The sequence below is a fragment of the Ceratotherium simum genome, chromosome 23 (assembly GCF_057802395.1).
Source record: "Ceratotherium simum simum isolate JZ-2026a chromosome 23, ASM5780239v1, whole genome shotgun sequence".
In the NCBI taxonomy this organism is placed as follows: domain Eukaryota; kingdom Metazoa; phylum Chordata; class Mammalia; order Perissodactyla; family Rhinocerotidae; genus Ceratotherium; species Ceratotherium simum.
In genome coordinates, this window is record NC_141922.1 from 12805952 (window position 1) to 13094309 (window position 288358).

At 43.2% G+C, this 288358-nt stretch overlaps 4 protein-coding genes across 15 annotated transcripts in view; 3 read left to right on the forward strand and 1 right to left on the reverse strand.

Moving 5' to 3' along the window:
* Nucleotides 1–6912, forward strand: part of ASAP1 (ArfGAP with SH3 domain, ankyrin repeat and PH domain 1) — a 352794-nt gene extending 345882 nt beyond the window's left edge. For all 3 annotated transcript variants that reach the window (XM_087447447.1, XM_087447446.1, XM_087447448.1), the window contains 2 exons: nt 1365–1487; nt 4209–6912. In XM_087447447.1, the coding sequence (XP_087303573.1) occupies nt 1365–1487; nt 4209–4283 (198 nt within the window). In that variant the 3' untranslated portion in view covers nt 4284–6912. The remainder of the gene's footprint in view (nt 1–1364; nt 1488–4208) is intronic.
* A 24657-nt stretch (nt 6913–31569) lies between these two features.
* On the forward strand, nt 31570–176112 carry CYRIB (CYFIP related Rac1 interactor B). 10 transcript variants are annotated; one of them, XM_087447454.1, is made up of 14 exons: nt 31636–31822; nt 70312–70364; nt 123470–123508; nt 123728–123746; nt 145682–145764; nt 152394–152515; nt 156965–157070; nt 162973–163109; nt 164337–164414; nt 166440–166556; nt 167473–167552; nt 168809–168935; nt 170379–170449; nt 175375–176112. In XM_087447454.1, the coding sequence occupies exons 5-14, from the start codon at nt 145692–145694 to the stop codon at nt 175436–175438; spliced, it is 975 nt and encodes a 324-aa protein (XP_087303580.1). In that variant the 5' UTR covers nt 31636–31822; nt 70312–70364; nt 123470–123508; nt 123728–123746; nt 145682–145691; the 3' UTR covers nt 175439–176112. The 10 variants fall into 10 exon arrangements, with proteins under 10 accessions (XP_087303576.1, XP_087303583.1, XP_087303580.1 ...); XM_087447453.1 differs by lacking the exon at nt 123728–123746 and adding an exon at nt 144687–144769; XM_087447450.1 differs by lacking the exons at nt 31636–31822; nt 123728–123746 and adding an exon at nt 31570–31584.
* Nucleotides 176113–183915: 7803 nt separating this feature from the next.
* On the reverse strand, nt 183916–196401 carry LOC101388497 (gasdermin-A-like). The gene is made up of 9 exons (XM_087447102.1): nt 196182–196401; nt 195465–195651; nt 194502–194676; nt 188593–188698; nt 187735–187782; nt 186612–186763; nt 186115–186256; nt 184885–184958; nt 183916–184170 (listed from the first exon to the last, which is right to left on the reverse strand). The coding sequence occupies exons 1-9, from the start codon at nt 196399–196401 to the stop codon at nt 183916–183918; spliced, it is 1359 nt and encodes a 452-aa protein (XP_087303228.1).
* Nucleotides 196402–221174: 24773 nt separating this feature from the next.
* On the forward strand, nt 221175–258128 carry GSDMC (gasdermin C). The gene is made up of 15 exons (XM_087447103.1): nt 221175–221300; nt 223854–224071; nt 224773–224956; nt 226938–227136; nt 243334–243445; nt 244527–244574; nt 245139–245213; nt 250156–250343; nt 252876–253065; nt 254141–254167; nt 254453–254479; nt 255339–255478; nt 255804–255933; nt 256388–256461; nt 257143–258128. Exons 1-15 carry the CDS (start codon nt 221191–221193, stop codon nt 257380–257382), a joined length of 1962 nt encoding a protein of 653 aa, XP_087303229.1. The 5' UTR covers nt 221175–221190; the 3' UTR covers nt 257383–258128.
* Nucleotides 258129–288358: the final 30230 nt, after the last annotated feature.

The window sequence follows — 288358 nt, forward strand, 5'->3', positions numbered from 1 at the left end:
CTGCCCCCACTCACATTTTATTATAAAAACGTGGCAATAAAAGTGTGTCACTTCAGGGGCTGGCCCCAAAGCGTAGTGGTTAAGTGCACGCACTCTGCTGCTGGTGGCCCAGGTTCAGATCTTGGTCGCGCACCAATGCACCTCTTGTCAGGCCATGCTGTGGCAGCGTCCCATATAAAGTGGAGGAAGATGGGCACAGATGTTAGCCCAGGGCCAGTGTTCCTCAGCAAAAAGTGGAGGATTGGCATGGATGTTAGCTCAGGTCTGATCTTCACCAAAAAAAAAAAAAAAAAGTGTGTCACTTGAGTACTAAAGGAAAAGTAAGAAAAATAAAACCCATCCTTGCACGGGTTGGAGACCGCACGATCAGTGCTGTTTGCTCTTCACGAGGGCAGTCTCCCAAGACCCCAGGGACCACTGATGGCCTTGACATTTGCAAGATTCCAGTTTGTGTTGGCATGCTTTACAGTTGTTTTATGATCTCATTTAGTCCCCCCGTTATAAATGATCACATACGAGCCTCCTCGGTGGCTCGGAGTCAGAGCTGAGAAGACAAGATCCACACTGTCATGGTTCTGCCAGCTTCCCAGAGCCACCAGCACAGCCCCAGGAAGGGGGCTGCTGAAAGGATCGGGGTCGGCGGGGTGACTAAGGGAGAAACCAGGGGACAGAGAGGAACTCAACCCAAAACCTTCAGAGATGCAGCTTGCTTTTTCATTGCTAATTGTGTAAGGAGTGGGGCGCCAAAAACATCCTTTAGAGGTGGTTTCTCTATTTCTGTCTTCCCGTTTGCAAAGAACTGGAAGTCCAGCAGATAAAAGCCCAAGTCAAAACTGGTCAGAAATTACAGCTTTTTTGGGAACTGCCTAGAATCCTCCCAGCCCCGCTGCTCCTGCCCCGTTTAACCAGCGTGTGCTGACTCGGTGCTTTGCCTGAGGGACTGAGAAATTTGTTTACGCTGCGCATTCAGTGTGCAGAAGCTGCACAATTTGCTTTACATCATGTTTCCCAAAACCATTTTTAGACTGTGCTGTCATCCCTGCAAGCTGCTGGGGGGGAGCGGGCAGAGTGCTCCGTGGTTTTGGTGAAGTGGGGTTTTGATCTCTTCCCATGTTGTTTGCTTTCCGATGGAAATAGCGGGTGATGCCCGCTGCCTGATGCCAGGCCCTGCCCTGATGCTCAGGGACGAGAGAGGGACTGTCGTGTCCTGAGGGCACACAGTACCCAGGGCACCTAGCAGACGTGCTCCCCCCTTCACAGCTAAGAAATCGAGGCCCCACAGGGTGCAGTCACTTGGCTGAGGTCAGTGTGTCCTCTTCCCTTCTGTCTGTCCTGTCAGCTAACACCCAGTTTCTTTCCTGAAGGGGAAGAACAAGGTGAGGCGAGTGAAGACCATTTACGACTGCCAGGCGGACAATGACGATGAGCTCACCTTCAGCGAGGGAGAGGTCATCGTTGTTACCGGGGAGGAGGACCAGGAGTGGTGGGTACGTACAAGGACTGTCCCTGTCACCCTGTGAGTCAGCGTGTTGGGCGGGCCCGTGCCGGGCCCTGTGCACCCCACAGTGAGTAAGAGGGCGCCCCTGAGCGCCAGGGGCCCTGCCGCCCGGTCACTCACCCAGCAGCCGTTCTCATTGGGCATCTTTTCTGTCACTGTGTTATGTGCTAGGAAAACAGCCATGGAGCTTTGAGACTCCTTGGTCAGGAGAACTAACATCGCACGTGCTGGACCCTGCTTATCACACGACAACCTGTGAGCTTCGGCATTTTCTGATTTTCCATCTGCAAAACCAGAGCTCAGGGAAGTTACTCGAGTTGCCTGTGGCGCACAGCTAGGAAGCAGGCGGTCAGGGTTCTGAGGCTGGGACCTGGGTGCCTGTGTGCCTTGCCCACCATTCACGCTGTCCCAGCCACGAGTCGGGGCCCAAGTTCTGCTCAGGCCCGGCTGTTGACCGCTACGCCGTCCTCAGGCTCAACCGTCAGTCCCGCCCGCTGTTCCCTCTGTGAAGCGGGGCACGATGCCTTCCTCGTATGCTTTTAGGAGAAGGTGAAACGAGAATATCTATGAAAACTCCTTTTACATGAAAACCTGCTGCCCAGGTGTCAGGAGGGAAAGGCATCCTTGTTCTCACACAGTGGCTGTTTGGGGATCAGCGGCCCTTGGAAGTACCCAGGTTCTCAGTGGCCCGACACGTGCATCACAGTGGAGGCTGCCTGAGGAGTGAGCCTCCAGTGGGAATGGCCAGGCGGTGGGCGTGGTGGACAGCGGCCTCTTACAGTTATCCTGGTTGATTGTGTCCCAGCATCAGCGTGGAAGTTCTGCTTTCTCGGCAGCCTGAGCCCCTCCTGCCCAGCGGGACCCAGTTGTGTCTGCTGAGAAAGGGACCTGTGGTTCACGGTGGAGCCAGCAGAACCTGCCAGTGCCCAGAAACACGTGCACATACACACACATACATATGTACACACACGTGCGTACCTTGGGCTTTCCTTCCTTTGAGCCTCGACCGTGATTGCAGATTCTTAATCACAACTCTAGGGGTTTTGCTTGGACGGAAGTAGTGGTTCTCAGCTGGGGCGAGTTTTGCCCTCCAGGGACATTTGGCGATACGGAGACATTTTGATTGGCAGGACCTGGGAAGGGTGGGTGCTACAGGCATCCAGTGGGCAGAAGCCAGGGATGCGCTAAACATCCTGCAGTGCTTGGGAGGACGAAGAGTGAGCTGGCCCAGAATGTCAGGAGTGCTGAAGTTGAGAAGCCCCGGTCTTCGGTGATGAGGCCTTTTTCTTTCCCCGCTGGTGCTTCCAGCCTCTCTGTTAGAGGTGAGCCTGCTCCTGGCATGGAGTCTGCTGGATAGCCAGCTTAGAACCATGACAAGGAGAGGGGCTCTGAGTCACTTATTCTCTCTGTGGCCTTGGATAAAGCATGTCCCTTCTGTAAGCCTCAGTTTCCTCCTCTGATAAATGGGACATGAGTAACCTTGCCTCCCAAAGATGTCTAAGAACTCTCTCTGATGTGTTAATATTGTTATGAGCAGACAGTGATCACATTCTTTGCTAAGAAACTGGGACTAGGGCAGAGGCTCCTGAGACAAGAAATGGGAAGTTTTCATTGGTGTCTCTAGCATCATTCTCAGCAGGAATTCCGCATGCCATCAGCACATCTGCCAAACCAGACATAAAAACAATGCCACCCATCCCACCAGTGATTTATAATTCACAAAGCCCTCTTCCGTGCATGGTGCCAACCAAGACCCCATGAGGTGGGTAGGCCAGGCCTTACCATTAACTCTGCTTTCAAGATGAGAAAAAACCGTGCCCTATAGCCCGGGTGACCACCCGAGGGCACAGACCCCGTATATAAAGGAGCCAGCCCTGGGCCGGCCACACATGTCCTGCTCGAGCACCCTCCACATGGCAGGTTCCTTGTGGAGGGAAGTGAGAGCTGTCATGGCCTGGCTCTTAGAGCCACCCTCCTCTCTCTCTGTTTCTCATCTGAAACCCATGTGCATGTCTTCTCATTGTTTCTGTTGAAGACTTTTGATAGGATTCTCTTTAATACAATTAATACTCATCTAATGGAGATAATTAGAAACTTTTTGCAGGTAACCGTGGCTTACAGGTGCAGGCAGCAGACAGTAAAATTGCCATGGGCCACCGTTGATCTCCAACTTTCACAATATCCTCTCCCCCACAGCAACCAAAAAATAAGTTCTTAGTACACAGCAGCCCTTTCCATATAGATAATTGATGTACTCTCACAGCAAGCCTGAGTGGAAGGGATTTTTTACCGCATTTTACAGACGAGAAGCTTAGCGGGGTTTGTCTGAGGTCACCCAGCAGGAAAAGCAGTGGAGCCCCTGGGGGAGGGCATGGCTCTGGAGGCTGCAGCTGTGGGCAGTGTGGGCAGGTTGTCCGGCTCCTGGGCCACTGTCCCTCCATGTGGGAAAGGCAGTTGCAGGAATGGCCACCGGGGGAGATCTATGTGAAAATGCTGAGTGGTGTACGTTCCGTCATTGTGGCTGTTTTGTTATTATTTTATTCTGTGGTTTGTTGTTGTTGGCTCTCTCTAGTTCACCAAAGGGTGGGGATGGGGAAGCCTGCATCCTCCGAGGCCTGTGGACATACTCCGGGCATGCTCTTACCTGCCGGGCTGGTCACAGGACAGCTGCTGCTGCCTCCAGCCTGACGACTCTCCTTTCTCTCTGCAGATCGGGCACATCGAAGGACAGCCTGAAAGGAAGGGGGTCTTTCCAGTGTCCTTTGTTCACATCCTGTCTGACTAGCGAAAAGCAGAACCTTACAATTGTCCACATCCTTCATGCAAGACTGCTGCCTCCACATGATCCTGTGCACAACATGTATATAGCTGCTGTTACAGAACGAGCAACTCCCGGAAGGGCCGCCTCAGGAGGGGCACGGAGCGTGTGTTGTAAATATCCTGTGGTCTTCTGCCTTCGCCAGTATTAGGGTGGCCTCGGGACCTGGCGCACCTTACTGGTTTGCCAAAGCCATCCTTGGCATCTAGCACTTACATCTCTATCTATGCTGTTTTCCAAGCAAACACACAAAAACAGGAATATAGGAACTGCTGGCTTTGCAATAGAAGTGGTCTCCAGCAACCGTTGAAAGGCGTAGAATTGACTCTGTTCCTAACAATACAGTATTCTCAATTGTGTTACTGAAAATGCAACATTAGCAGAGGTGGGTTCTGTTTTCCAGGTGAAACTTTTAGTCCATGACAGACCAGCCTGTAGTTATCTGTGTACACCGTTTACAGCGACAAAAACCTATTTGGTATTTATTACAGAAAAGTGCTCAGTTAAATGTAAGTGTTATTCCTTCAGCAAAACATTCACTGACCCAAAACCTTTGGTGGCATTTTACAGTGCCCGCAGCCTCATGCAAGTTAGGAGAAGTGGATTATACTGTCTTACGATGATGCGTGCCCGCCCCTGAGATATTACCTCATTATGCAAAAATAACATATCCTTCATGACTATTTTGACAAAAGCTTAAAACACGTCTGATGAAGTTCAACTTTCAGGAACCAAGGACTGCCAGAAATTATTAGCCTCTACATTATGCATGCATTTAGAAGCTTACCTGAAATCTGCCTTTTATAAAGGAATAGTATGGACAAGTTGAACTGTACATTTTTTAAACTTGATTGCCATTAAAGCAGAAATTATAAGGTTGCAACAATATTTGTTTCTAGTCAGTCATTTGGCTTTCTCAAGAGTATGAATTTACATATCATATTATGAATTAGCATCATTCAAATGTGTTAAAGCATCTAATGCGTCAATTTTAAATTATTTTCTTAGTTTTGTTCTTGATAAATTTAAACTTTTAAAAGATCATTCAAGAAGGTGACGAATTTAAAAGTCAACCCTTCCCACAGTGTCCCCACTGTAGAATCCAGGTGCTGAAACCAAGCTTTTCTTTTTCCATGCTCTTTATGAAACCCCAGCTGTAGATAAGTTTTCCGGTCTTACTCTGTTCACTAACACATTCCCTCCAAGTCAATTCATAACCAAGTTTCTGAACGCTGCTATGAATTGCACTGTGAAAAAGCGCTCTTCCTGCAGTGAGTCTCCCCTCTCAGTTTTCTTTTCGTCGCAGCCGTGTTTATCGGACCATTAAGAGCATCATGAGCATGTCGGTCCTTTATGTCAGTCTGCATTTGGAAAAGAATACAGTAGTTTCACTCCAGTCAGTGGGGCTGCTCTCTGATTCCGAGGCTCATGTGCCGTTCTGGCATTCCATTTGCTTAAACTGCTGTGTTGGCAACAGCACAGAAAACTAATATTTTTAAGCAGATAATCTTGGCAATGAGTGAGACTTGTTCATTTCACAGAAGCACAACTCGCAACCAAACCCTTAGGAAAAGCCCTCTCAAATAGTCACAGTGCGTAGTGAGTATTAATTTAGTTCTGCTTAAGTGATTACTATGACAACTTTGAATAGCCACCAAACACATAAACCTTGCATGACAAACCTGCAGCCTATCTCATCAGCTGTTATTGGAAAGTGATTGTGAGCAGTCGCTTCCTCAGTGTCATGACACTTGTGAATCCCACACAAAACGAGAACGTCAGGAACCAGCCGGCGGGCTGGCGTGTGGCCGACGATCTTCGCAGCCTCGTATTGAAGCCGCACTGGGGTCAAGACGGGAAGTGAACTAAGGTTACTTAATGTCCCCGTTCATTCACTTACACGTTTGCATCAAAGAACTATTCATTTTTGTGGCCTCCAGTACTTTCAACTGATCTCAAAATAAACCGGTTTTTAAAAAAAACACAAAAACTAGATGTTTAAAATTACATGGAATCCATGTCCGCTCTTCTTCCCCTTTTGCAGCAACTTACACAAAGCCATTTTTTAATTTTTTTTTTTTTTTTGGTTTTGTTTGTGGTTTCCATCAGGAATTGGAGTTCTCTCTAACCCAGCTTACTGTGGGACATAGGAAAACTAGGTATAAATGCCTTTGGTGATCTTGGTTGAATTTAAATCTGATATTGTTCTTAAACTCAGTGAGCCACTATCTGCAATTTTGTACATGAGATAGTATTTTGAAGGTATGGAACCTTATGAAAAAAATAGCTAATTAGTTCTTTTTTCCCCCAGAGGGGAAAGTTATGTTCTGCAAATAGTATGTGTCTTATTTTACTGTTGAACAGCAATTGCTATTTATTTTTTTATTGCCTAGAACTTCAACATGTTGTATAGGAATCCTGTAGTTCCACTAGTTGAATTCCGAGTTCTCATCCGGATGTTACGATCAAACATCAGTACGCTTATCATTTCACACGTATGTAATGTGACAGTTTTTCAGTACTGTATGTCTTAATTTCTACTTTTTTTAATATTTAAAATTGCTTTTAAATAAACATATTCTCAGTTGATCCCAAACGTCTGAAATCAGGCCATTTTGTGACTTGTCCACTACTGTTCTGATTGGAGAAAATCAAGATTTCGCTTGGCTGTGCTTCTAGGGGTATTGATAATACAAGTCCCTCCTCCTCCTATGTAGAGGCCCACTTTGGATACATAAAAATGTACATCACTTCTGTAGGCTTACAAAGCGTGGACCTCAGCGTTCTGGTCCTCCCCCCACATCCCTCCTCCATGGCAGCCTCTTCTGCTCCTGTCTACGTGGCCAGGGCAGGAAGAAGAGGGAGGGCATGCCTGCACGTGGTGAGGATTATACATAGATGCATCGAAAGCTCTTCGACAGTGCCCAGCACAGACAGAGTGTTGTGCGTGTGCTCCGATCATGTAGCTATTCCTACTGGTGCTGCCGTGCGGGGAGCAGACCCAGGTCCAGGGCTGTGCCTGCCTCACCCCATCTCATCCTCCAAGCCAGGGAGAAGTACGAACCTCTCAGCTTCACAGAGCTTGAAACGGAGGCCCAGAAAGAGTCATTACCACGCGAGAGATGTCATGGCCAGTAAATGCCCAAGCCAGGAGTCCAGACGAGTGGTTCTGGCTCCAAGACCATCCTCAGATTTCTACTACACGGAAGACAGTTCCCATCACGAAGTTCTAGCCAGAGAAACGTGGCAGCAGAAAGCTGGCGAGACTCTGGCATTGAAGATGCTGAAATGTTGGTCTCGGCTTTCCTTCTGTTTCCTTTCATGAAAGTGGGTAGATTTTAATGTCTGTTCACACACCTAGACAAGATAAACCCTACAAACTGTGCTGCCAGGGAAAATCGGCTTTGGCATGGAAGCCAGTGACTGTCAGGATATATCTGGGAGAGGCTAACAATTATCTGGAGATTTTGGGCGGAGGGGCAGCCAGCTTTCTATCTAATTGCAAATGTTATCATGTTTGCATTGGTATATATATATAGCAGGGTTTTTTTGTTGTTTTTTGGGGGTTTTTTTGGTGAGGAAGATTAGCCCTAACATCCATTGCCAATCTTCCTTTTTTTGCTGAGGAAGACTGGCCCTGGGCTAACATCTGTGCCCATCTTCCTCTACTTTATATGTGGGACACCTGCCACAGCACAGCTTGATGAGCGGTGCATAGGTCTGCACCCGGGATCTGAACCCGTGAACCCCGGGCCACCAAAGCAGAATGCGTGAACTTAACCACTGTGCCACCAGGCTGGCCCCCTATATATATAGGTTTAAACCTGGAACAGGGTCTGTTTGAAATTAATGAACCCGTCCCCACTGAAAGCAGCCCCTCCCATGTGCAGGGAGCCGGGACTGCCCTCTCGAGGGATCTCTCCCTCAGGTCCTTTAAGCCGTTATGGCGGGTGGCCCTGTGTCTCCTATACGCACATTTGGGCTTCTGTGAGGAGAGCATTCTCTTCAGGTGCGTCTTCAGATGAGGAAACCCGCCCGCAGAGCGGAGGTGACTTGCTTGAGGTCACAGTAAGTATTGGCAGCCGTGCGAGCCCAAGTCTCTGTGGCCTCGGCTTCCCCTCGTCCCTTCTCACCCCTGCTTTCTCCTCGTCCTTGACCCTTCGGCCTCCTCCGTATTTTGTTTTCCTCACTCCCAGGATGTGGGAGTGTGTGGCAGGAGTGGGTGGGAGCAATGGTGACGATGATTAGGATAATTCAACCTATCCTACTTTGCTCCCCTGCAAGTGTTCTCATGCATCCCAAATGGAGATCTTTGCCCGCGTCTGCAGTGTGGAGGTGATTGGGAGCTGGGGGCTGCGTCTCTAGCAGGCAGGCCTCGACGGGCGGAACAGCCAGGTTCGGCCTGGTCTCTACAGCCGGCAGCCTGGGGTGAAGTTGAGGTCAGCTGAGCTGCATCACGTTAAACATCTGACGCGTCTACATTCCACAGACGTTCTCTTTGTGTCAAGACCATGCCAGGCCTGTGGTTGCAAAGACACACCCTACCCTCTGTCCCTGAGAAGCTGGCAGGCTGGGGAGGGGGACAGATAATCAGTGATTCCTGGGAGGCCCACCAGCAGGGAGCTTCCGGAGGAAGAGGGTCTGCGCTCACCCTGAAGGCCTGCACAGATTGAGCGTGTGAAGGCAAAGAGCTCACGCAAAGGTGGTGGGATGGTGTGTGGCGGCCCTGAGACAGCTGGAGCAGGGAGCAGCCCACTGAAGACGCAGGCAGGGCCCCCAGGGAGCAACCGTGCACCCTGCCTGCACGTAAGGCCGGCTCCAGCCCTGAAAACAGTGCCCCCACCTTGAGGGCCTCGTGTGGCCGTGTCGCAGCCAGTGCTTCATCAGCAGGACTGCATTCATCTCAGCAGCACTGCGGAGCAGAACTCTTTATTTCCCCGTTTTACGGTTTAGGAGACGTGCCCAGAGGTTAAGACGTAACTTGCCGAAAGCAAAGTTGCTCTTGAAAGGCAGAGGCTGGACATGAACCCTGTGCCCGTGTGGCTCCCAGCCATGACCCTGTGCTGCCTCTTTGCTGCTACTGTGTTCCCCGGCTGCCCTTTTTGAAGAGAAACTGGGTCAAAGCTGGCGTGCCCCAACCTTCCCCGGACAGGTCAGGCCTCCAGGGAAGTAAGTGTGAGCCACAAGATGCAATGAGGTTTGCAATTCAGAGAAGTCACAGCATTCGCAAGAAAGGCCCCGCGGTGAGTATTTCTCGGACAGCTGCTCAGCAGTTGGGAGCCAGAGGCGGAGCTGACACACACGGTGTCCCGGTGTGTGTAGAATGACCAAGAATCTGTGAGCACAGCAGCCCCGTATGCAAACATTGAAACACTTAAGCTCCTGAAAACAGGAATTAAAGCTCAGATAAACACAGCTGTTTTGCAAAAATCTTACCACACAGCAAACCCTAGTCCAAGGCTCAGAAGGCCAAAACTTTGACCTTCTGCAAAACCACCAGGGGAGAAGCCTTGGTTGGCTTCACACTTATGCAGACAGAATTTAAAATTTCACTTTCTCTGTCCAAGCAGGTTTGAGGACAAAAGATGGCAAATGTGTCATTTGCATGCTGGCCTGAAAATCCGTAAGGGCCAGGTTTTCAGATTTGGGCCAGCAGTCCTCAGTAGTAAAATCAGATTCCTGGGCCCTGTCCCTGGAAATTCAGAGTAATTCTGAGTCACAGGAAGGGCCCAGGAATCTGCATTTAGCCAGCATCCCCAGTATCACCCGTGGGTGATGCCCACGCCCCACCAGGAAGACTGGGTCCCTCTCACTCTCTCAATAAGGACGGGAACTTTAAACCTTGCCTTCCCTAGTGACAAGGGAGAAATCAGAGACACAAATCTACTCAATGCTCTGCATGCAGTTGGTGATAATTCAAGTATTCCACCAAGGAGTGAGCACATGAAACCTGGCAAAAGTAGCTAGACGAGCATGCGCTGTTGAACAAGGGGGTCATGTTAGCATGGGGGGCATCACGCTTTCAAAGGCATGGGGGGCACTCACCCCCACCGAGGGTCAAAGCCGGGAGCCCCTGATCTGCATTTGCTCTGCCCACTTGCGCTACACATTGCTGACTCCCACCCAGTAAATGGGCAGCTTGACAATGTACCTCTTTTCACGGTGCATTAAGCTGCAGAACAAAGATGCACAAGAATACATTAAGTGTGCAAGTTTGGTTCCTGCTCAGCTGGAACCACTTAGAGAACTCAGACACCAGGACTGCCCTGCGTGCTCCATCTCCGAGTACAACCAACTGCTTCCCTCTCGAGCTCGTTTTACAGCTCTGCCGCCATAAGAAAGCACTGGGGGGCCGGCTCTGTGGCTTGGCGGTTGGGTGCGCGCGCTCTGATGCTGGCGGCCCGGGTTCGGGTCCCGGGCGCGCCCCAGGGCACCACTTCTCCGTCCAGCGCGAGGCCGAGTCCCACGTACAGCAACTAGAAGGATGTGAACCTATGACATAAAACTATCTGCTGGGGCTTTGGGGGGAAAAAAATGAATAAATAAAATCTTTAAAAAAAAAAGAAAGCACTGGGGCTGACACAGCGGCAAGTGCACCCGGGCTGTCCTGCTTTCCCTTCCAGTCTAGTGCCTGTGGCCTGGGCTTCTCTGTCCCACCTAAAGCCAAGGCCGAGTCTGGTCTGAAGCAAAGCGAGAGGTTGCCAGAGTGATGAGCCAGCTTGCAAGGAGAGAGGAAGTTAAGCGAGTGGGGCAGGAGGCAGAGAATGGGACCAGAGTTGAGGTGAAGTCTGCTGAGAACCTGTCTGCTAAAGCTGACCGTATGCATGCCCCGTGACCCAGAGACTCCCAGGTGGAAGCGTGTGTGTATGCTGGCCAGAAGAATATACTAGCGTGTCCACAGCGGGACTATGTATAATAGTAAAAACCATGAACTACCCAAATGTCCATCAACAGGAGGGTGGCTCTGTAAAGTGGGGATTGTTCACACAAGGTATACAGTAATGAGAATGGACACTAAACCCCACACGACAGTGTGGATGAGTGTCACAATGTCGATTGCAAGGAGCCAGACTCAAAAGGACTTACCTTGGATTCTAGGTACTGTACAAAAATAGGTAATGTGTGGTTACAAGTCAGAATCATGGTTACCCAAAGGGGCCACTGGGGCGAGGGACTTTGGGGGTGCAGATGCTGTTCTGTTTCTTTCTCTGGGTGCTGGTCACACAGGTTTTGTCAATTTGTGGAAATTCATCGAGCTGTTCACTTCTGATATGTGCACTTTTCTGTATGAGTGTTATTCTCAGTGGTGTGCTGACACATGTGTAACCAATTCTCAAAAAAATATTTAAAACACTTATTGGTAGCATTTGCCAATCCCTGTGGTGGAAATATTTCTACCCTGGCTGATTACAAGCTACCAATGAGATGTCGCTGAATGCTGAGTTGGGAAAAGAGGCTGAACAATCCGTTTTTGCCAGCTGGATTGAGCCAGCTCTGGCAGACCACTGGTTATCCTTCAAGAGAAGTTTTTTTAAAACGAAGTCCCATCTGACCTAGCTACCTGCTTGGCCCCGTGCTAGCAACACCCATCATCAACCTCCTCACCTCCCTACACTTTTTTTTTTTTTGTGAGGAAGATCAGCCCTGAGCTAACATCCATGCCAATCCTCCTCTTTCTGCTGAGGAAGACTGGCTCTGAGCTAACATCTATTCCCAATCCTCCGCCTTTTTTTTTCCCCCCCAAAGCCCCAGTAGATAGCTGTATGTCATAGTTGCACATCCTTCTAGTTGCTGTATGTGGGACTCTGCCTCAGCATGGCCGGAGAAGCGGTGCGTCAGTGCGCGCCCGGGATCCGAACCCGGGGCGCCAGTAGCGGAGCGCACGCACTTAACCACTAAGCCACGGGGCCGGCCCCCTACACTCTTTTTTAAAAAATTTTATAACAGCTTTGTTGTGATATAATTCATATACCATACAATTCATCCATTTAAGGTGTATATTTCAATGGTTTTTAGTGTATTCACAGAGTTGTGCAACCATCACCACAATTTTAGAACATTTTCATCACCCCCCGCAAAAACCCAAACCCATTAGCAGTCACTCCCCATCTTCCTCCAACCCCTGACAACCACCAATTTACTTCCTGTCTCTCTAGATTTGTCTCTCCGACATTTCATATAAATGGAATCATACAATATGTGGTCATCTGTGACCGTCTTTTACTTAGCATGACGTTTTGAAGGTTCATCTGTGTTGTTGCATGTATCAGCACTTCATTTCTTTTTATTGCCAAGTAATATTCCGCTGTATGGATATACTTCATTTTGTTTATCCGTTGGTGAGGGTTTAGGTTGTTTCCACTATTTTGACTATTATGAATAATGCTGCTATGAACGTTTGTGTGTGTGTTTTTGCGTGGACGTAAGTTTTCGTTTCTCTCATATATATACTAGGAGTTGAATTGCTGGGTTGTAGGGCATCTCTCTGTGTAACCATCTGAGGAACTACCAGGCTGGTTTCCAAAGCAGCTGCACCATTTCACGTTCCCACAAGCAGTCCGAGGTTCCAATTTCTCCACATCCTCAACAACACTTATTATTGTCTGTCATTTTTTTGTTTTTTAGTAGCCAGCCAGGTGAGAGTGAAGTGGTACCTCGTGGTGGTTTTGATTTGCATTTCCCTGATGACTAATGATGTCGAGCATCTTCTCATGTGCTTGCTGGCCACTTGTGTATCTTCTCTGGAGAAATGGCTGTTTAGAATCTTTGCCCATGTTAAAATCGGATTATTTGTCTTTTTGGTATGGCGTTGTAGGAGTTCTTCATGTATTCTAGACACAAGTCCCTTATCAGATACCTGATTTGCAAATTTTTCTCCCATTCTTTTCCTTCCACTCTTTTGCACATGAACATGTCTTCAGGGAGATGGAACTTTCAGGAATCACAAACTCCAAAGCCTTCAAAAACCCGGCAAAGGGGCCGGCCCGGTGGCGCAAGCGGTTAAGTGCGTGCGCTCCGCTGCGGCGGCCCGGGGTTCGCTGGTTCGGATCCCGGGCGCGCACCGACGCACTGCTTGGCAAGCCATGCTGTGGCGGCGTCCCATATAAAGTGGAGGAAGATGGGCACAGATGTTAGCCCAGGGCCGTCTTCCTCAGCAAAAAAAGAGGAGGATTGGTGGATGTTAGCACAGGGCTGATCTCCTCACACACAAAAAAAAAAAACCCCGGCAAATACCTTAAAAATGTGAGGTGGCCTTTGGTTTTTCTCTGTTAATACTGTTGTTCAGGCTAAACTAATAAGCATTTCTGTGGCCTCTGGAAGCGCAGATGTGGGCTCTGCCTCTCTGGCCCTGGATTTGCTGCTGCCTGTCCCCCTCATAGCTGAGGGAACGAGGGCAAGTTCGCTGGCCCCTCTGAGCCCTAAATTCGCCTGTCCATGAAATGTGGACGCTACCGCAGCCCTCACAAGATGGCCAGAGAACAGATGGCTTAGAACCTTTGAGAATAAGGTTCCAAGAGAATAGGCCCTCTTGTATAGTTTTTAACTATGTGTACATTTTACTTTGATAAATATTTTTAAGGATAAAATGTAAGACCTAATCTCTGGTGTAAATTAGGGGCTCCATGAATGATAATCCCCCCCCGCCCCCAGCCATTTTTGCCCAAGAGCCCGGCACAGCTCCCTCAGCCGCCTACCTCCAGAGTCTTCTTAACTGCTCCTAACTGCTTTTAGTGGTAGAAACTTGAACCTGCTGCCTGTTAGGGCCGTGGGGAGGTGAAAAGGCTAAACATCAGAGCTTTTGGTTTTTATTAGAAAATCAGAGAAAGAGAAGTGTTTCTCAGCTTTGTGGGCCAAAAAGACATTTACCGACAATTGAAACCAAAAGAAAGTGTCAGTTTGCTCTCCTTTTGAGAGGAAACAGTCTTTGGGCCCCAGTAAGGGTTTCTCAGTCTCCCCCACAGTGTCCACCACCCCACCCCACAGCAGGGAAGCCCAGCTGGGCATTCTGTGCCCTGGGAGCCTTTGGGCCTGGTCTGTTCTACGTGCCACTACCCTGACATCTCCCACAGCCAGTTTGCTTCAGAAGTCATGTCACAAAGAGGCCTGGGGGCGGGGGGGCAGGGGGTCTCAGATCCTGGGGGAAGCGGGTCTGGTGGTTCTGAAGCTGGACTTTGTTTAACAGACAGGTCTACTGGTGGGGGGTGGGGCGGGGGGCACAGACATACTGCCAAAGGCTGAGCTGTGAGTTTAAAAATAAGAGTGAAACTTGTAGAAGTTCCTCATCTCTACCCCCTCGGGCCCTTAACGGTAAAGACACTCCCCTCCATGAGTCAGGCTGGGAAATGCTGGTATCGTGACACTGCCTCACCTCTGTTGGAGAACCCTCCCTGCCAGGCAGGATTCCTGCAGCACAGACACGCCCAGCCCGGCGAGGTGCCCGCTCCCAGCGCCCTGTGATGCCCCTCGGGGTCGGGAGGGCCTTGGGGCACCAAGCCCAGGGCAGGTCCCCCACTGCTCCCCTTCACCTCTGCCAACCCACCCATTCTCTGTCCAATCTCCGCATCTTTGTTTTCCCTCTCCTTCACCTCTGGGTCTCAAACCTGAGTGTTAAAAATGCAGACCCTGCAGCCCAGTCTCTGCGATTCTGACTCAGCAGGTGGGGATGGAGCAGATGGGGCCCAGGGTTCTGTTCTTTTACAGATCTTCCCAGGTGATTCTGAGAGGGGTGGTCCTGGGCCATCCTTTGAAAATTAACATTTACATATGTCAACTTTTTTTTTTTTTTGGTGAGGAAGATTGGTGCTGAACTAACATCCATGCCAATCTTCCTCTATTTTATATGTGGGGCACTGCCCCAACATGGCTTGATGAGCTGTGTGTAGATCCGTGCCCAGGATCTGAACCTGCGAACCCTGGGCCGCTGAAGCGGAGCACATGAACTTAACTTCTACGCCACCAGGCTGGCCCGACTTTTTTTTTTTTTTAATCAAAGCAACATGTGGATATTAAAGTAAAAATGGAATGCTTATGTGGGAATGGCCTGAGTCCTGGCCTGGCCTCTACCACTGCATACTGTCAGGCCTGTCTCCCTCTCCTGAGCCCCTTCAGCTCAGCGAGGGCCCTCTCCTTCCCACGCTCCACCAGTGCCTCATAATCTCCTCCTGCAGGTTCTAGGGCTCGGGCTACTGACCAGAGATTCAGCTCCTAATAGGCACCGTCTGTGTCTGCCCTTCATGCTCCCTGCAGCAGTGAGCACGTAGTGGGTCCTCAGATAACATCAAGGGGCTACTACACCTGACCCCGTCCCACCACAATTACACCAAGAGAAGAATGACATGAGAATTACAAGCAGTGGGCGTCTTTCCTCTGGCCCGGTAGAGAGTATTCAAGAACATCCAGTCCCCGCTCTCTAAATGGAATCCACCTGGACTATTATAGAGAACACCCTGTTTGTGCCTGTGTCCAATCAGAAGTGGATAAGGAGTGAGGAGGGCAGGCCTGCTGGGCGGCAGGGGCAGGAGAAGAATTGGAACCCACTCACTGAGACCACCTCCCAGGGCTGCTGAACGGAGGAAGGTGGATCCTGGTTCTGTCCACGCCTGGCCCCAACCAACCGACAACCTTGGGCAAGCCTTTCCCCTCACGTTTTAGTTTCTTCATCTGGAAAATCAGTTACATAGCTTTGCCTGATCCTGCCACTGTTGGGAACACCCACATGTGAGTATGTATGTGCTTGTGTGTGCATGCACTTGTGTGTGTGTGCATATGTGTGTTCTTGCTCTGGACTGAATGTTTGGGTCCCCCCAAAATGCATATGTTGAAACCTAATCCCCAATGTGAGGTATTTGGAGGTGGGGCCTTTAGGAGGTGATTAGGTCATGAGGGTGAAGCCCCCATGAATGGGATTAGTGCCCTTGTAAAAGAGACCCCAGGGCCGGCCCGGTGGTGCAGTGGTTAAGTGCACGCGCTCAGCTTCGGCGGCCCGGGGTTCGCAGGTTTGGATCCCGGGCATGCACTGACGCACCGCTTGTCGAGCCATGCTATGGTGGCGTCCCATATAAAGTAGAGGAAGATGGGCACGGATGTTAGCCCAGGGCCAATCCTCCTCAGCAAAAAAAGGGAGGAGGATTGGCATCGGATGTTAGCTCAGGACTGATCTTCCTTACCAAAAAAAAGAAAAGAATAAAAGAGATCCCAGAGAGCTCCCTCGCCCCTTCTGCCATGTGAGGACACAGCAAGCAGAACTCCCTCTTCAGAAGCAGACTCTCATCAGACACCAAATCTGCTGGCCCCTTGATCTTGGATTTCCCAGCCTCCAGAACTGTGAGAAATAAATTTCTGTTTGTTTATAAGCCATTCAGTCTATGATAGTTTGTTAGAGCAGCCCAGAGACACACACAGTGTGTGTGTGTGTTCGCAGGTATGTGCACGCGTGCATGTGTGCTTGTGTGGGCATATGTATGTGTGTGCTTGTGTGTGTAAGCTTTGAACATGGTAAATCACTGTTCTATTAGACAGGGTGATTCTTCCCCTTGCCCTAACCTTCTGGAAGGTGAGCATCTCTTGTTGCTCTCCTGGCTGCTCTGCTGTAATGAATCACTGCAGGGATGTCAGGGTGAGGGGGCTCGGTTTCAGCTCCAACAAGCCCCGGGTACCCTCCCCTCTGGTGCCCTGGCGCTGGCTCAGAGCTTCAGGATGCTGAGCTCCCCCAGCTGCAGAAAGATACCGTATCCATCCTGGCACCTTCTAGGGCCTTCTGACCATAAAGAATTCAGGCACCTGCTAAAGAAGAGGGCGGCAGGGGATGCTACTGTCCAGGGAGGTCAGAGTCGGCTGGCCTCCCTGAGAACATTCACCCTCAGGAGGGGCCCTCCCTGATCCCAGGTGTCCCTGGGCCCTGGAGGTCAAATGACTTGCCCACGTGTTTGTCAAACGCTTACTATTTGCCAGGAACCCTTCTAAGCACTTAAAATACCTTAATGTGTTTTACCCTGGAAGCAACTGTATGAAATAGATTCTGTTATTATTTCCACATTACCAATGAGGCCCCTGGGGCTTAGAAAGTGTAGTTTCCTATTGTTGCTAGAAAAAATTCCCATGAACTTTGTAATGACAACACGTTTATTCTCTCACTGTTCTTGAGGTCAGAAGTCTAAAATCAAGGCGTTGGCAGGGCTACGTTCCTTCTGGAGGATTCAGGGGAGAACCCATTTCCTTGGCTTTTCCAGCTTCTAGAAGCTGCCTACCTTCCTTGGCTTGTGGCCCCTCCTGCATCTAAGTGTATCAGCCCAACCTCTGGTTATGTCGTCACATCTCCTTTTTCTGACTTTGACCCTCTCACCACCCTTTATAATTAATTGTGATTCCATTGGGCCCACCAGGATAATCTCCCATCTCGAAATCCTTAACTTCATCACATCTGCGAAGTCCCTTTTGCCATGTGTGTTAACATATCCACAGGTCCCAGGGATGAGGACCTGGACCTCTTTGCGGGGGGCCTTTATTCTGTCTATCACAGAGAGCTGAATCAACTCTCCTGAAGTCACACAGCTAGAGAGCAGACAGTCTGGATCAGGTGACGCCCAGGTGGCTTGCTTGCTCAAACTGCTTGTGACTGCAGGCTTGTGATCCGTGAGCTCCACCCTGTTCTCAACTGGAAGCTTTTTCAGAACAGCCGCTGGTGGGCAGGGCCCATCTTCCTAGACTCACACCCATCCCCCTCTGAAAGCCATCCTGTCTTTGACCAAGCATTCACTGTGCACCTACTGTGTGCCTGAGCCCAGGACACAGAGGGTATCAAACTGACCGTGCCTGTGTGGACGCTCAGGGTCCAGTCAGCAAATGAAGGCCCATGATACTTAAATAAAGCAGTTCCCAGGTGGGGGCCCGTCTAAATTATAATAATCCTTTTGGCAACACATAAGAGGCTCCAAAAATATTAATACACTGAGAAAAATTCCGACTCTTGGGAATTTTTCCTAAGAAAAAGGAAAGATTCATACTATGCCGTCATTTTTAAAATACATGTGACTAGTTAATTATGGAACATCCACCCAATAAAATAATATAGCCACGAAAACAGAACTACAGAACATACAAATGTGCTTAATATATGATGTTTCGAGGCAAAACCTGACAACCACCAGCAGGGGCCTAACTTACAGAGTTAAGTTGCATCATGACAAGGGAATGCTAACAGCTGTCAGAAAGAGGAGATTGGAAATTCTCCACGTGTCCAAAGAGAAAGATCTCCATTACGTGGTTTATACATGGGAAATTCTGGAACGATTTGAGTGCATAGTTCTGAGGTCAGAATTATACGTCTTCGCTTTTTTATATATGTAATACATATTTATATTATACATAAAATATATATAATAAACTGGTGGTGACAAGTCTTGGCATAACCACTTTGGGAAGCGGGTAGTAATATTTAATCAATTTGAAGCTACACATATCTACCTGTCACCCAGCCACTTCCCCACCAGGTACCGCAAGTTTCTTTCCTACATGTGCACAAGGAGACATGCAAAAGAACAACCCTGCAAAGGCACTGTTTAAAAGAGCAAAATATGTGGGGCCAGCTGGGTGGTGTAGTGGTTGAGTTCGGAGGCTCTGCTTCAGCGGCCTGGGGTTCGCAGGTTCGGATCCCGGGTGCAGACCTATCTACCGCTCATCAAGCCATGCTGTGGCCACGTCCCACGTACAAAATAGAGGAAGATTGGGAACGGATGTTAGCTCTGGGCCAATCTTCCTCACCAAAAAAGTAAATAAATAAAAGAGCAAAATATTGGAATAATGCAGATGTCATCCACGGAAAAATGAGCAAAACAATTGTGTTAAGTGTATGGAGTGGAATATGATACATTGTTGATTAATTCTTGGAACGAATTAAGCTATTTTTCAGGTGTGCTGTGTACTAGGCACTGTTCTAACACCTGAAAAATGTCCCCCACTCCTGTGGAGGGTGCGCTCTGCTGGAGCAAGGTGGGGAATGAGAGCTGGAGAGAGGGAAGGACTTGCAGTTGTTCACGGGGTGGTTATGGGCGCTGTGAATCACTAGATGAGCAGACTCGGGCTACATGTAGCAACATGAACAAACAGTGTTGAGCAAAAAAGAAAGCTGCAGAAGGATTCACACAGAATGAAACCATTTATATGAAGTTTTAATAATCTACAAAATTGTACATATTGTTGATGGATACGCCGGGTGATTAACCCCTAACTCAGGGTAGTGGTTATCTCAGAGGAAGGAGGGGGAGCCATGGGCACGGGAGGCGACATAAGGCTTTCCCTCTCCGGTCTCTGTCTCCCGGAAGGGAGGAAGGGAGGGAGGCAGGGAGGGAGGAAGGAAGGAGGGAAAGAGGGAAGGAGGGAAGGAAGGAAGAAAGGGAGGGAGAGATCTGATGCAAATATGACAATGTCCAGATAGGGCAGAGTATGTGGAGAAGGTGGTTCTGGAGTTGGCCCCAGAAGGAAGGATGTGATGTGCCCGAATTTGGCGACAGGCAGAGGAAAGGGCATTTTAGGAGGGAAGAGCTGCGAGAACAGACAGGCGTCCTTCCTATCATGCCGAAACTCTTTCATAACCTTAAAGAAATGAGAACCCAAGCTGTTTTTCCTTCCTGGACATAAGCTGGAGTCAGGATGGCCTCCCCTCTGCCCTCCTCCACACGGCACCCAGCCTCATCTCGGTCAACTTGTTCATCTCACCTCTTGCATCCCCTGGTTCTTGTGCAATTTCAGCCAGAGGTTGTGAGAAAGCGTACAGGGTTCTCCTGTACCACAGCTGCTCAGTCTCTGCCTGCAAACCCCACCAGCCCTGGGCTCAGGAAGGTCTTCTGTGTGATGAGTTCTTCCAAGAAGTATTCACAGAGCACCTGCTGGCTGCCAGGCCCCGTCCGGGTGCTCGGGATTCCACAGGGAACGGGGTCGACAAGATTCCCATTTTCCTGAAGCTGACATCAGTGGGAGGAAACGGCAAGTAAATGAAATCTGATGGTAAGTGTCATGGAGAAGATGAAACAAGATAACCTGATAGTGACCAGTGTCGCTTGGTAATCCCAGGGTAATTTACAGGCTTCTCTTTTTTCCTCAACAAAGTTTAAAATGAACTTTGTCTATCCAAAAAAAAAAATTGTTTTAGGCTAATAATTCTCTTTCACCGAAAGAAGAGGGAATTCAGGTTAAAACAGTGTCATTTTCCCAACTGTTTGTTGGAAGAATAGCTTTACTCTTTCTGTCTCTCCGAAGTACCTTTGGTGTGCCGAGAATGTGACTTTTACGAGCTGTATGTCTTTGACGATAATGTCTGTTCTTTCCCTGTTCTCACCCTGGTTAGTTAGCAACAACCATTGCAGGAAGAAGCCAGTTTTTTCCCCCAATTATTTTATTGAGGTCGTAATGGTTTATAACACTGTGTAATTTCAGGTGTACATTATTCTCTATCAGTTTCTGTATAGACTAAGAAGCCAGTTCTTTTACCAATCAGGCAGCGTCTCCAAAGAGTCACTCTTTTAAACTGTAAAACAAAAATATCAAGGGGGACTATGATAATTACAGGACTTGATCTCATTCTTTTTAAAAAGCAATTTTTTTCTTCCTTTTAAGGATAAAAGGCACAGAAAGAATCATTCATTCTTCTTTCCAGAAATGTCTCGTGAACACCGTTCTGTAACGACCATGGTGTTTGGTGCTGGGAGATGAGATGATGGGGTCCCCAGACAGCCACACCATGTGATGGACAATGATAAAGGCCACAGAGATGCATGGCTATAGGACTTCAGGACAGAACAGAGATGCTTCTAGCAGGGACAGTCAAAGCGCACTCTGCGGGGCTGGTGGCAGCCGGGCTGAGCTTTGAAGGGTACAAAGGATCCAAATGAGGCACAGAGGCTGGGGGCGCGGCCCTCTTCATCCTGTCTCAGGAGTCACTGTCCTGGCTGCCCATTGCCCAATGTCTCAAAACAGTATATTTTCTGTTTTTTTCAGTTGTTTAAGGCTGGAGGATAAATCCAGTCCTTGTGAGCCCCATCTTGGCAGAAGTCCCCCCAAATCTGTTTTTATTGATAACACCTCTTCCAGTTGGTGATCCCTACTCTCATGTTAATGTGGTTACCCAGTGACTTGCTTACTGGGTATCCATGGGTGAATTTGAATTCTAGAGTCAGTTCTTGTAATGGGGCCAACCACAGGCTTAGGGTCCGGAGACCAGGGTCAAGTCCAGCTTCTGCTGCTAAATGGATGACTTTGGGCACCTCACCTCGACTCTCCAGCCGCCATTTCCTTTTCTGTCAGATGGCAGTAATACTACATGCCTCACCTCCGGGGATGGAGGTTCGAAGGTTAAAGAGAATGTGTGTAAAAGCCCTCTGTAATCTCTGAAGCCCTATGGAATTGTAAGGTTTTTTTTTTTTTTTTGGTGAGGAAGATTGGCCCTGAGCTAACATCTGTGCCAATCTTCTTCCATTTTGATTGTGGGATGCCGCCACAGCATGACTTGATGAGGAGCGTGTAGGTCCAAACCCAGGATCCAAACCCGCGAACCCCGGGCCGCCAAAACGGAGCGTGAGAACTTAACCACTAGGCCACCGGGCCGGCCCCTGTGAGGTCTTTTTATAGCCATTTTTACAGGCGCTCACTTCTATCATCCAAACCAACCTGGTGCTCAAAGAATAGCTTGATAGCGGGTCAAGCAACCTATAATTATAAATGGGAATGAAGGGCAATGCCAATATATTGAAAAAAAAATCATCCATGTCAAAGACAAATGTCAATTGTACAAACACATGTGGCATTCATCTTTCGAGGATTATCTGTACCGTTTGCCACGTCTCAGTCTTCATTTGCATGTATAACCAAAACTATCGCTACAGATCATTTTTCTCAGAACCCTCAGGGGGATTTTCCTTTTGCATGAGTGTGACAGAAGAATCATTCTTACATGTGCACTTTTCCTGCCAAACTGATCATGAAGGAAGAGTGAAGACCACTGACCTCGCCGGTCAGTGCTTCATGTGCCCCGCGCTGCCCTGAGGGCTGGAGCCGTGGTGTCTCGTCGAGTCCCTGCCCTTGCCCCAGGAGCGGGGCTGCCTCCGCCTGCATTTTATTGATGAGCAAGGTGAGGCTTTGAGAAGCTGCAGAGTGAGTGCCAGAGCCTGTCTCCAAAACCTTCCACTATGAAAGCGATCAGGGATTCGAAATAGCCAGAATGCTTCCAACTAAGACCCTCAATTGACTCGTGTGTGTGTGTGTGTGTGTGTGTGTGTGTGTGTGTGTGTGTGTTTGTTCAGGCCCAATCCACTTCAAGAAAAGAGACGCAAATGGCCATACAAGTTTATTTTGAGAATTCCTTCCTTTTTTTTTAGTGTAGCTTGGGGGATTGTGCTCTGGTCGGTTTACGTCAGTGGTCCTGTTGCATTCGTTTCAGTTCATTCATTCATGTTTATGCCTTCGTTCGGCTCATTTATTTAGCACTGACTGAGTTCCAGGCACTATGCCAGACACACAAAAATAACATGAAAAATAATGACTTTTAGAAGGAGGTGGCATTAAATTGTGGTTAACAGAACGGATGGAGGCATCCGTTTGCTTACTGTGTGGCCTCGGGCCACTCATTTAGACTCCTGGGCCTCAGAGTCTTCATTTGAGAAATTGAGATAATGTACGTACTGCACTTAGCCAGGGGCTTGGCATGTAGCCAATGCTCCATAAATTCTACCTGTTGACACCTGGCCAAGGCACACACAACAGGAGCCGCACCCCTAAAGAACGTGATCCTGGGACTCTCTGGATCAACTCTGGGGCCCAGCCTCTCCTCCTCCCGTCCCCGCCTGCTCCGAGGTGTGCCCATGTCTGTGGGCATGTCACAGCTGCTCTCTCTTCTCATGCACCAGCTTTGGGCTCCTTGCTCAGCTCTGCCGGCCTCTGACCTCCACCCTGGCCTTCACAGTTAATGTGTCCCCTTCAGAGTTGGCAGCTGTGGGTGACCTTGCCCTGCTAGGGAGCTGCCCCCCATGGTGACTGTTGGGTGAGAGGACGGTCAAGGCTTATTCCAGAGCCCAAGGTTCCTCAAACTTGGGTGTGCATTAGAACTACTCAGCAATGGCCGTTAAAATGCAGACTCTTAGGCCCACCCCAACCTATTGAACAAGAATCTGGGGAGTGAAACCTGGGAATCTGTACTTTCAACAGGTCCTCCAGGAGATGCTGACACAAGTGGCTCTGGGACCCCACTTTAAGACAACTTGGTTTTCTCATCTGTAAAGTGGGAATAATAATAAAACTCCAAAGTGTTGTTTTAAGCATTAAATGCAATTAATTTCATAATAAAAAATTTAAAAAGAACAAGGATTGGGAGTCTGGAGAGCTGGGCTTCTGTCCTGTGTCTCTAACTTGCTCTGGGACCTTCTACAAGTCACTCAACCTTTCTGTGGTTCAGTTTCCTCGTGTGCGAGGGGAAGGGACTAGCACTGCCTTGTCTCCATCACAGGGTCGTTAACCGGAATCACAGGAGCCCGTGGCTATGGAAATCCTCCGAAATGTAGGAAGTGCTGAGCTTCTGAAATACAGCCCCATGGAAAATGAAAACAGAGCAGGCAAGAGGGCAGGAAGCCATGAAAGCCATCCCAGAGGGATGAGCTGGAGGTGAGGAGGTCTTGACTTGGCGCAGGCCGGGGGGCATCCTTGGGGAGGCAGGGCATGTTCCTCTATGCACGGGTGACAGGAGGCCAGGAGGAGGAGGCAGCTTCAGGTGAGGCAGGCGACATCGTCACCGCAGTGAGGATGGAGAGACCAGAGCAGTCAAGACGCTCTGCGACTACAGCAGTTAGATGGGGCAAATGAGAGTCAGACCAACCACATGGAGGCGTCTCCAAAAATGTCACTGGAACTCAAACCCACATTATAGAAAGATATGTACAAGGATACCATCTATGTAAAGTTGAAAAACATGTAAAACACTATTTCACATGTATTTCAAAGGTGCATATATATATATGTAGTAAAAGTATAGATATATTTAACAAACACTTGTATGCCACTTTTAATGTGCCAGACACTATCCTAGGTGTTTTATAAACAGTAGTTTATTTAACCCTCGAAACAACAGGCTGAGTTGATACTATTCCTGTTCCCAGTTTGCACATGAGGACCTTCCCCCCAGAGAGAGTAATTAATGGTCAAAGTCACACAGCTAGTAAGTTGGTAGCAGAATCAATATTTCCACCCAGTTACTCTGGCTCCAGAATCCATGTTCCTAACTACCGTGCTGGCTCTCGGTGACAAAGGGAAAGACAGACGTTAGGTCAGTGGTCACCCCTGGAGGAGGAGGGAGAGGAACAGGGGAGGGTATAGAGGGAGCGCCAATTTTGTTATGTTTTGGGCTTTTTTTTTTTGAAGAATCTGAACAAATATGACTGTATTAGTTTCCTAAGGCGGCCATAACAAAGTCCATAACAAAAACAGAAACTTATTTTCTCACAATTCTAGAGGCTGGAAGTCCAAGATCAAGGTGTCGGCAGGGTTTGTGTCTTCTGCGGCCCCTCTCCTTGGCTTGTAGGTGGCCATCTTCTCCCTGTATCTGCGCGTGGTCTTCCCTCTGTGCATCTGTGTCTCCATTCCCTCTTATTGTAAGGACGCCAGTCATAGTGGACTGGGGCCCACCCGAATGACCTCATTTCAACTTAATAACCTCTTTAAAGGCCCTTCTCCAAACACAGTCACATTCTCAGATACTGGGGGGTTAGGGCTTCACCATGTGAATTTGGGGGGGATGCAGTTCAGCCGATAGCAATGGCCAAATAGTCAGATATGACGGAGCTGGTGGTGGGTCCACGGGTGTGTGTTATACTAATCTCAACACTGCTTTGTGTGCATGAAACATTTCACAATAAAAAAGTCACTGCGATTGATCACAATGCTGGGCTCACAGCATGATGAAGCAATGCTGGGTGAGAAGGCACAAGAATCGAGGAGGAATATAGTGGCCACGTGCAGCCGCTCTGCAATTTGGATCAGGCTTCTCAGCCCCGGCTGCACAGGTAGAAACACCAGAAGAACTTTGAGAACATTCTGAAGTCGGGATGGTTCCCACCTCTGAGTTTCTGAGTCAGCAGGTGTGGGGTGGGGCTGAGACTTGGCTTTTCTGAAGAGTTCCCAGTGCTGCTGGTCCAGAGCCCTGCTCTGCGAGTCTGCACACTTGCAACCTGCAGACAGACACCTGTTGTTTGATGAGCACAGGGTTTTGTAAAGATTGGCACGTGAGTGCCTAAGGATGGGGCACACGCTCTCCCCTTCACCACAGTCTCCACAGCTCCCTATTGCTCAGTTGGGCAGATTTCTCTGCATGAAGGGTGAGAGTCTGCAGAGAAGCTCTGCTCACTGGCTGGACCTGTCAGGCAGGGTCAGTGGCCCTTTCTTCATTGACATCAGTATCTCTTCCCCATTCGTCCATCCATTCATCATTCAACACACCTTTATTTAGCACCTGTGGTGTTTCGGGTACTGTACTAAGGGCTGGGACCACAATGCTGAATAAGACACAGTGTCTGCCTTGGAGGAAATGACACTGAAGGGGAAACAGTCGTTTCTGTCTCACATGCTCCTCCCTTTCTCTCTTGGGTGGGTTTCAGGCTGTCAGTGGCCTCCCAGTCCATTGTTTAAATCTATGTGGGATCAACATCCTCACGTATAAGTGAATAAAACAGCAGCATTCAACACTGTGCATATAGTGTGATTGCAACCATATTAAAATGCATTTAATAAATGATTGAGAGATGATAACACATCAAAATGTTAAGAAAGAATGGTTGACCCTGGAAAGAGCATTATGGACGAGTTTTGCTTTCTTTCTTATACTTTTCTCTCTTGATTTTTTCCTATAATGAACATGTGCTACTTTCATAATTAGAAAAAATAACTCATATAAACACCCTCCCCTCCCTGTGCATGTATGCATGTAGGCGTGTGTGTGTGTGTGTGTGTGTGTGTGAATGCACACACCTTTGCTTGTGGGCCAGGGTAGAGAGACAGTTTATGCTTAGAGAAATGACTCAGTAAACTTAGAGAGTGGTTTTATTTCGGCGTGATCAGTGGGGGGAATTTCTGTCCCTTACACAAAGGGCCATTTGATTTCTCGCTGAACATGTCGCTGATACAAGATCCCACCTCCACGTAATTGAGTTTTCCTGGACAACGAAGTTGACCCACTTACAAGGCAATTCCTCCTTCAGTAACCCTTTCACAGCAATGTCTCTAAAACAAATTACATTTCCCGGCTTTTCTTGAGGATTTAGGCTCTTAATGGAGTGTAAAGGGCTAGTTGCTCCTCCTCTAAAGGATCCCAGGGAATTTGCAGTATTTTCACTTGCTCCCATGCTCTCAGTGGTAACTGTCACTTTCTAATGTCCCAGTGACACGCCGTGCATCCTCTCCTCTCACCTCATGTCCTCGGAGGCCCGTGAGCAGCGCGGAGCTGGCTACGCCTGTTCAATCCGTCACTGCTGCCCACCACGCACTGCGTGCCGGCACATGGGAATCTGCACGGAGACGCTCCTTAGTCTGTGCAGTTCCAAGTCAGAAGAGTCCGGGCAGAAGTTTCTACAGTTCCCCCAAGAACAACTTTGGTTCATTTTCCCCATGGACTCATGTTCTGAAAGATTTTGTATACTGTATAGTAACAACAATAACAACTGCCATGCATTAAGCACCTTCCAGGTAAAATTCTACCTTTGCTCTTCCTCTCACTCCCCACAGCAATCCTGTGGCGTAAATGTCATCATCCCCCCATTTTACGTAACAGGGAAACGCGAGGCACAGAGAGGCTAGCTGCTTTTCCTAAGGTCCTGCAGCTGATAGGAACTAAAGGCGAGAGTCAAATTCAGGTCTCTCTAACTCAACCCTGAGCATTTCCACTGTGCCACCAGGCTCTTTCTGCACAAACACAAATTGTTATAATAATAATAAAAATCATAATAACAAAATTGCATTATTCCATACTAATTCCTTTTACTTTCAGTTGTTAAAGGATCACTTATATACACTGCCTGCTCACGTGGAGTTATAGCACCTAATTGCTGTGATTCTGACATTTTTGGCTCATTTGTGCAGCCCTAGTGTGGATATGTTGAAATACTGAAAATATGCTAAAGGTCCTGCTCACCAGCTCCTCCTCTCCCCACACCAAATTTTTCTTCCTTCCTCCCTTTTTTTATTCAGGTGGAATTCTCACAACCAATAGTTAACCATTTAAAAGTGAACAACTCGGTATTTAGTACATTGACTATGCTGTGCAACCACCACCTCGATCTAGTTCCAGAATATTTTCATCACCCCAAAAGCTAACCCCGTATCCATTAAGCAGTTACCCCCCATTCTCCCCTTCTCCTAGCCCCTGGAAACCATCACTTGCTAGCTTTTGAAGCCCCAGGTTCTGTGTCCCCAGGTTGGGTCCCTGTTCCAGCCCGAGGGCCAGCTCTCTCTCCAGCCGCCTGAGTGGGATTCCCCAACCTGAAGGGGTGCCCGAGCCACCTGCAAGCCCCCTTCCGCACGGTCCTCCTGCCATTCCAGGACAGCAGCCCCTCACCTGCTCTGGCTTTGAGCCCCCTCCCTTAAGGCTGTTGGTTCTGAATGGCTAGAGGTGTGGGGACCCTGACAACCGGGTAAGTAGAATGTCACTGAGTTTGCTTGTACCCCGATGGGATGTGGAGTCTGCTTAATTGCAAATACTAACCAGCAGGACAGAAACAGAACCCCCGTGTCTCCTGACTTGCACCTTCTGTTACCTTCTGCACACACCAGCATTCACTCTTGTAAAAGGCAAATGCACAGCAGGGACATGCATATTTTGAGGGGCTTTTGCACATGTGATGGGAAGAGCCAGCACTTGGCTGGAAAGATGTGTGGACTGCATGTGCTATGGGAGAATAGGATTCTAAGATTGAAACTAAAATGTGCATGCTGTTTTACAGCTTATAAAGCATTAAAAATTCACTATCTCAACAACAGAAGATAATGTTATTATCCCACCTTACAGTTGAGGAACTTAGGAGTTGAATGACTTGCCCAAGGTTGGATAGGTAGAAACTGCAGGCAGGCCTTCCTGACTCCCAAATCAGTGCTCTTCACAGGATGCTAGGTGTTACTGAATGTTTATGTCCCCCCCAAATTCATATAAGCCAGCCCTGGTGTTCTAGTGGTTAAGATCTGGTGCTCTCACTGCTGTGGCCCGGGTTCATGTGCCGGTGGGGAAAACACACCATCTGTCTGTCATTGTCATACTGTGGCAGCTGTGTGTTGCTGTGACACTGAAGGCTATGCCATCGGGATTTCAAATACCAGCAGAGTCACCCATGGTGGACAGGTTTCGGCGGAGCTTCCAGACTAAGACAGACTAGGAAGAAGGAGCTGGCCACCCACTTCCGAAAAAATTGGCCGTGAAAACCGTGTGAACAGCAGCGGAGCATGTCTGATACAGCGCTGGAAGGTGAGAGGACAGTGCAGAAAGACCCGCAGGGTTCTGCTCTGCTGTCTACACAGTCGGGAGGAGTTGGAATTGACTCTAGGGCACTAACAACAGAAGATTCACGTGTTGAAACCTAATCCTTGATGTGACAGTATTGGGAAGTGATCAGGTCATGCGGGCAAAGCCTTCATAAATGGAATTAGTGCCCTTATAAAGAGACCCCAGAGAGCTCCCGCCCCTCTTCTGTCACGTGAGGACACAGAGAAGAAGGTCCTCAGGGAACCAGGAAGCGGGCCCTCACCAGACACCAAATCTTGGACTTCCAGCCTCCAGAACTGTGAGAAAGACATATTTGTTGTTTAAGCCCCTCAGTCCATGGTATTTTGTGACAGCAGCCCTACAGCCTGAAACACTAGGCTTCTACCTGCCATCATCAGGGTGCTACTCCAGGGAAACAGAGCAGGTCACTGCACGGGTGAATTGGCAGAGGTGTTCCCAGGCATTATCCAGATTTCCATTTACTTGAATTTGTCAAATCTATCAGGGCCTGATTGAATGAGCCAAGACCAGAGGCCAGAATCATCCTCTCAGCCTCACTGTGACCGGTGAGTGGAGACACACACATATGAGTTGGACTCATTCCAGGCATCTCTAAATTCAGTGGAGTGCAGGCTAAGCATGATCCAGCCCGTCCACACCTTCACCTATTCTTCCCTGCTTCACCACCCCCTACAATGCACTCTGTTACATTCACTCCAAAGTGTTTGCAGTTCCCAAGCATGCCAGAAAGTTCCCCTGGTCCTACTAATGTGCTAGGTGCTACACATGTGCTATTTCATTTACTGCCCCTCCCAACCTAATGAAGTAGTTATCGTCAATTCCATTTCACAGATGAGCAAAGTGAGGCTCAGAGTGGCTAAGTGCTGGGCTTTGGAGCCAGACCATCTGGGTTCACGCCCAGCTCCCTCACTATCTAATTAGTATGACCTTGGGCAAATTCTAGCTCTCTCCAAGCTCCAGTATCTTGCGTAACACTGAGGATGATGAATCTGCCTCGTGAGTCTGTTGTGAGAATTAAAGTACAGAGGCACAACGTTTGGCACCTGGTAGCTACTTCAAAAATGTTTGGAATTATTCATGCCCACTTTGTAAGCGGCCAAGCAAGTAACTAAATTCCGCTCAGCCCTGTGTAATTCCTTTTCCTGCTTCTTGTGTTCACAGTTCAAGACCCTGTTTCTCACCTCCTCACCCCAGCAGGCAAGGTAGGCGTCAGTTCCCCTCTTTTAGGGGTGACAGCTCAGATGGTTAGGCAAACTGCCATGTGCTTCTTTCTTTTTTTTTTTCACTTTGCTTAAATGCCTCTCAAAACTTCTAGGAAGGGTTTTCTGATCTCCTTCTGTGGCCCTCTCTTTGGTTCCCTCCCTTCCAGGTCTAGTACACACCCTTCCCTGCTCTGTCTCTTCTACACGCTGTCATCTGTGCTGCTTTCCTGCAGATGCAAAGTCACGTGGCACCCCTCAGGACCAGGAGCCCCGTGGAAGTCCTGTTGGAATCGTCCCATCTTGGTGCCCCCAGCTCTTAGCCCTGGGCCTGGGCAAGAGAAAAGGCTTCAGACATCTTTGTTAAAGAAACGAATGGGTCATAATCAGGTAAATCAACGCTCAATATTATGTGGTCACATCACAACCACCTTCCTCCCTCAACTGCAACACCTCCAGGAGAGCTGGGGGTGGAGAGTGGAAAGACAATGAAAGCCTCTGCGGCAAGTCTTTGGATGCCCTGCTAGAGCTCAGTGGAAAGATACTTTAAAGAACATTGTCTATATTCCTGAGAAATTTGGCTGAATTTCAAGACAATGGGAGGATGGGCTTGAGAGCTGGGGAGCAAGGCAGAGGGAAGAACAATCATCTCAGTTTCCTAGCCATGTCTTGTGACATGGAGGAAAATGCACTCTTTGCCATTACAGACAAGGGGAAAGATGGGGTCTCCCCCAACACACCGGAGCTGGAATTATAGCGAGGAGCTTCTGTCTGGGACTTTCGGTACTAAAAGTCCTTGGAGAGCCACTTATGACAGCACAGACCCCCCCACCCCAATCTCCCCCCGCTCTGCTTTATTCTTCCTCAGCACTTAGGCCACAGACACATCAGATATTCATTTTATTTATTTCCTGTCCAACCCTCCCCGCCCCAGGCAAGGATTGCATTTTGGTTCTCAGCTGTGTCCCCAGGCCCTAGAACAGCCCTGGCACTTACTAGGCCCTCAGTAAATATCTGTTGAGGGCTGAATGCAGGTTTGCATGCATATCCTCTCACTGACCCCGCGGCAGGGTGGCCCTGGCAGGGATTGGCATCATTCCCAAGGTGCAGGTGAGGGGGCAGCGGACCCAGAGACAGGAACCTGGCTGGCGTGAAGGTCGGAGGGCTCGAGCTCGAGCTGGAGCCCTGCCCGCCAGGCGGTGACCCTGGGCCATCCCTGCCCCTCCCAGAGCTGGACTTTCCTCCCGGTGACGAGCCCCCCAGCGCACCCCACGCGCGCTCACTCGCCCGCTGTGACTTGCCCAAGGTCACCCCGGCCCTGGGTCAGGCCGCCCCGGCCCGGGAGAGCACAGGCACAGCGGCGCCGCGACCCCCCTCCCGGGACCCCGGCGCCGGGTTTTGGGGCGGGGGCGGCGCGGGGCGGTCCCGGGGGCCGCGCGCGCTGACGCGGGGCCCGCGATGCGGCGGGGACGGGGCGCGGGGGGAGGTGGCGGCGGCGGCGCGCGTCCTCCTTTTGTGCGAGCGCCGGCGGCTCGGCTTCTCGAAGGTAAACAGCGTTTCCTCTTCCTCCTCGAGGCGTCTCTTCCTTTTATAGTTATTTCTCGCCTGGCACTCGCCCGGGCCGTTGCGCTGCTGCTGCCGCCGCGCCGGGGGCCGCTCGCAAACCTGTGGCGGTGACGTGAGACCGGCCAACCCGGAAACGGCGGCGGCGACGCCGAGGCTCCGAGGCTCCTGCGCTCCAGCGCCCGCGGCCGCGCTCCCCTCGCCGCTCGCCCGGCCGCCAGGTACGTGCCCGGGCTCCGCCGCCCGCGCGCGCCCTTGGAGCCGATCTGCACCCGGTGAGGGCGCGGGGTGCGGAGCGCGCGCCTGATGGGAGCGGGCAGGGGTGGGGGTGCGATCCGGGCCGCGCCGGGCCCCGCGGTTGGAGAGGGGCGCCGCACGGGTGGGGGGCGCCGGGATGATGCGCCTCGGGTGGGCCGGGGCACCGGGACGCCAGGGGCGCACGCCGCGGGGCCGCCGCTGGGGTCCACCCAGCTGCGGGGAGCGCGCAGCGGCGCGGGCGCCGGGAGGGCGTCGTGCTCAGGGGGCTGCCCCCCGCACACCCCTCCTGGGCGCCAGGTGAGGGCGCAGGGTCTGACCCCGGGCGTCGTGCAGCCCCCCAGCCAACTTCCATTGGGGGCTTGGAAGGCCAGTCGCTTAGAATTGAGGAACTAGAAGGGGTGAACAAAATCTCCATTGGCCTCAAGACTTCCTCCTGGGGTAACCACCCGCCTGTGTTTAAAGAGCACTTCCTCTTTGCCCTTTATCTTTTCATCGTCTTTTTTTTTTTCCTAAATGGAAGTTCAGTGTTAACGGGTGGATGCCCTTGCAGCCTGCAGGGCTTTCCTGGGGCGGTGTACACACCGTAGGTCTCGAACCTGTGCGTCCTGTGCTGGGAGTGGGAGGAAAGAGGAACCGAGGACTTCCCTTGCTGGAGCCCCGGGGGGCGGTCGTTGATCCGCACCCTGCTGCAAGAAATGGAGCCGGTGGGATAGGGGTGGAGCGGGAAGGAGGCACCGCTGGGGAGTGTCACGTGGACTCTGCACCTATGTTTAATTCCTGGCCCTGCCGCTTACTAGCTGTGTCACCTTGGGCCAGTCGCTTATCCTCTCTGAGTCTTAGGCACCTGTCTGTCAAATGGATTGCTTTGAGTTGGGCCTAGAGAAAGTGAGCGTGGATTTCCTGGCCTGGAGGGGGGGCAGTAATGGAAAGTGTCATTGTCAGTCACCTTTAATGTCTGCATCCCCACGGCCTAGAAGGGGTGCCAGGGCACATGGGAGGCTCTCTATAGATATTTGTGAAATGAATAGGTGGATGGTGAATTTTGAGAAGCGAGTGGGTGTGGTTCCACATTTTGACTTCCTTGCCCTGTACCATCCATTCGACCATCCCCAGAGAGCCACATTTTACCACCTGGGATCTGTATAATCCACCCTCTCCCGGAGGAGGATTATCTTGTGAAAATATTGACTCCTTGTGAAAAGGAGCTTAGACTCTGACTTTGAGCCTCTTCCATTCTTGGAAGATGGCATTCGGTGGAAATGAAAAGGAAGCATCGTTTTGATTGCCACCACCAGATGAGCGGCTGGGGCGGCTGCCAGGGCTGACAGCTGGGCCGATTTCCCAGGCCTGGAGGTTCCAGTAAACCTGGAGGAAGCTGGCCAGCGGTGGGCATTCTCCCTTGGTGGGGCATGCAGAAGTGGTCAGCTAGCCTGAGTTTTCTTCTTGGGGAGGCACATTGTAATTTGCATTTTCTAGATCCTTGATGGACTCTTGGCACGGGAAGGGCAGAGTGTGTGATGAAGGAGGCCAGGGTGGGTTAATGTGTGGGGGCACTTGGAAATGGCCTTCAGATAAAGGCCCAGTGTGTCTTTCTGTGCTTCACTTGGGAGATTTTCAAGTAATTTTGCTTTCTCTGCCAGCCGTGCCTTCCCCTTCTTTCTCAAGCTCCAAAGACTCCTGTGCCCCTTTCCTAGGATCCGTAGTTAGCTGGGTTTTTCACATCTGGAGGGCAGGAGACGAGCCTGAGGGCTACTATGATTTTAAGAGGCACCAGCAGGCACCTTGGTGCGCGGCCAGCTGCGGTGTGAGCACGTGCAGTCGTTTCTAAGACGTGGAGTGGCCACAGTGACCTATGAAGTGGAGATTTTATTCTCATGTTACGAGACTTACAGAGGATGAGGACTTGGCCCAAGACCCTCAGCCCGTGAGCGGCAGATTCAGGATCCTCACCGAGCCTGCCCAGCTGTCGCGCTCTTTCCTGGAGGCTGTGCTCCCTCTGAGCGGGCTTTGGGTTTCCCCTGGCTCCTGGCAGGCTGTCTGGCATATGCTGGATCCATGCGTGTTTTTTTGACAGAACAGACAACAGAGTGATGGTTTCCCCTTTGTACGTTCTGTCTCCACCTCAAGGTCAGCGCACTGGCGTGTAGGTGACCTTGAAATTGTTCTCTGGCTGTTCTCCCAAGTGTGTCTTGATTCCCCAACGTGGAATCCCAGTTCCTGACAGCTCTTACCTGGGGATCCAGAGACCATGACAGGAGGGACTCCTGAGGGACACCGGTGCCAGGAGATCATGGCCTCACGTTCAGCGTTACTGCCATCTTCTTGATTGAGGAGACCACCATTCTGTGGCTTCGGCGGTCTGGGGCTTGGCCGTCTTCCACGAAACCAGGTTCCAGGGAGCATTGTGGAGGCCGTGTTGTGTTGGTGAAAAATCAGATTTAAAATCTGTACACGTTAGCTCTGCGGCGGCCCTCGAGCCTTAGGGAGCTCACCTCCCTCTCGGACCCTCTTTTCCTCATCTATAAACAGGCAAGATAATCCTGGCCCCCCCCATCTGTCTCATGGGGTCTCAAGTAAGAAGCAAGACCCACATTCACACGCCATGTTTCCCTCTTACTGCCGTGTGTGTGTCACCGAGTTTCTTCACCTCTCGGAGCCTCAGTGTTCTCGTGTGTAAAATGGGATGATACATCGTGGGGTTGTTTTGCTCATGGTGATAGTGTGGGGGAAGCCTTTAGCACGGCCCCTGATTAATGACGATCATCATCAGTGGTTATTATCATCATCATCAACAGGAATAATCTCTGTCTCCTCACCTAGACCATCAGCATCTCAAAGGCCAGAACTGTTTCTCTGTAAACTTGAATTGGAGCTTCCCGGGAGGAGTAAATTGGGGGTGGGAGGCGGAAGGGCTAATTTTATCCTTTTTCTTCTTCCCTATCGGGGACGCTTGATAAAGGCCTGATGAAGAATCATTGCGATCCTGTTTTTCATCCATTTCTGAGGTTAAGGGATCTTTTTTCCTCTCTCATAAAGTCAACTCTTTACGTGCTCTGATACTCACTTCATATCTTCTCGTAACGTTCACGGTGACTCCTTCCAGCTTTCAGCCGAGACCTGACTCCCCCAGGTTCTCAGATGGACAAAGTTCCTGTTGCTTCCGTAGAACTTTGGGAATTAAGTCTTTGATGGTCTTATTTTTTTTTTTTTAATTTTTTATTCTTTCCCCCAAGCCCCAGTAGATAGTTGTATGTCATAGATGCACATCCCTCTAGTTGCTGTATGTGGGACGCGGCCTCAGCATGGCCGGAGAAGCGGTGCGTTGGTGTGCGCCCGGGATCCGAACCCGGGCTGCCAGCAGCAGAGCGCGCGCACTTAACAGCTAAGCCACAGGGCCGGCCCTTGATGGTCTTAAAAGGGGTGATTGGCGTCACCAAACTGAAAGAAAGGTCATAACTTTGTAGTCAAGGATGCACGAGTGAAGGGCAATTATATTTTTCCTCTCATCCTTTTCTCCTTCTGGAAGCAGCCTGCATATGGGTTTGGAGGCCAGACTGCCTGGGTTCTCTTCCTGATTCTGCTGCTTACTGGCTCTGTGACCTTGGGCAAGACACTTCCTCTCTCTCTCTCTGGGCCTTCTTCATCTTTCAAATGAGGAAGAGTAATCGCCACTTGGAAGGGTTGTGGAGAAGGTTAACTTAGAGGTTGTATGGAGTTCCTGGCACAGTGTGTGGAAATGTCGGTTACTTTCCCCCACCTTCTGGGCTCTTCTTTCTCTACCCCCGTCCCATTGTCCTGTCCCTCTGCTAACAGGGCTCCAGTTCCCACTGGCAATCCAGCCTTGGCTGGCAGCTGCTTCCTAGATTCAAGTTCAAGCCTCTATGCTTTCTCAAACCAGTTACCGGCTGTCACAGGACGCGTCCACCGAATGGAAAGATCACTGCACTGGAGCTTGTCCAGAAGAATAAATTGGGGAGTCACTGAGTTTACGTTCTGTCCCATTGATTTTTTTTTCTCCTTTCCGAAGGCTGACTAGCTGCCATCTGCTCCAAGGGAAGGAGACATCATGTTCGTGGATATATAAATAATCGAAGTCGACGAGGAGATTTGTTTAAAGAAGTGTGGCTGAGAGTGATTTTTATAAATATTTAAGATAATCTGAAACCTTTAGAGGAATTGCGGGGTTTATTAAAAAACTGAAAACGTGTTTTGGAAACGTTCCTTTGCTTTCCGAGTTGAATGAATGTCCAGAGTAGAAAATGAGGGAAAAACATTTTCTGAGCGTGGACGCAGGGCCCGTGCGGGGGCAGGTGGGCGGCCGGTCTCTGTGTCTCTGCTGCCGGATGTGGGCAGCTGTGCAGTCGTTTATGGGGGTTGACGGGTGGGAGGGCGAGGGTGGCCAGATCCGCAGAACCAAGGGTGGAAACCAGTGTTGGTTTCAAACCAACATTTTTGAAAGCTGCCTGGGCTTCCTTGAGACTCAGAAGGCCAGTGGGTAACACCTGCCTGGAATCACCCTGGGGGCTGCTCATTTCCGATCCTCCTTGTGAGAGTCAGTGGCAGGCTGCTAGAAGGTTCCTAAGGTGAATGTTCTTTGGTTAATGATGGGCTACGTTTTAGTGAGTCCTGCTAAGGCCTGCATGTTGGAGGCCTCTAGGTGGTAGAAACGGGGGATGTGGGGTAAGAGTGTGTCAGAACCAGGGGGTATCTTAGAGCAGTGTTTCCCAGACTGGAGTCTGCTCCCAAGTCTCCTGTGGATTCCCTTGCAGATTCTGAGTCAGAGGCCTGGGGTGGGCCGGGATTCTGCATTTCCAGCACTTTGCCACATGACACTCTGGTTTGTGGATCACACTTGAGTCGGGAGAACTTGGGGAGTCCCCCCTCCCCTCATTCATTCTGGACCAGCTGATGCTGAGGATGTGAATCTGGATATGACACCAGAGGCTCCTGTGGTAGCTGGTAGCTTAGTTAGTGGAGGAGACAGACATGCCAAAAATGCGTATGATGAAAAGATGGAGGCCTAGAACAGACAATGGTGAGAACACCAATGGGGTGGTAGAGAAGAGAGCCCACCTTTATCTCCCAGGAGGTGCTTACTAAGCCCAGCAGGGCCTGGATGCTCTGAACAGTTGAGGTGGGATAGAACAGGGCAGGGAGAAAGGGAAGCAGTGAGCATAACAGGCCTTCACATGTGACTGTGGTCTGGAAGGACCAAGCACGAGGCTCATGCTCGGAGTTTCACGTTTTAGCATCCGGTACTCTTAAGGTGACAATGAGGGAACTGGGACTCGCAGGGGGAAGCATCTTGCCTGAGAGGCAGAGCCAGGAGTGGGACCCAGGTCTTCTGGCTCCCAAGCCGGGCTTTTCCCACAGCCCCACAGTGTCTGCCTGTAAGTGCCTTGGGGTCGTCCTTAGTACAAGGTTCTGGGGCCAAGGGGACGCTGGGGCCTGGACATCCTTCCCCAGCTCAATAGGTACCTCTGCCCCTGACCTTCCTTTGGCAGGCGACTAAGGGACGAAGCCCTTAAATCTACAGTGGAAAAGAAAGCCCAACACAGGAAAAGGAACAGCTTTGAAATCATCTACCATGTCAGAGACTAATGACCTCCTCGCCCCTCCGCCCACCAGCATCCTCTGATAAGGAGGGGGAAGGGCAGTGAGGTGCAGCTGTGCAGAGGAGTTAGGGTGGGAAGAGGCCTGGGTAGCAGGAGGAAGAAAAGCTCCATCCTTTCCTCCTCTGCTTCATAGAGTCTCCCGTGACCTGCTCTGTCTTGCCACTTTGAGCTCTTTGGAATTTAAACCCAATGCCCACTCAGCAAATACTGTTGCCTTGGGGAGCTGAAGGATCCCTGGCCACGCCACTCAGTAGCTATGTGACCTTGGGTAATCATGTCACCTTGCTGAGCCAGAACTGTCATGGGTAAAGCTGAGTTACTAACATTTGCCTCTCTGTGTTGTTTGGAGGACTAAATGGGATAATGTGTATAAAAGCTCCTAGCATAGCGCCTTGCAGAAACACCCCATAAATATACTCCCTCCCCCAGAGACACGGTCACAGGTGGGTGAGAACCCATTTGTCCAGTGCTATTTTGGGGCCAGGGACATCCTTCTGGCAGAGATGGGGTATGAATTTGATGGGAGGAGAGGGGTCTTTCTTTAAGATAATTTCAAACTGCTGTGGTGGCTTTATGCAAAGCTGAATGCTGTGGTTGGCCCCTCTGGGGTTCTCCTTTTTTTTTTTTTTTTGGTGAGGAAGACCAGCCCTGAGCTAACATCTGCCAATCCTCCTCTTTTTGCTGAGGAAGACTGGCCCTGGGCTAACATCCGTGCCCATCTTCCTCCACTTTATATGGGACGCCGCCACAGCGTGGCTCACCGAGTGGTGCGTCGGTGCACACCCGGGATCCGAACCGGCAAACCCCGGGCCGCCGCAGCAGAGCGTGCGCACCCAACAGCTTGTGCCGCTAGGCCAGCCCCTCTGGGGTTCTCCTTTGAAAGGGGACGGTGTCAAGGTGAAGAATCGTGGACCTCGGGGCCAGGTACGTCTTGGCTTACCCCTGACTCCCTAACTTCGGAGTCTTTTGCAAATTGTGTAATTTCCCCCCCAGCATCCCAGTGCCTGTTTTTAGCCTGTTGTGGCTCTTAAGTCAGCAACTGTCTGAGTGTACCTGACGTCCAATAGGCACTCAGCAGTTCGAGTTCCCTGTCCACACGGTCTCAGGGGCTAGGACTAAGGGAGAGGACCGTGTAGACTAAGGGAGGCCTTACTGCCGGCCGTGCATCCGCCCCAGCTTTACTCAAAACCAGAGTTGAAGCAGGATGCAGTAGAGTGCGGTGGAAGTGAAACTCGGGCAATAACATCCTAAAATGTCTGCTCTGCTCCCCTGAGCTCTGGTTTTTCGTCTTCAGGCACCAGAAAGCGGCTGGTAAGCATGAGATGAATCAGGCTTGTGAATGAAAACCCAGTGCTATTTTATAGTCCTTTCTGAACACGCCTTCACAGCTGTCAAGTGTTCAGTTCTTTATGGAGGAGTCACATCCGTCCTGCTCTTTGATGGCTATAATTTAAGTGAGTACCTACTATGTGCTGGGCCCTGTGATGGGTCCATGTGGGGAACAAATACTCTGTGTCCCACTGCCACCCCGCACAAGTCCCGAGGGCCTGAGCAGCTTAAGAAAGAAGGATTTTGGATTTGTTTCCTTGGGTTAAACCAAGCCCAGCCCCTCAGGGCCCATTCTTGTCACCCAGGAACTAGAAAAGCTCTCTGGCTAGGTTTGGAGAAGGGGCAGGAGTGAGAGTCACTGGACACCAGAGGACAGGCTGGTGGGTTGATTGAAGGGGGAGCAGAAGTTGGGGAGTGAAGCTGCATCTCCGACCCTCTGGGTGGGCATTTATGGCCCCGACAAAAGCCTTGCTAATAACAAGTCTCCCATGAACAGCATGTTGTGAGGTTTTGTGATTTTGGTTTTCTTTTTTTTTTTTTAAGATTTTATTTATTTATTTTTCCCCCCAAAGCCCCAGTACATAGTTGTATGTCATAGCTGCACATCCTTCTAGCTGCTGTATGTGGGACGCGGCCTCAGGATGGCCGGAGAAGTGGTGCCTCGGTGCCCGCCCGGGATCCGAACCCGGGCCACAAGCATCGGAGCGCGCGCACTTAACCACCAAGCCACGGGGCTGACCCATGATTTTGGTTTTCTCCTTTTGGTCTCCCTTATAATAATAACAACTTTCCCTTATTGAGCATGGACAGTGTGTACCTTGCATATTTTATTCCTTACCTTCCCAATAACTCTGCAAAGCAGATAGTGTTATCCCCATCTTACAGATGAGGAGACTGAGGAAACTTAGAAGCTAATAAAAAGCAGAGCTGGAAATCAGACACCCCACACCGGCTTTGACACCCACCCACTGTTTTTACTACCTCTTTCGAGTGAACCTCGAACATAGCTCAAACAGTCTCCAAAAGGAGTTGTCTACCGAAGAGTAGATGCTGCTACTTCTAGATGCTGCGAGATGCTGCGAGATGCTGCTCAAAGAGGGTGGTGGTATTCTTAGTGGGGATCTCATGATGACAGGCGTCTCAGCAACCTCATTGCCAAGAACCACCTACTGTGAACTTGTCAGCCAAGGAAGTTCAGCATTTGTAAATGACTCTTGCAAGTAGATTACTTGGGCTAATTTGAGTGATGAGGTTTTTGGTAAATTCAGTGTGAAACTGACTCATGCTATTAATACACCTCTTGAAGCCTTTGGTGTTGGGATTTGTAGCACGTAACATCGTCTGCATTACTCTGCCTGCACCCCCCGCCCCGAGAAAGATTTGGGGGGAAGAAGGGTCCAGTGGCTTCATGCTTTGGGTGGGTTGAATTTGAAAGGAAAATCTCAGTGTTTGCATACTGGTCCTTATAGACTTGAGAAAATAAGCGGACACAGGATTAATACCTCTGTTTGCAGTGTTCCTCCCTTGCACTTTCATTATGAGAAGTTGCCAGAATATTCTACGCATGTGTTCCCTCTTCCTCAGTGTTTCATCTGACCATACTTGGGTATGCTTAAGCTTCCCAGGGGGAGGGTCCACGTTTTGGACAAGCACTCTGAAGTAATTCTGATGCCGCAGTCCCTGTCCGAGAAACCCAATTAGAGAAACCCCCAAATACCATCATCTTTTGCCCATGTATGATCTGTGTCTCACTCTGGATGTGCTGGGGGTGGGGCGGTTGGTGTAAGACAGAGGACGTTGAAGATCACCCAGTCCAATCCTTCCCAGCCTTTTTCGGGCCACACAGGAAACAGAGTTTGTAAGGCACGGGTTGGCGGGGGGCGGGCAGTAAAAGAGGAAGCATCTCTAAGCTGGAGGTGACTGACCCCGGGGCCCACTCTCCCCAAGTGCTGAGGAGGTCAGTGTCTCAACACAGTGTAACCTCGTCTTGGAATCCTGCTTGGGAAGTTCTGATTCGCCATCAAAGTGGGAACTTATTCGGACAGCTGGTGGAGGCCCAGAGACGTGATGTGCGTTGCCCAGAGTCACACAGGAGTTTGAAAATCGTCCAGGCCACTCATTGAAAGAATTAGGGACCAGGCCAGGGAGGTGAAGGCCCTGCTAAGGGCCGCACAGCCACCCTGGACCAGACAGCCTGTCCTTCCTTGGGAGGCGGGTTATAAAGCCGTGGGGCCCTGCCCAGCTCACCAGCCTGGGAGTCCTGGTTTCCTGTTCTGATCCAAGGCTGATTTTCTGCTGGTACCTAACAGACAACACATCCCTCAAGACCCGAAAGCACCAAGGGAGAGGAAATGTCACACGGCAGAGTCACATCTCATTTGTAAAGTTCTCAGGTCAGCACAGCAGGCAAAACGCATAGTGAAGATGATTCCGAACAGTCTCCTAATTTGCCCCGAAGGAGAGTTTGCATGCATGTGGTTTCGTGTATGTGATCCTGTTCAGTAGCATGTTTGTATAAATGTATGGTATAAACAGTCGTGTCCAATGTACAATAAAGTACAATGTACAATACACAATAGGCACAATCCACTTTTACATTATTTAAAATTTTTTAAATTAAAAAAAATGCACTTGGCCCTTTGAGTCTAGTTGAATATGGCTAAGTTAAGTGAGCATGCGACGTCATTAATTGGATGTCATGATGCATCGAGGACGTCTTCAGAATGTGCAGTGTCCTGACCAGTGATGGGTGACAGATATTACATGTGTATGTGTAATTATTCCAGGGGTCTCTCCTGCTCGAATGTGAGGATTTTTGGGAGTCCAGCTGTCCAGTGTGGGAGACTCAGAGGACAGGAAGGAGACAGCCTCTCTTGGCCTCGCGAAACCCGACTCAATTTCTTTGAATAAAAGCAGTCTTTCTGGTCACAACATCTCCTAGATTTAGGCCCTTTGTGATTGTCGTGGATCCTGCGCATATGGAGTCTGTGGTTGAATGCCCCATCCTGGAGTTGATCTGAAAGGTCTCCTGGGCCCATGGGGGACCCCAGCCTTTGGAGATGGCCCCACCTCTTTGAGGCCCTGCCTCCAAGTGAAACTGTCTCTTTCCCAAGCAGTGTTTCTCAAAGTTTCAGAGGGGAAGTGTAGTGCATGCTTCTGACTTTACCCTCGCCCTCCCCTCTCAGAAGTAAATGAGGAATAAAGGAAGTATGGCCTTTTGAATGTACCCCACCCTCTGCCCCCAGCCACCCCCTCCCCCCGATCACGGCTGGGAATGTGGTTGGAAAATGCCTCTCTCCAGATAAACTGATCTTTGTCTCAGGACCTTGGATACTTAAAACCAAAAGAAGAGGAACCTGATCTTTCGTTTGGGGATCATATTGAGTAGCTGTTGGGGCAGGAGGGAGGGAGGATCTGATTCCACCTTGGAGCTTATTCTCCTCTGCATCGTGGAGCTCCTGCTTAACATGGGAGAGCTGAAAAGATCCTGAGTTTGCACACGCTGACATGCAGAGACCGGATGTTCCATTAGAGCAAGCCCCAGGGAAAACCCAACGGGTGCCCCTCTCCCACCCCATGATGCCTGTGGAAAGTGTCATCCCCTGAAGCCAACTGCATCTTCTTGCTGGTGGCCAGGTGGGTCCTCGAACGACCCTTCTGGGCAACATGGCAATTTATGTCAAGAGCCATGAAGAGATTCATAACCTCTGACCCAGTGAACCCACTTCTGGGAAGCTCTCCTAAGGAAAGAATAAAAAATATGGACAGAATGTTGCACCGAGACCTTCAGCTTGGTGTTTTTGCAATCACAAAATAATTGGAAATAACCTAAGTGTCTGACAATAACCGAATACTTGAATCGGTTGTGCTGTAGCCAATCAAAGTGAGGGCCACCGAGGCTGGGAGGAAACAGAAAAGCAGTCATTTATAGAAAAAAAGATTGGAAAGAAGTACGCACCAAGATGGTGTCAGGTATGGGAGGAAGATAAGAATGTAGATGAATTTCTTTTCCTTTCTCTCTTTTACACATTTTGTGTAATGTGGTTATGTTAGTTTTACTGGAAGCAAACCTTCTCCCCTTCTGTCGTCTCTCTTCTCTTCTCTTCTAAGGAACCTAGAACTCTACTGTTTCCAGGGAAAGAAAGAAAACCAGAGTTTAGATCACTTTATAAATGGTATACAACAAAACAGATCAATTACTAAACGTAGGCCCAGGCATTCCAGAGGTTAAAGTATGAACAGCCCTGATAATGGGAATATGAGCCGACTGGATCAAGGCAGCTCTCAAGTCTTGACTGTAACGGCCACCGTGGGTCAGACCCTTGGAGACCATGCAGAAAACATTATTGTTGCCGTTTGATAAATGAGGTGACCTGGGGGGGTGGTCAGAGGGAGGTCACGTGACTTTTCTAGACTCAGCACTCCCTCCTGGGTAGCAGCTCATGGGGTTAAGGGCATCCAGAGACACCACAATACCGGTAACTCCTCAAGTCCTATGGAAATTATTTTCAGGGAAAAGTAAGATGATTGACAATAGCCAAGTGTGTAACGCAGAGTGAACTTCCGTTCAGGTGGAGGGAGCTGCTGTCCTGTGTGTTCTCAGTGGAAGATAGGTCACCTTATGGTCCCTCTCCTCCTGCAGGGGTGCATTTGACCTCTGTGGAGGAGAGGGACCGCTTTTCAGAACCCCCTGCCTGTGCTCCGTGGTGGGACGCAGGGGGCAGAGAGAAGGGGATTCATCTGACTCCTGAGACACCTGTCAGGAGCAGACAAGGCATGAAAGGGGGACTCCTTTTAGCATCTCAAATAGGCATTTATTGAGTGTCCGGAAATCCCTTTTTTCCCCATTCCTCTCCCACTCTGTTCTGTCCAGCACCTGGGCTGTCTGCTCTCGAGCACCTTCCCGAGGAAGTGGTATGTAAATCAGCCCGTGGCGCTGCTTTGGGTGAATGAATGAAGAGATGAACCTCCAGCTCCTGGCAGAGGTGGCCCCAGCTCCCCGAGCTGAGTCATGCCTGTTCCTCGCCCTAGCAGTTTCAAGGGTCAGAGGAAGAAGACGAAGGGCCAGAGCACACAGTGAAAAGCTGCTGGTGGAGGTTTCCGCATGGCGCCCATCATCTCATTTACTCCTCGTCAGCACCTCGCGGGGAGATTAATTCAGCTCCGCAGATCGTAGCCGGCTGCCCATCAGGAGTTAGGCGGGTCTGTGAAAGCGTTAGTCCTTGGTTGAGGCTGAAGCCGCTGGCAACTCCGAGGTTTCATGGGCTCCCCAGGGCTGGAGGAACAGAAACCCCGCTGTGGGCCCACGGGTCTTGCCCTTGCAGGGTGCGACCAGCTCTGCCACTTGCTTCGAGCTGTCACATCACTTCTCCGAGCCTCCCTTTCTTCACCTGCGGAGTGGGGATCATGAAGTATTCCTTATGGGAGGAGGAAGTGGAGTGTGTGTGAGGCCATGTCTGTCACCTCCCCATTCCCTCTCCCAGTGACCATACCCTGAAGATGCTGTCACCTTGCGCCCCCCCAGAGGGGTCTGGCTGCTCTCTGGGGAGCAGGGGGGTCTTTTTTAGGGCTACCCTGCTCTCCTCTCCCCTCCGCCTGCCCTGTCCCCTCCCCCTCCTCCACACCTTTCTCAGAGCATGGGCCAGTTCCTCTGTTGGAGAGAATAATTGAGAGCTAACTCTAGGAACAGGCGTCTATGAATAGATGTGCTGGAAGGAAGCGTTTTGCCCAGTTTGAGCCAAGCTGAGTATTGTGCGCGCTGAATTAAAGATGAGCTTCCTGGCTCTCTGTTCTACTTAGCATTGACCAAACGCTATGTCTTGAATCTTAAAAAAAAAAAAAAAAAAAAGAAGGAAGGAAGGAAGAGAAAAAGTCAGAAAGGGGCTTATGCGATAGAAAATAAAGTCTAATAATACTTACATCCGTAGAGTGCTTTGTGTTTATGCTGTGGCCTCGTTCCATGAAACATTCCTGAGCTAAGGGACCGGCCCTTTTTCTGTTTTAGGTCCACAGGTCAGGCTCACAGGAGGCCTTGCTCCAAGAGTGTTTGTGGAATGAGTGCATACTTTTTTCAGAGAATTGGAGCCCAGAGAGGTTGAGTGATTTGCCCAAGGCTGCACAGCTGGTGAGGGCCAAAGTTGGGGTTTAATTTCTTAGCCCTGGCTCTTCTTAAACTCTACTTGGTGGCCTCCTCACAGACACACTTCTGTCAGAAGACACAGCCTAATTAATGAAAAGAGCATTCCCTGAGGCCTTATCCCTCCTTTGTTCTGAAGGCTGGTATTCCTTGTCCTCTCAAAATTAGCCTGCTTTCATGGTGCCTACAAAAACTGTCCTCCTCCCCCCCACCCCCACCTCTGCTGTGTTTAAGCATTTTCTCATTTGTGTGACAGTCACTGAGTTTCCTCCAAAGATCCTGGAAGCCCCCCGGGGCTGTGATTTAGCGAGTTGAATGTCAGTGTGAACCTGTGGCTTCCGCTGAGGGAGCTGGAGCTGAACGACGAAGACGTTGGTCCTCGATGAGCGAAGACTCTTGCTCTCTATCAGCTGGTCCCCAGGCTGGGTCTCCTCTGGACCAGCCACACTGTCTTGTTCCAGCTTTTCCATTTTCTGCTTTGTAGAGATGGTCATTCATTCGCAAAACGCATCCAGAGCCCCTCCTATGTGCCGGGTACAGTCCTGTGGGTTCTTTTCCTTCCAGGAAACGCTGCCCTGTCCCTTTGGCCAGCTCCAGGCCGTGTCTTACTTGAGTCCTGTGCACCTTCAGACTCGAAGGACTGTAGGAGGCATTCAGAAGGCTGCCTGTGGAAAGGCTCTACTGGGGAACCTCTGCACCCCTCTCCCCACTCCCTTTTTGGGTCCAGTGGGTGAAAATCCTGTCCTCGGTGTCTTCTTTTTTATTCCCGTTTGCAACAAATGTGCATTGAGCATGAACTGCGTGCCAGGCGTTGGGTTAGGTGCCCCATATAGAGATTAACAGGATGCAGGCACTGCCCGCAGAGGGTCCTGGACTGCGGGGGGGTGGAGATGGACGGGAAAGCAAATCATTGTATTAATATGCAAAGTGTGACAGTTATGAAAATTTTAAAACTTGCGAAACAATGATATACATTGTTTAGAGGGTACAGTCACATGTAATAAAAGTATAAAGAAATGCATGGCGGTGATAATACCAAATTTAGGAGAGTGCTTTCCTCTAGGGAACTGGGGAGAGGGAGAGGACTAGGGTGGATACGCAGGGGACTTGGTTTGTATTCGCTGTATTTTATTTCTTCGGCTGGGTGGTGGGGACAAGAGGGGGTTTTGTTATTCCTTGTATAGTTTTTGTATGTCTTCAGCCTTGCTGAGTAACATTTTTAAAATAGAGTTTCAAGCAAGAGGTTATTTGTAGACACTAGCCTGGGAGAGTCTCCAGCCAGATACAGAAGTGTCTTCTCTCTGCACATCTAGCCAAGCACAGGGCTTGGTTAGGCTCACACACTCAACATGTAGAACTGAACTCTGTCTGGAGGGGCTGGAGAAGGCTTTATAGAGAAGGTGACAGTTTGAGCTAACTTTTGAAGGCCAACGCAGGGAATAGCACTTCAGACAAAGGGAACAGCATATGCAAAAGCAGGCAGGCCAACATTCAAGGAGCTACTAGGTCTGAATGGGCGGGTTGGCTCAGCTTTGGAGCAGTCCTTCGGTGTGTTTTGCTCTAGATCATTATACCCAGAATGGCTCAGAATCCAGGTTGGTTTGGAGTTGACTCAGGATAGACTCTACTCTGGTTTTAAAACCAAGTCAGTTTCAGAGAGAGCCTCGATGTTTATCGGGGCCTCAGCGTTGTGAGAGATTGGTCCCAGCCCAAGGAGAGTGGCTTCAGCGTCAACAGCAGAAAGCCGGTGGTAAATGGAGACTGCGGTAAAGGCGTGGACCTGTAGAGCGCAAAAGCTGGTGCGAAAGACCGTGTCGTACAGAAAAGAGCCAGGGTTGCCATTGTCTGATGTTCAAGACTCATCTCAGAAAGCGCTGCCTGCTCCAAAGAGCGGGAGGAGGTGGGGGGGCAAGCTCTCTGTTAGTGGCTTGGGGAATAATGTATATTCAAGATCGTTTTCTTTGAAAACATTGCAAAGCCAACGAAACCCCCCGGGGGAGCCGGATTCAAGCCGTGATGGGCAATTTCATCAGCGCTTAATCAAAGACATGGACTGTTTTCTGGGCCTCCCTGGTTACCCTGCCAGTGTTGTCTTTAATTGTGGAAACTTGTTCTTGAGGGTTTCCTTAAGGCTGGCCCTGAGTATCACCCCCTATTTCCCCCACCTTGATCTCTGGAAGTCATCCACTTCCTGGGGGCTCCTCGCCATCTTTGCCAGTGACGTTCAAACTCAGGCCAGACTCCCGCCCATATTTCAGTAGAGAGGTACTTCTCCACACCCCGGGTCCCTGCCTGGACTGGGGAACAACAGGGTGGTGGGAAGCTGTGACTGGAAGGGACCTCGGCCGGTATCTAGTGCACTGGCCAGATGAGGAGACTGAGGCCGCGAGAGGTGAGATGACAGTGAATGTTCTAGAAGAGGGCAGCCTCAGCTGTTGACACTTCACGAGGTGCTTCTTTTAATCTGAGCACAGGTTTTTTCCTCCAAAGGCTGTCCCCAGCTAATCCGCAAGTCCATAGGAGTTTTAAACGAGGTCTCGGCAAGCTATGTGACAACCCGGTGGCCGGAGCCGGCAGGGAAGGCCACGTTAGCTGCATCGTGATTCTCGGCCCCCGTCCAGAGGAACTTATCGCGGATCTCCCATCGGGGACCAGTGAATTCTGCAGGGAGTTACGGTTCACGTTTTACCCTGGAAACTCAGGCCCTGCGCACAGTCATGCGCCCTGGCTCTCAGAGCATCCTGCCTGCGAGTTGTGTTTAGTCACAGTCATGGTTGAGAACTCACAGCATTTTCCCCTGATTTTATTAGCTGGTCTTTACCCACACTTCATCTGCTTTCTCTTAAACACTTTTTTGGGGTCTGTGTTTACAGACCCTCAGTAAACACAAATCCTTGACTTGAATTAGGCAGCTGGCTGGGTCCAGAAAAGGAGGCTCCTTCCGTCTATTCCTCTTGTATTGTGGATGTTGAAAGGAGAGTAAAGGAAGGCAGGGCATCCCTCAGTAGCTAGGAGAGTGACCTGGGGGTGAAGAATTGTGTGGTCTCCCCGCCCCCTTAGCAGACATGTGCCCCAGGTCGGCTCCAGTTACATCTGTAACTTACCTGCAGTTTATTCATTCACCAAAGGGGCACCACCTTTTTGTAACAGCATTTCATGCTCAGACCTTAGAGGCAGCGATTTTTGCCTGTGTTCACTCCTGCTTCTCTGCCCCTAGACTAGAGCATACCATGGGTGCTCAGTAGATATTTGTTTAGTGAATAAATGAGTACCCGACATTCCATCATGAGGAATCTATTTCTTTGTCTTCATCACAGGCTACTATCTTCGGGGTATCTTAAAAAAAGTACCCCATGGAGAGGGTAGAGACTGAATTAGGTCCCCAGCAATAAGTTGATTGCAGGCAGGCAGATGGAACTCTGCGGTCCCTGGGGAGAGGGAGAGCCAGAAGCTGGCTGGGGTGTTGCGTTGGAATGGAAATTGGTATGAAGAGAATGGGGTTAGAGGCCCAGCTAGTTTTACCAGCAAACATATCTTGGGCAAGTCACCCAGGCTCTCCGAGACAACCTTCCTGAAGCTATAGAAACCGAGTGGGGAATGATAATGCCTGATTCTTTAGGAGTCTTACCTGCCCTGGCCCCCTTGATTTCTGTTTCCCCGATGGCCCCTCTGTCCTCCTAGGTGTTCCCACTGGTACTCTCAGCATTCATTCTGCTCCCACTGTGTGCCAGGCCCTGGGGATACAGTGGTGTATGAGGTAGATGAGTCCATTTCTCATCTACATCATACAGGGTGCTCTGGGCCCATGGGGTGTGCATTGAACCCAGCCAGAGAGATCAAGGAGGGCTTCCCAGAGGAAGTGGCTTCCCAAAGGCTAAGGGCTATGTTTTATTACTGTTTAGATTCCCATCTCTGAGCAAAGTGCGTCACGTGTAACGGGTATTCAGTGAATGAATGATGAATGAGTGGATGCGTGTGAGAGTATTTTATAAACTGGAGAGTGTGGTGGAAATGGTGGGCATCGGTATTATGATTTGTGGAGGGTAGAGCAGGGGCACCAGCTATTGCCAAGAGCCAGGGTCTGCCTAGAGCACAGCCAGTGGGTGACAGTGTCAGCTCTGCCTCTTGTTCCCCCTACTCGGGAGCAGACTGCCTGAGGCTTGACATTTTTAGCCAACTCGGTAGCCAGCAGCCCTTCCTGAGAGGATCCAGATTTGGACATGCAGCCTTAGTTCTCTGGTCCTAGGCCTGGTGGCTGACCGAAGAGATAGCTCACTGTGTGTGTGTGTGTGTGTGTGTGTGTGTGTGTGTGTGTGTGTGTAGAAATGGAGCGATGCCCAGCAAATGCTAACAAAGGTCTGGGGCACGTACTCCCATCGCTAACCTCTAAGCCTCCACTACAGTGGCCACCCCCAAAGTGAAACTCTTTTTTGTCCCCTCCTCCAGCCAACTGACCTTCTGAAAGTCAGGGATGGTGACTGACTCATCGTTGTAACCCGAACACCAGCACAGGACCTGGCACATCTGGGTCTTGGGACAGTTTGTAGAACGAATGAATGAATGAAAGAACAAATGAATGAATGAACTTCAGATAATGGCATCAGGTTATCCAGGATGTAGCTGAAGCCTAAGGTCTTCACAGGGCAGGGGGGTGGGATGTTTCTGGAAATGACCTTTCGCTACTACTTTAGATGTTTTGCAATAGCAGATGCTTGAAATGCTGCTTGACACTTGCTCTCTGTGGTGAGAGATGAAGAAACACTTGGTTTGTTCACACTTGGCTCTGGGGCTGTGTAGGCACACAGAGGCCTCTCCCTCACTTCCGCCACCCGGAGAGCCCCGATTCCCCTCTGTGGGACCCGGTTATGGTGAGACGGGGCTCGTGGATCTGCAGTCACTTAATTCCACAGTGTGGTGAATTGGTGTGTCTCATGGGAACTTTCTATATTTGGGGTGCTCAGCATCCTACCCACCCACCTTCCTGTTTGGGGGAATCCCCAGTGGGTACATCTTGGAGGGAGGCAGAGCCCTGCCTCCCCGGATGGGAGCTGAGGTGGACCAGACATTCTTTCTTCCCACCTCCAGCTGCTCAGGCACCAGTGCATGGCCCCAGCATGGCCACATGGCTTTGATCCTGGGCTGAGAGCCGCAGCAATGCGGGGCCGGTTAGAGGTTCATCAGAGTCGAGTCCAGTGGAGATGGCCAGTGTCCTGTGGCATGGCCTTGGCCACATTTCCCCTCTGCCCAGTCTCCCCTGGTCCTTTTTCCCTGCCTGGTTCTCCAGCCTGCCTGTTGATTCTGGGAGCTTCCCATTATTTTCTCGTCAAATTCCTTTTTTCCAGAAAACAGTCACAGCTGACCTCTGTGGTCTGTAACCCTGACTGACATGTACCGCAGAGGCCATAGTGAGGCACCTGTCCCCAATCTGGGCCCTGGTAACACAGTGAGACGGGCGAGACTGAGGATGCTCCGCTATCTCCTGCCTCCCTTTCTGTGATGTTGGCACCAGCCGGCCTGGTCCCATTCCTGGAAGACTCAGTCTGCTGCAGTTCGAGTCGATAAACCTTGGCCACCTTCTCTGTCAGGCATTGTGCTGAGACAGGGATACGGAGATAAAGAATCCATCATCCCGGCCTTAAGTGCCTTACAGTCCAGAGGTGGAGACAGGCACACAGTTGGATAACTCTGCCCACCATGATGGGAGAGCGGGGCAGGCAAAAGCGCTGCATTTGCACAATTGACTCCTGACCCTGATGGGGGCCCCGCAAAGAAGGGGCGATGCCTGAGCTGAGGTCGGTAGATGCAAGGAGTGAGCTGGGCGGGATGAGGGCTCAGCATAACCAAACCAGGGAGGTGACAGACGTTACAGTGGGCGGGGGGCGGAGGGTGGTGGACAGTTAGTCTGGAAGGGAAAGCAGAAGCCAAAATATGGATGATCTGTGTGCCTGGGGGTCAGCAAACGTTTTCTGTAAAGAAGCAGATGGTAAACTTTTAGGCTTTGCGGGCCATATGCTCTCTGTCGCAGCTGCTCTGCTCTGCTGTGATAGTGCCAGAGCAGCCGTGGATAATCCATAAATGAGTGAGTGTAGCTGTGTTCCAATAAAACTTTATTTACAAAAACAGGTGGTGGGCCTGATTGGGCCCATGAGCTGTGGTTTGTCGACCCTTGCTGTGCGCCGTGCTGAGGAGTTTGTTCTTCATGTTGAGGAGATGGAGAATGGATGTACGTCTGGTTGCTGATAACAGTACACGTCCAGGGATAGGGCAAGGTTTAGGTGGAGTTTGATCTGGGCCATGGCTCATTTCTCTGCTGTTCTCTCAGCTCTACCCTCCCGTGTGAGCTTCATCCTTGTGCTGCCTCCCTCATGGTGGTAACGTGGCTTCAGCAGTTCCAGCCTTCACATCTACTTCTGTTCCCCAGTTCTTATTGGACCATCTTAGGTCATGTGCACACTCTGGAACCAATCCCTCTGGCCAGGAGAATGCTGTGTGTTGATTGGCTTAGGCCTGGGTTCCCACTTCCTTGAACTACTCACTGTGACAAAGGGATTAGGGCCACTGGGACCGCTTGCCTTAGGCCAGCCAGGGGCTGCCCCTAAGAGGTATATGGTCAGTCCTGCCCAAGCCATGTGGCTGCTACCCTGTGGGAGAGGGTAGAGTGGGTCCACACGTGAGAGGATTGTAAGCAGAGGAGCAATGCAGCCAGGTACACGATTTCTAGAAAAATCACTCTGGTGACCTTGTGGAAAAGAGCCAGGCTAGAGGTAGAGACACCATTAGGAGGTTGTTTCTGAGACTGGGTAGCCAGCAATAAGGCAGTGGTGCTGGACACTGGAAGGAGAGAATGGATTTGGGAACTGTTTTGTGGATGGAATTGATAGACTTCATGACGAATTTAATGTGTGTGAAGATGATGATGGGAGGGAGGGAGTAAGAAAGATAAAGTTATCAACTAATGCCAGTTTCTAGCTTGACAACTAGTAGAACTAGATGAGGGACACGTTTGTAAGGGAAGATGTTGAGTTCTGTAATGAACAAGATGAATGAATTAGAGGGTGCCTTTACCCAAAGACACCCCTCCTTGCCCACCCACAACAGACCCCATCTTTGATTTTTAGAATTTAGGGACAGCCAGGAAAAGCTGTGTTCCCACAAAGGAAAGGTTATTCTTCCTCCTTACCCTGTATTCCTTTTTGCCCTGCCTGCCAGGAAGCTCAGAGCCAAATTTGTGCTTAATCACAGCAACTATAACCAGGCCTCAGGTTCAGTCTATTTGCATCATTTGCACTGTCATTTTCTTTTTCTGTTTTTTATCTTCATGGAACCTTTTTTTGTGGCAAGCTGTCTCAAACCTCTTTTGGAAAGAGGCAAGGTATAAACGAATAAATGATAAAGTAAGAAGGAAATAAGGACACTGTGTTCATCCAGAGCTCTGGATCTCTGCCCCTTTCGGAAGTATTGGTCTGAGTTAAATTCCTCTAGTCTGGGCAAAGCTGGCTGACCTCGGACAGTAGAGGGTTTAGGCTCCCGGAGGATGGGGTCCATTTCTCCTTCATCTCAGTATCTCCAACATTCATCACAGCTGGTTAGACACTAGGTGCTCATTAAATGTCTGAAAAACGGAATGAATTAATGATGGCTGAGTCGTGTGTTATCTTTCTGAGGGGGATTCACGGGCAGCCTGTAGGGTTGTGTCTTACTCTTTGACAAGCGGGCGAGGTGCTGCGAGGGCATTTTCCTCTCTCTCCAATTCATTCTTCATACTGTGCCAGATCTTTTGAAAATGTAAATCAGCTCATACCATCCCTCTGCCTAAAACCCTCAATGACTTCCTGCTGTTGTTTAAACACTAAACAACACCCGAGGTCCTGAGGACCTGGCCCCTGCCTTCCTCAGAGCTCCCTGCTGCCTCTCTGGCCTTCCTCGCTGGCTTCTTTCATTTCGCAGAGCACTGGGCCCTTTCCTCCCTTGGCGTGTACTGTTCCCTCTGCCTGATACTTTCTCCCTGGGTCTTTGCAAGGCGGACGGTTTCCGCCTTCTTCCTCGGTTTCCGTCTTTCCTCCTCTGACGGTCTTTCTTGTGGATCTCCCCTTCACTCCATTGCGACACCCTGTCCTTCCCTTCAAGGCCTCCTCTCACTTGTAGTGTGTGCAGTTTGCACGCCTGCATATTAGGTCTCCTCCACCAACCTGAAGGCAGAGACCACACCTGTCTGTTAGTCACCTCCGATCCCCAGAGCCTGGCACTGTGTGGCCCTTGCTCAGGACTTGGTCAGTAAATGCTTATTGAATCAGACTCGGCTGGCCATTCATCCCTTCCACCAATGTTTATTGAACACGTACTGCGTGCCAGCAGACGCCGTGCTAAGGCCTAGGGAGGCAGTGGAGAACAAGAGACATAACGTTTACCCCCTGGAGGTTTCATTTCAGCTTCTCAGTCTGTTCCACCTTTAAACCATGTGCCGTTCTTTACCTGTTCATTCATATATGTGTGTATACATATATATTCATGTGCATACATATACGTACATACATGCACATATATATGTATATGAAACGTTTACTGAATACTTATGTTCTGTATAGAAAACATGCTTATATATAAACATGTCTATATATAAAACATGCATATGTATATATGTACATGTATATGAAAACAAGCATTTCTCGAATACCAACTGTATGCTACAATAAAAACGTATATATGTATATGTATGTGTGTATATATGTGTATGTATGTGTATGTGTATATGTATATATGTGTATGTATATGTATACTAGGAGAGCACAGCCTAGTAGAAGAGACGGAGAAGAAAACACCATTTTCATAATCTGGGAAGGGCCCTAAATGGAGAGGACTGGGCAGAGAGGTGACCTGCGGCTGTGTGACTGTGAGGCATGAACACAGCCTGCCACCAGCCCTCTTCAGTGGTGGGGGTTCTGGACAGGTCACCTGAGGGAACCCTACATACTGGCCACGTCCTACACTGGCTTTTTTTTGTCTTTGTAACAGCTTTATTAAGGTATGTGGTAGACAGAATAGCGGCCTCCCAAAGATGTCCATGTCCTAATCCCCAGAACCTGTGAACACATTACTTTCCTGGGCAAAAGGAACTTTGCAGATGAGACTAAGTTAAGGATCTTGAGATGGGTGATTATCCTGGATTATCTGGGTGGGCCCAATCTAATCACAAGGGTCTTGCTAAGAGGGAGCTGTCAGAGTCAGAGAAGGAGGTGTGGTGATGGGAAGTGGAGGGTCAAAATCAGAGATTCGAAGATGCTACACTGCTGGCTTTGCAGATAGAGGAAGGGGCCACGAGCCAAGGAATGCCCAGAACCACCAGAAGCTGAAGTCCAGCAGACAGATTCTCCCCTAGAGCCTCTGGAGGGGGCACAGTCCTGCCGACACCTCAGTTTCAGCCCAGTGAAGCCCACTCTGGATTTCTGATCTCCAGAATTATAAGATAATACCTTTGTGCTGTTTTAAGCCACTGCATTTGTGGTGATGTGTTACAGCAGCCATAGGAAACTAATGCAAAATATATTTTACATATCATGAAATCTACCCACTTGAAGTGTGCAGTTCAGTGATTTTTAGTCACTTTTCCGAGTGGTGCAGTTATGACCGTAATATAATTATAGAACCTCTTCATTACCCTGGTAAGATCCCTTATGTCCATTTACGGTTAATCCCTGTCCCCACCCCCAGCCCTAAGTAACCATTAATCTACTTTTTGTTTCTATAAATTTGTCTATAAACTTGCCTTTGGGGCATTGCGTATAAGTGGAATCAGATAATATGTGGTCTCTTGTGTCTGGCTTCTTTTACTGTGCATCATGTTTCTGAGGTTCATCCACTTTTGATTGTGCAATGATATTCCATTGTATGGAAACATTGCGTTGTTTCTCCGCTCACCCGTTGATGGACATTTGGGGTGTTTTCAGCTGGGGCTATTATCAATAATGCTGCTGTGAGCATTCATGTGCCAGTCTTTGTGTGGACATAGGTTTTCATTTCTCATGGATAGATCCCTAGGAGTGGAATTTGCTGGGTTGTGTGGAGTTTTGTGTTTAACTTCTTGAGAAACTGCCAAACTGTTTTCCAAAGTGGCTGCACTATTTTTCACTCCCACCACCAGTTTATGAGGGCTCCCTACTCTGGCTTATAATTCTCTGAGGATGGTGGCTAGCACAAGGGGCTGAGCACACATACATGCATGTGTGTGTGTGTACATGTGCACACGCATAGGTGACGTGTGCTCATCTGTGCACACCTGGAGAATATTTCCCAGGTGCTGTTTCCACTGTTTGTAATTGGCTGTAGCAGGAGGCGGGAGGAGAAGAGAGAAGGGAAGCTTCTCTCTTTCTTTTCTGGGATTTGAAGAGAGAAACAGTTCCGGCAGCTTCCCCTGCACCGCTTTCCCTCTCCGCCCCCAGTATAAGCCCCACAACTCAATAAATAAATAGTCTGTCGGGGTTCTAGATCTGAGATCCTTAATCCATCCTGTATTCTCTTATCACCAGCTTTGTTTTGGGCATTTGCTGAAATTTGGGGTTTTAGCATTGAGTGAAACCTGATGTTGGTACTTTTTTTTTTGGTGAGGAAGATTGGCCCTGAGCTAACATCTGTGCCCATCTTACCCCATTTTGTATATGGGTTGCCACCACAGCATAGCTTGATGAGTGGTGTGTAGGTTTGCGACTGGGATCCGAACCAGAGAACCCTGGGCCACCGAAGCAGAGCACGTGAACTTAACCACTACGCCACCAGGCCGGCCCCTTGATGTTGGTACTTTTAATATAAACAGTGAGCTAGAAAGTTCAGGTCATCAGGACACTTGGACGAGTCGAAGGCTTAACTCCTTCTTCTTTGCCCCAAGCTGGCCTGCCACCACATTAGCACACCCCCACCCCTGGGCTCCAGCTTCTGCTTGTGAGTTCTGCTTCCCCCCCTCTTCTGAGCAGGTCTAGACTCCACTGTGTGTGGTGGGGGGCTGGGCACAGACAGAGAAGGTTTGGTCTGCAGATGGATGTCTATCTAGAAGGGGTGTGGGTGTGGTGGGTGGGGTGAGATCCAGAAGTAAAGCCTGATGGTTCAGTTGGGGCTCGGTGGGCAGCCAGGCCCCTCTCTGTTCCTCAGTGACAACAGCAAACAGAACACAAGCTTAATTGTGGGCAGAGATTGGTAAAGGAATCTTGAAGCATGACATATTCTATTTATCGTAGTGTGGGAAAGTGCTGTATAGACTTTAGTGACTTCCTTTAAATTCCGTTTGATCCTATGAGGAAAAAAAGGAGTCATTTTATGGTGACTCTTAGAGGTTTGCAGGCCTTTGAGGAGAACTTGACCATCAGGGCTTCTGGACTTTACTTGGACGACCAGGTTGTCGAGCTGGACCATGGAGCTGACAGGGCCTGGGGGGCATCTGGCCCAGGCGTGGTTAGTCCTCAGGCGGAAAGGCAGCCACCTGGGCCCTGACCCTGCACCAGAGGGGGTGTGGGTGCGATGGCGTTGGCTGGGATGGTGTTTGCTGGGCTGAGCCAAGTGTCTGAGGATCGTGGCCTGTGGGTTGAGCATTTGATGGGGGCAGGAAGGGAAAGACTCAGCGAATTTGAGGCGATGACCTGGGTCAGCAGAGTGGCCAAGCCCTAACATGGAGCCTGAGAGCTCAAACCCTGTTCTGTCGATGGTTCAGTGGATGTTCAGCCATTTTTGAAGGTGACAGCACTGAGGCTCAGAGAGGCTAAGTGACTTGTCCAGGGTCTCACAGTGAGTGAAAGGAGCAGCCAGAAATTCAGACTTCAGGCTGTTTTTGAACTCAATGTCACCTCGCAAGATGCTTTTTCTGTAGAGATTAGTAAGACATAAACAACACAACACACACTGAGCAAAGAATGAGCATCCTCAGGACAACTTGCTGGGTCCAGGAGGCGGTGGACATGTTTACAAAGAGCCGCCACCGCCCAGGTCCACATTAGGAAGTAGAGACTGCCTTTCATTGCACAACCAGCAGCTGTTATTGCCTGCTGCCACTGCTGGTGTTGTTTACAGGCAGTCGAGAGGGTGAGAAACCACATGAAGCCCGGGGCCTGGAAGGCTCCCATCGCCCTGCCAGGAAACGCAGAGACCCCATTTTTCAGACACCCCGTGAGACGGAGGGCAAAGAGCAGAGAATGCATACAGAGCTTCTTGGTGGCTTACGTTTTTAAGTGAGCATGTATTAATTCGTGTTGTAGGGAAATCAATTAAAATGGAGGGAGTTATTTATGAATGTCAGGGGGAAAGAGCAGAGAACCTGGTGTTTGTCCTGGCGCCTCGGCCTCGTGACTGTGACTCTGGGGTGTCTTTTCACTTCTCGGAATCTCAGTTCCCGCTTCTGTAAAATGGGAAGGTTGCAGAAGAAGATCTCTCTCATCTGTGTTGAAATTAACTCGCTGCACATTGTAACCATAAGTGCCATCAGGTTAGGTTCAGTGTCCAGAGTTTTATTCCTAGACCTTTTCCTGTGGCTTTAGAAGAAATTTATGCAATTGAAAGAGAACTTTTAAAGAACTGTTAATTTACATAACAAAAGCTTATGTAACCCAGAGGCTCTTTCTTTTGTCTTAGGGGGTGTTAGAAAGCTTTGGGAGGGCCTTGGTAGTCATCGAGGGGAAGAGGCTATATTTATGAGGTTCTCGCACATTTACTTAACCCCAATGAGGAGTGGGGCTTTGATCTCAGTGGACACGGGATGTAGGTTACAGAGCGTGAGGGGTCACCCTTGTCCTCAAAGAGCTTCTGGTGTCAACTGCGATTGTAAAAACACCTACCGTGTGGAAACGTTGTTCCTATCAGCTGGAGTGTGCAATTGCCTGGAGCTGGGAGACATCGCTGTGTAGGTCTGTGGCTGAACTAGAGGGTTTGTGTGGAGAACACAGGGCATCGGGGTCAGGTGATGGTGGCCCTGTAAGCTGTGTTAGAGGAACTCGCCTCATAATCTGTAGGCAACGCGGAACCATTGGAAGATTTGTGTATTAGAAAAGGCCACAGGTGGCAGCATGGGAGTTGGAGGGTGAGAGATGGAGTCTCGGGGTCCACATGAAAGACGGGTGTTCTGTTTACACCAAGTGGAGGGCTTGGGGCTGGAGCCAGCCTCTCGGATGCCATCAGTGAGCCACCAAGTCCGATGAAATGGCAGCCGGGGCAGGAAGCAGGGCCTGGTAGCAACCAGCAGCTTCTCCTTAACTCATTGAGGATTTTGTCAGTCAGTTGTTTGGGTTGCAAGTGACAGAAACCAAACTCCAGCTAGTTTAGGTTTATTTTATTATTTATTTTTTTGTTTTTTTGTGAGAAAGATCAGCCCTCAGCTAACATCCATGCCAATCCTCCTCTTTTTTTTTTTTGCTGAGGAAGACTGGCCCTGGGCTAACATCCGTGCCCATCTTCCTCCACTTTATATGGGACGCTGCCACAGCATGGCTTGACAAGCAGCGCATCCGTGCGCACCCGGGATCTGAACCCCGGGCCGCCAGCGGTGGAGCGCGCGCACTTAACTGCTGCACCACAGGGCCGGCCCTAGCTTAGGTTTAAAAAAGATCATTTATTGTGTCAGGTAACTCAACAGTCAGGCGGGGCTGATCTGGGGGCCCAGAGCACGCTGGCCGGGTCTGGTCTCCCTCTGTCTCGTGGCCCCGCTTCCCCGCCTCGTCTCTCAGGCCATCTCTCCCTTAGGTTGGACTCAGGCTTTCATCCGCTCATGTTAACAACCCTGTGGGGTGGGGGTGGGGGGGGGAAAGGCACCCCCTTCCCGGTGGCTTCAGCCAAAGTGCTAGAGAAGGCTCTTCTTATTGGCCAGTTAGGGTCACACTCCTGTTCTTGAACCAGCTATTGGTTCTGGAAGATTCTGTGCTTTGACTGCCCTCCCCTAGGTAGTGTGCTGGCCTCTGGAGCACATGGAGGGGAGGGTTAGCAGCTGCCCCATAGGAAAACTGGTGCCATAACCAGAGGGGGCATGGAGGCTGGGCAGGCGAGACACCAGCTGTGCCTTGCAGGGAGCTCAGTGCCCACTTTCCTTTTGCCTGGTTGGGGGAGCCTCTGTCGCAGTGTTGACCTGAACTTGGATGGAGTGAGTGGCTAGAGGAAGGGAGATGCCATGCTTCCGTGGCCTCTCCTTGGTGCCACCGCCAGGTGAATGGGTCTTTCCTTCTCTCCATCTCCCTTCCTCCAGCAAACATTTATTGAGGCCTCGTCCCTCTTCTGAATTTCTCAGAACTTTGTCTGCATTCTTCGTGCCCCGTACCCATGCCCAGGGCTGCTGGTCAGGATGTTTGACATTGAGCACCCGTCAGAGTACTTTATGGAAGCATCCACAGTGCCTGGCGTTCATTCTTTCCTCACTGGATCCTGGGGGAGGTCTCGGAGCACTGAGGGAGGGCCGCGTGGGGGTAGCGTTCTGGACAGCAACTATTTCCCAACCAGTTTGGAAGTATTTCAGTCTTTTAACAAGTGGCCCAGCCTGGCTAGTGTGAAACAGCTGAGCACTTCCTGCTGGTTGGGAGGCTGTCAGGGTGGGGCTGGAGCAGAAGGTTCCTCACTTCCATCCCCCCTCCCTCTCCCCTGCTCACACCCTCAAATGGTTTCCAGTGGGCCTTTCACAGAGGGAATGTGCCATTGATTTTTGTGGAGGTCGATTGAGAGAAGCCGGAGTGATTGCTCTGGAGATGGCAGCCTCCCTCTGCCCACCCCTGGCTCTCGGCTGGCGCTCTGCGCTTGTTCCAAATCCATTGCCCTTTCCCCTGAGGTTCAGCCAGGCCCCTCTGCCCACACTCACTCTCTTTGCATCTAAGCGTTTGTTGTTTTTTCCTGCGAGCAATTCAGGTTTATAGGCCTTGGAGAGTGTGCAAATATTTGATTTTAATTAAGGAAGTCTGGAATGAGGAATAGAAAAAGTTACTTCTCATTTATTATTTCTGGGGGATGTGGGGCAGGGGTGGGGACGACAGATGGTGCCTCCAGCCACATCATCATCTCTGAGAGGCCAGGCGAGGGGCCGCGGGGTGGGTCAGGGGGCCCGGGGTGACTTGTGGGAAGAGAAGAGGGTGAAGAATGCAAGAGGGTGCACACTTCGGAGGCTTTTGTGGGCCAGAATCTGGAGTATGGAGAAGGTGAGAAGAACCTAGTTCTGAATAATAAAACCTACCACCTGTTGGTACTTCCTGCTGGCTGGCCATCGGATCCCTTTAACTGATCTCACTTAATCCTCACCACCATCTTTAGTGGTAAATATTATCATCCCCATTTTATAGCTGAGGAAGTTGCGCCCCGAGAGGTTAAGAAACGTGTGCAAGATCACCCAGCTACTAACTGGCAACCCACATGTGTCAGGTTCCAAAGCTGTGCTAAAGACCCCACAAACTGTTTTGAGGACGGGGGGGGTCCTATAAATCAAAGGCCTAGAATACTAAATGAGATTTTATCCTGACTGGCAGAGCCTGTGTCTGGGCTGTAAGAGGGAGAAAAAAAGGTGTGTGTGTGGGGGGGTGTGTGTGTGGGGGTGTGTGGGGGGGGTGTGGGGGGGTGAGCGGGGGCAGGGAGGTGATGGGCAGCAAGCTGGGGTCTCGGGGAGAGAGTGAACTCAGGAGCCCAGAGTTCCTGCCCCAGCCCTGCCCCCTGCATCATGGGGCCTCCGGTGAGTCATACGGTCTCTAGGAGCTGGTTTCCTTTTCAGTGAAATGAGAGCAACAACCACAATAATAGCATTTATCGTGGGCTTCCTTAGGGCTGGGACCAGCCCTGGGACACCAAGACAGAGAGGTGCATGGATTAGGGCTTCTGCCCTTGGGTGCTCAGTGTTACTGGGGAAGAAGGACCCTTCCCACCAGTGCTGCACAGGAGACAGTGGACAGGCAGGTGCTCTGCCATTTGGGGCGGACGGGAGGGAGGGGAGCAACTTGTGTCCCAGCTTGGCTTCAGGGCCCTGCAGCCATCTGACTATTGTCCCTGCAGCCAGAGGGAGGGAGCCGTTAACAAGAGGCCTTCATCCCCCAGCCCTGGATAGTGCGTCTCTCTGCCCTAGGTCCTCCCCACCTCAGCCGCTCATCAGAATCTCCTTCCCAAGCTTTCAGATGAAAAATCCCGAGTCCCCAGCTGTGCGGCACAGTAACCTGGGAGCTTTCTGTGAACACCTGATTCCCAGTTCTGGGGAACAGTGTTTTTAAACAGCTCCCTGGGTGATTCTGATCTGCAGCTTGCTGCTCCTGGGACCCACCGCCCATTCCTGCCGAGGGAACGGATTCGTTAGGGCCCTAGGGCCTCCGGAGAGGATCTGCCACAGGGGCTGCGCAACCGCTGGGCTCCCCTCTCGCGGCATCCCAACCCTGAGGGAGGGAGGGAGTGGGGGCGGCGTGCTCTGCAGATGCGCTGCCGCCCCGCGGCACCTTCCAATGGGGCACCTTCTGATGGCACTCAGTGACAGCCAGCCTCAGGCCTGGGACAGAAATTGTGGCGTGGCGAGCCCAGCGGGACAGCCATGCAGTTGAGAATCAGAATTTAAACCTGACTGGGGATTTTGGAGATCTGGTTGAAGTGATGCCCACTCGTGCACTCTTTTTGGTTCAGAATCAGATTTCTTTTAGCATTTTTACATAGATTTGGTTTAACTGCTTCTAAAAAAATCCTATTTCTTGAAGTTCTACTAGGGGCCAGCCACTGTCCCAACATCATCTCATAGTACATTTGTAAGAGTTACAGATGAAGAAACAAGCTTCCCGAAGAAGTTCTGACACATTAGCAAATGACCGAGTCAGGATTTAGACCTAAGGACTGTCTGACTCCAGAGGTCATTCCTGTGCACAAAGATGGACCCTAGTTCATATACATTCACGTGCCGCATAATGACATCTCAGTCAATGACGGACCACGTATATGATGGTAGTCCCATAAGATTAGTTCTATATAGCCTGGGTGTGTAGTAGGCTATACCATCTAGGTTTGGGCAAGTACTCTCTATGATGTTTGCACAAGGAGGAAACTACCTAATGACACATTTCTCAGAATGTATCCCTGACCTGGGAAGGGAACGCCTGGGAAGCAGGTGAAGGAATTTGGAAGGAGAGGAAGCTAATGATCATCCCTGGGTAGTTAAGAGTCGGGTAACTGGGTAGCTGGTCCTGACTCTGCTATGATCCTACGATCTGACCCCAGGCAACGTCCTTTTCTTCCACGCTTCAGACTCCCTCACCTATTAAAAAAAAAAAAAAAAATCAGGCAGGTAGACCAGATGCCCAGAAGTAATATTCTATACCTCTACCTATGTCCGTTTTTCAAGGAAATAGTGCTATATCTTTAAAGGCGACCCTCTTTACACTAAGAAGGTGTTTGATAATCGGTTCTCCATTAAAGTACACAATAACAATGTTATTAGTTTAAAGAGATGATTGGTTAAAGCTTCAAAATATTTATGTTAAGCACCGTACTCTGTAGTCTCTCCTTTTCCCCTAAAATATCTGAGCATTCTTAAGGTTAGAGGCAAATTTATCACTTGGCCATAGAGTTGCAAGTACTACAGTTTCATTAAAAACATTTTTTTTTTTTAAATATATAAGTAGGTCATGATACCATGGGAAAATGTAAGATGTGTATGTGTCTTAAGCTGGTATCAGCCTCTGCAGGGAGAATGGTTAAGCAAAATATAGAAACCATGTTTGGATTTTGTTCTGCTTCAGAATTTGATCCTCAAAATGGTCCATAGTTCCAGGAGGGGAGTGTAAAGGGAAATGATAATTAATAGGTCCTGTTGCTGAATGTTCTCTTTGAAAGAGAACTGCCCACTTATAATAGCACTATCTCCCCAAATTTCAGGCCCCGGATCCAGGAGACACGTGAGCTCCACCTTTCATACTTCATCTTAGGGGTTACAGTCTCGGGGAAGCTAGGATGTGAGGAAAAGAAGCTCTAGGAGTCGTCATTCATTCAAATGTTAGTATAGCAAAATATTAGAAATCATCCTTGGCTGCTTTTGGGGGGAAAAAACTCAAGCTAGAGAATTTTTATAAACTTAGAATCAGTGATGCTCTCTTAAAAGAATCTCAAAATGTGCTTGAGATTCGCATCTCGGTGGTGGACGTGCCTTGAAAGTCAGAAGTGCTTTGACTGTTCCTGGTATTAGGGCTGTAGAAAGTTGATATACTTTTAAATACGTGTGTGTGTGCATGCAGAACCTTCTATATAATCCTTAATATTTTTAGGTATATTCTGAAAAGACTAGGCATATCCTCGGTTTTGCTAATATAAGCAATATTGTTGAAGATAGTGGGTCCTGTTGTCGTGTAAGAAGAAGATTTTTATAGCTAATTAGCACTAGTTATGGTTAGGAAATTAAACTGCTGGGAATGTGTTTCAAAGGACATTCCCCCCCAATATGTTAGCTTCTTTTCTGGAACGTGTACTTGGCAAATAATAATAATACACATTGACAGAGCCATGGAGAACCTGGTTAATTGAAAGGGACACGTTGTGAATGGATCAAGGAACCTTGAGAAACTCCAGCAAGGGGGAGGGCTCCTCCAAATATGTTTATTTCCCGGCTGCATTTTTGGGTCTTTATGGTCCTGGAATAGTCCGGGGAGATGGTGCCCACGGTCGTGTGAGTCCATTTTCTAGGGACCCTCTGAGGCTCTGTTACAGTGGGAATTTCAGATATTGCAGTTTTTCCAGCAACAGATCCAAATGAACCAAGACAAAATGGAATCACTTGTGTGAGGCCTTCCCCATGACTCATCAATTACTCTCATAGGAGTAATTTAGTGCTTGGGTGACCAGGGTATTAAATGAAAATGTGAGTTAGAAAGAGAAGTTTTAATACGTATTCAGGTAGTATGAATGTCCAACTATCCAAGTATACAAGTTAATAGTATACAAACTAAAATGAATACTTCTACTACTGATAGTAATAATAGTAATATTAGTAATAGTAACAATAATACAGGGTGCCTCCCTGAGGTGCTTATGATCTCATAAGAAAAGCATTAGGTGATAATATAAAATGACAAATGATTAGGTGTCAAGTTTAGGTGATGGGAATTGAGAGGAGAGTATGATTGATGAAAATGGTAGTAATCTTTTTTTTTTTTTTTTGTGAGGAAGATCAGCCCTGAGCTAACATCCGTGCTAATCCTCCTCATTTTGCTGAGGAAGACCGGCTCTGAGCTAACATCTATTGCCAATCCTCCTCCCTCTTTTTCCCCCAAAGCCCCAGTGGATAGTTGTATGTCATAGTTGCACATCCTTCTAGTTGCTGTATGTGGGACACGGCCTCAGCATGGCCGGAGAAGCCGTGCGTTGGTGCACGCCCGGGATCCGAACCCGGGCCGCCAGTAGCAGAGCGCACGCACTTAACCGCTAAGCCACGGGGCTGGCCAATGGTAGTAATCTTAACATTGTTATCCACTACTATTTATCTCCTTATTTATTTATTTATATTTATTAATTTTCTAGTTTCTGATTGCAGATATTTAGGGCTGCCACTGTGACCCTATCCTTTGTGTTTCCCTATTGCCCTGTAGTTGTCTCTGTCAGAGCCCTTGTCACACTGTGTTGCAGTAGCCAATCCACAGGCTCCCCTGAGTGTGAGAGCCTGGAATATGGGAACTGTGTCGTCATCTCCATCTCCCTCGTGCCTTTGAAGCTGCCTGGCATGTGACGGTCAATCGTTACACTCTTACCGAGCAAACCAGGCCATTACTAGCCGGAGGCCCGTGTGTGATCACTTTTGACCTCATTGTCTTAGTCCCTCCGGGCTGCTATAACAAAATACCTAGACTAGGTGGCCTGTCAACAACAGAGATTTATTTCTCACCGTTCTGGAGGCTGGAAGTCTGAGATAAGGACGCCAGCATGGTCGAATGAGGGGCCTCTTCTCATTGGATCCTTGTATGGTGGAAGGGGTGAGGGAGCTCTCTGGGGTCTCTCTTATAAGGGCATTAATCCCATTCATCAGGGCTCCACCCTTATGATCTTAGCACCTCCTAACACCATCATTAGGGGTTAGGATTCCAACATGTGAGTTTTGGAGGGACACAGATATTCAGACCATAGCACTTGTTATTGACATATAATATACATATAGGGATGTGCACATCATGATCATTTTTGGATGTGTGTTTTTGAGTCTAGTTGCTTTAAAACATGAAATGGCAGATTTTTGGAGATGGAAGGCATGGGGAAGCCAAGTGTAGCAAGCTCAGAGGTGTGAGCCATAGAAGGGTCTCCTGATAACGAGCACAGCAGATCCTCCAGTGTACCTGTGGAATGTCTCCGTTGCTGCACAACGTGGGAGAGATGAGGGCTGCAGTAATTCATCTGAGCAGGTCGGCAAGAGGTTTGGAAATGTTCTTAATAAAATCTCCCTATTTTGATTAAGAAATTGTATTTCTTTTTTTAAACAGATTTTTGGTTTCTCAGTTATAACTGAGGGGTGATATAAGAATCACCTTCCTAATTCAGGCTCAGGGAGGTAGTTGTAGGGAAAAGTTGGATTGAGAGACCATTTTTAACTAATTGCAGTGTTAGCTTTTCCAAGTCACTATGGAAACTGCTGAGTTAACAAGTGGCTTTTGAGGGGCCCTCTGGGATGAATAGATAAACTAGCTACCTGGGCAATGATCACATTAAGTGTTGTTTTCCACAAATTATAAAAAGAATTGATTTGCTTAAAAGTCTATTTTCATAAGTTTATTAAACATTGCCCTAATAATTTTTTACATTATTGCTAAGTCCTCCTAATAGTGTAAAATAAATTTCAGCCTAGTTTAGAAGAATTATCATGAATTCTGAATCATAATAACAATTATAAATAGCTAACATTTATCGAATTTTTAGTATAAGCCACTGTTCTGGGGGAAAGTTTTATTAAATACGTGATTAAGGGTTGTTGGAAATATTACAGAGCTCTTGTAATTGAACAGGATTATGGGCATAAGTTTATAATTTTAGTAAAAGGGATAGAATGAATCATGGGGAAGAAAAAACAGCAAGTGATAAACAAGCCAATAAAATTACAAGATGAATTCACTGAGGAGAAGGAGTAATTATTTGGATTATTTTTGTTGTTTAATTAACATTTATTAAGTGTCTTCTGGGTCACAGGCACAGTTAGGTACTTTTACGTCTGCTATTTTATTTAATTACAATGAGTTCTTCACTTCCAGATAAGATTTCCCATGGGCTTCCTTGGACTAATGAGTTATTCTAGCCCTGTGCTTCTCCGTCCGGTTTGCACATTACAGTCACCTGGGGAGCGTTGGAAAACTATGATGCTGGTGTTTCATCCTTAGAGAGTCTGTTTAGTTGTGCAGGGTTGGGACGCAGCAACAGTATTTTTAAAAAATTTTGCTCTGTCCCCTGTGAACTCTGATTAAGCTGGAGTGAGAACCACTGTGGTAGACCATTTGAGATGTTATTTCACTTGCATGAAAATATTGACTTAAACTCTTCAGCAGTATGCAACTATTTCGAACTTTGGGAGTAGAGTGTGCTATGCCAGGTGGAGTAAGTCAAACACCTGTTTTCCTTTGTTTCTTCCTGGGATATGGGAAATGCCAGAGTAACTACTGAATGAAGCAGGCTAGAAAATGTTGCTGTGCGTGTCTCAGACCCAGAATTTCCAGGTGCACTTAATTTGTCGCCTGGTTTTGCCCTGTGGTGTTTATCAGAAACATCATGCCTGTGACTTGCATAATAAGTTTGTTTTTCTTTTTAAGAAAAAAGGAGTCTATTTAAGGAACTTCTACACCAGAGGTAGTTCCTTTTAATGAAATACATACGTATGTACAGAGTACAGATCTGTGAGTAAAAGCGTTTAAGAGGACACACAGAGTTATGAGGAATTCTTTTGGTGGAGAGATTATAGGTCGAAATGGCTTCTTTAAAAATCGTCTTTGATGTCATAGTAAAGTTGTTTGAAGTCAAAACATTCAAAAACAATAAGAGGGAATAAAGTGGTTTGGGGAACTCAACTTTTCTTTAAAAATGCTGTAGCCTTAGATCACATCATAGAGAATTAGCCTAAAAAATGATCCATAATCAAAAACATATCCAGACCCTAAAAAAATTCCTGATCATCTTCATAAATAGATTTGCTTCGATGGGCACTTTTAGTCCTGCCTAGAAAATCCCAGGAGTTGTGAAAGTGGTGTAATTGGTGGTTAGATGAAAGAAAGCTTCCATTAGACCTGCCAGCCTTAAGGTTTTCTCCTAAAATAAGCGATGTTTCTGGTAGAGGTGACAGGATAGCCTTGCATTTAAGAACGTTGTGCCCCTCTTAAAAACATTATATCACATTTGCTAAGAGACCTTGGGCAAGTCTTATCATTCTTTTGGACCTAAGGTTCTTCACTCGTATAATGAGGGGATTGTCATTTTCAGACTGGGCTTCACTGAGTCCCCGGAGTCCCGTAGTGAGCACAGGGGAGGAGTGTGGAGTTGGCATGACCCTGGGTCTCGGGGTGTCCGGCCCTGGCCTCAGGCAGAGCTGCTGTATGGGGGGCTCTGGGTAGCTGTTCATTTGCAGAGAGGAAATCAATTCAGTTCGGCGTGCATTTTTGAGGACCTACTATGCGCCAGGAATAGTCTCAGGTGCTGGGGACACCGGGATGACCAGAACACAGCGTCATACCTCAGGTAGTCTGAAGTGTCCTGGAGGAGACAGACAGGGAGACAGATAATTCCAGCATTTCTTCAGCTAGGTCAGGAGTGGGTGGGAGGGGGGGACAGTCGGTTGGAAGACTGGTGGTGTGTGTGAGCCCTGGGTGTTTCTTAGAATCAAGTGACCAGTAGAGGACAGATCCCCCCTTGAGTCACTGCCCAGTCACTCCCGAGGGGAAAAGAAAGAGGAAGGAGGAGGGCCCACGTGGGATGGCTGGGACCTCCCTGTGCCCTGGAGTGGACTCAGGGACGTGGGCGTGCTGGCGAAAGGGCTCTCAGGGAAAGAGGAAGACCTGGGCTCTCTGAAGACCACAGAATCCAACTTCGGGCTGGGAGGGACCTCTGGTGGTCACCTTGTCCAGGCAAGTTACCCTGGCGAGCCCACCAGCCTACATATCCAGGCACATCTCTCTTCCCACCTCTTGTGGTTGACCGTGTGAATCAAGCACGTTAGCCTGTGGGCCTTTGCACGTGCTGTCAATTCTGCTTGCATCCCCTGCTGCCTCAGCTGGACATATTCTAACTTGTCTTTTAGTTCTCAGCTTAGATGTCACCTCCTTGGGGAAGCCTTTCTTACATCCATCACTTTCCACCTCCTGCTGAGTTCATTAAGTACCCGTTTCTGTGATTGCCCAGCACCTGTACTCACCCCTGTTGTAACACTTTTCATACTCCACTGTAATTGCTTGTCTGCCTGTTAATTGCCCCACTAATCAATGAGAGCTTAGGTGGCTGGGATGGTTTAATTTATGGAATTATCTTCATGGCCACAATGCTGGCACATCATAGGTGCTCAGTAGATAGTTCTTGAACTAGAGTGTCCTCACTTGACAGCAGAGGCTGCAGGAGCACAGAGAGGTTCAGTGACTTACCCAAAGTCACACAGCTTTGAGAGACCGAGAAGGGATTGGAGCCCATGGTGTGAATCTAAAGAGGAGACAAGATCAGATCCGGTTTCTAGAGCTATAGACTGGGTTCTCTCTGCCCGTGTCATGGAACTGAAAAAAAGGGACCCTTGTTTTGAGATGATCATTTTTCTTCTATGGGGGTCACACTCTGTCTCCTGGGTTTGTCTCTAAGTAATACAAAGACCAGCTTATTCTTTATGTTCTTAAAATGAAACAAAACAAAAAAAAGAGTTTTGTGAGAGTTAGTGTGCTTTTTCTAATTTGTAAGACTTTTGCCCAAGGCCCTAAGAGTTTTCCCAAGTAAACAACTGGTCCCCATTTTCTGTTTTGTACATATGCTCAGAGAATCAGAAAGAAAGAAAAAAGAAATTCTTTATGTAACTGGAAGACGTAGCAAGAGGAGTCAGGAGAATTGTAATCATGTTTCCGTGTGTGGTGTGTGCATGTGCACCCATGCGGGGTGTGGGGCCTGTTGCACACATTTGGGGACATAGCTTGTGAGCATGCTTAGATGGTTCTTCAATTAAATTCTCTCTCTTTTTGGCCACTGAGCAGTTCAGTGATCATAACTTAAAAGAGAATTTTAAACCACACTCAGGCAAAAACAAGAACAACAAAAAGAAAACCTGTGCAGTCATGCGCTGCCTAACGTTTTCATCAAAGATGGACCTCATATACGATGGTGGTCCCATAAGATTAGTACCATAGAGCCTAGGTGTGCAGTAGGCTATACCATGTAGGGTCGTGTAAGTACACTCTGTGATGTTCGCACAACGACGAAATCAACCAATGACACATTTCTCAGAATGTGTCCCCGTCGTTAAGTGACACATGACTGTCCTGGCAAACAAAGGAAGAGATAGCAAAAGCAGCAGAAGTGGTTGAGATGATCAGCCGATAGAGATCACCCACGACAATTAGGCATCGCCCCCAAACCTTCTGTGAATAAAATGAGCCTGGTTAAGTGGCTTCCGGTGGTGTCAGCGCCCGATGAAAAGCAGAGAGAAAACACTAAGGCAGCTGAAGATTTAATCAAAATAAAGGCCAGGAAAAGGCATTCTGTTCCCCTTCCGCACAATAATAAGAGAGTCTAGGCACTGCAGACCTTGCTCCTGTCTTCACACTAAACGCTGAGAGTGTGTTTGAATGGGATACTGTTTAACTCTGGTTTTATGAAAACTCCCTTTGATTCATAAGTTTTTGTCGCTGTAAGAGATTTTGAGGGTGACAAGGATAGTGTGTTGTACGTGTTTGTTTTCCTTTCTCTGCAGTGTGGAAACCTAGAACAGGAAGTGATTCAGGGGTAGAAGGACTGAGACCAGTTCAAACTCAAGTTGAGCTGAGCGTTTTGCTGCGACCAAGACTTGTTGCTGTAGCTTAGAGTTCCGGTGTCCTTTATCTTAGAATTCTGAATCTGAGAGGACACCCTGGCCCAACCCTCTGTCCCTGGGACAATGCAGTCCAGCCAAACTGTCCCTCAGTCATAAGAATTTGGTTTGGGTCTTTGCTATTTACTTGCTGTGCAACCTTCGGCAACTTACTTCTCTGAATCTCCATTTCTTTGTAATACATAAGACTGTTTTGAACATTAAATGAGAAAAATGTTTGTGAAACGTGCTCTGTAAAGTATAATGGTCTATGGAAATGCTATTGGGAGTTGTTATTCCCAGACTGCATCTCTGGTATGGGAAAAATAATAGTGGCTAGAATTTGCAGGGGGCTTATTGTGTGCTGAGGACTGTTGTAACTTGCTTAATCCTTGCTGTAACTCTGTTTTACAGGAGAAGAAACTGAGGCCTGGAGTTTGAGTAATTCGTTCAAGGTTACCAAGTTGGTAAGTAAGAGCTGGATTTGACCATTGCCGTCCGGTTCCAGAGCTGAGAGCTTCGTCTGAATTATCTTGTTCAAGCTTCACAACAGCCCTAGAAAGTTGAGGTTCAAAGAAGAGAAGTAATGTGCCCAGGTTCACTCCACTAGTGAGGGGTTGTCTTAGTCCATTTGGGCTGCTATAAGAGAGTACCCTAGACTGGGTGGCTTATAAACAACAGAAATTTAATTCTCACGGTTCTGGAGGCTGACGAGTCCAAGATCATGATGTTGGCAGATTTGGTGTGTGGTGAAGACCCACTTCCTGGTTCTTTTTGCTATAACCTCACATCATGGAAGGAACAAGGGAGCTCTCTGGGTGAGAGCTTTTATAAGGGTGCTAATCTTGTTCATGAGGGCTCCACCCTCATGACCTAATCACCTCCCAAAGGCCCCACCTCCAAATATCATCACATTGGGCTTTAGGTTTCTACATACGAATTTTGGGGGGACACAGACAGTCCATTGCAGGGGTAGAGTCAATATTCACATCCAGCAGTCTGGCTTGAGAGCTGGTGGTCTTGACCTCTGTAAACTTGTCACTCTTGTAAGGCCCCTCGTGGGAAACCAAGTCTATGAGCCTGGGTGCCCTCTGTCCCCATCAGGGCACTTCCCTTGTCTGCCTCTTCTTTCCCTAAGCTTCCTGGTATCCTCACTCCCCTCCGTTTGACTGACTGTGCTCTGGAGAGGTTTAGCCATAGAATGGACACCAGTTGGCGGAGTGTCATGCAGCAGGCTCTCATGCATGCTTTTTCACTTTTAATTGAGGTGTAACTTACATATTGTAAAATGCACAAATCTTAATCATACATCTCGATGAATTTTTAATATGTTACACCCATCTAGCCACTACCCAGATCAGCATATGTAATATTCCCATCATTCCAGCAAGTTCCCTCAGGCCCCTTTGTGGTTAGGACAGCCCCCAGAGATAACTACTATTCTGACTTCACGGAAGTCAAGTCATATCTGTCATATCATAGATTCTTGTTTCGAACTTATCCAGATCCAAATATACTTGCTCAACAAAAACAAAACAAAGTAGAGATAAAAATAACACTTTACATAGTGTGGGTGATCCTGTCTTTCCACCCAGTGGGCATCTCTCTTGGAGTGAGCATGAATGGGTGGCACAGATCTGCTCTTCGTTCTATTGGCCTTTGTTCCTATGGCTTTTTAGAGTGTGAGCATCTTGTGCCGTCAAGTGTGTTTCTCATATTTATAGATTTTAAGTATCACCAAACATGGTCCCAAAAGCCAAGCCAGCTATTTCTTCTGCTGCTCAATCTAAGAAATGCAATCCAGTGCTGAAGGTAAAAACTGGCTGTCTTGGACTTTTGGACCATTGTGAGACCTTATTATGGGATTTTCAAGGAGCATTTTGACTCCTTTCAGTTTTTATATTACATGCTGACCGTAGAAGCTAACCTTTGAGTATGATGCAGTTGTAATGTGGACAGAACTCAGCCTGGGTAAGTGGTTATATTAGATTTGGTGACCTGGAGCACTTCTGGCAACATGGTGGACTAAGCTGATTTGTGTGAGTCCTTCCTGATATGAACACAGAGTTGACTGAAATATAAGAATTATATCTAGGGGAGCTCATCAGACAGGGAAGTCCACAAGTGTCAAAAATGAAGAGAGAAATCTGAGCCCAATGGTTATGTGAGCTGAAGCTGTGACAGCTTATGGGATTTTTGCACCCAAGTATAGGCTGTACAGTCTGGGGGTTAAGGTTTTAAGTCTGGGTGGAATTGAGCACCCAGGAGCCTTAAACATCACACTTCTTCATGAAAAGGGGCTAGAAAAACCCAAGTGTCTGGAGAAACAGAGAGGAAGCTTGCCTTGAGTGGAAAAAAGTCACCAGCAAGAAATTAAAAACCGGGGCCAGGCCCGTGGCTTAGCGGTTAAGTGCACGCGCTCGGCTACTGGCGGCCCGGGTTCGGATCCCCGGCGCGCACTGAGGCACCACTTGTCAGGCCATGCTGAGGCGGCATCCTACATACAGCAACTAGAAGGATGTGCAACTATGACATACAACTATCTATTGGGGCTTTGGGTAAAAAAGGAGGAGGATTGGCAATAGATGTTAGCTCAGAGCTGGTCTTCCTCCACAAAAAGAGGAGGATTGGCATGGATGTTAGCTCAGGGCTGATCTTCCTCACAAAAAAAAAACAAACAAAACAAAACCATGAAAGCCCCTCTTATTTTTGGAGGAGGTTGCTGGTCTCCAACATGTATCGAGCATATGCCCAGCACCCGGCACTTCCTGGTGTTGTCTGGCTTAGTCCTCGCACACCCTTTCGCTGGGGCTCTCTCCACTGCTGGCTCTGCCTGGACCCTGGTAGTTGCCTGGTCTCTGTGTGATGAACGATAATCCCATTTTCAGGAAGAAGGGAGGTAAAGTCCTTGCTCAAAGTCACGTGGCATGCCAGTCGAGGAAGTGGAATTCAACAGCAATCGTAAAAGTGTTTTAGAAACAGAGGTAACCCAGCTGCTGCTTAGAAATCCCAGTGATCTGGAAGACATCTCAAGCCTTTTCCCCTCCTGTCACTAATCCCTGGTACCTCTCTTGGGACCACATGGAAGTGTTCTGTCAGTCTTAATTTTTCCAACTGTAAGATTCTTTGCTCTGGAAAGCTGGAGCTGTGTTTCTGCACCAAATGAGTTGCTGATGTGTTTTGAAACAACAGAGGCACGGAGAATTTGTCCTGCGGTGTCCTTCTTTTCTGACTTATTTTATCTTCACAACTCTCCTGTTGAGTCTGTTTCATCAAAGGCCTGAGACGCTAGCTCTGTTCACTTAAAAAGACCAACCTTCAGGGCCTTTCTTAGCAAAATAGATGTTCCCAGAGGGGCTTTCATTGTTGTTATTGTTGTTGTCTGCAATCAGCCACATCTCTAATGCATTATGAAATGTTTATGGATCCAGAGGCTTTCTTTCTTCTCTCTCTCTCTTTTTATCATTGGGTGATAAATTCAGTAAATAGGTTATTCATCTTGAAAGGGCCATTCATCTCTAAAGGGCCGTTGTTATGATGTTGTTCTGATTTGATCAAAAGTAATCCAAATGGGCAGGAAACCTGAGTGAAAACTTAAGTTTATAGAATCAAAATCACAAAAACTGACCTGAGTATTACTTAAGAGTGTACCATCATCTGTAGCATTCAGATGAAATTCTTGCAACTGAGTGCTGTTTGACCTTGGCACTTCGCTGTCTCTGGAGATGCTATTTTGTGGGCTCATTCAGAGAGCACCCTCGAGCGCTTTAAGCATCGTTGCACCGAGTGCGAGGTGGGGTGTAGTGGTTTTAGTTTACTGTGAGAAGGATGGGTATCAACAGTGTTATCTTGGCTCTTCCAAACACCAATTCTATCTTCTCCGCCTGAATGCAGATAGAGGAGGTTTAAATGCTGTTTCTTGTGTGAGCCCTTTCCTAACTCTCTCTCTCTGTGCTCCTACTGCTGTGTAGTATTTAATTAAAGCAATTATCTTTAAACAGTTGTAGTTGTTCGTAGCTATTTCTACATCAGACTGAGTGCTGGGGAGGATGGCCTGATCATCTCGCTTCATCTGTGCGTAGCCAGCATGCAGCATTTGTCACAAGCACTTCAAATTTCGTTAGTCAGGATCCTTTTGACCTTGAAACAGAACCCCAACTCGAACTGGCTTCCACAGAAAGGGGGTTTGCTGGTTTATGGAACTGACAAGTCCAGGGGTGAAACTGAAGGCATGGATCTTAAAAGGTGTTGTGAAGGCTTACACAGTTTTTCTCCATCTCTTAGAGCTGCCCACCATTTCTTTTTGGATTGTGGTGGCAAGATGGCTGTCAGCAGTTCTAGCAGAAGGAAAAAAAGGCCACTTTCCCAATAGTTCAACAAAAGTCTCAGAATTGAGTGTCAATGTCTCTGATTGGTGAACTTGCCTGTCCCTGAACTAGTCCCTTTGGCCAGGGGAATGCGATGCTCTGGTGGGTCGTCCTGGATCAAATGCCTGCCCCCTGAAGATGCTGGGGTAGGGTCTGCACCTCCCAGAGCACGGGGACAATGAGGGAAGGCACATGTCCCCAGGACAATCTGGGAACTGTTTGTGTATGGTGGGTGGGCAAAAGTCAAGATGTCCAATATAGTAGGTTTCAATCAGTATTTACTCAGTGAATGAATTAACAGATGAATGAGCAAATGAGAGCGTGCTGCTGATTCCATGAGCTGGTTATACAGTGTCTGGAGTGGGGTTTTAACAGATGGAGCTTTTACAGAGAGGAAGGATAAAAGAGAGCCTTGAAATCAAGTCATATAAGGGTGACATTAAATTAGCTGAAATATTTAACAAGAGATAGGAGACATATGAAAGCTGTTTCCAATCGTCTGAAGGGCATTCCTAGGGATGGAATATTCTAGGTCCCTACTTTATGTCATGGGTGCTGGTCTAGACACTTTGACATCACCCCACTTTTATTTTCATTTTATTTTTTTATTAGACAACCAATTTATGTTCATTATAGACAATCCAGAAAATGCACAAAAAAGAAAAATAAAAGTACTCCCATTTATTGCTAATTGCTATTAATATTTTGGTATATATAGTCTTTCAATCTTTTCTCCCTATTTATAGCTATATTAAAAAAAGTCTTATTTAATCTTGGTAATTGTGTTTGTCAGAGAAGGAAACTGGCTTTGAGAGTTTCAGAACTTGCCTGAGGTCCCAGATGCAGGCACTAGACTTCTAGGGCCAGAATTCAGTCCACATGTGTCAGCCTCAGCAGCCCTTTCTCATTTCCGGGTCCTTGATTTACCTGCTGCAGAACCAGCGGTCTGTGCACTAACTAAGGGTTTTACTGCTGTTCTGTTCTGAGGATCTTGATTTCATCACTCGTTTATCCACTCACTCATCTTCATTCACATATTCAGGAAATATTTCACTGGGTGCTGGGGGTAGGTCAGTGAATGAAGCAAGGCCCCCGTCCTCCCGGTGCTGATAGTCCAGCTGAGTTCCACATCATTTGTAAATGGTTCAGTCGACAGCCTCTAGGGATGTGCAGATCTGTGATACTATCAATTGCACTAGTCCCACACTTGTTTCAGGGAGCAACCAGCAAAGCAAGGAGGAAGCACCATAGCCAGAAAGCTGGACGGTCTAGTTTTATACATGCCCTCTGCTCAAGACCCCTCTCCTAAAGGGAATGGGTGTGTGTCGAGGGGTGGGAGGCTCAGGCTATGCATTACCTGTCCTCACCCTCCCAGGGCTGGCTCTGCTGGGTGATCCGGGGTGTAGCTTACCACTCTGTGCATATGATGACCCTATTTTCTGGACCCCAGATCAGAACCCCTGGTATGAAGCAGGGTTAGCTGAACAGAAGGAGGGAAATACATATTTCTTGAATGCAGCCTACTGAGGTGCTTTCGCATGGCTCCCCTTGCCCAGGGAGGCAGGTGTTATTATCCCATTTTGCAGGTGAGGAAGCTGAGGCTCAGTTAGAGCTGTGATTTGAGCTCAGGACTATCTGATGGCCCCAGATCCTATGAGCTTGCTCTTCATGCTCCCCGGATCCAGACACATTTGGGGAGTGGGGCTTTAAAAGTTTCTGAAACTCCAGGTGATTTGGTAAGTTTCATTCCATTCACTTATTTTAAAAAGTATTTATTGAAGGCCTGTGTCCAGAAGCTCTGTTAGGTCCGGGGACACTGGGTGACCAAGACCGATGAGGGCTCTTCCTCCCAGGGAACTTGCAGTCTGAGTTAAATCGTTGGAAGAGCGATGATGTTTCTGCACAATCCTTTGCTCAGTGATCCATTCAGCCATGCGCAAGGATGTATCAGTTAGGATACTCTGAGTTGCGAGGGACAGAAAATTCAGTTCAAATTGGATCATTGATAAAAGCAGTTGAGTGGTTCATCTAAACCAAAAGTGGAGAGGTAGGTAGCTTTCAGGCACACTTTGATCAGGGCTGCGGCTTTGTTTCTTTGTAGTTCTTTGGGCTCTGCACTTCTGTCTTTTGGCTTTGTTCTCAGGTTGACTCCCTTCATAGTAGTGAGAAGCCTACTAGCAGGGCTTCTGCCCTGCACTGTTCAACACTGGGAGACACACCGCGTAGAATACGCATGCTCTGAGAAGTGTAGAGGAGAGCTGTCCAGTGTGGTGGCCAGGCTGCCAGCAGCTCTGGGACCACCACATCTAGGGAGAAAGAGCTACCATCTCTCCCCGTAGCCATTGGATAAAAATTTCTGAGCTTCCCTCCGATTGGATCATCTCGGGACACACATCCATCTCTCAGCCAATCATGATGGCAGAGGAAATGGGATAACACTGATTGGCTTGGACCACTCAGGACCCACCCCTGGAATTGGAGATAAGGTCTGAATGACTGAAGGATGCTGCTTGGTGGGAGAGGAATGGAGTAGATGTTGAGGGGGCAGTGTGTAGTGTAGAATCTGGGCATAGAGAGATGAGTAGGGCATTATCCCCTCTCTTGAAAAGCTATGTTCTAGTGAAATTCCTGAGATTTTGGCAAGGATCAGACGAAGGGCATTTACATTTATTGAATGCTAAGCACTTTACATATGTTATCTCAGTTAGTTCTTATGTCCCTGTCAAGTATTTCCATTTCTCAGATGAGGAAACAAGTGCAGAGGTTAAGTTGCTGGCCGACAGTTGCACACCTGGGAGGAGAGCCAGGTTTTGAGGCTGTGAATCCCACATTCCTTCCTCCTTTTTGTGATGGTTGTAGAGAAAATAGATCATTAATAGAGATGCTACAAAGGTTCATCTAATGACTCCTACAATAAGCAGGTCCTTGGGAGTACTTATTGCTTTCCATTTCAAGCTTTTATTAGAGGAATCCTGCCTGCTCTTTTTCTTTAACTGACTCTAGATGGGAGGAGAACTCCTCTCCCAGGTCCAGGTTAAGCAACAGATAATTGAATGAGCTTCTGAGAAAAGCAGAACCATTATCAACTCACAATGCATCAGAAGAGATGGTTGCATTCAGATAATTTTACAAAAATGATTTCTCTCTCCTTTTGACTTTGCTGCCTGAGACTGCCATTTGGTTTTAAAGTCATGGAGTAACTATTATGTAATCATATACAATCCTTTCCCTTGGGCCCAAGTTAACTCACGTGTTCAAAAGACAGAATACATTTTTTGGTAAAGAGTTTGTGGAAAGCCAGTATGATTCCTAAATTAAACTGCCAAAACCAGGGCAAACAAGCTGGATTTTCTGATTTTCTCCAGACTCCGCAGAGACATAATATCCAACAGAGCAGGAGATGATTTGCCAAAAAGCATTTGTGTGCTGATGGTGAAATGTCTGTGTTTATATTGCTCTCTGCACCCAACGTGCATGTCTTGTACTTTGCTGCCTGGTGAATGAGCATAGATCTCCTGACCTCGTAGATCTCCTGACCTCACTTACTTCCACCCCATCAGATGTAGTAATTTCATCCTGGGAGAAATTAACAAAATTTCTGCACCACCACCACAAAATGGTGTTTGGTGACAAGTTGATGTGTAAGGTTTTCAACTTGGATGCTGTGCTTTCTGAGTAATTGTGTCTGCTTTTCTTTCTTTTTTTTTCCCCCAGATTATTACTGCTAATAATTAATTTACCTAGCCACATTTCTATTAGGTTTCTACTATGGTTTGGGTCTCAGGGAGAGAGAGTTGAACAGAGCATAGTCTAATTACTAATAGCCTTCGCAGCCCTCGTCTAACCAGATATCCTCCCAGTCTGTCCACACCGTTATAATTTTTTGGTTCTGACTTACTCTGGCAAACTTGTTAAACTGGACCTTGGAAAAGGTGTGAAGTAAAAGAGGAAGAGGAGAAGAACCTGAGGGTCAAATGTGTAGGCTTGAGTGTCAGCTAAAGACCAGAAACACGAGGTTGCTGGGCTCATCTTGTTGACCCTACAGGGTGACCACTGTGTTGTTATTAGGGCTGATATTTAGGGGTTCTTTGTTTCCGCAGCATAACCTAACTCATCCTGACTGTTGTGACCACCACTGTCATAGAGGCAGCAGGATCCATGGAGCCTGGCCAGCTTGTATGTGCATGTGTGTGTATGTGTGTGTGCATGCAAATATATGTTTGCATAGGTGTGACTCTTGGTGCCTCTTTGACAGTGGTTCTCAAACTTCTTTGCATATTAGAATCACCTGAGGATCTTTTAAAATTCCAAAGCCCAGGCCACACACGAGATGAATTAATTCACCAACGCTGGGGTTGGGACACAAATGCTAGTAGTTTTTAAGCTCTCCAGGTGATTCTAATATGCAGACAAGTTTAGGAACCACTAGTCTATGAGAATTATAATAATAACCTTATTACTATTATTTGAAGAGGTGTAGGGATAATGGTAATGACAGTGGTATTTGCTGTCATTTTCATTTATCGACTGCTGCCTATATGCCAGGCAGTGTCCTGGGTGTGTAACAAATGTTATCACATCTAATCCGCATGGTAATCCTGCAAGCCACCTCTGTAGGGGGTTGGAGAAGGAAAGGAGTGGGTCATATCTTTTAAACTGATGTCAGTTACAGAGTTGCTTAGTCCAGATTGTCAGGTCAAGTCCAGAAAGATGGAGTTGTTGGGTTCACCTTGTGGATCCCAGAGTGACCACTGTGGTCATCATTGGGGTGAGATTTAGGGGTTGTTTGTTACCACAGCGTAACCTGGCCCATCCTGACAGTTGCAACCATCCTTTCAATAACCACAGTGGATTCAGGAATCGAAAGGCAAAAGCACATTTTGCAAAGTTATAAATTGAGGGTGAGTTTATTTTGGCTTGTGGCTTGGAAAGAGAAACGAGTGTAGTAAACCAGGCTATTAATCTTGGGTTGGTTGATTCATCCATCAAAATCACACTGTGTGTGTTTCAAGGAATCAGGTTAAATAAATGGATGAAATGTTACCTTGTGTTTTTGTAGCTCTTTTCTCAATGGGGTACATGGTGCCGTACAAGCCCCATACCGCTGGCTAGTCTTTATGACATGTCTTAGAAGGAGTGGCAGGTGTAAGTAGAGTTGTGTGTTATTTCAGGGTAAAACCGGAACTAATTTACATTGAAATGCTTATCCAACGTCCATAGAGATGCCTGACTGGAGTCTTGGTGGGTAGGTAGGAGTTTGGTAGGGAACTGTGGGAGTGTTGGGAAGAGTGTTCATAGCAGAGAGAACAGCATGGGCAAAGGCACAATAGCAGGAAATAGTGTTTATAGGAACTCTGTAAGCAGTTTAGTATTACTACCAAGAAAGACACTGTTCCCCACTCTTACAGGTGATTGGAGAGTCTTATAAAATCTGCATTTCCATTTGTTTCTTCATCATTCAGCACACGCGTCTAACATTTTTTTTTCAACTTTGGAAGAGATGTGTGTGTAATGAAGGGCCAAATTAGGATAATGCTTTAATGAACCTCCTTTACCCTGGAGGAACACACCAGATACCATACCAAATGTTGCACACTGCTTCTTAGTAGAGATTATTGTACAAGACTCTGCTGATGCCTCAGTGATCTAGACTAACCTTTGGAAATGAACTCAGCAGTTCTCTGATAGTGCATACGGGAACCCATGTGACCCTACTCTAGGCTTAAAGTCCAGGCCTGGGATTGTGCTCCTGTGAGCCCACTCTGGGCCCCTCTTGGGTCCTCCATTTTCTTGAGCATAAAATATTGGCTTGAAGGTGAATTCCAAGGTTCCTTCCACATCTAAAATTCACTCAGAAACTCTGATGCAGGCAATTGTTAAGACAAGTGGCCTATTAAATAAAAATGCGATAAATGCTGAAATGGACTCCACAGACATCTTCTCCAAGTTCATGGCTTCAGACAAGATCAGAGCTTGGGCAAGGTGGCATGCTCTCTCCCATCCTCTGTGCATTACAACTCTGAGAGGGATGCTTTCTCATTAAACCTGTGTTCTAACATGAAATCAGCACAAGGATTTAGAGAGGAAGCTAGCTAAACCAGTTAAGCTTCTTCTTAACTTGGACCATATTGGATCTCTCTTGGAAGGGTTTTTATTTTTTTTGTTTTTTTGGTGAGGAAGATTAGCCCTGAGCTAACGTCTGTTGCCAATCCTCCTCTTTTTGCTGAGGAAGATTAGCCCTGAGCTAACATCTGTTGCCAATCCTCCTCTTTTTGCTGAGGAAGATTGGCCCTGGGCTAACATCCGTGCCCATCTTCCTCTACTTTATATGTGGGATGCCACCACAGCATGGCTTGATAAGCAGTGCGCAGGTCCGCGCCTGGGATCTGAACCTTCAGTGGCCCGGGCCACTGAAGCGGAGCGTGCGAACTTGACCACTACACCACCAGGCCGGCCCCAGGTTTTTTTTTTTTTAAAACCTTATGCAATATCTTTTTTTCTGTAGCCTCAAAACTCAAAACTGAGACCCTCAACTCTTTCCGCACTCTTAGCTCATGTTTGATATCTTCATTGTTCTGTCTAAAGCTCTGTATTTTACCTGTTGGGTCACATAGCTAGTGACCTAATCATTTTAGCTACGTTGGGGCGGGTTTAAATCTCATCTCCTCAGTGTTGCTTATCTGATTTCCTGGCTCTAGGGCAGTGGCCACGTTGGGGGTTCAGAGTCGGGTTAAGGCCCCGGGCCTGGTTAACTCAGGCTGGACTCATGTCATCTCTTTGACCAGCTGCAACTGTTAGGTGCCTTGCGCCAAGCTCTGTGCTAGCACGGGGGATACAGTGGTGCCCACACAGTGGGGCCTCTGCTCTCATGGAGCTCACAGGTTTCAAGGAGGTCCACAAAGGACCCTACAGTTACAATTATGTTATGTGCTGTAAACAAAGAGCACAGGGTCCTGAGAACTCGCACAGCGGGGGCTCCGAGCTGGTCTGCTCCAAGTTCAAATGCACGGACATGCTGAAGAGCACAGGCAAGCAGTTGGGGGCTGAAGGCATTAAGAGCAAGATGTGACCCCAAATACAACATAAAACCAGGTGTGAAGGGTTCAAGATTAAGCCCACAAACAGCACGAGGGTCCAGTGACCTGATAAAGTTCAGGACAAGGCCTTCCCCAGACATCTCCTGCCCTCTCCCCTCTGACTTCCCAAAGCCAAAAGGAATGATTCTTTCCCTTTAATTTTCCAGACCGTATGTCTGTGTCATTCCCTTGGCAGGTGTGTGTTGTTTTGTATTGTAGTGAGGTGGTCTGCCTTTCAGCCCCTGGGAGGGAAGGCTGTTTCCTGTACTCTGTGAGCCTGGGTGGAATTGTTGATCAGATGATTAATGAAAAGGCCTACGGCTCACCAGTTAACCTCAGCGTGTGGGACTCATCCTTCTTGCATCTACAGCAGCAGATCCAGAGAAGGCTCAGACTGGTGAGAACAACAGGTAACACCCTCGGTGCCCCTTTGTGCTCAAATTCACCAAAGCTCCCGTTGATTGAGGCAATTAATGGGGAAATTCTGTCAACTTGGGAGTAGTTTAATAGATATTAGCTGGTGATTAAAAGTTCAAGGTAAATTGGCTTTCCTTTTCTGCATCGTATTACCTAGTTTTCTTTCTGCCTTGTGATTCTGTTTCCATTCATAGAGTAACTACCTGCCAAGAGCCTTCTGTTCGCTTCGGCACCTCCTGTCCTTCCGATGCTCCCCTTTAGGTTCACTCCCACCTTGCCTGGCCACTTCTTCCAGGCCTCTGTCATTTTCTCCTGTCTGCACACTTACCTGTTTGCATGCCTTCTTTTTGAACAAACAAAATTGTTCAAAACATTGAAGGAGAATAAAAAAATTATTCCATCTCTACTGTCATTCTCTTATCATTGAGTTTGAACTTCTCGGATTCTGTCTACCATTTTCCCATCGGGGTACACGTTTTATGTTAACAGCATTCTGTTATATATACACTTTTGTACTTTGCTCTTTTAACTTCATGTTCACAATTTTTCAATCAACAAATGTTAACTGAGCTCCTACTGTGTGCCAGGCATCATTCTAGGGGCTGGGGATAGATGCATTAGTGAACAACCCAGACAGATCCCTGCTGTCCTGGAGCTCCCGCCTAGTTCATGGAGAGAGACAATACACACAATACACATTCTGTAAGGAGGTGATCACTATTATGGAACCAACAGTAGAGTTAAAGAAGGTGGGGAGTATTAATTTATAATATATTTTCTCATGTTGCTACGATCTTTCTGTGTACTCAGTGGTTGTATATTACCTTAATGTCGATGGATTATAATTTATTGAGGACCTTAGGACTATAAATGTTAAATCTGGACCGGACTTATGAGTCACTGAGAGCAAACGTTTCATTTTTGAGGTGAGTTAACAAGTCTAGAGAAAAGAAATGACTTGCTTCAAATCATACAGCCCCTAAGTGGCCAAGCAGGCACTTTTAAATTTTAATTAAATTGATTTTCGTTAATTCTAAAGACAGTTCTTTCAGAACCCTACTATGCTGTTTCCCTATTGTGGGAAATTTAATTTGTTTCTGGTTTTTGTTATAAAGAATGCTACAATGGGCAGCTTTATACAAATGCTATCTTAATGAAGGTAGCAAGTTAATAATAACAATAATAATGAATGATAGAAAAAGCTAATATTTATTGAGCACTTAAATTTGCCAGGAACTGTGCAAAGTGCTTTACATGAAATAATTTAATTCTGACAATGAGTACCATTACTGTCCTATTTTTAATTTTTTTGCTGGGGAAGATTCACCCTGAGCTAACATCCATTGCCAGTCTTCCTCCTTTTTTTTTTTATGTGAGCTGACACCACATCATGGCACTGACAGACGGGTGGTGTGGTTCTGTGCCCGGGGAACCGAACCCAGGCTGTCGAAGCGGAGGGCGCCAAACTTTAACCACTAGGCCATCGCGGCTGGCCCCTATTTTTCACAGATAAGAAAGTGAAGGGATTCAAACTCAGGTCTGTCTGAGTCCAAAGACTGAGCTCTCAGCTACCACATACAGCCTTCCGAGTTTGAATACTAAAACAGCAAATTTCAAAAACCAAAATATCAATATTTATTTAACAACTAAAAGTTACTAAGAACATTTACATATTAGGGTAAACTATATGTAACTGCTGTTTTTTGGGTAAAAAGTGACCACATATTAGCAATTTCATATGTTCCATCTTTCCTGTTAATCCTCACAAAAACAGTGAATTCGGTGGTTATTGTACCTATTTTATTTTATTTTTATTTTTTTTGCATTAGCTTTTTAAAAAATTTTTTTATTGCATTAACATTGGTTTATAACATTATATAAATTTCATGTGTACATCATTATATTTCGATTTCTGTATAGATTACATCATGTTCACCACCCAAATACTAATTACAATCCATCACCACACACAGGTGCCTCATCATCCCTTTCGCCCTCCTCCCTCCTGCCTTCCCCTCTGGTAACCACCAATCCAATCTGTCTCTATGTGTTTGTTTGTTGTCATTGTGCCTGTTTTACAGATGACTAGTCTAGTATTTTAGGTGGAGCTTGGACATTGGGTGATTTAATTAATGTTTGTAGAGAGAAGAGAGGAGAGAAGAGGTGGGAGGCAAGGCAGATAGAGTGACTTATGCAAAGGAAACAGCTGCTACGACCTGGGATTGAATCCTGGCTCATCTCTTAGTAGCTTTGTGACCTCCAGCAAAGTACTTAAATTCTTTCTACCTCAATTTTCTCACCTGAAAACAGAGTAATAAAATCTCTCTCACGATGTCATTATAAGGATCGAGTTATAAAATGGGTAGAAATTGTTTTGTTCAAAACCAGCAGAAACTAAGCCATGGATCAGAGGTGTTGGTGGTAGTAGTTCCTTCTGTTATTATTATATTTCAGAACAAACCCCTTTCTCTTTCCTCTAACCATGATGTTTCTGTAAAACACACAAAAAATCTTTTAAAAATGGCATCAGTAAATAAATGACCTTGGCACAATTAGGGATTCTCATTCTTTGCAGATAAGGTGTTCCTCAGACTCTGACCCTGTAAGGTGGGTGGAAAAGCAGAAATTACCCTTTCTTGGGTTTCCAGGTCACAGTGGGGCGAGGCCCGGGAATGGAGGGCCTACCCAGCCATTCCTCTCCCTTCCATTCCTCCCGTGCCATCTCTGATTTTATGATATCTTGTCCTCTCCTTCAGGTGACCCCCTCCTGTGCCTGTGTATCTTGATAAGGTGGCCCAGCCACAGTGGGGGTGGGCAGGTGGGCACAAGCAGCCAGTGCCCTTCAACACGGAGCGGTCCTGCTGGAGTGGAGTCTCCTCTTTCTGTCTGCTTCACCAGACAGAAAGGGGTGTGACTGGAGGGGTGTGACTGTCAGAGCTGAAAATGCCAAGTGGCTGCTGAACCACACGATGGCCTAAAGACTGTTTGTGGAAACAGGGCAGCTCATCCTGAGTGGGCCCTCCTGGGTTTTTCTGCAGCCAGCTCGTCGCTAAATGGGGCAGTGGGCTTTGGGCTGCAAACTGCTTACAGCGTCCGTAAACCCCAGGGACCAGCCTTTCCCTCTTGGGAAACACTTTGCCTCCTGGCGGGGCTTGAGAGGGAGAAGTGAAGGCTTGCAGAAAGTCTTTCTTTTCCTCTTTTTACCATTAAAATCTTGGCAAGAAAACACGCTTTTTTATTTCTGTCGCCTGTATCAGCAGCAGATTCCCAGATTGAACTCCTAGGCACCGTCCTGGCTTCATCATACTTCGCTTTTCCGGCTGCAAACGATTTTGCTTCTCTAGTCGATGGAGACTCTTAATAACTCCAGGTGGTGAATGGGCGGTGGGGAGTACAGTTCTGTAGAAATACAGCTCGAGAGCAATACAAACAGAGAGAAAAAAAATGGGATGCTTGTCAAGAGGGAAGTGTATTAAAACAGTTTACCTTTATTGACATTGACTTTAGCTTAACAATAGGAGATTTGTTAAATGCTTTATGGCATAGCTATGTGGCGGAGTATTATATAGCCTCTAACCACGAGGTAGCTGAAGTACCTTTATTAAGGAAAGATGATCAACATAGATCATGAGATGAAACAGCAGATTACAATTCGGTATATGAACCATTTTTATAGAAATATATGCATTATCTTTTTATAGATATAGACATAGAAAACCATTTGGAAGGGTATCCACATGGTGTGGGAGGTTGGATCATGAGTTTATATTTTCTTCCTTTTGCTTATCTGTATTTTCAAATTTTTTCTGTAATCAACATGTATTATTCACATAATCAGGGTGAAAAAAAGGTACAGAGGGCCAGGAACATCCCTTTTTTACCCGATCCTTCCACATATTTACTGAGGGTCTCCTAGGGGCCGGGTGGGCACAGTGATAGGTGTTGAAGTGGGCAGGATAGCCCTGGCCTCTGCCTTCACAGAGGTGACGTTTTAGTGAGAGGCTTTTTTAGTTAAAACATTTTTAAGCTACAAAATAAAAATAATTACAGGTTGTGATAAGTACTGAGAAGGAAAAGGCAGCGACATACTAGGGAATGACCGAAGGGAGGCTGGGGTTCGACTTTAGGAACGGTGATGGGGAGGACCCCTTTGATGAGGTGACCCTTGAACCTGGAGCCCGAGGAACAGCCACGAGAAGAGGCCGGAAAGAGTATTCGAGGCACAGGGAAGGACAGCAAATGCAAGGCTGTGAGAGCCCACTGCCTCCCTGCAGGTCCCTCAGAGGGCTGGGGAAACTAGACCTGGAGCCGCCCGCTCGTGAGGAATGTGTTACATTTGGAAATGTGATGGAGGCTCATCGATAGACTTTGTAACTCGGGAAATACGGCCATCAGGATAACTTTGTGGCTCCTGAGAGATTGGTTAGTGTTTTGCTAAATAACAGGAGCGTGTTGGGTTTGAGCTGTTGGCTTTTTACTTTGGTTCTTTTGGAATAGCAGCTCTGATGCCGTCTTTGGATGCTGGGTGAGCTTCGAGCCCTGCCCAGGGATTCTCAGGCTTCTTCCCCTCTCTTCTGCCTTCCCTCAACTACCCCAATTAGATGCTCACCCATAACTCCCTAAGACACTGGAGTCTTAGTCCTTAGCCTTGAAACCCTGGCTGTGGCGGAAATATTTGGAAGGTGCCTCTTTTTTCAAGGATTCAGCGCCTGTATTCATTCATTCTTCAAAGAGGAGGAGGGAAGCAGTTGCTAGAAGTCCCTGAATGTTAGACTGAGGACTAAAACTGTTCACAGAGGCAGCAAAAACTATATGCTAGGTGCTTAAACATGTTGAATGGTGTTATTTGAGTTAACGAGGGCAGCAGCTACTCACAGAGCCCTCTCCAAGGGCAATTGGGCAATTCAAATCAAGAACCAAAACAGTGTTCAGATCTTTGGACCCACTAATTACAATCCAGGGAATTTATGCTGAGCTCATAATTCTTTTTTAATGGGGAGAAACCAAGAAAACAACGATGTCTGTAACAGCAGTAATAGTCAATCATGGCACAGTGCTTTGGGGTTTTGAACGTTTTTTCCTGTACAGTATCTATAAGAGCTTCCCAACATTCCTGTGAAGTAGGTCCTTATGCCCATTCCACAGACAGGAAATGGAAGGTTAGAGAGATTGAGTGCCTCCAGCACATCTGTCTGTGGGTTTGCTCAGAAACTCAAGGTACAATGGTGAGAGTCAGAAAGCATAAGGGGGAGGGAACTAAGACTGAAAATAATTATTAAACTTAAATCTATGCCTAGTTCTGTCCCAAATGTTTTACAAATTTTATCTAAGTTAATCCTTACAATAAATTTGTGGGGAAACTGAGGCTCTGAGAGGCTGAATAACTTGTGTAAGTTGTAGAACAGGTTTCACACCCTGGCCAAGCTAAATCTAGGGCTTTGAGGCCGTTTCCATTCTGCTTCATAAGAATGCATTACTGAATGAATGAATGAATGAATGAATGGATGGATTATGGGGGTTAAGACTGGAGAACCAGCTTCTGTATGGAATTAGACATCAGGATTCTCATGGATGATAGGTGCTTTTTCACAGCTCTGCAGTTTCGACATGCAATACGGGTGCCCAAGCCTCTCCCTAGAGAGTTGCAGCCTCGCTGGCCCTTGAGGCCACACTTTTCCAATACCCTTCACCTAAAGGCTCTCTTTCCTCGCTCAACTCATCCCTTGCAAAATGCCCAGAGCCGAATGAGTTTAGGGCAAACCGGGCATGCAGGGTGTGGACCTTTAGCAACTGAAGGAAACTGAGCTATTTCAACATGATGAAATATTCTGCAGCCATTAAAATGATAAATGTGACTGTAGAAATATGAAAGTGTTGGGAAATAGTTACACATATCTGAAGATAGCAATGAAAGCAGTCTGCATTTTCATGGATAAAGGTTAGAAGAGAACTGGAATGAAAACTGTGTAAAGGTCTTGGGATCAGATGGTGTCACCATCCAATTAGTCTGCTGGGCTAGGAACCTCAGGGTCATGTCCCACAGCTCCTGCTCCTCCTTCCTCCAGATTCAACTAGTCACAAACTCCTGTAGATTCTAGATCTGTAAGTGTCTTAATTCTGGTGCCCATTCTTCCTCTCCTTTGCATTTCCTAACCCAGGCTCTCATTATCTCTGACCTGGAACCCAACAGCCTCTTCACTGGTCTGCTGGCCTCCATTGTCTCTCCCACCGTTGTCCACATTGGAGACTGTGGTCAGGGTGATCTTGATATAAAACACATCTGATTATGTCTGTCCCTGGCTTAGAAGCTTCTGTTTGCTCGTTGCCTTCAGGAGGCAAGTTCAACCTCCTTAGCATGGTGCATAGTCCTTTACAATCTCACCACCCCAGTCTTACCCCAGCATGTCATGAACTCCTCTTATTCTGCCCATGTTCCTTTTCTTCTTGGCCCTTCCCCCATCTCTTCAAGAAAGGCTCATCCTCTCTGAAGCCTTCACAACCAGCCGTCCAGTCCCGGGGACACTTGGTTCCTCCACCCTCCTAAATTACAATGAATCATGCTGTGTTGTAATTGTGAGGTTCCAGCTCTTCCTGTCACTGAATTCTGAGCTCCTCCAGGGTAGGGACCACATGTCTTACTGTCCTCCACCCTAGATCCCCAGCAGGGGTGCCTAGGACTTAGTAGGGGGGCAAAAATATGTGTTGAGTGAATGAATCAATGCTTGAGTGAAACAATTTATTCTTGATAATGTTTTAAAATTGATTTACTAAAAAATAAAAATTTCAAGGAAAACAACATTTAAAGAAAGTAACAGGATCTTCTGAAATTTATAAAAGTAGACAGAGTCAAGTTAGTGTAAATGGAGACAAACTGTGGAGTTGACAGATTAGGTTTGAATCCTGGATCTCTCGCATACCGAGCCTCGGTTTCCTCATTTATAAAGTGGACATGATAATAGTAGCATATGGAGTGGTTATAAAAAGCAAAGAGGAAATGGAAGGCAGGTGGCACATAGTAAGGACTCAAAAAATGCTAGCAAGCCACAGTGATAGAATCATCGAGAGCCTACTGCTTTTATGTAAACATCTCTTTTTGTATCCTTCTGCTTGTTTTTTCAACATAAAACTTTGAAAGCTTTGACCTCAGCTGAAATGTGATTCCATTCGTGCAGAATGATGGAGAAAGGATCAGGGAAGAACAAATTCAGCACTTCTCTTAGGGTATTGTTTGCTGTTCTCTCTTTCAGGGCATCCCACGTGGGGTCGTGCTTGAGTTTACTGGTGAGTTCCTGCACAGGTCAGGAATAGGTCTAGGGCTGATGAGGAGAAAGGTGTCTCTGACAGAGGTATTCCCCCCTCCTCACAGGACTCATCCTGTTTTATGCTTATCACTCATGAATGGGCTGTTTTCTTTGCTGGGCTGTAAGCTCCCCCAGGTGAGCATCATGTCTGTGTTGCTCCCCAGAGATAAAATTAGGACCAATGGATGAAAATTGTTGAGTATCAGATTTCTGCTCAGTGTAAAAGAAGAGGTTCCACACAATTAGAGGAGGCCGACAGTTACAATAATGAGCTCCCCATAATTGGAGATATTCAAGCTAAATTGGATGCTCATGTGTTGAGGATACTATGGTAGAGATTTCTGCTTTGGTGAGAGATTGGGTTAGAGGTGTGTGGTTACTCAGAGCTCATATCTAAGGGACTGGGCAGGTATATGAACTCTTCCTCTGGTTCAAATTGAGGACAGTGGGTTTATATGGATCAGGGTTAAGAGTGGCTGTCAGTGTGTCAGACAAATGGACCAAAGTCTTGGATTGTGAAGACTGTTCTATCAGCATCAATGTTTGCAAAATATCGGCTCCCTCAGTTTAATTGAAATTGATGAAGATTATAATAGAGACAATATAGAAACCCCAAATCATCCTATAGTGTGATAATTAGGGTAAAAATCTGAGGCCTAGGACTCTTGCCCTTAGTGTGTGCCTTGAAAAAGCCACCTAACCTCTCCATGACTCTCTTAACACATTTCTATGTAATATGGCGGAAACCATTTGGTCTCCATGTAACTCAAGAGGAAGCCAAAAGTCTAAATAGGGTAAGGGCTCCCCTTCCGTATTTGGGGCAAGGAGTGATTTCTTGGCCACATCTGATAAGGCCTAGCTAGTTCCTGGGATTTTACCCATTTGACTAGAACAAGGGTTCATAATCACTGTTTCACAGATAACCTCCCTGGGTCCATAAATCCCCTGAAATTGTATGCAAATTTGTGTGCATATGTGTGTTTTTTCTGGAGAGAAAGGCCCATACTTCATGGGATTTTCAGTAGGCTTCTTGACCCCAAAATGTTCAGGACCATTTACCTCCATGGTAATGATCTGCTCAGCAAACTGAAAATACCCCTGTGAGAGGTACACTGTAACCATTTATACTTTGGTGGTAATGAAAAAATCGGAGAGTTTCGTAACAGGATTAGGATGAACTAGCTAGATGGGATGTTCTGTTTTTGTATGTAAAGAGGGAGTATTTATGTTGGAAGAGTGAAAGGGGAATTAGGGAAATGAAGATGCTGCGCGCTCGCTCGGCCACATCCCAGTTCTCTGCCCACCAGCCATTTTTGCCCAGAGCAGACCCTAGAACAAAGTCTCATTTATCTGAAAGAGCTCTGCGTGGCACGAGTCTCAAGTGGCGCCTGATTTCTGTTCTCAGACTGATCATTTAACACCTCCCAAGGGCGTCTCCGCGATACCATCGCAGGCGATAACGGTGCACCTCTCGGCTCTGGGGAGCCTGCCAAGCGCATCTGCCAGGTCCGGGAGTGTGAGTGAGGCTCCGTACCTGGCGGAGGGCGAAAGGCGTGCCCACCAGCCCTGCCATTCGAGGCGTAGGGGTGGGGGGATGTGGCAGCTATGCTGGTTTCAGCCTGGTCCCCGAGTCCCGAGTTCGCGTTCCTGCCATTTCCGAGCTCGCTGACCTGAGGCAGGTCACCGCCCCCCTGAACCTGTTTTCTATCTGTAAAATGAGAAGGCTGCAAGACCCCGACCCACCCAGGTGCCGTCTCTGCGCGAAGGTGCTGCCCCTTTAAGGAGGGCGGGGGAGCGGAGGACGTGGCCGCGCCCCCTTCCTCTCCTCCCGGCGCCCGCGGGACCACCTGTCTCCGGCCTCGCTCCGCCCCCTTGGAGAGGGGCGGGGGAGGGGGCGGGGAAGGAAGGCCGAGGGTTTACCTTGAGGGGCGGGCGCGCGGCGCATGCGCACGGCCGGACAGGTCCGCGGCGCCCTCACTTCCTGGCATTCCCCCTTCCCCCTCCTCGCCGTTACCCTGTACATCCGGGTCACTTGCCCTCCCCGCTCGGAGCTGCCGCCGCCGCCACCGCTTGCCTCGTCGGGGCTCCGCCACAGGGGCAGGTGCGGACGGGCTCCTGGTCCGGCCGCCGCCGCTGCCCCGCTCCGGGCCCGGGGCTCCCCCTAGCGCCGCTGAGGAGCCGCCGGCGCGGCTCGAGGAGGGCGGAGGAGCGGGTTGCGAGAGGCTGGAGGCTCGAGCGGAGAGTGAGTGGTGTCTTTTTACCCTTTTCCCCGCTTCCCTCGCACCCCTCGCCCGCCTGCTCCTCGACCCCATTTTGGCGGCGCGGCGGGGCCCGTGCCGGCGGGGCTCCCTCGTCCCCCGGCGCGGTGGGCCCGCCCGGCGCCCACCCCGGGGCTGCGGCTGCCCCCCGGCCCGCGCGGCCGCGGCCCCGCCCCCGGCGCTCATTCATTCGGACCTGCCTTTCTGCCGCCTCCCCCGGCCGCTCGCCCTTCCGCGCTCTCGCCGCCCCCCGGTCCTACCGCCGCCCCTGACCTTTGACTCCCCACCCCCGTCGACGTTCGCCCCCCACCCCAGCGCACACCTCCCTTTCCTCCTCGCGGCCGCCTTTCCTCCCTCGCTCTCTCCTCTTGTTGGTCCGCAAATCCACACCCCCTTCTCCCTGGGACTCCGCCACGCCTGGGCACCCGGCCCTCGTGGTCACCCAGCCCTCCTGGTGACCCGCGTTGAAGTTGGTGTCTTTATTGCCCCCCCTTCCACCTGTGCGGCCAGGCCCTCCAACTTATGTGCTGCGTTGACCTCTTAATTCCCAGCATCTAAAGTCCAGATTCTCTGTCCTAGGGTGTGGTCTTAGTTTGTTTCCCAAACACAGAATTTCTACTATAATTACCCAAATCTGTGACTGTCAAACTGTAGTGGAAGTGGCAGTTGCTCTGTGTGTGTGTGTGTGTGTGTGTGTGTGTGTGTGTGTTTCTCTGGCTATTCTGGGCCATACCACATATCTTCTCTCTTTTTTTTTTTTCCTGGAGGAGTATCTATGATGGATTAATTTCTATGATGGATTAATTTCCTCTGAATGTAAAATTTGGCAGAAGATTGTTACTCTCTCTCCTGCTCCGCATTCCTCCTCGCTGTGTTCCGGGACTGATTTGCAACATTACCTGTTAATACTGTTTGTTTCTGAGACTTTTTCTTGTCTCATCTGTCAACAGCAGTTATTGAGTGTCTCCTGGTGTGCCAAATACTGATGAAATGCCTGAATTCTTGCAGTACCAGAAAGTGCTGTTCTGGATAAGACAAAGATTTTTGGAATTTGTTTACACTTTTTTCCCCCCTCGTGTAAATTTATTGTTTGCCGTCTTTTTACTCCTTAATCTTTATGTGAAAAATGTATATCAGTCAATTGTGTTCTTATAATCTGGCAATTTGGCAGACTGACATTCCAGAGGAGGGTTTTATATAGCTAAAGGAATTTCAATCAGTTGGGTGTTTGGGGACTTATTGCAAATCATTCTAGGCTAATATACCTCAAGAAAAATACACTGATCCTTTTAATTCTTTAATTGTATTTAATAATAGAAACAGAAGCTTTGTGCCTAGAACAGCTTGATAATTGGGGCTTATTTGATAGCCCGTTTGTAAAGTGTTGCATTTAACTAAAACTGCCTGATCGGCATTCATAAAATGAAATGACAGCACTTTTTTTTTTCCATGTGACATGCGTAGTCCGTAATAATGAACTCCAAGGAAAGTTCTTAGTCCTGAAGTACACCTACCTGCCCATCAGTAAAATGGTTACCAGTATTAGTAGCATTTTCTAACAGTCCTTCTTCTGGGAAGTGGATATTAAAAAGGCACTTGGCTGATTGTCCCTGTTTAGGTTTTGGATAACCGCTCTAGCAGTAAGATTTCTTAACTCATAGTCAAGATTGCATTTTTTTGGCAGAGCAATTTTGCTGGATAATGTTTTTTAAATTCCTTAAAACTTGAACAGTTCTGTAGCTGCCTCAGAGGAAACTCTTACTTTGTAAACTGTTACAGAATATATACTGTGAACTCTAGATTATTTGATAATTGGATAGAGGCTAGATTTTTCTCTCCTAAGAAAGTGGTTGATCAAAGGGAGGCATGATTAGTAAATTGATTCTAGTTGCCCCAGCAAAAATATAATTTTAGATGCTGAGTACAACTAAGTGAATGTAGTTTATTTCTGATAGATGACAGATGACTTTTAACATAATCAAACTTAAAACTCATTTCTCTGAAACTTTCCCCAAAAATGGGAGAAAAAATATGTTAAGTAGTGTCACTCTTGAGATTATCTGACGCATATTTCAAATGGTCATTTACCTTTATTTAGTAAATGATTGATTGAGGAGTATAGAGGGATGCTTATTTCATTTTACTGCTTGTTTCCTTGGGGAAAATACTGGACTGTCACTTATGAGATTACTTAACTCATTAAGTATTAACTGTTAGAGCCTGTAATTTTCTCTTTCACTGTTTAAGGAAAACAAAATTATAATATTTGGGAATATTTAATTCTATTGTTAGTGGCATGCCCACTGTTATTTTTGGTCTCTTCTTTTCTGTCACCAGAGTTTAGCACAGTGCCTGCCTGGTGCACAGCAGATACTCAATAAATGTTGTGAGTAATTGAATGAACGGCAAGGTCAGAGAGTTTTCAACTGTAACATCATTTTGTAATTATCGGGTGAAAGTTTTGGAAAAAGATGTTGATTGCTCTCAGCTGTGGTTTCTCCAGTAGCTTGTATATTTTGAGGATTCATATATTTGATTATTTAAGCTGCTTTGAGATCTTTGGCGAGCAAGTACAATAGACATGTCATTTTGTGTTATGTTTTAGTTCATTGAATGGATTCGTTCACTTAGAATGGATAGTTGATATATGTGTCTTGTCAGCATTCATCAGCAATAGTCAATTCAGACAATTTCTTATGCATTTAAGGTTTCTAAAAGTAAGCATAAAAATTTTTTGGGTGCATAAGGTCATCCTATGTTATGATCAGTTCACTAAATTAGGTTAATTTTTCAAGGAATATTTTTTCGTTTAGCAAAAATGAAAGGTATAATCCAATAATATGACAATGGTTACTTAATATTTCAGTCATGATGATGATAATGTTAATAGTAACCGACACTTAACATAGTGTTTATTGCCAGGCAGTGTTCTAAGACACTTAATCTTTACAACAATCCTGTTAGGTAGGTAGTTAGGTATTAGTATTCCCATTTCACAGACTAGGAATCTGAGGTTAAGTAACTAGAGACATAGCTACTAAGTGATAGAGCTGGATCTTGGCTCTTATTATTATACTGTAATATTGAACACCTACTATATGCTAAGTTCTTTATATACATTAGATTAGTTGTATGACAACCCTGCCAGGTGTGGGTTCTTAATTAATTCCTAATTAACGTTAGGAAAGCAGGGCTCAGAGAGCTCAGGTAACTTGTCCAAGTGTGCCCTCAAATAGGATGAGGAAGGCTGTCATTTGAGCCCAGGCCTCTGTGACTTGTAGTCTTTACTAAAGTTCTATTTCAAAGTACTAATTTGAGCTCCTATATTTTATATTACATATTTAGAAGGCATACTTAAAACAGCAAATCGCAAAACTTTCTCAGCTGCCACACAAGATGGATAATGTTCACTTGTTCTCTGCGTGAGCATATGCAGGATTATAATTTCCTGCTCACTAGCTGTAGCTTTACCCCGTCTCACTCATGCAAGTGTCTTGGAATGCAACTGAGTGACATTTGTACAACTTTGTAAACAAGGAAATCATTCTTAGAATTTTGGTTCTGTAAATATACACATTTCTTGTGACACATCCTGCATCCTGAAAGTGGTACCATGGGTGAGAATGCCTATTTTCCGAGATATTGGGTGATTTTATTTAAGTAGAAGACCTAATGCAAAGATATTTTTGTAGCTATTTTATTTATTTTAAAAGATGATGTTCAATGGTGCTATTTTATGCAACACTGTGAAGCTTTCAATCCTGCACAGTTATTTTCTGCCATGCAAGTAATCTCTGCTAGATGTCTTCTAGATGGTGCATTATGTCTGGTATATATTAAATGTAGACTGATACACATGCTTTTCGTTTTCGCTGGCCTAGACTACTACTTCCAGTCATAAATTGGCGTGTTCTCAGATAATCCAAATTACACTGAATACTGATTAGGTCAGAGAATTTCAGAAAACACTTTTTATGAAAAGAATTGTAATATATTCCCAGATATTATTATTTGGGGATTCTTTATGCCATTTCTCTGTTTTTAGTGAGGGTAATAGAGAATTGAAGGCAGTAATTTAAATGAAATTTGAGATTTACTAGGTCTTGAAGTGGACTTTTGTAGTTTGTTGATTTGTGCTCTTATTGATTGAGAGATTCTACTCACTGTAAAATTTTAGTATGTATGGACAAAAATATTGCATTTAAGCCCTGATTTGCTCTTGTCTGGTAGTGTGAAGATTCTCAGATTATAAAATGGGAATAATAATGTCTCTGCTGTGTGCCTCACAACATTCTTGCAAAATGTTTATACTAATTTTTGTGCAACATAATAGGGAAGATAGAATATAATTTCATTAAAGTGACGCATTTCTAAGTTGAATGATCATTAAAAATTTTTTTGTTTTTGATCATCTATTTCTTTGACACCTGGCACAATACTTGGTATATGATTGCCATTAATCACCCAAATAGTTATTGAGCACATAAGCAGGGTTATGTAACAGTGAATAAAATGTTAGTGGTCCCTTCTTACGGTAGCTTGGAAGATAGAGAAAAACAGACAATGTGAATTCAGTGCTGTGTGTTCCACAGGTACCGAATCTTATTTTAGAGTCAGGATAAAAGCCCATGTTGTAATGCCATCTAAACTAAGACCTGAAGAGTGGACTGTAGTCAGTCAGGCAAAAGAGAGAAAGCATGGTTGTAGAAAGAGAGAAAGGCAAAAGCCTGGACATGAGAGGTCATGTACATTTTTGAAGTGGATACTGGTTCTGTGTGGCTGTAATGTAAGATGTAAAGGAGGTATGGGAAAGAGGTAGACAGTAGATTGTGAGGCAGGCTACATGAGTCATGTTAACAAGTTCAGGTCAGTTTGGACTTAAAGTTATAGAGAAACCATTGTAGGATTTTAAGCAGGGAGAGAGTGGAATACTCAGGTTTGTCCCTTCAGAAGATTTGTTTTGACAGCTTTTGGAGAATGGATTGAAGGTAAAATAAGATTGAATACAGAGAGGCAAGTTAAGAGGCTGTTGCTAAAGTCCAGGAAAGAATTGATAGTGATCAGTACTTGAATGTTGACAGTGGAGGGATGATGTTAAATCTGTAAGATTTGGTGATTTACTGGATGTGGGCTCCATTGAGCTAGTAACTTTGTTTCCGGTGGTAGAGTAGAGTAGGGGTAAGTTTCCCCCAAAGGGCTCACTACCATTTTTTCATGTAAAGGTGAGGTGCTGCTGGGGCTAAGGCAAAGCCAGATGTATACTCAAATATGCCTTTTCAGTTGAGTCTCCACATTGTTAGTCACTGAGTATGAGTTGACCCACCCCAAAATAGGAATATCACTCTGGAGACTCATAAGGCCTCCATGAGTCAGGCATTCAGTTTCCACAAGAGCCCAGCAGCAAGCTAATAGCTGCTTTTCAAAAGAAGTATGCCTGATAGCTGTGTCAGGGAGGCAGAGTCCAAAACCGCCAGGGACACCTCCAGGTGGAGGCTGCCTCCCTTTGTCAGAGGCTCCAGTCCATAGAATCATGAGTCACAGAGACTTGTAGCTCAAAGTGATTGTTAGGGTTGTGGGGCCCCAAAGGTAGTAGCAGTTTTCTGCGTGCAGCCCTTCCTGACTGAGAAAATCCACTCTGGCACTTATAGGATGGGGAAGTAAAACCATATAACACATCAGTTCCTGCTCTACATTAGGATGTAGAGGCAACAACAACAGGGCACTGAACTGGCCCAAAGAGCCCTATCCGTAAGTCACGTTCATTTCCCTTCCCCACTGTAAATCCTGCCCAAACCCTATTAGCTGAGTCTGGATGTTCCTCCCTCCATGGGACCAGAAAGGATGGTGACCTGGGTGCCTATATCCAAGAGAGCCATAAAATTTTGTGTCCTTCTAAAGTTCCCTGGGCAGCCTCAGAGGGGTATGTATGTGTCTTTGAGTCCCTTTTGGGGGTCAGGGAGACCTCAGCCCCATCCCTTATCATTTTTCTCTGTAAAGCAGAGGAGTTTGGGGGTAGAAGTAGAGAGGGATGGAGGAGGAACAGAGGGAGACAGCAACCCTGTACCAGTCAGTAATCAAGGCTTTGCATTCACTTTCAGTCACTCCCTCCTAGTTTAACCAAAGGAACTTCTAATACGTTTGGTCCGTCTCAAGCTCTGTACTGGCAGCAACATCGTCATTACTTACACAATCTGTTTTAGCTTTGGGGATTCCTTGGCTCAACCGTCAAAGCCACGTTGCCTTTCGCTTGGAGACAAGGGGCTTGTTGCCTCATTGTCATGACACATCCCTTTCTCTGCCAGCCCAGAGGAGAATGAACAACTATCAAGTCACCTTTTGAGCGGCTGATTTCAATCCCACTTCTCTGCTCAGTTTCTGAACATTAATTCAATTCTTGTTCACCAACGTGTAGGACATTTGGGGATTCTTATTCCCACTTTCTCCCCACCCACCACAAGGATCAGTCTCAGATCCCAGGGTGTCATCTCATTTCAGAGAACTCTGCCCTTGGAGGCCTTTATCGTCTCTCTTCTAGAAAGTCATGGCTCTGTCAGCATCACATCCTGTTGCCAAAACTGTCCAGGACCATGGCAGTCTGAGATCTTACCTTACTTGAAAGCTAATAAGTTACTGTGCCTCCTTTTTGTGGATGCTGGCAGAAAACATGGCTCTCCTGTGTCAGAGATGGACAGTTTATTCCTCTCAGTAATAGCAGTAGCCAGAGTATCAGCTTTTGTGCTGGTTTCCTGACCCTCAGTCCCCAGGGTGATGTGAAGAAGGCTAACACTGTGGGCTACGTTATCGGAGAGAAGCCCTGAGTTTAGGGAACCCAGATCTTTTATAATGAGCAGTAAACGTGCCTGCCCTTTGCTTTGGAGGGATACATTGTACTATTATCCTGGATGGTAAGCATGCCTATCCTTTGCTCCAGAGGGAGATAGTCTTTGTCTTTCAAGGCTGTTTGCTGCACAGACACTCTTGAAAATAAAGTCCAGAGCAAAAGTCTCGTACCTGTGTTTGCAACACATTCAAAAAAGACCTGTGGGGGCTGGCTCCGTGGTTTAGCGGTTAAGTGCGTGCTTAAGTGCTTGCGCTCTGCTGCTGGCGGCCCGGTTTCGGATCCCGGGCGCGCACCGACGCACCGCTTCTCCGGCCATGCTGAGGCCGAGTCCCACGTACAGCAACTAGAAGGATGTGCAGCTGTGACATACAGCTACCTACTGGGGGGGGTGGGGCTCTGGGGGAAAAAAAAAGGAGGAGGATTGGCAATGGATGTTAGCTCAGGGCTGATCTTCCTCACAAAAAAAAAAAAAAAAGACCTGTGAGAACTGGTTCCCAACATATGTAAATTGTACCTCAATAAATCTGACTTAATATAGTAAGAACACAATACATGTTATTGGTGTTCCTTTCCTTGGTCTGTTTTTTGGGACAAACCTATATGCAATGACATTGGTGGAATTTTGAGATTAATTTTCTCTGAGGTAAGTTGGTAACTAATAACATTTACTCAAAAAGTAATGACTAACGTGTTCACGCATCTTTTTTTTTTTTTTTTTTTTGTGAGGAGGACTAGCCTTGAGCTAACATCCGATGCCAATCCTCCCCTTTTTTCTTGAGGAAGAGTGGCCCTGAGCTAACATCTGTGCCCCATCTTCCTCTACTTTATATGGGACGCCGCCACAGCATGGCTTACCAAGCGGTGTTCCGTGCGCTCCGGGGATCCGAACCTGCGAACCCGGGACCACCAAAGCAGAGCGCGCACACTTAACCGCTTGCGCCACTGGGCCGGCCCCAGACATCTTTTGATTTGAAAAAAATCGTGTTTGGTCTTTTAAGAATTTCAGGGACATTAAAGTGAAATATGAGAAAACTACATTGGGTTGCAAGTTATGAGATTACTTTGCTTTTGTTTATGTCAAACTATAGTTCTCTACTTAAAATTCTGGCAAATTCTAACAAACAAAACATTGTTAATTAAGCACAACATTTTTAAGTGAGGCTTCTTTTCCTGTAGATCTTGGGACAGTGTAGATTTAGGGGAGTAAGAGAGGCTAGCATAGTTTGTAGGGAGGTTTAAACTTGTAATTTTTCATGTTTTTTTTTTTAAGGGAGTAGGCTCCGTTTTTATCAATTAGTGTGTTATAAATCCTCCCTTCTAGTTATTTTCTGTAAAGAAATAATTCTAAACGTGTTTTTGGAAAGCTGACTTTACTTGCTGAAGATTATTTGTTAGATTTGAACTTTTTGACTTAAATATTTAATGTGTTCTGATATTACATAAATGTATTACCAAGTTGTTTTCAGAAGTACAGAGAAATCATCTTCATTTATTCCATTCATTTGGGTTAAAGTGTACACGAATTTAAAGACTTGGAAATGTAAGATAATCTTCTAGCTGTGGTGGTGCCAGTTCCAAGTTGCTAGTGGGTAAAAGTAAGTTGATGCCTGAGGATCAAGGGCTGAAGCATTTTGGAAAGAGGCTGATAATTGGGACTTCGTATATTAAAATGTGAATACAGTTAAACTAAAGCTTTTCTTTTTTATTTATAGAGCAGTGTGTTGAAGCAACAGTCAAAATATGTAGCCTGGGGTTGGCAGTCCTTTGAAATGGGTGTGCCAAAGTTCCATTATAGTATGTGTCATGGTGACAACTGGCCAGTGTTCTGTCTTTGGTATGTGTCACTGACCCCTGCTTAGTAATCTATTAGCATATTAAATGTGAGTCTTTTTAAGAACTTTATTTTAGCTGATTTTCAGTGTTCTTTCTGTATAAGCAACTTTTAAAAATAGTTTATATTGTTTTATTAAAATCATTTAATTTTTTAAACCATTCTCAGTTTGCCTCGTTGGGTAGGCAGATATCCTAAGTATTTAAATAATTAAAAAAATATTTAAGCACTTCAGGGTATACAGGCAAAACTTTTTGTGAAGTCCTTTGACTGCCTCTGGTCTCTCCGATCTCCTCTAGAATCTTATTTGGGGTTCACAAGTAAGAGATGAATGAACAGTTTTTAAAAAAATATGGCTAGTTTATAGTAGTATAGGAAACTGTCCTCTGGTCATAAAGTAGGGCTAAACAGGTGCTCTAAGACAATTTCTCCCAGGCAGTTTTTTCCCCTTCTAGCAAGGTTACGTTGCACATCAGGTCTTGTTAACTAATTCACTGTACCTAATCTTTACATGCACCCTTTTCTCTCATTTGCTGTAAAATGGGAACTGTAAGTAACCTTTTCATGAGTTAGTTGAGAATACTGAAAAAGAGACTGCTAGGAACTATTTACTACATGAATAGTAGTGAATAGATTTAAATATTTAATGTGTCCTGGTATTTCATAAATATATTTACCAAGTTCTCAAAAGTACAGAGAAGTCAACTTCATTCATTCTATTCATTTGGGTTAAAGTGTACATGAATTTACCTTCAAGGCCCTTCTGTTTAGATATGGCCTTGCTGGATTTCTAGCCAAATTCTGGTGCAGGCTTTGGATAGTTCTGCTTTCATTTTTAGTCTCTGGTATAGGAATATACAAATACATAATGTACACATGTGTGTGTAGTTTTGTTTCTGTATAGCTGTGTTCTTATTATAATCCTGTATAGCAGAAGGGCATAATTAATATGGAAGAAGCAGATGACTTTTTTTAATCTTAGTAAAGATGTGGGGCTAATAGCTAATCTGGTCAAAAAGATGTGCTCCCATGACTCTTAGAGCTACTCTACAAAAAAGTAGAAAGGAACAATCACCTATAGTCCTGATAATAGAGATAAGTGTTGTTGTGTGTGCTATTTTTACTTGCTATTTTAATGTATGTTTTCTTTTAATACAGTTTTGTTACGTTACAGATTTTTAACTGGGGTATCTAGAAAAAATCGATAATTCCTTCAATAAACATAATCATATGCTAACTTTTTTTTTCCACTATCTTTTTAAAAACAATTTTATTGAACTATACATGTTAAATTCACCCATTTAAAATGCACAATTCAATAATTTTTAGTAAATTTACTGAATTTGTGTATTTACTGAACCATAGTTGAGTTTTGAAAACCCTGTCCCCTATTATATACTTCATTTTCATTCCTACCTCCAGCCCCAGGCAACTACTTACCTAGTTTCTATCGATTTTCCTTTTCTGGACATTTCTTATAAATGAAATCATTCAATATATGGTTTTTTGTTGTTGGGTTCCTTCCCTTAACTTAATGATTTTGAGGTTCATCCTTGTTGAGTGTATTAATACCTTGTTCCTTTTTATTGCTGAGTAGTATTCATTATTTGAATGTACCACATTTTGTTTATTCCTTCACCAGTTGATGGACATTTGGTTTGTTTCTACTTTTGGCTATTATGAATAATGATGCTGTGAACATTTGTGTTCAAATTTTTTGTGGCCATGTGGTTTCACATCTGTTGGGTAGATGCCTAGGAATAGAATTGCTGAGTCATGCTAAATTTATGTTTAATTTTTAAAGAAACTGTTAAACTGTTGTTCAGACTGTATCATTTTACATCCACTGGCAGTGTATGAGGATTTCAGTTTCTCCAAATCCTCCTAACACTTATTGTATTTTTGAATTATAACCATCTTAGTGGGTGTGAAGTGGTATATCGTTGTGGTTTGAAATTGCTTTTCCCTAATGACTAATGATGATGTTGAACAAAGATGTTGAACATCTTTTCAAGCTCTTTTCATACCTTTTTTGGTGAAATGTCTATCAAATCTTTTGCCCATTTTTAATTCGGTTGTCTTCTTACCGAGTTGTAAGAGTTCTTTGTATATTCTGGATCCAAGTCCTTTATCAGATACATGATTTGCAGATACTTTCTCCCAGTCTATGGCTTGTTTTATTTTCTTAATGATATCTTTTGACATACAAGGTTTTTGAATTTTGGTGGAGTCCAGTTTACCTTTTTTTCTTTTCTTTTAAGTATCATGCTTTTGGTGCCGTGTCCAAGAAATCTTTGCCCACCTCAAGGTCATGAGGTTTACTCCTATGTTTTCTTCTAAAAGTTTTATAGTTTTAGCTCTTACATTTAGGTCTATGATCCATTTTTAATTAATTTTTGTATATAACGTGAGGTAAATTTCTAAGTTCATCTTTTTGTATATGGATATCCAGTTGTCTCAGCACCATTTGTTGAAAAGACTACTCTTTTCCACATGGAATTGCCTTGGTATCTTTGTTGATAATCAATTGACCATAGATATATAAGTTTATTTCTGGACTCTCATTTCTGTTTCGTTGATTTACATGTCCTTCTGCCAGTACCACATACCTTGATTACTGTAGCCTTTCATACCATGTTTTAATAACACAAATAGCATTCTTTTTTTCTTTTAACAATATATGCTCATTTATAAAAAAATTGAAACAATATAGAAAAGTAAAAGAAGAAAGCAAAAGTCACCATCTCAGTAGTTACTGTTTTGAACATCTCACCAGGCATTTCTGCACATATATGCATGTTGTGTGAGCACACACACCCTCCACAATTATACATAAAGACACCTCAGTATTTGCCCACGCTCATTGTTCTTGTGTACTTTTTGAGTGAATACATTGATTGTCAGCTTTAAAAGAGAACTGATTCTTTTTCTTTCGTCAGGCACTTTTGTAATTCTGTGAGTTTTTACTGACATAAACTTCTGAGAAGAGCGAAGACTCTTTGGGTGAAGAACTATGAGTGCTTTTCTCTTGGTAGCGTATTAGATGGAATTTATTTCTAACTTCATCTGCTGAAAGATGACTTTAAAACAAATTTTTGAATGTGTGCTCTGTGAACGGATGGCAAATTATGTGTGAAAAGTTAACAAAATTAATCCCCAAGTCTAGTTTTAAGCATTTGAAGTTTCCATAAATCTGCTCTTGAGTATTAGATTAACTTTTTGGCAGTTATGATAATGAGTGTGGAGCCAGTAAATATATGTGTGTGGTGATAGAGTTTTATTTGCAGTCGTATGTGGACTGATCCACGCTGCAAGCTTGGTTTTACCATGTGAATAAAGGAATAAGAACCTTGGCTCTTTTGCGCTTTTTGAATTCAACATTGGAGCCCTTGATGAAACTGGATCCTGAGATGCTTTCAGTAGCCGTTGTGGAACTGTGACCAAACTCGGAAACACTCCTCATCTGAGTGTAGGTCAAATCCCATTATCAGAAATTCCCCTGACATTCACATTTTTATTGCAGTATGATTTTGTATGATGAATACATGGTTTAAAATCACGTTTAGAGACGTAACAGGTGTAGGAGACCATACAGATTATGCTTAATTTTAAAAGATTGAAGTTTAATCTGTGGCAGTGGCAAGCCATTCAAGGTTTTGAGTTTAGGGAGTGACATAATGAGGCAAGTTTCAGAAAGCCACCCTCACAGTGGTTTAGTGGAAGTTTGGTGTTGAAAAAAAAGACGTGCTTAAATTGTTTGGGAAACTGGATTGCTGAATGAAATTATATAAATGAGGTGTGTCTGTATGAGATTTTAATTCTTTTTTTTTTTTTTTTAAGATTTTATTTATTTTATTTTTTGCCCCCAAAGCCCCAGTAGATAGTTGTATGTCATAGCTGCACACCCTTCTAGTTGCTGTATGTGGGACTCGGCCTCAGGATGGACGGAGAAGTGGTGCCTCGATGCGCACCCGGGATCAGAACCCGGGTCGCCAGCATCGCAGCGCGCGCACTTAACCACCAAGCCACAGGGCCGGCCCTGTATGAGATTTTAAAAAGTTAAAACTTGAAATAAGAAATTCTCAGATGACAAATGGACTCTTTACAGAAAGGAAAGCAGCACACTAAAGTGTTAACAGTGGCTAACTGTGTGGTGGCATTATATATTTTTCTTCCTGCTTTCTGTGGAAAACTTAGAAAAATGTTAAATATATTATGTAATAAGATGTTAAAATAGAACTCTTTTATTCTGAGTTTGGCCCTAAGTCAATAATAGATGCACGTTTCTAAAGTGAGTTATAAGAACACCATGCAGGTCTTGCCAGAAAATGGATCTTGTGTGACTTCTAACAGCTACCCCATCTGTTGGTATAAAAGGATACAGGAAGTTAGAAATTAGACGAGTTTTTGAACTGAATTGTTGGAAATTGGAAAAGAGTTTTTGAACCAAGTTGTTGGTGTGCCAGGAGTTTCTCCTAACCTCCCCTATCCCATCTTGGAGTGCACCCCCTCAGTACAGGGGCTTGATGGTGACGCCTTGGAGAGCCTTAGTATATAACTCGTGCAGTTTGCGGGGGTGGGGGGGGGTGGGGGGTGGGGGTGCGGTGCATCGATCTCTGTCTCTTTCGTGCGTGGGTGGAAGAGAGGCTATCTGCTCTGGCAGCACAGCAAAGCAAGATTACTATGTGGGTGGACTGCCCATCCTCCCAAAGTTCTTTGGGGCAAGGAGTACCTGTTTCCTATAGACCAGGTGAGGGCCACTAGTGAGAGAAAGCTGATAGGAGCAGGGGGTATGGGGTGGAGGGGGGAGGAATAAATGGCTGGATTCCCAGAGGAGCTGCATTGTTCTGCATCAAGGGAATTGCAGTGAGAGATTCCCCCAGGGCTGGAGTGGGTGAGCGCTCCATGGAAAGCACTCCCCGACTTATCATCTTTAAACACTTTTTGAGCCGGGAGAGCACCTATGCCCTCTAGTGACACTTACTGCCTCACCCAGGGTTAGTCAGGTGGAAAGGAGAGGAGCAAAGCACCGTCGTCTCGCACTGCCTAGGCAGAGCTGGGGTGGGGGAGAAGCTGTAACCTTGAATGAAAAATTTTGACTATTATACTAAACTGGGTCTATCAATTTCTAAACTCAGTTTTTATAACTTGATAATAACCAAAGTCAATAGGCTTGCCTAAAAAAGTTCGGGGACATTAACTACTGCCACAGAATAACTTTAAAGGACTATGGTGGACAAACAGTTGCTTTATGATTACATCCCACAGGTTCTGCTTGTTCAGGGTAGTGGTTACAGTGGTTTTTCTAATAAGAAAAATATCAATGAAAATGAATTTTTACAAGAAGAATGTGCCCATTGAGGCATTTTGTTGTGGATAAAATGTCATCAACTTTGGGACCAGGCAGATCTCTGAGATCAACCCCCTATTACCAATGACATGAGGTGAGTAAACCAGTCTTTAAGGTTCATTTCCTTGTTTACTTTTATAAAAAGGGTAACGTCACCTGTTTTGCAGTGTTTTACGAAAAAATTATGGTCTATAGCAAAATGCCTAGGACACAGTAGATACTCACAAATATTGATAATCCTCTTTCCTCCCTATAGCAAATGTTTCCTGTAGTTTTAAATATATTTTTACTCTCCTTAACATGTGTTTTACTTCTTCTAAACATGTTCCTTAAAAATACCAAATGGATTAGGGGATTTAGTATGACTACTGGATACTTCCATATCAGGGATATAAGAAATGTTAGTTTTTAGTATAACTAAAAATTCCACTTTTGCTTTGAAATGTGAAAGATTTCCAGAGAGAATGAAAAGTTGTTTTACTTATGTGTTGGCTTTTAGTGAAGAAGCATATGAATTAGGGGTCTAAATAAAAGGTAGGCCCAGGTAGAGAATCTTTTCATTATTGTTCTTGGAGCAATTTGGAATATATAAAACAAAAAGAAGGCATCTTATTGCAGAAAGAACATTTGGTAAACACCAGTATCATTCTAGTGTTCTTATTTTCTCAAAACGTCTTTCATTTTTTCTGGAAAGTTTTTTTAGTTCTTTATTTGATGTATTTTAAAGCGATCTTGGTATTTTGTCATCTTTTCTTTCTGGATGTTCTCTTATACTTTTTTAATGTCCAAATTTTATACTTTGAAACAGTTTTCTTTTTAATGATACAGGCACCTCTTAAATGTCTCAGAGCAGATTTATGTCATCTTTAATTTCAGAGTATCTTTATTGTTTCTGCTCTACCCCTCAGAGTTAATTTGTAACATAGTTATTAAGTTTTCGTTTTTGTAGGAATGGCTTTGAATTAGGAAGGAAATTATAGTTAGCTTTCTATTTGAGTCCAAAATATTCTTTATAATTCATTCAAGGGTCTTTGGTTGCAAGTTGATCAAACTAACAGAGTAATTTGGATGGAAAAGGAACTTATTGGGATGATGGCAGGTAACTCACAGAATTGGTGGAGAGACTAGGAATCCAGGTTCAAAAAATGAGCAGTAACCAAAGGAGAGTGAGCATCAGGCAAGTACAGCCCAGATGACATTCAGTAATGGTCTGGTTAGCACACTGTGGCACTGGTCCCTTGTTGCGGCCACTGTGAATGAGTTCTTAAGTATCCTTGGTCTTCGGACCATTTTCTCAAGATGGGAAGTTGTGGGAGTGGAGGTGCAGTGTTTGTGGGCTGACCTTCTCTGACCTCCACGCTTGTGCTCCATTCACCCTCCATGTCTTCATTTGGAGGCCCTTGACCTGGCAAATTTAACATGGCCAAAACGAAATTCCTGCTTTTTTTGTAACCCCATACTTGCTCCTTCTCATCCAGGCAGGTTGTCTTAGAAGTTGTTCTGTAATCTGGATTTGTCTGTTTTATGTCTCCTTATAAGTAGATTCCAGCTAAACATATTTGACAAGTATTTTACATAGGATAGTATTGAGGACTTCCCATTGTATCACATTAGGAGGCACGTCATGTCTGTTACATTTTTTTATGCCACCAAGTTTGATTCCTCAATTAAGGTGGTGTCTGCCAGGTCTCTCCATTGTAAAGGCATATTTTAAAATATAGATTTATTTAAAAATCACGTGATTTTAAAAAAAAATCAGATCTTGTTTATTTTTTCCAGTGTGAAATATCTAGGTAAAAATTACTGATGATATGAAAGTATTTGTAACAGCAGTAGAAGTATTGCAATGATACATTCATTTGGTGTGTGGGTATTTATCTATTAAATCATTTAAACTAAGATGTTTGTCTGTGAAATAAAGCTAGCACAATACTAGTTTCTTCCCTGTGTGGCTTGAAGTTTTAATTTGTTGATTTGCTTTCTATTCTTGTGTTTATACTAATGTTTTGAGAATAAAAACACTCAAATACACTGTTTTGAGCATGTAGCACAAAATAGTATGTGTGCGTATTGACAGTGATTTCAGGAAATGACAGTCCCTTCTTACTACATAAAAGGCACTGCAGGGCAGTGTACATGTGTTTGCCAAAATCTGGAAATACTGAATGTTTCCCACTTATTTATCTCTGCAAAAGCTCTAAAAGTTAGGAAAAACAAAGTTCCACTAAAGAATTACCAGCTCTTTTGAGAAATTAAATTGATGTATATGATGCGATTGCTTTTGTGGTTGTGTGTATTGATGTTTTATCTGTTGAACCCATTAGATATCATTTGGCTACTTTCATTCTTAGGAGAAAAAGCCTGTGAGACACGTAAGGTTGTTTTTAAAAGAGGAGAAGATAGACACAGGAAAAAGCCTATTTCATCCCAGGATGTGTTGCATGTTGGACTATGTGTTTTAAAGATAAACATATATTTAACACATAAATATATACTCTTTGGTCATTAAAGAGTAATTTTTAGAATAGAACATGTCATTTTTTGGAAGTGTTTTCCCCTCATTTGTTTGTAAGTTCAGGCTTGAATGGTCAATATCTGGAATTATCTAAACTCTTCAATAAGTTGAAATAAAAGAAGGGCAAGCAGATTAAGGTTCAAACATGCATAGCAAGTAGAATAGTAATTGTTGAAAAAATTGGCTTGGTTTTTGTATTTGGTGGGACTGAAAAATCTTATCCATTGTTCTGTGGAATGCTTGATGTTGCCTCAGTCTAACAAAGCCTTTTTCTTAAGGGCTTTAGTGTTAAGTTAATCTATTATGTACGCCTTGTTAGCACTCAGATGGATAGCATTTAAAATACCCCTTTTAGGAGGAGAGAATATTCTCCTTTTCCAGGTTAGTGGATATGCTTATACAAATCCTAAAAAAATTGATTTACTTAATTTAAAGCATATGAAAAATGTCTTTGGGAGTTGTTAGTGGGGATGTTTTTTAAACAGACAAGGCAAACTCAAACGTCAACCCTTCTTGAGCTTTCTCTGACACTGTGCTCTAGACATAATTCAGTTACTCCCTCATCTGTTTACCCATAGCACTTTATCCACAGAACTCTGCTATAGCATTTTGCCTAGTTAACCTGTATTGTGGTAATTTGTTTACATGTCATCTCAAAGACTATGAGCTTCTGGAGGGCAGGTCTTGTCTTACTCAGCATTTTATACATCTAGCCTATTGGAGGTCCTCTACTAATCTTTGTTAAATTGCCATTGGGAAGCAATTCAGCATGTTTTTTTAAGATTATGTGACAAAGCATTTTTTATAGGCTTTTAAAAATCTATTATTTGATTGCTACAAGACAGATTGCTATGCAGTAATATCACATATCAGATATAGACTATCTCTCCAAAGTGGTTATCTAGCTTGTTGCAATTGAGTTGTTTTGTCAGCCTGGAAAAACCATCATCTATAAAATCATGTTGGACACGTTAGAGTACTTTATTTAAAGTCTCTTTATTACTTCACTTTTTAATAGAAGAAATTATACATTTTTCTAAATTTTATCAGTTATCTACTACCTTTATATTGATCTCTCCTTATCTCTCATTTTCCCAAACAAATCTTTTTAGCAGAATGCCCAGTCTAATGGGGCCAAAACTCTAAACAAGTTGCATTTATTCCAGTCTCCTTAAATCTTTTATCACTTGTTTGCTTGTTCACTCATCCGCTCATTCAGCATGTGCACAGTGGAGACTAAAGGTGTCAGGCTTTGTGCTTAGTGCAGGGGATAAAATAACAGTGAATAGGCTGTGATAACAGCTTTCAGTTCTGGGAAAGAGCCAAACATTTTGATAAGTGATATGATGTGTCGTGGGGCCCATGAAAAGATACTTAACCCACACTTGGAATGTACCTTCTCTCATACTATCCTGTTCTCTAAATTTCTGTTGTGATTTGAAATAGTAATCTAGTGTGGACAGAATTGTTATGCACTTGTTACTTTTTATATGTGCAAATATTATTTCCACAGGAAGTCAGTAACCTCTTTCAGGATAAAGATCGTCTTATTTCTTTGTATCTCAAGCACTGCTGGAGATGCAATAAAGATTTTAATACTTGTTGAATTGGCAAACAGAAACTCCATAACCTTCTGGTTCTGCTTAAACTCTTTGGGCCATTAGAACTAGTACAAGGATGGTAGTAATAGCATCTACGCAGAGAAGATGCTTTTGGCCTAATGTGACAGGTAAGACCTGGGAAAAGAGCCAGACAATATAATAGGTGTCCCTCATTCTTTGAGTCTCTCTTATGAGTAGGTATTATCTTCCTTTCTACAGATGAAGAAATTGAAGTTTTGAGAGACTTAAGATTCTTGCTCAAAATTAAAAAGCTAATGTGCTCTTTCTGTCAAATTACATTATATGTGGATCCTTATTTTTGTCAGGAAGTTTATTAAATATTTGTTTTGATCATAGAACTCTCTGGAATTAGAGCAATATATATGACAACCCAGGCACAGAGCTTCTCTCTGAAGCTTACAGGCCAAATGTGGATCAGGTCTGTAATGCTGGCCCGGTTGACATCACGCTGCAGTAGCCTGAACTAAGTGATACACTGGCTTATGTTACTTGTAAGCAACATAAATTACCTTTTAAACCAGCCAGATTTTGTAAATTAGTTCACTAATTTCTATTGATATATTAAGGATTAAAAAATTTTAAGAGTGAGATGCGTGCATTTGATTTTATTAGTGGTTCCTAGTTTTCTTTTGCATATGTTGATTTTTCATTCTAGTACAGTCATGCGCCACATAGTGACATTTCAGTCCATGGATGGACCTCATATACGATGGTGGTCCCATAAGATTAGTACCATATAGCTTAGGTGTGTAGTAGGCTATACCTCTCGGTTTGTGTAAGTACACTCTATCGTGTTTATGCAATGACAACATAGCCTAATGATGCATTTCTCACAATGTATCCATTGTTAAGCAATGCATGACTGTATATGGAATAAGGCTTCTTAAAAAAGTTGCGTAGGTGACTCATAATACAGCCATGTATTTTGAAATTTGTGATATGCGATTCAGACCCAGAAGTTTGAGAACATGTTGCACTTAAATACATACTTTTATAGAGCATTGTCTTGATTTTTGGCACTTCAGGACATTGTTGCTAAATAACTTGCTTATGTTACATATTTCCAGCAATAGAAAAAATAGCTATGGCAAATTAAGATGTGAATTTAGCTTTGGGACTTTGGATTTTCCAACCATGGACTTGTCTATGTTTCTGTTACTATCAAGTGTAATTTTCAGAGGTACTCTTCAGAGTACCACAATTGTAGAAAAGGACCTGATGGCCTTTGTGTTCTTTGCTTCCAAAAGAGACCATTTTCTTTTTGCTTGTATAGGTTAGATCTATTGATATTTATGTGTTTTTTACATAGGTTAGGTCTAGCAGTATTTATTGTAATTAAAAGTGAGCAATCGCCTGCTTTCTTCTTCCTTGTATAGCTTACAGTATTGGAGGGGAACATCGTTCCTTCATACTTCCTTCTTAGTTTGGATCACCTTCTAACATTTTATCCATTGCACTCCCAATGTCATGAAATATATCAAGAGTTCCTTTAATATGATTTTTGTTACTGGTGTCCCTTCTGGGATGTCTTCATCCTTTTCATCATGACTACCTTCCTCTTTATGTTGATAAGTTGGCCGTCACAAAGTTCCTCTGACTGCATGTTTAGTCTCTGATGGTGGCAGTGTTGGCATTCTCACAGTCAGCTCTTTCTTCTATAACTCCATTTGTGTTCTATTAGAGTTTGACTTCCAGCATTACTGCTTTTGTTTCTTTACTGCACTTTTACCTTTGTTGCCAAATTCCCTTGTTTGGTTATCCCTTTTTGTAAAACGTCACGAGTTTGTCACTGGGAGACAAGGAGGAAACACAACTACACACTTTGCAGTCTGTGCATCACCTGAATAACAGATGTTCAGTGACCAGTCACTGACGAACTTTGAAGAAAGTGATGTGGTTGGTCACTGATATTGATATAAAAGATTGGAGAAAATTATGAAACTCTAAAGCATTCTGTATTTTCAGTATCTTCATTTCCCATTACATTTTAAAGAGACAGCTAGACATTTTAGAAGAAATATATTTATAGGTATGGTTTAAACAGTAATAATGATAGGATCAACTTACATTTATAGAGTTCCTTATTGTATGTCAGGAACTGTTTTAAGTGCTAAACACATATTCATTTATTTACTCCTCACAATACTTATTGTGAGGAGTAAATAAATGAATACTCACAGTCAAGTAGGTATTACTTTTATCCCCTTACAGATAAGCAAAGGAAGGCAGGGAGACATGAACTTGTCCAATGCTAGGCCTGACGGTCTCGCTCCAGAGTACATGCTTTACATGGTACACTTTGCAAACCAGCACCAGTTTCATAAACTGTTGCCAGTCTGCAAAGAATTGAGATTTGTATTTTGCATGTCTTTTAAAAACTTCGTTTTTCTAGTTTTCTGGGGTTTTTTTCCTAGTAATTTTTACAAAAGTATTGGACCATGATGGATGGAAAATTTAAAGCAAAACAGCTGTCCTTCACCAGAGGTAGCTTGAAGAAGCTCAGTAGGCTATGCAGGAAATACTGTTCAGTACTCTAGCAGTGACCTGTATTCAGAGAATATGCCTTGGTCTTCATAAAAAGATTAGCTAATGAATGTGCCTATATAACATATATATAAATGATCTCAGTCAAGAATTTGAATTAATTGAACAACTTCTAGTTCTGATTATGATGGAAGAGAAGGCTTTTACTGTAATTATAACACCTTAGGAAAAGCCAAGCCTTGTCTTAAAAGCTTCTGAGGTATTTAGGCATCATTTTGAAAATGGAGCAGATCCGTGAAAGTCAAGGTATTAAATTGTACCATTCACCTTTGTGCAGACTATAGCCTAACCTCCCCTGCTAGCCTTTGAATGCTTCCTCATTTGGCCTTAAAATTATTTTAGCATTTGATACGTATAAAATATGTGAAACATATGTAGGTTATAAAGCATTAATCAGCATAAAGTGGAAGTCCATGAACTCACCACTAATTTAGGATCTAGGAAGTTACTTTGTTCCTTCCTTATACAGTCTCCTTCCCAAACACCTCCCCCACTCCAGAGGAAAATGCTTTCCTGAGTTTTGTGTTTATCACTTTTATAGCTTTAAAAGAAAGATCACATATGTCTGTATCCCTAAATAGTATATATTTTAGTTTTGCCGGTTTTTTTGAGCTATATAAAAATTATGTGGTCTTAGCCTTTTCATGAATTCGTCGTTTCTAAAATTCGTCCTTATTATCGCAGGTGGTGTAGCTCATTTTACTGCCCTGTAAGTTTTCATTACATGAAAAAGCCACAATTTATTTATTCTCCTATCAATGAGCATTTAGGTTGTTTCCAGTGTTTTGTGTTTTTTTTTTTCCCTCTTTAAAAAAATAATGCTCCTTTGGTGCCGGCTTGGTGGTGTAGTGGTTAAGTTTGCGCACTCCACTTTGGCAGCCTGGGGTTCATGGGTTCTGACCCCGGGTGCAGACCTACACACTGCTCATCAAGCCAGGAGTGGTGTCCCATATACAAAATAGAGGAAGACTGGCACAGATCTTAGCTCTGGAACAATCTTCCTCAAGCAGAAAGAGGAAGATTGGCAACAGGTGTTAGCTCAGGGACAATTTTCCTCACCAAAAAAAAAAAAAAAGAAAATTAAGTAATGCTGCTTTGGGCATGCTTGTACATTTCTCCTGGCAATCATATACAAGAGTTTCTCTAGGTGTATACCTCAGAGTAGGATTGTTAGATTATAGGGGGTATTCAGTGTTTAATTTAATAAGATAATGCCAAAGTTTTCTAAAGTGATTGTAATGGTTTATAACCCTACATGTTGGGTATCTAAAAGTAGCTATTGATATACATTTTTGTCAACACTTAGTATTGTTAATTTCTCAATTTTTACTAATTTAATGGGCATAAAATGATATTTTACTTGGTTTTAGCTAAGTGTCAAGGCTGAGGATTTGCCTTTTGTGTTTCTTTTTTTTGAAATGCCTCTTCTGACTGTGGTCCATTTTTCTATCGATTTCTTTGTCTTCTTCTTATTGAATTTAGCAGTTCTTTAGATACTAGACAACTAATCCTTTCTCCGTTACAGGTGTTGCCAGTGTCTTCCGATAGCTTAGTGATTTATATATTTAGTTTCCTTAAAGTGGCTTGATAAGCAGAAGTTTTTGATATTAATAGGATCAAATTTATCAGTCTTTTCATTTGTAGTTAATGCCTTTAGTATTTTATTTACATTAAGCACTCCTTCCCTACCTTGGAATCTTAAAGAACCATTCCTATATTTTTTTCTAAAAGTTTGTTTTGCCTTTCAAATTTAAATCTTTAATCCCATCAGAATTGATTTACATGTATGGTGTAGGATAGGGATTTTATTTTTTTCTGTATGAATAGTCAACTACCCCAGCTCCATTTATGCAACTGTCCCTTCTTTTCCCGAGTGATCTGCTATGCGGTCCCTTAACATTTACCTACTTATCCTTCATCTGTGTATTTATTTGTTTCTGGACTATATATTCTGCTTTTGGACTCTGTGTTCTCTTTGATTTGCCAGTTTGTCTTTATGTTAATACCATCCTGTCTTAATTACTGTAGTTTTATTTTACATCTTGATATCTGATTGGGCAAGTTGTCTCACTTGATTCTTTGGTCAGATTGACTGTGCCTGAGTTTTGGCTTTGTCATGTAAATTTTCGAAGCCGCTTATTAAGTTTCACAAAAGAATCCTTTTGGGATTTTGGTTGGAAATGCATTTAATATTTATATAAATTTGGGAGAGAATTGACATTTTTACGGTATTAAGTCTTCCTCTTTGTGAGCATGATGTTATCATGGCTTTCTATAAAGTTTTATGATTTTTGCTATGCAGATATTGCACAGCTTTTGTTAGGCTTATTCCTAGTTACTGTATTTCTTCTTGCTACTATAAATTGTGTCTGTGGGGGAAAATTATCTTTTGTGCCTTCTACTTGAGAATGGAAATGCAATTGAGGTTTTCATATTGATAATAATATTCCGTTACCTTGCCAAACTCATGGATTGTTTTTTCCTTAAAAATTTTTTTTAACCTTTAATGTCTTTTTCTTGACTTTAATACTGGCTAGGACCTGCAGTACAGTGTTGAATAGAAGTAGTGATAGTGGACATGCTTGTCTCACTTAGATTTTTAAAGGGAAAATTTCCAACAGTTTTTCTTTAAGAATTCTGTTTATTGAGGCCAGCCTGGTGGCGTAGCGGTTAAGTTCGCGTGCTCTGCTTTGGCGGCCTGGGGTTTGCAGGTTCGGACCTACGTACCGCTTACCAAGCCATGCTGTGGTAGGCATCCCACATATAAAGTAGAGGAAGTAGAAGATGTTAGCCCAGGGCCAGTCTTCCTCAGCAAAAAGAAGAGGATTGGCAACGGATGTTAGCTCAGGGCTAATTTTCTCACCAAAAAAAAAAGATGTTTATAGGCTTTGGTAGAGGTAGATACCTTTTATCCTTTTTATTCTTACTTCGTTAAATTTTTTTTTTTTTAGTTACTAGTGAGCATAGCTTTCATGAAAAGCTCTTTCTGCAGCTTTTGAGCTGATCATATGGGGTTTTTTTCCTTTAATCTGTTAATGTGGTGAAAAACAGTTTGTAGGTTTTTCTGAACTCACTTTGCATTTCTGAGATGAGCCAAATTTGGTCATGATTTTTTTGTTTAACTGTTTAATTCGAGAGTAAGACTAGGTGTGGAGAGAATGGTGGTGGTGGGAGGGGTGGGGTGATGAAGCAGGACAGGAAACTGGAAAGGACAGTCATTTCAGTTCTAGTGCAATGACATGATAATTTGGGGGCACGTATGTTTTTAGTAGGATGTGTAAAACCAAGTAGGTATTTATTTGCTCTTTTCTAAAATTGACCCTGGGGAAAATATTTTCCTTATGTGTAGAATTGTAAAGCTTTATTTTTCCTATGTTATTACCTCTCTTCTTATTTACCATTCCTTTAAAATTAAATCATGTGTGTAAATTTTATAAGGGGTTTTGAACAGATTAAATGAACAACACTAAAAACTCTACTTGTATCTTTTCTTTTAAAAAGCATTTAATTTTACAGAATTTGAGCTTATGGAGTTGCAGAATCTAGGGTATGTATTTGTGTTACAGAATATATCTTAAACCTGTGGAATCTTTAGGTTGTCATGATTTCAGCACCTGCTGGTCAAATGCATCTTACTGTCTGTTTATTGCTCTATATTCCAAAACATACCTGAGTTGAGGTATCAGAAAAGTCCTGTTGTAGAAAGCACAGTAATCAGGGCGAGGTGTTGACAGTAAGCAGGAGATCCAGAAGTAAGAACGTTCTGCATAATGTTCCCAAAGCCTGGCGATCATCTTAATCTAGCCCTTGCCTCAGGTTTTCCAGTCATTGCTGTTGTTTATTTTTTAAGGAATTATTTTATAATTATTTTTAATTTTTAATTATAGAAATTAGTGGAGAAGTAGTAGTTATTTTACAGAAAGGAATTTTATAACCGTTATTAGTTGAACAGAGTTGTTTCCTGAAAAATAATTCTCACTCTCTCCTTCCCTGCCGACCCTCCCCCCCACCCCCCACTCTGGAGAAGCTACTTAACCTTTTAAAGCCTCTGTTTTCTCATCAAAGAAAAGAGGCTAATAATTTTATCTCATTAGATTTTTAGGCTTCAGTTAAATAAATCATGCATAGTGCTTAGCACAGTGTCTCAAACACAGTAAGTAATTATGAAATGGCAGCCAAGTAGACAGAGGGATAATTTAAAAAGACCGTATCTAACTTGATCATATACGTTTATATTGAATGACCCAGGAAGTTCAAACATTGAACTTCGATTGAATGATCCAAAAATTCAAGCAGTGATCCTCTTATATAAGGCCTTCATAGAAAAATGAGAAAGGACTAGTTTTACAAGTGCAGAGAAAAAATAGTTGACCTCATTAGTAGTTCAATAAAAAACAATGTGAAAGAAGGCACTATATTGTGTGTGTGTCTGTGTGTACACATGCATACTTTTTAAACAATGAAGTTCATGTCCAGGATGCTGTGATATTGGCCCATGCTTGGTTCTGATGGCTGTATAAATTGGAACATATCTTTGGAAAGCACTTTGGCATTAGACATCAAGATCTCTAAAAACATATCCTAAAAGCATTTAAGTTATTTCAACAAAGATTTGTGTTGGTCATAGCCAGGATAATTATGCAGGGTGATACATTGTCCTCTGCACAAGGATGCCACATCTATGGGTATGTCAGGCACAACGTAGATGTGTCATTTCTGGGATCATGTGTGGGTTAAGGGATCAGGGCCTTCTGGTCATGTTTTGTAGCAGTGGTTGCCTGGGATATAAACCCACACCGGCACCTGCGGCGTGCCCAAACTTAGGAGAGCTCGTATGAGTACGCTCCCTGACCTCACTGATGTGTACAGCAGTGTCATGTACAGCAGTGTCTTGTCCAGGTTGAGCTCCAGGCACTCCTTGAGGTTATTTCTTTCACTTACCTGCCTCCCTCTAGAGGATGCTTCTCATCCTCTCTAACGCTATCCCCTCCCTTCTATTTGACAGGACCTATGTGGTAGTCTCATCTGAGAGATTTGGGGCAAGCATGCCTGGCACCGGCTTAGGCATGTTTGTGCCTTGTGGTCCAGTGGTTATGTTTGTGAGTAGGCAAGAGTGTGACCCATGTGTGCAGGGACACGTGTGTGCACAGCCAAGGCTATTGCTTGTTGGGTTCTGGAACCCCAGCCCGGGCAGAACTACCTTATGTAGTATTCAGGTTGTACACTAAAATGACCAGTTCGTAATTTGAGAGTGGGATAACTTTTTCCGATCTGCGCAAAGTCTTTATGTGCTTTTGGAGGCCGAGGATATGGCTTGTCCAACAGTAGGAAAGTGTTTGAAAAAAATGTGATATACCTATATCATAGAATGGTACATAATGACTTTGGAAGAATTTTTCATGATGTGAAAATATTGCTTATGATGTGAATGATAAAAAAACAGGACTCATACAAAGAAAATGGTGTTCAATTGTGTAAAAATATGCATAGAAGGAAAATGAGAAGGGAATAAAATTGTTACAAGTGGTTAACCTTTGGTTGTGGGATTACAGATAGTGATTTTTTTTCTTTCTCCTTTCTCTATACATTTTGTATAGTAAGCATGTATTGCTCTTATAATAAAAGGGAAAATTAAAATTATAAGAAATTTTTAGAACCTACAAAAATAGTCATGTTCTAAAGACCTGGAGTTATCTATTCAGCTATTACTTGTAAATTTACTTCTTCCTGGAGATAATACAACTTGTTCAGACTAATGAGAAATGTTAATTTATACCTTCTGAAGCATGGGTTTGCAATAGAGGTTAACAATTTCCTGACAGTGCCAATTTTAAAATGTGAAAATAAGTTGATATTTAAGGTATGTAATATCAAAGCATTATATAATTATATAAGATAGTTATTACATAATATCAAGATTGATTATATATATTATATACACCTGTTTATCTATATAGAAAATGTAGTTCTGGGTATAGCAAGGAGGGGGCCTCTTAATGTAACCTTCACACTCTCTTCTGATGAAACTATTTCATGGTAGTAATCAAGGCATAAAATGACATAGAAGCCTGAGATTTGTATTCAGGTATTTAAGCTCTAGTGTGTCTGAGACGTGGATATTCTTAAGTGTACTGTACTTGAGATAGAATGTCAAAATAGATATGTGTATATACTGTAATTTTAATATGAAATAAGAAAAGTAGTGCCCATGTTCAACAAAACTGGCATTTCCGTTAATTTTCACATAATTTTTGAGATTATTTTTGCTATTTTACAAATAAAGGAAACTGATGCTCAGGTAACAATTTAAATAAGTGGGAATCTCCATTTTAGAAATAACAAAACAGATGCTTGAAGAACTTAATTTAAATAAGTAGAAACTCAACTCAGATCTGTCTCGTTCTAGAACCAGTGCTCTAAACCACTTTGCTTATATCGTATTTCCTTTTTACTATTATGGAATATAAATTTTTTTGGTATATATGTTTACTGTTTTGCTTTCTCTTACAAATTCTCATGATACTCTTTCTCTCTTGATGTGATTTTATGTACATTTATGTGAACTATTAAAATGTGGATTTCGCTTTTAATTTTTATATGATTGATTCTGTTTTCCATTTTAAATTTCTTATAGTGCTTCAACTACTCCTTTAAAGATAAGTAAGGTATTATTCTCTATTTTTTGAGATTTAGTTTTGAGAAATTAAACTAGTCCATCTAGAATATATGGGCTCAGAAAGTTGTATCTCAATTTTCCATGGGATTATTTTAGTACCATTTATTAAATAAAGTTTTCTTTCTTCATTGCCCTGTGATGATTACTTTATACGTTCCTCACGTGGAATATTCTCTTTGAACCTTCTACTTTGTTTTCCTGCTTGTCCAAATCCTGTTCGTTCTTCAAAATCTGTCTCAGCTACCAAGGCTCCATAAAATCTTAATACCTGATTGCCATGCTCTACCCCTGGCTGAAATCTCTTCTCTTAATTGCCTGTGTTTAGCTCTGTGTGTAGATATTTCTCATGCTACTTCATTTTTACCTTGAACATTTTAATTGCTACAGTAAGACTAGACACTTCTAGAGAGGGCAGTCAGTCTTTTTTATCATAGCATTTCCTAGGGTATCTATTTTGGTACTATAACCATAATAGACTTTCTGGTAAACATTTGGTGTATGTTTTTTTACATTTATATACAGTTGGACCTATTCTGATTTCTTTGTTCTCTTTTCCTGACTTTATACCAGTTCCACACAGTTTTAATTATTAATGAGTAGGACTGGTCCTTCTCATTTGTTTTTCAAAAAATTTTTATAGGCCTGCATGTTTCTTTTTTCTCGAATGGATATAGAATAACCTTTTCAAGTTCTTAAATTAAAACTAACTTAGATATTTGTTGGAATGATATAATAATGCACTTTTATAATATCGTCTGATCTGGGAACATGGTCACTAGGCCCTTTAATTCAGGTATTCTTTTCTATTTCTAAGATGGTTTTTAAGATTGCTTTGTAGGGAGCCGGCCCCGTGGCTTAGTGGTTGGGTGAGTGTGCTCCACTGCTGGCGGCCCTGGTTCGGATCCCTGGCGCGCACTGACGCACTGCTTGTCCGACCGTGCTGAGGCGGCGTCCCACATACAGCAACTAGAAGGATGTGCAACTATGACATACAACTATCTACTGGGGCTTTGGGGAAATAAAAAAAGGAGGAGGATTGGCAATAGATGTTAGAGCTGGTCTTCCTCAGCAAAAAGAGGAGGATTGGCATGGATGTTAGCTCAGGGCTGATCTTCCTCACACACACACAAAAAATATTGCTTTGTATATGTCAAGGGGAGCTTAAACAAATTGAGTTCAGTTAGATTTTATCGTATACCCAAATGAAGGAGGAATGCAGTCTAGGTTGCTTAACCAGTTAGATTTACGTACCATCATTTGAAATACTGCAAAGCTGTAAATGTGGTTGACATGCTCTCAAGTCATAACTCTTATGTTTTATGTTTTGCTGGAAGCAAAGAAGTTTTACAAATGTACTTGAAGAACCTCTAACTTTCTGGATTTTAGATGCCTGGATTATCTGATTTATATATTATCTAATATTCTCTACTTATGACTTGGCATTTGATTTCTAAGAGTGAAAACAATTGCAAGTCTTTTATTATTTTTGATTTATTAAGAATTAGACAGGATAAATAGAATTTTTTTCCCATGGTTTTATGCAAGTGGCACTGGTTTTTCTCCTGTGGTTCATGAAAGTGGCCAGCCAAGCCACTTGTTTTGTTTATTTCTGGGTAGCTGCAGTTGGCCTTAGAGAAGGAGGTTTTTCTTTGGCAGAAAAAGCAAAAATGTGTTTATTCATTCCATTTGTAGTAACATTGATTCAAGAGGAGCTTTTGAGGAAAGCCAGAGTGGTTAGGCTTTGAACATAAATAGCTCCCATTTATCTCCTAACTGATAGAGAAAAGTAAAAAATTTAGGGTTAATAACATAAAAATTATAGAGAATATAAAGTTCTGGAGCAGAAGTTGCAAACTGGTGGTTCATCAACCAAATATAGCTCTCAGACTATTTCTTTTGGCCTACTGAGTGTTTGTGAAACTTACTTAATTAGTTGATAATATCTAAAAATTATTTTATATGAATATCCAGCACTGGATCAGCTGCATTTTTTAGCATGGCATGTTAATAGCAGTGGCATCTTTTAGATTAGACATACACCTTTGTTTGCCCTACTTAGCACTTCTAACGTGGCTCCATCCAACCCCATATGCATTTAACTTTGCAACCCCTATTCTAGAGGCTCTTGAATACGGAAAGTAATAGTAGGTCTAAAACTGCTAATGCAGCTGAACCTTGAACTTTGAGTTTATAGGAGATAGGATAGTAGGCGTGAAGATTTTAGGTAGTGAGAGTTAGAGTAGAATGTTGGATGTGTGAGAAAGAGTAGTTGCGGAGGAGTCCAGGGTTTTTACCTGAGCAACTGGAAGGATAGAGGCGCTATCAACTGAGATGAGAGAGACTGCAGGTAGATCAGGTTTGGAGAGGGAAGATGAACAGTTCAGTTCAGGACGTGTTAAGTGTGAGGTATCTATTAAAACATCCTAGTGGAGATATTGAGTAGTGGCTATAGAGTGTGAAGTTGGAGAGAAATGTCTAGACTGGATGAATAAATTTGAGATATATAGATGATACATAAAACCGTCAGATGGAATGAGATCACAAAGGGAGCAGAGGGCTCAGGCCTGAGCCCTGGGGCATATCAGCATTCAGGGATGTGAGAGAAGTTCAGCAAAGGAGATGAGGCAGGAGCATTTGGTGAAGTAGGACCGAAAAGGAAGGGAGTGTGGTGTCCTGAAGGACAAGTGTCTTGACCTGGTTTCACCCCAGAAGCAGAGCCTGAGACAGGGAAGGCAGGGAGTTTTAAGGCAGGTAGTTTATTTGGGGACCTGTTAGTAAGAAACAGAAGTTGGAGAAAGGGGGCAAGTGAAATAGGAAGGAAGGAAAATCAATCCAAGGGTGCATTTGTTGACCCAGTCACTTCTGTGAGCAACTGTGGCTTGATCCTGAGGAAGCCCTCTGAGAAGACATGACGCATATGCCTCTGGGTGGGCAGAAGAGGGTATTTATCTACCAGATCCCATCCCCCATTGGTCAGAGGTTGCCCACAGGGTGTTGGTGTTAACGCCTTCACACTTCTAGATTTGTATATGTCTCAGGATGGCTGACAAGTTCCTGTAGGCATCTCTTACTGCAAAGCCAGTGAACAGAAAGTGAGCCCCAGTAGTGCACCTAAGGGGAGGTGCTTCAGCTGGAGTGAAAATGTGAGGTGGCACACAAGAGGTGTCCCCTACACCCCACCCCCTTGTACCTTCCATTAAGAGCCATTTAGTCCACTCTGCTACAAAGCTTTCAAGGTGATGGCTGGCCACAGTCTCTACATTATACTTATAACAGGAGGGTTAGTGGAATATTGTTCATTATTTCAGTCCTCCAGTACTCGTTCTAGATTTTCATCACCTTCAGCCAGCACTTTCAGATTGAGGCATTTTCCTGGTAGAGTGACCCAGGCCTTCTTCCCCAAGGGATCAGTGCCCATAGTTGCTTTATCCTTGTCTGGCCGTAGTTGCTGCAGTTGCCCATTTACAGTTATCACTGAGCATGGCAGCCCCAGTCTAATCTTCTAGGTTCTCAGTATACTCCCTCCTGTCCGCATTGTGTAGCAGCAGCAGTAAGTCCTCATGGTTGTTAGGGTCAGTTTACAGGACCCCCCTCCCCACCCCCACAATATGGTAACTCCTTCCTCAGCATGCCAGTCCAAAGTAAGGAGTCCAAAATGACCAGATGATAGTTGTTGCCTCAGAATTCTTCCTGTGTCTCCTGGTTTGTTGCCTCAGAATTCTTCCTGTGTCTCCTGGCAGAAACCCCGTCTCTCTTGCCCCAGAATCAGAATTTCTAATCCAGTGGAGCCTAAGGTTGCCAATTCTACTTCCATCTGTTAGTTCCTGGACCCATATTTTTGTTTATGTGTCAGAGATACAGGGCCACATTTCAGTCTTTGGAAGACAGTGTGTGTGTCAGATCACTTATCATCTTGGAAGGCAGTGCCCCATTCCCTCAAGATGTTACCAAGCACTTTTATACATAGAAATTATATGTTTGTTAAATTTAGGACTCTTGGGTTATAGAATAAACAATTAGGGAAAGAAATTTTCATATAAAGGTGACTAGTTATATTAGTGAAATGTTTCTCTTCACTGTGTGAACTAAACTAGTTTGTTATAGTGGCTATAGTTGCTCTTAGTTGCAAGGTTAGAATATACACATCCTGAAGATTTGATTTTACGTAAAATTGTGTGAGGCTTTGAAATAGTAAAACCAGTTCTACAGAGGACTTTAGTTCACTTGAGTTTTGCCATATGTGCCTCTGGCAAATATTAGGTTCATGAAATATAAAGATCTTTGTACCTGTAGTAAAACTGATTTTTTAATTGATTGAAGTTAAATGAACTTAAACTGTGATAAGAATATAGAAATATGCCTCCTTTGATAATTTGAGGCCACTGTTAGAGGAATAAAGAAGAATTACTAATTTTCTTCCCTTGTTATCTCCTGCTTCATAAGCTGTATTGAGAACTGTATATTTTCCTTGGTACACTTATTAGTCTTTGAGTGTCTTGAGGGTGACAGCTAGGTTATCACCTAATGGTGTTTCCCAGGGCTTAACATAATGCCTTATTCTTAGTAGGTCCTCTATATATAGTTGTTGAGTTAATCCAAGGAGATATAGATAGATATGTGTGTATATGTATACACACACACACGTATAGCATATGCATGTGGTATGTGATAACGATCATGAACTTTATTGTTAAAGTTAGTTTTAATAAAATTAAACTTATTTTAAAGTATAATAATGTTTTAGACTTTTTTCCTTTTTTCTTTCTTTAAACAGATAGAGGGACAAGAACAGAATCACCAGCACTGGCTGAAGGTAAATATGTCTTTGGGGGAAATGATTATTCAAATACAAATGAAAAGTTCTGATTTAAATAAAAAACTACATTGGCTAAACATAATTTAAGGAAAATGTTCTGTACATAATATTGAACTGCTAAAAATGTCTTTAGGAAATATCTTATGTTGTTTAGTTTCTGGCTTAGAAGAGGAAGTAGTGGGGAAAATGTAAATTAATTAGAACTTTTTTTTACAGCTTTCTTTCAATAAGAGAGGTATGTGTTTTTATTTGAAATTTTTTAAGTCATTTGAGCTAACACCAGTATATAGTTGATGAAGAAAGGTCTAAGCCGTAGTTCTAGTAGTTTAAAAATATATATATTTGGAAGCTAGAAGGGAAGATGCTTTTACATACTTTTTAAAATAAGAATTCTACCTGTTACTGGTTTTGGTCTTTTTAAAAAAGTCTTAGAAGTAAAGAACGTGACAACAACAAAAAAGTTAACCATTAAAGGTTCCTGAGTACTTAACCATTTATAATCTTGTAATTGTTTTAATTATAACAAGTTAATAGGTATTTGAAAATGTAATTTTTCTATAGACTTACTTTGTGTTCTTCAAGTGAAAATGATCAACTTAAAATCTCTTTCTGTGGTCTTCCTGTTCATCAACAGAGGTATTTACATTTCAAAACTTGCCTGTCATTTTATTAGAAATGATATGACAGTTGTCATGATGGTCCTTTGGAATTGTAATCACCTCACCTACTCTGTATGTTACAGTTCAGGAGTTCGCAACCATTTTTTGTGCCCTGGACCTCTTTGGTAATCTGGTGAAGCCTGTGAATCCCTTCTCAGAATAATGATTCTAACAATGATTCATGATTTTATGAAGTAAAATACATAGGATTAAAAAGGAAACCAGTTATATTGAAATACAGGAAACAAATATTAAAAATACAAATTTTTGATAGAGTAATATATACGCTTCTCACGTTAGAGAATAAGCCTTAGCGACAATTCTGCTAACTACAGTAATTTTAAATAGTGATGAGTTTGCAATAATTGTAATGTGAAAATACCTGTAACTTCTATTGATGATGAGTTCATAGGTATTTCTAATTCTACTGTGGTTTGTTGCCTGTAATCTTGATTGAAGGAATTGCTAAGTTGCACATAGAGGTTAGTGAAAAGATTCCCATCTAAATTCACAAGTCACTGAATTCCCTTTCTGGACCCCAGATTAAGAACTCCTGTTAGTGAAAAGTCAGCTAGACCTTTCTTTCTCCCTCATATTTAAGTAAGTGTAGTTTTTTATATTCTGTATAACTAATCCTAAAGAAGTAGAGTTACGCATGCATTCCTTAAAAAATATCCTAATGGTGTAGGCTAGAAGTTCTTGAGACACCTCTGAAGAAACATTTTTCCTGGTCACTAATCACAGAAACAACATATTCTGTGGAAAAGGGAGTAGAAGGTAAGTGTTAAGCCTTGGAGAGTGCCTGCCTTCAAAGAACTCCCATTCTCGTTCAAGGAACATGAAATAAACTTGTAAAAAAAAAAAAAAATCAATTTGAGATGCCAAAAGTTTAACAAGAGAACTGTCATAATTAATTGCCATAGGAAGGATACAAATAGTAAGTGCTCTGATGCTTGTGTGATAGAAACACAAAGAAAGGTGAAGACTTGTAAAAAGTCACCAAGTGTTTTGCATTTACTTCAGTAGCATGAACTGTACAATGATAATGTGCCAGCCTAAGCTAGGAAGAGCCTGGAACAGTGTCACTAAATTTGAATGTTTGTCTAGCACCTTGTGGCTGCCCACAAATAAAAGGAATGGCAGATCTATTGAAGTTTGGTTGAAGCAAAAACAACACTAATATTTGTTTTGAAGGGGACATGATAGGGTATCTGACTTTTGTGCTTTTTTTGGTTGTAGTACTTGATTTGTTCTATCAATGTGATCTCGCCGTGATGCCTTTTTTTTTTTTTTTTTGTGAGGAAGATTAGCGCTGAGCTAACATCCGATGCCAGTCCTGCTCTTTTTTTGCTGAGGAAGATTGGCCCTGGGCTAACATCCGTGCCCATCTTCCTCTACTTTATATGGGACGCCGCCACAGCATGGCTTGACAAACGGTGCGTTGGTGTGCGCTCATGATCTGAACCCGGGAACCCCGGGCCACCACAGCAGAGCATGTGCACTTAACACACTTGCACGACTGGGTAGGCCCCCTGATGCCATATTTTAAAGATGTTCTCAAAAGCTGCTCTGCCAGGGTCATTGGATCAAGCCCTACTTTTTAAAAACTAATTTACTGCTTTTGCCCAAGTCACCAAGTTTCTTTAGTCCTCAGTTCCTTCTTTTATAAAACTGGAGAATTGAGCTACATGATTTCACGCTGTTTCGTGAACTCTGTATTCTGGGCTCAGATTTTCTGTCCTTTCTGATTCTCTTCACTTCCTCCCTTTCTCTTTCCTTTCTCCCTACTAGCGATTTTAGACATATGGTGAAAATATTGAAAGTAGTTAAGTGATCTGAGCTTTGGTTTGTATAAATATTGCCCTTGTATATGCGATGTGAAACTTTAAAAATTATAATTATTAGATAGCATACTTAGTTCAAAGAAGTTTATGGTATATATATGATATATACATCCTGCATTTGGTCTTACTTAATGGTTTCAAAAATCCATTTAAAATTAATTTGCTCTACTATACTGAGAAAATAATAGATTACTTCCTATTTTTTGTAAATCATTTTTTTTGTTTTTGGGTAACTCAGCTTTTACAATGTTATTTTAGTGAAAGGTATCAGGTCTTATCATTTGATTATAATCATGGAGTGTACATTTTAAGTTAACTCATGGACTCTCTATTCTCCAACTGAAGTAAAATAATATTTCTTAAAATGGTATAACAAAAACATATATATTTGGTTGTAGTTACCTCCTCCTCTGCAAGATCAAAATGTGATCAGTGACCTCTGCCGGAGTTTCTAGCATTGGAAGAGATACTGATTTATAAATGTAGAAAAATTGTTTAAGTACATATCTTAAAAATTATAAGATTATCAAGAAGAGAAAATTTATATTTTGTTTTTCTATTCTATTTGCTTATGATGAGCCTGGAGGAGTTATATTTAAGAGAAAGATTTTAATTGAAATTCAAGAACAAGGGAAACATTTGACTCTGCCCTCCTGTAATTTCGCTGTATTAAATTGCTTAAGCGTGCCAAGCTCAACAGAAAGACCTGACAAACGATAGAGAAACATTTAAAGACATTTCTTAGTTAGCATTTTTCTAGTCATCATATTTGTTTTCTTAAAATTTTTTCTGTGAGAATTTTATTCCTAATTTAGAAATTTTAGTTACTAGTATTGAGTTAATTTCTTTCAGGAACACTTGAAATTTTTCTTTACTCTTTTTGGATGAATTATGTATACTTTCATTTATGACTGAGAAGCAATATGGCAAAATGCTTAAGAGAACTGTTGGGAGCCAGATTTACCTGAGTGAGAATTTTTTTACTAGTAGTTGACCTTCGGGCAAGTTACTTAACCTTCTGACCTTCAGGTTGGTTGCTCAGAAGTAAAGTGAAGATTATAGTGCTAACCAACCTTATAAAATAGTTGAGGACTTTCTAAGATAATACTGTATATGTAGTACTTAGCGTGGTATGTGGCACACAGTAAGATTTCATTTATTGACTTTTACTTTCATTTAGTGCTTACAGCATCCAAGGCCCTCTGCAAGGTGCTTTGGATACAAAAGTTGTTATAGTCACACTCAGGGCAAAATGGTTCTATTGCCCTTAGTTCTTTTAGTCTGAAATGTGTAAGAAGGCCCTTAAGATGAGTGTTTCCTAAATACCCCCTTCTAAACTTTATTCTCTTTCAGAAGCTAAATCCTTGTAATTACTAGACAGGAGATAATCTTGTTTGTAATTTTTTGCGTATGTGAGTATATATGTATAGTCTGATGGGTGACTTTTCTTTTGACCTCAGGTAGTTAAAATATTTAATGGGTTGTCAAGTGGCACAGGGATTGTTTGTTTAGTTTGATTCCTGGAGGCCAATGAGAACTGGGACCAAGGAGGAGAAATTAACAAGTGGGTGAATTTCAGCTTAATACAAGTTTTGTGTGATTCTTGATGGCGAGATTCATGTTGGATTAATTGTGCATCATTTGGTCATTGGCTGAAGTTTCTAAAAAAAGTTTCTAAAATTGAATGAAGTCTAACATTTAAGTCATTTGAAAATACAGTGACTTACTCTTTGGGTGTAGTTGTGCAGAGTAAAGTATTTAAGCAGAGGCCAGATGGCTACTTGGCATGGATGTTGTAGGATAAATTCATACTAAGGTTAGATGATGAAGCTTGAGTCTTCCATTTTAGCATGTCTTAGTCGCTTTGGGCTGCTGTAACAAAGTGTCATAAACTAGGTGGCTTATAAACCACAGAAATTTATTTCTCACAGTTTTGGAGGCTGGAAGTCCTGAGATCAGGGTGGCAGCATAGTTGGGTCCTGGTGAGGGCCCACTTCCTAGTTCAGAGACAGCCGTCTTCTTGCTGTGTCCTCACATTGTAGAACGAGTGAGGGAGCTCTCTGGGGTCTCTTTTATAAGGGCACTAATTCCATTCATGAGGGCTGCACCCTCATGACCTAATCACCTCCCAAAGGCCTTAGCTAATCACATTGGGTGTTAGAATTTCAGCATATGAATTTTGAGGGGACAGAAACGTTCGTAACAGCATGGATGGTCCCTCCCTGGTCTAAGATTCTCTTATTCACTGGTGATTGGATATGAAGCCATTCTGCCTGATGTCTTCCACTCCTCATTGTGACTATTAATGTTAAGAAGAGATCCCTGTCCATCAAAAAAAAATGAGGGATACCTCACTTCAGAGAATTTTTTATCTTGTACGTCAAATTATGAGAGAAAGAAAGTAGAAGGACAAATTTTAAGAACCTCTTAACCATTTCAGTCACAGTAGGAAAACTAGGAATGGTGCTTATTCCTATGTGCCAAATTCTGGCAGATGTCATTGAGATTGGAGGCCTCCTGCTTCCGCTTCTTCTTCCTCCACTTAAATCTCTGTAGGGAAGAAACAGTGATGGCAGGTACATGTCTCATCCTTTTACTACCATGAGGCCTCCTTACCTGGGAGTGAGGCCTGAGTTCCTTGCCCATTTTGCTGTAGTTTGGTGACTGGGAGAGGAGTCCAGAGGCTTTCGTTCTTGAAGGCTGAGGTGGAATGTTTATATGGAGTGGATGAGAATGTTTCCATAGTCCTTAGTTAATCTCCATGCAAAAAATATACATATAAAAACGCTATTTCTGAGGATGACTTTTGGACTTAGGATCAAGATTTTAAGGATTTTGGCTCTTGTTGCTGTAATGCATAAGAACAGGAGAAACATCAATGAAGATTACTTCAGCAGTGATAAAGAATATTGTGGGAAAATATCATTGCTGTCCAGACCAGCCTTAATGTGTTAGTAGTAAACCTTTGCCTGATAACCTTGCCCTTGATTGAGTTTCTTAACTTTCGTGGAGCTTATCTTTGAATTATTCCTTGGTAGGCAGCACATTCTGTAAGCTTACTCCCTGCTTTGTGAAGTTGCGGTTTAATTTGACCTAAAGCTAGACCTTTTATGGGATGCCCTTAGTTTAGGTATGCTCTTCTTTGATAAATAAGCTTTTTTACTTGAATTGTAGTTCATTCGTTAATTTAACGGATGTTTATTGCGTCCTGGCTGTGTGATGGAACGTCTGCCGGAGGCTAGAGTTTCAAAGATGAAGAAGATGTAGACTTAGATGTTTGGAAGAACTGTCTTATAAAACTCATCAAGGAACTGACATGTTCTATCTTTTATAAACTGTTCTATAGAATAGAAAGAGCCAATATATAAAATAGGCTTTATAGCAAAACTAGAAAGGAACAGAGAGAAAAATTATAGGTCAATCTTAACTTTTGAAATAATCCAAAGTGAAATATTATGAAACCACATCTAGGAATGTACATGTATGTATTTAAATGACCAGATAGAGTTGATCCCAGGAATGCAAGGATGGTTTAGCAGTAGAAAATGTATTCATGTAATCTACCATATTCATAGATTAAATGAAAAAATGGTTGACATTATAAAGATGGCAGTTCTGCATCAGAGTGATATATATATGTATACACACCCCATTTTTTGTAGAACTTGACAATCATGTGGCTGAATAAGAGGCCAAGAATAGCTAAAGCAATTTGGTAGATGAATCATTACTTAAACAATAAGCACAGACCACAAAAAAAAAGATGAAAAATTGGACCACATGTGACAAACAGCACCACTAAGACCTATTACAGACAAGGAGAAAGTATTTGCTATGTATATAAGCATCAAAAGATTGGTGTCCAGAATTCCTGTTTAGAATTCCTAAAGCCCAGTTGGAAAAAAAAAAAAAAAAGGTGGTAGATCAGTTGGAGTTGAGTTAGGAAAACATACTACTACGGGTATTTCAGACGGAGGGAATTTAATATAGAGAATTGGTTACAAAGGTGTTAGAGAGACTGGAAGAGCGGAAACGAGAAGAGGAGGAATACAGTGGCAGAAAAAGACGGGGTGGTGCTGTTGGTACCAGGGGTATACTGCTACCACCACTGGCCTGGAACTCACAGACTACACCTGCTTCTGCCTCTAAGTGGGGCATTGGATACTGGAATCACCCCCTCTGAACTGCTCCTACAGCTCCAACTGCTAGTCTGTCCTGGTCTGAAACAGGAAGCTTCTCTCTTTCTCCTGCCTTCTCCTCACTCTCCAGTGCCTCTCATTGACATAACCTAACGGGAACCCAGCTAGCAAGGATGCCTGGGGAATGTCGTTCACAGATTCTAAGCCCCAGCAGTACAGAGTAGTGTATAGAAAGGTAGGTGTGGGGCTGAGAGAGAGTGGGAAAATAAATGGCACAGGCGGCAAGGGATATGAATTATATATTTCACAGATGGCCTAGAAGCATACAAAGAAGTGCACATTTTTACTTGTAATTAAGAAAATACAAATTAAAACATCAGTGAGATATTTCATAGGCAAAATTAAAGCTTGAGGGTTTTTTTTTTTGTGTGTGTGTGGGGAAGATCAGCCCTGAGCTAACATCCATGCCAATCTTCCTCTTTTTGCTGAGGAAGACCGGCCTTGAGCTAACATCTATTGCCAATCCTCTTCCTTTTTTTTCCCTTTTTCTCCCCAAGGCCCCAGTAGATAGTTGTATGTCATAGTTGCACATCCTTCTAGTTGCTGTATGTGGGATGCCACCTCAGCACGGCCGGACAAGCAGTGCGTTGGTGCAGGCCCGGGATCCGAACCTGGGCCGCCAGTAGTAGAGCGCGCACCCAACCGCTAAGACATGGGGCTGGCCCCAAGCTTGAAGTTTTGAAGGATGAGAGAGAGGAAATCTTTTACTAGTGGAACAGTAAATTGATTGAAGTACTTTGGAGAGCAGTTTGGCACAATCTGGTAAAGTTACAGCTGCCTTTTAATTTCTAGATAGCTGTCTTGTAGAAACTCTTGTACGTGGGCACAAGTATATGTAGTGTGTGTAAGGATGTGTAAAGCATAATTTGTTAATAGAGAAAAAATGAAAACTCATTGTCCCTCAGTAGCGGAGTGAATAAATAAACTGGTTTTTTTGAACAGTGAAATAGTATGTAACATCTAAAATGAGTGAACATGGATAATTCTTAAAACACCATTGAGTGAGAAAATTTTAAAGGAATGTGGACAGTGTATCATTTATGCAAATTGAAAAGCAGAATAGTGCTATGTTGTTTATGAACTCATTTCTTTGTAGTAAAAATTTTAAAATATGTTTAGGAAGGAAGCATACTTTTAAGATACTGATTTCCTTAGGAGATGGGGGAAGGGAGGAGAGGAAAGTTGGTTGGGGGAGATTGGGAGGTTAACTGCACAAAAAAAGTGGAGAGACATCTGAAGCAAATATGACAAAATGTTATTGCTTTAATCTGAGTGGTAGAGTATGTGAATATGATATTTTTTTTATGTTTGAATTATTTCCTAATTTAAAGAAATAGAAAACAAGAAAGAATTAAGTATCATCCCCTTTGGGAAGCCATTGGTTAGGTGTTCCTTTTTCTGTATGTTCTTTTGCATACTTCTGTATGGAAGTCTGCCACGCTCTGTCGTCTGGTCTCTTCCATTCGTATGTGAATTCCTCGATGCCACATGTTCAGCGTCTGTCACAGTGATTAGCAGACGGGATCTAAGGAAAGGTTGTTGATTTAAAACAGCAATAAAACAGCAATAACTGCCACCAGGCACTGTAAATACTAGATAAAGAAGTATTCAAGATTTTATAGAATGGTAAGGTTTTTATTTACTAGATCATCCGTGTGTTGTTGCATGTGTATTGGAAAGAGTTCAGGCACCTGAATTCCAATCCAGTCATTTTTGTTGGGCATCTTTGAATGAGTCATGTTTGTTCTCTGAACATCAATGACTTTACATTTTTAATTTTTTAAAATTATTGATACATACAAAAGAATGTATATACCTTTATTTGTAAATTTAAAAGCCTAAAAATAATAGACTCACATGAATCAACCAGTTATTGAGGGACCAGAATACTACCTGAACTTTTGAAGTTGCCCAAATCTGTGGACTCGTCTCTCTCCAGAGATAACCAATATCTTAAATTTTGTGTTTATCATTCCCTGGCATTTTAATATTTATTTTACCATATATGTGTGTATGGATTTCACAATAGTGGTAAATTTTAAGGAAGTAAATTTAGAATACTGTTTTTTGTGTAATGATCATATTTTTTCAAGAGAATCCTTCATGGTAAATCCTTGTAAAATAGGTAATTTTTAGTTTCGGGTTTTTTTTTTTGCATGTTTCCATCATACACCATTCTGTAAACTCCTGAATTATTTACCTTGGAACTTTGTCCTCTCCCTTTGCATACCCTGTGTTTGTACCTGATGAAAGACATTTTAGCAGGAAGCGTTTCTTTGCTTTCTTGTTCTCACTTTGCAACTTAGGTGGTAATTTGCATTGGTGGTTTAATTTTTAATGGCTGGAAGCATGGAAGAGTACTAGTACTAGTAATCCCTGAATCAAACTCAAAGATGCCATGACAGTCTGATGTAATACTATTTAATTATGGTTCGCTTCCATTTAAGGAGCAGTATTGGTCTCCTAATTTATTATATTTATTGCACATGGCCAGTCATCCTAGTGTGTCTTTTATTTAAAATAGCTTAAATGAGATTTTTCATTTTAAAATACTAAATCTAAGTGTATCCACTAGATGTCAGCATTAGGAAAGATGCAGCGTAACATATGTAGAATCATAGCCAGAAGCAATGCAAGAGATTCAGTCTAACAAGGAAACTGACTTGTGTAAAGTCACATATTTTGTGATAGAGTCAGGACTAGAAATCGTCTCCCAGTTTCCACTCCGTTGTTCGTTTGTTACATTTCTGTAAGGCAGGTGACAACTCCATGTGATTACTAGACTAATAAAATATATTGATCTTGACATGTGCTAGGGATTCATGCTGAGATTTTAGTACTACTATGATGGTATTGTAGCTGGGCACCCAGTACTAATACTTGATTCCTGCTTCTCTTCCTTTACATTTTACAAGGGAAAGAGAATCAAAGGATCACTTTATTGATAGCTATACTAGTACCTGATGACGATAGATTGGATCATGTTGGTAAGGTTAAGGATTAAGCTACTCTTTAGAACTTTCTCTGTATCAGTTAGATTTTAACCAGGAAAGCTTGGTATTTTACTTGCTAAGTATTTTAAAATGGGGGATTTAATATATGAGTTTATTTACACAAGTGTTGGAAGCCTGAACAAAAAGAGGATACTGAGGTCTGAGTGTTTTTACTAACAACACTTCTGACACCAATTTTGAACTATTTTCCAACACAGCTTCTGACACCAAATGTTTGAGTTTTTTCCCCACACCAACCAGTTCTCCAACTCGCGAGACACCAGCTGGGTGTCCTACAATTCATTTTGATTCTGACGCTAACTACATGGAATTAGTGCAGAGCCCACAGGTTAAGGGCTCAGTCCCACAAGACTGCCCTCCACTCCAGACGCCAGTTGCAAGTCCCAGGCCTCCTGTACATCTCACCAACCAGCTATGAATCGGGAGTTCCCATGACCTCCTTGTCAGATTTGATAATTTGCTATAATGGCTCATAGAACTCAGGGAAAGACTTTACTTACTAGTACCAGTTTATTATTAAGGATTTTATAAAGGGTACAAATGAACAGCCAGATGAAGAGGTACAGAGGGTGAGATTTGGAAGTGTCCTGAGTGTAGGAGCTTCTGTCCCGGTGGAGTTGGGGTGTGCCACCCTCCCAGTGTGGGGATGCGTTTACCAACCTGAAAGCTCCTCAAAACCCCATTATTTAAGGGTGTTGATGGAGGTTCCATTATGTAGGCATGACTTATTATAAATCATTGGCGGTTGGTGATCAACTCAGTCTTCAGTCCCTCTCCCCTCCCTGGAGGTCAGGAGGTGGAGCTGAAAGTTTCAACCCTCTAATCATGTCTTGGTCTTTCTGACAACCAGCCCCCATCTTGAAGCTGTCTAGGGGCCTGCCAAGAGTCACCTCATTAAAACAAAAGAGGCTCCTGTCACTCACGAAATTCCAAGGGGTTCAGGAGCTCTGTGTTAGGAACTGAGGATAAAGATCAAATATATATTTCTTATTATATCACATAAGGTAATTTAGATATTAATGGTAACACAGGAAGCAACTATTACTTCTAGAGCTGGGGGAACAAAAGGGAAGACATGGGTTAGGCAGAATTTAGGAGCTCAAAGGAGGAACCCTGTAAGGCTGGAGACAGACCTCTGAAGGAGGCCAGGTGCTGCTCTGCTGCTAGGAGTTCCACACGAAGCTAGAAGCTAGAGCCTAGAGCCGTTGCTGTCTTTTGCATGACAGGAAATGCTCACGGGACTTGAAAACGGAAAGAAGGACCTTCTTTCTTCCCATCTGATTTCCTTTTAGTCCCTCCCATTGATGGAACTTCAGGAGAAGTCAGCTGACAAAGTGGTCTGGGAAATGTACTTAACAGGATTATAGTCCAACATCACGAAGCAGAGTCTAGAAGGATGGGCTTGGGGGTGAGAGGTAGTTGATAACTAACCACCACAGTCCACCTCTTTTACTACTCAGCATTCATTTATCCATGTTGCTTTAAGTACAGCAGAAACAGCATTTTCCTGCTTCCTTTCAGAATTCTAGTCCTTGAATAGCTTATGCTCAAATTGTCTGTGGGTACAGATGGAAGGAGAAAACCCCTATGAATGTAGAGTGCCAGAGGGGATGCTAAATCTACTTACCAAGTTCAGTGGAACCAGGAGTGGGGAGAGAATTGAAGTCTGGGGAGCTCAGGTTCTGCTTAAGCATGTTTACCATATAAAGATCACAAGACAGGAAGGGCAGGAGAAAAAGGGAAATCTTGGTTATGTCATTTAATGAACAAATGTTTGTTGCCCAGTTGTTGTCACTGTGCTAAAACAAGATGCTGTTTAGCAGCTTCTCTTGTTGGGAAGAAAGCAGGGGAAGAAAGCAGTGGAGAAGTAGGTGCAAGAAGAAGGTTTGGGTGTGATGCACATTTGCAGTGCAGACAGAGCGCATAGCATAATGTCAGGACAGTTATTACAGGTGCTTTATTGGTAGACTTGCTTGAGTTGGTGTTTTCTCTCCATTATACTGGCACACAACTATTGGAGGTTTTCACCTTCTTAGAGAGTTAGTATGTTCAATACCATCCACTACTATGTTTGTTCCTAATGTGAGTTGCAGCCACATCAGAAGCTCAGAAGGAATTGTGATTATACCTTTCCTTTAAATTATTGTGTACCTAACTAATCCTTCAAATAGAAGAAATGCCACTGGATCCCACCTATTTACAGTTATTAAGTTAATTTAGTAGGTATTTATTGAATATTTACTCTGCACTATGTTGAAGATTTACTTTGTTGCTTGTATCAGAGGTGCACCAGATGCACATTTGGCCAGTAACGTCAATATTCAGCTAAGGCCAAAGCCAAAAAATCATCATAGGATAAACTTCTGGGATACTTTAATAAATCTGAAAATTTATCAAAATTTAATTATTACAATGTTATTAATTTTAATAGTCAGATTTTTAAAGTTTGATATATTGAAAATTTTTTGTTCTTGTACTGTTGTTGCTGCTAGATTACTCCTGGAGTTAAGTCTACCGTTCATTTGCAAATTAAATCAACATTTGCTTTTAAATGGTGATGCTGCAGTTGCATAGAAGCAGTTCTGCAAACAAGACTTGTGCAGTGTTTGAAGAAGATGGTGCCTGAATGTTTTCAGAACAGATGCGCTAAGTGAGATTGTTGATATCATTTGAATTTTTTTGAAGGTTCTACTAGTTTAGCTTGTACTTGCTGCTTTATGCAATCGCTTGAGAAATGTTTATACTTAAACCTTAGATCTAGAAACGTGGCTTTGGAGTTACATAATTGGCTTTCAGGATAACAAAAACATGTGAATTTCTACCTGCCTTTCAACTTTGCGTTCACCTGATTTGAACATTTTCTGTGTAGTAGATTGATTAAGAAGGATCTTTTCAACATGTGTTGTATAATATTTCTGTAATTGCTCTCTAAGAGCACATCAATTTGGTCATTTCTTGAATAGGTTCTAGCAGATGAATTACTTTCTCTCAAGGAACCATTGCTTATTAGTAATTTTGTTTTCTGTTGCCATTGTTATTATATTCAGAGTACAGTAGTAAAGCTTTTTTTAATGTTAAAGCAGATTTTTTAAATAGCTGCTTGATTGAGTCCATGACAAAGCAATTCAGAATCTCTTCTATGTCTGGTAGTTTGTCTTTAGAAGGAGAGTTATGAAAGTGATTCACTATATTTTTGCTCATGCGAAATATTATATTTTGTTATATTACGTTGTGTTATAATTAGTTTCTGAACATACAAAAGGGTATGAACAAAATGTAAGCTTGTGTTTCCTCAGTCTCTCCTGGCCTTCATCATCTGTGTTCCTTTTTCAGTGAAAATTGCATCATCTTTTTCATTATTGATTTTCCATTCTGTTAGTATTTCTTCAGATTCACAGTACACGTGTATGAGAACTAGAAATTTCTTAGCAGACAAGTAGAGCAGAAGCATAGTTGAATTCCACATTAACCCACCATCTTGTCAATTTTAAAGACTTCCAGTTGTCTCTACAGGTCTGAATGTCTGATGAGATAGAGAAATAGCATATTTAATATTAACTAATATTTTTATGTGCAATAGAATGTAATTCAGGAGCATTTTATAGTAATATGCTTTCTAGAAGACCTTTTTGCCTAGGATTCAGAGCTTGGATAAATATAAGAAATTCTTTGTCTTCAACACTAAAAATGGTTGGCAGTTTCTAGTGATCATTTTGACATATTTTTTCACATTCACACATTTTTTAGTCACCATAAATTAGAAGGTACGGAATTGTATTACAGCATTCTTATGAAATCTGTTGTTTTGAAGTTTTATTAGAGAGAACAAAGTATGTTTTCAGTATCTCCTTTTTCTCTAACACTTCATCATGTTTATTAATGTTCTTTATTTGGTTATCTGGGTTGAAGATGATAATGGATGTTGGCTTGCTTTTGGAGTTTGTCCTCCTTGTAAAATTTTGAAGGGGCAGAATTGACACTCCGCTTTTAATTCTTTCATAGAAGATGTGAAGAATTCCCAAAGAGGACTTTTTAGGAGGGCTTTAGGTCGAAAGGAAATTAAATACAACTTAAACCCACATTTTAAAGCTTATTTTGTTTAACAAGATGAATGCCATTCAGTTTTACATAGATCAAAATTATGATACAGGCTAGTCTGCAGTCTTATTTGTGTTTTGGAACCATATTTGTGGCTGTAGAAGGATATTATGTTCTTTCTAAGTTATCTTGGCAAACTGTAGACTTTCTTGATATTCATATTATTTGTCCATTTATTTCCCTAATATCTAACATTTGAAAAATTCTTAATACTTGGGCATATACTTAATGATTTTGACTGAGAGAGACAGACAGACACTCTTCATTGATTTGACTGGGAAGGCGATGAGCTCTTCAGGCCTTTTTTTTTTTCCCCCCAACTCGGTTTTCAATTGTCAGTATTTATTTTGGTCTTTCCTCTCCCCTCCTTGGGACACTCCTGTAACTTTGCAGACAAAGTTTTGTTTTCTGTGTATATTTTTAATCATGCAATTTTTCATCTAATATTTGTGACTGCCTACAACATTCCAAGCGTTGTTCTAGGTGCTGGGGATAGAGTAGTGTACAAAACAAAGCTCCTGCCTTCTTAATGTTCTCCTTGCCATGGAAGACAGAGTAAATAAATAATCAGAGGAATGAATATGTGTTAGATGGTGGTAACCGTCAATTTGGGAAGAGAATAGAGAGATGAGAGGGGAAGAGATATTATAGATAGATGGATCAAGGAAGCCCTCTCTGAGGTGGTCTCATTAAACAATGACCTGAACAAAGTGCAGTAGCTTGTCATTTGAAGATCTGTGGACAGAGGATTCCGGGCCAGAGAAAAGCAGGTACAAAGGCTCCAAGAGGACAGAAATCTTCCTGTGTTAGAGACACTGCAACACACTGTTGTGGAGAGTGATTGGAGTTGAGACCAGAGTGAGCCAGGGACAGATCATGTAGGATTTTGCGGGACCTGATAAGGAGTTGAGATTTTATTCTGAGTACATTGGTAAGCCATCGCATGTTTTTTTTTTTTTTTTTGATTTATTTATTCCCCCCCCCCAAAGCCCCAGTAGATAGTTGTATGTCATAGCTGCACATCCTTCTAGTTGCTGTATGTGGAACGCAGCCTCAGCAGGCTGGAGAAGCGGTGCGTCGGTGCGCGCCCGGGATCCGAACCTGGGCCGCCAGCAGTGGAGTGTGTGCACTTAACCACTAAGCCACGGGGCCGGCCCAATCGCATGTTTTTGAGCAGAGAAGAGATGTGGTTGATTTATTTTTTTGAAAGATTTCTTTGCCTCTTATAATAAGAAGAGTTTGTAGGAGGCCAAGGTAGAAGCAGTTAGGAGGCTTTTGAGATAATCCTGGCAAGAGGTGATGGTGGCAAGAACCAGGCTGGTATAGCAGTGAGGGAGGTGAGACGGGGCACCCGCTAACCTAATGAGAAAAGTGTATTGAGGAGGAGGGAGTGCCAGTTACGTCAGATGCTCCTGACAGGTGAAGTAAGGTGAATACTTGAGAAATGATGATTGATATTAGCAACAGGGAGGTTATTTGATGACCTTGCCAGAGCAATTTTGGTGGTGTAGGGTTGGGCAAAAGCCAGGTTGAAGTGGGTTTAACAGAGAATGGAAGGAGAAGAATAAAAGACAATGACTGTAGACAACTCTTCTTAAGGAATTTTGCTACAGAGAGAAGCCCGGAATAGGGTGGGAGCTAGTGAGGGAAATAGAATCAAGATAAGTTTTTTTGTTTTAAGATGGGAGAAATAACTGCACATATGCCAAAGGGAAGAGTACAGAAAAAGAATAGCCATAAAATAGGAAGGAAACTCAGGAGAATGTATTGTCCTAAATGTCAGATGAAGAAAGTGTTTCAGGCAGGAGTGAGTGATACACTGGGTCTAAGTAAGAGGTCCAGTAAGTTGAAGTGTGAAAATTGCCCTTTGGATTCAGCCAGATACAGGTTTTGGTGACCTTGACGGGAACCAGCTTCATTGTAGTGGTGAGAATAAAAGCCAGATTGGAATGAGTTGAGAGAATGGGATGTGAAAAAGTAGAAAGAAATAACTATGGCAGCTCACTTGACAAGTTTTACTGTAAAGAGGACAGGCAAGACGGTGTGGTAGTGGAGGGGACGTGGAGCCTTGAGTAGCGAGTGGGAGAAAGGGTACCCTGGAGAAAAGCTTGTCCATCAGGAGCAGGTGCAGAGGGTAGAGCGAGTGGTTACTGATGAAGAAAGGGTGGTAGAAAGGATAGTAGATGTTTCTTTTTCTTTTTTGTAAAAAACATAGTAAGGGCATTTCTTGCTTGTGAGGATGGAGGATAGATTGTTGAAGGTTTGAAGAGATACAGAAAAAAAAAGGCTTGTGGAATGGTCACCTGGTAGAGTGGGAGAGTAGATTGGAGATATGTAGTAGGATTGCTAGGCAAACTGAGAACGCACTTCATGTTTGTGGTTATAGGTTTAAAGTAGTGGTTCTTGACCAGGGGCAATTTTACCCCTAGGAGATATTTGGCAGTATCAGGAGATATAGTTGGTTATCACAACTGGATGCTGGGGTGATACCAAGTGTCTAGTGGGTAGAGGCCTGGGATGCTGCTAAACATGCAATGCACAGAACAGCCCCCACAACAAAGAATTATATGGTTCAAATGTTAATAACGCCAAGTTTGAGAAACCCTGATTTACAGTAAAGCTAGTCAGTATGTGTATGAGTTTTGCTTTCTTCTCACCACCCACTCGGAACTACTTATTAAGTTGATAAACTGGACGTGAAGAAAACTGACCCTAAACAAATAGACTCATTCAGATTGTGTTAAGTATGCGGAAGGAATAAGTTGGGTGATGTGATAGAAGATAATGAGGTGAGGGTGCAACTACTATTGATAAAGTTGGCAGAGAAAAGCCTCTGTGAAGAGGAGGTGTTTAAGATGAGACCTGAAGGATGAAAAGAAGCCAGCCATGGGAAAATGCCTGGGACTAGCATTCTAGGCAGAGGAGACAGCATTATAAAGCCCCTGAGCCTCAAGAGTGAATGAAGTAACAGTTTCTCTTAGGAATTTTCTAGAAAGAGAGAGGAAATAGTATAGTATTAACTGTAGCATATGGTTGTTTCTATTGGCTTCTATTATTCTAATTAAGGAAATTTTTTTTCAAATGTTTTATGGGAAAATGGTCTAATGTATTTATTAAGTGCCTTTTGTGAGCTCAAAGATACACAGACTACAGGCCAGGAAGAGTGTGTTCCTTTCCAGATAAGTTGCCAACTTTGAAACAAACATGTAATGTAAGAGCTCATAGTCACAGAATCCCACCAGAATTATTACACGCACTTGAGGTAAACTATATTTGGTTTCAGTGTATTAAAGTTGTATTAAATTTCTTCTTGGTTTACTTAGTAAATATTTGTAATATTTAGTTTAAATCCAAAGATTACAATAAAAAGTAATTTGAAGCAAACTTCTTTAGCTTTTACTCCTAAATTCAGATTTTAAGACTTAGTTTATTATTTTAAATTATAATATTTATTATTTACTTTGAAATAGTGTCTCTAATATATATCAGTAGTTTTTTGGACCAAGTTTTATATAATTTGAAAAATCTTTTAAACTTTTTGGTATCTTTCATATCAGATTTATTTGTTCATCTGAAACTTAGAAGTCTTGTTAGTCAGAACTCTTTTAGATGCAAATGACAGAAGCTCAACTCAACTAAACAGGTAAAAGCGAAATTGGTTGCAAGAAACTAGGATATCTTAAAACCAGGGGGAAATCTAGCAACTAAATTGAGGGAAATGGCAGCTGGAACTCAGGCACAAATGGGATCAGAAATTAATGATTTTAGGACACTTTCTGTGACTCTCCACTGCTTGTTGGCTTCATTGTTTTGTGACAGAATGACTTCCTCTGTGCCAAAAAATATGGCTGCCACACACAGTCCAAATCCTCACATTTCACAAGTTCTGCTCTGGGAGCAGATCCTGTAGGTCAGTCTGATTGCTCTCACAGCAGCCATAGCAATAGCGACAAATGGATTGCCAGGCATGGTACTAAATGTTTTGCTTTTGTTAACCCATTTAATGATTTTGTGAACCCTATGCAGTGGATGTTATCATTACCCACATTTTACAGATGAGAAAACTGAGGCCTGGAAAAGTCAGGAAACTTGACTAAAGTCACAAAGCTTGGAATTGGCAGAGCTGGGCTTTGGTACCTACCAGAGCTGATGATTAGCCACTATATCATGTTCATTGAAATCAGTCACCCTGAGGGGATAGAAGGTTTTTTGTTTGTTTTGTTTTTGTATGAAGAGTTAAACTATGTAAGACAGTGATATGGTTTTAATTTATCCTTATAAAAAAGTTATGACAACTGATATTATTTTAATGAGCTGTTTTCAGATCTTTGAAAAATTCCATGAATTTTTATTCAAAGAGACACACATGGTGTGGGTTGCCTGCACAGCGTCTGTCTGTGTGCTGTACGGTAAAGGGACTGTCTGCGTTGGACCGCAGTTGTACTGCATCAGTGGTTCTCAGCCAGTGGTGATTTGGCCCCCAAGGGGACATTGGCCATATCTGGAGTCATTTTTGGTTGTCACAACTTGTAGGTTGCTACTGGCATCTGGTGTGTACAGACAGGCCCAGGATGCTGCTAAAAATCCTACAATTTGAGACAGACCCCCCCCCCCGCCCCGCCCCACAAAAGAATTACCCAGCCCCAAATGTTAATAGTGCTGAGGTTGAGAAAGCTGTACTAGATAAACTGGACCATTTTCAAACTAAGTGTCTCTGTTTGGAATGAAGAGGTAAGAAGAGTGAATGGGTCAGGACCAAGGATGGTGAAGGGTAAGGCCTGTAGGGTCATGTTAGGCTGGGGTGCCTCGAAAGGAGGACTAACTAGTGGAAGAAGTTTGCAGAAGGAGATGTAGGAAAATGGAGCAGTCAAACTTGGCTAGTTTCAGCATTCTCCCTGAGGATCGACTGTGTGCATACACATAAAACAGTAAGGAAGCCTGACTTCTCCCTTCTCCCTCCCTCCTGTGCCTGATGATGGTATCATAGGACTAACTGTAGGACAGCATTTCAACAATATTCTTGACAAAAATGGGCTTCGTGATTTATTCTGATTTATAACATTGAGATTCAGTGATCAGTTGGAGACTCTGGTTTGTATGAAAAGAAATAGAACCATTATTTTTTAAAATTATTTTGTGATTTTTGGGTTATAATTATACCAACACCGAACATTTATTGAATGCTTTCTGTGTGCCACTGTGCTAAGTCAGTGCTTAATCTCATTGAACTCTAATAATAACCTTTTAAGATTGTTACTATGGTTATGTATATTTTACTGATGAGAAAATGAGTCCCAGAAGCGTTAACCAGCATCCTCAAGGTCAAACAGCTAGTAAGCTAGAGTTAGAATTCTGGTGTGATTCCATAGACTAAACTCTTAACACCAAATGGTGTGCTGCCTTTTTCCTCTTTAAGACGATTAAAGAGCCAGCCCTGGTGGTCAAGATTCGGCGCTGTCACTGCCCGCGGCCCAGGTTTGTTTCCTGGTCATGGAACCACACCACCTGTCTGTCAGTTGTCCTACTGTGGTGGCAGCTCACATAAAGGATTAAAAGAAACAACTAGGATACACAACCATGCACTGAAGCTTAAAAAAAAAGAGACAATTACAGTCCTTTCTCATGCTTATTTCCCATCTATAGTTGAAGTTTTGATACCACCAGGTAATTCTTTGTATATTTGGTCTCAGTTCTTGTTAGTGAGATAATTTATATATGTTTGGAAACAGATATTCCATATATATTTGAAAGCTTTTAAAAATTGAAGCTGTGAAATACCCTATTTCCAAATGGTTCCTAAAAAAAAAAAATCTATTGAATAAATGTAGTAACCAATTTGGGGTGATTATTTGGATATGATGATTTTGAAAAAATGCTTATATTTTCCTTATATATAAAAGTTTGGTATTATTAAACTTTTTACAATATATTAGATAGTTAAGAGAAATATTTTCCTCTTAGTTTTAGTCTTAGCTAATCCATCTGTGTAAAACATTTTACAAAATCTTTCCAGTGAAATTCTGTGTAATAGGGATTTTAATACCAAAATAAGATAGATTTCTACCTCTCCCATTGGGAGAATATTGTTTTAAAAGAGAGAGGACCCTTCAGTATTTATCTTATTTGTGAATAAATTAGATTACTTTAAACATTTTCTATGAAGTGTCTGTGTCAGTCCATCAGACTTTGACCTCTAAAGCAAACAGCTGTTATGTGTATACATATACTGTTATTTCCTCTTTGGGAAGCTTAAGGTGAGGAAGGTTCTGCCATTGTGCAGGGACTAGGTGGAGGAAGGGCTGGGACAGCACAGGCGGCCCCAAGTGCTCAAGACTTCTTGTAATGGGGGTGAGTAATAAGGTGTCTTCTTTCTTGATAAAGATATTATTACTTTTATTTGTTTCATTTACATTTGCCAGCAGTTCCATATTGGGAGAAAAAGTATTGAGATTGGGGAAGGGGGGTTGCAGGGTGCCATGGTCTGCCTTCCTTTTGGTTGCTGCAGCTTCCAAGTTTGAACCTGGTTTCCTGGATGTTCCTGACACCTCCTTCCACCTTCATCCTCACTGAGTCATGGCAAATTCTTGGGAAAAATTGATGACAGTGCCTTATTTTTACTGTTTTTCCTTTGCAAGCTTACTAAGTTGTGATAATTGCTGGCTCCTTTTCTGCTTGTTTGCTATGTTAACTTCCAGGTTACGTACTTTGTATGGTTGTATATAGTTGATCTTGTTGAAAAATCAATCTATGAGTTAAATAATAAAAAGTTTGATTAATCTTAGGAGTATAGAAGATGTAAGAAACATTGGTTTGTGTGTGGTCAAATTTTTTAAATGGGTCATTAATTGATAACTCCCTTCAGTCTTTAATGGTTAAATGTGGTTTGAATACTATCTTCCTTGTATTCCCAACAGAATTTGATTCTGCAAGAAGGAAAATATCCCTATTATTTAAAAATAATGGTCTCAATATTTACTTATTTGAGAAATCTATTTTTGATGTTAATTTAAATTGAGAATATATGCCTCAAACATTTAAAGGAGCACAGTCTGTGTAACCTGAAAGATGAATTCATGGCCTAGCATAGATATTAATCAAATGTAAATATTGCAAGTTATATGTAAAAATCTGATCTTTTTTCCAATCTTGCTTTATGTAACTTTTTTGATATGTGGAAAAGAGGGACAGTAACTATAAACTCAGAGCCAAATGTGCTTTTGTTGTTCCAAATTTTCAATGCTAGAAGCATATAAACCTGCACCTGTTGGTAATTATGAGCAAGCCAGCCTTTGCCAAATCCCAGGCCTCTGCTTAAAATTTTTTTTACTGGAACTAAATGACGTTGCCATTTTTATTTTTAGGTTTGCTGGCATGGGTAATCTCATTAAGGTGCTAACCAGGGACATAGACCACAATGCAGCACATTTTTTCTTGGACTTTGAAAGTAAGTCTCTTTAGCCCTTCACAGCTGGTGCATAATGGTAAAGGTGAAAGATTAATTATGCTCACACCACAGTGAAGGCCAGCCAAAATATTCGTTAATAAAATATGGGGATCAAACAAAGTTTGCATGATTTTTTTTCTTAATCGTAGGCAAACATCACCATCATATGTATAATTCTTTAGTTTTTCCATTTGCTAAAATCATGTTGAGTCTGTAGCCAGTGCTGTCCTTTCATTAGTCCATGAAGCAAGTAGCCTTATGATGAACATTCTAACAGTATGCCTTAGTGATGCCCAACAATCTGTTTGCTTATAATCCGGCAATAATTTTCTAAAAAATTAGAATTGTGCTGCATATCCAGAATCAATACTTTAAATAACCTCTGCAAATTATTAATAATCCAAATTTGGTTAGAAATATATGGTCTACTTAATGGCATACGGGAAGTAAGTTTAATATTCTGCTATTTTAATATGAAATGCAAAGGTGAGCTGTGGCCAAAGTCTTAATATATGGCTTTGAAATAAATTGTTGTTTCAGTGCAGTGTGAAGATTACATGTGAATAATTATTGATCAGAAATTTCTTTTTCAGAATACTAGCACTATTGGAATACTTACAGAATTTTTCATTATAAGGCCATTAATGAAACTTGTCTTGGGAGAATTTTGAGAAGAATTAGACCAACAGTTGTGCCATTGTGTACAGGAAAACCACATTTCACCTCTAGGTCCTACATATCAACACCTTGAGAACCCGGTTTGCTGTCTGCCAGAGCACAGTCTGGGTAACCTGAAGGACGAATTCATGGCCTAATGAACGTTTTCCCTGTTACTATTTAAAAAAAAAAAAAATTTCAGATGTTCTTTTTTATAAAGGGATATTTTCTCTTTTCTCATTCTTGTCTTGACAGGTACCTTAACATGGGGAATCTTCTTAAAGTTTTGACATGCACAGACCTTGAGCAGGGGCCAAATTTTTTCCTTGATTTTGAAAGTGAGAAGATGATTTTATATCTATTTCTCTTTGCCTGCAGTAGACTGCGTTTGTCTTGCACTAAATGAATGTTTCCACTTTGCCATCTTTTTAACTGCTTTGCATGACTGAGCTATGAATTGTTTGAGTAAAATTTCTAGTGCCTTCTAGAACTGGAAGTCATATTTTATAGATTAAATTGTGATAAAATGTTTTCGCTTGAATTTTTATGAGATTCATATCTCTTAGTTGGACATTATTTTATAATTTGAGATCTCTAATGAAAACATTTGAGATTCTCTAATGAAAACATTCTTAAGAAGAAATTTTGATGGAAAGGGCAAATGCTACTTCAAAAATTGGTAATAGAGACAATATTCGGGGAAAAATTTATTGCAGCTGAGAAAAATTGACTAGGTTTCAATTATTCTATGTACCTATTGAAGTATTTTAAATATAAATCTGTTCATGAAGGCCATTCAAAGCTCAGTATTTTGGGCATAATATTAAAAGGTAGGTGTGAACCTTAATTATTTAATCTTTGCAGATAATTTGAAAAGTGGAGAAATTCATTATATGTATTTATTTCAGGAATTCATTTTTTTCTAACTCTAAATAAAAAGAAAAATAATGGGTTCACAGACCTTTAAGTAATTTGCCTTCTGTTTGTTTTATGTTGCATGACCTATTGTAATATGGTCTGAGAGTGGCAGGTAAGTGTCATTGACCCCCGTGCATGTTGAAAAGCTTTTGCTTTTTTGGCTGTCAGTATTGCTTTAGCTTGTCTGGTTGTCAAATTGAGAACAATGATATTAAATTGGTGTTTTAGTGTGAATGTTGCTATTTTAATCACAATAAAATTGTTAGGAAAGGGTGAAGAGATAGCCCTTAACTTATAAATCGTGTGATCCCTTGGATTTTTATTGAACAGATTTTTAAATACCTAAAATTTAAGACCTTTCTGGTTTTAAAAACAAAATAAACAAATTCCTTAAAATAAATTCCCAGATCGTCATTGCATTTTTCATCACCTTCAATTTAGTGTATGTGATATTATATAATTCATTCTATTTTATGAATAATTTATGTATTTTTTCTTTAAACCAGGACAGTTATCTGAACACATCAATTTATAGCTTATCTCCATTTTATGGAATAATTTGTGGTCTCTGATATTTTTCTACTTTTATTACATTTCTATAAGTGTTCTGTTACAGTTTGGGTACTGTGTGTAGGCTAGCAAAGAGTAGTAATGTCAATATCAGGACCATATTAAATTGTTGGGTTTTTAGGGGAAAATATTATTAAATGAATATTCGTTTTCTTGACCCTTCTCAACAATTTAACAATGCTATTTTAAGTGCATGTTTAGCATGAATTTTAATCAGCTTGGGGATGTTGAGCAGATTGCTGACTTGAAGATTATCCTTTCAGATGAGGCAACTTACATTAGAGCTGTACTTTATTTGCGTCTGTTTCAATCTTGGTCTTGTATATTTTTCTGCTATTCTGTCTCCTTTTTATTCTTTGTCTCAAATTCCTTTCATTTGCAGAATCTTGGCTTTGATACAGTCAAGATCTTGTTCAAGACTTGGCACTTGATCTTTTTACAAGCCTAGCATTATGTTGTGGTCAAGTCAGAAGCCTGAATTTACTGTAGTATTTAAAATAGTATTTGGTCTTGGTTTTCCAGTCTGTGGAGATTTGGATCATTATCCTTAAAATTTAAATAGCTAATTTAGTGGCAGGAAAAGGTTAAAATTGCTAACAACAATGACAATAACCATAATGAAGAAGTACACATAAAGTGTTAACTTCTTAATTGTAGAACTTTTGGTTTGACACTTACTGGCATACTGTAAATGAAAGTTAGTGAAAACATACTGTATAGTGGGCCAGAGTTTGCCCATAGTTATTTCTTACTTAGATTTTTAAGTGTTTTCTTTTGAGTCTAACATTAGAGTTCTCTTAATCAATTTTAACTCTCATCTGGATATTTGCATATTTGTCTTCTTTTTGGAAATATGCATTTGTAAAAGGTTACCTTATCGTCAGGCTACTATAGTGACTTTAGCCCATCTGATGGGTCCTCTCTTAAACTGTTTTATACCAGACTCAAAATTGCCAACACAGTTGATCTGCCAGTTCCTTATGATTACTGAGAATAAAGTCACATTCTTTTATTAAATAGAGTATTTAGTGCTTCATTGTTTAGATGAACAGTAATATTCAGGTTACAAGAGTAATTTAGTTTTACTGTTTCCATCATTCTAATTGGTTAAATCTAGCTCATTGTGTCTCTGTGGTTGGGCATCTATAGAAATAATTTCATACGGATAGATATACTGGCATTTTGCATTAAGGTATATACAAATTAACTGTCCTAGTACATTTAAAACATAATTTAATGGAATCCTGTAGTTTACAAAATGAAGATTATGTCTAAAGTAAGTCATTACTCCCTTAATTTATGCACGTGTGCACACACATACTGTTTTTCACTTCAGTTCAACATACATTAATGGCTTGCCTCCTGGATGCCAGCCAGTGGGAGCTGGGGATGCAAAGATAACTAAGATACAACCACTGCCTTTGGGGAGTTCTCAATCTAGTAGGATAGACAGAAATGCAAACTAATAATTTCCTTTACATAATTTACATTCGAGGTGTAAATCAGGAAGAGATTAACTTTATCTAGTAGTGAGTAGATTGGGCATCGTGGAAGACTTTCTGATGCTATTTGAGTTGGGTTGTGGAGGGTCTGTTAGAATGGTTCAGGCTAATTTAGTGAAGGACATTGTAGAAAGAAGGAACAACATGTACAAAGGTTCAGGGCATGAAATGACATTCTGAGTTCAATGAAACATATTGTTATCTACTCTTGAGGTACTAGAAAGAGGGTCTTTTAAAACCAATTATACCTATATGATAAAACTGTATTTAATTAAGAATAACGGTTCAGTTAAAATATAAGACCAGAATTACTCAATAAAATTTGGCAGCAGTTATGCTGATGACATCATATAAAAAGCACTGAATTGGGGCCTGTATAGCATCTTCTAGTTCTTGGAATTATTTTATGACATTGTTAATTTATGGCTCTTCCTGATGACTAATCTTTAGCCTGAGTAACTACTACATCTATTAGTTCACTAAATTGTGGTTCTTGGGAGAAGAGGGACTTGTATTTATTTTCACGCCCCTTCCCAGCTTTAACATAGTGCTTTGTAAGTGATGGAAGTCCAGTATTTGTTAGTTAACCTTGATTTGCTTATCTCCAAGTAGGCCAAAATAGGAGAGTAAGTATAGGTGGTCATTTGTAAATGAGAATAGAATCTTACTTTCTCTAATTCTTTGTTATAGTGCCTTTTCATTTAGTCATCCATTTCCTCTAATTCTTGTGTCTTTTATGTTACCTGTTTCCCCCATCTTTAAAAATATTGATACCCACCCCTTTAGTCTAACTTTATTTTTCCATTTTACCTCTTGCATATTTTTTATTGTTTTTGCCCTGTACTTTCAAATATCTTTATTCTGGAGGCATTTTTTTATATTTATTTTCCTAAAATGATATAGGGTTGTATTTGTTCAGAGATAAAAATGCATAATAGCCTCCTTTAACTCATGCTGGAGGCATATTTATATCTCTGTACCTTCTCATTCATTCAAAAAATATTTATTATAGAAAATCTACTAGGTACTGAGTTTATAGTACAGTGGTTTGTACTATACGTTGAGGTCCCTGCCTCAATGAGACTTATGGAGATAGATTGTAAACATTTACTGAATAAATGAATGCAAGATTAAAGCAGAAAAAACCCTTTTCACAATTATAATTTTTATGTGACTTTTTATTTTTTTCCTTTATAGCTGATCTTTGCCTCCTTTTGTACCATAGCAACTTCAATTTTAGCAGTTATTTTCAGTGACTCTTCCATAGGAAGCTAATGTGAAGTTATTAAGATATTTAATTTTACCTTCAAACAATAAGAGCAACTGAAACATGCTTTAATTTCCCTTGAACAGCTTTTTAAACTAAGCTTGATGAGTAATCAGTCATACTACTCTCAGTAGTAGATACATTATTCTGCAATCAAATGAATGTCCTTTTAGTAGCTGGCTAAGTGGAACATTTTTCTTCAAGGAATAAAATTTTTCATTCTTTGCTCTGAAAAATCAAAGTGACAAGTCTTGGTTGCATTATATGATACCATTTTTTGAAAAAATGCTTTACTTTATATAGCCTTTTCCCCTCCCTGGTATTTCACCCTTTTGCATGACTTGCTATCAGTAAAGTAGTGCTTACCTGTCTGCTATTTTCTGTTTGTCTTCATTTCTACAGCAGTCTTCAGCAGCTTTCAAAATTATAAATGTGACTTTTCTGTGACAGTCTAAAAAATGTTTAATCAGTGTGGTGCTGGGTATTTTTTTTCACCCTTAGGGGAACCTGTAATATTCTCCTTCATTTTAAATTTCTTGGTACTTATTAAACCTTTAATAATTATTAACCACTTCCAAGGTCTATCTAAATCTGCCTGATAATGTTTCTTTTGTATGTAAGTCTCAGTGTCGCATTTTTTTTGTTAGCAACTAGTCACCACACCAAAAATACATAGTTTAGTATTTTTAAACTTCACAAATATCTTTTGATATTTAATAGTCAAAAAATTGTCCTTTGTCATGAATTCCCACTTCATGAATTCAAACTATGATATGTCTACTATTGATGTTATGTCTGTAGTTTCACAATTCCATAAGAAAAATTATAAAACTGCTGTTATTGCATGTAAAATGTATTTTTCTCTACTGCATCTAGTGTAAGTATAAAAGTTATGAGGTGTACTTTTTAGAGTGTGTGTCTAACTATTACTTTGGAGAATATGGTCTGGCTAAATGTGAAAAAATATTACTGCTAAATGACAAACTTTGATTTTTAAAGAATCATTTAGCTACTCTATCAGTATTTGCTCCTAGTAATACCTTTATGGCTTTGGACACAGAGTCGTTTTAATTTTTCATTTGGCTCCTCTTGTGTAATTATTTTGTCATAGTATTTTCATTAAAAAAGAAAACATGATTTCTGAAAGGAAATTTGAAAAATAAGGGAACAGATATGAGAACACAAAGTCTTAAGTTGACTTTGCATGTGAATGTTATTATTGTTGCTGTAGTCCTGTTTTAAGTATTTTGAATTTAAAATTTGGTACTGTAATTGTTGAAATATGTGGTATATTTTTGACTAGTTGGCAGGTTAATAGGTGGAATTGAATTATGACATGCCCCAAGCACAAATAAAGTTACAGTTAAACTTCTGGTTTCATGTGTGAACTAAGTTTCTTTACATTTTCTAAGGAAAGGAATATATAGATCATTGTGTATTTGTGGGGAGGTGAAGAGCATGCAGAAATATCTAGATACTAGTTTTATATGATTGGTAAACGAAGAAGTGTTCTTAATTCAGTTTATAAATTTGGTCTGCCTCCCCTAGCCCCATAAGAAGAAATTTCAGCATGGAGGTGTTCTGCCAGTGTAATTTCTCTCTAAAACATTATGGTAATCATAATGTTTATCATTTTAAGTGCTTTATGCCTTATCTGTGATACTGAATGTGGTGTAGTTGGAAAGATTTATGAAAAACTCAGTTTCCTCACGGAGTGCCCATTCCCCCCTCCAAAAAATAATCAAATGTGTTAAATAAAAAAGATTTATCCTTAGAGAAGCAAATGACGAAGTTATTAAAAACAGGATTTCTGTTACGTGGAGTCTAGCAGAGAGAAATCCAGATTTAGTCATCCATTAACCTGTGTTTTGTGGCTAACACCACAGGTGGTGGAAATGCCCGTATGTTTGTGTTCCTGATTATGCTTTTTATAACTACAGTTCTTCCTTCATTTTTCTTTCACTCAATCCCAAGTATATAGGAACTCAATTTTTGCTTTAGTATTTCAAAATTTCAGTGATAGCATTGTAGCTTAAAGTGTCCAATTTTCAGCAGCCTAGTAATTCTGGAGCAGTTTCATAATTGAACTCCTCTGCATGGGAATCTTGTTGCCCTTGTGTTCAGCAGCAGAGAAGTTCATTGGTACAGGATTTAAAGTGGTCCCTAGTAAAGGGGAGCATTTGAACACTATTCTTTTATCAAAACATTTCTTAATTATTTATGTCAAAACTCAGTCATTAAAAGTGAACTTTATGGGAAAATAAAGTAGTTTCTGCCTTAAACCATAGAGGAGCAAGATATATTAGTCGGCCTTTCGTTTCTGTTGCTTTAAAATAGATCATTACTCAAGCATTTGCAGTCATTACGATAGTGATGAATATAGCAGAAAAGGTGATTAACACGATCACAGTGTAAATTTTGAGTTATAATCCTCAAGTTCATTTAATATACCAAGTCATGATTTGTAACTAAAATAAATAGTAATGTTTGCTCTTTCCTTACTTCTTTGTGATATTTACAAACTTGAGGCTAGTTAATCAAATGTAGAACTGTGGAAAAGTTATCAGTCGTTTCTAAGAAGTGCAAAGTTAACATTGAAGAAAATGTTAGTCATCTTTAGGTATTTGGATTGTTAATTGCTTAGAGTTATACATGTAGTAAAAAAAAAATCATGTGACTGTGAATTTTCTTGTGCTTTCCTGCTATTTAGATGCCCAGCCTACAGAGTCTGAGAAGGAAATTTATAATCAGGTGAATGTAGTATTAAAAGATGCAGAAGGCATCTTGGAGGACTTGCAGTCATATAGAGGAGCTGGCCATGAAATACGAGAGGTAAAGCATAAACATTTTCCAATAAACTAAAAATCAGTGTGTCCCTCTTCTTTTTCATCTCTGTTGTTGCCTATACTTGAGAACTCTCTGTTGTGTGTTAAGTATTATATTTAAAGGAAGATCACTTGCATTATTTCAAAAGTGGTTGCAGTGATATAAGGGTAAAAGGAAAACAGTGTTCTATAAATATGTAATTTATGTATATTAAAAAAAATTTTGTTTATTGTTTTGGTTGTTCTCACACCTGAAATTTATAGTATCCATGGGGGACTGTTTTATACTTTTTTTTGGAGGGGAGGAGAGAACATAACTCTGTGGCTTTTTGTTCTGCCACTCTGTTTTTTCCGTTCCTCCTAAGCTTCCTAGGAGGAAGCTGAAATCATCCTTGTGGTCTGGACTCCTCTAACTCTGTCTGATGACTTTACAACACAGAGCAGATGTTTGGTGTGGTCTCCCTCAACTTTCTTCTTCCTAACCTCTGAACTTATGCAAGTTTCCATATATCTCTTTTTTCAGAAGAAGCTATGTCCCTTCCGAAAGACTTCTTACCAAGACTGACTTCTCTACCTTTGTTCTCCCTCCTATGCTGAAACTTTACTCTTCTAATTATTCCTTCTCTTAATTACATCTTCTATCTTTTTTCTTTTATTGACTTCTTCCCCTCGGTATGTACACGTACTCAGGTGTTCTGTACTACCCAGGGAAACTCCCTAGCCTTGGAACCTTCGCTCTTTCTTATTACCACATTTCTTCAAGGCATAGCCTACACTTTGTTTCTTCATTTTCCCCCCACCTTCTGCTTCTATTATTCTTCTCTATAACTAATAGTACAGAGATTATCAAGGATCAGTCTATTGGATTTACAATCCATATCCAGCTCAATTTCTCTAATGATATTTGGAGTCCTGGTGAAGGCAGAATTAAGTGCAGACACCAGAAGATGATGATTCGAGAAATGTTTTGGACTAAGGGGCCACAGGTTTTGGTGATTGACTGGATATTTAATATAAAGGGGAAGGGGAGGTTAAATGATGCCATGGTTTCTAGTTTAGATCAGCAGTTGGTGATCCATTAACTGAGGGAAATTATAGATAATGTGAATTCTATTTTTCACCTCACCTGCACTGGATTGCTTGTTCCCCAAATGTCTTGCACATGTACTCTTCCTTGCCTTTGTTTTTGTCTGGAATATGCCCTTCCTTTTTTCTTTTCCTGTTCAATTCCTGTCCTTCCTGCAAATCCCAAAAAACCCCTGCTTCTCCCTTCCTCTTTTGCCCTAGCACTTTACACACGTTTCTTTTATGGGAACCATTACTTTTTTTTTAAGCCTTTGGTATTTGACGTTTCTCTCTCCACCACTGTACCTCCAGCTCTAGGAGGGTAAACCTGGTTTCTTACTAATTTTTGTCTCATCCGCACGTAGTGCAGGGCTTACTAGCAGTTAGTAGCTATTGAAGAAATAAGAGCTTTACACTAATCGTGCCGATATCATTACCTTAAGCACAACCTTAAGATTTCAGTATGGAAGGCATGTAACCATTTCTGTAAAATTCAAGTTCTCTAAACATTTAAACGTACTTTGAAAAGTCAAACACCTATGGAAATTGAAGATTTAAATGATTAAGCAGGATCTTAATTTACCAATTGATAAATTATTCTTTCCCTATAGGTCACACCAATTCACAAGTTGTTCTAAAAAATGTTTCATAGTGTCTCATGTTAATTATTAGTGCTACAAATTATTTTTAATTGTTCGTCAGTGTTATATCATTAAACTTGTTAAAGTTTGTTTTATAATTGAATTCTTATCAACTGTTTATAGTTGTCTCCCGTAAACAATAAAGAAAAAATATCTCATTCATTATAGAGACAAAGACCATTACCCATTTGATTTTTTTTTTTAAGTAGAACTATTAGGATTTTTTAAAAACTTCCCAAGTGGTGGAAGGGTTACTCTGCTTCTGTGTGGGAAGGCTCACTATAATAAAAATAGTGTTTTCCCTGAAGTCTTTATATTAATTTGAGTGCATATTAAGATTCAGTTGTAATCTTCTAGAAGAGAATAAAATGATAGAAAAGTTTATATATAGGTCATTTCAAAGAGGGCATCTGGGGCTGTGAAACCAGGAGCTCTTAACCCTGTGACCAAACCCCAGGCTGCCAAAGCGGAGTGCACGAACTTAACCGCTACGCTACCGGGCCAGCCCAAATGATTTCTGCTCTTGCACCAGATACTTACGACTTTAGAAAATGCTCTCCAAAAGACTACCATTCAAGAGGGAGATAAATGTAAAAACTTTCATGGCCGCCTTATTCATGGTAGCAAAAATGTGGAGGTAATTCGTAGAGTTGTTTTGAGGATAAAGTTAGATAATCCATGTAAACAGCACAGCACAATGCCTGACACATAGAACACAGACTGCGAGTTTACCATTATTGCTATGCTAATGATGTGGAATTATATATATTTTGTTTAAATAGCATTTTATTAAACATGACTCGAAGATAGAATGAAATTTAAGATAGAATCTATTAAATAAATAAAGCTTATTCTCTAGGATAAACCACTAGAGAGTGAAATAAAAACTTTGCACTAATGTTTTGATACGTCCATATCAGTTGTAGCATTGTTGAAAATGAGAGTTAGAATACCTGCTCCACGACCACCTCATCATTGACATTTACTAAGTGCCCTTTGCATGTTGTCCGTAGTGGATGCGGTGCCAAAAACGTTGTTTAACAGCAATGAAACTGATGTGAAAGGAGAAGGAAACAGAATTAAAAGGAGAACCATAAAATGTTGTCTTAAAGGAGCAGCCAGTGTCTTCAGTTCTAAATCCAGGCAAGACAGGGCCAGGGAAATAGTTAACTCTACTAAGTCATGAAAATGGGTGACATTTGCTAGATCGTTTTGGTATTACGCGATTGAGTAGATATTTAGAAAATCATTTTTAGATCCTTGCAAGAAAAGTTGAATAGGCTTCTCAAGAGAAGAAAATAAATTCAAAAATTTTATCTGTTTGCTTATTTCCTAAATAATAAATAAGCAGATTTTTACTACTTGATATAAAACATTACTGAATTTGGGCTTGAGGCTAAAAGGATTTTTTTATATACAGCAGGATAATGTCACAGTCCCTTTGAAATATTCATATTAGTATAATGTGAAATAAGGATTATTACATGTAGTGTCAAATTTCTATAACAGTTTAAAATATTTCCAATCAGTCACATAAATGAGATTTACTTCAGACTCCTCTTGTGTTTAAGCATCATTTAAAAATTTTTTATATAAAAAGTCAAGAAAATTTGATTACAGTAGCAAGCTTATAAAACAAATTGCTTAAACAGTGTATAGCCCATTTATTTAGTTTGTTGCTTATTTATTCAGAGCATCCTCTAATTCTCTCTGGTTTCAATTTTATTTTGCTTTTTTCTTTTTTTTGGTTTTATGTGGATGAAGTCAGAGTACTAGTGCCTTGGGAATATCTAAACATGTAGGTACCTCCTAATAATGTTTATAAGCAGGCTCCCTGCCTTGGTTATGAGTTGCAACTTTCAGATGGTGTGTTTAGCTTGTTTGAAGATGTTAGAGAAAGCAAACCAGGTTGTTGAAAAAAGCATTAAGTTCCATAAAGGATTAAGAAAAGCATCTATAAGCAAAAGGAAGATGAAAGCAAGAAAATATATTTTTGGGGGAATAACTTTCTATATTCGCAAACGATTGCCTGATGGTTTGAAAGACTAGGCAAAGAAAGAGGCATATTCCTGTTTATGTTAGAGTCTCTAGGTTATGTTTTATTTTCTCCCCTTTCAGACTTGAAACTAGTTTTTCACCACCTTATTCAGGAAATCCTGAGAAAACCTGGATTCCAGAATAAGAGTTTAGTTAGAGGGAATAAGAATCTTTGACAACTTCTAAATCACATTTTTTAGGTTGATTTAGGTTCTTAAGTGTTTGTTAGGTTTTGTAAAGCTAGTTTGGACCCTGGAATTTGAATTATTGGAAGTTTCGTAGCCTCTTCCCAGAGTTGGCATCTTATTTCATTTATTGACTTACTTTTTTGGTTTCCTTTTATTCCACTAAAATAATTCTTAGACAAAGAACTAAGAAAGCCTGTCTGTGATATGGGAAACAATATAAAGTGGTTTCTTTTTTGTGACTCTAAAAGGTATCAAAGCATAATATATTTAACAAACATAGATTGTGTTGTTTTTTATTCCATTATATCCATATCCATTGCAGGGTGACTAAGAGTGTATTATAATAGGTTTAAAGTATCCATGGAGTTGAGAAGGCCCACTCTCAGCATTCCTGGGTCCATTATTATTTATTTTGTAGATTATACCAGGGTTTCCTATGTTTGCTAGAACCTTTTTTTTTTAATGTAAAAATAACACTGTTGTGATTTTTAAAACTCTAACTATTTTATTCCTTGGATTTTGAAGGCAATCCAGCATCCAGCAGATGAGAAGTTGCAAGAGAAGGCATGGGGTGCAGTTGTTCCACTAGTAGGCAAATTAAAGAAATTTTATGAATTTTCTCAGAGGTTAGGTAAGTTGAAAGTTTTATATTACTTCCCTAGTGAAAAACACATTTATTGATGCTAGATGTTATTGAGAGTATTTTATATTCACATTGCTCAATTTGTATGTTACATAGGTAGAGCAAGCTTGTTAGACTATAAGATTACAGCGTGATCTTCTTATCATCTCTATCAACCCAGGTCTTTAATTCACTTAGACGTTTTCCTCGACAAATTATGACTTGCACAAGGAAATCTCTGCAACCTAAAGGGTCCTATTATGAGAAACCACTTGGTAGAATTTCTCTCCAGCTCTACAGCAAATTCTTTCCCATATGTGGGAACTAATCCTCAGGCTCCTGGGTTATTTAGATCTTTGTGTTCTTAAAATCATTGCTGATTATGATCAGTTCATGTATCTAAAACTGTATAGGATGAGAAATAGGAAGCTAATGATACACCCAAAATTATCTAAGGAGTTATTAAAGCAAAAAGAATTCAAGACCATTTGCTTTTTCCCTTGCATGGGAAAACTTATTCAAAGATGAGAATTGTGCCTTCACTACGTTGAGTAAGCAAAGTTGGAGTTCCCTTTCTTGGAGAAGGAAGAAGGCAGAGCAGGTAAGGTTTAGCTGCTCATGTAATTTGAAAGATGTAAATTGGAAGGGCTTTACTTGGTGAAGTTGTGGGCTTAGTGGAGGAGCGGTATACGCATATGTCAGAAATCTGAAACATTTAGTTTTTAAGTTCTTGACACATGTTTTTACATAGTTTTGGTTTTTGAACAGTATACGCGTATGTCAGAAATCTGAAACGTTTAGTTTTTAAGTTCTTGACACGTTTTTACATAGTTTTGGTTTTTGAATTGTACGAACGTGTTACATATTCTAAATGAGTAATACAATTTGATAAGAAAACCAGACTATAAGATAGAAGTCAACGGGGGCTCATAAGCTAAATTTAGACCTGAAATGTGATTTGTTTGGCCCACACAGTCTTTTAAAATTCGTAATTGGTTGCCAGGTTTAAAAATTGGGAATTATTTGGGTTTTGTGTTCTGTTTTTTTTTTTGTCTCCAGTTGCTTTGGGAAGACTAGTAGCTTAGGCAACGATTGATCAATTGATCTGCATCTCATTTGGCCAAAGCTAAGTGGCAAACCATCCCTGTGTTTGTTAGGTCATGTGCTTTCTACTTGGCAATAGGTCCCTGTCATGTCCTAGTTTTTTATATCTTGCCCTCCTTATACCTTTATATTAGCTATTTGGCCATTTGTGTGGCTGTTTTAAAATTAAAGTTCTATTTTTTTTAAAAGTGCCTATGTTTTAAAAAAAGTAAGAATGGCGATTTTTTCTTAGATGCCGTACGGACTGTTAAATGTAAAGACAAATAATAGTTGAGATAGAACTGTTTGTGTAAATTATCCTTTTCTTACTAGAAGTAAGAATTTTAAGTTATTTTTCCAAGCATGACAATCAGTTCTTTCACACTAGCCTTTCAATCAAGTTTCTCTGTAGTCTGTAGCTTTGTAACCTCAGAGAGCCTAGGTCTTTTAGTCTTAATTGTCTTGACTCCCACTTATTTAGAGTTTCTCTTTTGTTGCTAATTCCTAGCTGCCTTTCAAGTTAAATTGCTTTAGGTGGTGCTCAGTTCCTACTCAAGCTTATCTTGGTCTCTTAGCATTTGCCGGTACAAAAAATTGTAAAATAGGCCAAACCAGTCAGGCTTTACATGTTTTCTTCTATTTTAACTGTTGGAATTAAATCAGGCTAGTGGTGTGTGTTCCATCATGGGTGCTGTGTTCCATTTCAGCAGAGGGGTATAGTAACACAGGTAATAGTGAAATAGCAATTTTCATGCTGTCATGTGGGAGCCTTGAACCTTTGTTGTTGTAGTTTAGGGGCTTCTGTAAATTTATGAGCAAAGTACAAATTTAAGATCTGATGGTTTACTCCTCATTACTTGGCCAATAACCTGGTCAATAATGTTTCCAGTTTCCTTGCTGACAGGATGCATACTCTTGTTTGCAAATGATAGGAACTCAATGTTTGTTGAATGAATGAGTGAGTGAGTGATGGATTAATGAATACACACAGCTGATATATCAAATATGTGTTGGGTGTTTAGGAAAAGCAATAATTATGGATTTTAGGCTTTGGAGGCATAATGGCCTATGTTTGAATTCTGGTGTATGCCACTTATTAGCTGTGTGGTCTTGGTCACATCACTTAAATTCTCTGAGCTTCAGTATCCTATCTGGACCTCCAGTCTGTTGAGCCCTCTGCTGTATATACCGCTAAACCTCTCTTGTCTCTTCTTTTCCTACCTCACTGCTGAGCCACAGATGAGGTTAAGCACCATGGATACCACACAGCGCCCCACAGCTGTCATGATGCACATGGTCCTTCACAGGCTCGCGGTCCCAAGGAGATTGTTGATTGGCCTGAGCACTACAGATATATCATGGGGTGTGCTCCAGAAGAGGGATCCTGATCCCTTGTCAGTTGGCATATTTATAGAGGAATGGGGAAGGGATCACTTGCCTAATTTGGAAGATACTGAGCTTTGCCAACAGGGTTTAAACTTGCTGGCCTGGAAAACATCCTGTACTTGCTTGTTTCAGTCTGAGGCCTTTCCAGTTGAGGTAACTGCCTGAGGGAAGGTTGTCTGATAGACAGTAAACAAACTGCTTTGTGTCTCCTCAGTCTTCTTCCTGTTCCAGGAACTTGCTGTAGGGACCACCTCCGGGGGTCATAATGAGTGAGTCTATCCAATATGTTGACTCCTTTTCACTGAACTGAATTTATCAAAATCTACTCAGAAGCTCCCAAAGTGCCCACCATAATTGTGGTCATGTCTCTTGGCTGTTTTAAATCCCCCCCAGTACACAACCTTTGGATTCTTTTCTGAGGAGTCAAGGACTGGTCTTTGATAGTAAATGGATGGCAGTTGATGAGAATAAATGGCTCTTGTCTCTAAAGGGGAACTTTCTGCAGAGGCCTTCTCTTCCTACTCATCCAGTTGTTTCCTCTTCTTGTTCTGCACTGTGGCCTAATCTGTCTTTGTTATTTCTCCCAGTTGTTCTCTTCTTTGCAACCTTCTTATATAATTTTGGTGTCTGCACTGCTCTACCAGCTAATTTCTTCCAGAATTTAGGGCTTAGCAGCCCATTAATTTCCTCTTTGTCATCTACCTTTTCTAAGGACCATAACCACATGATTTTGTTTTAGGAGCTTCATCAGAGAGATCAATCTCTACGCCATCTCTTCTTTGACCTCCCTTTTTTTCCAACTCAGCCAGAGACCTGGGCCACTTTCTGGGATCCTCTGTCTTTGAATCCTCTCTTGACACGGCATTGTAGGCTAGTAGGCTGTCTTGTATCAGCAGAGGTCCCCAAGCTAAGAAGCTGATCTAGCGGCTTCCAAGGCAAATAAGCAGCGTTATCATCTTGAGTTTCCCTTTAATAGATCTGCCATTGAGGGCTTCAGCCACTCATGGACAGAAGTTCTCCAACTACGGTCACTGGCCATCCCAACTCAGCCAAGAGAGCTGACTCCACCCCTTGGAGGAGGGTCTTCCATTCCCCAAAGTGGTAGAGCACTGTGAATGCTGAAATTAACCCTGAGATTGATAAAACCGAGGAAATGCAAATTTCTGTTTTTTTTTAACAGCCTCTAACAGTATTGGTCTTTTGGGTTTTCTTTAAAATGGTTTTTCCTGTTCTCATACTTCTCAAACTTTGCTTTCCACTTACATTAACACTGACACATGGAATGAATATTGGGAGAAGCGAATTATTTTTCAAAATAGCCAAAAAATGTTTTTCCTCTTAATTGATCTTCTTCACATCCACTCTTGCACCTCAATAATCCATCGTACTCCTACAATCCATTTTCTATACTGCAGATGAAGTGGAGTTTTTAAATGCCAATTTGATGATATCAATATTGTGCTTAAATAGTTTCTCCAGGGACATAGGATGACAAGGCCAGGGTGCTTGATGTGGCACACAAATTACATGCATGTGTGTTAGTCTTAGGTTGCTCTCCTGTTTGCCCTCTCTCTTCCTCTTATGTTGGTCTTCTTGCAGTTCTTCTGTGTCATGCTCTGCTCCGCTCAGGATCTGGCTCCCTGCCCTGTCTGTTTGCAAACTCTTGCTCATTCTTAGTGCACTCCGCTCTCAGCCCAGATGTCACTTATTTAGGGAGGTCTTTTCCTGAGCCTTCAAGTGGGTAAGGCCTCATTTTTATACCTTTCCATTGTATTGTGTACTTTCCCTGCTTAACACATGTCACAACTGTAATAATTTTCTTTCCTCTCTCTGAATCATTAGGCCCCATGTGGGCATAGGGCATGTCTGTCTTCATCTCTGTTTCCCCAGTGCCTGGGCCATAGTAGACAGTCAGTACATTTTCTGACTTCCTATAAAAAGAAGATAATAGCTATCATTTGGAGTTATTGTGTAGATTACAAATAATGTCTGTAAAGTGTCTAGCTCAGTGCCTGGCACATGATAGACACATAAGAATTACTGACTATTGGTCATAATCAGTAGATTACTATTTTAGAAGGTTACAGAAGGCTAGGTAGAATGTTGCTGTATATGAGAAACAGTTTATTATGGTGGAAAAAAATAGGGCTGTCCAGTCAGAAACACCTGGCATTTACTAGCCATTTCCTTGGGGTCTAACCTCTTTGAAATTCAGTTTATCCATCTGTAATGCCACGTCATAGTTAATGGTGAAAGTTAAATGAGAGACGAGGTTAAGCGCATAGTATGGGTGTTGTTCGTAATTAGGTCTTCATAAGTAGTAGAGCTGGTGTTTTTTTAAGTTAAAGGTTGATGATCTGACATAAATTTATTATCATTAACATTTGTTTATTAATCTGACATTTATTCATTAATGTCAGATCACCATCTAACTCCGTAAGGTCTTGTTTTATCTGAATAGAATCTAGCATTTTTTTCTGATTCTGTAATCTGTATCTGAATTAGTTTGATTTCTATGATTTTTTTGAAGTGAAATATTAGTATTTTCATTTTTAAACACAATATTTATTAGTCTGGCATTCCAAAAGTAACACTTGTTTCAGTGTGACCATTTTATTTACGTAATGAGTTAGAATGTCTGTATTATGGTCCTGAGATGCCAAGCTCTTGACACACTCGGGAAGCTAATTATTAAAGCAAATATTTTGTTTCCTTTAGTAGCTGAAAGAAAGCAGTTTATGTTTATAAATAAACAGCATATTCAAAGTGTAAGTTGGTAATTCATTCATAGCCACGTGCAGATTTCACTGTGGACACAATGCCATTTTGAAGTTATTCAGCTGTAGGTAACAATTGCTATTTCAAAAAATCACTCTGTAGAATGGTGAAAGTAATATAAAATTTGCCCTTTAATCCTAGTATTTAATTCAGATTCACTTTCTGCATTGTTTTGAATTTGAGTTTACAGAATTATAAAATTGAATTAATCTCTTTAAGGTTTTTATTCTGTTAAACAGTGTTCAATTTGAGTGATTATATTTAGCTAATGTGGGTTTTAAAGAGGTCTTGCTTTTATGGGAATTAAAATTATAACATTTTTAAATTGCTCTCTTTTTATTTTTTATTTTTTTTTTGTGAAGAGGACTAGCCCTGAGCTAACATCTGATGCCAATCCTTCCCTTTTTTCTTGAGGAAGACTGGCCCTGGACTAACATCCATGCCCATCTTCCTCTACTTTATATGGGATGCCACGACAGCATGGCTCAACAAGCGGTGCGTCGGTGCGCGCCCAGGATCCGAACCCGCGAACCCTGGGCCGCCGCAGCGGAGCGCGCGCACTTAATCTCTTGTGCCACCGGGCTGGCCCCAGAATTGCTCTCTTTTTAATAAACAAATATCAGAGAGATACAGACCACTTAACATTTTTATCTTTTTTTTTCAGAAGCAGCATTAAGGGGTCTTCTGGGAGCCTTGACAAGTACCCCATACTCGCCCACCCAGCATCTAGAGCGAGAGCAGGCTCTTGCTAAACAGTTTGCAGAAATTCTTCACTTTACACTCCGGTTTGATGAACTCAAGGTAAGATTTTCTGCTGGCCCTGGTTGTTATGAAAATCAGGAGACTTTCAATGTGCACTAGGAGGAAATGCCTGGAGACCTTGTTGAAATGTGTTTAAATGATGTCTGCTGATCCTTAACAAAAATGGAAAACTGGATTTAAAAATTATGCAGGTCTATTGATATATGCATAACATATAGCAAATTACCCAATATTCAGTCTTCATTTAACTTTGTTTTAAAAATCGTCTCTGAAACAAGAGTGTTGAACTTTTCTAATATTTTTTTCTTTTCTGCTCGTCCCCAATTTTTTCCCAACATTCTTTTATATAAAAATGTTAAGGTATTTCTCTCCCATGCTCTCCCTCCCTCCCCCTCCCTCCTCACCCCTCTCTCCTTCCCCCTCCCCTCTCCCTCCCTCTCCCCTCCCCACCCCTTTCTCCCTCCACCCCCCCTCCCTTCCTTTCCCTCTCCCTCTCTACCTCTCCGTCTCCAGCTCTCTCCCTTCCTATCTATCTACCTGTAAACATCCTTTTCTTAGAAGGAGTGAGTGTAAAGAAACAAACACTAGATTTCATATCAGGAGCTAAGAGCTGAATTCTTAACTCCAACATTTTATGATTATATCATAGACAGTTTTTCTCTTATTAATACTTTGTACACAAATCACTTGTATATAAAATTTTAGTCTGTTCAATTGCCCTATTGACTATATATACATACTTATATTGTAATAATTCAAAACTAGTGCCTACACATTCCTGGAAATGATTGAAAAGAAGAAGGAAAGTATACTGACTGTGACTAAAAAACAATCTGCACAGTTTTATATGTTCATTAAGGACTGAGTAATGTTATATAATTTAAGTGCAGAGAGCCTTCTTAGATGATACCAGTTTTAGTTCTTTTTTTTTTCTTTTTTCTCCCTGAGGCCCCAGGGCATAGTTGTGTATTAGCTGTAGAGTTGTAGGTCTTCTTTGTGGAATGCCGCCTCAGCATGGCTTGATGAGCGATAAGTAGGTCTGCACCTAGGATCCGAACTGCAAACCCCCGGGCCGCTGAAGCAGAGCGTGCGAACTTATCCACTATGCTGCTGGTCTGGTCCCCCCAGTTTTAGTTCTTAAAGTGGTATTACAAATTAGGAAATGTTACTTAACTGGTTAAAACTGTATTTAGTAGATTTTTCACTTAGTTTTTACACTATTGTTTAGTACATAATACCTTTTCCTTTCATAAATGTCTTCTTTAGATGACAAATCCTGCCATACAGAATGATTTCAGCTATTATAGAAGAACATTGAGTCGTATGAGGATTAATAATGTTCCAGTAAGTTAATGCTTTGAATTAAGGGGTGGTGATAATAATTCAGCTCTTAATTTGTTCAGTTTATTCTTTTATTTTTCTATTCATTCGTTCATTCATTCAGGTAAAGTTAAAGCTAGTAATAAAGTTAGTAATTATGGGCAACCACAGCTGTGGGAAGAAAGAGCAAAATGTAGTAAACCGTATGGTGTTTACCTGTTTTTCCACTCAGTCCCTTAAATTCCCAGGACTACTTCAATAAAATTGCTTTTTGTCTGTATAACATTGATACTTAGAAAATTTCTCTTTGTATTCTCATTTTAACTGCACAAAAATTTTGTGAATTAGTGGTTATGAGTTTTTTGTCCCCATATTCTTAGAATGGAAGAATCCTGGAGAGAAATTGACCTGGGATAGGAGAAGTACTAATGTTGGCAAGAGGGGAGAGCAAGGTCATGGACTTGGAGCACTTCTGCTCCCAGTCTGGCTGTTTGAGAAAATGTCCCCTGTGCCTGTTCCTTGTCTAGAATAGTGTCTCTTCTGATATCTTTAGGCTTGTTAGCCTCTTGACTTCTCATCTTAAGCTGTTTAATAGCCTTTTCTACCTCCAAGGAGTCAAATGCCATAAGTAAAACCTTAAATATGGAGAAAGTATTATCTTTTTCTCTAGGTATTTTGAGGACCTGTATCATGCTAATTGGTGTGAAAAAATAGAGAAATTTCTAGGATCAGCCCTAGCCTCAAGAAGATAGTTTAATAAAGAAATACTATATAAACATGCAAGGAGTGATAAGTGGCATAGGAGGTTAAAAAAAGTACCAGAGGAGACTGTTCATGTTTTTTTTTTTGTGGAAAAAATATTTTCTGAAGTGGTTTCTCTAAGACAGGCCCTGGGTTGGAGGAAGGATTTCTCCTCCATGAAGCCTCTGTTATTTGCATCAGTTTGGTTTCGCATAGACCAAGTCCTGCTGTGAGGCTCACCTTATCACCTGTCTTTTTATATCCACCATATAAAATAAAAGCAAAACACCCAATCCTCTGTTACAGCCATCCTTCTATCACTCAAGGCCAAAGACATTAAAGTCTTCTTTGTACTGTCTTTCACCTTCAAAAATTATAGGGAAATCCAGTCATCATAATTTAAATATCTCTGAAATCTCTTCCCTGTCCTCCTTTTTATCTCTTACTTCTGTCCCAGTGGAGAGCCTAGTTTTCGTTCTCTTTTTGGCAATCATTCTATAGCAGTAGAACTCATTTTCTGACCTACAGTCTTTTTTTCTTTTTGGTACAGGCTGCCCACTATCATCAGTTAAGTTTCTTTAGAAAATTGACTTAATTGTCATTCCTTTCTTCTCACACTTTAAGTGGCTCCCCGTTACACAGAAGAAAAATACGAACCTAAGCTACAGTCTGACCCTAATCTTCGTTTCCAACCTTATCTTTCACTAGTTGCTGCCCCTTATTACACTGAATACGTTGAATTGCGTGGAATTACATTCTACCCAGGCGTTGGAAAACATGCTTTTCCTCCTGACTGGTTGGAATACCTTGTATACCTGCCCATCATCACCTGCAAAACCCTAACCCTTCTATGAGTCCATTTTAGTTTCTTCCAGTCTAACTTAGTCTCTGTGTCACCCCCCTTTCCAGTCATTATCTCTTAGCATGTTGTTGTGGATGCTATGTGGGTTCTTGTGTGTTCCCAGTGGAGGCAAGTGCACTGTCAGTCATCTTCCTATCTTCCATAGCATCTAGAACAATCCCTTGTATACAGTAGTAGCCCATCAAGGTTTTATTTAATTGCTTAATATCATTTAAAATAGTTTTAAAGATTAATCTTTTAAAAATTGCTTAATGTCATTTTTATTTTTTTTGTTTTTGAGGAATATTTAAGTATTATTTGTACTTGAGGGTCTAACATATAAGAGTATTTAGTAGATTAATTTAACAAGCATTAATGAGAAAGGCAGTCTGCCTAGGTTCTTTTATAAATGTTATTACATTTGATAATTTATGAACTGATGCCAAGTACTCTTATTTTCCACACAGGCAGAAGGAGAAAATGAAGTAAATAATGAATTGGCAAATCGAATGTCTTTGTTTTATGCTGAGGCAACCCCAATGCTGAAAACCTTAAGTGATGCCACAACAAAATTTGTATCTGAGGTAAGCGTTGTCTAGGACGTTGTTCTTGCGTTGCTGCTCTTCTGCCTGTCTGCAGACATGATGACCTCAGCAAGTCCCATGACTTTTAAATACCATCCTTAAGCTGATAGACTCCCCAGTGTATACACTGAGTCCTGTCCCTTCCCTGACACCCACGTGTGCATATCTGCCTGCCCATTTGCAGTCTCTTTGGATGCATTGTTGACACCTCAGCAGTATCATGACCAAACTGAAGTCTTGATTTTTTTTTCCCAACACTACCCTTTCTCCAGTCTTTGCTATCTCAACTAATAGTAAGGCTGTACAAGCAAATAACTTAAGGGTTATCATCCTAAATTCTTTTCTTTATCTCACCCCCTACATCCACTTCCTCAGTCTTATTGGCTCTCCCTCCAAAATACACCCTGAATCTGAAAACTTAACCCCTCTCTTGCTACCTCTCCAGATCAGCCCATCATTCTTTTACCTGGATTATTGCATTCATGTTCTGACTGTTATTTCTTCCACTCTTGCCCCACTCTAGTCTTTTCTCCAAAGAGCAGCCAAGTAATCTTCTTAAAGCATAAACCACATTCCCTTCCTTGTCTGCTTAAAATGTTTACAGTGACTTCCCAGTACCCTTAGGATAAAATCCACATACTTGATGGCCTGCGAGGCCCAGTCTGCATATTGTGATTGTTTCCACCCAGCTAGAATGTAAGTGCCTCTTGGGAGAACAGGATCATGGCTATCTTGATCATAGCTGTATCCCAGAGCTTAGAACAGTCCCTAGAATCTAGTGCATATTTTACAAAATTGAGAGTAGGAACTAGATTTTAAAGTTGCTAATTTTTCATATTATGTTGGGTTTTAAATTATGCTTAAGTAATAACTGTTGGTCACTTTTACTTTTTTTGTTCTCCATACACTTTTACAGAATAAAAATTTACCAATAGAAAATACCACAGATTGTCTAAGTACCATGGCTAGTGTATGCAGAGTCATGCTTGAAACACCGTGAGTATTAGCTGATCTTTTTCACTTTAACATTCCTGTTGAAATGGTTGTCTAGGTATGAATATGTCATATTTGAAGGTGGAAATTAAGTATATCCCAACTATCCAGTGTTAACATATGAAAAAATTAAAATAGTTTTGGCAGCTTAATGTAACTTCTGGTTAAGTATAAAGAACAGTTGGTTTTCAGGTGCCTCACACTAGTCAGACTAACTTACACTCTTCAGAATGGGGATTTTGTGGTGCTTTTTGGGGGGTAGGGGATGAGCTTGAAAGCTCTTTTGGTTATGCTTCTCATAACCACTCTCTTCCTTTTCAGTAAAGGACCTTGCCTGTTTGCTAGAGAGCTGCAGTCACTCTTCTTATCCCTCTCTCTCAGCATCGGTTCTCAGTCTTCAGTTTTTTTCAACACTAACTTGAATTCTCTTCTGGGTTTCTCCTCTCTCTCAAGCCATTTATGATGTGTACCACGAAGTTTTCTGGCTGCTTTTTCCTGACAGCAGGCAGAAAGAATCGCTCCTGGATTCCCAAATAATATATGGTTTTACTAGATGACTTTTGTTTTTGTGGAGCTTTTTATTTTCCAAAGCACTATGATATACATCATTTTATTGGAAAACCTTATGAAGTAAGAGGGCAGCTACTCATGATCATCATCCTTCTCATTTAGGAGATGATGTCCTGGGAAATGGAGGGACTTATGCACAGTGGCCGACCCCACACATGTGCCTGGATGTCTCCATCCTGGTTCTGGACTCTTTCTGCTATGCCATGCTGCCTTCTCTATAGACAAAAGTTCTATTTCTTTTTTCCCAAATGAAAGAAGAATATGATTGAATTTTAGCAAATTAAAATTCAGGAATACAATAACATGTTTAGATCAAGTTAGCCCCTAGATAGCAAACGTACTGGCTCTGTTAAGCTAGTGACTTTTTTCATCATAGTGGTGATAACAGCCTTTACAAAGCACCCATCCCCAAACTTGTACTTTGGGGCTACTTTTGATTTCTCTAAAATTGTCTGATCCCTGCAAGCAGAAGGGGTAACGTATTCAGGTGCGTATAGAGACCACAATATGTAAATTATAACTTCCACCCACCTCATTTCTCTGGAAATCTCATTGCAAAGACGGGGAGGTGCATAATGTTAGCATCCCTTTTAGAGATCAACAGGCTATGTCTTTCAGCATCAACTGAGAGTTGAATCAGCTCATTAGTTTGTGATGTGCTTCATCCATCCATCCTTTCTACCCTCCAGGGAATACAGAAGCAGATTTACAAATGAAGAGACAGTGTCATTCTGCTTGAGGGTAATGGTGGGTGTCATAATACTCTATGACCATGTACATCCAGTGGGAGCATTTGCCAAAACTTCAAAAATTGATGTAAGTTATTTTTTTTCATATAATTCCCAATAATTTCCATAAATAGAAACCATAGGCTTTTATTTAAAGAGCTGGCAGGCTGCACTCTGTTACAAAACTGAGTTTTATAGTTTGTGATAATGGTGGATTTTGGTCTCCCCTACTCTCTTGCAGTATTTCTTACGGGCTATATACAGCTGCACTAGAATGATTGAAGGATAACTATATTATTTTTCAGGGTATCTCCATGTAGGGAAACCTCATACTCATAACTGGTCCTTCTGCATATTTGGCAACATAAATAGATATTCAGACATGTGAAATTTTTTTTTATTGTCTCCTTTCTTTCTGTTGGCCAAAGGCCATTTCAAACAAAAATGTGTATTAAAAGTCAGTAGAGGTGCTCCAGTGAAAAATGTTGAAGACCACGTATTTTCCCTCCTCCCCCTAATCAGAATAATTTGTGGTTATAGCCTGGGTTTCTCTGTTTTGTCATTTCTCCCCTCACCCTCTCACGTCTGTTTCATCAGAATTATAACCAGTGTTTGGTGAGAATTGTCTCCCAGTTTCCCTTTCACAGCTAGTTCAGGCTCTTAGCATTTCGTAGGTAGATTACTGATTGCCAGCCAGTCTTCCTGCCCTCATTCATATCCATCCTATGTGAAGAGAAATGTGTTAACATTTATTGAGTGATTACTGTGTCCCAGGAATTTTACATTTGTTCTCTCATTTAACTCTGAAAATACTCCTAGGATGTAGGTGTTATCTCCCTGGTACTAATAGAGAAACTAAAGTTTAGGGAAGTTAAGTAGTATAGTTGCTAGTGAATGGTAGAGTAGGATTTTGAACCCACATCTCCGTGGCTTCCAAAGCCTGTGATATCTCTACTATGCTCTGCTTTTTCACAGTAATTGGGCTCATCTTCTTTACATACCATCTTCATTGAGTTGTTCCCTTTTTCAATAGCCTGTTTCCTGCTGCCATCCCCATCAGTTCCAAATGAGTCCTCCTGGCTTTCAAGGCCCTCTGTAAACTCCCCTATGTGAGTCACTTCAGCCCTGCAGAATTCTGTCCTCTGTGTGTGATATACTTTATTATTTTTGTCATGGCATCCATCTGCCTCTTTTCCTTGCCAGCATGTCCATTCCATCCTTTAAAAGGTTACTCAACGTCTTTTCCAGGAAGTCTTCCCATAGCTGACCCTTAGTTTTCTGATTAGTGTGGCTGGTGCTTCACTTTGACTGATTTGGTTCTCAAGAAGTTTTGTTTGACTGACAAACCAAAAATAATAACACTTGGGTAGATTTTTTTTTCCTGTTCTAAGAATAATTATTTTGACATTTCCAATGGGTAATTTCTTATGAGTTTCATAGTTGTGGTGCTAGTTTAAGTATTACTATTTCGAAAGTGAATGTTAGATGAAAAAAGAGATGTTTCACCTGTTTGGTTTCCTTTTCTCCTTAGATGAAAGGTTGTATCAAAGTTCTTAAGGACCAGCCTCCTAATAGTGTAGAAGGTCTTCTCAATGCTCTCAGGTGTGTATATGTACATGTACATACATATAGGAAAAATATGTGTAAGAAAATGCTTCAAAATGTGAATAGCACAAAGGATATGAATATAAATGTTCAAGTTAGAAATGCGAAGATCTCGTTTTGCTTATTGGTAATCTTGCTTTCAAATGTTGGTTACAGTATTTTTATAATGAAGAGAGAGAGAGTGTGTGTACAAATGAGAATAGCAGTTTTATTTCTTTCCTGAAGATTTGGCTTTCATTTTTTGCCCCTCTTAAAGCAGAGGTGCTTATTATTTTTTATTTTTTAATGAATGTAATACATGCTAATTATAAATAAAATTCAGTGAACACAGGAAAATTTAAAGAAAAAGAAAGAAATCATGTAATCACACTATTTTGAAATAAACCACTATTAACATTTTGGTATATATTCTTTTAGAGGTTTTTTCTTTACACTTAACAGATAGTCATAGGTCTATATGATAGTTATCTTTTTACAAAATAATACCATACAAACTGTTTTACAACTAGCTCTCTTCCCTTAATATAGTGTAATTACATTTCTGTGTTCACAAATGCAGATTTCTATTATTTTTGTGTATTTCCTATATTTCTTATAATGAAAATAAAGCAGTCAGTCATTATTTGAGATCTTCTCTCAGCTTAGACTTATTTGATTTACTAAAGCTAAGAATGCAGGAATATTTTTAAATGAAAATCTCAGTACATTATAACATCTTGACTACAGAGATTTAATTGGTAGTATAATTCCCTAACACAAAAGATGATTTGCTCATTGCTTGATTATCTGGGGCTTAAGCACAAAATTTATATGAACACAGAAATATTTATATAGTGACTTTTTGAGGTCACAGGCTGTCTTTGCTTTTCATTGCAGTGCTTTGTAGTTCATAGAACAGAATGAAATGATTTCCAATTCAATATTACATTCCCCACATATTTTGTGAGCAAAACAGATTGTATTCCTCTTGAATACTTAGTCACACCTGGTATGTCATAAAGCGAAACCTAGGCTGCGTCATTTCAGCTGAGTGGAACCAGCAAATGATTTTATTAAGGCTATGAAAAGTATTCTATAAGCAGTGATTGCCTGAAAGGAGATCTATTCTAAATGTACATCAGAAAGATTAAGGAACATAATAAAGCGATTAAAAATTCTTAAAATGTCAAACTATTTCAACCATAAGTGTTGTTTTTGGAATTTGTTACTCTTGAGGTTTTGCAGTGCAAACTTCATTGGATTTACCAGTATTTATTGTGGTATGCATCTTTCCTACTTGGTCCCTTTCTGAAAACTACCTGTGTCCAGTCAGCCTGATTTTTCTCCCAGGCTGTTTTCTTTTGGATTGGTTACATCCCTGAAGCCAGCAAGTGACAGGAAATCTTTTCTAAAAACTAAGAGATAATTGAGGTTTAGGAGGTTTTAGTATTATTTCTTTGCCTTGAAGGGACTCTGCTTAAAACCTTTATTTAAAAACCCAGAGTTTACTTTTATTTTTCAGAGTTAAAGAGAGTTCTGTCTCTTTTAATCTAGAATTAGGGCAGAAGAGGGCAGTGGCAGTGAGTGAGTGATGGAGTTGAGGGCTCCCACACGGTAAGCTGTGTTTGTGGGAGAGGGGAAGAAAAGTACCAGTGAGACAAGAGCCACCGTCACTTCCGTTAAGTTTTCTTTTCAAATATATAATGGAAATTAGAAAATGCAAGTTTATTGCAGCGACAGCTCTTCAACTGTTTGTATTCGTGGTGACCATATTCTGTGTCTGCTTTTTATTTTTTCGCCTAGGAAGTTCTGTAAGGTTAATCAGTTTACTTGATGCTATGGAGTAGTGGTTATAATTAGTAACATTTTTATATCACTGTAGATGCACAATGCAATTTTATATATAGGACTTTAATCTTCACCACAGCTCTGTGAGGTGGGTGTGGGAATGGGATGTTGGAGGTGTCTCCATTGTGCAAAAGAGTTACCTTAAGCTCTTGAGAAACTAAAGATGATACAGCTAGTAAATGTTGGAGTCTGTTTTCAAATTCAGGATTTCATTCTTGAACTCCCAAATACGTGACGTCACACTGTTGAGCCTTAGGTTTGCTGTGCAGTTGAGCTTCAGTGTGCTTTGGAATCACCTGGGTGGATATGAAAAATGCACATTCCCAGGTCACTGCCTCCAGAAAGTCTTCATTAGATCTGCGGTGGGGCTCAGGCACCTTCATTTTAAACGAACTCCCTTACTGATGTAGATAATGCTGATTCTTTGAGAAACCCTGCTTAAATTAAGTCAACCTAGCCCTTAATATGCTTCACTCAGAGCAAAGGAGATATTGTTAAGAAAGCAGTTTGTAATCCCAAAAGTGCTGTGCAAGTGTTGTTATTTACACCTCTACAAAATGGAATACCTTTTTGCTGAATTATTATTATTTTTTTTGTGAGTAGCCAATTTACTAGAGATGCTCACTCCATCGTTTTCCTCAGAGCCAACAGTTAATAACCAAATGAGAGTATAATTGCATGTCTATATATTATTTATTTTGAATGCTTTTCTGTAGTGATTATAGAAACTCCAGCTTATGTGATTATGAGAAAGCCACAAGTCTGGTCTACATTTTACAGGTGGAGAAATGGAGCCAAATACCTTTGAGCATAAGAGAGAAAGAGGGAGAGAGCTAGAGCTTGGAGCTAAAGTTCAGTGCTAGATAATTGCCTTCTTAATTAAATTTAAGAGTAAAGGTAAATAATAGTTGTTTTTCTTCAGTAGAAAAGTCACATGCCCTGGGAAAAGGACTTGGTTTTGTGCACACAGTGAAATACTGCTCTACATCTTCATACGTTACTTTCACACACATCAGAGGTTACTGGCCTTTTCGTGATGGAGAACGTGGTGATGCCTTGACCTCTCCATTGGCTCTGTCCGGGGAAGGATCTGAGAACTGTGGAAGCTCATGATCACATCCCATGGAAGGAGTGAGAACTTGTGCCGTAGTAGAGAGAAAAGCACTCACAACTTTGGAGTGTCACAGTACCTTGCTGATTAGTAATACTTTTACGTACTCTGTGGTAGAAATTTTGCTGTGCGCATTATTTGGCTCTTTCCATTATCCAGTTGTATAAAGAAGAGGGGGGGAAACAGGAACGAAGAGATGGATGTTGAAAATTCTTATTTCCTGGCATCAGTAGGATTATGTGTAGCTATATATACTTTCTCTGCACTAGGGAACTGAAACAGAGGTTAAGTCTTTGCTGTAGCACCTACCACTTAATGTAAATATTCCTTTATGGATTTTTATTTCCAGCCTGGCTGCCTACCTTCTTGTCTTCCTGCCACAAATACTTACTGAGCACCTGTTACGTGCCAGGCACTCTGGGATCTGTTCAGTAACGTGGGAACAGTTTGGAAGTGACTTCTAAGTAAAATTTAGAGAGTATATCAGATACTTAATAAGCAATCTGTCCAAAGATTTGCTTGAGTATAGGTACTTGCTTCAATTTTTAAAATTGATTTGAAATTAACCTAACAAGAATTGAGTTTTAATTTATTTAACGCAGAAAGGCCATCTGTGTGTACCTGCTTAAAATGATATTCCTTAAAGATTATATGTGAAATTCTTATAAGCCAAATTAACCAGACCAGCATTAAGTTCTGTCTGAATTATCTCCGAAATATATCCCACAGTCAAGCATTTGAGCACCTATTTCCATTGCTGCTCATCTGGTCCAAGCCTTGGTCATCTCTCACCTAGACCCTTATGATAGCCCCTGGTTGGTCCCTCTGCTTCTCCTTCTGTGCCCTACAGTTCTCCCTCAACAGCCAGAGTGATCCTTTCAAAATGTAAATGAAATCACACAACATTCCCCTACTTCATATTCTCCACTGGCTTTCACTGCACTTAGAATAATCTCCAGACTCCTTACTGTGGCCGCCAGTGTCCATGTGACCTGGTCTTTCCTGGTCTCTGTGGCCCCACCTAGTACTTTGCTCCTAGGTTAACCCCTTCTGTAGTATTAGTATATTATCGTCTTTTTCTCTGCTAGGTTGTAAGCTCCAGAACAGTGCCTGACATAGAGCCTTGCTTATTGAATTTCTGCGATGTAAAGGAATCCTATGGTGAATCTTCTCGTAAAATAATAATCACTGTTAGTGATTCGTTTTTGGGTTCTTAATTTGGATTTATATACTTATAGCAAAACACCTCTGCCTAAAAATAAGGCACTGAGAGAAGTGAAACATTTTGGGATGTGACAATTACAGCTGAAATAGCTGAGCTGTCTTAAATACAGAATACAACAGGGGTCAGCAAACTTTTCTGAAAAGGGCCAGAGAGTAAGCAAATGTTTTAGGCCTTGTGGGCCACATGGTTTCTGTCATAGCTAGTCAACTCTGCCATTGTTGCAAGAAGGTAACCATAGAAAATACTTAAATGAATCAGCATGGCTGTGTCCCAGTAAACTTTTTATATAAACACTGAAATTTGAATTTCATATAATTTCCATGTTAACATGAAATATTATTATTGGTTTGATTTTTTCCCCCCAGCCATTTAAAAATGTAAAAATATGCTTAGCTCACAGGCCATACAAAAATAGGTAGTGGGCTGGATTGGCCCACAGGCCAGTTTGCCGACTCCTGGGATGTAACAGTTACTTTCCTGGGAGTGAGAAGTCACAGCTCATGTTTACTTTAGAATTTAACCAGATCCGTTTAGCAAGGTAGTTCAACAGCTAAGTTAACAGCTGTTGGATGTTCTGTTTAAAAGGCGGTGGGGAGGATAAGCTGGGCAGAACCTGAACAGAGTTCAAGCTGGAATGAGGTGAATGTTGAGAGAGAAGGTTTGCCTGGCCAGTTGCTCATCTCATGGTAATTTAGAACTCAATGCAGGTAATGCTTTGTTTTTTTAATTCCTTAAAATCGATGTTTTTTTTACCTTTAGGTACACAACAAAACATTTGAATGATGAGACTACCTCCAAGCAAATTAAATCCATGCTGCAATAGCAGTTCTGGAAGAAGCGCCTGCTGTGGACAGACAGTTCTGCAGTGACTGGGAATGCACAGTTTTTAGGGATTGCAATTCCTCTCTCATTTACTCTTGCTTTGTATTTCTGTCCTCCGTTCTTCCTCCCTTTTTTAATCATGTTCTTGTTCTTAAGACTTCTTTTCTGTGCCAAAATCAGTAAAGTTATACTCTGAAGGGACATTGTCCTTTCAAACGGGCCATCTAAGGCAGCTAATTATGCATTGCATTGGGGTCTCTACTGAGAAAAATTCTGTGACTTGAACTAAATATTTTTAAATGTGGATTTTTTTTGAAAACTAATATTTAATATTGCTTCTCCTGCATGGCAAAACTGCCTATTCTGCTATTTAAAAACCCTCAATGACTTTATTTTCTACTGCCGCTTTTTTCATGTGCAGCCAAAATGAAAATGTTTAAATTAACTGTGTTGTACAAATGGTACCCAACACAAACTTTTTTTAAATTAGTAAGACTTTTGTTTAAAGTTTTAAGTTTGCATTTTGACTTTTTTTGTAAGGATGTATGTTGTGTGTTTAATCTTTATTAACTAACGTTAAAAACTGTGATGTGTGCGTAGAATATTACGTATGCATGTTCATGTTTAAAGAATGGCTGTTGATGATAAAATAAAAATCAGCTTTCATTTTTCTAAGTGTGGCTTGGTTTACTGATGTTTTATTTTTAGGCTTCTAAAGCTTTCCCCATGTCAATTTTTATGTATACACATTACATAATTTTCCCTCCTTTTAGGGACAAGCTGTGTCTTTTTAATAGTATTTTTCGTCATTATTATGTACACAGTTTTAACTGCTTTTAAAATTCTTGCTAATTGCAGTAAGACCAGTGATCTTGTCATTAACTTGACTTTTATTCTTGATTTAGTCTTGTATGGATGTAGTCATAGAAGGAAAACTACCCACTTGCTTGATTCACATTTCCCAGAAGTGAGAGGGTAGCAACATGAAGCAAAGAGTGTGGAAGGAAGAACAGCTCTTAATACTGGGAGGAGAGTGAGTATAAGAGGGACTTCCCAGGAGAGATTCAAGTCCCCGATCTCACTAGTGGTAGAAAACTAGCGTGTTTATTTTAAGATCATAAAACCTTAATTGTGAAATCTAAATGTCATGATTGGGAGAAGCTGCTTAAAGGTGGTTTAGTCCAACCATGCTGGTGTTTTAATGAGAAATGTATCTGAGCTGTGACACAGTTAAAAGGGTTAACTCTGGAAGAGAATCCCGGAGGCTTCCATCAGAACCTTCTGGCTTAATAGTGCCAGATCGTGACTCCCACAGCCCTTCATAACAGAATCCCAGCTGACCTCTCTGGGCTTCGTGTCATGCTCTTCGCCTTCATACCCTGCCCTCCAGCCAGGCTCAGCTGCTTAGATTGTTGCATGCGGTGTCGCACTTCCATAAGTCTGGTCTGGCCGGTCCCTGAGCTTGTCATCCTCTTCCTCCCTCACGTCCATCTGTCGAACAATAGCTCTCACCTTTTAGGGGCCAGCTCGTGTCAACCTCCTTCATGAAGCCTTCGGGATAACATTAGCCATGTCCTTCTAGGCACCTTCTAAGAGTATTGTAATGAGTCACTTGTGGCCCCCCAAAAGATATGTCCACCTGGAACCTGAAAATGTGACCTTACTTGGAAAAAGGGTATTTGCAGGTGAAGTGAAGTTAAGGAGATGAGACCATCCTGGATTAGAGTGGGCCCTAAATCCATTGACAAGTCCTTAGAAGAGACGAGAAGGGGAAACAGCAGAATGCCACATGAAAGTGGAGGCCGAGGTGGAGCAATGCGTCTGCAAGCCAAGGAACCGAGGACTGCTGGCAGCCCCCAGAAGCGGGGCGGTGGGGGAGTCATGGAACAGATTCTCCCTCAGAGCCTCCAGAAGGAACCAACCCTGCCGACACCTTGATGTCAGACCTCTGGCTTCCAGGACTGTGAGAGGATACATTTCTGTTGTTTTAAGTCACCCAGTTCGTGGTGATTTCTTATGGCAGCCCTGAGAAGGTAACACAAGTGTCTCATCAAACACCCCTGATATTTAACTGCACTTGTAGATACCTTTTCTGATTCTCTGAGAAGATAGTGTGAGAACTTGAGAGAAGAGCTGTGTCTGATATTCCCTCAGTATCCCAAGGATCTTGCACAGTACCCAAATTGAGTAGATGCCAAGTGAATGCTTGAATGGAGTGAATGAATATGAATAAAAGTAATGATGCAGCTGGAATAGGTAAAATAATCTTTGCAGTTAACGTAGTTTATGTTCTGCATATTGGAGAATAAGTGGAAAAATCTCTTAAGTCTAGACCTGGGGTTAGCAAACTAGTCTGTGGGCCAGTCCACCTGACACCTGTTTTTGTACAGCCTGTGAGCTAAGAATAGTTTTCACATTTTTAAAAGGTTGAAAAAAATCAATAATATTTCATGACATATGTAAGTATATGAAATTCAAATTCCACTGTCCATAAGTAAAATTCTGTTGAAACACAGCCTCACTCATTTGTTTACATATATTTTTGGCCACTTTTGCACTGTAACAGCAGAATGGAATTCTTATAACAGGTCACATGGCCCTCAGAGGCCAAAATATTTACTATCTGGCCCTTTGTGGAAGGAGTTTGCCGACCCCTCTAGTTACAAGAGCAGGCTTATCTGAGAACCTAGTGTGCTAGAAGCACAGTGCTGCAGTGTGATAAAAGGAGCTGTCTCTGCAGCCAAGAAGTGGATTGAACTTCAGGTCTAATATTTGCCATTTAGATCGCCAGAGAGAACAAACACGCATCTTCTCATCTGCCAAGTCTAATCTCTATTCGTAATGTCTGTCCTTAGAATCAAGGATTGTGGGGCTGCCATGGGCCCATCAGGAAAGAGGGCCAGGGTTAATTACAGGGTCCGCCCTGCATGCTGAAGGGAGGTGTGGCCCCACTCCAGTGTAGGTAAACCTGTCACTCCAAGCTGGCCTGCTTTTACCCCCTCTTACAGCTAGGACACAGCTCTGGTCAGTGTCTCCACTCATCCTCTGCCTGAGCCCTTGTGCCTCTTCCTTCACAATACCAAGTGTCCATTGCCTCCTGTCTTCTGGAGCTGTACCCATGAAGATCTGTTCTCCACCGCCGCCTTCCTCCAGCCCTCCACGCTGGTGAGCAGAACACTTCAGCTGGCCGTTTCCTCACTTTAGAGATTTGGACTAAAAAGCACCCTGGAGTATTTTAAGATTGCTCCAGGGCTTAAGACTTGTCATAAGGATAATTACCATTTCTGCTCAAACCTAGGTCCTGAGAGCTGAAATGCGGTTCTGGTTCTGTTTGAGATTGCAGTAACTGCCATTCCATAAATTCACATAAAATAATTTCTTACAGAGCTTAGTTCAAAATCTAAATGAGTCAGTAAAGATTTAGTAAGTTCCTGTCGAGAGCCCACTTAGACAATGTCCTAAGACTGTGAAGAGGGGTCCTGGGTGAGGCCTTAACGGAGGAGGAAGCAGTGTTCTGAGGGGATGAAGAGGGCATGGGGCAGAGGAAGCCACATGAATAAAAGTCAACGGTGGCGTATGTTCTCCAGTATGTGGTCTGAAGATGGTATTGACACAAAACACCAGGATCTTTCAAGTACTGTTTCTTGGAAAATTCCTCAATAATCTGTAGTTGTAGGAGAAACAGTATGGCTTATGTAAGTGAGATAGACCTCAGTTCAATTTTATGTTATCCGTATTTATTCTTCCCATGCCTAAACCTGAATGTAACTCGTTACATGCACAATTTCACACTTTGCTTTATTCACTTAATATGAGTTGGAGATTGTCCCATATTATTACATAAAGAGCATATTCTTTTTGACTGCTGTGTGATATTCCATTATGTAGAGGTGCCCTAGTTTACTTAACCAGTCCCCTGTTTGATGGACTCTTAGGTTGTTTCCAAACTATTGTCATTGTAAGCAATGGTTTGAGGCCAAACCTCGTACACACGTCTTGTATGTATGCAGGTATCACATGTCTCCTTCACTCCATGTCAATAAACAGCAGCCGTGCTAATCTTGCTCTTCCTTGAACACAACACGGGGCACACCACTGTCCAGGTCCTTTGCAGTGGCGGGTCCCCCTGCCGGGGGCGTTGTGGATGGCTGCCCTCGGTCTTTGTTCAGATGTTATCCTGCCAGAGAGGCCTACTTTGCCCCTGCTGGTTAAAATGACAACCTCCCTGACACTCCACACCGCCTCTACCCTCTGTTTGTTTGTCTCCACTGCACTTACCACCGAACGTGCTGTTTTAGCCTGAAATTTCCGTGGAAAGCAGAGCCGAAGTAAAGGCTATGTGCTGTGGGCGGTTGATTTTAGGAAGTGGCCCAGGGAGCAGAGCCAGGGGCTGGGCAGAGTGAAAGAGGCCAGGAGGGAAAGCCGATAAAAGGCTGGGTTCTCAAGTTGGGAGTCTGCCGCAGGCACCTCTGGGGAGCTGTGTAGAAAGCATCTGGGACCCTTCCTGAGGGCAGACGAGGGGGGCATTTATCCACCAACGCCCGTCTCCATTGGTCAAGGGTTGCAACAATGGGAGAGGCCTGGCCCCTGCTGTCCCTGCCTCCTTTCTTTGTCCTTCTCCCCCTGCCCTCAGACTTACCTCCCAGAGCAGCCTGCAAGTTGTCAGTGACTGGGGAGAGTCATGCTGTTGACACTGTCCTTGACCAAAGCGGTGTCGTAGGGCCCGTTCAGCTCTAAGGATGCCCTGGATTCCCACCCCACCCCGCCTAACACTCATCACAGTGGGTGCTAACGAGGCCACCGTGAGTGAGTGTTCAGTGCCTGTGTCCCACCCCAGACAGTCAGTTCCATAAGAGCAGGACCTCGTCTGTTCCCTGCACTGTTGTATTCCCAGTGCCTAGACGGAATCAATTACTAGAGTATACAGTACAGTAGAAGATGCTGAGGGCTATGGGAAAATTAAGGTGGATTGGGAGTGCTGGGCGGGGGTGCAGTGTGCAATTGGACAGGGGTAGGTCTCACTAAGGAGGTCACATGTGAGCCAAGACTGACGGAGGGAAGGCGTTAGCAATGAGGGTCTCTGGGGAGAGGCTCCCGGACGGAGCTGAGAGCATGTGCAGAGGCCTCGAGGCAGGAGAGGGTCTGACGAGCAGCAGGGTGCCGGGGGCGGGGAGTGCAGTCAGAGGGGCAATGGGATCTGTAAAGCCGTAGAGGCCACCACAAGACGTTGGCTTCTGCTCTGAGTCGTTGGAGGGCTCTGAGGAGTGACATGATCTCCTGGATAAGGTTCACTCTAACTGCTGTGCCAAGAAGGACTGAGGGGACGCAAGACAGAAGCGAGAGATGATCTATGCAACTGCAATGATTCAGGCAAGAAATGACGGCGAGTGGTTGAAGAGCATGTGGTGAGAGGTGACCAGATTCGGGGTATATTTTGAAGAAGGAGCCAGGTGTCCCAGCAGACTGCATGTGGGAGTGTGAGAGTCAAGAACGTTCCTAGTTTGGGGCCTGAGCACCTGGGAGGAGGGCTGGAGGTGGGAAGGCGGGGGTCGAGCATATCATGCGGACTGGGGTGATTATTTCTAGGCTCAGTCAGCACTGACATCTTCCCCAGTCGAGGGCTTCTGCTCTGAGAGCCAGGCATCCTTTGGCCTGGTGGGGGCGTATTTCTCCAGGGGGCGTTTGGCAGTGAGAGGCTGGGAGGAGGGAGGGGCGCGGAGGGGGGACAACAGGACAGTCTGAGCAGGGGAGAGAGTCCGGTGAACCAGTTCTGGTCCCCTTTCTGCCCTCCCTGGCTTTATGACTTCCCTGGGCCCCATCTCCTTACCTGTGAAAGTAAGTCTCTGTGGTCCCACCTCAGACCTGGAAAAGCTGCTAAGGCAACACTGGCTTCCAGGTTGTGCCCCATCTGCTTTCAGGAGGTCCCCAGGAGGGGAGAGCTGCACAGGGGTGGCCAAAGGCAGAGGAAGCGCCCATGCACGGAGAGATGGCTTCCTTCAGATCCCCACGGCCGAGAGGCAGCTCACCTGTCCCACCTCCTCTGCTGGCCCCACGCTCACAGCCCCTGGAGACTCTGACTTGGCTGCTGAAAGGGGATTTTAGACAAGGACCATCCTGTGAGCACCGACGGGTGGGCTCTTTAGGGGGTCCTACGAAGGGAGGGGCCAATGTATGTAAGCAGGCTACTCAAGAGGCACAAACACATGGAGATATTATTACCCCTATTTTACAGATGAGGAAACAGAAGTTCAGAGAGGTTAAGACACTTGCCTAAGGTCACACAGGTATTGATAGAGCCAGTGTTCAGCCCAAATCTATTGGTTTCAGAGCCCTTGCTCTGAAAATATAGTTACATTATTTCTCTCCATCTTAGATGATGATGATAGACCCCTCACTTTCTAGAACTAGTTTGATTTAATTAGCACATTGTTGGTTAAAATTATGATCACCTCTAACTTCAAGCAAAAGTTACATTTCGAGAAGGTTGAACTTAAAAATGTATGTGTTATGGAACCACATTTATTATCGTGTTCACCAGACCACAAGAGAGAACTCTTTGATTGCTGCTGGACGTCCATTCCCTCCCCTGCGAAAGGAAAGATTCTTGCCGGTGGAGAAGACGAAGTTCAGGGATGGGAGGACGCACGAGGAAGGAGAGAGAGCCGAAGGGGGATGGCGGGGACTGGGCAGGGGTGGTGAGAGGAGCTGGGGCAGCTGCAGGCTGAGGGGATGGAAAGGAGAGAGGATTTTAATGTAGACCATGTGTAGGGACTCATTCAATGTCCTTCAAGACGTGTGAGTAAACAATGAATCCCCTTTAACTTGCTTGTGGCTGTTTAACCTCTTGATCAAAACATGAGCCCATAAGAGCAACATGCAAAAAGAAAAGCTTGATTGATTGGACGGACTGGACAGCTCTGGCCATGGAGAGTGGGAACGTCTCTCTGTTCTTGCTTCCCCACAAGGAGGCGCCTGTGTCAGCATTCGTTCTCCCGTCACACGAACCTGAAGCTGCTCTTGGCGAGTGTGACCTGGGTGCATTATTTCCAGGATAGAGCTTTCCAGGGGTTGGTGGGAGGTCTGCCAAGTTCCCCTTGCCTACAGCCTCACTTCTCATGTCACAGACAATGTTTAATGACAGGCACACAGTAGAGTACATTTTTAAAAAGCAAGTTTACAAAACTATAAATATCTTACTACATTTTTATGCAAGATAATTTATATGCATGGAAAAAACACTGAAAGGATAAACACCAATATGTCCATACTGGCTGTCTCTGGGGAATGGAATTAGGGAGATTAAAATGTTCTTCAGACATTTTTTCACAATGTCCATTGTTTTGATTGTGAGATAAGTTTTATCATTAGGAAAGAATATATAAAGGGATCCTGCTCAGAGTGAGCAAACCCAGGTGATCTGCCTGCCGTACGAGCACTGTCTTGCTGAGGTTTATTTCTGTCTGGATGCCAAGAACACTTGTCTGGGAATCGGAGACCTGGTCCTGGTGTGCTGGCCGTGACGTGTCCTCAGGCTCTTCCCCTGCTCCCTGTCCACGTCCCTACACACGCACACACACACACACACTCCTCCACTGCTCACACACACATGAACAGCCATGTTGGGTAATGTGAGTTTTACCAGAAACACTTCCTATTATGAAACAAATCCAGTTGCTGCTCTGGGGAGGTGCTGGCGGTGAACCAGCATTATGGGAAGAGCCTGGTCCACAAGTCAAGGGCCCAGCTTCTGGCCCTGTGCTGAGGATGCTCATCCCATCCCAGCCCCTGGCCTACACCCGGGTCCGTATGGCCCATGGAATCCCTGATTGGCGCAGCTGGGCGAGACCTGAGCAGATCAATCCATCACTCTCGTTTTACAGATGGGGAAAACTGAGGCTGAAGGAGAGCTGCAGGGAGCTAGAATTAAGGAGTGATTGTCCAAGTCCTTTGTTAACCTGGAGAAAGGTCCTGTAGCTTTCTCCAGAATAATCACTATTATTAACAATATTGACATCACATAATAATAGGTGACAGCCAGGTACTGTTCTGAGCGCTTTATGAGCAATAACTTTTAAAATCTTCACTACAATCTTATGAGCTAGGGATTCTTATATCTCCATCTTACACGGGGTAATTCGATAGGATCTGGAAGCACAGAGAGGGGAGTAAGGTGCCAAAGCGACACAGCTGTCAGTGGTGGAGCAGTGGATGGAGCCCAGGCTGTTCTGGAACCAGCCTCTATTGCCTCTTAAAGAAGAGTCCTGATCCCAGGTGGGACCCTAAGCTAACGGGTGCCCCTAACATCTGGACGGGTGGCTGATGTCTGGGGACCAGTCCTGGCAGAGCCCCACAATCACCTGTGGCCACCAGAGGGACAGCTGCATCCTGGGCCTGCACAGAGGCTCTGGGCCAGAAGTTCCCTGGAGTCAGGATGGCTGGGACCCTAGGGAAGGACGTGGCACCTTCTCAGGCATCAGCCTAGTGGGCCACGGGGCTGGGGTCGGCCAGCAGCTGCAGCCCTACGAGGGACCCGTAGAGTGCAGACAGCTGTGGCACCACGTCAGGGTCCCAGATGAGCTGGGTGCCGGGCCCCTGCAGCTCCAACCCACAGCTCTCCACCAGGCCCAGGGTGAGGGCCGCATCCTCACTCTGCAGGGATGAGAGGACTTCCGGCGGGAGGGAGAAGGTTGTTTCCTCCATCTGATTGAAGTTTGGTTCTAAGATACTCTCCACCTGCAAGGAACCGCCCAGAATGAACAGGCAGGTTTCCCAGGCCCTGGATTGGTGGAACCCACCCTGTGGACGGGAGTCTGGGGCCTCCTCTCCCCACCACAACGGACCTTCGGCCCCGGGGCCTTGCTCCCTGCAGGACTGTGGCCCCAGGTAACGTATCCCCCACACTACCCCTCCTGCACTGGCTGGAGTCAGCGGTTCCCACACGCCCAGCGCCTCCAGCCTCTGCGCACACTCTTCTGCCTGGATACCCATCCCTGTCTTTCCATCTGTTAATTCATGAACTGCGTGGAGGGGTCGCCCCTCTGGGAAACGCCCGAGCCCTGTCATTGGTGCCCCCATAGCCACCTGTGCCAGCCAGATCAGGCCCTGTCTGTAATCACTGGTCCACGTGTCTCCTTGACGGGACTGCGAGGGGTGGGACTGCCCCTTTCATCTTCGTGTTCTCAGACCCTGGTGGAGGGCCCGGCCCAAGGCAGGGATTCAATACAATCAGTGAATAAACCGCACAGGACTGAATGTGGCCCACCCAGCAGATGCTGCATGGCCTGGGGACTCGGGGGTCAGAGCCCAGTGTGTGCACCCTCTGTGGGTGGGGGCTGGGCAAAGGGGCTGACAAAGGGCTCTCAAGGGACTGGGGACCGGACCCCCCGACAAACCACTTGGTCCATTTCCCCTCATGTCCTCCCCTGCATCCCCTCCCGAGACTCTCACCAGCTCACGCTGCCGAGGCAGGATCCCTCTTTCCAGGGACTGGGCCAGCAGGTGACATTGGGTGTCGCTCAGCACTGTGGAGAGATTGGGGCTGAGGCACCTGCGTCTCTCCTTGTGGGCCCTCGTAACCCGGGAGGAAGGGCTGGGATATTGGAGCCCTAAAGGAGGAGAAGCCCCCTTAGGTACCTCTGGGGCCGGCTTTCCCGAGAAGGTTCTGGTTGCCTGCCCCAGAAGTGCTGAGTGGTCTTGAGTAAATTGCCACCCCTCCCACTCCCTCAGTTTCCCTAAAACACCATCCATTAAGGGTGTCTGGTAGGCTTCACTTTACAAAGGGCTTTCACACGTATCAGCCCCTCTGCTCGCCCAGTGGTGTTGCAAGGTGGCCATTAACCAGGATAACTATGACTCCTCGTCCTGTTAGTGGCAGAACTAGGATGAGAAGAACCCAGGTTGGCCTGATCCCAAACACGAAGCTCCGACCTCGAACAACAGCATCCTTCCAGCCCCACAGGGCAGGCCCAGCCCTGACTGCACGTCTGCATCTCAAGCTCCTTGTCACGCGTGGGGAGGGAACTCATGGATTTGGGCCCCTGCTGTGTGCAGACACGTGTTCAGTGGAGCGGGCATGCGGGTATACAGACAGTAACTCTTGCTTTCTTGTAACTGATATTTCTGGCAGGCGGAGATTAATGATAACTGATTACTGAATAATGATTAATAGAGTGGCAGAAGTAAGGAGGAAAGTGGAGGAGACGAGTGGAAAAGGGGGGTGGGGGCAGGCACGCTCGTGACCTCTCCGTGTCTGGAGACGGGTTTGAAGGCCTGCTGGTGGGCAGGGCTGGCAGTCAGGAGGAAGCACTGTACACGTGGAAGCCACTGGGCACCCTGCACCTGTCCACACTGAATTTGACTGCCAGGGATCCTGCAGAGATGACTGGCCACTGCTTCACTTCTGGCCCCCAAATCTCAGGCCAGTTCCTCTTTTGGGTGATTCTCACCCAGAACTATAGAGGGAGGGGATTCTGGGAAACAAAGATGCCACCTTCCCAAGGTGACAGCAGAGCAGCCCGGCCCAGTCTTCCAACACTCTTCTGCCCACGGCACTGCCCCTGAGCGTGGGGAGGACACGCCAGCGCTGCCGGGGCTCCACGGGGCTTATGGGCAGGGGACTTGGGAGCCCTCCCCGGGGCCCTCTTCCTCCCAGCCCCAGTCCCTGTGCGCCCCTCTTACCCACTAGGGGTCCAAGAATGCAGAGCATGGCCCTGCCTTTCGAGGGCGACAGGCTGCCCGAGGGGTCCTGGAGGATGCTTAGGATGACGCCCCCAGGGCCGCCCAGCTGTCCTGGCACCCCAGTGTCTAGGGCCTGTTCCAGCTGCAGGGGAGCGGCAAGAAGAGGCAGACTGTGGGTCCCCCCTCCTCCCTGTGTCCATGCACTCCACCACCCAAGCTCCCATTCCCTACCCCCTGGCACCACATCCCCCTGTGTCGCCCATGAGGCTGGGACGAGCCTGGGTTCAATGCCAGCCCTGCTGAGCCTCCTCTGGGCTTCAGTGAGCAAATGCTCAGGGAGTGCCTGACACAATAGCTGGCACAGGGCTGTGCCCAATCACCACGGGGCCATCGAGGTTGTGCGCTACTGAGACCCAGAGCACGTCCCATTCCTGCCTCTCATTGCCCCGCCCCACCCCCTGTGCCGGATCCCAGCCCCCAGCCCATGGGCCCCTTACCGTGTCCTCGAACTCCTGCAGTGCCCGAGGGTCCTTGAGCAGCTCTTGGAGGGCGCCCCGCAGCACGTGCCGCAGCTCTGGGAGCAGCGTGGCCAGATCCTGCAGCTGGGCACCCTCCTGCCTCTGCAGGCCCTGGAAGTCGGGCTCCTCTCCTGGGGCCCAGCCGAAGCCCACGCCTGTGGAGAGAGGGGGTTGGCACCCACGGGCTCCTGTGCCTGGGCTCCCTGCCCAGGGCCACCCAGGCCCCCGGTGCCCTCAGCCTGCCCAGGGGGTCCTAATGTCTCAGACCTGGCCTGATGAACCTCTCCGCTCATGCAAAGTGTTCCTTTATGTGCTGACTTCTCATTCATTCATTCATTCATTCATTCATTCATTCATTCTCTCCTTCCTTCAATAAGCATTTACTGAGTACCTACCACATACCAGGTCCCAGCCACAGGTCTTATCCTTGTCTTTCCCCATGTCCCCCACCTCATTCTCCTTCTACCTTCTCGCTTCCCTCCCCAGTCACTCACCCCTCCTGAGGGCCGATGCTTCAGCCAGAAGAAGAGCCTCTTTAGGTTTCTCTGCCCAAGGCCCTGCTCTGGGATCTGTTCCTTAGACCCCTTGCACCTGGCTCCACCCTGCCCCATCGCCCCACTGGGATGGCTAAGCCAGGGCCTCTCATGGTCTAAGCGCCATTGCGGCAGGGCTAGGGTGGGGTGGGTGGATCCAGCAGTGCCCAGACACCCCCTGCCTTCCTACTCCCATCTTATTAACAATACAAACTGCCTCCTGAGAACCCTCCAGGTACCAAACGCCATCCGGATATCATCAGTGGTCCTCCTGTCCCGGTGAGACAAGTGCCACCCTTCCCGTCTTGCAGGTGGGAAACCAAGGCTGCTGTGCAGGGAGCTGGAACTTGGAGCCGATGTGCGACTCCCATCCTACCCACAACCTCCACCCAGTTCTCCCAGTTCATCTCCACCCCACTGTGGGACAGAGTACCTGGCCCTCCTTGCCCTTGGAGTGACGTGGGGTGACTACATGGTGGAGAGAAGGGACCCTAAGAATGTCAGGGCATCCTCTATGGGAAGGGGTGATTTCTGGCTGGGTTCATGGGCCCCGGGTGGGGGCCACTCACCTCCGCCAGTGTCTCTGCAGAGCTTTCCTTCAGGGAGGTACAGAACGGCTGTGTGACAACACAGGGAGGAAAAAGAGACAAGAGTCTAAGAGGAAGGCAGAGAATCAACGATTATGGAGCTCCTACGGTGTGCCGGGCACAGAGCCAGCATCCTCACAGCTCACCTCCTGCGGCCTCGCAGCATCTCTGGGGGCAGGCAGCACGAGCCCCTTTACAGACCAGGATGCTGCAGCTTCAGACATTAGGTGACGTCCGCAAAGCCACACAGATGGCAAAGGCCAAAGCCACCATTCAAACCTCAGTGCACCAGACTCTCAAGTTCACGTTCTTTCTATGAGGGCAAGGGTGGCTGTCCAAATCTTCCTCCTCCTCCCCATCCAGGGCCAACCCTGCAGATCCGGTGGACTAGATCTGAGCATCCCGAGGGGCCTCACCCCAGGCTCAATACCCAGCCCTGTCTCTGGTTTGCAGGGCTCTGGGCTGGAGCACTGATGAGAGAGCGAAACCTACTGCCTCCCACCCCTGGGCCATGGATGGGCAGGACCACGCCCGATCCACATGATTCTTTGTGCCAATTAGCTGACACAACCCTTCCTCCAGTCAAATGCAGCCACACCCCAGGGCAAGTAGGGTGCAGGCTGGATTGTAAGCCCTTCCTGAGAGCTGACCTCAGCAGCCCTCCACGAAAGTCAAATCCTTTTAATGCGGGCCTGGCTGGCTGACTGCTCAGGCCAACCGGGAAACAGCTTCTCTTTCCCTCCTCCTGGCCCCCACTGGCAAGTCGCCTCTGTCCCCTCCCAGCCCTCCAGGATGGAGAGTCGTGTCTCCCCTGCTCCTGCTCCCCCAGCCTCCACTTACCCCAGCGGTCCCCCTCAATCACCAGCTGCAGCACCCTGTAGGCCAGGACAGTGCCCCTCGGGATGGTCACCGTCTTCTCTTTGGCCATGTGGCTCTGACTCTGGAGCTAGTGGAGAAGCAGGGAGAACAGGGCATCACCTCCACACGGGGTTCTAGGACCTGCAGGAAGGGGTCTTAGGGGCCCACAGGAGCCGGGGCTGGGAGGAGACACAGGAGGAGGAGCTGCAAGGGTCCCTCCTGACGATCAGGGGCTGCAGGAGATGGAGGGGAGAGGAAGATTCAAAGGGAGGGGACGAGGGACACTCAGGCACAGCAAGAACAGCATTTTACAAAATACAAAGATCTTATTGCACACAAGATACGTCCAGAAAAAAACCCAAGGCATTCTGGGGTCAAAGCAGTACACACTGGCATGGTAAAAGCCCTAAAAAGTCCCACAGTAAAGAAATGCGTTTCATTTTGTCTCAGCACTGTCCAGAGTGTGCAGTGTTCACTTGGGGACGTGCTGAGCTGGAGTCATGAGGCACTGCAGCTGGATAACCTCCAATGGTCTCTAAGTGGTCCTCTCTCACTTGACAGGTGGACACTGTGGTGCAGAGAGGGGAAGCACCCCTGGAGGCTGGGACTCCTGATGTGGGACCAGTGGTGTCACCATTATCACCTTAAAAGCCACAGTAATAGAACTTCTCCTTTTTCATGGGGCACATGGCTGTCCTGAATAAACACCATGAATCTCAGCTCCTTTGCAGCTCGATGTGGCCACATAACCAATTTCTGGGCAGTGGGATGCAAGCAGAAGTGGCGTGTGCAAGTTCTTTTCTCTTTCCTGCAGGCCAGAAGGTGGACTTGATAACTGGAGCTACAGCAGCCATCTTGGACCACGAGGTGGAGGCCATAAATTGAGTAGCAGATTGACAAAACAGAAAGAGCTAGGTCTCTGATGACTACCATCTGCCAGGGCAGCCCTGAGGCTCCTATCTGAACTTTCATGTTAAGAGAGAAATCCTTTTCTTGCTTAGAGCCATTATCATTGTGGCTTTTCCATCACTCACCACTAGGGTGACTAACTGTCCTGGTTTTCCCAGGACTCTCCTGATTCATGCACTGAGAGTCCTGTGTCCTGAGAAAGCCCTGGTCTCAGGCAAACTAGGAAGGCTGGTCACCCTACACGGAACCTAAGACCTGCAGTCTCCACATAGTAAGAGATGGACAGCAAACACTTAATCCCAAGATGGCGCCCTATGCCCCAGCGGCTCCCCGCCCTCCCCTGACGTCATCCCGTCTCCTTCTCACAACTGAGAGGCAGGCGAGTCTGTCTGAAATGACATCTGCTGAAATAACCCACATCAGAAGGCCAGCCACCTGCTGTGTTCAGAGCTGGGGTTGCTGTTTAACTGGCTTGATTAAACACACAGGCGTTGGAACCAGACGGGCCCAGGTTGGGATTTTGGCCCCACCGCTGACCAGCTGTGTGCTCCCCAGCAAGGAGCTTACCCTCTTTGAGCTCCAGTTTCCACACCTTATGGAATCATCAGGAGGAAAGGATGAGAACAACATATAGAGAACATTTTGAAGAATGTTCTAGCTCTGAGACAGTATTCCATAATGGCAGCTAGGAGACTGACCTTCAGGTGACCTGTGCTCACCTGCACTCAAGTGGATGGTGAGAGGTGGGGCCGGCTGGGATGCTGTGAGTGCAACCTCATTTGTGGGAGATGAGAGTCCCAGAGCCCTAGGACGCTAGCGTGGGGTCCAACCTCCCTGCGTTACAGCGGGGACCTGAGGGCCAGACGCTAGATGCCCTAAGAACAGAGCCGGTGGGGAGTAGCTCTGGGCCCTGAAGGCAGGTGCAAGGAAAAGTGGGTGTCATTGCCCCCAGCATGTCCCGGGAACTTTTCTCACATAATCCTCACCCCGATTCCCCAGCCCAACTTCACAGCTGGGAGAGATCGAACTCAGAGGGTCAAGTGACTTGCCCAAGGCCACATAGCTAGCCAGGGGCAGAGCTGGGATTCGCAGTCAGGGTCGCCTGGTTCCAAGGTAGATGCAAAACCTCTGACACTGTGATACCAACCCTGGCAGCACATAAGAATCACCTGGGACAGTTAAAAAAATACCAGTGATTGGGTCCTAGTCCAGACCCATTAAAACAGAACTGGGGGGAGAGTGTCAGGGCATTAGTATTTTAAAATAACAAAAAATAAGACACCTCTCCAGGTGATTCTAATGTGCAGAGTTGAGAACCATGACACAAGCGCCCAGGAATCGCATTCTTCTTTAGATGGGGTGATTTTTTAAAAATTGAGGTCATATTGGCTTATAACTTTGTGTAAATTTCAGGTGTACATTATTATACTTCAGTTTCCATATAGACTGCAACGTGTTCACCACCAATAGTCTACTTTTTATCCATCACCATACATATGTGCCCATTTGTCCCTTTTGCCCTCCCCCCACCCCCTTCTCCTCTGGTAACCACTAATCTGTCCTCCTTATCTATGTCTTTATCTTCCACATATGAGTGAAATCATAGGGTATTTGTCTTTCTCTGTCTGACTTATTTTGCTTAGCATAATACCCTCAAGCTCCATCCATGTTGTCACAAATGGCTCGATTTTGTCTTTTTCTGGCTGAGTAGTATTCCATTGTATATATATGTACCATATCTTCTTTGTCCATTCATCCGTTGATAGGCACTTAGGTTGTTTCCAAGTCTTGGCTATTGTGAATAATGCTGCAACAAACACAGGGAGGCATAAATCTCTTTGAATTGCCGATTTCATGTTCTTTAGATAAATACCGAGTGGTAGGATAGCTGGATCATATAGTATTTCTATTTTTAATTTTTTGAGAAATATTCACACTGTTTTCCAGAGTGGCTGCACCAGTTTGCATTCCCACCAGCAGTGCATGAGGGTTCCCGTTTCTCCACATCCTCTCCAACACTTGTTATTTCTTGTCTTGTTAATTATAGCCATTCTGACAGGTGTAAGGCGATATCTCATTGTAGTTTTGATTTGAATTTCCTTAATAAGTAGTGATAGTGAACATCTTTTCATGTGCCTGTTGGCCATCTGTATGTCTTCCTTGGAAAAATGTCTGTTCATATCCTCTGCCCATTTTTTGATTGGGTTGTTCATTTTTTTGTTGTTGAGTTGTATGAGTTCTTTATATATTTTGGAAATTAACCCCTTGTCAGATATGTGATTTGCAAACATTTTCTCCCAGTTGGTGGGTTGTCTTTTCGTTTTGTTGATGGTTTCCTTTGCTGTGCAGAAGCTTTTTAATTTGATGTAGTCCCATTTGTTTATTTTTTCTTTTGTTTCCCTTGCCTGAGTAGACATGATGTTCAAAAAGATTCTGCTAAGACTGATGTCAAAGAGTGTACTGCCTCTATTTTATTCTAAGAGTTTTATGGTTTCAGGTCTTACATTCAAATCTTAAATGCATTTTGAGTTAACTTTCATGTATGGTGAAAGATAATGGTCTACTTTCATTCTTTTGCACGTGGCTGTCCAGTTTTCCCAATACCACTTATTGAAGAGACGTTCCTTTCTCCATTGTATGTTCTTGGCTCCTTTGTTGAAGATTAGGTGTCCGTAAATGTGTGGTTTTATTTCTGGGCTCTCAATTCTGTCCCACTGATCTGTGTGTCTGTTTTTGTGCCAGTACCAAGCTGTTTTGATTACTATAGCTTTGTAGTATAATTTGAATTCAGGGAGTGTGATACCTCTAACTTTGTTCTTTTTTCTCAGGATTGTTTTGGTTATTTGGGATCTTTTTGTTGTTCCATATAAATTTTAGGATTCTTCGTTTTATTTCCATGAAGAATGTCATTGAGATTCTGATTGGGATTGCATTGAATCTGTAGATTGCTTTAGGTAATATGGACATTTTAACTATGTTTATTCTTCTAATCCATGAGCATGGAATATCTTTCCAATTCTTTATGTCTTCTTCAATTTCTTTTGATAATGTCTTATAGTTTTCAGCGTATATGTCTTTCACCTCTTTGGTTAAATTTATTCCTAGATATTTTATTCTTTTTGTTGTGATTTTAAATGGGTTGTATTCTTGACTAAACTTTCTGCTAGTTCATTACTAATGTATACAAATGCAACTGACTTCTGTATGTTGATTTTGTATCCTGCAACTTTACTGTATTTGTTGATTATTTCTAGTAGGTTTTTGGTGGATTCTTTAGGGTTTTCTATATATAGAATCATGTCACCCATGAATAGTGAGAATTTCACTTCTTCCTTTTCAATTTGGATCCCTTTTATTTCTTTTTCCTGCCTAATTGCTCTGGCTAAAACTTCTAGTACTATGTTGAATAAAAGTGGCGAGAGTGGGCATCCTTGTCTTGTTCCAGTTCTCAGAGGAATGGCTTTCAGTTTTTCCCCATTGAGTATGATGTTGGCTGTGGGTTTGCCATAAATGTCCTTTATTATGTTGAGGTACTTTCCTTCTACACACATTGTATTCAGAGCTTTTGTCATAAATGGATGTTGGATCTTATCAAATGCTTTCTCTGCATCTATTGGGATGATCATGTTATTTTTATTCCTCATTTTGTTAATGTGGTGTATCACATTGATTGATTTGTGAATGTTGAACGATCTCTTCATCCCTGGAATAAATCCAGCTTGGTTGTGGTGTATGATCTTTAATGTATTGTTGTATTCGATTTGCTAATGTTTTGTTGAGGACTTTTGCACTATGTTCATCAGCGATATTGGCCTGTAATTTTCTTTTTTTGTGTCTTGTCCTTTCTGGTTTTGGTATCAGGGTAATGTTGGCTTCATAGAATAAGTTAGGAAGCTTCCCCCCCCCCCCTTCAATTTTTTGGAAGAGTTTGAGAAGGATAAGTATTAAGTCTTCTTCAAATGTTTGGCAGAATTCACTGGGGAAGCTGTCTGGTCTTGGATTTTTGTTTTTTGGGAGGTTTTTGATTCCTGTTTCAATCTCTTTCCTTGTGATTGGTCTATTCAGATTCTCTATTTCTTCTTGATTCAGTTTTGGGAGGTTGTAGGATTCTAAGAATTTATCCATTTTCTAGGTCATCCAGTTTGTTGGCATATAGCTTTTCTTAGTATTCTCTTATAATCCTTTGTATTTCTGTGGTGTCCATTGTAATCTCTCCTCTCTCATTTCTGATTTTATTTATTTGAACCTTCTCTCTTTTTCTTAGTGAGTCTGGCTAAGGGTTTGTCAATTTTATTTATTTTCTCAAAGAACCAGCTCTTAGTTTCAGTGATCCTTTCTATTGTTTTTTTTTGGTCTCTATTTCATTTACTTCTGCTCTGATTTTTATTATTTCCATCCTTCTACTGACTTGGGGCTTTGTTTGTTCTTCTTTTTCTAGTTCTTTTAGGTATAGGGTAAGCTTGTTTAAGATTTCTCTTGTTTGCTGATGTATTGCTATAAATTTCCCTCTTAGTACCGCTTTAGCTGCATCCCATAAGAGTTGGTATGTTGTATTTTCATTTTCATTTGTCTCTAGGTATTTTTTGATTTCTCCTTTGATTTCTTCATTGGTCCAATAGTTGTTCAGTAGCATGTTGTTTAGTTTCCACATATTTGTGACTTTCCTAGCTTTTTTCTTATAGTTGATTTCTAGTTTCATAGCACTGTGGTTGGAAAAGATGCTTGCTATGATTTCAATCTTCTTAATTTATTGAGGCTTGCCTTGTTTCCCAACATATGGTCTATCTTTCAGAATGTTCCATGTACACTTAAGAAGAATGTATATTCTGCTGTTTTTGGATATCTATATCTATTAAGTCCTAGATGGGGCAATTTTTAGTGGGGCAGCTCTTTGGCAGGAGTTAGGGTGATGGGCAGGGCTCCTAGGTGGCTTTCAGCACCCCCAACACACCTACATTTCCACCCCCGGGCACACCCTGCACCTTTAAGCAGCCCAGCTCGCGGAGGGACAGCTGCCCTGCTCCCTCGGCTTCACTGCAGCTCTGAAACGTGGTGTCCTGCATGGTCTCCACGGCCTCTGTCACCACATACAGGTTCTCTCTCTCCTTCCGGCTCTGCAGCTCCCTGAGGAATGAGGGCCTCGGAGTCCTCAGTTTCCTATAAGGGTGTATGTGGGGTGAGGGGGGGCAGGAGAAGAGGCAGAGCTGGGGAGGGGCCTCTGCCAGGGCTCCCGGGCTCAGGCTCCCCTGGTGTGGCTGGCCTGTACTTAGGGACTGCTTGTTTAGGGCCAGGTGGGCATAGTTGGAATAAAGGGGAGAAACCGAGGAAAGTCTGAGACATCTGTCTTCTACAAGGTTTAAAATGTCCAGACCAGAGGCCACAAGCTGGCTTTCTATAAGCTGAATTGGGCAAAAGGCAGAAGTTATTTGGCCTATGTGGTGTATAAAAATTTTGAGATAATATTAAAATTGGTAAGTTTCATATAAAATCCCAATTTCTAGTTTCTCTTGAAAAGTGGCACCACTAAGCTAACATTCCTGCCTGGCAACAACCAGCAGCAGCTCAGAAGCAGCTGTCAGTTTCAGGCAGGCATGTGCCCCCCAGTTTGCCACAGTTCTCACCACTCCCTCTTGCCTCACATCCAGCAGCTCCCACTTTTCTGTTTCCTTTCCTGGCCCTGAAATCATTTGGGTTGAAATCTCTGACCTAATATAAGTCCCTCTTACCGCCCTCTCTCATCCCTGGGCCCCTGGGTTCACTGCTAACAGTGGACTCCCCCATCCCAACCCACTCTTCAGAGTGGCTTCACTCGGGGCCTCAAGCTGGCAGGAGCCTTGGGCTTTCTCTCCTGCCCCCAATGCCCCTCTCCAGCCTGGGGGGGAACCTGTGCCCACAGACAGACTGGGAGACCCCAGCCTACCTGGTGTACCCGTTCTGACTCTCACCTCTTCTCCACCAGCATCTCCCAGGTGTGAGGGGAAACCCTGAGGGTTTGTACAACCAGGGTGGAGCTGCGGGTCACCCCACCACTCCCCATCACCTTCCCCTGCAGCCCAGTGCTTACACTCATGGCCCCTGTCACGGCTCCTGCCACCACCTCCTGGACGTGGATGGGTTTGCTCCGGCTCACCTCTGTGGGGAGAGAGGTCCAGGCTGGAGCCAGGTAGCAAGGGAGGCAGGGTTGAGTGGCTAAAGCCTCAGCCCCAAGTTCCAATTTGGCCCCCACCACTTACTGGTTGGGTGTGACTCTGGGCAAGCCACTTAACTCTTAGAGCCTCAGTTTCCCCATCTAGAAAAGGGGATGGAAAATGACAGGACCTTCCTCCAAGGGTGGTTGTCGGGATTAACTGAGGAATTGCCAACATGGACCCTGGAACACAGCAAGCACTTAATCCATGTTAGCCATTATTGTGTTTAAAATTATCATTACTACTTATCACACAGCCTGGGACAGAAGGAAGAAATCGCTTCGTCCTTCTCCCACATGCAAGACACAGGCTGCAGGGGGTGCCCATGGCATGCTACAGGCCAGGCAGACCGGGGGGGACTCTTTGTGCCTGGTGGAGGGTGTCAACCTTCTCAGCCACAGGAATCTGTCTTCTTTTGTGAGCTGCCCTGCCGTCCCTTCCACTGTGCCGCCCACTGGCCCCACCTGAAGGTACCTGGGACAGGGGAGCCGGGCTCCAGCACGTCCATGAGGGAGAAGTCCGTGGGGATGAGGGGGGTGTCCCAAGGCCAGGGGTGGTGTCTGTGCTTCTTCCTCACCAGGCAGAAGGGACGCAGGTGCAGGGCACTGGTCAGGCTGTCAACGGGCACCAGTTCGCCTCTCCTGCCCAGCTCTCTGACCAAGCTCTTGGTGTCCCTCGCAAACAGGGATGACATGTTCCTTGGGGGGCAGAAAGGGCAGGTGTCATCCCGGGCTGTGGATGCGGGGGCTTGGTGAAGGCTGCCTGCGGGGCTGAGCTTCCCACAGAATGTGAGGAGTGGGGAGCCCTGGGCAGATTGCTCCCAGTCGCATCCGACCCAGGGCAGCTCCTACAGTGGGCATTTGGGTGGAAATCACAGGTGTCAACCCCCCTGGGTATATTCTAGAATCTCTCCCCATCTGGCTGCACGGGACTGAGAAGCTCCAGGGCCAAGGACTCCCGTCCCTTCGTTTTAGAACAGGTGTCCCCTGGGAACATTCCTAAATCGTTCTGTGCCCTGGTTTCCTCATCCGTAAAGTGGAAGTTATTCATCTTTATATAAAACATTTCTAGACAATTATTATTATGTATAATAATGCCTCCTCCATCAGATTGTTGCAGGCCTAATGAGTTGATGGTAAAGTACTTAGAACAGTGCTGGCATGCGTTGATAAGCTGTGACCCTTTGTGGTCTGGCCCCACTTCCTTTTCTGAGGTAGTGCAGGCCCAGGCAGGTCTAAAGAGGGGGAGATTGGATAGGGGTGGAAGGGGAAGGGAACTGGGGTTCCTCTCTCCCCTCCCTCCTCCCAGCACACGTAACTGAGTTTCCCAGGTAGAAGCATCTAGATGAGCCTCTAACTTGCCCTCCTCTGGGCCACAGTAGCATTTTGTCCATACGTCTTTGGTGACTTGCCATTTCAGTGAACACCTTACTGGGCAGCGTACTGGGGAGCCACAGAATGCTTGTGAGCAGGGTAGTGACACCGCAGGCCAGTGTGTGTGTTTTAGGTAGAGCGCTCATAGCCCAGTGCCAAGGGGAGATTTGAGGAGCTTATGACCACAGTCTGGGGGAGTGCACCGAGGGCTCCAACACGATGGGAGGGGCGAGACTGGTCCACTGCCCTGTGCCCAGGGCCCACGTTACTTTTAAGGCCCATGAAAATGTTTTGTTTTAAAATCAGAAGAAAGAAACTTTCAGGCCTAAGAGAATGTCTTAATATAGAACATATTCGTCTTTATACCAACACAGTCTTTTTTTTCTTTTCTGTCCAACATTTAAGGCCAGAGAGAAACTTACACATGGTTGGGAGTGGGCCAATACAGATTTAAATGATATTGGTTTGATAGTTTTATGAAGGAAGAGCCAGAAGGTGATCGCGCGGCCTCGGGAAGGGGACGCAGAGGGGCCCCAGACGGTCCTGCGTTCCCGGCCTGCAGGGGGCGCCAGAGGCCCGACCACACGAGCACGGGAGGAGCCGCTGTTGGGCCCTCAACAGAGATGATGGTGACTTCAGCTTGGGAGGGCTGAGAGGACCCTGGGGGGCAACCTGGGGAAGGGTGAGCCCAATTGGGAATTCAGACTCATGGAGAGGGAGAGAGATGCTCTTCAAAGGAAGGGGCCGGAGAAGGGAACGCTGGGAGAGGGCTGGGAGGAGCTGCGGGGCTGCCCTCCTCCGAGGAACCGCGGGGGCGCCCTCGCGCTCTGCAACCGCCATCCCGCCAACCGGCCATCCCTCCATCTCTCCAACCCGCAATCCCTCCATCCCTCCAATCCTCCATCGCTTCATCCCACCATCCCTCCAACCCGCCATCCCGCCATCCCTCCAATCCTCCATCCCTCCATCCCTCCATCCCACCAGGACCCGGAGTCTGTGGCCTCCCCAGACTACCTGATGCCCTGGCTGGCTGCCCCAGGGCTCTGGCGTGGTGACGATCCCAGACCCCAGGCTACGCCCCACGCAGGAACTCTCTAGAACCCCTGCCCAGGGCCACAGGGTTCCCAGCCCTGCCCCTGCCCAGGGGTCGTGGCCCCGGGAGGGCAGGGTCTCCCATCCCTCTCTCCAACCCTGACCCTGCCACATCCGGGAGTGATTCTCCAGCTTTCAAGAGTGCGTTTAGACATACGCCAGCTTTTATGCTTTGTTTATTTTTCTTTCTTTAATGAAAGTTTTACAGTCATGTAGTTTAAAGAATCAAATTGTTCTATAAGATTTTTTTTAAAACCTCAGACTCCCTCACCCCACTGCCCTCCGTTGAGCCCCACCAGAGGCGATCACTGAACTCTTGGTTGCTTCTTTTTGTAGTTACCTCTGTTATCGCTCTTTTTTTAAAGGGCTTAATTGAGATACAATTCACATACCATACAATTCACCCATTATTACTGGGTGATATTATTACCCAGTAATAAAATGGAAATTATTATTATAATTATTATGATATAATTATTATATTATTATAATTATTATGATATAATTATTATATTATAATTATTATATTATTATTATAATTATTATGATATAATTATATTATTATTATTATGATATGAAAATTATTACACATTTTCATTATCCCCCAAAAGAACTCCTCAAACCCTCCCCCTCCCCCATTCCTCCTAGCCCTGGGCAACCACTGATGTATTTTCTGTGTCTGTTGATTTGCCTCTTCTGGTTATTTCATATAAACGGGATAATACAATATGTGGCCCTTTGTGCCTGTCATCTCTCAAATGATATGCTTGCTCCGTTGTAGGTGTTATCCATGGACTTACACCAGGGAAGATGAGGGTTTAAGTTAAGGCCTCCATCCCTCTACACCACACACAAGTCCCATCCCCCATCTTCCCAAAAGTTGTCATAATTCTCTTTGTTCATTACTATTATTATGACTATGTAAACTCTACTCAGCTATTAATAAACCATAATTATTTTCCCTTTCCTGTAGGATTTTTGCTTTGTTTCTTGTCCTTTTTTGTTTTATTTTTCTTCTATTTTCTATGTATTTCTATCAAAATAAATCTAGTAAATATCTAATTAAATCCAAATTTTGCCAATGGCTTAAATCTATTCCTAATATGCTCAGATTTAAGGTCTTCTATCAATTTCATCTTCCTGGAAAAATGTCTCCCGAAGCATTCCTGTATGCTCAGATGGGGGCTGGTTGTCCTCTGGTCCCGGGACTGAGTGTCATCCTGGGAATCCCCCTGTCTCTCATTTACACTAAATCGCCTTTTCCCAGCAGCCAACGTCTTCCTCTTGGATTTCTCTTTCATTTTGGTGTATCATGTCCTCATAGCTTTCTGGAAAATGGAACATGGGTGGTAATTTTTTAAAAACCTTTTCTGAAAATGCCCTTATTCTCCCTTCAAACTTGATATAGAGTTATAGGTTGGAAATAATTTTCCATCAAAATTTAGAGGCATGCTCCATTGCCTCTAGTTTGCTCAGTGGTTGTAGTTTAAAGTCACTTTTATAGCTGAACTTTTGTAAATAACCTTTGTTTTTCTCCCTGGATTTTCACTTTGTCCCACACTTTTTGAAATGTCACACAAATGTGTTTTGGTATGGGCCCATTTTTATCCATTTGTGTCTGGCATTTGATGGTTTTTTTGAATCTGGAAACTCATATCCTAGTTATGGGATATTTTCTTGAATTATTTCGTACATGATTTCCTCTCCATTTTTTTTCTTTTTGTGTGTGTGTTCTCTTTCTTTGAAACTTGTTTTATCCAAATGGCAGGCTTCCTAAACTGCTCTTACAAATTTCTTGTCTTTTCTCTCTTATTTTTCATCTTATGACTTTTTGCTGTACTTTTTGGGAAATTTTCTCAACTTTGTCTTCTAATCCTTCTATTGAGTTTTTATTTCTAGGAGCTCTTTTTTGTTTTCTCTGTGTTCCTTTTAAAATAGCACCCTGTTATTGCAATTTTTTGGTCTTATTTTTCTGAGGATGTTAATGATTTTTAAATTTACAGTATATATACTTTCTTCTTTCTGCATGGTCTGATTCCTCCAGACTGCTTTTTTGTTTGTTTTGGTCTTGGACTGTTTCTCAGATGTCTGGCGTTGCTTGCCTGCTCTCATTTTGGAGAGAGGCGTCAAAAATCAGCCTGGAAGCTTGAGCAGGTGGGTGGTGCTTATTAACCACAAGCTTCACTAGAGGGCAGTAGTGTTCAACTTGGTTGCACGTTAGAATCGCCGGGGAGCTTTTGAACCTCTCTATGCCCGCCCTCACTGCAAAGCAATTAAATCAGAGTTTTGGGGCTATATCTTACAGCCCCGCAGTTGATACCCGTGTGCCCTCAAGGCTGAGAACCTCTGCTGTGCTGTTTCCGTGGGGAGACCAGATGTCCACATCAGTAGGTCTTTCTCTTAGGCTGGGTCCCCAGGGGAGAATCTTCTAGTCTCCTGCCTGGAAGGTAAAATCCTGGCTGCCTGCCTTTTGGGAGCCCATTGGGGGAAGAGGATGGATGTGGCCTTCATATGTAGATGGTCACTTATTACTTAGGTTTTCAGTTTGCTGTCCTAGCTCTCAAATTCGGAGACAGAGGAATAAACTGTTAGACTTGAAGGTCAAGTTCCCTGCCCCGGGAAGTCCTCCTTCTGCTCTTGGGATGGTCTCCAGGATGCTACGTAATATGGTCCAGAAGATGGGATTCTGAGCCTGGAGCCTGGAATCATCTACCCACAATGACATGTTGGATGAACTTGGGCTGGTCCCTTTCTAGACCTGGTTGTGTCACAGGGTGAATTTCTCTCACTAAGCCCTTCTGACCTTGGAGAGAGGTGAGATGTAAGGATGAAGGTCATGATATTTGAAGGGTTTTTGAGAAGTGGCATCTAACCCATGACTTTCACGAGGTCTGGAGCCAAACGTGTGACTCTCCCACATTTTCCCCAAATCACTCTTAGCCATTATGGCTTCAAGGAGGTAATGATGTGGAGCCTTGACATAAGCTTTAGATATCTTGAGTCCTCTCACATCTCATTTAGGATGGTGCCACCAAAGCCATCCAAATGATCTAAGAGGTCCTGTTCCAGCTATAGGAGACTGGTATTATTGGTAATACAATAATAATAATAATAATGTTATATAATTTTGCCTGTGTCTTTTGAGTCTATAAATGATTAACCAAGGTGGGGGTGGTGGTGAGGGCTCTTTACCTCACCCAGGGGATTCCAAGCATCCTCAGTATGTGGGGCTACTCTCTCAGGCCCTGGTCATTGTGCCTGGGGCCAGTGTCCTGAATTTCTGACATCCTTCTCAAGCCCTTGGCATTGCCCCATTACTCCTCCCCCATGTATCTTGGTAGCCATATCTCCTAAACATTCCCATTTACAATTTTGATTTGCCTTGGGCAGCTGTAGGACCCTCTTACCATGTCCATGAGGTCCTGCAGTGCCCCTTGGTCCCCAAGCATGGCCATGATATTATGGAATATAGCATCCTGAATGTCCTTTGAGAGCTGGGCCAGTGCCTCCATTTCCTGGGAAACTTCCTCTTGTAGGTACATGAACTCTGCCCTCAGGCATCAACATTGATCAGAAAATGGGGACAATTCTTAGATTAGAACATTCCTGGGATGATAAGACTTTCCCCATCAATATGAGCCAGCGTCTCTATCCCTTGATCTACCAACCCAAAGCGTCTCTGTGGATGGCATGTTGGAGCTCTGGAGACGGAGCTGTCATAATAGGCTAGAAAGATGGGCTATCCCAGAGCTCTGAAATGAGGAGGCAGAATGCAGGGAGGCGAGATGGAGATTCTGGAAAGTGGTCCTAGGAAGTGGAAGAGAATGACCAGATGCTCATTTCTGGCACAGCTGGGATGGCGGCACTGGACACACAGCTGAGCAGTCACCCTAGGTGAAATGACACAGGGTTTTCTCCTCCTGTTCTCACAAAACCCAGTCTACCAACCTAAGCAGATGGAAACCCAATGCTGAACATCAAAATATTCCCCCAACTGAAGTACCGTTTATTTGTTTCAAGCTTCTTTGTCCACTGGACTTGGATCATGACCTGAGTGAAGGCTTGGTATCCTCAAGAACTAATTCACAGTTGTTGGGAAAGTTAATTCGCATCTCAGTTTTCTTTTTGTTTTTGGTTCCTAAATCTCTTAAGTGAGGACACACTACACATAGAATATACTGTGTGTAAAAGCCCATTATGACACGCACACGAAACTTTATGTCCCTGAATCACAGTTCATGCTGAATAAATATTTGATGAGTTAATTTGTTTAAATTAATTAAAAAGATTATAGTTGGTTATTGTGAGTGAGTGATGTACACCATATGTGCTTGAGTATATTTAAATCTGAATCCATAAAACTTTCTGCTCAGGGTATCACAGCATTTAGGGTACTTTCACTGCCAAGTTTTCGTGTTAGTTGTCCCTGGTTTCCTCCAGCCGTAAAACTGCACGTGTACATAGTACAGCAACCACACTTCTGGAGTTTTCAGAATCCATCAAAATATTACCTCAAATAATTAAATCTGTTTCCTATTTTATCAACATTCAATAATTGTGCATATTGAAATACTAAAATGAGGATGTTACAATATACTCTCAGGTCAGGAGTCAGGATTCTTTGGCACTTGAGAAGGGAGAAATAATCATTCCATCCATCCCGGCCCTGAAGACAGGTCCTGATAGGATCCAGAGCCCCTGGGAAGTGAGGCTGGGCTGCTGTGCTCTTGGTGTCCCCATCCCACCTCAGGACGATTCTGTACCTTGACACAAGTATACCGAGGGATAAAGCATTTCCCCAAAATATTCACACTGCTGGTATCACGCAGCACAGAACTGTTGAGCAGTCCACAGTCTCTGTCACAACATATAGGTTCACACCTGCTTTCCGGAACTCCTTCAGAAATGGTGGTTCTGGAGCCAACACTTTCCTGGGGATGTAAGGGAGGAGAAGGGTCAGAGTGGGAAGGGATGCCTTCCTGGGTTACTCTGGGTTACTCTTCTCCTCAGGACCTGGAAGAGGTACTGGCCTGTGGACTTTGACAGATGATCCTTCAATGGGTACAAAGATATTGGCTTATAGGTTAAGTTACCTAGGGCAACAGAACATCTCTGATATGCACAGTGGAGGAGCCCCCATTCTCTGATGGGGGTACAGGCATGAGAGTATGCATGCCATATTGTGAAAGGCATCTGCATTTTCCATAATCCTATTGGCCCTGTTAGGGGCTGGCTTATAGGTTTCCAGCACTACGGCTTCTCACCAGAAGAGGCTAGAAGTAGACAAGTCCACATGGTTGAGAACTGGCCTCAGGAGATCCTACCGTCAAAGCCGGGGAAACCCACATCCATCATTGTCCAGAGGCACAATCAGGGTGGGATGTGGAGCAGACGAAGCAGGGAGGATTCTGGATGATTTTTCACGACCAGTCCAGATTTTATAGACTCACTGTCCTTGGTAGGTGGTTGGTAGGACTGACTTGAAGAGATAAATTTGGGTGGGGGATGTGAGAGGTTTGAAGGACTGAAGACAAATTTCATGTCCATTTCAGTCTGAGACTCAACTCTGATTCTACTCAAGGCCCCACTGGGGTTGGTGCCCTGGATGACAGCTGTGTGGAATACTGAGAGACCCCTAACTTGCTCTTCAGTGGAGGAGGTCACTGAGCATCCAGTGCTGGGTTTCCCATTGCCCTTGGGGGGAAATTCAAGCCCCTTATGTGGCTCTAAGGGGCCATGTCATCTGACATCTACTTACCTCCAAGCCCCATTCTATATCACCTTCCTCAAGATTGGCTAAGCTCCCACCTCACTGGGCTCCTTGCTGATCCTAAAAACATTCAGTCCTGTCCTGTCCCAGGGCCTTTAAACCCCTCATCTCGACCCCATTCCTTCTGCTCTTGCTTCCTTCATTCGTTGGGTCTGAGCTCACCTGTTTGCTCCACAGAGAGAACCAAACAGACTCCCTTCCCTCCAGCCAGTCTCTTTCACCTCCTGCTTACCTTCAGAGCTCCTGTCACAATCTGTAACTACCTTTGTAGCTGAAACACATTACATGCCCCGCATCTCGTTTGTTAAAAATATCTAACTGCCTTTTCTTTTCTGTATTTAAAAGTTTGACCTCAGGATTATTTATTTATTTATTTTTCTTTTTTTCTCCCCAAAGCCCCAGTACATAGTTGTGTATCATAGTTATTGAGTTGTAGCTCCTCTATATGGGATGCTGCCTCAGCACGGCTTGATGAGCAGTGAGTAGGTCCGTGCCCAGGATCTGAACCGGCGAACCCCGGGGCCACTGTAGCAGAATGCACGAACTTAATCACCATGTGACCGGGCCGGACTCCAGGCTTATTTATTTTATTTGGAGGTAGCTAATAAAATTTATCTTAGAACTTGCAGCCACTTTAACTAATGAAAGAAATATCAAGAAGAAAAAAATTTTTTTTCTTTGTGAGCAGCAACAGAAACCCAGGTACTCTTTAGCACCATAAACAGTCTTTGCAAATGTTATTTCTAATAAGGGCCTTACAAGAAATCACGAATACAGAAATTGTGCAAGGCCCTGTCAAGGTAATTGTTCATCTCTCTAAACAGTCTATGATTTTAACTATTTGCTTATTTAATTTGCTGCCTTTGTAAAATACTATTTAAATTGACATCTCTGTTTTTAAAAGGTGTAAAGACTTAAGAAGTTCTTTGTTAAGCTCTTAGAGGATCATTGGATATTCATCTTTGCCTGTATCCGTGGAGGTAAATTAAATCCCAGGACACTGTTGCATATTTTACTAAACAGAGTTTCAGAGTCTTTGTATCATTTAATTTAAATTATTTGTTATTTATTTTTTATTGCTTATTTCCTCACTCCCTGCCCTTTACCTGTTCACACTAAATATAAGTGGTTTTAGGTCAGAGATTTTTATCTGTTTTGTCATCATTCTATCCCCAGCACATAATAGCACAATAATGAGTAATTACCGTTTTAATAAATATGTATTAGATAACTAATAACTATTAGTTGAATGAATGAATGAATGAATACCCGAGAAGAGCATAATCTGGGATGTCGTTTTCTTCATTCTGAGCCTCAGCAACAAAGCCTGCTGGACGCCTCTTTGCCCATGAGGAGAGCACCTTCTAGGGCTCTGTTGACCTGTCTCCTTCCTCTCTCACGGCCTCACCTCATATGAAGGTCTGTCCAGTTCTGAGGCGGGATGATAACAGACTGAAATCGAGGGAGGATTTATGGAACTCAATGGCTTCCCTGACACACTCATTTCTAGCCCAACAGTCATATCCACACGAGCCTTCTGCTTCCGGACCACAGTGTTACTGAAGAGGAACAGTCCTCTCATGACAGTTTCCGGGGACAGAAAAGATGATCTTCAGTTTAGCCAACAATTCACTGGAAGAGCTGGTGTGGGAAATGGAATAACAGTCCTATTTTGCGCCAATCCTCCTACTCGTTGAAATCTCTCAGTCAAGAAGCTAACTAATCAATTAACATTTTAAGTGTAAATTGCTGCTGAGGCCAATCCCCCCAGAGGTTGGAGAGTAGGGATATGTCCCAACCCCAAGAAATGGTGATGTTGCTTGTGAGCTGGTCCAGGAGACCCACGGCATCATCTTTCCAGGCACAGGGTCTCCTGCAGCAGGCACAGCATCCAGCCCCAGGAGGGAGCACACTGGAGCAGAAAATGTTTGTGATTTGGAACCAGACAGACTTGGGTGTGGATCCTTGTTCTACCAGTTCTTAGGTATGTAACGTGGGATGAATTATTTTGTAAGATTCAATTTACTTTTGAGTAAACTGGGGATAACTTCCCTGACTTAAGAGGCTGCTGTATTAAATGAACTAAGTGCCTGGGTCCAGATAATTAGTAGATTCTCAAATAATCCTAATTCTTGCCCCGTGCCTGCAGGCAGGGCTCATCCTGAGATCTCCCTGTGTAGGTGTCTCAGGCACTCTTGCGTGCTGCACCGCCTCTACCTGAGCGCCCTTGTTTTGCCCTCCTTGTCTCCTATGCCTCTGGTTGACAACACTGGACTGAAGAACTTGGCTCCTGGATGTCCAGGCAGGTGTATTCGCTGGAACATCATGTTGTTTCCAGAACTGTTGGTGATTCTTCCTCTTCTTTTGTAATATTGCAAACTGATGGAATTTGTTGGCACTCAATAGGCGTTGACGCTTCTCAGGTCTTTGTCTCCAAGCTCTTTGACTCAATTCTTGCTAATACTCTCATCAAACACGGAGTGCATGTTGCTAGGAGCTGAGAGAAGGGGAGTACAAAGTTCAGTTGGGAGGGGGGAAGAAAGTGGGTAACCTCTCACGGATCCTTGATATTTTTCCTAAAGAAAAGGACATATATGTGAGATTAACTTAGGTCTTAACCTAGAATAGTGACTAGACAACTCTCTTAACTTTGGTGTTCTGAATAGAGTCTGGGCTTCCGAGGGAAGCACCACTGTGAAGTTCACTGCTCTTTATGGCTAGTGTAGAAAAGCCTGTGTATCTCCCAACCCCAACCCAAGGGTGCCCTAAAGGCCCAATGCTATCATCAGCTGGAGGACAAGACGGCACGGTAGGTATATGTTAAAAATTCATTGGTAGTGGTGGAGGAGATGGTAGTGTTTCCAATTTGACAGTGGAGGCCTCACTGAGAAGTGACATTTGAACAAAGACTTGCACTGAAATGGGGGTGGGGGGGATTGAACTATGTAGCTAATTGGGAGAAAGAATTCCAGGGAGAGGAATTAGCAAGTGCAAAGACTGTGAGGAAGGAATACCTGGCATAAGAGCAGGTGAAATGAGCCAGAGGATTCATCGGAAAGTGAGGGCAAGTTGGTGCAAGCCTCTGTTGGTCATAGTCATGGCTTTGTTTTTGCTGGAAGTGGGATGGGCAGCTATTGGAGGAATTTGAGTTCACGAGTGAAAAGTCTAATGCGTCTTTTGAGAAGAGGCCTGTGGTTTTTGTGTTGACGGTAGACGAAGTAAGGCAGTAAGGGCAGAAATAGGGAGTCTGGCTAGGAGGGGGTTTCAATAATCCAGATGATGGTGGAGGGGGCCAGGGTGTCAGCACTGGAAGTGATGAGAAGTGATCAGATCCTGGTCTGCATTGAAGGTAGAGCCAACATCTACAAAAAGAGTGGTTTGACTGCGTGGCCTCCATGGCTTCTTAAATCTCTGATGCTCAGAAAGAATCAGGAAATTGCTATGTATACATCAGAAAAATAATTCTTAAACAGGTTGTTTGTTAGGGAGTGAGATGAGCAAGGGAAGTTAAGGACTGGTAGATGTTGAAGAAGCAAGAAGGTGAGATGGAGAAACCTTGAATGGTGGAAAATAAAGGGGAGCAGGTGTGGAAAATCCAAAGAATAAATTATATGTACATTTGTCACTGTATAACCACGGGCCCATTTAGAGCCAGTTCGAACGGGCCCCATCTCTTATCAACAAAGTGATTAAGGATTGTCTTGCAGAAAAACTGCAAAGTTGTGCAGCCAGGGCATGCGCAAAAGAAGAAATCATGACCTGAAACAATGTCGGAACCAAAGAGCCTCCTTTTACGGAACCCAAGGACCGGGACACGACCAGAACTTGAAAGCCAGACTCGTATCAGAAGCAAGGGGTCCCTCATTCAGGAAAATCCGGTGTTAAAATTTCTTCCCAATTTCACCGTAAATGTTTAAAACCTTACCGTAAATACCTGAAGCCCATCAATCAAAACCTGTCCCACCAACGTTTCCATGTGCCAACCTGTTCTCCCTAACCTCTTAAATTTTGTCCCAAATCCTGAATCGGGGAGACAGATCTGAGGGCACATGCCTCCGTCTCCTTGGAGATTGATCTTGCAGAATAAAAGCTGATTTCTCCCCTCAAAGGCTGGTGCCATAATTAATTGGCTCGTTTATGTGCATCAGGCAGAGAACCCCAATTTTGTGCGGTAACAACTGTATGTGCTCTCAGGGTCCTAAGGAGAAGTTTATTTTCCATTTTTCCCTCTTTAAAAATGCATATTGTCTGTCTCCCCACACTAAAGGTCAGTCTTTGGAGTCGGGATTCTGTCTTACTAACGTCTATACTCTCAGCACAGAATCCAGACAATGTGCAGAAAGTGTAGACCTGGAACCTAGAAACTGTAGCTGGCACTCAGTAACTGTTTGTTGACTTACTGGCTCAATGAAGGAGAGCTTCGAGAAGCTTAAACTATTCAGCATAAGAAAGGGGAGCGAGAACGTGGGAGAGAGCAGAGACCAAGGAGCAAAATTGCTGAAACTTGTAAGACCTTGGGTGGGGGTGGAGGAGGCATAGGAAGGGGGAGACAGAGAAGCAGGAATGAGTCAGGGAGGGGGAAGGAGGGCCTGAGAGAAGAGATCTGCATGAAAACTTGTGGCCAAAGCTAACATGAAAAGTTAACTAATGCAGAATTTCCAAGAAAACCAGCTTCCCTATGAAACTTGCAAAAATTGAAGACTTCTATTGTGAAGTTTGCCAGGAGGGAAGCAGTGGCTGCTGTGGAGAGGAAAACAGGTGAGGGCTACTTACACACCAGCAGGATTCCTTCAAGAAGGAATTTGGAGTTTTTTCTCAGGCTTTCCACGATTGCTGCCTCCCTGACAAGATAGGAGGGTCAAGGATCCTTAACTGCTGCTACATGTTGGATTTACCAGATTTTCCCCTTGAAGCCCTTCCCCTGGAATGCTGTAGGGTGCTTTGAGATGGAGAACAAGGAAATGTGTAAGTAAAGCTATCAGCTATTTATTATGATGACCTTGGTTCTAAACCTCATCAGTCCTAAGCTTAATAAAAAAAAACTTCAGGGTTCACTGCACTCACATAACCCTACCCAAAGAGCTGAGTTTTCTCTGGCTTCTAGATTATCCAAGAGCAGGGCAAGGCCCTTGGTATTTTGGCGCATGGAAGAGTGGTATATGTAATTAAAATTTTACGTTTCAAGTCTGTTGTTTTTACAATGCAAATTATAGAAAGTAAAACTCAGTTTTGGTAAATCTTTTGGTCTGGTGGTGATATGGAGAATTTACAGCTGTGACCTGTGTCACAGCTGTATCCTGTGACACAGGATACTGTGACTGTCCTGAATGCAGTGGACATCAGATTCCCAAGATGGAGAAGGGTAGGCGAGGGACTTTTATGAATATTGAAAGGAAGAAAAAAGTGAAATAAATACGTAGTGAAATATTGTCAACTGAAAGGAATGTTGCCTTTTTGAGTGTCAGTCCCAGGATATTACCAAAACTTGGAGGTGTGGCCTTCCTGTTCATACAATTTTCCCCTCCCATAAGCATTTTGTTTAATCCAGGGAGTGATTGGAAAGAGAATGGATTTGGGGCAAGTTGTTTTTGTCCTCTTTAAAAATCTCCTTTTTATTTGTCTTTAAGATCAAGATTATTGTAAAATTGGATTATATATAACACATGCATAGCACTTGACACACACGAGGTGTTAAAAACATTAATTCTTGTTGTACAGATCTCCACATCTAGATAGTTCAGAGGCTCTCCCCAGGGCTCTGGCACTGTACCTGTCATTTAACCTGAATCTTATTTCTACATTTCTTGCTGATCCACAGTTACATTTTACGTATAGAGCATTTAAGATGGAACGTGAGCCAGATGAGTTGTTCCAGCCACACAGACTGGAAATCTGTAAATCAAAGACTTGTTCAACCAGTTCTCGTTGCATCAGGAAAAGGGTGTGGCTTCCAAATGTCTCTCTTTACTCTGCTCCGGGAACACCTAGCAGTTAAATGATCTAACACTGCCTGATTCTGGTCCATAGACTTTTGGTTGGGAAGGACTTGAGAGCTAAGATTCTGTGATCTAGAACTCGGCTCCAGACTTGGTCTCCTGGAAGAGAAGAGGGCCGACCATATGCTTATTTTTCCAGGATATTGCATCGGAAATTGACTCAGGGATATATTGGTGGAAAGAAAACACTGTGAGCAGAGTTGCATTTATCTGTTCTCTGGAGTTTGTCTGGCAAACTCTGCTTGACACTGGGAGGTCTGAAGACTGGAAGGAGCCCTACTCAATTGGAATCTTTCTCTACAAGACAAAACAATCTACAATCTGGTAAGTTCTAACTGGGGATCGGGATGAATAAGAAGAGAAGATACTATGGTCAGAGACAGAAATGTTCAGGATGGGTTTGTGGAATGAATAGAATGTTTTGTTTTGTTTTTGTTTTTTTGCGTAATTTGACCCAAAAAGAAGGTCGCACTTCTCCCTAAAATTCTCCTTAATAAAGGAAAATTCCTGATAACAACATGCAAGCATGTAAGGCTAAGGGCTGTATCTTTGATACATCTTTATCCAGGTTCAGTCTTAGGGAATCTTCTTTTGTTCCCATTATTCTCTGTTGTCCACTGATCTCTTCCGTGGCCCACCCTAGACGGAATTGAAATGGTCACGTCAGGGCTTTTATGTGAACTATTGACAGTTCTGTCTCTTTTCAGCCATTCAATGAATGTTCAAAAACTGAATTCTGTATAGCTGGGAAATCCTATTCCTGTTTGCCCAGAAGAGAGCAATTTAAACAGATTGGTCTCATTCAATCTGGTCTGTAGAATGCTGTGGACACTTTTCCCTGTCCAGCTATTACATATTCAAGTCCATGACTTCATTTTCACCAAGGTTTCGGTTTCCACCTATGCACACATAGCTCAAACATTTTTACCTCAAGGGTAGTTCTCTACTCTGAGTGCCAATCTATTTTAATCTCCTCTTGGATCTCAAAATCAACATGTCTGAATATAAATTCATTTTCTTCCCCTTCAAACAGATTTCCTTTCTTTTTTTCTTTTTTTTTTGACTTGATTTTATTGAGATATTATTTACATACAGTAAAATTCACCCTCTTTGGCGTGCAGTTCTATGAGTTTTTTTTTTTTTTCCTTTCTGTGTTCCCTTACTCAGCAAAATGGCACTACCATCCATCCACTTACCAAGCCAGAAACTGAGAAATCTTTCTTTACCCCTCTCTCTTCCTCATGCCCCCATAAAAGCCACCACTGCCTCCTTTTGATGATATAGCATCTCCTCCTCATCATCCTAGAGTAAGCTGCTATTATCTCTTACCTGAAACATTGCCATAAACAGCCTCATAACTAGTCTACATTCATCCACTGTTGCTCCCTTTCAGATTGAGAGGTCTTTCTGTGTCACAAATCTGTTTAGTTCTTTCCCTTCCTTACTTATATTCTCTGTTGTTTATTGCTGGTATTCAGGAACAGTATTGATTTTTGATATTGATCTTATATCTAGCAATCTTACTGAATTGTAACTATCCTAATAATTTATCTGTTGATTCTCTTGTCTTGTAGATAAATATATCATCTGTAAATAATAGTTTTAGTGTTCCTTCCAAATCTTATACTTTTCGTTTCTTCTCCTTCTATCACTGTGATGGATAGAACTTCTGGAAAATTATTGATCTCAATAAAACTAAAATTAAAAAAAAATAACAACAACAACAAAAAAGCAAAAAAAGCAAATTGTTGAATGGCAGTGGTGGGAATGAACAGCATTTTATTATTTCTGTCTTTAAATGAGTATCGCTAGTGTCACACCATTAATTTGATGTTTGCTGTCGAGTTTTGATGCATGCCATTATCAAAATAAGGGAAAAAGTCCCTAAATTCCTAATTTGCTAAATTGAAAAAATCATAAATGAGTGCTGAACTCTATCAAATGATTTTCTTACATTTTCTGCAATGATCACATGGTTTTCCCATTAATATGTATATGTGTGAATTATAGTAATAGATATTTTAGAGGTAAATGATTCTTGCCTTTATTGGAATAAACCCAACCTGATCATGATTTTTTAAAGAACTTTATGAGTTGAGTTTGCCAATATTTTAAGATTTTTTTTCCTCCGAGACTCTGAAAGTTTTATTTTCCCAGAAATTAGCAGAACATTGGAAAATTGGGAACTTCTTAGGTAGCTATTATAGGTTTGTTAGGAAGGAAACACATAGGAAGATCTCTCTCTCTCCTTTTTTTTTCTTTGTGTGGAAGATTTGGCCTAAGCTAACATCTGTTGCCAATCTTCCTCTTTTTTCTATTTTCTATGTGGGTCGCCGCCACAGCATGGCTTTGATTAGCAGTGCGCAGGTCTGCACCAGGATCCAAACCTGTGAACCCCGGGCCACCAAAGTGCAGCATGTGAACTTAATGACTACATCACCAGGCCAGCCCCAAGAAGATATCCTTTAATTTATCCATCACTTATCTCTACTGCTTGACTGCCAAACTACTTCCTAGCATTCATCAGCCCCCTATATTAAGCTAAAGAAAACACTGAAAGTAAACCTTGTAAAGTTTCAAGTAACCTCTGGAAACTCTGGAATATTAATTTCAACCCCTTTCCCAACCTAACCTTTTTTTTTTTTTTTAAAAAGAATAGACTATTTTATTTTAATTTCATTGATCTTTTCTGTTGTTTTTCTAGTCTCTATTTCATTTATTTCTGTTCTAATCTTTATTATTTCCTCCCATATGCTAACTTTGAGTTTAGTTTGTTCTTCTTTTTCTAGTTCATTGAGGTGTAAAGTAGGTCGTTCATTTGAAATCTTTCTTTTTCCTTAATGTAGGCATTTGTCACTAGGTCGTTGATTTGAAATCTTTCTTTTTCCTTAATGTAGGCATTTGTCACTATAAAATTCCCTCTCAGAGCTGCTTTTGCTGCATCTCATAAGTTATGGTACGCTGTTGTGTTTCCATTTTTGCTTCTCTCAAGATATTTTTTGGTTTCCCTTTTGATTTCCTCTTTGACCCATTGGTTGTTTCAAAGTGTGTTGTTTAATTTCCACATATTTGTGAATTTTCTAATGTTCTTCCTGTTATTCGTTTATAGTTTCATACCGTTATGGTTGGAAAAGATACTTGATATGATTTCAGTCTTATTAAATTCATTAAGATTTGTTTTGTGACTTAACATATGATCTACCCTGGAGAATTATCTGTGCACACTTGAGAATAATGTGTATTCTGCTACTGTTGGATAGAATGTTCTGTATATGTCTGTTAGGTCCATTTGGTCTTTAGTATTATCCAAGTCCTCTGTTTCCTTATTGATGTCCTGTCTGGATTATCTATTCATTGTTGAAAGTTGGATATTGAGGTCCTCTACTATTATTGTATTGCTGTCTATTTTTGCCTTCAGGTTTGTTAATATTTGCTTTATATATTAGGTGTTCTGATGTTGTGTGCACATATAGTTACAATTGTTATAGCCTTTTGATGAAATAACCCCCTTATCATTATATAATGATTTTATTTTTCACTTGTGACAGTTTTTGACTTAAAGTCTATTATATCCGATATAAGTATAGTCATCCCTGCTCTCTTTTCGTTACCATTTGTGTGGAATATATTTTTCCATCCCTTTATTTTCAGTCTGTGTGTGTCCTTAAAGGTAAAATGAATCTCTTGTAGGCACCACGTTGTTGGATCTTGTTTTGTTTTTTTTTTAAATCCATTTAGCCTCCCTACATCTTTTGATTGAGTAATTTAATCCATTTGCATTTAAAATAATTGCTGATAAGGTAGGACTTACTATTGCCATTTTGTTAGTTGTTTTCTGACTGCTTTATTGTTCTTTTGTTCCATTCTTCCTTTCTTGCTGTCTCACTTTGTGACTTGATATTTTGTAGTGGTTTGTTTTGATTCCTTTCTCTTCATCTTTTTTGTATCTACTAGAGATGTTTTCTTTGTGGTTACCATGAGGCTTACATAAAACATCTTATAGTTATAACTGTCCATTTTACTTAACTTAAATCATGTATAAAAACTCTACCCCTCTTATCTTCCCCACATTTTATGTTAATTGATGTTACAATTTACATATTTTTATATCATGTATCCATTAACAAATGTTATAGGTTTAGTTATTTTTTAACACGTTTGTCTTTTAATCTCATACTAGACTTAAAAGTAATTTACGCACCTCCATTACAATATTAGATTATTCTGAATTTGACAGTATATTTACTTTTACCGGTGAGTTTATTCTTCCACATGTTTTCATGTTACTAATTAGAGTTGTTTTATTTTAGCTTGAAGGACTCCCTTTAACATTTCTATTAAGGCAGGTCTGGTGGTGATCAACTCCCTCAGCTTTTGTTTATTTGGGAAGGTCTTTATTTATCTTTCATTTCTGAAGGACAGTTTTACCATGTACAGGATTCTTGGTTGGCAGGTTTCTTCCTTCAGCACTTTGAATATATCATTCTACTCTCTCCTGGTGTGCAAGCTTTCTGCTGAGAAATTCACTGATAGCCTTATTGGGGTTCCCTTGTATGTGATGAATCGCTTTTCTCTTATACTTTCAAAACTCTCTCTTTGTCTTTGAATTTTTAGAATTTGAATATAATGTGTCTTGGTGTAATCTTCTTTGCATTGATCCTGTTTGGGTACCCTTGTGCTTCAAGGATCTAGATGTCCATATTCCTCCCCAGATTTTGGACGTTTTCAGCCATTCTTTCTTTAAGTTAGCTTTCTGCTCCTTTCCCTCTTCTCCTTCTGGGCCTCCCATAATGCTTATTTGGTTCTCCTGATGATGTCCCATAAATCTGGTAGACATTCTTCATTCTTTTTCATTTTATTCCTCTGACTGGGTAACTTTTTTTTTATTTTGTTGTTATTTATTTATTTATTTTTATTTTTTTTGTTTATTGCAGTAACATTGGTTTATAACATTGTATAAATTTCAGGTGTACATTATTATACTTCTATTTCTGCATAGATTATATCATGTTCACCACCCAAATACTAATTACAACCCATCACTACACACATGTGCAGAATTATACCTTTTGCCCTCCTCCCTCTCCCCTTCCCCTCTGGTAACCACCAATCCAATCTCTGTCTCTATGTGTTTGTTTATTGTTGTTATTATCTACTACTTAATGAAGGCAATCATAAGGTATTTGACCTTCTCCTTCTGACTTATTTCACTTTGCATAATACTCTCAATACATCCATGTTGTCACAAATGGCTGGATTTCATCATTTCTTATGGCTGAGTAGTATTCCATTGTGTATATATACCACATCTTCTTTATCCGTTCATCCCTTGATGGGCACTTAGGTTGCTTCCAAGTCTTGGCTATTGTGAATAACACTGCAATGAACACAGGGGTGCATGTATCTTTACCCATTGCTGTATTCAAGTTCTTTGGATCAATACCCAGCAGTGGAATAGCTGGATCATATGGTAGTGCTATCCTTGCTTTTTTGAGGAATCTCCATACTGTTTTCCATAGTGGCTGCACCAGTTTGCACTTCCACCAGCAGTGTATGAGACTTCCCTTCTCTCCACATCCTCTCCAACACATGTTGTTTCTTGTCTTGTTAATTATAGCCATTCTGATGGGCGTGAGGTGATATCTCATTGTAGTTTTGATTTGCATTTCCCTGATAGTTAATGATTTTGAACATCTTTTCATGTGTCTGTTGGCCATCTGTATATCTTCTTTGGAGAAAGGACTGTTCAGGTCTTTTGCCCATTTTTTAATTGGGTTGGTAGATTTTTTGTTGTTGAGATGCATGAGTTCTTTATATATTTTGGAGATTAACCCCTTATCAGATGTATGGTTTGCAAATATCTTCTCCCAATTGTTAGGTTGTCTTTTCGCTTTGATGATGGTTTCCTTTGGTGTGCAGAAGCTTTTTAGTTTGATGTAGTCCCATTTGTTTATTTTTTCTATTGTTTCTCTTGCCGGGTCAGACATGGTACTTGAAAATATGCTGCTAAGACCGATGTCGAAGAGCGTATTGCCTATGTTTTCTTCTAGAAGTTTCATAGTTTCAGGTCTTACATTCAAGTCTTTAATCCATCTGGAGTTAATTTTTGTGTATGGTGTAAGGTAAGGGTCTACTTCCACTTTTTTGCATGTGGCTATCCGGTTTTCCCAACACCATTTGTTGAAGAGACTTTCTTTTCTCCATTGTATGTTCTTGGCTCCTTTGTCAAAGATTAGCTGTCCATAGATGTGTGGGTTTATTTCTGGGCTTTCGATTCTATTCCATTGATGATTGTGTCTGTTTTTGTGCCAGTACCATGCTGTTTTGGTTACTATAGCTTTGTAGTATATTTTGAAATCAGGGAGTGTGATACCTCCAGCTTTGTTCTTTTTTCTCAGGATTCCTTTACTTATTCGGGGTCTTTTGTTGTTCCATAAAAATTTTAGGATTCTTTGTTCTATTTCTGTGAAAAATGTTGTTGGAAATTTGATAGAGATTGCATTGAATCTATAGATTGCTTTAGGAAGTATGGACATCTTAACTATGTTAATTCTTCCAATCCAAGAGCATGGAATATCTTTCCATTTCTTTGTGTCTTCTTCAATTTCTTTCAGCAATGTTTTATAGTTTTCCATGTACAGCTCTTTCACCTCTTTGGTTAAGTTTATTCCTAGGTATTTTATTCTTTTTGTTGCAATTGTAAATGGGATGGTATTCTTAATTTCTCTTTCTGCTACTTCGTTGTTAGTGTATAGAAATGCAACTGATTTTTGTATGTTGATTTTGTATCCTGCAACTTTACCATATTCGTTTATTACTTGTAAAAGTTTTCTGGTCGATTCTTTAGGGTTTTCTATATAGAAAATCATGTCATCTGCAAATAGTGAGAGTTTCACTTCTTCCTTTCCAATTTGGATCCCTTTTATTTCTTGCTCTTGCCTGATTGCTCTGGTTAGGACTTCCAGTACTATGTTAAATAGGAGTGGTGACAGTGGGCATCCTTGTCTGGTTCCTGTTCTTAGAGGGATAGCTTTCAGTTTTTCACCATTGAGGATGATATTAGCTGTGGGTTTCTCATATATGGTCTTTATTATGTTGAAGTACTTTCCTTCTATAGCCATTTTATTCAGAGTTTTTATCGTAAATGGATGCTGTATCTTGTCAAATGCTTTCTCTGCATCTATTGAGATGATCATGTGATTTTTATTCTTCATTTTATTAATGTGATGTATCACGTTGATTGATTTGCGAATGTTAAACCATCCCTGCATACCTGGAATAAATCCTACTTGATCATGGTGTATAATCTTTTTAACGTATTGTTGTATGCGATTTGCATACAACAATACGTTATTTTGTCGAGGATTTTTGCATCGATGTTCATTAGCGATATTGGCCTGTAATTTTCTTTTTTTGTGTTGTCTTTGTCTGGTTTTGGTATCAGGATAGTGTCGGCTTTGTAGAATGAGTTAGGGAGCTTCCCCCCTCCTCAATTTTTTGGAAGAGTTTGAAAAGGATAGGTATTAAGTCTTCTTTGAATGTTTGGTAGAATTCACCAGGGAAGCCATCTGGTCCTGGGCTTTTATTTTTGGGGAGGTTTTTGATTACTGTTTTGATCTCCTTACTGGTGATTGGTCTATTCAAATTCTCTACTTCTTCTTGATCCAGTTTTGGAAGGTTGTATGATTCTAAGAATTTATCCATTTCTTCCAGATTGTCGAAGTGGTTGGCATATAGCTTTTCATAGTAGTCACTTATAATCTTTTGTATTTCTGAGGTGTCTGTTGTAATTTCTCCTCTTTCATTTCTGATTTTACTTATTTGTGCCTTCTCTCTTTTTTTCTTGGTGAGTCTAGCTAAAGGTTTGTCAATTTTGTTTATCTTTTCAAAGAACCAGCTCTTGGTTTTATTAATTTTTTCGGTCTCTATTTCATTTATTTCTGCTCGGATTTTTATTATTTCCCTTCTTCTACTGATTTTGGGCTTGGTTTGTTCTTCTTTTTCCAGTTCCTTTGGGTGCATTGTTAGATTGTTTATGTGAGATTTTTCTTGTTTGTTGAGATAGGTCTGTATTGCTATAAACTTCCTTCTTAGAACCGCTTTTGCTGTATCCCATATATTCTGGTGTGTCGTATTTTTATTTTCATTTGTTTCCAGGTATTTTTTGATTTCTTCTTTGATTTCTTTGTTGACCCAGTCGTTGTTCAGTAGCATTTTGTTTAATCTCCACGTATTTGTGGTTTTTCTGATTTTCTTCCTATAGTTGATTTCTAGTTTCATACCGTTGTGGTCAGAAAAGATGCTTGGTATTATATCAATCTTCTTAAATTTATGGAGACTTGTTTTGTGGCCTAATATGTGATCAATCCTGGAGAATGTTCCATGTGCATTTGAAAAGAACGTGTATTCTTCAGTTTTTGGATGGAATGTTCTGTATATATCTACTAGGTCCATCTGTTCTAGTGTGTCATTTAAGGCCAATGTTTCCTTATTGATATTCTGTTTGGATGATCTATCCGTTGGTGTAAGTGGATTGTTAAAGTCCCCTACTATTATTGTGTTACTGTCTATTTCTGTTTTTATGTCTGTTAATAATTGCTTTGTATATTTAGGTGCACCTACATTGGATGCGTAGATATTTATTTACAAGTGTTATATCCTCTTGTTGGATTGTTCCCTTGATCATTATGTAATGTCCTTCTTTGTCTCTTTTTACCGTTTTTGTTTTAAAGTCTATTTTGTCTGATATGAGTACTGCTACTCCAGCTTTCTTTTCATTGCCATTTGCGTGGAGTATCTTTTTTTTTTTTTTAAACGATGTTATTTTATTTTTATTTTTCCCCCCAAAGCCCCAGTAGATAGTTGTATGTCATAGCTGCACATCTTTCTAGTTGCTGTATGTGGGACGCGGCCTCAGCATGGCCGGAGAAGCGGTGCGTCAGTGAGCGCCCAGGATCCGAACCCCGGGCCGCCAGTAGCAGAGCGCACACACTTAACCGCTACGCCACGGGCCGGCCCCTGGAGTATCTTTTTCCATCCCTTCACTTTCAGTTTGTGAGTGTCTTTAGGTCTGAAGTGTGTCTCTTGTATGCAGCATATATATGGGTCTTATTTTTTTATCCAATCAGCCACCCTATGCCTTTTAATTGGAGCATTTAGTCCATTGACGTTTAAAGTAGCTATTGATAAGTATGTACTTACTGCCATTTTTAAACTTTTTTTTCTCAGTGTTTTAGTAGTCCTTCTCTGTTCCTTTCTTCTTCTATACAGAATTGATGGTCTCTTTAATTTGACCTCTGTCTGAAAGCTCTACTCTTTAACTCTCCTCCTCCCTCCTTTTATGTTTTTGATATTATATCTAACCTCTTTTTTGTGCATTTGTATCCATTACCCTCTTATCATGGAAATAGATAATTTTTACTATTTGTGGTCTTCGCTTTTCCCCTTAAATCAGTCCCTTTAACATTTCTTGTAGCACTGGTTTCTTGGTGACAAACTCCTTTAATTTTTGCTTGTCTGGGAAATTTTTGATCTCTCCTTCCATTTTGAATGATAACCTTGCTGGGTAGAGTATTCTTGGCTGTAAGTTTTTTCCTTTTAGCACTTTAAATATATCATGCCACTCTCTTCTAGCCTGTAAGGTTTCTGCTGAGAAGTCAGCTGATAGCCTTATGGGGTTTCCTTTGTATGTAACTTGACGTTCTTTTGCGGCTTTTAGGATTCTCTCTTTATCTTTAATTCCGGACATTTTGATTATGATGTGTCTTGGTGTGGGCCTCTCTGGGTTTATCTTGTTTGGCGCTCTCTGTACTTCCTGTACCTGGATGTCTGTTTCCTTCCTTAGGTTAGGGAAGTTTTCATCTATTATTTCTTGAAATAGATTCTCTGCCCCTTTGTCTTGCTCTTCTCCTTCTGGGACACCTATAACATGGATGTTAGTGAGATGGATGTTGTCCCAGAGTTCCCTTAGACTGTCCTCACTCTTTAATTCTTTACTCTTTTACCTGTTCAGCTTGTGTAATTTCCTCCAGTCTTTCATCCAGCACACAGATCCATTCTTCTGTATCCTCTACTCTGCTTTTGAGTCCCTCTAGTGAATTTCTCATTTCCAGTATTGTATTCTTCATTTCTGATTGGTTCTTTTTTATATCTTCCATTTCTTTGTTGATATTCTCACTGAGTTCGTCTATTCTTCTCTCCAGATCAGTGAGCATCCTTAACACTCTTTGTTTGAACTCTCTGTCAGGTAGGTTGCTCATTTCTGTTTCACTTAGTTCCTTTCCTGGGGTTTTGTCCTGTTCCCTTACTTGGAATGTATTCCTTTGCCTCCTCATTTTGCCTCTTTCCCTGTGCTTGTGTCTATGTATTAGGTAGGTCAGCTACATCTCCTGGTCTTGGATAGGTGACCTTATGTAAGTGATGCCTTCTGGGGCCTGCAGTGTGCTTCCCTCAGTTCTCAATGTTCCGGGGGTGACCCCTATGTGGGCTATGTCTGTCCTTCTGTTGTGGCCTGTTTGCTCTGCCTGTAGGCATCTAGGGAGGCCGAGTTATGCTCCTGGCCAGCTGTTGTAATGCTCAGCTGCTTGTAGTTGTTGTGGGCCCTTCAGTCTCTTTATCAGGTGTCGGGAACCCCAGCACAGTTGGCTGCTAGTTCTAATACCACATTTGTGTCACAGTATTTCTTTTAAGTGAGTAGGCACCCAGCGTGGCAGGTTGTTAGGCTCAGGGCCTTACAATTGCTATAAGCCTCCAGCCTTTAGGTCTCTTGTCAGCTCTCTGAGGATTGCAGCTGGGTGGGGCTGGCCTCAGGCATGGGAGCACCCAATTGTTTCAGGCTTTGGAAGGTGGGGCAAACCCCCTATGTGGGTCTTTGAGAAGCACATGTCTTCTGCAGTTGACAAGCCCTGCCACCCACAGGTCCACACACACAGTCAACACAGTCCTGCCCCATGTGCGCACCCCGACCTCCCGAAGTGGACCATCTCTCCACGGTGGGAGCCCCACACACTCCACCACCGCCCCACACTCTCCACCAGCTCCTTGTGCACGCCCTGCCCCACTGAAGTCGGCTCAGTTGCCAGGCTGCAGAGAATCCAGTCACCAATCTATGCAGGCCCACAAGTTGCCTGAGGGCTTGTTGCTGGGTGGGGCCAGTCTCTAGGGTGGGCTGCCTGCCCTGGCTGAGCTGGATTAAATAGGTGCTCTAGCGGGTGGGGCAGACCCTGGGCAAGCAGGCCTCAGGGAGAACTCCAATGAAGTCTGTGTCAGCACGCCCACACCAGGCCACAACAATGGCCGCCGCCAATGTCCCAGTCCCTGGAGAGATCTCACCTCTCACCGAGATGCACTCAGGGCCTATCAGGTGAGTCTCTTTTCACCAAAGCACTGTGCACCTTTCTTTCTGGTGATTTTAGGATGCTTTCTGAAACGGGTGAGTTTGCGCATGGGCCCTTTAAGAGCCGGTTTTACTTTCTTTGTGAACCAGCTTTTCTGGGGGTACTCCCCAACGTTTTAGTAGCAGGCAAAGTCAGATATTATGCCGCTTGTCTGCATTGTGCTGGGTCCACAAAATGCTCACAGCCGGGGCGCTCCTCGGCTTAGGGCCCCGCTCCTCCAGGGAGGGCTGTGTACCTGTGGGCTGCTCCCGGGCGGCCATGAGGCGCTGTGGCTTGTGAAGGCAGCATTTTTCCTCTCCAGAAGGGACTTTCTGCTTCTTCTAACTCAGTTAGGATTGTCCGTTGTTGCAGGAGTTCCTCTTATCCAGTTTTCAATTCTGTCTCAGGGGTAATTTTTCCACGAGTAGTTGTAAATTGTCTGTGTCTGTGGGAGGAGGTGAGTTCAGAGTCTGCCTACACTGCCATCTTGACTTCCTCCCCCTGACTGGGTAATTTTAAATGACCTCTCTTTGAGTTCACAGATTCTTTCTTCTGCTTTCTTGAGTCTGCTGTTGAAGCTCTCTATTGCATTTTTCATTTCATTCATTGTATTCTTCAGCTCCAGAATTTCTCTTTGGTTCCTTTTTATGATTTCTATCTCTTTGTTGAAGTTATAGTTTTATTTATGTATTGTTTTCCTAATTTAATTTGTCTATCTTATTATCTTGTAGCTCATTGAGCTTCTTAAAATAATTATTTCAAATTCTTTGTCAGGCAATTCATAGATATCCATTTCTCTGGGATTGGTTACTGGAAACTTATTGTATTCCTTTGTTGATGTCATTTTCTTGATTTTACATGATCCTTGAAGTCTTGGGCTGCTTCTTCACATTTGAAGAAGAGTCACCTCATAAATCTTTAATAAGACTTTGGGAGAGAAAGGTCTTTCACCAGTCAGCCTGGCTAGGTATTCTGGGGATCTCTCAGACCTTTTCTGTAGGTGCACTCCTCTTATTCCCTCTTGTAGAGGAAGCCTTAGGATTGTATGCCTTCTCTCAATTCAAAAAAATCCAGGCTAGTGGCTGAGAGACTAGGGCAGTGCCCTGTAGTGTTCAAGGTTATACACACTTGAGTTGAGCCAGTAGTCTGCATGTACTTGTGTGTACAATCTGCAGAGGTTTGTGCACATTGTCTGCAGGAGCACATGTGGGGAACCATCAATGGGGGAGGAGGGGCATGTGGAGTACTGCGAGTTAGTTGGGGATTCCACAGTTGGTGTGTCTTATGGTGTTCATGGGCAGGCCTGTTGGTGGAGTCCATGAGGCAATCAGTAGAATCTGTGACGCTTTGTTGAGGTTTGCTCCCTGGTTGCTGTGAGCTCCTGCCCCCTTTCCCTGCTCTAGTTTTCCTCAGAGTATTCAGCCACGCCAGTCCTCCTTAGTGTTTTGGGTGGGACAAAAAAGAAGTGGGCCTCTTGAGAAGCAACTTGCATGGCTGGGGAAGCCAGGTGCTCGCTATGCTCTCACTTTCCCATGTGGGAGAAATCATGGGCCAAGGGGTTAGTCCTTTGGCCCAATTGAGTGTCCCTCGACATTGACTTGTGCTGTCTTGGAGGAAAGGTGATGTGGGTAAAGTGGAACTGTTCTTTTTCCACTCTTCAATGTATCTATTCTTGGATGTTTTCCTCCAGTGGGGTGCTGGGACCTATTTGCTTGACTCTGGGCTCCCACAAATTTACTCTTGTCCATGGTGGTTGTCAAAATTGGTGTTTCTGTGAAGAGATGAGGGCTGAAAAACTTTGTTCTGCCATCGTGCTGATGTCTTTCTCTGAAATTGCAAGTATTTAAAAGCAGCATGAGAGCATCATCCAGGTTGATGACTACTTATACCAGGCTCTTGACACACAGGAGAGGTGATTCACTTTATATTTTCTAATGAATCATGATCCACTTAGCACAACAATAGAGGCTTCTGGGTTTTTTATTTAACTGTCTTATGTCCATTGTCAGGAAGGCTTCACTCTTGTTCTATTTCAGTCACAGCAAGATAGTATAAATCTTGAAGGGCATCGATTTTACACATTGAACATAGGCAATTCACATACATGTAAAAAGCAGTTCTCTAGTGGGTGATTAAAAATCTTAAATTGGCCAGCTTGACTTTATCTACCATGGCATAAGAAAGTGCATATGTTTAATTTTTGGAGGGGAATTCGTCTCTTCTTTGTCACTTCCAACAAATTAACCAAGTGCTCACTGGTCCCTCTGACCTGGCAGGGACACCCAGTCTAGGTATCTCATCACTGTTCACTAAAGATCATCCCACTAGATAGTTGTTTAAGTAAAACTTAGGGCCTTTCCAGCTTCTAATATGGGCATGATTTGTATATGTGTCCTACCTCACTGTGTAGATATGACAAATACTCCTTTCTATGAAGTATTCAAAACACTGTCAACTCTCTCTGAATGACACGTAAAACCCTTTAAATCTCATCTATAAGACCCAACTGATCTTTGTACTCCCCATCTATCTGTTCCTAGCAACATGCCCTCCATGTTTGAGAGAACTAGCAAGAATATGGTCAAAGAGATTGGAGACAAAGAACTAAGGCCTGTCAAAGACTTCTTGAGTGCCACCAAAATGCATCAGTTTTCTTTATTTCTGAAGAAGAAGACTCGCTCAAAGTTCTGGGAGCAACCTGAAGTTCTAGCTGACATCTCCCTCATGCACATCCTCGAACCAAGTTCTTCAGTCCCAGGTACTGTCAGCCATGGGCATAGGAGACAAGGAGTGAAAAATAACGGTGCTCAGGTAGAGGTGGTGCAGCATACAAGAAATTCTGAGATACCCACACAGGTAGATCTCAGGATGAGCTTTGCCTACAGGCAAGGGGCAAGGAACGAAGATTGAGAATTTACTAATTATTCACCCAAGCATACATTAGTTCATTTAATACTTACAGCAGCCTCTTGAGGTAGGAATATTATCTCCAGTTTACATAACAGTAAATTGAAACTTATAAAATAATTTGTCCCATGTTACATACCTGGGAACTGGTAGAACTAGGATCCAAACCCAAGTCTGTCTGGCTTCAAATCCCAAACATTTCCTGCCCCATTGTGCTCCCTCCTGGGGCTGGATGCTGTGCCTGCTGCAGGAGACCCTGTGCCTGGAAAGATGACGCCATGGGTCTCCTGGACCAGTGTACAAGCAACATCACCATTTCTTAGGGATGGGACATATCCCTGCTCTCTAACCCCCGGGTGGGTTCAAACATTTGTCCTCAGCAGTAATTTACACTTAAAATATCAATTAATTAGTTAGCTTTTCGACTGAGAGATTTAAATGGGTAGGAGAGTTGGGGCAAAATAGAACTCAGTCATTCCACTTCCATTCCATTTTCTGGCTGTTCCAGATTGAATTCTTGGCTAAACCTAAGGCCACCTTTTCTGTCTCTAGAAACCACTGTGGCAGGATCATTCCTCTTCCATGACACTCTGGTCCAGAAGCAGAAGGCTGATGTGAGTGTGAATGCTGGGGTAAGAGTGAGCTTGTCAGGGGAGGCTACTGAGTCCAGCGAAGACTCCCTCCAGTATCAGATTGTTACCATGCCGTTCCAGACCTGGACAGACCTTCAACAGAGGTGAGACCATGGGAGGGGAAGGGGGCAGGCCAGCAGAGCCTCAGAAAGAGCTCTCCTCTTGGGCAAAGAGATGTCCAGCAGGTTTCGTTGCTGAGGCTCAGAATGAAGAAAATGACATCCCAGATTATGCTCTTCTAGGGGTATTCATTTATTTATTCATTCAACTAATAGTTATCAGCTATGTGATAAGTATTTACTAAAATGGTAATTACCCATTACAGTGCTATTTTGTGCTGAGAATAATATCAAGACTGATCAAAATCCCTGTCCTACAGCATATTATATTTAGTGGGGTAGGGGACATGCAATGAGTGAGGAAATAAGTTATAAAAAAGTAACTTAACAAAGTATTAATTTAAGAGAGACAAAGACTCTGAAACTCTTGGTTTAAATAAAGTATGCATCAGTGTCCTAGGATTTAATTTAACTCTGTGCATGTGGGAAAAGAAGATCTTCAATAATCCTCTGAGGGCTTAACAAAGAACTTCTTAAGACTTTATGCCTTTTTGATACAGAGATGTCGATTTAAATAGTGTTTCTATCAATGCAAAGAATTATTAAAGTAAGCAATTAGTTAAAATTATGGACTGCTTACAGACTAAAAGTTGCTTTGACAGGGCATTGCACAATTTCTGTATTCCCAGTGTCTTGTAAGACTCATTAGAACTAACATTTGCAAAGACTGTTTATGGTGCAAAAGAGTATTTGGATTTCTATGGAAGCAATTAAAGAAAAAACATTTTGTCCTAGAAATTTCTTCCAGTAGTTAAAGAGGCTGCAATTTCTGGGATACATTTTATTATCTAGCACCAAGAGAAATAAATAAGCCTGAGGTCAAAATTTTAAATGTGAAAAGAAAGGCAATTAGATACTTTTAATAAATGGGATGCTGAGCACGTAAGGTATTTCACCTGAAGGTAGTTACAGATTGCGACGGGAGCTCTGAAGATAACAGTAGGCGTTGGTGAAAGAGACTGGCTGGAGGGAAGGGAGCCTATTTAGGTCTTTTTGTGGAGCTAACAGTTGAGCTCAGACCTAAGAATGAAGGAAGCAAGCAAGAGCAGGAGGAAAGGGGTCCAGATGAGGGATTTGAAGGCCATGGGACAGGACAGACCTGGATGTTTTCAACGTTTAGGGAGAGGCCAGCAAGGCTGAAGCTTAGCCAACTAGGATGAAGGTGATATAAAATGGGGCTTGGAGGTAAGTAGATGTCAGATGACATAGCACCTTAGAGCCACATAAGGGGCTCGAATTTCCCCCAAAAGGCAATGGGAAAACCCAGCACTGGATGCTCATTGACCTCCTCCACTGAAAAACAAGTTAAAGGTCTCTCAGTATTCCACACAGCTGTCATCCAGGGCACCAACCCCAGTGGGGCCTTGAGTAGAATCAGAGTTGAGTCTCAGACTGAAATGGACATGAAATTTGTCTTCAGTCCTTCAAATCTCTCACATCCCCCACCCACATTTATCTCTTCAAGTCAGTCCTACCAACCACCTACCAAGAACAGTGAGTCTATAAAATCTGGACTGGTTGTGAAAAATCATCCAGAATCCTCCCTGCTTCGTCTGCTCCACATCCCACCCTGATTGTGCCTCTGGACAATGATGGATGTGGGTTTCCCCGGCTTTGACGGTAGGATCTCCTGAGGCCAGTTCTCAACCATGTGGACTTGTCTACTTCTAGCCTCTTCTGGTGAGAAGCCGTAGTGCTGGAAACCTATAAGCCAGCCCCTAACAGGCCCAATAGGATTATGGAAAATGCAGATGCCTTTCACAATATGGCATGCATACTCTCATGCCTGTACCCCCATCAGAGTATGGGGGCTCCTCCACTGTGCATATCAGAGATGTTCTGTTGCCCTAGGTAACTTAACCTATAAACCAATATCTTTGTACCCATTGAAGGATCACCTGTCAAAGTCCACCAGCTCTGCATGCCTTCCAGGTCCTGAGGAGAAGAGTAACCCAGAGTAACCCAGGAAGGCATCCCTTCCCACTCTGACCCTTCTCCTCCCTTACATCCCCAGGAAAGTGTTGGCTCCAGAGCCACCATTTCTGAAGCAGTGCTGGAAAGCAGGTGTGAACCTATATGTTGTGACAGAGACTGTGGAACTGCTCAACAGTCCTGTGCTGTGTGATACCAGCAGTGTGATTCTTTCGGGAAAATTTTCCATCCCTTGAAATACTTTAGTCAAGTTATGGGATGGGAACACGAAGAGCATAGTCAGCCTAGCCTTACTGCCCATAGGAGTCTGGATCTTAATCAGTATCTGTTTCCAGATGTCGGAAGGGTTGGGGTCGTTATTTCTCACTTCTCATTTGCCAATGAATCCTGACTCCTGACCTGAGACTATATTCTAACATCCTCATTGATAGTGCATTAATATATGGGATTACTCACTATTGGTAAAATAGGAAATAGATTTAATTTTGTGGTATTACATTTTGCTTTGGGTAAGCAATGGATTCTGGCTAATCTAAAGATGAGGCTGCTGTACTATATATGTGTCCAGTTTTATGTATGGCTGGAAGAAGTGAGGGACCACTGACACCAAACCTCAGCAGTTACAGCACCCTTAAGGCTGTGATATCCCGAGCAGGAATGATTTAAAGAGTGAGATTTAAATATCTTCAAGCACATATGATTTACATAACTCACTCACAATAACTGATAATAATACTTTTAATTAATTTAAGGAAATTCATATATCAAATATTTTGTGAGTTATAATGTACTTTTGCACAATATATATTTTATGTGTAATTTGTCCTCACTTAAGAGATTTAGAAAATAAGAAAAAAAGCCTAGCTGTGAACTAACTTTCCCAAAGGTGGTGATTTTGTCCTGAAGGAGGATCAGACTCCACCCAGGTTATTTCATTCCAAGTCCAATGGATAAAGAAATTTGAACTGAATAAAACATTACTACAGTTGGGAGGATATACTGATATTCAGCTTTGGGTTTCTGTTTTCTTGTGTTGATGGACTGGGCTTTGTAAGAACAGGGGGAGAAAACCCTATGTCATTTCACTTAGGGTGACTACTCAGCTGTGTGTCCAACGCTGCCATCCCAGCTGTTCACAGCCAGTATGGTTCTAAATGTCAGGACTGTGATGTTGTTAAACAGTTTGTGTATCACCGCTGGTTCATGGTTGCATCGATATTGTTTTGGTCAGTCAGACAAAAGATCAATGAAGAAATGGGGAAATTGAACAACTCTGTGTAAATCAATTGGACCTAACAACACTGTATAGACTAATTGGAACTAACACACATATACAGAACACTCCACTTAACAGAACAGAATACACATTCTACTCAAGCACACATGCAACGTTCTCCAGTATAGTTCACACGTTAGGCCTCAAATAAGTCTTACCAAATTTAAGAAGATTGAAGTCACACCAAATATCTTTTGTGACTACAATGGAATGAAACTAGACATCAATAACAAAAGGAAAACTGGAAAATTCACAAATATGTGGAAATTAAACAATGCAGTCTTGAACCTCTAATAGGTCAAAGAAGATATAACAAGGAAAATCAGAAAATATCTTGAGGTAAATGAAAATGAAAACACAACATATAAAACTTATGCAGCAAAAGCAGTTGTAAGAGGGAAGTTTATAGCAGCAAATGTTTACATTGAAAGAGAAGAAAGATCTCAAATCAACAACCTAACTTTACACCTCAAGGAAGTAGAAAAAGAACAAACTAAACCCAAAGTTAGCAGAAGGAAGCATATAATAATGATTAGCATAGAAATAAACACAATAGAGAATAGAAAAACAATAGGAAAAAATCAACAAAATTGAGTTGTTTTTTTGAAAAGATCAACGAAATTGACAATTCCTTAGTTAGACTAAGAAAAAAAGAGAGAAGGCTCAAATATCAAAAATTGTAAATGAAAGAGGGGACATTACAAATAAAAAGGATCACAAGAGACCACTTTTGATCTATTTTACACCAACCAGTTGGATAACCCAGATGAAATGGATAAATTTATAGAAACATACAACCTACCAAGACTGAATCTTGAATTAATAAAAATGAAGAGACCTATAACTAGTAAGGTCTGTTCTAAGTAAGATTAGATTAATAATAATCTTAGATTATTGTTTAAGTAAGACAATAATCAAAAGTCTCCCAACACAGAAAAGCCCAGGACTAGGTGACTTCACTGGAGAATTCTACCAAACATTTAAAGAAGAATTAACACTAATCTTTCTCAAACTCTTCCAAAAAATTGAACAGGAGGAAATACTTCCAAACTCACTTTATGAGGCCAGCATTAGCCTGGTACCAAAGCCCCTAAAAGATATTACACAAAGAGAAAATTACAGACCCACATCCCTGATATTGATGTAAAAATCCTCAACAAAATACTAGCAAATCTATTCAACAGCACAGTAAAAGAATTATACACCATGACCAAATGGGATCTATTCTTGGAATGCAAGTATGGGCCAACATATGAAAATCAGTGATTGTAATACACCACATTAACAAAATGGAAGACAAAACCCTCATGACCATCTCAATTGATGCAAAAAGGCTTTGGCAAAATTCAGCAATCTTCCATGATAAAAACATCCAAAAACTTGGCATAGAAGGAAATTACCTTAAGATAATAAAGGCCATATATGAAAAGCCCACAGCTAACATCATCCTCAAAGGTGAAACCTGAAACCTTTTTCTCTAATACAGGAATAAGACAAGGATGCCCACTCTTTCCATTTCTATTCAACATATTACTGGAAGTCCTAGCCAGAGCAATTAGGCAAGAAAAAGAAATAACAGGCATCCAAATTGGAAAGGAAGAAGTAAAATTATCTCTGTTCACAGATAACACAATCTTATATATAGAATCCTCTAAAAATTCCACGCACACACACACACAAACACAAAACTGTTAGAACTAATAAACAAATTCAGCAAAGTTTCAGGATACAAAATCAACATATAAAATTAGTTGAGTTTCTGTACACTACCAATGAACAATCCAAAAAGGAAATTAAGAGAACAATCCTAGGGCCGGCCCCATGGCTTAGCGGTTAAGTGCGAGCGCTCCGCTGCTGGCGGCCTGGGTTCGGATCCCGGGCTCGCACCGACACACTGCTTCTCTGGCCATGCTGAGGCCGTGCCCCACATACAGCAACTAGAAGGATGTGCACCTATGACATACAACTATCTACTGGGGCTTTGGGGGGAAAAAAAAAAAAAGAGAGAACAATCCTATTTACTTTCCTAAGAAAAATAGACTTAAGAATAAACCTAACCAAGGAGGTGAAAGACTTGTACAATGAAAATTGGGAAATGTTGCTGAAAGAATTAAAGAAGATGCAAAATAAATGGAAAGACATCCCATGTTCATGGATTGAAAGAATTAATATTGTTAAAATGTCCATACTACTCAAAGTGATCTACAATTTCAATGCAATCCCCGTCAAATCTCAGTGGCTTTTTTTTTTTTCAGAAATAGAAAAAAAAAAACCATCCTAAAGTTCATGTAGACTCTCAAGGGACCTCAAATAGCCATAACAATCTTGAAAAAAAGAACAAAACTGGCAGCATCCCACTTCAAAACATAATACAAAGCTGCAGTAATCAAAACAGTATGGTATTGGTATAAAGACAGACATATAGACTAATGGAATGGAATAGAGAGCCCAGAAATAAACTCTTGCATATGTGGTCAAATTATCTTTGACAAGATGCCAAGACCACACGATGGGGAAAGAATAGTCTTTTCAACAAATGGTCCTGAGAATACTCTATATCCATATACAAAAAAATGAAGTTGGGGATCCTTACCTTACATCATATTCAAAAATCATCTCAAAATGGATTAAACACCTAAATGTAAGACCTGAGACTGTAAAATTGCTAGAATAAAACAGAAGGGGAAACCTTCATGGCATTGTGTTCAGCAACGGTATCTTGGATATGACACCAAAAGCACAGGCAACAAAACAAAAATAGACAAATGAGACTACATCAAATTTAAATACTTCTGTGCAGCAAAGGAAACAATCAGCAGAGAGAAAAAAGCAACCTATGGAATGGGAGAAAATATTTGCAAACCATACATCTGAAAAGGGGTTAATATCCGTAATATATGAAGAACTACTACAAATCAACAACAGCAACCAAAACGACCTGATTGAAAAATGGGCAAAGGATTTGAACAGACATTTCACCAAAGAAGTTATACAAATGGCCTACAAGCATATTAAAAAGTGCTCAACATTACTAATTATCAGGGAAATGCAAATCAAAACCATGATATCACCTCACACCTGTCTGGATGGCCGCTATCAAGAAAACAGAAAATCACAAGTGTTGGTGAGGATGTGGAGATGTTGAAATTCTTGGGTACTGTTGCTTGGAATGTAAAATTGTGCAGCTGCTGTGGACAATAGTATAGAGTTTCCTCAAAAAATTAAAAACAGAATTACTATATGATCCAGCAATCCTGCTCTTGGGTATATATCCAAAGGAACTGAAAACAAGATGAAGAGATAGTTGCACATTAATGTTAATTGTAGCATTATTAACAATAGCCAAGAGGTAGAAGCAACTTAAATGTCCATTAAAGTACGAATGGATAAAGAAAATGTATATACATACAATGGAATATTATTGACCTTAAAAAAGGAAGGAAATCCTGTCATATGCTACAACATGGATGAACCTTGAGGACATTATGCTAAGTGAAATAAACCAGTCACAAAAAGACAAATACAGCATGATTCCACTTATATGAGACATATAAAGTAGTCAAATTCTTAGGAACAGAAGGTAGAATGATGGTTGCCAGGGGCTGGGGAGAGGGAGAAAAAACGGAGCTATTGCTTAAAGTTATAGAGTTTCAATTTTGCAAGATGAAAAATTTCTGGAGATCTTTTTCACAACAATGTGCCTAAGTTAACACTACTGTACTGTACACTTAAACATGGTTAAGATGATAAATTTTATGTTGTGTGTTTTTTCCACAATAAAAATTAAATAGAAGAGCTGCATAGTAAAAAAAAAGTTTACAAAATTCAAATAGCTTAACTTTTTTTTTTTTTGTATAACTGAAATCCATCTTGCTTTTATAGCAAAATGTGAAGCCTTACTTGTATCCTCAAATAACTTATTGTCATGTGCCTGTTGAACAGGGCACAAATTCATAAAGACAAAAAAAAGTAGTGGAAACAACAGCAGAGAAGAGATGTCAAAATTCAGAAAATTCTGCTAAAAAGCAGACAAATGGTAAGAGACCCTGGAAAACAAGAATAGTGGAGCCCCAAATGCATCAGGGAAGGATGTCTAGAAACAAGAACCCCTGAAAGGCTCAGGAATTGGAGGCGCCAGCTACCTCTGAAGAAAGGGTACAGGGGGGATTGCAAGTAAAAATAGTGGTTGAAAATCTAAGTAAGGAACACTTAGAGTTCCAGACCCCTTTCCTACCTCCGCATAGCCTGGACACTACTCTCACCCACCCTTTGTCCCCCACCCACTCCTTAGAAGACTCTCTGGAGAATTTGAACAATGTGGGCTCTAGATTTGGAGACACTGGTTACAATGAAGGGTGGGGGTAAGTGATCGTATTGGAAAAGGGAAAATAAGTGAAAATCCTTTTTCTGTGTGGGGAAACTGAGCCCTCTTTCCCCATGCAGCTCTGGGTATCCTGCCTCCATCTCCTATAAGCCCCAACACACATATCCCAGGCACAGGATTGAGGGATTAATCCCTTGGAAAATTAACCAGTCCAAAAGAAAAAACCCAACATCCCTACAGTTGGGGACCCCAAAGGAATAGCTTGATCCCTGCCTGATCACCCCAAAGTGAAACCCCTCACTCAACAAACCCTGCCATCGCACACTTAACATCTATCCTCTTTGTAATGCTTCATTGTCAATAAAAACCACACAACTAAAAAATCATAAGCACTTGAGGAAAGCCTTAAGCACACACACACAAAAACCATACATTGAAATTTGGAAACCAGAGGAAACAAAGACCACTCAGGGAGGAAAGAAATACTTCATCTCTCAAAGTGATAATATATATATTTTTATTGAGGTCATAATAGTTTATAACATTGTGAAATTTCAGTTGTACATTGTTATTTGTCAGTCACCATATAAAATGCACCCCTACACGCCTTATGCCCACCTCCCAAGCCCTTCCTCCCATAACTACCAAACCGTTTTCTCTGTCCGTGTGTTAGTTCATCTGCCACTTATGAGTGAAATCATACGGTGTTTGTCTTTCTCTGTCTGGCTTAATTCGCTTAGCATAATACCCTCAAGGTCCAACCATGTCGTTGCAAATGGGACGATTTTGTCTTTTTTTTATGGCTGAGTAGTATTCCATTGTATATATATACCAAGTCTTCTTCATCCAATCATCAGTTGATGGACACTTGGCTATAGTGAATAATGCTGCAATGAACATAGGGGTGCATAATTCTCTTTGGATTGTTGATTTCATGTTCTTTGGATAAATACCCAGTAGTGGGACAGCTGGGTCATATGCTATTTCTATCTTTAATTTTTTGAGGAATTACCACACTGTTTTCCATAAAGGCTGCACCAGTTTGCATTCCCACCAGCAGTATATGAGGGTTCCCTTTTCTCCACAACCTCTCCAACATTTGTTATTTTTTGTCTTGGTGATTATAGCCATTCTAACGGGTGTAAGGTGATATGTTATGTAGTTTTGATTTGCATTTCCCTGATGATTAGTGATGTTGAGCATCTTTTCATGTGCTCGTTGGCCATCTGTATATCTTCTTTGGAAAAATATCTGTTCATATCCTCTGCCCATTTTTTGATCAGGTTGCTTGTTTTTTGGTTGTTCAGTTGTCTAAGTTCTTTATATATTATGGAGATTAACCCCTTGTCAGATATATGATTTGCAAATATTCTCTCCCAGCTGCTGGGTTGTCCTTTTATTTTGATCCCAGTTTCCTTGCGTTGCAGAAGCTCTTTAGTCTGATGAAGTTCCACTTGTTTATTTTTTTCTTTTGTTTCCCTTGTCCAAGTAGACATGGAATTCGAAAAGATCCCTCTAAGACTGATGACAAAGAGTGTACTGCCTATATTTTCTTCTAGGAGTTTTATAGTTTCAGGTCTTACCTGAGAGTCTTCAAATGGGTCTTTGATCCATTTTGAGTTAATTTTTGTGTATGGCAAAAGATAATTGTCTACTTTCACTCTTTTCCATGTGGCTGTCCAGTTTTCCCAGCACCATTTATTGAAGAGACTTTCCTTTCTCCATTGTGTGTTCTTAGCTCCTTTGTTGAAGATTAGCTGTCCATAGATGTGTGGTTTTATTTCTGAGCTTTCAATTCTGTTCCATTGATCTGTGTGTCTGTTTTTGTACCAGTACCATGCTGTTTTGATTATTATAGCTTTGTATTATATTTTGAAGTCAGGGACTGTGATGCCTCCAGCTTTGTTCTTTTTTCTCAGGATTACTTTGGTTATTCAGGGTCTTTTGTTGCTCCCCATTAATTTTAGGATTCTTTGTTCTATTTTCATGAAGAATGTTATTGGGATTCTGATGGGGATTCCATTGAATCTGTAGATTGCTTTAGGTCATATGAACATTTTAACTATGTTTATTCTTCCAATCCGTGAGCATGGACTATCTTTCCATTTCTTTATGACTTCTATGATTTCTTTCAATAATGTCTTATAGTTTTCAGTGTACAGGTGTTTCACCTCCTTGGTTAAATTTATTCCTAGGTATTTTATTCTTTTTGTTACCATCATAAATGGGGCTGTATTGTTGACTTCTCTTTCTGTTAGTTTGTTATTAGTGTATAGAAATGTAATTGATTTTTGTAAGTTGATTTTGTACCTTGCAACTTGACTGTAGTTGTTGATTATTTCTAATGGTTTTCCAATGGATTCTTTAGGGTTTTCCATATATAAAATCATGTCGTCTTCAAGCAGTGAGAGTTTCACTTCTTCATTGCCTATTTGGATTCTTTTTATTTCTTTTTCTTGCCTAATTGCTCAGACCAAAACCTCCAGTACTATGTTGAATAAGAGTGTTGAGAGTGGGCACCCTTGTCTTGTTTCTGTTCTCAGAGACATGGCTTTCAATTTTTCCCCATTGAGTATGATGTTGGCTGTGAGTTTGTCATATATGGCCTTTATTATGTTTAGGTACTTTCCTTCTATACCCATTTTATTGAGAGTTTTTAACATAAATGGATGTTGGATCTTGTCAAATGCTTTCTCCGCATCTGTTGAGCTGATCTTGTTATTTTAATTCTTCATTTTGTTAACGTGATCTATCACATTGATTGATTTGCAGATCTTGAACCACCCCTTGTCCTTGGAATAAATCTAACTTGATTGTGGTATATGATCCTTTTAATGTGTTGCTGTATTCAGTTTGACAATATTTTGTTGAGGATTTTTGCATCTATGTTCATCAGCAATATTGGCCAGACAGTTTTCCTTGTCTGGCTTTGGGATCAGAGTGATGTTGGCCTCGTAGGCTGGGTTAGGAAGTGTTCCGTCTTCAATTTTTTTGAATAGTTTCAGAAGAATAGGTGTTAAACTTTTGAATGGTAGAATTCTCCAGAGAAGCCATCTGGCCCTGGACTTCTATTTTTTGGAAGGTTTTTGATTGCTGTTTCAATCTCTTTACTTGTTATTTGTTTATTCATATTCTCTTGATTCAGGCTTCGGAGGTTGTATGAGTCTAAGAATTTATCTGTTGCTTCTAGGTTATCCAATTTGTTGACATATAGTTTTTCACAGTATTCTCTTATAATCCTTTGTATTTCTGTGGTATCCATTGTAATTTCTCCTCTTTAATTTTTAATTTTATTTATTTGAGTCTTCTCTCTTTTTTTCTTAGTGAGTCTGTCTAAGCATTTGTCAATTTTGTTTATCTTCTCAAAGAACCAGCTAGTAGTTTCATTGATCCTTTCTATAGTTTATTTAGTCTCTATTTCATTTTCATTTATTTCTGCTTTAATTTTTATTATTTCCCTCCTTCTGCCGACTTTGGGCTTTGTTTGTTCTTCTTTTTCTAGTTCTTTTAGGTGTAGGGGAGACTTGTTTATTTGAGATTTTTCTTGTTTGTTGAGGTAGGCCTGTATTGCTATAAATTTCCCTCTTAGCACCACTTTTGCTATATCCCATAAGAGTTTGTATGTTGTGTCTTCATTTTCATTTATCTCCAGGTGTTTTTTGATTTCTTCTTTGATTTCCTCATTGATCTATTGGTTGTTCAGTAGCATGTTGTTTAGTCTCCACATATTTGTGATTTTCCCAGCTTTTTTCTTATAGTTGATTTCTAGTTTCATAGCATTATGATCAGAAAAGATGCTTGATATGATTTCAATTTTCTTAAATTTATTGAGGCTTGCCTTGTTTCTGAACATATAGTCTATCTTTGAGAATGTTCCATGTACTCTTGAGAATGTGTATTTTGCTGTTTTTGGATGGAATTTTCTCTATATACTCTGTATATATCTATTAAACCCATCTGGTCTAGTGTTTCATTTAAGGCCACTGTTCTTTGTTGCCTTTCTGTCTGGATGATCTATCCATTGGTGTAAATGGGGTGTTTAGGGCCCCTACTATTATTGTGCTGCTGTCAATTTCTCCCTTTATTTCTGTTTGTAGTTGCTTTATATACTTTGGTGCTCCTGTGGTAGGTGAATGTATATTCATAATTGTTGTGTCCTTTTGGTAGAATTTCCCTTTTATCATCGTATACTGCCCCTCTTTGTCTCTCATTGCATTTTTTTCTTGAAGTCTGCTTTGTCTGATATAAGAATGACAATATCTGCTTTCTTTCACTTGCCATTTGCTTGGAGTATCATTTTCCATCTCTTCACTCTGAGTCTGTATTTGTCTTTAGAGCTGAGATGTGTTTCCTGGAGGCAGCATATTGTTGGGTCTTGTTTTTTAATCCATCCAGCCACTCTGTCTTTTGATTGGAGAATTCAACCCATTTACATTTAGAGTGATTATTGATATATGAGGGCTTAATACTGCCATTTTATCTCTTGTTTTCCAGTTGTTCTAAAAGTCCATTGTTTCTTTTCCCTTGTATTTTTTACTGCCATCTCAGTTTAGTGGTTTTCTGAGATGGTTTTCTCTTTACTTGTGATTTGGGCCTCTGTTCTGATTTTTTGTTTAGTTGTTACTGTGAGGTTTGTATAAAAGATCTCATAGATTCAATAGTCCATTTTCTGATAGCCTTTATTTCCATTAGCCTAAGCAGGTTCCATCCCTTTCCTTTCCCCCTCTGAGTTATTGCTGTCACAACTTATTCTTTTTTGTATTGTGAGTTTATGACTAAATTGAAGTGTTTATAGTTATTTTTGATGCTTTTCTTCCCTTTATCTTTTATGTTATAATTTTTTGCTAACCTGTTCTGATAGAGAACTGCAATTTTCTGATTTTTTCTCTCTATTTATCTCCTTGCTCAAAGATTTGTAAACCTTTGCCTTTTTGTTTCTGGTAGGAGGGCTTCCTTCATCATTTCTTGTAAGGCAAGTCTAGTGGCGATGAACTCCCTCAGCTTTTCTTTATCTGGGAAAGTTTTTATTTCTCCATCATTTATGAAGGATAGTTTTGCTGGATATTCTTGGCTAAAAGTTTTTGTCTTTCAGTATTTTGAATATTTCATTCCATTCTCTCCTAGCGTGTAAAGTTTCTGCCGAGAAATCTGCTGAAAGCCTGATAGAGGTTCCTTTGTAGGTTATTTTCTTCTGCCTTGCTGCCCTTAATATTTTTTCTTTGTCTTTGACTTTTGGCAGTTTTAATATTATATGCCTTGGAGAAGGTCTTTTTGCATTGATGTAATTAGGAGTTCTGTTGCCTTCATGTACTTGTAAGTCTAGTTCCTTCTTCAGCTTTGGGAAGTTCTCAGCTATAATTTCTTTGAAGAAGCTCTCTGCTCCTTTCTCCCTCGCTTCTCCCTCTGGAATACCTATAATCCTTATGTTGCTTTTCCTAATTGAGTTGGATATTTTTTGAAGAATTTCTTCATTTAAAAAAAATCTTAGCTCTCTCTCCTCCTCCACCTGAAGCATTTTTATAGTTCTCTCCTCTAAATCACTAATTCTGTCCTCCATAGTATCAGCTCTATTTTTTTAATGATTTCTAGATTCTTTTTATCTCCTTAATTGTGTTCTTCATATCCAGAATTTCTTTTTTTTTTTTTAGAGTTTCAATCTCTTTGTTGAATTTATTCCTTCTGCTCATTAATTTTATTCCTGAGCTCATTGAAATGACTTTCTGAGTTTCTTGTAACTCGTTGAGTTTCTTTATGACAACTATTTTGAATTCTGTCATTTAGATTGTACATTTCTTTGAGTTCAGTATTGGTTTCTGGAGACTTGTCATTTTCCTTTTTCTCTGAATTGTTACTGTAGTTCTTCATGGAGTTTTATGAATTGATCCTTTGCTGGTGCATTTGTGGTAGTATCAGTTTGCAGATTCCATCTGTCACTGCTGGGAGTGGGCAGGAGCTGTGTCTTCTGATCCCACTCTGTCTGTTGGGAGTTGTGCTGGTAGGGGTACTCTGCATTTGTGTGGGCTGGATGTAGCCACTCGTTGGGTCATGCATGCACAGGTGGGGCCTCTGTGCTCAGTGCATGGGTCACTCTTATGTGGGTGGGCCCATGGCACTTGGCAGGCATCGGGCTGAGCTGCTGCACTAGGTGGGAGGGGCACTTTCTTTCACATGGGTCAGCACTGCACTCATGGGCAGTTCTGTTGAGCTGCTGTGCTTGGTTTGTTTGGCTCCTTCATGGAGGCTGAGCTACTGCCACTCAGTGGGGATTGTCCCCATGGGCAGGGCCACTGTGGCATGGTGGGCACTCCTGTGGGCTGGGCTACCACTCTGAAAGCATTTGTGCATGGGCTGGGCTGCCCCCACCTCCTCTGATGGTTGTGCTGGCCACTGTGTGAGGATCCACGACCTGTATCACTACTGGTGGGGAGGGGGAGGGGTCTGCTCACCTAGTTCCACTGGTTCCTGGGTATTCAGTCCACCCACCTTCAGATGTATAGCTGCATGGATCTCTCAGGCATTCTGTTGTGTTATGTAGGGAATCTTCTGTTCACTAATGAATCTGTTTAATTGTAACTTAGAACGGAGAGACAAAGGGAACAAGTCACTCTGCCATGATGTTGATGTCACTCTCCTAAATATTTTTCTTTATTATGCAGTTTGAATATGATATTCATAGGTCTAAGTTTTTCTGGCATTTATCTTACTTGGAGTTCTCTGAGCTTCCTGGATCTGTGGTTTGGTGTCTGACATTAATCTGGGGGAAATTCTCAGTCATTATTGCTTCAAATATTTCTTCTGTTCCTTTCTCTCTTTCTTCTCATTCATATATTCCCATTACTTGTATTACAGCTTTTGTAATTGTTGCACAGTTCTTGGATATTCTACTCTATTTTTTCAGCCTTTTTTCTTTTTGGTTTTGAGATTTCTATTGAGATATCCTCAAGTGCAGAGATTTTTTTCTCTGCTGTGTCCAGTCTACTAATGAGCCAATCTAAGGCACTCTTTTCTTTTTCAAATTTTTTTCTATTTTATTGCAGTCACATTGGTTTATAATATTGTATAAATTTCAGGTGTACATCATTATACTTCTATTTCTGCATAGATTACATCATGTTCACCACCCAAATACCAATTACAATCCATCACCACACACATGTGCCTAATCATCTGTTTCGCCCTCCTCCCTCCCCTTCTTCTTCTGGTAACCACCAATCTAATCTTTGTCTCTATGTGTTTGTTTGTTGTTGTTTTTATCTTCCACTTATGAGTGAGATCATACAGTATTTGACCTTCTCCCTCTGACTTATTTCACTTTGCATAATACCCTCAAAGTCCATCCATGTTGTCACAAATGGCTGGATTTCATCATTTCTTATGGCTGGGTAGTATTCCATTGTGTATATATATCACATCTTCTTTATCCATTTGTCCCTTGGTGGGCACTTACATTGCTTCCAAGTCTTGGTTATTATGAATAATGCTGCAGTGAACACAGGGGTGTATATATGTTTACACAATGGTGTTTTCATGTTCTTTGGATAAATACCCAGTGGTGGAATAGCTGGATCATATGGTAGTTCTATCACTAATTTTTTGAGGACTCTCCCTACTGTTTTCCATAGTGGCTCCACCAGTTTGCACTCCCACCAGCAGTGTATGAGAATTCCCTTCTCTCCATATCTTCTCCAACGCTTGTTGTTTCTTGTCTTGTTAATTATAGCCATTCTGATGTGTGTGAGGTGATATCTCATTGTAGTTTTGATTTACATTTCCCTGGTAGCTAATGATGTTGAACATCTTTTCATGTGCTTGTTGGCCATCTGTATATCTTCTTTGGAAAAATGTCTGTTTGAGTCTTTTGCTGATTTTTTAATTGGGTTGTTAGTTTTTTTTGTTGTTGAGATGTATGTGTTCTTTATATATTTCAGAGATTAACCCCTTATCAGATATATGGTTTGCAAATATCTTCTCCCAGTTGTTAGGTTGTCTTTTTGTTTTGTTGATGGTTTCTCTCGCTGTGCAGAAGCTTTTTAGTTTGATGTAGTCCCATTTGTTTATTTTTTCTTTTGTTTCTCTCATGTGGTCAGACATGGTGCTTGAAAATACGTTGCTATGACTGATGTTGAAGAGTAAACTTTCTATGTTTTCCTCTAGAAGTTTCATGGTTTCAGGTCTTACATTCAAGTGTTTAATCCATTTTGAGTTAATTTTTGTGTATGGTGTAAGATAATGGTCTACTTTCATTTATTTGCCTGTGTCTGCCCAGTTTTCCCAACACTATTTGTGGAAGAGACTTTTATTTCTCCATTGTATCTTCTTGGCTCCTTTTTCAAAAATTAGCTGTCCAAAGATGTATGGGTTTATTTCTCAGCTCTTGATTCTATTCCATTGATCTCTGTGTCTGTTTTTGTGCCAGTACCAGGCAGTTTGTAGTATATTTTTCTATTGCTTTGTAGTATATTTTGAAATCAGGTAGTGTGGTACCTCCAGCTTTGTTCTTTTTTTTCAGGATTCCTTTGGCTATTCAGGGTCTTTTGTTGTTCCATATAAATTTTAGGATTCTTTGTTCTATTTCTGTGAAAAGTGTTGTTGGAACTTTGATAGGGGTTGCACTGAATCTATAGATTGCTTTAGGATGCATGGATATTTTAACTATGTTAATTCTTCCAATCTAAGAGCATGGAATATGTTTCCATTTCTTTGTGTCTTCTTCAATTTCTTTCAACAATGTTTTATAGTTTTCTATGTACAGATCTTTCACCTCTTTGGTTAAGTTTATTCCTAGGTATTTTATTCTTTTTGTTGCAATTATAAATGGGATTGTATTCTTAATTTCTCTTTGTGTTGCATCATTGTTAGTGTATAGAAATGAAACTGATTTTTGTATGTTGATTTTGTAGCCTGCAACTTTACCATATTCTTTTATAATTCCTAAACGTTTTTTGGTGGATTCTTTAGAGTTTTCTATATATAAAATCATCATCTGCAAATAGTGACAGTTTCACTTCTTCCTTTCCAATTTGGATCCTTTTTATTTCAAAGGCATTCTTTATTTCTGTTATAGTGCTTTTGATCTCTCTCGCATTTCTTTTTGATTCTTTCTTAGAATGTTCATCTCTCTGCTTAACTGTTCTGTTCTTGCATTTTTTTCTATGTTTTCCATTAGATCACTTATCACATTAATCATAGTAGTTTAAAATTCCCTGTCTAATAATTCCAACATCCATGTTATATTTGAGTCTGATTCTCATGCTTGCTCTATCTCTTCAAACTGTTGTTTTTTGGCTTTGGGTATGCCTTGTAATTTTTTGTTGAAAGTTGAACATAATACTCCGAGTAGATGGAACTCTGGTAAATAGGCTTTTAGTGGTGTTATGGTAAGCTGTAAGGGGAGGGTAGCATTCTATTGTCCCATGATTAGGTCTCAGTGTTTTAGTTAGACTGTGACCTTGAGCTGTGAACTTTACAAGAGATTCTCAGGCCTCTCCAGCCCACCTTAGGTGGGGTAGATAGTTAGGGGGAGCTAGAGTTTGATAATTCCCTTTCCCCACATGAAAGGCTAGAAGAGGCTGGAGTTGGGTATTTCTCTTCCATCAGGTTGGTTTGGCTCTTGTAAAACCCCAATAGGTTAGGCTCTAGCAAAATAGTTTCTCTTGAGGCTTGCCATTTTAAGGAGAACAGAATGCTCTGAGATATTTCAAAATGGTTACTTTTCCCTTCCCACTGCCTGAAGCATGAGGGGATTTTTCTCTGATAGTCCCTGTGAGAACCTGGTAGAGCTCTTGGAGATAAAACTCACAAAAGTGTGAGGCCCCTCTGATCACTGGGTCCACCAGAGTTTTTAAGTCCCAAACCTGTCCACACTGAGCCTCCAGCAATTTGTTAACTACAGTTCATGTTTTCCTACCCCAGTACTGGCTCCTGTGGAGGTTTCTGCTAGCGGTTTCTGCTCTTGTAAACTGTGATTCTTTATATCTGCATTTCTGTCTCTCCAATTCTTGGGGGCACTGTTTTGCTCTGTCACCTCATTTCTCTGAAAGATCTAAGAAGAGTTGTTGGTTTTTCAGTTTATTCAGCTTTTTACTTGTTGTTAGGATGGAATGACAACTTCCAAGCTCCTTACATGTTGGACTAGACACTAGAAGTCAAAAAACTTTAGAAATAGAAAAGTCAGAAAATAAAATCCAGAAAATTTCCAAAAAAAGTAAGCAAAAGACAGGAGAATATTAATTTAAAAAGTCACATTCAAAGGAATTCCAGCTTAGAATTCTATGTCCAGTCAAATGTCAATAAAGTTGGGAATAAAATAAAAACGTCTTCAGATATGTAAGATTTTAAAAAATATATCCTTTACATGCTTGGAGAGAATGACTAAGAGGCAGAGAGGGGACATGAGTATCACTTTAGTTAACCGATAAAGGAAAGATCTGGAGTGAGGAGAAGCAGTCTCCCCAACAATAAACATTGAATATTAACTTAGACAGACATTGGGATATGAACATTTTAGGAAGACGGGGGAAGGAGAAGTGAGGGGTGAGGGGTCTGGAAAGACTAGGAAAACAAAATTCTCATCATCAACAGGAGAAAGTACATAGATATACTTAATTCTGGTAAAAAAACCCCCAAAATCATTGCAAAATAAACATGAAATTGAGAAATGTGAAGGTAAATACTGGACAAAAGAAGGAAAAAAGAGCAGTAACTGGAAATAAGTATTAAAAGGGGTGAGATCAGAGAACAGCTGTGTTCTTTTCTCATGAGCTTTCCAGATCTACCTGAGTTTTAAAATCACATGCATATATGACCATGTTACCTGGTTTCTCTCCCCAGGGTGAAGGACAGGGAGAGCGTCTCAGAGTGAGAGAGAAGAAGCTGCCCCTGCAGAAGGGCATGGTAATGGCCTATAAGAGGAAGCAGTTGATTTTCCAGAAGAATGGCTGGGGTAAGCAGAGGCTGAATAAGGAGATGGGGAGAGGGAGTCTGCTTCTCCTGAGAAGAGAAACGGGAGGGGAAAGACCATCATCAGGCAACCTTGGCTTCTCCACTTATTGAGAGAGAGGAGGAACATCATCTTTCAGCTGTCTGGGGAACACATACGCCACAGCACCCACAGCCACCTCCTAGAATGGCTTGATTGAGATGTTGCTACAGGAGATACAGAGAGTCTCCTACATGGAGAGGGACAAAAGGGTGCCCAAGGAGGAGGTGTCCTTAGCACTGGGCAAAGTATGGCCCTAATCCTGACCATTTATATTCTTTCAAGGTCCTGCCACTCTCAGCAGCTCACCTGGGGGAGCCACCGAGCCCTCTCCAGGTTACCCAGAACCCTGAGTTAAAGCCCCTAAGATACCACCACAGTCACAAACAGAACTGCAGGCATAATGTTCTAACAACATAATGCAAGACTTTACCTACGTCTTTCCCTCCCTCACTGGCCTCAAAATGAACAGTGTCCCAACGCACATGCTGAGGGTTCTGACTCCACAAGGGCAAACCATTTGCATCAAACAGCAACTGCATAAGCGGGCAGAATGGCAATCACTGAGAACACCACCATCTCACAGACCCTGGCCTCTCCTCTCCCAAATTTAAGTCCCAGCTAGAGGTCAGCCCAATACAGGGGGGTCCAGCTCCTTGGAGATGCGGAGATGCCCTCACCAGACACACACACACACACACACACACACACACACACACACACACTCTCTCTCTCTCTCTCTTTCTGTCTCTCAATCCTTCATGAAGATGGAGGGAGGAATGATTTCTGTCACCTTACAGGCAGTTCTCTGCATAATGGTCACTGAGGCCCTTATTTAAGGATCCTCTTCAGAGAGTCAGATTCAGGAGACAGAGTGAGGTTAGGGATTCTGAGTTTTACAAGCATCCCTGCTGATTCTAATGCAAGGCCACCCTGAGACAATTGACCACACTTGGCCTGGAGGGAGCCTGGGTGGCTGCAGTGTGGGCTGTGAACAACTCCAGCGGAAATGACCTCTCTCATGACCTGGCTTCTTCCTATCCAGATGTTCTTCTCATCTTAGATGACGACAAGCAGAACACCTTTCCAGAAGGTGAGTCCCAGAGCTGGGCAGGCTCTCTGTCTTGATCTCAGGCTCACTGAGCCCTGATCCCCTTTGGAGGCTGATAAAACCATGCAAGGGGCTCAGCCCCAGAGATCCCAGGCAGACCTTCCCCAGCCAGGCTCCTACACTGCCTCCCCATCTCCCCTGCCTTTGGCCACGACAAGGGCCCCTGGCCACAGAGAAAGCCACCTATCTCCTTTGAGGACTGGACTGGTGTGTGTGTGTGTGTGTGTGAGTGTGTGTGTGTAGGGGAGACTAACTCCTGGTGAGTGACTACTTCTTTTTCTCTTTCCAGAGGAATTGCAGCTAGAGTCAGGTATGGGTGCCTGGATGTTTTTGAGTAGGGAAAGTGGGATCTGATCCCTCCCCAAGGCCTCTCTGTGGAACCACAACCCCACATGCTCCTTCCCTGAGGCACTGGGATCTGGCCCCCGGGCAATGGGCAGGGGTGGATGGAGAGGAGCGAGTTGGGGAAGTAGGGGGCAGAATATCATTGAAACTGTGTGCCTTCTGAGACTAACTCTTGGGTGGGGAATTTCATTTCTCTTCTAGACCCAGCAGTCTTTCCGTCCGAAGGGCCATTCCTCTGCCCACCACAAGACATGCCAATATTCAATATGCAAGAAGGTAGGAGAGAAAGGACCTTTAATTACAGCTTACTAGCAAGAGGGAAGATGGCGACTCATGTCTGAAAGAACCATCTTACAGAACAAAGACTATAGGACAGTTATATATGAGGCTGCTCTCCAGGTGGCGGATGCATCTGGTCTCAGGCTGGGGCATCCATCTGATCTCTGGGGCGAGGCAGATATCTAGTCTCAGGGTGGGGGCACCCATTTGTTCTTAGTTTCTGATAGTCTTTTGTTTTACTGGATAAACATCAGAGACCAGAGTAACACCCTATACCCTGATCTTTTAGTTGTCATTGTTGATGGCTATCGGCCTAGAGTTTCTGCCTAGGGGTCATCACACTCTTAAGGAACTCAAGAAAACTACGTTATCAACTCATTGCAGCTGGGAGGGGCCATAAAATCTGCAGAGCACTTCTGGGTTCATTAATCAGAGATCACTCAAAGTTACAATAGGGTTTCTTTTCTACAATACGGCTTTCCTCATGTCAACCTGTTGTTGAGCCGGTATCAATTCCCCCCTTTTGTTGTTCAATCCCTCAATCTCGAGGGATATCCTGTTGTTCCATCTCATTGAACCAGTCTTTTATTAAGATGGTGATGCAGGTGGGCTTCCAAAGTTAGGCCTATATTGTGTAAGAAAGTAACCAGGTATCCAATATGACACACACAAAAACAAAGTTAATGGTGGGAGCAAATTATAAACCAGTTTCTGAGGACAGGATGCAGCCAGTCCAAAAGATTTCTAGATGTCAGAGTCAAAGCAACTTTTGCAGTTTGAAATGTCTCTCTGATGATGTCTTTGGGTATTCAGGTACGTTTCTGAGTGGCTTACATAGCAACAGACATGAATCTCTATTAAGTTTATATCAAGTCCTCCAGCTTAAGTTTGCAAAGCTTCAGGAAAAGGGTAGATTCAGTTCTCAATGATTCCAAATGAAAATGATGGAAAAAATTGAAAACGTTAGTTTGGAGATTTGCAGCCAGATATTTCAGGAGACTGGAAGAATTCAGGATCTGGTCCAGCTTACAAATATAACAAAAACCTCAAAGACAATTGACAGAACCAGAATTCAACATCCACAAACGTGTATTATAGTTTCTATTGAAACATAATTTTTCTCTCCAGAATCACTCTCGTTTTTTTGTAAAAGATAGCCAAATTAAGACTAATTGGTTTGCAAATAAGTCTAGTTTCAATAAAACCTCGTCCAATTCTCTACATAAGTGCAGCAAGAATAGCAATTGATTATATAGGCTCTTTTTTTTTTTTTTAAAAGATTTTATTTATTTTATTTTTTCCCCCCAAAGCCCCAGCAGATAGTTGTATGTCATAGCTGCACATCCTTCTAGTTGCGGCATGTGGGACTCGGCCTCAGGATGGACGGAGAAGTGGTGCCTTGATGCACACCCGGGATCCGAACCCGGGCCGCCAGCATTGCAGTGCGCGCACTTAACCACCAAGCCACAGGGCCGGCCCAAATATAGGTTCTTTTAAATCTGCTTTGCTGGAACTTTTATAAGGAATCTCAGATTGAACTTTAAAGGACTCTCAAGGCCAGGAAGGCCAAGCCAAGGACTTGTCATCAGATTTCGCCTGCAATTCTTACAGATTTGGGTGGATTCCTCTCTTCTGGAGGTCCCCCAAGTTATTTCAAGGTTCCTTGCACCTGCCAGAGAAGTGACCTTCCTTACTTACCTGGGTAAGATTGCTTGGAACTCTGTAAACAAAGTGTCAGGCAAATATTTCCAAGTAGCTTTATTCCAGAAAGTCAACCTTTATTCCTCAAAAGCTGTCTTGTCATATCTGAGTCTGTATGTTTCTCTCAACTATGACATTCCAGTCAAAGTCTTTGCAATATAACCAATGTTTCCAATTGTGTCTTGTTATAAGGAGAACAGATTCTTACTGAACCTATGCAAATAACTATATTGCCATGAAAACAATACTCACTCACTAAGAATTTCCAAATTTTGGAGGGGTCATGTAGGGGGAAAAATTTTCAACTCTGCTCACAAAGGTATAATATTACCAAATTGCCGTAAGTCATAGCTAGCTCAAGAGAAAAGAGAAAAAGTTTTCCTTAAATCTGAAAAAATAAAACATCAAAAAATCAACAATATTTCAAACAAAAGTCATAAAAATTATAATCATCCTCATCAGTTCATTCAGTCCTATGTAATTGATTCTTGATCTTAATCTTGTTAGCAGTTTCACGAAGTCGGTTTCTCCATTAGAGTTCTGTAATTTCTTACCCAGTTCAGTTTTATGATCTGAAAGTTTATCAGAAATCTGTATTCTAGAATAAGTGTCTGTCTCTTCCATGAATTTTTCTGAAGATGAAACATATTTTACCAAAGCTTCAGAGCAAAGCTGTAACTGTTTGTAAACAACAAGACCCTAAAATGGCAATTGAAAAAGAAATTTGGTTAATTTTGTGACATACAATACTTTAAAATAATAACCAGAACCAGACTGATAACAAGGACAGATCAGAATTTCAGTAATGTTATACAATTTCAAAAAACCTATATCAATAACATTCACTCACATAATACCACCTTATCATCACTTATTTGACAATGCTTCCCATGTAATTTAACATACCAAAGAAGCCTAATAAGTTTAGTATCTTCCTCTTTATAGGAAGAGAGAAATTTTCTTTGAGAAGTCCCAGGGGTCCTCTGAAAATTCTCAAAGGGAAATTTTTTTTTCCAGGTGAAAAGAAAGACTTGATTCAGGATTTGAATATTTTTTGGGGGGAAGCTTGTCAAAAATATCTTGCTTACTGTGAAATAATGCTCAGTCATCCATTCAATCAAAGTGACAACAGAAATAATCAAGGGAAAATAGAGAGTTAAAATAGTCAAAAAATCTTAATAGGGAGACTTCAGTCTTTTTGAACATAGGAAATTATTTTAACAAAACATAGTTTTTCTGTCTTTTAGGTAAACTTACTCAAAGGTAAAGAAAAACCTTTTATAACCTCTTTATCAAGAGCAGATGAAAAGTTCAAGAAAATTATCCTTTTAAGAGAAAGAAGACCAAATTTTAATTTTGCACCAGCTTACTTTTTATATTAAAACTCATTTACTTAATTGGATTTAGTTTAATCTTAGCCAATTTGACCATCCATAAAACTCCTCAGGGTTTTACTTTCACAAACTTTCTGTCACTTACTTTTTACATACAGAATTTGTCCCATGCCTTCCTTTCTTCTATTCTAGTTCTTTGGGACAATTTTATCTTTCTTAACAAAACAAACAAAAATATTTCCATTCTTTATACCTTCTTTACTGAAAACATACTTCTTTCCTTGAATACAAACATGTTTTCCTTAATTTTTAGTAGCTTTCATCACATATTAGAATTTTAACCCTTAGAAACCTTAATTTTTAAGTAAAAACTAAGAATAAGAAATTATAAACTTTCCTTTCCATTAGCATTCTGTGGCCAGACAAACCTATGAACACTTTTCACAATTTCTGGAAACATGTTACTTTATAGTACATCTTAATAAAACACAAGACATGTTTACCAACAGAACCAAAACACTTTTTTCAAAAGTAGATAAACCTATATTTAGCAATCAATGTCCTATATCTTATCTCATTTTGAAATGATCTAAATACTGAATGAGTTTTTATAATTTAATTTAATTTAACCCTGCAAGACTTCAAATTTCAAGTACCAAAGAGATTTTGGAAGTTTTTTTTTTAAGTATACAGACCATAAAACGTATCTATTGTACCCAAAACTCTTACCCATTTTCATCTATCTAAATAATTTGTTTCCAACAATTATGTTTAGGCTACCCATGTAAACTTCATGAGACTTTAGACAAAATTAGCCATCATTTGAAGCTATTATTTCACTGACAAATTTGTAAGAGGAATAACATAAACTTATTTCACTAGTAAACCCAGGTTGCATGTCGGCATCATATCCAAATACTGACAACTCTGAGGACATGCCTATTTCAATCAAACCAACAAACTTAAACCAGCTTTCATTTACCAAAGATTATTTTATATTATGTTAACTTGAAAGACATTTGGGTTAATTTCTATTACATTTAGAATTTATGTAAGTGCTTACTTTAAGCCAATTTCAATAGAACTCTTAATTTTGGGCATACCATCTGGAGGTAGAAAAAATATCTCACATTTACAACATACATATAGACACACATACACAGAGACTGCACAGCTATTTTTAAAAAATTACTGCCATCAATCAGGTACAGTTTTGGAGAAGGCACTCAAGATGCTAGATTTTTGGTGAGGGTACTCTTATGGCCGTTTTTTGGCCTTTTTCCCTTTTTTTCTTCAGTTCTAGGAATTGGTGATGGGTTAGATAACACTTCCCAGAGAGGTGAGGCAATAATTCTTTCTGAGATAAAGGAACTTGGTGGAATCTAAACTGCCTCTAGTCCTGCTTTTCCAGTGCTACAAGGATTATTTTTTTTTTAAGGACAATTGCTCTTGATTTCTCAGAAATTGGGTTGTAACTTAAATGACATTATAGGGTTGATCTACTTGTCCAATTACATCACAAAGGCACAGAGAAACCACTCAAGTTTTCTCCAAGATGCAGTTTCTGGGGCATAATCCGTCCAATTTAAAGTGTTTCCAATTAGTTAAAATGCACCTGACGGGTGAGCCTCTGGGGATGCTTGGGGCATTCCCCACGGCACTAAAGCAGGTGTCTGACTGACAGTGGGCCTGGAGAAGGGTGCAGAACCTGACTGTGGGTGTCAATATAGCTATAAGAGTTAGTCAAGTCCGACTCAGCCTGGGCACTTAGTCCCTGAGCCAGCACAAAGCAAGCCAGGGAGGCAAGAGGCAAAAGCCTGGAGTGGGCTGGAGGCCGGGGATCCCAATGCCGGGGTCGAGAGTTAAGTCCCTGGCAAAAGGTTTTCAAATTTTTGATTTTACAGAAGGTCCAGGTTCTGTTCAGTTCCAGTCCGAACTTATCCTCGACTTGGTGACAACAGAGGTGATGAACAAGAAAAGAAGAGACAGAAGTGATCAGGCCTTGCCCTCATGGCCTCTTCCCAAGGGTTATCAAGATAAGTGTCACATAAACAATAGTTCCTGTGCTGGGCACACAACCCTGAAGGACTGTTTATAGAATAAATTACAGGTCTCCTGTCCCCATAAGTGACTCAGTAGGCAACTAAAATGCTCAACAGGTTCTTGACAGCAGACAAAACAGGGTTCCAGATTGTCAGTCAAATAACTGACCCAGGGCCAAACTGGAATCACTCCAGGTGCCCCCAAACCAGAGGAGAGCTCCCAGGGGTAGAGCTCAGAAGCTCAGAAACCAGAAACCGCAGCCAAAACCTGGAATGACTGCAGGTGCCTAAACAGATTAGCAGAAACCAGAACCGCCAAGAAAGGGCACCTCACTTGGGGTCACTGAGGTGATCAGGCCCAGAAACCAGAGATGACCTCCCAGGGATGGAGCATTTGACTCTAAAGATTTCTTTGTTTCTCAGTTCAAAATCTTAAAAGCAGCCAAAAGTGGCCACTGGAATTTTAAATTATCCTTGGTTATCCTGCCAGCTGTTTACAGTTATCCCCATTTTAGGGGGCTTTCCCAAGGTGGCCCTAACAAACAAGGTAATTTCTAAAGAGAGTTTGTTAAGATCACTGAGAAACTCAGCCCCCAAAGAGCCAATTTTAAGCTATTTACTGACACAGACGTGGACACAGACACAGAAAAACCAGACACAAGTGAACTAGTTCCCAGATTTAGGGTATCAAGTCCTACAACTGTTCCCACTCTGAGTGCATGCACAGATGGTCCTATTGGACCCCAGATGGCCCTGCCATTAGTAGAAGGACCCCAGATGGCCCTGCTGTAAATAGAAGGACTGCAGATGGAGGGGAAGGGAGTTCATGAGTGCCATTGAGGTGACTTACGCTATTCCAGATTGAGCCCGTCAACTCACCAGATGTAGCCATTTCTCTTACTACCACAATCAGCATTAGGAGGCAGCTGGCATCTGTCCAGGAAAGCAAGAAGGGCAGTTCCCTGAGGCAAAGAGAGCCTCGGCAGCCACTAGGGACTTACCCAACAGGTTGCCCGTCTGAGGTCTACTGGCTATGAACAGGACTTAAGATCCCTTTGTGGTCACCAAATTGTTACCACCCAAAGGGGGGGTTCATCTGCCTGACACAAGACATGCCAGTATTCAAGAGGCAAGGAGGTAGGGGAGAAAGGACCTTTAATTACAGCTTACTAGCAAGAGGGAAGATGGCTGACTCATGTCAGAAAGAACCATCTTACAGAACAAAGACTACAGGCCAGTTATATGGGGAGCTGGTCTCTGGGTCAGGGAGACATCTAGTCTCAGGGTGGGACAGCTATCTCATCTCTGGGTGGAGGCAGATATCTAGTCTCAGGGTGGGGGTATCCATCTGTTCTTAGTTCCTGATAGTCTTTTGTTTTACTGGATAAGCATCAGAGACCAGAGCAATGCCCTACACCCTGATATTTTAATTGTCATTGATGATGGCTATCAGCATAGACTTTCTGCCCAGGGATTATCACATTCTTAAGAAACTTAAGAGAACCAAGTTATCAACTTATAGCAGCTGGGAGGGGCCATAAAATCTACAGAGCATGTCTGGGTTAGTTAACAGAGGTCATTCAAAGTTACAATAGGGTTTCTTTTCTCCAATATGGCTTCCCTCATGTCAACCTTGTTGTGAGCTGGTATCAGAAGGTTCCATCCTCCCAATAAGTGAGTGTGGGTGCTAGAAGCAGGGAAGGGATCCTTCCTGCACAGATCTGGTGAGCATGGCAGACTGCCCCAGCCTTTGCCACCACTGCCCCAGGGCCTGGCCCTAGTTTCTGTGGAATGGGAATGGTTGGAAAGGTGGAGGAGGTGGAGGGATGGACCAGGATGGGGCAGGAAGAGGTTAAGCAAGAGGCAGGAGGCAGTAGAAGAATAGAACCCTCCAAAGCGCCGCCAAAACAAATTTGGGAGATGAGAGAGTGAGAAGATGACTTGTAATCCTCTTTCCAGGAGGAAGAGAGAAAGACTTTGGGCAAGGTGAGTGTTTATTAAGAGGGAAATTGGGGCTTCTGGGTCGGAAAATACAAGGCTGAGAACCCAAATGGGAGGTTTCCATGCAACTTGGAAAACTGCACTCTACTCCCAAGTCTATAGCCCCACTTCTTCATTCATTCATTTGTTTGTGCATGCATGCAACAAACACTTACTGAGGACTCATTGGGCAAAGGCATTATTCTGTGCACTGGGGACACAGCGGTCAAGCAAATGGAAATGCTGCCTCCTCTCTGGAGCCTCCATTCTGGTGACCTCTCCCTCTCAGCAGATTTCCTTCAGGCCACCTGGAGTCTCCTGGGAGAAGTGGAGAGCTCCCAACACCAACTCCTTGGTGAATTCTGTAAGACACAGATGATACAGGCAGAATGACATGATAAGAAGGGTAGTCATGTGTGCAGGTACCACCTCAAGGACTTCACATACACAAACTCATTTAATCCTCATGCCACCCCCACCTAAAGGATGTGGAACCTGAGCCCAGAGCACTTAACATTCTGATCTCTAGAGCCCAAAGCTGGAATCCACATTATTCCACACATGCCCCTCCCCCAGGCCTCTCTGCACAACCTTAACCCCAGGTGCTGCCTTTGCTGTCCTTCCCCGAACCCTGGGATCTGGCCTGTGGGCAACAGGCAGGGGTGGATGGAGAGCAGCAGGTTAGGGAAGTAGGGGGCAGAAGGTCTGAGAAACCATGTGTCCTCAGAGACCAACTCTTGGGCGGGGATTTCATTTCTCTTCTAGACATGGAAATTTCCATCCTTCCAATAGGTGAGTGTGTGTTTACTAGAGGCTGGAATGGGGTCCTTCCTGAACACATCTGGTGAGCAGGGCAGACTGCCCAGGCCTTTGCCACCACTGCCTCAGGGCCTGGCCCTAGTTTCTGTGGAATGGGAAGGGTCGGGTAGGGGGAGGAGGTGGAGAGATGGACTGGGATGGGGCTGGAAAAGGTTAAACAAGAAGGAGGAGGCAATAGGAGGGCAGAACCCTCCAAAGTGCCTCTACAGCAAATATGAGAGATGAGAAAGGGAGATGACAACTTGGGGTTCTCTTTCTAAGAGGAATCGAGAAAGGCTTTGGGCAAGGTGAGAGTTTATTAAGAGGGAAATTGGGGCTTCTGGGTTGGAAACCACAAGGCTGAGAACCCAAATGGGAGGTTTCCATGCAACTTGGAAAACTGTGTTCTACTCCCAAATTTACAGCCCCACTTCTTCATTCATTCATTCGTTCATTCGTGCATGCATGCAACAAACACTTACTGAGGACTCATTGGACAAAGGCATTATTCTGTGCACTGGGGACACAGCAGTGAAGGAAATGGAAATGCCACCTCACTGGACCCTCCATTCTGGTGACCTCTCCCTCTCAGCAGATCTCCTTGAGGCCACTTGGAGTCTCCTGGGAGAAGCAGAGAGCCCATAACACCCACTCCTTGGTGAATTTTGTAAGACACAGATGATACAGGCAGAATGACATGATAAGAAGGGTAGTCATGTGTGCAGGTACCACCTCAAGGACTGCACATACACCAACTCATTTAATCCTCATACTATCCCCACCTAAAGGATGTGAAACCTGAGCCCAGAGCACTTAACATTCTGATCTCTAGAGCCCAAAGCTGGAATCCACATTATTCCACACATGTCCCTCCCTCAGGCCTCTCTGCACAACCACAACCCCACGTGCTGGCTTTGCTGTCTTTCCCTGAGGCCCTGGAATCTGGCCCGTGGGCAACGGGCAGGGGTGGACAGAGAGGAGCGAGTTGGGAAAGCAGGGGGCAGAAGGTCTGAGAAACCATGAGTCCTCAGAGACTAACTCTTGGGCGGGAATTTCATTTTTCTTCTAGACATGGAAGTTTCTATCCTCCCAATAGGTGAGTGTGTGTTTACTGGAGGCTGGAATGGGGTCCTTCCTGAACACATCTGGTGAGCAGGGCAGACTGCCCAGGCCTTGGACACCACTGCCCCAGGGCCCGGCCCTTGTTTCTGTGGAATGGGAAGGGTCAGGAAGGCCGAAGGTGGAGGGATGGATCAGGATGGGGCAGGAAGAGGTTAAGCAAGAGGCAGGAGGTGGTAGGAGGGCAGAACCCTCCAAAGTGCCTCTACAGCAAATATGAGGGATGAGAAAGGGAGATTATCACTTGTGATTCTCTTTCTAGGAAGAATAAAGAAACGCTTTGGGCAAGGTGAGTGTTTATTAAGAGGGAAACTGGGGCTTCTGGGTTGGAAACCGCAAGGCTGAGAACCCAAATGAGAGGTTTCCATGCAACTTGAATAACTGCACTCTACTCCCAAGTTTATAGCCCCACTTCTTCATTCATTCATTCGTTCATTCCTGCATGCATGCAACAAACACTTATTGAGGACTCACTGGGCAAAGGCATTCTTCTGTGCACTGGGGACACAGTGGTCAACCAAACGGAAATGCCGCCTCACTGGAGTCTCCAATCTGGTGACCTCTCCCTCTCAGCAGGTCTCCTTCAGGCCACCTGGAGTCTCCTGGGAAAAGCAGAGAGCCCCCAACACGCACTCCTTGGTCAATTCTGTAGGACATAGACAATACAGGCAGAATGACATGATAAGAAGGGTAGTCATGTGTGCAGGTACCACCCCAAGGACTTCACATACAGAAATTCATTTAATCCTCATGCCATCTCTACCTAAAGGATGTGGAATCTGAGCCCAGAACACTTAACATTGTCACTTCTAGAGCCCAAGGCTGGAATCCACATTATTCCAGACATGTCCAAGAATTAACACCTGCTCATTCTCTTCCACTCCCAGGACCACTTTCCAGAATCTCCATCTCTCCTCTCTGCATTCTGCCCCCTCATCTCAGAGCACTGGGATTGCCCATCTTTCTAGCCTATTATGACAGCTCCCTCCCCAGAGCTCAAACATGCCACCCACAGAAATGCTTTTGGTTGGTAGATAAAGGGATAGAGATGCCTGGCTCATGTTGATGGGGAAGGGCTTATCATCCCAGGATTGTTCTAATCTAAGAATTGTCCCCATTTTCTGGTTGACATTGATATCTGAGGGCAGATTTCAAGCACCTACAAGAAGAGGTTTCCTGGAAAATGGAGGCACTGGCCCAGCTCCCAAAGGATGTTCAGGATGCTATATTCCATAATATCCTGGCCATGCTCGGGGACCGAGGGGCCCTGCAGGACCTCATGGACATGGTGAGGGGGTTTCACAGCTGCCTAAGGCTGATCAAAGTTGTAAAGGGGGAATGTTTAGGAGATATGGCTACCAAGATACATGAGGGTGGAGGAATGGGGGCAATCACAGTGGAATGAGAAGGACGTCTGAGATTGGGGACTCTGGCCCTGTGCTTAATGATCAGGGCCTGGGAGCATAGCCCGGGCATATAGAAGGTACTTGGAATCCCCTTGGGTGAGGTAGAGAGCCATTATGCCCACACCTTGGTTAATGACTTATAGACACAGAATTTATAGGCAAAATAGCATCATCACCATCTTCATCAATAATACCTATCTCCTATAGCTTGAACAAGAACCCTTGGGTCATTTGAATGGCCCTGGTGGCACCATCCTAAATGAACTGCAAAAGGACTCAAGATATCTGTGGCTTAACCCAAAGTACCTCATCCTTTACCTGCTTGAAGCCATAATGAGTAAGATTGATTTGGAGGAAGAGTGGGAGAGTCACAAGGCTGGTCCCCCGAGTTCCTGAAAGGGCTGAGTTAGATGAACCTCTTCAAAGTCCTCAAATATTATGATTTTTCATCCTCACATCACACCTGTCTCCAAAGGCTCAGCGCGATAAAGTCTCCATGTCTCACAGAGCCTGAGGCCTAGCAAGACTGGCTCAAGTTCACTCAATATATCATCGAGGGATGAACAATTCCAGGCTCCACCCGCAGAATCCCATCCTCTGGACCATGCATCTTGGAGACCATCCCAAGAGCAGAAGGAGGACTTCCCAGGGCAGGGAACTTGACCTTCAAGTCTCGTGGGTTTTATCCCTCTGCTTCAGAATTCCCCTCTCACGGGGTCACCTAGTTCACAGTGGGGAAGAAAATCTGACTCTTCATCACTCTCTTTCCCCAAATGTCTTCCTGTCCCCAGTGCTGAGTGACATCCAACATGATCTGCTGGCCCAGTCCAAGGAGAATAGGATCCTGTTCCATCAGCGGGAGCTGGTGAGAAATCCCCACGGCTCAGCATCCAGGGAACAGGGTGAAGGAACGGGAGATAAGAATGAATCAGAAAAGAGAGATGACACAAGTTTCTGCTGGGAGGGGAGCCCGGCTCCCTGTGTGGCCACTGGGGCTGCATCTCTCTCTGGAGAACATGCCCAGCGGGTATGAGGCTGTCTCAGGAGGGTCACAGTTTCCATGGCAACCCCTGCAGAGGGCGCCACAGTTCTAGAATAGCCACATAGGAACACATGTTTGGGAGCTCAGGGGAGCTGAGTAACAGCCTTGCTTTACTTACACAGTCATCATTTGTGTATTGCTCTCTCTCTCTCTCTCTCCATAGATGTATATATAAGTACATATGTGCATATAGACATATACATAGACGTACACACATTGCACACACGGTCATACACATATCTAAATCCCCACACCTCTATTCTGCAAGGTAAATGTTCGTATCACCATTTAGCAGCTGAGGAACCACTGTGCAATGATTTCCGATAATGTGTCCACAATGACACTGATCACAGGACATGACCAGGACCATGTCTCCCGGTCCCCTTGATGCCAAAGCTCTTGCCCCCTTCAGTTACCCTGCATGACCCCTGACTCTTGGGACAGATGGTTTTCTCTTCCTGATCTCAAAGGCTGACCTGTAACATCTGACACTGTTTCTTCTAGGTGAGGAGCATCCTGGAGCCCAACTTCAGCTACCCCTGGAATATTCCCTTTACGCTCAAGCCTGAGCTCCTCGCCCCACTCCAGGGTGAGAGTTTGGCTATCACTTATGGCCTGCTGGAGGAGTGTGGCCTGCAGATGGAGCTGAATAGCCCCAGGTCAACTTGGGATCTGGAAGCCAAGAAGCCTCTGTCTGCTCTGTATGGGATCCTCTCGATGCTGCAGCAGCTGGCTGATGCCTGAGTCTTCCCTGATGGGCAGTCAGTCCAGAGAGGCCTGGACCCACCCAAGTCTATGCTGTGAGTGTCCTCAGTGGGCTCAGGGGACCTAGGGCCACACCTCTCTGCCTTTCTGGATGGGATAGAGACAGGGATCGACAGAGACTTGAGGGAACGTTCTGGGGTGATGGAAATATCTATATCTTGATAAAGATTTATGTATTTGTCAAAACTCATCAAACAGTGTGCTGAAGAATGGGGCATTTCACTGTATGTAAATTTTACTTCAAAACAATGTAAACAAATATTGAACTCTAGTTAATAATATGCATTCTGAATTGTTTGGGGTGAAGTGTACTGATATCAGTAACTCATTTCAAAATGCGTCAAAAAATAAGGTGGATTGATGACAGAAAGACAGATATGTGACCAAGGAAATGTGGTAAAGTGTGAATAATTGGGGAATATGGGTGTAGGATATACGAAAGTTCTTTTTTATTCCTGAAACATTTTGTAAGCCTAAAGTTGTTCCAAATAAAAAATTACCCCCCAAAATCTGTGTTTATTTATATATAGATATGGATATAGATATAGATATGTGAGTGTATGTGTGTGTATTTTTTCTCCACATCCTTGAGAAGACTTGTTATAGCTGTTTTTTTTTTGTGTGTGTATAGCTATCCTGCTGTGTATGAATTGGCATCTGATTGTGGTTTTGATTTGCATTTCCCTGATGGCTTATGATTTTAAGCATCTTTGCAGGTTCTTATTGGTCATTCATATATATTCTTTGTATAAATTTCTATTGAAATCTTTTGCCTCCTTAAAAATTTGGTGATGGATGGAGCTGGCCTAGTGGCACAGTGGTTAAGTTTGCACACTCTGCTTCACGGTCCGGGGTTTGCGGGTTCGGATCCCAGGTGTGGACCTACACACAGCTCATCAAGCCATGCTGTGGTGGCATCCCACATACAAAAAATAGAGGAAGATTGGCATGGATGTAAGCTCAGGGACAATTTTCCTCAAGCAAAAAGAGGAAGATTGGTAATAGATGTTAGCTCAGGGCCAATCTTCCTCAACAAACAAACAAACAAACAAACAAAAATTTTGTGATGGAATGAGTATTTAGAGTAATGTAGAGCGAGGTTGGGTCAAGAATGACCAAATCAGGTTTAAGTTTCTGGCTTATGCAGCCGGGTTCTGGTGGTGCTATGCTTTGAGGAGCAAAGGCTGAAAACCAGGCTTGCGCGGGGAGGATCTTCCATTAGCTCTGGGCACACTGAATTGGCAAAGTCTGTGAGATCTCCAAGCGAAGGTGTTGAATACATGGTTTGAAATAATGGTGTGGAGTTGAGAAGAGAAGCTGGGTTCATGATGTAAATTTGGAAGTTATTGCCCTGGAGATGGTAACTGAAGGCATGGGGTTAGATAAGGAAGATTGACTTTGGAGGTGGTACATGGAAGAAGAGAAGTATACCTAAGACTGAGCGTAAGGTTCCCCAACATTTAAAGGTGGTTGGAGGAGACTGATCCGGGGAAGGAAATGAAAATCGGATGGTGTAGTAGGCAGAATTTTTAGGAATGGTCCCCAAGATTCCATGTCCTAATCCCTGGAACCTGTGGACGTGACTTCACTCATGTGATTCCATTATGTTATACAGCACAGTTGATCTTAAAAGATGAACGTATCCTGATGGGTCCAACCTAATCAAAGAAATCCTTAAAACAGAGAATTTCCTTCAGCTGATGGCAGAAGAATTCAGAGAAACTCCAAGCATGACAAAGATTCCGTGTATTGTCACTAGCTTTGAAGATGGAGGGGGCCACGTGAGAAGGAAGATGGGCAGCCTTAGGGAGCTGAGAATGAGGCCCCAGCAGAGATCCAGCGAGGAAACCCTGACTTCAGTCCTACAGCTGCAAGGAACTGAATTCTGCCAACAACCTGAATGGGCTTGGAAGCAAATTCTTCCCAGAGTCTCCCGAACCTTGACTTTGGCCATGTGAGACCCAAAGAGAATGCTAGAATTCTGATCTACAGACTGTGAGATAATAAATAAATGTTGTTTTAAGCTGGTAATTTGTTAAACAACAATAGAAAACTAATGCAGATGGCTAGAGGAAGGAGGAAAAACAAGGAGGGTGTTGAATCATTTACATTTTAGGAAGTGTTTTTCAAGAAGGAGAAAATGGCCCAAAGATTTGAATGCTGCTGAGAAATTAAAAAAAATAAAACATGTGTTTTAGGTCTAGTGACATGGATGTCATTTAGGGGGGTCAGTAAGTGTAACTGTGCGGAGTGATGGGCCCTGAAGTCTCACTGGTGTGGGTTGAGTAATAGTGGGAGGTGAAGTTGTGGAGACGGCAAGGATGGGCGTCTTGAAAAGTTCCCTGCCTGTTGGTGGGGAAAAGAAGATGGTTATAAGGCAGTAGGTACCTAGAGGGGGTTGGAGAGTTGGGTGAGAACTTCTTTCCATTTGAGCAGGACTGAGAACCAACCAGAAGCATCAGCAGAGAGGGAGAGGTCAAAGATTCAGCAGAGGTAAGGGATATGGGTGAGTTATTTTACTTGTGATTTGGCTTCCTCTTTTGTAAAATGAAGATTTTTTTTTTGGACTAAGTGATTTCTATTTATTTCTAAGGCTCTCATATTCTGTGATTATGTTTGTCACTTTTAGCTGAACTCCCAATCTTGTTTGGCCCTTACAACTCCTTGGGAACTTCCTTCAGTTCTAAGTCACCAAAGTCCTTTTAATTGATGGTCCTTGTATATTCTTTTGGCCAACTCTCTCTCCTTAAGTGCATTCCAAGGTATCAGGAGGGACATGCTCCCCCTGAAGGCTCTAGGGAGAATCCTTCTCTGCCTCTTCTGGCTTCTGGCGTTGCTGGCAATTTTTGACTTTGCTTGGCTTGCAGATGCATCACTCTGATATCTGCCTGTGTCTTAAAGTGGGCTATTTCCTTGTGTGTCTTTGTCTCTGTGTCTGTTCTTATAAGGACATCAGTCATAGTGGATTTACGGTCCACTCTAATCCAGTATGACTTCATCTTAACCTAACTAATTACATCTGCAAAGACTCTATTTCCAAATAAGGTTACATTCTGAGGTACTGGGTGGACGTAATCTCCAAATGAGTTTTCCTGACTTCAGGGGTGTGAAGGAGTGTGCATGTCTGTACTGAGCATGGGGGGGAGGTTGGCAGACTGAGGAGGTGGGGAGTGCCCCCCACAAAACCATTTAAAACACTGCTCTGGACACATACACAGAATCTATGCTGATGCCAATGAGGCTCTCAGGCTGCCAGTTTGGTATCTCTCATGGGCCAGTAACAAATTTGTTGCAAGTAAATTTAACAGCCATTGTACACTCTGGCTAATGAGTTAGGGAATGGATTGGAAGGGAGGCATGCATGGAAGTAGGGAGAACATCAAAGAACTTTCTCTAACTGTCCAGGCACTAGAAGGTATATTTTAAAAGGTAGGAGCTTAAAAAGTGAATGTACTGAATTATAGTTTAAATAGATCCCAGGAATACCTAGGGAGTAATTTTTTTGTTGTTTTTTAAACGTCATTGCTATGTAGGATCGCATCTTTGTGGTTTATGTATTGAATGACAGTGACTGGCAATATCTTCTTGTGAATTTCCAATTTATGCCAGAAGGTGGCAGCATTGTCAAACATCAAGAAGCCTGTTGCTGATGCCAGAACCTCTTCCTTCTTTTTGCTCTGGGACCTGTTGAATTAAAGGCACTCTGTGCTCTCCTGCTTTCCTTCTCCCATCCTCCCTCCCTTTCAGCTTCCTCCTTGCTGGGTTAACATGGAATGGACTGGGAGAAATGGGGCAATAGCAGAGGGGGTTAACACTGGCTTATTTGATATCCTCAGAATAGAATCTCCCTCTTAAGTGCACATTGATTGTCTTAAATGGCTCCCTTAGAGATCTCTGGAAGGTAAGACCTGAATTATGGAGAACTTAGAGCTATTTTCAATGTTCCAGAAAAGCTATAACTTGGTAAAATGTCAACCGCTTATGCCGGAATTATTATGGATTCTGTGGTAAATCTGATTGTTTCATGCTGAGCAAAAGCCCAGGTACAGAGTTTTAAACATCTTTCAATAAGTGGGGAAATGTTATTTCTACAGAAATTCAGCCAAGCAACAAAACTCTTCCAAAATATTGGAACCTTTGTCAACACGTTTGAAAGCAGGGGTGGTGAAAATCTTGGATTCGCTGTCTTGGTGGAACAAAGCTCGTCTTCACACACTCAGAAGATGATGGTGATTGGTCGATGCGGACAGCTGCAAGAATCAGGGTTGGAGCTGGACAGAGCGCTAGCTTTGCGTCCTCTGGTAGATAATTCAAATTTTCTGAGCTTCATTATCTCGTTTATTGGGTTGTTGTCAGATCACATTAAATAAGATATGTGAAGAACCTACCAGAGCACCTAGCACATAGCTGACACTCAGCAAGCTTTTCTTGATTGAATTGAACTAATGGCAATAGTAACGTCAAGATTTAGCAGCCTGCTGTGTATCTGATATCACGGCCGTAGGGAGACCCGAAAGCAGTGGGTGAGAAGAAGAGAAGAATGTGATTCTCTGTGTCTGGGACATTTAAATTACTGTTTTAAATTTTTAGATATTCTTGGGCAATTGAGCATAGTTAAAAATGTCCCCTCTCTCTGGACTGGGGTGATAAGTACCTGGGATTCAGAGGCTGGATACTGTTCTCTTGCTTACCTCCCAGCGTGTAGTAGAATGCACAATGTCAATTGTGAAGACGCAAAGCCAGCGTCAGTGGGTCTTGGCATTTGAATTCAGGGGGCCCTCAATTATCTGAGGCTGGCACAGAGGGCAAGTCTTACTTTTAATCTGCATCGCCCGCATTGTCACAGAGGAAGCAAATCAGTGACTTGCTGCCATAATTCTCATCTCTTATTTCGACGGAGGTGTGTAGTCTGCCCTCAAACTGATAGATTCGTATGATAACAGAGACAGGGAGTGAGTGACCCTGAATGGGGGGACTGTGGGTGCCACGTCTTCCTCGTTAGCTTTCTTGGGGCCAGCAGAGGACTCCCCACCTGCCTCCAGGTGTGCAGGGCGCAGAGGCGGAGGAGGTCTTCCGATCAGAGCAGCTCAGTCAGAAAGGTCCTGGAGGGTTATCTTGTCCAACTGGTCTTTGAATGCTTGAATTCCTTTGATGACATTGCTTCAGGAGAACATCAAGAGAATCGTCAAGTGGGATCTGAGCCCTAGTCCCCCACAACAGCTTATAATGCCTTTTCCTTCTCGTGAGAAGAATGGACTTCCCATGCTGTGCACTTGGTTAATTGTTCTTACCTTGGGTACATCAAGGCCTTATATTCCTCCTAGATGTAGCTCCCTTCCACCCCAATAAGGGACGAGGATTATGCAAATTCTAACTACTTTTTCAAAAATTTCTAATACTTCCTTTTTTGGTAATTATACTATTTAATGGTTCCTTGTTAAAAAGTCTCTTTTTCATTGGTGAATTATGCTCCCATTTCTGTGTATGAATGTGTATGTATAGGTTTCCATAAAAGATTAGGGACAAACTTGTCGTTACATGAGTTGTTACCCATTGTTTATTGAGTGCACACAAGATGACAGGTGTTGGGGAGACGAGAGTGAAGCAGACACCCTCAGGGAGCTTATATTTCAGTAAGCTGTCATCTCCAGAACAGTGAAAGAAGATTGTATTATGTGTTGCTGCGGAAGAAATCACCCCAAACATAGTGGCTTAAATAGCAAACAATTCATTTATCTTTCCTGTTCCTGTAGGTAAGGAACTTGGGAGTGGCCTTAGCTGGGTGGCTCTGGCTTGGGGTCTTCCATATGACTGCAGCTTGACGCTGACAGAGGCCACAGTTGTCTGAAGGCTTACCCGAGGCTGGAGACTCTGTTTTGAAGATGGTTCTTACATGGCTGTTGGTAGGAGGCCTCAGCTCCTTAGATGGATGCGTGGGCCTCTCTATAGATGGCTTGAGTGTCCTCATGACATAGTAGGTAGCTTCCACCAGAGTGAATGATGAGAGAGAGGGAGGAGAAACTTTTGCCATATGACCTAGTCACACACTGCAAATTGTGCCATATTATATTTGGTGGAAGTTAGTCACTAAGTCCAACTCCCACTCATGCTTCATCTCTTGATGGAAGGAGTTCAAAGAATTTGTGGACTTCTTTTAAAACCATTGCGTAGATGTATAGCTATGTTTTTAGATGTCTTCCAAGGCCATGATTCCCTCAGGATGCGAAAGCAGGCCCTTGTGCCCATGTATTCATTTGTTCCTTCAACAAACATTTTTTCAGTACCCACTGTTTGCCAGGAATCCAAGCATTGAAACATTCCCCTTTGTTTCTTCACAGAGACTCTGGAAATAGTGAAATATACTTTCAGCTTCATTAAAAATTTGAAAGGCTAATTCCTAGAGTAACGAAGAAATAGACCACCTAACCAAGGTAAGGATGCACTCCAACCGATTGCAAATTAAGAGTGCAATTGTACTTGATTCAAGTGTATTCTGGGTCGCTTTTTATTTTGGAAATCCTTCTTCTTTTGTAACGGTTGCCTAGCAACCAGAGCTTTGCTCAGTTCACACCAGGAGTGTTTGAGCTGAGTTGCTCAATAGCATTAAAATTCACTGGGTTTTCCAGGCAGCAGAGAAACTGCTGGGTGCTGAGCCCTGAGGCCGCCTGGCCGCGCAGAGGGTGGGCATCCAGGTGGGAAGGCCTGGGAGGAGCCATTTGCCTAGGGTCGGGGGAGGGCTGTGCATACATGGCCGGTATCTCTCCTTAGAGGTGGCTACGAATGACACGATTCATGTCTAAGAAAGGATAACATCTGTTTTCAAACATCCTTGATACTTGCTTCAGCAGCACTTGCACTGAAATGGGAATGACACAGAAAATAGAACAGGCTTGTTTGTAAGTCCCTCACATCTGTGAACCTTCCACAGTTTCATGATTAGAAGTCATAAATTTTTGGGATGTCGACACAAAGATAACTCAAATACAGCTGCTTCCCCAAATTTGTGCTAGCTCAAAACAAGAAAATCTGATTAGAATCCTTTTTTATATGTTCTGGAGTAAACTAAATACGATCAACATCTATTGAGCACAAGCTATATGCAAGATTCTGGATTAAGTGCTGTTGAAGTGCAAAAAATGATAATGTTTGGCCTGTCTCCTTCATTCATTTAATCAATCAATATTTATTAAGAGTACAATTTTCCAGATACTCTGCTAGGCACTGGGATATAGACATAAATAAAATTGATATAGTCCCTGTCCTCATAGTATTACATTCTAGTGGGGCTCATGATGTATTGGGGAAGAGAGAAAAACTCGTGTAGCTCTCCTGGGGAAGCAGAAGGGAAACGACCCCAATAGGTGGATGAGGATTTTGACAGCAACACAGGAAATCCAGATCTGCCAAGATCTGCATTTCTGGATGCTTTTCCGGGAATATCATCCAGGATGTGTGGATTCTTACGTAACAGACTTGGTTACAAGCCTCACCAGCCCAAGGAGTCCATGTGGGCTACAAGAAATAAAACAAAACCATAACTTCCTCCCTCACAGTGATTATGTCATTAAAGCGTCACCTCTTTCTAAGTCTCTCCCTCTCATTCAAGGAGGGCTCTGAAATTTCTCCCTGTGCTTGCAAATTGCCATTCCCTGAACACTGCAGGGCCTCTCGTGGGGAGTCGTTGAAGGCTTGTGAACAGGGGAAAGACAAGATCAGAGGTATCTTTAAGATGAATTCACTGAGAGGGAACAGAGTTAATTGAAATGGAGTGCTACTGGAATTAAGAAATACAATGAAGAGGTGTATTGGAAAGATGTTTTTATCTATCTGTCTATCATCTATCTGGCTATCTATCTAATCTATCTCTATCTATCTATTTATCTATCATCTATCTATGTCTATCATCTATCTATCAATCTATCTATCCATCTATCTATCTAATCTACCTATCATCTATCATCTATCTTGATGATTTGCAGACCTTCTCTCTTTTGGGGTAGCAGCTCCTCAGTTTTGCTTTGGGGAAAAAAGTCAAAGACAAAGTCATTATGATTTGGTGGGGGAGCTGATCTAACCCCCACCTTGGGGCTGGGGTCAGTGGACTAGGTCTGGCCAATGAAAGTACACACAGCACATTGTTCTCAAACCACAATATCATTTATAGAATGCTTCCTGGAACAATGGGTGGGATACCTTCTTACCAGCGGGGTTGCCAATTGGTAGAATGTAAGCCCAAAGCCTTGTTTGCCATTACTTGAGGAGAGCATGACTGAAAGTGAGGTCAACTCAGAGAATTAGAGCAGAAACATGGAGAGTGATATTTGTTAATGATGAGACCCTGGATCCAGCCTTGCCTGAAGCTTACTTTCAGTTACTTTAGCCAACAAATCATTTTCTTTATTAAAAGCAGTTTAACTTGGGATTTCTGCCATTTTTGCAAAAAAAGGCTTTGCTACTATGGCAGAATTCTTAACACAGATGAGCAGCAGCAAGGCTTTAATAGAGTAAAATAGTTGAAATAAGGGAAATTTTTAAGAACTACAAAAGAATATGGTGGATGAAGGAGAGAGGGAGGAGGCAATAAGATGTAGCGTCGTGAGCCTGATGATTAGGAGGCTGGTGGTGTCTTGAACTGAAGTAAGGAATTCAGGAAATGATCTGGAGTGAGGCAAAGGCATGAAACCCATTGCAGACATGCTGAGCAGCCAGTGCTGGCTGGGCATTCAGCCTGGTAGTTGGAAATCTGGGACTGAAGCAAAGGAGAGAGACAATTCTAAAATTCTAAATGGGGAGGCAGTAATTCAAAACAAAAATGTAGCGAGTGAAAGCACCAAGGGAGAGCATGGGCGTGGGTGTCTCAGTCTGCTTGGGATGCCATAATGAAATACCACAGACTGAGTGGCTTAACAGAAATTTATTTTCTCACAGTTCTGAAGGCTGAAAGTCCGAGGTCAGGGCGCCAGCATGGCCAGGTTCCTGGTTTGCAGACAGCCATCTTCTTGCTTTCCCTAGGTGCACATGTGTGGGGAGAGACAGAGACAGGGAGAGAGAGGGAAAGAGAGAGAGAGAGACAATTCTTCCTCATCTTATAGGGACACCAGTCCTATCAGAGTCAGTCCTCTGATTATTATCTCCTAAAATCTCCATCTCAAATATAGTCGCATTGGGTGTCAGGGCTTCAAAATACGAATTTTTCGGGGACATAGTTCAGTCCATAGCATGTGTGTAAGAAAGATGAGCCGTGGGTGGACCCAAGGGGAGGATCCAGGCTTAGGACTCAAGAGGATGAAACAGAACCAACGAAGATGATTTCTTGTCCTGATGCCTTTATGTGTGTGTGTGCGTGTGTGTGTGCCTGTGTGTGTGTGTGCGCACTCCTGATCCCCTGGGATCCATTACTCTTCTGTCAGTCATTATTTAAGACAGCTCAGACGGCACCTCTTCGAGGCAGTCTTCCCTGCCTGTCCCTCACATGCACCTGAGGTTGGGCTTCTTAGTACCTATTTCAGTTTCCCACTGCACTTAACACAGTTTATTATCATTATGTCTATGAGTTTGCTTCTGCAACAGACTTGGCAAGGATTTGAAACCAAAGTTTCCTGACTCTAGAATCCACGCTTTGCTCACTATGCTTTGCTCTGATGATTTCTAGTCTGACTACATTGTAAGACAATTGAGAATCTAAAACGAAAAAATGTGCATGTAATTGCTTTGTAAACCGTAAGTTAATATATGAGTATAAGCTGACATTACCATTATAAACCTGTAATTGACTGTGTGTTTGTGTGTGTTTAAGGTGGCATTATTGCAAATATGTATAATTTTTGTATACATGTTCAATAATATGTAATAAAGCATGTATGTATATAAATACAGGATAGCATTAACATCTTACGTGTCTGGAATTCTTCTTATAAGTGTATACATACATGATATATGTATTGTATGTATGACATATGTGTATGGGTGTGAATATTTATCTCAGTACTCAGGAAGCAATGTTGTTGGCTTTTAAAATATACTTTATTAAACAAAAATTTAGGCAAAAAAAGAGACGGATGTGGTATATCCAGGTATCAGAACATTGTAGATACTCACATTCATAATCTCAGATGTTGACAGTAACAATGGTGATTAATCTGTACATGTGGATTTGTGGTTTCAGCCTAGAAAGCAGGTCATGAGCACTCTCCTCTATGTTCTCATCACAACCCCACGAGGGCACCTGGTTTGTATATTGTGAGAAGCACAGGCTTTGACGCTTGGCAAACTCAAGCTTCCGTTCTGGCTCCTGCCGACTGACTAGCTTTGCTCTCCTGAGTGCATTATAATAGTTACACTGAGTGCCTTTTATGTTGAAGTTCTTTTACATATTATTGTTTGTAAACCTCATAGGAACTCTCTAAAGGGTGGAGATTGTTATTCCCATTTACAGATGCGAACTCTGCATCTCAGAGAAGTTATATAATGCATTGTGGCCAGAGAACGCACTTTGCTTGACTTGAATTCTTTTGGATGTATTGAGTTATTTTATGGCACAGAATGTCATCTGTCTTGGTAGGTGTTCCATGTCCCCTTGGAAGGAGCATATATTATGCTGGTATTGGGTGGTGAGTTCTATAAACATCCTTTAGGTCCGGTTGGTTGATGGTGTTGTTCAAGTCTTCTATAGGCATGCTCTTCTATCAACTATTGATAAATGGGTCTTGAAATCTCAGACTACAATTGCTGACTTTTCTATTTCTTCTTTTGGTTCAATCAGCTTTGACCTTGCAGAGATTTTAGTTGTAATCAGAGGAAGAGGTAGGCTGTGCTCGGCTTACTCGATCTTGCCTTACACTGGAAGGTTTTACTTGTCTTCTTCTGCTACTAGATAAAAAGTTCAATGAGGCAGGGGCTGTTTGTTATTTATCAGGGTCCTTTTCATAGTGAACTACGCAACTATTTAAGCATGTAGGCAAATACACCAACCTGCTATGACGGACTCATTTTCCAGCCAGAGGATGCAGAATGCTCGATCACCACAAGTAAACGCAAGTGCCCTTTGTGAGGATGATATGACCCCAAATACATGAATTTTCATCTATTTTTAGGGAGAAAATTTGAGGTTTCATTCACAGAATGCATTAAAACAGAATTGTCAGACATCTTACTTAGGACTTACAAACGATTTGGTACTAAAGAGATTATAAAGTAAGATAATATGACTTCATAGGAGGACATGTCTTTTCAAAACCTCCACTCTTGTGAGTGTGTTTCGGGAACTGACTTTTAGACCCACTTGCTCATGGGTGACATTAACCAATTAGAGCTCAGCATCTCCCTGCCCACATGCTGGTCTCGTGTCCACAGTCACGGATTTCTGCCAGTTCTCAGCACTCACATCATGAGCAACATAAATAAAATTCAAAGTGTAGTGACTATATTAATTTGCTTGTGCTACCATAACAAAGTACCACAGACTGGGTGGCTTAAACAACAGAACGTTAGTCTCTCACGGTTCTGGAGGCTAGAACTCCAAGATCAAGGTGTCGGCAGGTTTGGTTTCTCCTGAGGTCTCTGTCCTTGGCTTGCAGATGGCTGTCTTCTCACTGTGTCCTCACATAGTCTTTCCTCTGAGCAGGGGCATCTCTGGTGTCTCTGTGTGTGTCCAAACCTCCTCTTCTTATAAGGACACCAGTCACATTGGGTTAGGGCCCACCCTAACAGACTCATTTTAACTTCTTTAAAGGCCTTATCTCCAAATAAGTTATGTTCTGAGGCACCAGGGGTCAGAGCTTCAACATATGGATGTTGGTGGTGGGAAGGGGACAGAATTCAGTCCTTAACGGTGACTGATTTAAAAAAAAAAATCAACAAATAATCGGATTATACCAATGACAAACAACAGGAGTGAAAAAAAACAGAAAATTTCAATAAGTGTACAAGAGGAATTTTGGAAAAATGTAACTTATTTTATGGATGCCTTTTGCCTTGGACTTTACCAACTCTAGAACTGTCTCTAATCAATAAATGTTTGTTGAATGTGGTGTTTCTCAAGGTTTAGTCATTCCTGAACCACCTTTAAGATTTTTGCCATATTCTTATAAAACCTGTACTATTATTTAATTGAATATTTTATTTAAATTGACTCCCTTCTTTCATAGGAAGAAATCTGAACAAAAAAATTTCGTATCACTACCACAAACAGAAAATCAGTATCACTTGCTATATATATATATATAAAACAATAAAATATATATACAGCGAAAATAGAACATTATTAAATTCTCTCTTGCTGGCCAGGCACTGATCACGAAATACGTTGTCTTTGTAACAACTCACATCCTTTGGGAAATACTGATGGATGGATGGATGGATGGATGGATGGATGAATGAATGAATAGAAACAGACTGTTTCTGTCTGTTCATTGAATAAGATTTATTGAGCCTCTCTTCTGTGATGGGCACTGAACTGTCTCTGGTGTCTCAGTGATTACAGAACAGACGAGGTCTAGGCCCTCATAGCACTTTGATCTGGCAGCTCATGTGAAAGAGTGGCACCAACGTTTACCTAAGAGCAGGTTTTGATGGGGAAAATCTGGGGATAAGAGGACACCTTGAAAAGATGTGCAGTGGAGAGGTCATTAGAGATCATGGCTCAGTGCCAGCTGCTGTGGGCTGGCTGTCTCTCTCTGTTGCAGCATCCCAGGTCTCCCTCCCCTTCAGCTTGACCTCAGCTGAGATGAGTAGTGTGAGCTGCTTCCTGTGATGTGTTTGGAAACATCTCTTAGTAATATAACTGTCTGTTCCAAACATCTTTACTTAGCATTTAGTGAGAACCCGACCTTTTTCCACCCAAGGCCGTTACTTATATCAGTGGCCTCTGTGTGTGCTCATAGCCAGAATAAATCCCCCCTGAGTCAGGGGCAATAGATCATGGGCTCCATCATTTACGGCCTATAAATTAAAGGGTGGCTGGCAAACCTGGCTTCTGTGCCTGGCTGCTCGCTCCTTAGATACACAGTGTCACTCTTTTATCGGGAGATGGCGGAGGCAGGCTGTTTGGTTTCCTTTTGAACCCCCTGAAAGACAGTATTTACTGGCTATGGAAATACCTTCACCGCATGTTTATTTCTTTGAGACACTCTGCCCCAAACTCATTGGCTCCTTGTTCTTGTCTCTGTCCTGAGCTGTCTGGGCATTTAATGGCTTGTGTGGTATGCTCTCCACATTTCCAAGGCTCCTCAGTGGCAGCAGAATACGCTTTTAAAAAACCCACCACACCCAGAGTGTTTGGGGTTTCATAATGGCAAAGAGTGGCTGTCTTCAGTGCTCTGGAGGTTGCATTCCTGAGACAGGGTGTTCCTCTCTTTCCACTGAGGCCACAAAGCTCCATTGACGGCTGGGACCATCCCATCCCTCCTCCTCAAGAGACTCGGCGCCACTCTTGGGGCTCCTGCCTCCCCACGGCCATCACATCACCGTCGAGAACAGATACATGACTGTGGAATCGTAGATCTCAGGATGAGCAGGGATTTTATAGGGAGATGGTTCTCGGAAGCATCTCTGTCAAGTTTAGATTTCAGAGAATTGTGCTGTCTCCATATTTGGAACTAAAGTGTTATCATGTAAGCAGTCCTAAGATGCTGTGGTTTAGCCCAAAGATGTCTCATGATGATCTAGGAGGGGGTAGGGAAGGATGAGGGAATGAACCTGTTGCAATCCTGGGATTGCAGAGTTGGAAGGTATATTAGAGGTCGTCTGTTCCAACCCTCTACCAAATGCAGGAATCCTTACCCTGACGTTCCTGACAAGTGCTTATCCAGCTGCAGTCTGAATATGTTGGGCCTGCCTGGTTCCCAGCCTTGGTAAGCATCTTCTGCTGCCAGATGGAACCTCTCGGCTGCATCTATGCCTCCTGCCATGCCAAACTCTCAGGACTCCTGCTGTCCCAAGGCAGGAAATTAAAAAAAAACTCCAGATGAATTGAATGAAGCGAAATGTCAGGTCTCATATGGGCTGCTCCTCTAGTCTTCATCTTTTGCCCAGTGATCTGGTAACTGGGATGAAACTCTATCCTGACACCAGCCACCCATTCCTTCATCCCTTTCTGTGCTCAAGTCCTTGTTTTCATAATGTAGATACTTCCCAGCCCTGCCTTGCCCTAGTAAGATCTCCCCAGGAGGTGTAGCCTTGTCCCTGAGCCCCCGCCCAATGATTCAGGTCTTGCTGGCTGAAGGCAGACCTCCTAGATGCAGACGTGTCCTTCAGAGTATAAATTGCTCCCAGTTTCTTTTGCTCTGCTCTGTCTTCCGTGGCTGGTGGTAAACCTGAACGAACACCCACCATCAGTGACCACGCCCTGCACCGGAGTCAGCCTGCTGGGCTGGTTGGACTTGTAGCTCGGCCCGTGCACAAAATGTTTACTTTCAAATCCTGGGCTGTCCCAGACCATCTGTATCATCCAGCCGCAGCTAATCAGGATATTTGTAGCATCTACTGAAAAATGAGAATGAATCTCCTGAGGGGGGAAACTTATTTAACGATAAAATGTGTCATGCATTGAACAAGTACTGCAGGCCAGACGCTTTGCTATGCACTTTATATGCATCAGATCCCCAAAGCTTCTGAGGTAATTGTTATGATTATTATTATTCCTGTGTTCAGGGCACAGGCGCCACAGCTGGAGCACCTGATTGAAATCCCAACTCTGCTACTTTCTAATTGGGACCTGGGATAAGCTGCTTCATCTTTTTGTGGCTCAATTTTCTCATCCATGGGACGGGACCACTAATGCCCACTTCAAATGGTTGTTATGTGTTGAGAGCATTTAGAACAGCACCCAACCAAGTCTAGAGATGCTGAGTCACTTGCCCAGCAATACGCAGTAAATGATACAGTTGGGACTTGCCAAAAGGCCCTCTGGCTCTAAGGCCCGTCTCTTTCGCTGCACATCACTGCCCTTTCTCAGCCTTGAAACCCATGAGATTAGCCTGGGTAATGACTTAGGTGGCAATTCTTTGTAACAGTCAAGTGTCTTGCTTACGTTGATTTTGAACTAGTCAACTTTCAACTCGAAAGACTATAGTATTAATTTGCTTATCAAGAAAAAAAGTGTCTCTGGTATCTCGGTTAAGAGAATGGGATTGGCTTTGGGACCACCTGCATCTGGGATCAGGTTCTGCCACTTCCCAGCTGGATGATCTTGGGCAAGTCAGCAAATCTCTTCCTCTATTGGTTTTCTCATCTGTAAAAGAAAGAGAATGAAATTTACCTCACAGGGCTGCACTGGATTCAGTTAGATGATGTGAATGAGTGGGTGTGAAGGCATCTTGTTAACCTCTTTAAGCTTCTGTTTTCTCATTTAGAAAGTGGGATGATTATACCTGCCTGTAAGGATTAAGTGAGACAATCTACACAAAGAGCTCAGCACACCACCTGGCACAGAGGCTGCTGTGACTGCTCCATAGATGCTAGCTATCATCATCATCATCATCATCCTCCTCCTTAAGATGTCTTCTGCACGTATAAACAAGAATTTGGTTGCTTTCCTCTGATGGAGGGTTTGAGCTAAGCCATCCATAAGATACCCTCCCACTTCTTGGACAAATGCCTGAATTTGCAAGATGGTTGCCCAGCATTAGTGCACAGAATATGGCTGTGAAGCAGATTTTTCCTCTGCCTGCAGATAACTAGTCTCCAGGGGGCCTCAAACCTGTGACCCTGTCTTCATTAGCCATGTGAACTGGCTGGCCCAGTCTGCCCTTGGTAATAATTCCTGCCAGGTCACAAAGAATATCTTACCCCATGAGCCTTGGGTTAATACCAACCTTTGACCCTATTCACTTAAAAGGTAATAAGCAACAGAAGCATTCATTCATTTACCCAGCAAACATTTATCAAGGGACATTCTTGAGTTTCTGAGTTCATCATGACTCAGTGTGCCTGCTGCTGACTCTTTCAGGCTGCTGCATTCTTCCCAAGATAAGAACCAAGTCAGGTATCTGAGTTTCCTTGATTTTGGGCCATCCATCACCTTTTCTTTTCTCTCCACACCCAATCGAGTCAGGAACTCACATTAAAAGGGCTTTGAGCTGATGACTCTGAGAAAGCCCAGGACCCCGATTCCCTTTCCTTTATGATCCATTAGCAGGCTGATGGGTGACGGCCGTGTGAGGGAGCCGAGCCCAAGAAAGCCCTGCTGACAAATGCAGAACACATGTTCACTGTCGCAAGGATGTGGCACTTCCTTTACACATGCAGGTCTGCTTAATTCAGTTCAGTCCAGCCAGTTTGGGTAAGTGCTCAATTGCTTATTCATTTAATGATTCATTCATTCATTCGTCAAACATTTTTTGAGTGTTGTATACAAGTGCTGTACTGTACTGCATACTGGGCTGGTGACAAAAGAAATCTATAATACTTACCCTGCCTGCATTCTTATGGGAGATACGATTTGCATTTGCAAAACACCCAGAAAAGAATTACATGACAGGGGAGAAGAAAAAAAATATTTACTTCATTTATCATTCATGCATCCATTCATTTAACAAATACTTATTAATTACCAACTGCATGTCATGCGCTATGCTAGATGCTGATACCCAGAGATGAACAACAAAGACAGTTCCTACCATCATGGAAACTCGAGAGACCGCCTTAGACTAGATGATCAAAGACCACCATGATTAAGCTGAGATCTCAATTGTGAGAAAGAGATGGCTGTGCCAAATGTGGGGAAAGGGTAGTCCAGACAGAAGGAACAGCATATGCAAAGCCCTCTTTTGGGAAAGTGATTGACATTTTTGAGGAGACGTTTTAAAAACAGGCTAGTGGGGTTGGAAAGAAACAATAGAAGGAGAGAATGACAAGAGATGAGATTGGAGAATTAAGAAGGGGCCAGATAATGTAGAGCCTTAGCAGGCCATGCCAGGAGTTTTTTTTTTTTTTTTTGAGAGCAGAGGGAAACTGTTGAAGAGTTTGAAGCTGGGCACCGTCAGAATTCAATCTTCTGTGTGTCTCTGTGTCAGGCTTTGTGCTGAGGACTCTCATATTAAAACAAACGAACATTGCTGTGGCTAAGTTTAGACTCTCACCCAATGTTATTTATCTCTTTTCACAGTAGCATTCAGCAAGCTGAATGCAACCAATTGCTCCAATGTGTGGGATAGAAAGACATTTTTCTTCAACATTAGAATTTCAGTGAGAGCTGGAGATAGAAGCCCCGTGGATGGGGTAAGACTTGTGCCAGGTCTTCTTGGATTCTCCCTGGACAGGGGACTAGAGTAAGCAGAATGAGGGGAGGTGTAAGGAAAAACAGGGGGACTCCCTCCTCCCTCCATCCCTCTTTCTTTTCTCTTTGCAGGTGTTATCTCATTTAACCTCCATAACATCTCTGTGGAGCAGGTGTTTTTAGCCCTATTTTCAGATGAGGAAACTGAGGCCCACAGAGGTAAGTAGCTGAGAACACTCAACCGTTTGGTGACGTGGACACGTCTCTGGAGCGGGAAGGGTTTTCACATACAGGTGGACCAGTGAGGCAGCCAACTGTTCTCCTACAGCTGAAGAGGACTTTGTGCTAGAAGAGCAATTTCAGCTGTTTTGCCTACTGTTGGTTAAGGATGGTACTCCAAATTTCCAACTGGCAATGCTTGAATAAGGGCCAGGAGTGGGCCGTGTCATAGGAGGAAATCCATCAGTGCTGACTGGCTGATCCCATCTAACTCCAGTGCCCTTCCATTTCTTTTTCTACAGCATCTCTCACCAACGTGTATGGAGGACACCCTTCTATGGCTAGGACTGGAATTGCCTGGGGCTCTGAGTCCTAGTGAGTACGAGAATGTTGTCTTGGCCATTTTCCCCTTTTTAGGTTCAGGGAGGTTACTCTGAAGCTGGGTATGGGAGAATTGCATCTGCCTTCTCTTGCTTCTCACTCCAACCTCATCTCCGAGTCTCCCAGGGAGACAGAGCCTCACCTGCCCTGCTTTCTGCAGGACCTGGAGTATTTTCCTCCCTGCTAAGGAGGCTCCCAGAAGCAGCTAATATCCCCTCCTTACCCAGGCCTAACTTGCCAAACTCACCTGGGTCTGTGGGACTCTGGGCTCTGCAGAAGCTGCTGATGCTCCAGCCCCGGTCTCACTCAGGCTTCGGGGACTATTCCCTTGGCTGTGAACCCTTGGTCCCATCTAGGCAGAGCTGGCTTCATGGTCATATGACCCATGCTGTCACACAGGATTTCATGCTTTGAAGGGCCCATGCTTGGTTTAAAGTTCTGCTGCTATAGTCTTGAAATTCTTAATCATTTTATCTTTGAACTTGTGTTTTCTAAGTGGAGTCCAACGGGACAATGGAGCATGCACAGTACGTGCGTCCATAGTGCCTCGCTGCTCCATTTACTTGCAGTGTTGAGGATGCCCCATGAGCGCTGAATTCTGATGGACATGATGTGTGGGAAGTCAGCAGGACTCAAGTGGCACAGGTAGGCGTGTTATATCCACACCTAACTAGGTGGAGGCTCTGAGAGCCCCAAGAAGCCGTGCTTTCCATTCGAGCTAGAACTTGCTTTGAACACAGGAGGAAGGCAATGGTGTGCTAAGAAGCATGAACTACCAAGGAATCCCACCCTGTATTGTCTGTTCTTTCTTGTGTTACTTCCTTGTGTCAGGCAGCCAAGAATGATGGAATAGAACAAAAGGCAAAGATGGCTGACCCAGAGTTTCTTTTCCTTTAAGTCCTTCTTTGTCATCAGCAAACCACTGGGAGATATTGATAGAAAACGTGTATTATCAAGAAGTGACATAAAGACAGCTGAGTTAATTTTGCACCGTTTCCGCTGTTCTGATAAGAATGAAATACGAATTGCTAAGTTTGAATTGTGTAATTTTGGAAATTCTGCGTATGAGTTGAATGCTCTCATATTTGCATTTAAAACTGGCTTCACACCATATAAAGATGAACAGTAAAATTCATGTTAATAACTTGAAATTTAAAAGTTCTTTCCTTTGAATGACATTAAATACCAGATAAAATAAAACATAACTAATTGAAAGAGAGGCCATAAAAGAAAGGAAAAACCTTTCTATTTTAGTTCCTCTAAGGGCACTTTTTTGCTTTTTGAACAAGGGGCCCTGTATTTCCATTTTGCACAGGGTCTCGCAAGTTGTGTAGCCATCCTTGCATTCAGGGCTTATCCAACCAAATATTTTGCGATGCCTGACCTGAACAGCACTGTATTTACCTGGGCATTTCTTCAGTAAGGTTGAGAAGATGGCCGAGCTTGCTATGGTTCTTTCTGTTCACTGATCACGTCACCATTCCAGGTACTGGGCATCTAGAGATAAATAGATGCAACCCCGGCTCTGTAGGAGTTTACAGCCTTGTGAGGGGAAGGACAAACAGTGGTACCATGGGAGCACAGGGCAGGGCACCATTATGTCTGGGGGAGGAAGGGAAGGCCATGTTGGGTGAGAGAGTGCCTTATTCTGCTCTGTTTCTCAGAACCTAGCACAGTGCTTGGTACACAGGGAGTGCTCCACAAATGTTTGGTGAATGAACAAATGATATAATGAACATGAAATCACCATATTAACTGCTGAGTACTATATAAATAGGAGGGTTTTCCTTAATGTGGGGAATAATGGGTCTAGAGAGAATACAGTTTCCCGAAGGTCAGCAAGAGCAGAGCATGTAGTCTCCTCCATCCGCATGAGGTTTTTTTCTTTTTTGCTGAGCAAGATTGGCCCTGGGCTAACATCTGTGCCCATCTTCCTCTACTTTATATGTGGGATGTCTGCCCCAGCATGGCTTGATTAGCAGTGTGTAGGTCTGCGCCCAGGATCCGAACCTGAGAACCTTGGCCTGCTGAAGTGGAGCACGCCAACTTAACCACTATGCCACCAGGCCAGCCCCCACATGAGTTTTGATTGACTTTTTTCCTCCAGGCACTTTTTGGGGGTGTTGGAAGGTGTCCTACTTCTGTGTCTATCCAGATGAGGTTTCTATCTTGCAGTGAGGGGTGCTGCCTGAAATGAAAGACTGCAGGTGATTCAGTCATTCCTTCCACAAATATATATTGAGCACCTACTGAATGCCTAGCTGCATTTTGGACTGGACAAATACCCAGGTAAAGAAAAGACTTGGACGTCACTGAGTCTAGTAGTTCCCAAACATGGACCGTCAAACTGGGTGTTTTCACTGGGTCCCGGAAGAATAAGGAAAATAGACTGAGGTTCCAGAAAGCTAAGTTCATGAATTTAAAGGCTTTCCTTTATTCTGAGATCATGTTCTTCATTCTTATTAAAATTGTGCTATTTTTTTGTTTTTTAAAAAATGACTACAACAGTAGATGATTGTTTTAATATCCATTCTTGTCAAAAAGTTGGCAATCGTCTGTCAGTCCTCTGATTTTTTGGTGGGGAAAATTTTTATGGGTCCAAGAAATAGAAAATCTGGAAAGTGCCTGTGTCATCCGATTCCAATTCCTCTGCACCCAATTCCCTGGTCCAGCAGCATCACCATCCTGCTCATCACCCTGAAGAGAACACATAGAAACCCTTCTAAGGGCATAGAAACTCCCTGACTCTTTATAAAAATTATCCCTGGGCCGGCCCCAGGGATAGCGGTTAAGTGTGCACGCTCCGCTACTGGCGGCCCGGGTTCGGATCCCGGGCGCTCACCAATGCACCGCTTCTCTGGCCATGCTGAGGCCGAGTCCCACATACAGCAACTAGAAGCATGTGCAACTATGACATACAACTATCTACTGGGGCTTTAGGGGAAAAAAAAAGGAGGAGGATTGGTAATAGATGTTAGCTCAGAGCCGGTCTTCCTCAGCAAAAAGAGGAGGATTAGCACGGATGTTAGCTCAGGGCTGATCTTCCTCACACACACACGAAAAATTATCCGTAAAACTTCTTTATGTTAATTGCTGTTTTATTTCCCTGTAATTTCTTATATCAGGTCTCTGCCCATGAGGGCTGTTCAGATGTTATCCATATGAATGAATGATTGATTGATTACCCGATGGCCTTCTCGATCATTAGCTAACATTTATTCAGCATGACCCAAGTGCCATGCATCCTACCAGGAGATGGGGACACAAAGATGATGACAAAATAGCCCTTTCATGCATTTGAGGACGACTCCTACGCCCCTTATCCTCTACTCCACCCCTTCACTCCTCCGGGTTTCTCTGCTTCAGATGAGCCGTATCCTGGCTTCAGCCCCTTTCATATCAGAAGATATTAAGTTTCTACACCATTTGGATCCATCTCCTCTGAATGCCCTTCAGCTTATCTAAATTTGTCTTAAAATATTCCCCCTGAAACTGAGATACACCGTGTGTGGTCTGATCAGTGGGATTTCATAAATACTATCACCTCTACCATTCTACATTTTATATTCTCATTGATGCAGCCTAAGGAATCATTGATTTTTCATTTTTGGCAGCTGCAGCACAACATTGATGATAATAGCAATTGTTTATATGATGTTTTCTATACGGTAGCCAATGTACATATACTAACTCATTTAATCTTCTCAATAATCTTATGAATAGGTATTATTATTTTATAGAAGAGGAAATGGAGGCAAAGAGAAGTAAATGGCTTAGGCCTGTGTCCTTAGGAGAAGGGGTGTTTCAAGAACAGGCAAGATGTTCAGGAGAAGCAATGAAAGTCCTTGGCTTAACCCCCAAGACCAGGATGAGATTCTCCCAGGGAGTGGAGAGGAGTCTGTAGGCTCCAGGGCAGTGAAGATCCACACCAGGGAGGTGGCAAGATCCATGTGAGGGGGAGCTGGGTGGTCGTCATGGGAGATTCCACCTGAGGCAGCTGGTGAGGGATTCCCAAGGCCGAATTCTGGCCCAGAAGCAGCAGAGAGCTGTCCCATCTGAAGCGCTTGGGGACAGGGACCCGGGCATCCTTGCAGTCCCCTGTGCAGACAGGAGATAATGACCAAGGCTGCCCTCCAAGTGCTTCTTGCATAAGACACTCAGAACCTTAAAGTGACCCTATTAGGGGGATGTTCCCAATGACCGAGGTGGTGGAATTGAGGTTGAACATAGAAATGGTTGTATAGTGCCCTGTTGGTGCGATGCCAGAAGGAAGGAGGGAAGAAAGAAGGAAGGAGGGACAGAGGGGAGGGAGGAAGGAAGGAGGGAAGGAGGAAGGAGGCAAGGGAGAGGAGAAAGGAAAACCAGCCCAGCAGCTTCCCCCTCAGGCTCCCCCTCTCTCCTTGTTCCCACACTCCCCCGAGGCAGGCAGTGGCCTCAGCTGTTTCCTCGCATGAGTGAGTGAGCACCGGGCTGTCTGCAGTTGGTCACGGGGAGCAAGGAGACCATTAGCCGCAGTGATTTACGGCGGGTCAAGGCGCGGCACTTTCGTGCCTATCACAGAAACCCTTGAAGCCTCATGATGAATGAGAAGCCGGGTACTGTAAGGGGAGACCCTTGGGGCAGGGACGGAGCACAGGCCTGGGGCACAGGACCAAGCTGACCTCATCTTGGCTCTAGACTAACGGCCGGCGTCTTTGGGCAGGTCGTTTCTCTCCGGGCCTTGGTTTTCCCATCTGTAAAATGAGGGGGCTGAGCGTGATGATTTTCTTGAGGGGGGGAGTGATCAGTCCTTTCCTGTGCTTGTCTTATTCTGTGTTCATCCCCAGAGAATAACAACGATGCCCTCCTATTCTACTGCATCCGTGTCTCTTAGCGGGACCTGCAACGGCCCGTCATGTTATCTACGACCTTCCTTGCTCCCCTGAACTTCCTTTCCCTCTAAATCCCAAGTCCATCGTGGAGCTATTGAGACACTGGCTCATTTCATGCCCTGGGTCCTTGCCTCTCTCCTCCCCACAACCAAGTTCACCTCAACTCCTTCTTTCTGGGCATCTCTGTGAAATGGATTAGAGAATCTTATATCACCTTGGAGTGTTAAAACCTAACCTCCGAAATTGAGTTATACAGTAGACGTAGGCATAGGTTAATCGTGAGAGAGATTTCTTCATTTCTCACCCTTAGTCATAACTGATTTAAAACATTAATTGTAGGGCCGGCCCCGTGGCTTAGCGGTTAAGTGCGTGCACTCCACTGCTGGCAGCCCGGGTTCGGATCCCGGGCGCACACCGACGCACCGCTTCTCTGGCCATGCTGAGGCCGCGTCCCACATACAGCAACTAGAAGCATGTGCAACTATGACATACAACTATCTACTGGGGCTTTGGGGGGAAAAATAAATAAATAAATAAAATTATAAAAAAATAACAATAATTGTATGTTCAAACCAACACAGCTCTGTGATGGCATAGAATGCACAATTCGTATATGACTCTGTGCTGAGACCAGGAACTTCAAAGGAATGTCCTCCTTCCAGGGGCTAATTTGGGCTTCTATGGCACCCTTCCACAATTCCCTATTCGTTTTCTCCTGCCATTTGGCCTACTTCCTTTGCCAACTCTGGTAAGAACTTATTTGCTCTATTTCTCCTTCCTGCCAGATCACAGATTTTTGTGACACTCAGAACTTCTGGAGGCCTTCAGGACTCTCTCCCCTGCTGCGGAGCCTTGGTGGGCAAGGAGTGAACTCAGATGGCCACGCTCTTTGGGGTCAAGGCTGGATCAGGAGGAGCTGGGGTGGGGTCAGGAAAAGGCACCCAGCCTGGAAAAGAGAGACTTGAGTCAAGCGAGGGAGGAAGGGAAGCTGGGGGTCCAGACAGTCAAAAAGAGGACTCCATCGGGCAAGATGAATTTAAAAGAAGGGTCCTCCTGCAGGCAGACTGCCTGTGTGCTCAGCTCGGCTGGTGGAACATGGGGCAGATTTCCTCGGGCAGGTGCCTCATGAGGTTCAGAACCTGAACCAGTGCATGCTGGCCGTACCATTGGTGTGTTGAAATGAAGATTCTGGAAGCTGGCCCGGATGTCAGGGCAGAAGCCTGGAGTTCTGAGAGCAGGGGCATTAGCCCCACATGCTAGTGTGGTCTGAAAAAGGAAGCTTTGAGGCCGTGGCCTAGAAAAAGAGTGATGCTTTCAAAGTGTGGTCTGGGGACGATCTACCTAAAAAGATCACTTGGGGATGCTTGTTAGACATGCCAGCTTCCTCCTACCTGAACCCCGGAAATCAGTGATTGTTATGTACACTGAAGATTCAGAACCAGATGTGAACCTAGGAGGAGCAGCACAAACTAGTCTCTTCAGGGCCTTGTGGTCCAGCTCAGTTTCAAGAAAAAGGCCCAGGACAGGACTGAACTTGAACTCAAGCAGAGCGGGAAGTGGAGGAGGTGTCAGGCCTGCCGCAGGCTGGGAATGGAGGGCTTTTGGCCCTGAAGAGCTCCTGCCTGTCTCAGATTCTCTGAAGGCACGCAGCGCAGGGCCTGCCACACACAGTAGGTGCTCCACGGCTGATCCTCCATGTGTGTGTAGGGAGGACCCTGGGTGTCTGCGTAGTGGCCTGATTTGCAGCTGTGCCCAGAGCTCCAGGGGTATTTCCCCAGTCCTCCCGGCTCAGAGCTGGCTCCCCTCAGCAGCTGTACGGCGTCCTTTGCCACCCCTTCCCCACACTTGTGCAGACTGCAGTGCCCACTCTCGGCAAACGTCCCTGGCCTTCTTCCGAGACCCTGTAGTAGATACGGCTCCTCTTGAAGGATGGTGCTGCTCTGAGAGGTGACTTGATCCTCCCTCAGCTGGGCCCAGCTGTTTCCAGCTTGGGGAGGAGCCTTTACTTCCTGGTCTTCATTTGTTCTGGGATAAAACTCGATGCTGGCTTCAAGGTTTCTAGACCACCCAGGATTTCGGGCCTTGCTGGAAGAGGCCCTGGAAAGGTTGTTGGTGCTGGATGCCATTATGGGGAGGGAGGGGAAGTGAGGGCCAGCAGCAGCGGTAAGGTAATGCCTGGAAAGAGCATGGGCCTCCAGTGAACGTGGCTTGGATCCTGGCTCTGACCAGCGGGAACCTTGGACATGTTGATCCTTGGGTGAAAACTTCTCGTCTACGTAATGGGAATGACATAACCGTCTCAGCAGGTTCTTGTGAGAGTTAAACAAAATGATGTGTGTGCATGCAGTGTCTTAGCTCTGTCTGTAGCCTTGGGAAAGATGGAAAGGTGCAGTTCATTACCGGGATGAAAACCACACTGTTAGATGACCGTCTAAGGCGGGGCGAGAGGGAGCTTTCCTTCTCAGTCTGATGTGAGTCCTTCCTCCCTGATACCCCTCCTCCATTCTTTCCCCCAGCGTCCCCAAGGTGCATCCCTCTGTCCTCACCTCACTCCCCACCATGAGTTCACACTCTAACTCCACTAGTTCTATCTTGTTCTTCTCCGGCAGTGTTTAGGGTGGGATGAATGCCTCGGCTTATGTCGGTCCCTTTTGTAGCTAGAGGTGGGGGCAGAGATGGAGCTGGGTCGGGTGGGATGCAGTGGGGAGGAGATTTTCTTTTGTCCAAGAATGAAACATCTACAAGACAAATATTTTTGTTTGCTCATATTGACCATGTCTTATTGTGTAATTCCACTATATTGTTATATTAACAGAGGCAATGTTTTTCTTCTTCTTACCAAAACACCCTCCCAGGAGAAGATTGGGAGGGTTGAAAAATCCCTGTGGTCTCATACGATGTCTCTAGTGCAGTGCTGGCAGTCAGCACATGCTAGCCATTGTTATTACTGGCAGCAATAATAGTAGCAGTGGTATTTCCAATGGGCAGGTGAAAGAAGGCAGGTGATCTTATTTCTCTAGCATTCCAGAATAGGGTGAGGTGGTGGTGAATTGGTGCGTTGATGACAAGGTGGCCTAGAGCTGAGGACAGACTCTCAGCCAGGGGGTCTCTGACCCAGGGGATCTCACCAGGAGGGGTGTGGAGCGTGGCTGGGTGGAGCTCAGGTTATCAGCAGCCCATGGTAACGGAAACCAAAATATTATCTCTGGCAAACATACGGTATGTAGGTTGTCCAGATACAGCAATGAGAAGTCGAGTACTTAGAAACGGACAGTGGCCTGTGTACAAGTGAACACTTTTAATCAAAGAGCAGATAAGCTGGAGCCTTCAAATCATTGGCTCTTTGGTGGGAGTGGGGAGGACACTGTATCTTTAATGGAAAGAATGATACAGCTGTTGAGTGCCTACTGTGTACTTTTGCAGCCAACATTTGAAATCAGTATGTTTATCTTTATTTTAGAGTTGGAACAACGAGACTCAGAGAGGTTAAATAACTTATCCAAAGACACACAGTGATGTATAGATGCACGATTCAAACCCCGGGCCCAGTGCTCTTTCTGTTCTATTATGCTGTCTGTCAAAAGGGACATGTTATAAGGAAATAAGCTTATGTTCTTATTCAAATCTGTATTAGTTTTCCACAGTTGCTGTGAAAAATTGCTACAAACTTAGTGGGTAATAACAATATAAACTTATTTTCTTATAGTTCTGGAGACCAGAAGTCTGAAATGAGTCTTAAGTGGCTAAAATCAAGGTGTCTGCAGGCTTCCGTTCCTTCTAGAGGGTTCCTTACATTTTCTAGCTTCTAGAGGTTGCCCACGTTCCTTGACTGATGGCCAAGGAATCTCATCACATCACCTATTCTCCCTCTGCATCCATCCTCACACCACCGTCTTCTGTCTGTGACTCTGACCCTCCCCCTCCCTTTTATAAGGATCTTTTGTGACTACATTGGACCCACCAGGATAATCCAGTCTACTCTCCTTGTCTGAAGATCCTTAACTGAGTCTCATTTTCAAAGTCTTTTGCCATATGAAGTTACAGGCTCCAGGGATGAGGACCTGGACATCTTTGGGGCCGTTATTCTGCCTAAATTAAACCTTTTCTCTTTTACCAGAAGTTTCTTTGATCTGAGCATTCTGGTTATTGGGGTGTCTAGTACGAAGATCTGGGAGGATGAGGTCATGGTCATGACCATGGACGTGTACTATGGGTTTGAGACTTGACCCATAAGTCAGTGGGCTGTGAGAGTCCCTTGATCTCTTCTCTCTCTCACCTTGGCCTTTTCCAGCTGCTTGCATGGTGAGATCACCTCTCCCCTGCCCTCCCCACTTGCTGGAGGCAGCTGTTAGGCCCACATCTGTTTCCTTGGCTGCAGTTTGGCCCCTAAAATCATATTAGTCTCAGTGCTTATATGACACCAACGCCAGGAGTTTGGAGCTCTAAGATCATTTTCTGTTTGAGAATCTCCCAGCCCCATGAGTCCCCGGGCTCTCAGTGGGTAATGTATGGGAAGAGAGAGAAAAAACGTATCCCATCTTCGAGCTACAATCAACAGTTCAGATGTGGCAATGCTACAAGGCTTGGTCTTGTGTCTAAGCACATTGGTGGTCTCACATGTGGAGTCATAGATGTGGATAAGGGAAAATCTCTCACTCCAGATAACTTCTCCCAGTGGGGTCTGAGAGGAACCCTGGTCTTCCGTGATGTCTTTGCCCGGCCATGCTTTTTGTCTTATGCAGCTACCCCCTGGGAAGATACCAAGTCTGAAGATGCTGATTAATCACACCCCTTTATTACCGTAAGTCTAGAACTTGTTAAGAAATAGGGAAAGGAGACAGGCAGTGAGAGGCAAAACCATCAACTTAGTTACTAGCAAGAACATTGCTGGGATGTGAGCCCCAGATCCTCACCTGCTTGGTGGCAAAGCCCGTGGCCTTGTTTGGTGGACCTGAGTCTCACCAGGCTAATGGCAGGGCTGGGCCTGGGACTTGGGGGTCCTTAGTTCTGTACCGGGGCTCCTCACATACCAATTTGCCTTTTGCCAACAAAAAGGCTTAAATCACATCCAGTTCCCTTGCACTCAATGGGATTCGGACCCCTCTATTCCCTAGTCATATGATTGATTCTTAATTCTTGGTGGCCACGGGGGTGGTAGAGTATTTAACTGGAGCAGCAGGGGTGAAGGCACTTCTGGGTTAGTCTGTTACCGGGGTCTGGGCTCCTTTTAGAAGCCCACGATCTAAGGTGATACCATCCAAGTCCAGCAGATGGTGATGTTACAACATACAAGAGGAGTTTTGAACAGTGAGTTGAGCGGCCACCGCCTCCCTTTTCAGAAAAAAATAAGCAAGCTGTTTTTTTTTCCTTCTTTGAAAAATGGGGAGAGAGTTTTTTAAAAGGATATATACTTCTAAGCTTTAGGTAGGATTTAAAATGAATTTGAAGAAACCATATCCTCTTCTCAGGCTTCTACTGTCTTTCCCCTCTTCTGGGTTCAACGGTATCTATGGTCCTTCCCTCCCTCCCTCCCTCCCTTTCCTGTGTTGGCACCACTTTATTTATTCAACACATGGAGTTAAAAAAAAATATTTTATTGAGGTCATATTGGCTTATAACATTGTGTAAATTTCAGGTGTACATTATTATATATCAGTTTCATACAGGACTGCATCATGTTTACCACCAATAGTCTAGTTTCCATCCATTACCACACATGTGTGTCAGTTTACCCCTCCCCCCTGTCCCTTTCCCTCTGGTAACCACCAATCTGTTCTCCTTATCCACATTTGTTTGTCTTCCACATATGAGTGAAATCACACTATATTTCTCTTTCTCTGTCTGACTTGTTTCACTTAACATAATACCCTCAAGGTCCATCCATGTTGTTGCAAATGGCACGATTTTGTCTTATTCATGGCTGAGTAGTATCCATTAACACATGGAATTTTAAAACTATGTAATGTAAATTAGGAAAGATTACATTCATACTTGTTAATTGCACATACAATTCCATTTCAAGACATGCCTAAGGAAAAAACAGACTAGAAGGAAATACACCAAAATGTTAACAGTGATTGCCTCCCTTGGTAGGTAGGATCTAAGTGACTTTTTCTTTTTTGCATTTTATTGATTTTATTTTTTAAATTATCATATAGCAAAATTGACTTACTTTGGCATACATTTCTATGAATTTTAGCATGTGTGTAAATTTGCATAACCACCGGATGGCCACTTTCTCTCTCTCTTTTGCCCTCTCCAGGCCCTCTCAGCCTTTCCTAGTTCTCTTACATGTATGCCCATTCCTTCTTGCCCTCCTTACCTGGCTTCTCCTTCTCTACATGCTTCTGAAATGCCTGGTTTCAGGTTTTTTTTTTTTTTTTTTCTATAGGGACTCTATCCTAGGGCGCTCTCATCCACTCCCATAAATTCTGTTAATCACCTTCATGCCAAATGGCCCCAAACTATATCCCCAATCCAAATGTCTCGGTTCTACTCCAGATCCATTTGATCATACACCTTTGGACATCGCCTGGATTCCTGTAGGTAGCTCCAACACTGCCTGTCACACACTAAGCTCATTTTCTCTTCCTGCTATGGGTGTGTCTCTCTTACATCCCAAATCTCTGTTAGTAGTGACGCTGGAAACCTGGCTTCCCAAGCTAGAAAACTCAGAGGCATTTTTATGTTCTCTTTCCATTGCCTCCTGCATGATCTGTGGTCAAACCCCCTGTGTTGTGTTCTAGGTGTATCTCTTGATCCATTCCCTCGTCTGGACCCTCACCGCCTTTTGCCCTAATCTGGGCCTTTATCACATCTTGCCTGGGTTCGCCTCGAAAACCCAACTAGTCTCTTAGTCCCCGGTTTCTCTTCCATCCTGTCCATTCTTTCCATTGCCAGCATGGGCTACAGGTGAAACACAGATGGAGTCATTTCACTCCCATGTTTAAACCCTCCCAGAGCCACAGGATGGCATTCAAAGGCTTTCTGGTGACATCCAGAGCTTTCACAATGGCCCCATGAAACTTCGTCGGTCTCATCTTCCTCTGCTGCCCTGGCCCAGCTCTGAGCCTCAGCTCCACTGCACTGATGGGGACGCTCCAACCACCGAACACTCTGAGGACCTTTCACATTCTTCCACGTGGTAACCGTCCACTCTATTATCAACAACTAGTTCAAAAGGATCGCCTCTAGGCAGCGTCCTTGACTCTCTCAGGAAACAGGAATTGCTCTTTCTTTTGGGCTCTCCTGCACTCTGACCATGGGGAGGTGGGAGTTACTCCCCAGAAGAGATGGTCAGAATCTAAAGGACCTTGGTAATAGGAGGGCCAGTCAGAAAGTCACAGAATGAGATAAAGACCAAATGAGGCTTGGAATAGGAAATAGGGGAGGAGAACAAAGGTTTAAAGGCCTGAGGGGATGGTGGTGAGAGCTGTCACAGAATGGACACCTCTTAAGTGCCGAAAGTGGTGTATGATTTATCTTATTTAGTCTTCACAACAACCATAAGAATCTATTTTTCAGACTAGGAGGGTAAAGTTCAAAGAATTTGAGTAACTTGCCGAAGATAACACAGTTGGTGTCAGAGTTAGTTTTGTGTGAGTCCAAAACCTCGTGTTTTCCACTATAGGAAGCTCACTCGCAGGGGACTCACTGATCTGGCTCTGGAGGGAGCAGTTTCTCAGTCAGAACATATCTTTTGACATCACCAAGCAGATTAGACTGAACAGTGGTTTGCTAATGGCATACGTCTTCTATGGTTGCTGGCATTCAAAGGAAGCTTCTTTGGCACAAACCCTCTAAAATTCCTCGAGCAGGAAAGATGGGAAAACCAGCTCAGAGGGGCAAGAGTGGAATAGAGAGCAGGGTAACAGGGTCCAGAAGCAAGACCACCTCCGGGACCTACTGGAGTCATTCCTGGCAAATGCTGTGGGTTGCCAGAACTCTGGGCCCATCTACTTTCAGGTGGAAGAATTAAAAAACCAGTCCTAGTTGAGCAGGGCAGGAGGATAGGGAGTAGAAGTCCTCGGTGCTGGGATTCAGGAGGCCTGGGCTCCAGCTCAGACACTCACGAGCTCTGTGGTTTGAGCAAAGAACTGAGTGTCTCTGAGTCTCAGAGCCCCTCTTGGTGAAATGTGGATCATAATGCTTACCCTATACATGAGGATTTAACGAGAAGGCAGTATTCATAATCTGCAAATTACATGTCTGGTTCCCCAGTAGCCTGTGAACTCCTTGAGGGCACAGGACTGCATTTTTCGTCTCCATA

Excerpts from the sequence above, each read along its gene's own strand:
- LOC101388497 (XM_087447102.1), bottom strand. The coding sequence starts at position 196,401 with ATGTCATCCCTGTTTGCGAGGGACACCAAGAGCTTGGTCAGAGAGCTG. Across the intron at positions 188,699-194,501 it reads GCGAGCTGGGCTGCTTAAAG|CTCCAGAGTCAGAGCCACAT; the intron begins GTGCAGGGTGTG and ends CTTCTCCACTAG. Across the intron at positions 184,959-186,114 it reads CATTCTTGGACCCCTAGTGG|TGCTGAGCGACACCCAATGT; the intron begins GTAAGAGGGGCG and ends ATCTCTCCACAG.
- CYRIB (XM_087447459.1), top strand. The coding sequence starts at position 151,780 with ATGGGAATCTTGTTGCCCTTGTGTTCAGCAGCAGAGAAGTTCATTGGT. Across the intron at positions 163,110-164,336 it reads TCCGGTTTGATGAACTCAAG|ATGACAAATCCTGCCATACA; the intron begins GTAAGATTTTCT and ends TGTCTTCTTTAG. Across the intron at positions 167,553-168,808 it reads AGAGTCATGCTTGAAACACC|GGAATACAGAAGCAGATTTA; the intron begins GTGAGTATTAGC and ends TCTACCCTCCAG.
- GSDMC (XM_087447103.1), top strand. The coding sequence starts at position 221,191 with ATGAAGTCTGTGTCAGCACGCCCACACCAGGCCACAACAATGGCCGCC. Across the intron at positions 244,575-245,138 it reads GCAGAACACCTTTCCAGAAG|ACCCAGCAGTCTTTCCGTCC; the intron begins GTGAGTCCCAGA and ends TTTCTCTTCTAG. Across the intron at positions 245,214-250,155 it reads AATATTCAATATGCAAGAAG|AAGGTCCAGGTTCTGTTCAG; the intron begins GTAGGAGAGAAA and ends TTGATTTTACAG.